General features: G+C 43.5%; 2 protein-coding genes, 1 long non-coding RNA gene and 1 pseudogene across 3 annotated transcripts; 2 read left to right on the top strand and 2 right to left on the bottom strand.

Moving 5' to 3' along the window:
* The first annotated feature begins 106,884 nt into the window (after positions 1-106,884).
* On the top strand, positions 106,885-198,094 carry LOC137301888 (hepatoma-derived growth factor-related protein 3-like). Its single transcript, XM_067971600.1, has 6 exons — positions 106,885-106,994; positions 158,498-158,574; positions 163,330-163,468; positions 183,876-184,034; positions 194,468-194,623; positions 197,597-198,094. The coding sequence occupies exons 1-6, from the start codon at positions 106,911-106,913 to the stop codon at positions 197,600-197,602; spliced, it is 621 nt and encodes a 206-aa protein (XP_067827701.1). The 5' UTR covers positions 106,885-106,910; the 3' UTR covers positions 197,603-198,094.
* On the bottom strand, positions 150,631-151,109 carry LOC137301635 (superoxide dismutase [Cu-Zn]-like; annotated as a pseudogene).
* An 8,193-nt stretch (positions 198,095-206,287) lies between the features above and the next one.
* On the bottom strand, positions 206,288-246,213 carry LOC137301886 (transmembrane 6 superfamily member 1-like). The gene is made up of 10 exons (XM_067971599.1): positions 245,789-246,213; positions 242,136-242,239; positions 241,899-241,996; positions 237,175-237,278; positions 235,251-235,333; positions 233,742-233,860; positions 224,570-224,674; positions 224,064-224,156; positions 220,921-221,040; positions 206,288-207,275 (listed from the first exon to the last, which is right to left on the bottom strand). Exons 1-10 carry the CDS (start codon positions 245,878-245,880, stop codon positions 207,084-207,086), a joined length of 1,110 nt encoding a protein of 369 aa, XP_067827700.1. The 5' UTR covers positions 245,881-246,213; the 3' UTR covers positions 206,288-207,083.
* Positions 211,894-238,865, top strand: LOC137301887 (uncharacterized). Its single transcript, XR_010958386.1, has 3 exons — positions 211,894-212,118; positions 218,552-218,666; positions 237,734-238,865. It is a non-coding gene; the product is annotated as an uncharacterized lncRNA (long non-coding RNA).
* Positions 246,214-248,672: the final 2,459 nt, after the last annotated feature.

Below are 248,672 nucleotides of genomic sequence, written 5' to 3'. Positions count from 1 at the left end.
ATTCTTGAATGTTCTACATCTGTTTCCGTCAATGGGAATTTTTTTTTACAAATGTAAAAAGATGGTGACCAGTTAGCAAATGCCATGATATGAGTTAGTCATGGGTTGCTCACTGTTCTGCAGTGAGGATAGAGTGCTGCAAGATACATCACTGGAGTTAACTGTTTGCATAAGAAATGGAGAAACAAGCACCTCTCTCTGTTAGTTGTGCTGCCGTCTTACTGCAGATACGTTACCTGTGACTGATCAGATGTCCATTCAGTATTGACACTTTTGTGATATTGTTCCTCTCCCAGCACAGTTTGATTCAAATCTGTGAGCATTGGAGCCTTCAAACTATAACGTCGAAACAACACCGTTAGGGGGAATTTTACAAAATCTTCTTACTAAGACATCAAAAACCGATGTCCTGGCATGTTAAATATAACTAACATTCCACCGTTTACATTGAAGCCAAGAAAGTGCACATAAATGTGGAACTGAAACGCATGAAAATAACCAAATGAACCTTTAAAGTGGCTTCAAGAACTGATTATAATTATAACCACCTGCACAGCAAGAATTCCACACTCAGGAAGTTGAGTGACTCTTTCTGTGGCCTGTGTTCGTGTGAACTGTCTACCTACAGTAGCTATTAACTTTTAAAGAAAGTGTCATCCAAATGTATATCGTTAACAGAATGTGTGATTGCAGCAGATAGATGGATATATTAGGATGTAATTTGTACAGTAACAAAGATTTCTTTGTTTCCCTTCTCCCTCAGAATTCAGGTCAAATATGTAATCTGCACGAAAATATTAACATCGTGATTTGGACTGTGCATGAAAAACACTCCAGGCAAAGATATACAAGTAAGATCACATGCAACAGCGATACTGGTTTGCAAAGTCATTGCTCTTTTAAAAACTCTTTTTACTTGTAACATGCAGATTCTTTAATTCTCCCAGTATAAGAATTGTGTAAAATGACATTTCAATTCAGCCATTGCAATCTTGCATTACTGTCTACGATAGGATTTATTGAATTGGTCAGTCGCATTTTTGAATGTTGACATCATATTGTTGCATGCAAATTAAATGAACTGATTGATTTCTCAATTGTGACCCATGGTTTAATAAAAGGCCAGAAGGTCCCAGGTTTGATTCCTGGTCTACGCCGATCTTAACCAGTGTAGCAGTCAGAGTACTGCAGTTGCCTTCAGTGTCCCTGTGCTCAGGAGAAGAATCAGTCCCGGTTCCTGATCCTGAACAGTATTTAAAGTGTGTAAGATGCACGTCAGGCAAGGACAAGGCTAAGCTCAGTTGTGATAGCCTCCATGGTCAGCCGTGGCTCGGTGGTAGCACTCTCACCTCTAGACTCATGGCTGTGGGTTCAAACCACACTCCAGCGACTTGAGCACAAAATCTAGGCTGGTGTTCCAATGCAGTACTGAGGGAGTGCTGCACTGCCAGAGGTGCCGTCTTTCGAATGGGACGTTAAACCGAGGTCCCGCTTGGCCCCTCAAGTGGACGTAAAAGCACTATTTCGAAGAAGAGCAATATTTATCCCTCAACTAACATCACTAAAATAAAACAGATTATCTGGACATTATCACATTGCTGTTTGTGGGACCTTGCTGTGTGCAAAATTGGCTGTCGTGTTTCCTACATTACAACAGGGGCTACACTTCAAATGTACCTTCGTTGGCTGTAAAGTGCATTGGGACATCCTGAGGTCATGAAAGGTGCTATATAAATGCAAGTCTTTCTTTATGGTCAAATAGGATGCTGATACTCACTGTATTCACACATAAAGGTACCGCAGAACTGCAGCCCCAGTAGCGATCAAACAACTGCTGGAAGGGAAGAAAAAACACTGGGGAAAATGGAGAACAGGGGCTCAATTTTCCCGGTGCGATTTTTGAAGCATCCTCAGCGTGTTTCCCGTGCTGTAGGAAACACTCCATGTTGCAACAGACGTGTTTCAGCCAGCAGCCAGTGGGAGATTCAAATGCTTCTTTGACAGGTGGGGAGAAAAGGTCATTTATTGCAGCAGGTCACTCAGTCACTTCAGACAAAGTTTTGGCTGCGAGATCTTTGTAGTTTCACTGAAAATTCTTACTTTCCACTCAAAATTCTTCTGTCCAAACATATTTTACTACTTTGCGGACCCCCTCAAACTCACATCGTCAGGATGGGGGGGCGCCATGGCTGCATTCACCACTACATCCAAGGACGAGCAACATCACCAGCCTCGCCAGGCATGGCGTCCACCACCGCCACTTGGAGCTCCACAACACAGTGCTGCACCACAGGCACCTGCACAAGAGCACAGAAGGCAACAACAGAGAGAACGATGTCACAGGAGGCACTACCCTCGCCACAGGCTCTACAGACCGAGGCTCAGCTTCCTGGGCTTCTCTGATGAGCAGTGCATATGGAGGCTCAGAGTCAGTCGACAGGTAGTTGCAGACATCTGCAGCCTCCTTCATGCCGAGCTGCACCCAGCTGGCCCGAGCAGCATCTCCTTACCTGTCGCTGTCAATGTCAGCACTGCCCTCAACTTCTTCGCCTCCGGATCATTCCAGGGTGCCACCGGGGACATCTCCGGGGTCTCTCAGTCGTCTGCACACAAGTGCATAAGGCAGGTTACCGACTGCTTGTTTCGCAGAGCCTCGCACTACGTCAACTTCCCCATGGACGACCTCAGCCAGACGGAGAGGGCAGTGAGATGGTTGGCTTCCCACGGGTGCAGGGTGATTGATTGCACCCCGATAGCAATACGAGCACCTCCACACGAGCCAGGACTGTTCATCAACAGGAAGGGGCAGCACTCCATCAACACTCAGCTCATTTGTGACCACCGCAAAAGATTCCTTCACACGTGTGCCAGATTCCCTGGCAGCTGCCACGATTCCTTCATACTCTGGGAATCCAACATCCCGCCCCTCTTCCATGCACTGAACAGCCTTAAGGGCTAACTCCTCGGGGACAAGGGATACCCCCTGCACACGTGGCTCATGACACCTTTGAGGAACCCCATCACCGAGCAACAGCGTCAATATAACGACAGCCACATCGCCACCAGGTCTACAATTGAGCATGCTATAGGGCTGCTCAAGATGCGATTTAGGTTCCCTGCACAACATGGCACAAGAGAAAGGGGTGCCGCTTGAGGAGGCCCCATCCACATCTTCCACCCACATTGAGGAGGAGGAGGAGGAGGAACCCATGGGCAGAGCAGCGGTTTACCTGGTTGCTTGTGAGGCCAGCGAGTCACTGATATGTGAATGGTTCGCCCAACATCAGAGAGTGTGAAGAGTCCAGTCCTCACACCACCGGATAGAGCAGCGCCCACAACAGCCCCCCCCACCCCCACCCCTCCCTGCACAAAACAGTCCTGCAACTACACACACACCCACTGTAAAGTGACCCAATGGTTGGCATCAAGTGTCACCATTCATGGTGAACCTCATGAAAGGGCCCTCTTACAAAAGCCAGTCAAGAATAGCCAAGACGTGGCAGTAGTGGTGACAATCATAATATTTAATGTGAGTTTAACAAAAAGCAAATATAAATAAAAAACATGACCTACCGTCAAACACCCTTGTGCATCCCCTTCGTGCTTACAAAACCTTCGCCTTTCTCTTCCAACTGCTTCTACGTGGTGCATCCCCTGTGCCTGCAGCAGAGGTAGTGGCAGGTTGCTCTTGTTCATGCCCTGACCGCTTAGATGCTTTGAGCCTACGTCCTCTGGGTTTTGGAGCCTGTGAGGGCCCCTCCAAAGACTGCTCCACCTGCACCTGTGCAGGGGCAGACTCGGCCACCTGGAGAGGAGGCAGCATTGCGGGTACTGGTTGAGAGGGGGGCAACGGGTGAGACAAGGGAGCACTTTGAGTGGCGTCCCCATTTCCATGTCCCCTTTCGCCATCATCCCTCCCCTGGGCAAGGCCCACATCATTCCTACAACTCTGCTGGACAACAGTTTGGAGGAAATGTGTGAAGCCTTGTAAGGCCAGTGATGGTGTATCTGTCAGCCTGTTTAAGGCTGCAGAGTGTTGTTCACTGAGAGTCCGAAGGGCCGTTGTTAGGGCCTGAATGGACTCATTTGTGAGCCGTGCTTGAAGCTCAATGGAGGCTAGCCTTTTCTCTATCGCAGACATTCATGCACTTACCCGTGACAGTCTCTCAGAGATTCCCTCATGTCTCTGTGACACCCTCTCAGAGAATTGCTCAGTCTCTCAGAGCTTCCCTCCCGTACCTATGCCACCATTCCACTCATGCAGGAGTTGGATTCCTCCATCCTCTGCGCGATTGTGGAGAGTGTGCGTGGCACCTGTTCCAGTACCTCGCAAATGTGCTGCTGTCCCTTGATCATTGTCCTTTTAAAGGATGACCCCCTGGGGTTCATCATCTACGTCCAGCTGAGCATAGCCTGGAGAGGAATGCTCCCACCAACACGGATTCTCCGCAGCTGCCTCTGCCACCAGTGTCTGCTCGTGCTCACGTGTGTGGTAACTCACCAGGTGCCAACCCAACTAACTGAGTACTAGGACCCACCGAGGTGTGAGTATCTGCGCTGGTGGATGGCTCGCTCAGATGTGACGGTGCACCCTCGGAGGCCGGCAGTTCCTCTGAGGAATCGCCCTCTGCCGTCACAGCGGTCGCTGAAGGCCCTGAAAGAGAACAGAAGGCAATATTACGCATCGTCACAGATGTGTCATGTTGCAATGAGCATACTGAGATGCTGAAGATGGTAAGGCATGTTAACATCAATTCATATTGTGTGTGATGATGTTAAAGTTCTATCACCAGATGTTTGTCGGGTGCCAGTCTCGCCGTCCCCGACGGACAGGCACTCGAGGGTTCGGCTCAGCTCCAGCGCCTCCTGCTCCACGTCTGTGAGGACAACGATTTGTTGCAGCCCCCCTCCGGTCCTCGCCCTCTCCCGTGCGTTCTGGGCTCTCTTCTCCTATAAGGGGAGAAAGCACAGACGCGTGAGTGAGTGATGGTGACGTGGCCAACCGATGAATACATTGGTTTGGGTGCAGCTGCCCGTGAAAGAGATGCATCAGAGGGTGAGTATGAGACAGAGCAATGACATTGTATGCGGATTGGGTTGAGTGGTCGTGGTGGGGTGACTAATTGGGAGGGAGGAAGTGCAGGTAAGTTGAGGATGAGCCTTAAGTGGGTGTGAGGAGTGATGTGATAGAGTAGTGTTGGCAGTGCAGAATGAGCTGGGGGGTGGGGGCGGTGATGTGGAAGACGGAATGTAGGAGAATCAGTAAGTGTACTCACTTTGACTGACCTAGTTAGGTCATTGAAGCGCTTCCTGCACTGGATCCAGGTGCGGGAGATGTTGCTGCTGCTGGTGACCTCCTCTGCCACCTCGAGCCAGGCCTTCTTGGTGGCAGAGACAGCCCACTTCCTCCTGTTCACCGGGTAAAACACATCCCTCCTCTTCCTCGGCCCATCCAGTAGCACCTGGAGTGAGGCATCATTGAATCTTGGAGCAGCCTTGTCCCTGCGCTGCTCCATTGTGGTGTGTGGGTGTTTGCTCCAGGAAAAGCCATTGGACCTTTTAAACAGAGCTCCTCCAGCTGACAGCCTGTGATGCGGGTACGCAGTCCGCCCGCTGCGCAGCTTTCGGACGGCAAACCTGGAAGCCACGTTAAGTGGCACCAATTGACTCGCGTGGAAAACGGACATTTTTTTATTGGGCGGGTTACCTGCGTTTGTTAAGAACCGAAATCTGCTGTGTGATCAGGGGACAATCAAATAAAGTACCTCATTTCACAATTCAGGTCAAGTAACTAGGAGTATGCATTAAATTGTATGCATTAAAAGTAAAAGCTTTTGATTTTGTTATTGTTGACATTGAAAAGGGCTGGGCTGAGAATGTTGAGGTAAGTTATACTAGACCTGGGGGTCACTGAACTCCGATGTGAAACTTGTCACCCGCCTATTGTGTTCCCTACAAAATTGGATTGCAGTCAGTTGATTCATTTCAGTGACGTACAAATAAACTGCAATCATTCCTTGATGTTCTTCTTGGAACCTGCTATTTTCTTATTCATGGTGATGATGTCTTCTGCAGGTTATGGTTGCCAGCCCTCCAGGATTGCCCTGGAGTCTCTAGAAATTGAAGATTAATGTCCAGGACACTGCTGTGAGCAATCCGGGAGTGTGTTCAAAACAAATGGTGCTTTATAAAAATTTTCTTTGAACGCTTTGATGGGGAAAAAGGCTGTTTGACTGAAAGTCAAGAATCATGCAGTCAGGTGATAAAGAATCTGTTCATCTCCCAGTTGGCGTGGGAAGGCAGTGTGCTGCGAGGATGGACCTGTTGGGCGACCAATGGCGGGAGTGTGGGGTCGGTGTGGTTGGAGGCAGGAGGTCATGTGGTGAAACCTCCAGGGCTACATCCAACCAGAGTTGGCAACCCTAGTGCAGGGGTATGGTTCCTTGGGCACTCTGATACCTTACCCATCTGCCCATTTTTTCATGAGTGATCTTGGAAAGTAAATATTGGAGGTCTAATTCAACAGTAGATCCTTTCGTAGTTGATCTCACTTGTCTCTGCATCTAGCGCGGACGCATGGCCACGTTCAGTAGGGGGTCAGTAGATAGACGTCAGAAGCAGCATCCTTAGTTGGCATATCTAATTCCTCTCCTCTTCAATCTGTGGTGAAGTCACATTGGCCAGTTATGTTGATGTCTTTCCCTCGCTGCTGGCCTGGCTCAGATCAGCTTATTTAACACAGACCAGGCCTTGAACCTGGGATATTTCCAGCTCTGTATGGCTTACAGCCCCAGTACTATACACAGCCCCAGGGTGGGGGCACTCTCTTATGATTAAAAAAAATGTCATTCCATAGTTCGTCCAATAGTATCATGGTAAAAATGCACATAACAAAACTCCCCCCCCCCTCCCTCCGCCAATATCATTTTATGGTGAGGGATGTGCAGTTTTGAATTCTAAAATTGAAGTATGTATAAATATAATAAGTCATCCCAATTCAACCAACTGGTACATGAGTCTTCCTACACTGCAAGGAAATCAAGTTGCACATCCCTCACATTATCCTGCTGGTAGATTTGTAGCCATCTATCCATCAGCATGAATCTGGTGCAAACATGACCATGCTGCTGGGATTGGATGCAGGTAAAGCTTGGATCAATGGCTTTACCACAATGTCCATGAAAAATGAGTTCCTTCAACCTTCTGCTAGAATAGACCTCTGGATAAAATAGGGGGGAGGGGGATACCTGTGGTTGACTCTGAAGCTCTGATGTTGCTGCCTGTTACAAGTTTAGGGCCTTGCCTTGGATAATCTCTCACGTACCGCAGTGCTGGCTACTCCTGTAAGTGGGCTGAGCATCTTGTGGTGAAGGGTGTGTACATACTTCCCAATATTTAACAGTGTGATTATGTAACTCGAGGTGTAGCCATAGTATTGCCTTGTGATCTGAACTGAATGCTTGTGTCTTTCCCACGTGTGCTCCTTCAACCTCAACTCAAGAAAACATTTGGTAAAACGAGGCCAGATACAAATTGTCGAGTTGCATTATTTCACAGTAAGTGAGCATGCAAAGCAACAGTTATGATCAGACTCACTTTGTGCAAACAGTACAGCTACATTTTGCATATTGAAGCAAAATAATGAACATGCTACACTTAACCACAACAGGGGGCCATCTTATTTGACTTAAACAAAATTATTCCTAACTACCCTTCTGCATGCTAAGCCTGGCAAAAATGTTGCTATGGCAACTTTCTATTTAAAGACTGGCTGACTTCGCAGCCTTGGCTGGACCTGACTGCTTGCCTGTGTCACTGGCTCTGTTTTATTATCTTTGTTCACAGCCAGAAGGAATGAGAGGCTTCAAAGCAGAATTTTGACCGCGCAGCACCCGTTTTCCAGGTGAACACTGGGCATTGATTCCAATATGGAGTGCAGCGTGCGCACACTTATTCTGTGCCAGGTACGTGCCGCATGTCACCTTTGCGTATACAGATCGGGGGCCTAACGCCTCTTTCAGGCCTCCTCATGAATATTGGTTTCCGACTGAGTGCAGCATGTGCCGTGCATTCTGCGGTCAGTTTTGGCAGGCAAAAAGCAACCAAAACAGTAATCTTTAAAGGGACCACTGGAGGCTGCCAGCAAAAAGTTAAGTAGAAAATGTTTTTCATACCTGAATTTGGAGCCAGGAGGAGCACAGTGCAATGGTTGGTTTGGTTTGTGTAACATCGATATAACTGGAATGGGTAACGTAAGACGATTCAAAGGTAAGCTAGTTTAGGCATCTTACTCGAAGAATAACTTGCCATTATATAGTGCTGTTAACATACAATAACATCCCAAGGCACTTTACAGTAGTGTAATCAGACAAAAATGGATACCAAGCCAAAGAAGGAGATACTAGGGCGGTCGAAGCAGTGAGTTTTAAGGAGCGTCTTAAAGGAGGCGAGGAAGATGGAGAGCCAGAAGGATTTAGGGAGGAAATTCCAGAACAGGGGCCTAGACGGCCGAAGGCATGGCCGCCAACGGTGGGGCAAGGGGAGGAGGGGATGCTCAAGAGTTCTGGAAAGGTGGTAGGGTTGGAGGAGGTTACAGAGATAGGGATGTGTGAAGCCATGGAGGGATTTAAACACAAGGACGAGAATTTGAAATTGGAGGCATTGGGATAACGGGAGCCAATATGGGTCAGCGAGGACACGAGTGATGGGTGAGAGGGACTTGGGACGGGATAGAATTTGGGGACAAGGGCATTAAAGGTGGAACTGATGGAGCGGATGAGTAATAACTGCAGAAGTATCATGGTGAATGGAAGGCCTAAGGATAAGCAGTTGGCAGTTTTTAAAGTGCAATTGTAAGTGACCTGAGGGAGAGTTTTCTCTGGGGTGGATGCAGGAGAAAGTGGGGTTGGAAGAGGGTAGGGATTGGGGGTGGTGAGGGATACAAGGAGGTGGTCGGAGATGGTCTTGTCTGTGATCAAGACCGTGGGAGTAGAGCATCCCTCTTTCTGCTTCCCTTGAGATCAGTGGGCACACTCCTGGAGGCTGTCCAGTGGAAACAGAAGGCCGAGGAGGAGGGGAGAGTCAACCATGAGGCCACAAGCATTGATCCAGGGGTCCAGAGGAAGTGCATAATGGCCTTGGTGTTAGCAATGTGCACCAGTGGATCCAGTATTCCAACAGCCGAGCAAGGAGCAGTGGGAGTGGAATCCAAGGACCAAGAGTGGTGAAGTGCAGAGAGCCAGGCGAGGGCGAAAGATGAATTCACAGACGAAGGAGCTTGTGTGAGGAACAGCTGTGGGGAGATGAAGAGCACACAAGGTCGGGAGCAGCAGTTAGGAGCTTGAGGATCAGTCCAATCCAGTCCAGCGAAGAGTGACAGAGGGATTCTGACGGGCGAGTGGAGTCAACGGCCACCGGAAGCAAGAGGAAAGCAGAAATCATTTAGCAGCAATGGAGCAGAATACAGAGCAGGATGGAAACCAGCAGGAACAGATTAGAGTCAGCTCAGCGCAGAGTGAAACAAATCACAGCAGAAGAGCAGAAAACGGAACCTGCAGGAAGTAGGCCAGGTAATGGAATAGAGGCAATCCAGCAGAGAATACAATCTCAGTAGAAAATGGCGGTGAAGGTCACAATAGAATCCAGAAGCCAATGGAGAAATGGACTATGGTCCAAGAGAAGGCAGATTTCTGCCCAGCAGTAGAGTAAAGCTGAAGTCAGCAGTGCACTTAAGAACAAGTCTTACAACCCTTAGACATAAATGGTAAATCCCTAATCCAATTTGAAACTTAATTTTCAATCTTTCTAATAGGAGCTGAGAGTTGATGGGACAGTCAGCTCTCTCTTACCATTGAAATTTATCTGGAATGTGGACACTGGTGAGTTGAGCTCTGACTGTGAATGCAAAGGGCTCACTATCGCTGGACACAGGGCTCACTATCGCTGGACACAGGGCTCACTATCGCTGGACACAGGGCTCACTATCGCTGGACACAGGGCTCACTATCGCTGGACACAGGGCTCACTATCGCTGGAACAGGGCTCACTATCGTTGGACACAGGGTTCACTATCGTTGGACACATGATCACTATTCCTGGGCACTGGGCTCACTATTGCTGGGCTCACTATCCCAGGGCACTGGGCTCACCATCGCTGGGCACTGGGCTCACCATCGCTGGGCACTGGGCTCACCATCGCTGGGCACTGGGCTCACCATCGCTGGGCACTGGGCTCACCATCGCTGGGCACAGGGCTCACCATCGCTGAGCACTGGGCTCACCATCGCTGGGCACAGGGCTCACCATCTCTGGGCACAGGGCTCACCATCTCTGGGCACAGGGCTCACCATCTCTGGGCACTGGGCTCACCATCTCTGGACACAGGGCTCACCATCGGTGGGCACAGGGGTCACTATCGCTGGGCATTGGGCTCACTATCGTTGAGCACATGGCTCACCATCGCTGGACACAGGGCTCACTATCACTGGGCATTGGCTCACTATCTCTGGACAGAGGGCTCACTATCACTGGGCATTGGGCTCACTATCGCTGAGCACAGGGCTCACTATCGCTGAGCACAGGGCTCACTATCTCTGGGCACAGGGCTCACTATCTCTGGGCACAGGGCTCACTATCTCTGGGCACTGAGCTCACTATCACTGGGCACAGGGGTCACTGCACAGGGACCTGCTACTCCTTGTGCCCACATCCGTGTTGAATTTTACCCCCATAATTTTGTAACAACAATAGGATACTTGCTGGATAGAGTTGTTGATTGTTGTCTACGAGCCCAATTGATGCTGATTACAGTTAATCACCATTCTTGAGCAAAACCCATAAGTGTGTGATTAGCAATTAGCATTCAGTGCATGTGGTTTGCATGGAGCATTTCTTGACAGTTTTTCAAATCCTGTGAGACTTATAGATTGGCATTTGAATGTGGTTTGAATTTGAGATACAGATAGCTATGAACAGAATATGACTTTTATTAAATTGTTAACAGCTAATCATTGTGGTTTTGGATATGAGGAGAGACTACAGAAACTGGGACTTCATGAGAACAAAGTTTAAAAGGAGATCTGAGAGAGGTGTTCAAAATCGAGAGATACAAATGAGATAAATTTAGGAAAGAAACGATTTCCACTGATCAGTGAGTTGGTAACTGGAAGGAATAAATTTAAAGTTATCACTAAAAGAATGAAGGGAGAGGTTGGGAGTTTTGTTTTTACACAGAGCATTGTTAGGCTATGGGATGTCCTACCAAAAACAGTGGGGGAAGCAGTATCCATCATAACTTTCAAAGGGAAAGTGGATTTATTTGAAAAAGAAAAGTCTAAAAGGGAATGAAGAAAGGGCAGTAGAATGGGACTAAATGGCTAGTTTTTTCAGAGAGCTGCTAAGTGCATGGGCTGAATGGCCTCCTGTGTGGTATCAGTCTATGATTCTATGGCCTCCTTCTGTGTGGTATCATTCTATCTGTAAGGTATGTGAGCATGGATAGTCAGTGGTTAGGAGTGAATTACTGCAGGCTGCATCATAAATGTAATAGCTTGGCCTTGTAACAAGAACAGTTGATGTTCATGAAGAATCAATTATTTATGTCTTGAAACACAATTTGGCCTGCCACTATGTAATATAGAAAAAACATGGGAAATCATGACTACAACTGATACTTATTCACAGGTGGGTTTACTTCTACTGTTGAAAATCACTTCAAAAGTCTCTTTTTTTTTGTATAAATGAAAATAATGGAAAAGTTTATGTTTCACATCATGTGAAGTGCAACTTAAAATCTGCTTTCGATTATAGAACTGTTTATTACAAAATTACAATGCCTATGCATGGTAAGATTTACAAAATTATATACAGGCAAAGTCCTGGAGTCCAGGTAACCTCTTGAATTCACAGAATGTGCCATACTCTGTTCCGGACTCTCTCGTTCCGTGTCCACGTTGACGCTGCAGCTAACTCTGGCCCACCATTAGCACGCTGCTAGTGTAGTTGACTTTGAATTTAAATTCCGTATTTACACATTCCCATTTTGCCCATGTTCACATGCACACAATCTCTCACACAGGGAAAGCCTCACCTCTTACATTTTATGAACTCAAACTTTCTCTTTCCTTGCAGGAGATGCTGATAAAGTTATTTTGCCTGTCCTTTTTTTTACATTTTCTTGTTTATTGGCGTGCTTGCATCACAAGTAGCCAGAACCTAGAACCAGACACAATAGTTTTATTTCTGTATTCGCTGCTCACGATGTGGTTGTCTCTACATTGGGGACATACAAACATTATGAACATACGAATTAAGAGCAGGAGTAGGCCATTCGGCCCCTCGAGCCTGCTCTGCCATTTGTTAAGATCATGGCTGATCTGATTGTGACCTCAACCCTAATTTCCCGTCTACCTACTATAACCTTTGACTCCCTTGTTAATCAGGAATCCATCTAACTCAGCCTTAAAAATATTTAATGACCCTGCCTCCACTGCTCTCTGGGGAAGGGAGTTCCACAGACTCATGACCCTCAGAGAAAAAATTTCTCCTCATCTCCGTCTTAAATGGGAGACCCCTTATTTTTAAACTGTGGGCCCTAGTTCCAGTCTCTCCCACAAGGGGAAACATCCTCTCAGCATTTACCCCTTCAAGTCTGCTCAGGATCTTATATGTTTCAATAAGATCACTTCTCATTCTTCTAAACTCCAATGTATACGGGCCCAACTTGTCCAACCTTTCTTCATAAGATAACCCCCTCATCCCAGGAATCAGCCAAGTGAACCTTCTCTGAAATGCCTCTAAAGCAATTATGTCCTTTCTTAAATAAGGAGACCAAAACTGCACACACTATTCTAGATGTGGTCTCACCAATAGCCTGTATAATTGTATCAAAACATCTCTACTTTTATATTCCATTTCCCTTGCAATAAATAACAACATTCCATTTGCCTTCCTAATCACTTACTGTACCTATATACTAACTTTTTGTTATTCATGTACTAGGACACCCAGGTCCCTCTGTACCTCAGAGTTCTGCAATCTCTCTCCTACTGCTTTTCTATTCCTCATGCCAAAGTGGACAAGTTCACATTTTCCCACATTATACTCCATCTGCCAAATTTTTGCCCACTCACTTAATCCAGCTATATCCCTTTGCAGACTCCTTGTGTCCTCTTCACAACTTACTTTCCAACCTACCTTTCTGTCATTGGCAAATTTAGCAACCATACATTCGGTCCCTTCATCTAAGTCATTGATATAGATTGTAAATAGTTGAGGCCCAAGCACTGATCCCTGTGGCACTCCACTCGTTACATCTTGCCAACCTGAAAATGACCCATTTATGCCTACTCTCTGTTTCCTGGTAGCTAACCTGTCCTTTATCCATGCTAATATGTTACCCCCTACACCATGAGCTCTTAATTTAAGTAGTAGCCTTTGATGTGGCACATCCAAAAGCCTTCTGGAAATCCAAGTACACCACATCCACAGGATCCCCTTTATCCACATTGCTTGTTACTTCCTCAAAGAACTCTAGTCAAACATGATTTCCCTTTCACAAAGACGTGTGACTCTGCCTGATTGCACTGAGATTTTCTAAGTGCCCTGCCATAACCTCCTTAAAAATAGATTCTAGTATTTTCCCTGTGACAGATGTTAAGCTAACTGGCCTGTAGTTTCCAGCTTTCTGTCTCCCTCCTTTCTTGAATAGAGGAGTTACATTCGCTATTTTCCAATCTGATGGGACCCTTCCAGAATCTAGGGAATTTTGGAAAATTAATACCAATGCATCTACTATCTCTGCAGCCACTTCTTTTAAGACCTAGGATGATGTCCGTCAAGACCTGGGGACTTGTCAGCTTTTAGTTCTAATAATTTTTTCAGAACCCTTTCCCTGGTAATTGTAAATGTTTTAAGTTCCTCCCTCCCTTTCACCTCTTGATTCACAATTATTTCTGGCATGTTATTTGTATCCTCTACAGTGAAGATGGATGCAAAATATCTGTTCAATACATCCGCCATTTCCTTATTCTCCATTATTAATTCCCCAGACTCACTCTCTAGAGAACCAATGCTCACTTTACTTACTCTTTTACTTTTTAAATACCTGTAGAAACCCTTACTGTCTGTTTTTATATTTCTTGCTAGCTTTCTCTCGTACTCTAATTTCTCCCTCCTTATTATTCTTTTTGTCATTCTTTGCTGTTTTTTATATTCTGTCTAATCTTCTGACCGGCCACTAATCTTCGTGGAATTGTATGCTTTTTCTTTCAATTTGATTCTATCTTTAATTTCCTTAGTTAGCCGTTAATGGTACGTTCTTCCCCTAGAGTCTTTCTTTCTCACTGGAATCTACCTTTGGTGAGTGTTATGAAATATCTAATTAAATGTCTGCCACTGCATCTCTACTGACCGATCCCTTAACCTAATTTCCCAGTTCACTTTAGCCCAGCTCTGTCTTCATGCCCTCATTTAAGTTTAAAACACTAATCTTAGACTTACTCTTCTCTCCCTCAAACTGAATGTGAAATTCAATCATATTGTGATCACTGCTACCTAGAGGCTCCTTTTACAATAAGCTCATTAATTAATCCTGTCCAAACATAGATTGGGTGATTGCTTTGCTGAACATTTCCATTCGTGACCCTGATCTTTCATTCCCTCTTAGTGTCAATCTTGGGTAAAGAGAAACTTGTACTACTCATAGGGAACTTCTGCTATCAATACTGTAACTTGTAAACGTACCACAGCCCAAATTTACATTTTCTGCCACAAAGGTCTAGGGATACTCTGAAATGAGTGGTGGTTAAAGGGAGCCAGCATCTACAAGTGCTATAATGAAGGTACGGATGCAGACAATTGAATGAAAACTTTCCTATTAATGAAATTGAGCATTGTCATATGAGGCTTTCAATGCCACATGTGCTCCCTCAGTTGCTTCTTGCACCTGTGGGAACCTTCCCCATCTATAGAATTGGACTGCATGCTCTCTGCTTCACAGGTTATATGGAAAAGGTAATAGATTGCGAGGCCCACCTGAATAAAGATCCTTTTTATACAATGGGAAGTTGCCACATTATTAATGTGACAAAGGTCACCCGAGGCTGCCTGGAAGGATCCAATGCCAAAAAAAAATCACAGCAATGGTCACTTTCACTGCTGCCGACAGTCCTGTTAATCTGCTGGAAGTGGGCTGCAGGTTTTCAGCCAGCAGCTGGCAAAGGGTAATGGTTGATGGGTGTTTTTGTAACTGGAAGGCTGTTTCCAGTGGGGTTCCGCAGGGCTCAGTACTAGGTCCCTTGCTTTTTGTGGTATAGATCAATGATTTAGACTTAAATGTAGGGGGCATGATTAAGAAGTTTGCAGATGATACAAAAATTGGCCATGTGGTTGATTGTGAGGAGGAAAGCTGTAGACTGCAGGAAGATTTTTTTTTTCATTCATTCACGGGATGTGGGCGTCGCTGGCGAGGCCAGCATTTTTTGCCCATCCCTAATTGCCCTTGAGAAGGTGGTGGTGAGCCGCCTTCTTGAACCGCTGCAGTCCGTGTGGTGAAGGTTCTCCCACAGTGCTGTTAGGAAGGGAGTTCCAGGATTTTGACCCAGCGACGATGAAGGAACGGCGATATATTTCCAAGTCGGGATGGTGTGTGACTTGGAGGGGAACGTGCAGTTGGTGGTGTTCCCATGTGCCTGCTGCTGTTGTCCTTCTAGGTGGTAGAGGTCGCAGGTTTGGGAAGTGCTGTCGAAGAAGCCTTGGTGAGTTGCTGCAGTGCATCCTGTGGATGATACACACTGCAGCCACAGTGCGCCGGTGGTGAAGGGAGTGAATGTTTAGGGTGGTGGATGGGGTGCCAATCAAACGGGCTGCTTTGTCCTGGATGGTGTCGAGCATCTTGAGTGTTGTTGGAGCTGCATTCATCCAGGCAAGTGGAGAGTATTCCATCACACTCCTGACTTGTGCCTTGTAGATGGTGGAAAGGCTTTGGGGAGTCAGGAGGTGAGTCACTTGCCGCAGAATACCCAGCCTCTGACCTGCAAACAAGGCAATAGAATACACAATAAATGGAAGGATACTGAGAGGTGTAGAGGAAAAGAGGAACCTTGGAGTACATGTCCACAGATACCTGAAGGTAACAGGACAAGTAGATAAGGTGGTTAAGAAGGCATACAGGATACTCTCCTTTATTAGCCGAGGCATAGAATATAAAAGCAGGGAGGTTATGCTAGAACTGTATAAAACACTAGTTAGGCCACAGCTAGCGTACTGCATACAGTCCTGGTGACCACATTACAGGAAAAATGTGATTGCACTAGAGAGGGTACAAAGGAGATTTACGAGGATGTTGCCAGGACTGGAGAATTTTAACTATAAGGAAAGATTGGATAGGCTGGGGTTGTTTTCTTTGAAAAAGAGGGCCTAGTCGCAGGATAAAGGGTCGGCCATTTAAGACTGAGATGAGGAGGAATTTCTTCACTCAGAGGGTTGTGAATCTTTGGAATTCTCTATCCCAGAGGGCTGCGGATGTTCAGTCATTGAATATATTCAAGGCTGAGATTGATAGATTTTTTGGACTCTAGGGGGATCAAGTGATATGGGAATCGGGCAGGAAAGTAGAGTTGAGGTTGATCATCAGCCATGGATCTGATTGACTGGCGGAGCAGGCTCGAGGGGCTGTATGGTCTACTCATGCTCGAGGGGCTGTATGGTCTACTCATGCTCGAGGGGCTGTATGGTCTACTCATGCTCGAGGGGCTGTATGGTCTACTCATGCTCCTATTTCTTATGTTCTTATGTTCTTAGGAGGCTGAAGGGAGATTTAATTGAGGTGTATAAAATTATGAGGGGCCTAGATAGAGTGGATAGGAAGGACCTATTTCCCTTAGCAGAGAGGTCAATAACCGGGGGCATAGATTTAAAGTAATTGGTAGAAGGATTAGAGGGGAGCTGAAGAGAAATTTTTTCACCCAGAGGCAGGGATCTGGAACTCACTGCCTGAAGGGGTAGTAGAGGCAGAAACCCTCGTCGCATTTAAAAAGTACTTGGCTATGCACTTGAAGTGCCGTATCCTACAAGGCTATGGACCAAGAGCTGGCAATTGGGATAAGGCTGGATAGCTCTTTCTTGGCTGACACAGACACGATGGGCCGAATGGCCTCCTTCTGTGCCGTGAATTTCTATGATTCTATGATTAAATCCTCCGGGTGAATTGCCTTTGATGGGCATAAAAATCTAAATGAGACCTTCTAGATATTCCGGTGTGGGTATTTACACGTTGGAAGCAGATATCTTCTTTGATGCCTTGCTGTAAGAGCCTCTAGTCCATCTTCTTCTTTATCCTCTCCTATCTGCTCTACCTAGCACAGCAGTAGACGGAATCCCACTGGGAAAGCCATTTCCCCAGTCCAGAAAATTACTTTCTCAAGTACTCACTAAAGATGTCAGCAGAGGCTTTCGGAGAAGCTTCAGTCAGGAAATGCAAAATGGCCTCCTCCACTGGGAATCCATCCGAGGTTGGGTTGGGGACAGAAATTGGGGAAATGGCACAGGAATATTGGTCACGCCCACAAGCTATCATTTACACGTTAAGGTTATTGCCTCAGTGGGCTGCACTTCACCCCGGTGGCTGCTGGGACGTTATGACAAATGCTGGCCAAAGACCTACTGCTCACTTCCACGATGACAATACCGACTGGCGATCTACTTGGTGGAAAATGTTGGTGTCTATTTTTTGGTGTGGGAATTTTTTTCATGGGGCACTGAATATAGAAGCAAGGAAGTGATGTTGAATTTGTACAAGACATTGGTTGGGCCACACTCAGAGTATATTGTATGCAGTTCTGGGCACCCTGTTATAGGAGGGATACTATAGCCACGGAAAGGTTACAGTGAAGATTCACGAGAATGAGAGGAATAGGAATGAGACGTTATGGTTATGAAGAAAGTCTTGAAAAATTGGGTCTTTTTCCACAGGAACAAGGAAAGTTAAAGTGGGGGGGGGTTCTAATAGAGGTGTTAAAAATTATGAAAGGTATTGAGAGGGCAGATGTTGGTTGTCTGTTTCCACTGGTTGGTAAATCAGCGACAGGGGGATACAGAGATTATGAGAACCAAAAGAGAAGTTAGAAGATTTTCTTTTCCACATACAGAGGTATTAGAATATGGAATGCTTTATCACAAGTGGCTATTGAAGCAGAGACTATTACATCATTTAAAAGAGAAAGGGATAAGTATGAGAATATAAAAGGATTCCAAGGCTGGTGAAATGGGTTCAGAGTGGTCGGCTCCAGATGAAGAGCTAGCACAGGTACGATGGGTTGAATAGACTCCTTCTGTGGCGTAAATGGTACAATTCTATGTGCAGAAAATCTGAAGGTTGCCTTTTATTTTGTGGGGCATCTAAAGGGGCTGTGTTTTCATACCGAAGGGTTCTCAGGAAGTCTCTTTTTTCTTTTGGAACATCTGGCTAAAACCTGCTGTGAAAGCTGAGCTGTAATGCAAGCATCTTGCCTGCTGGGAATGTTTTGATTTTAATCACACGCTGTACCTAGAGCAGCACAAACCTCTGCAAGAAAAACTTCCAATTTCTATATTAACTTTTGATAAACCTGTGTTAAGAATGCCTGTCTAGTAGCAGATGGAATTAATGAAGTGGTTATATCATCACACTAACAATTGTACTATTGCACTGCCCTCTATATATAAATATGGTCACTTTAGCATGGTAACACTACCTACTTAAGAAATATCCGAAGCCAAGTAGTATCACAGATCCAAAAGCACACATTAATAGGGGTTCCCTCTTTGGCTTAATGAGTTTGGCCAGTAAAAAGCTGCACCATATATACCAGGGAAGACCCTGGTCCAACCAAGGCCAGTGCTGAGTTTGCTGTTGTCAGTAGGGACACTACAATTGGATCAGTGCCCACATGGTAGGGGGTTAATCGCTGGTAAGCATTAGTTAGTGACCCATGGTGGAATTGCACATGTGCAGATGACATTGAGGACATGGTCTGTAATGTCCCCACAGTTAAATATCCTCACTGTTCAATATCACACATGAATATTAGGCATTTGCGAGAGGTGCCAGAAAGTGATTGGTGCCTGTGAAGTCATATCCTAGCATAGAGTCAGCCCCATTCAGAGAGGAGAAGAGATAACTATGTACAATCCACAGGATGCACTACAGCAACTGGCCAAGGCTTCTTTGACAGCATCTCTCAAACCCCTGACCTCCATCACCTCCAAGTTCCCCTCCAAGTCACACACCACCCTGACTTGGACATATATCATCGTTCCTTCATCGTCGTCGGGTCAAAATCCTGGAACTCCCTACCTAACAGCACTGTGGGAGCACCTTCACCACATGGACTGCAGCAGTTCAAGAAGAAGGCCCACCACCACCTTCTCAAAGGCAGCTAGGGATGGGCAATAAATGCCGGCTTTGCCAGCGATACCCATAATCCTGAGAATGAATTAGAGAAAAACAAAAATAGTTTAAAACAATAGTTTAAAGCATTTGGTTTTATGTGCAACATTTTATTCTTGACATCACTTTTAGATTCACTGACTGCTGGCCTTTGTTGCCAATTCAGAAAAGTTTGAATAAAATTAACAGCTTCAATATGTACAAATTATTTATACCAGGTATCTTGTGTTCCCCTTTGTGAATTCTAGACCACTACTTTCAAAGGTGTTCTATTCCGCAGTGATTAGGTTTTAATCCAAATGATATAGTGTGCCTTATTAATTGTTAAAAAGATTCAATAATACAGAAAGAGAAATAGAAATAATATGCCAGGCATGCAATGTTGATGGATTGGGTATTCATTACAAGAGGCAGCTGAACCCTGAAAAGTAAATATTAAAGTGAATTTTACTTTTTCTTAATGTACAAAAAGGTAAAAAATATATATTCCTTGGAGCAAATCTTAATGAAGCCACGAGAGTATTCATCAGGCAGGCCATTACAGAGTGATTCTTTATCCTTTCGTCACGCGCCAATGTCCCTTGTTAATAATTCACGTCTGCCAGAATTTGCGACTTCTTCGAAAAATTGATTTATGGTCACACGACATAAACAATATAAAATCAACAGCTATCGAGTCAGACAGAAACTGAAGTTGTTTTCAATTACATCCTTCACTGGATGTCCATAGGTACACACGGAGAAAGTGCACTGCGCCAGAGGAAAGCAGTTTAAATATTGGACAGATGCTACAATTTAGCATCCTGCTGTGTACTATAAAGGTCTGTACAAAAAGAACATATGTGGCACTATAAAGGTTGTTTCACAAGACAAGGGCCAACACATGGGCTGGGGTGCTGAGGTCAGGAAATGGTTATCTGCCCTCAGATAGAATGACTCTTATCCTCCAATTAGAATGAAAGCTTATTTTCTGTCCCCTGTAATTAAAAAATAAAAATCAGCTGTTTAAGTACCGTGCTTTCTGGGAAGAACCCGGTGTCCAGCCAGGTTGATTACAATCTGTGGCCGACGGAGGACAGTGACATAGGCATTCTCGAAACAAGACACAAGGAATTCCTTATTACTTTGCCAGTATTGTTTGCCCGACTTGCATCTGGACTCAACCATGAATAAGACTAACACATAAATAATGTATTCACTCTTAAACATGGTCAAGCGTAATGCTCAAAATTGTTATTGCGACTGAGTTTGGGCCATACAATTTCAATATTTCTTCCTGGGCAGCTTGATTAGATCCCAGAGGTAACCTCTAAGTATAGATTTTGTTATATTTATAAGAACATAAGAAATAGGAGCAGGAGTAGGCCATATGGCCCCTCGAGCCTGCTCCGCCATTCAATAAGATTATGGTTGATCTTTGACCTCACCTCCACTTTCCCGCCCGAAACCCATATCTCTTGATTCCCCTCGAGTCCAAAAATCTAATATTCAATGACTGAGCAGCCACAGCCCCCTGAGGTAGAGAATTCCAAAGATTCACCACCCTCTGAGTGAAGAAATTTTTCCTCATCTCAGTCCTAAATGGCCGACCCCTTATCCTGAGACCATGCCCCCTAGTTCTATACTCTCCAGCCAGGGGGAAAAGCCTCTCAGCACCTACCCTGTCAAGCCCTCTCAGAATCTTATATGTTTCAATGAGATCACCTTCATTCTTCTAAACTCCAGAGTCCATTTGATTCAATCTCTCCTCACAGGACAACCCTCTCATCCCAGGAATCAATCTAATGAACCTTCGTTGCACCACCTCTAAGGCAAGTATATCTTTCCTTAGGGAAGGAGACAAAAATTGTACACAGTACTCCAGGTGTGGTCTCACCAAAGCCCTGTACAATTGCAGCAAGACTTCCTTACTCTTGTACTCCAACCCCCTTGAAATAAAGACCAACAGATCATTTGCCTTCCTAATTGCTTGCTGTACCTGCATGTTAACTTTCTGTGTTTCAAGTACAAGGACACCCAAATCCCTCTGAACACCAACATTTAATAGTTTTTCACCATTTAAGAAATATTTTTTTTCTATTCGTCCTAGCAAAGTGAATAACCTCACATTTCCTCACATTATACTCCATCTGTCACCTTCTTGCCCACTCGCTTAACCTGTCTATATCCCTTTACAGACTCTCTGTATCCTCCTCGCAGCTTACTTTCCCACCTAGCTTTGTATTGTCAGCAAACTTCGATACGTTACACTCAGTCCCTTCATCTAAATCATTGATATAGATTGTAAATAGCTGAGGCCCAAGCACTGATCCTTGCGGCACTCCACTAGTAACAGCCTGCCAACCTGAAAATGATCCGTTTATTCCTACTCTCTGTTTTCTGTCCATTAACCAATCCTCTATCCATGCTAATATATTACCCCCAACCCCATGAGCCCTTATCTAGTGTAACAACCTTTTGTGTGGCACCTTATCAAATGCCTTTTAAAAATCCAAATATACTACACCCACTGGTTCCCTATTATCTCCCCTGCTAGTTACATCATCAAAAAACTCTAATAAATTTGTCAAACACGATTTCCCTTTCATAAAACCATGTTAACTCTGCCTGATCATATTATGATGTTCTGAGTGCCCTGTTACCACGCCCTTAATAATGGATTCCAGCATTTTCCCGACGACTGATGTCAATCTAACAGGCCTGTAGTTCCCTGTTTTCTCTCTCCCTCCTTTCTTCAATAGCCATGTTAAATTTGCTACCTTCCAATCCACTGGGACCATTCTGGAATCTAGGGAATTTTGGAAGATCACAACCAATGCATCCACTATCTCTGCAGCCACCTCTTTTAGAACCCTAAGATGCAGGCCATCAGGTCCAAGGGATTTGTTGGCTTTCAGTCCCATTAATTTCTCCAGTTCTTTTTCTTTACTAATATCAATTACTTTAAGTTCCTCCCTCTCATTAGACCCTTGGTGCCCCACTATTTCTGATATGTTTTTTGTCTCTTCTACTATGAAGATAGATACAAAAAAATTTGTTTAATGTATCTGCTATTTCCTTATTCCCCATTATAATTTTTCCTGACTCTGTGTTTATGTCATTCTTTATTATCAGGGCTACCCCCCACTCCTTTTCAATTTTTTCTGTCTTTTTGAAAAGTCAAGTACCCTGGAATATTTAGTTCCCAACCTTGGTCATCTTGCAACCAAGTCTTAGTAATACCTACTAGGTCAAACCCATTTATCTCTATTTGTGCCATTAATTCATTTATTTTGTTACCACTGCTTTGTGCATTCAGATAAAGCACCTTTAATTTTAACTTTTTATTATTTTTTCCCTGATTTGACCCTATTCATTGATGGACTATTACCATTAAACTCTCCGTTCCTTCCTGACATACTCTGCTTGTCTTTACCCAAAACGCTACACTGCTCTATGGCCTTGAATTTTCTCTTTAGATTTATAAATTTCCCCTCGCCTGAACCCTCCCCTCCCCCCCCCCCCTTTTTAGTTTAAAGCCCTATCTACAGCCATAGTTATTTGATTTGCCAGGACACTGGTTCCAGCCCGGTTTAAGTGTAGCCCGTCCCAACGGAACAACTCCCGCTTACCCCAGTACTGGTGTCAGTACCCTCTGAATTGAAACCCCTGTCTCCCACACCACTCTTTGAACCACACATTTAACACTCTGATCTGTTTGACCCTATGCCAATTTGCACGTGGCTCAGGTAGTAATCCATAGAGTATTACCTTTGAGTAATCTGCTTATTAATTTGGACCCTAGCTTCTCAACTCCCTCAGCATTTCTAGTTCTACTTATATCGTTGGTTCCTATGTGGACCACGACAGCAGGATCCTCCCCCTCATGCTTCAAGTTTATGAAGCAAAGCCTGATACAATCAGTTTCACTGCACCGAGTATCAGGTACATTTTTAACAGTGGTTTAAGCAGCAAAACTGTGTGCATCTCTACTAAGTGGTTGAAGGCAGAGTTCCAATGTTGGATATTCCAAAGCACACGGCTCTGCTCATCAGTCTGATGGGATAGTCAGAAGGTGGTACAATAGATGACCTGGTTTTCTCTTAAACCTTAGACAAATTGAAGCTGGGCAGGTGGAATATCAGTGGGAGATCATTTTGGTGGTAGTGATCCTAATTCAGTTAGATTTAGCATAGTTCTGGAAAAGGACAAAGATAGAACAAGAGTAAAAGCTCTAAATTGGGGAAGGCCCAACTTTACTAAGCTGAGAAGTGATTTAGCAAAAGTGGACTGGAAACAGTTACTTGAAGGTAAATCAGTGTCAGAGCAGTGGGAAGATTCAAGGGGTTCAGAGTATACATGTTCCCACAAAGAGGCAAAAAAGGGAAGCTTATGTCAGACACGGAGAGCTCAATACTGCAGAAAGCCGAGAGGATTATAGAAAGTGCAGGGGTGAAATTAAAAAGGAAATTAGGAAAGCAAAGAAAGCAAATGAAAAAGTACTGGCAAGTAAAATTAAGGAATACCCAAAAATGTTTTGTAAATACATAAAGAGCAAGAGGATAACTAAAGAAAGAATAGGGCCTATTAGAGACCAAAAAGGTAACCTATGTGTGGAGGCAGAAGATGTGTTTCGTTCTTAATGAATAATTTGCGTCTGTCTTCACAATAGAGGGGGACAATGCAGAGATTGTAGTTAAGGAGGAGGAGTGTGAAATATTGGATGGGATAAACATAGTAAGAGAGGAAGTATTAAGGGGTTTAGCATCTTTGAAAGTAGATAAATCGCCAGGCCCGGATGAAATGTATCCCAGGCTGTTAAAAGAAACAAGGGAGGAAATAGTGAAGGTTCTGATCACCATTTTCCAATCCTCCCTGACTACAGGCGTGGTGCCAGAGAATTGGAGGACTGCTAACATTGTACCGTTGTTTAAGAAGTGAGAAAAGGATAGACCGAGTAATTACAGGCCAGCCAGTCTAACCTCAGTGGTGGTCAAATTATTGGAATCAATTCTGAGGGACAGTATAAACTGTCATTTAGAAAGGCATGGATCAATCAAGGACAGTCAACATGGATTTGTCAAGGGAAGGTCTTGTCTGACTAACTTGATTGAATTTTTTGAGGAGGTAACAAGGAGGGTCGATGAGGGTGATACATTTGATGTAGTCTACATGGATCTTAGCAAGGCTTTTGACAAGGTCCCACATGGCAGACTGGTCAAAAAAAATAAAAGCTCATGGGATCCAAGGGAAAGTAGGAAATTGGATCCAAAATTGGCTCAGTGGTAGGAAGCAAAGGGTAATGGTCGCCGGGTGTTTTTGTAAGTGGAAGGCTGTTTCCAGTGGGGTTCCGTAGGGCTCAGTACTGGGTCCCTTGCTTTTTGTGGTATATAATAATGATTTAGACCTAAATGTAGGTTGATTAAGAAGTTTGCAGATGATACAAAAATTGGCCATGTGGTTGATAGTGAGGAAGAAAGCTGTCGACTGCAAGAAGATATCAATGGACTGGTCAGGTGGGCAGAAAAGTGACAAATGGAATTCAATCCAGAGAAGTGTGAGGTAATGCATTTGGGGAGGTCAAACAAGGCAAGGGAATACACAATAAATGGGACAATACTGAGAGGTGTAGAGGAAGAGAGGACTTTGGAGTGCATGTCCACAGATCCCTGAAGGTAGCAGGACAGGTAGATAAGGTGGTTAAGAAGGCATATGGGATACTTTCCTTTATTAGCCGAGGCATAGAATATAAGAGCAGGGAGTTTATGCTAGAACTCTATAAGACACTAGTTAGGCCACAGGTTGAGTACTGCGTACAGTTCTGGTCACCACATCACAAGAAAGATGTGATTGCACTAGAGAGGGTACAGAGGAGATTTACGAGGATGTTGCCAGGACTGGAGAATCTTAGCTATGAGGAAAGATTGGATAGGCTGGGATTGTTTTCTTTGGAACAGAGGAGGCTGAGGGGTGATTTAAATTGAGGTGTATAAAATTATGAGGGGCCTAGATAGAGTGGATAGGAGGGACCTATTTCCCTTAGCAGAGAGGTCAATAACCAGGGGGCATAGATTTAAAATAATTGGTAGAAGGATTAAAGGAGAGCTGAGGAAAAAATTTTTCACCCAGAGGGTGTAGGGGTCTGGAACTCACTGCCTGAAAGGGTGATAGAGGCAGAAACCCTCATCATGTTTAAAAAGTACTTGGATATGCACTTGAAGTGCCATAACCTACAAGGCTACAGACCAAGTGCTGGAAAGTGGGATTAGGCTAGGTAGCTCTATTTTGACTGGCACAGATACGATGGGCCGAATGGCCTCTTTCTGTGCAGTAAATTTTCTATGTTTCTAAATTCATTGCCATTTTAGGTAGCCTTGGTATCAATGCCAGGCTGCTGATTTTGTGAAATGAGCAGCTTTATAAAAGATTGCAAGAAATTTATGGTATAACTGAAGCATCAAATTGTGCAATATATCTCAGCAGCTGAACAATGGCTAAAGTCTATAATCTGGCATTGCTGCATCTGCTGTCCCATTTTGGATCAGTTAATCCCATCAAAATTACATTGAATTTACAGCACAGAAACAGGCCATTTGGCCCAACTGGTTCATGACAGTGTTTATGCTCCACACGAACCTCCTCCCACCCTACTTCATCTAACCCAATCAATATAACCTATTCCTTTCTCCCTCATGTGTTTATCTAGCTTTGCCTTAAATGCATCTATGCTAATCACCTCAACTATTCCATGTGGTGGCAAGTTTCACATTCTAACCACTCTCAAGGTAAAGAAGTTTCTCCTGAATTCCATTTGGATGTATTCGTGTCTATCTTATATAGTAATTACAATTAACGTATTGGATAATACAACCTATTTTGTAGTTGGAACATTTTAAACAATGACATTCAGAATTTCAGTAAGTGTAGTCTGGAGAAAATGTAAAAGAATCATCTAGTGAGACAATTTCCATTATTTCCTTCTAAAAGGATATGATATCCAGCAATCCCAGAACAAATCGATGAACACATGCCCAACCCATCACCGTAACTCCAATATACCGTATCTCTCTATCCTCCTAAATTCCCATCTGATTAAGTTAGATTAGCATGAACAATGTTGTCAAGGATGCGATGAGATGGAGCCTGGAGTTGGGGAATTGCTGTAAGGATTTCCATCCCTTCCTTGGGATTCCTGCAACTGGAGATCCTGCTGCCTTGTGGCTAGTGAGCCATCAGTAACACCAGGCCAAAAAAAATGTAATTTATGGACTTTTTTCCCCTGAGGAAACAGTCCAGGGGAGATAGTTGAGGGGCGTAAAGGTAGGTACCAAAACAGAAATTATGATACTTGTATTAAATTTCTGCACAGCTAGATAGGTATGGCTGCAAATTGCTGTACATTTAAATGTCTAGAATTATTACTAATTATCCCCTTTTATTTTGTTTCTTATAATCCCACAAATTGATTTCAGGAACTGAATTCCTCCCTGTTGGAAATAAAATATGTTGCTGTGCTATATATTTCTGGATCAATTAGCTTGCAATCAATTTTCAGCTGTTAAAAATGAATTTTAAAAAATCAAGGTTCCTGCTGAATGAACACTTCATTTGTTTTTCAGCTGAGCGAGCAACTGCACAAGTTCAATCCAGCCACGGAATTTTTTATTAAATGCGGCACAAAAGTTTGTATCAAAGAAATAAGTTAAATGTTACTTGTTCCAAGACCAGCTTTGGTTTGGTGTTTATTTGCCATTAGAAATAAAAGCACTAATACAGCTAGTTCTAAATTTAAGCTCTGCATTGCAATCTATGAATGAGTAAAAGTCTCAACTCAAACACAACTTAAAAGAAATGACAATCTGCAGCATAGAAGGAGGCCATTTGGCCCATCGTGCCTGTGCCGGCTCTTTGAAAATGCTATCCAATTAATCTCATTCCCCTGTTCTTTCCGCAAGGCCCTGCAATTTTTTCCTTTTCAAGTATATATTCAATTCTTTTTTGAAAGTTACTATTGAATTTGCTTCCACCACCCTTTCAGGCAGTGCATTCCAGATCGTAACAACTGGCTGCATAAAAAATTTCTCCTCCTCTCCCCTCTTGTTCTTTTGCCAATTATCATAAATCTGTGTCCTTTGGTTATTGATCCTCCTACCAGTGGAAAGAGTTTCTCCCTACCTACTCCATCAATCCCCAGGAATTGTCCCTTTAAATTGGAAAATTGCAAATGTAACTCCATTATTTAAGAAAGGTGAGAGAGAGAAACCAGGAAATTATAAACCGGTAGTCCATTTTGGGGAAGTTATTGGACTCTATAATTAAGGACAGGGTGACTAAGCACTTAGAGAAATTTGAGCAGATTAGAGAGAGCCAACGTGGATTTGTAAAGGGTAGGTCATGTCTAACGAATCTAATTGAATTTTTTGAGGCAGGAACTAAAGTAGTAGACAGGGGAATGTCCATGGATGTAGTTTATATGGACTTCCAGAAGGCATTCAATAAGGTTCCACATAAGCGACTGTTAGCTAAAATTAAAGCTCATGGAATTAAAGGCAAATTATTGACCTGGCTAGGAGATTGGTTAGGTGGTAAAAGACAGCAAGTAGGGATAATGGGTACGTTCTTGAATTGGAAGGAAGTGACTAGGGTGTCCCATAAGGATCTGTGCTGCGACCTCAATGCATTATATGTATTAATGACTTAGATAGTACAATAGAGAGCTATATATCCAAATTTGTTGATGACACAAAGATTGGTGGCATAGTAAGTAATGTAAAATTACAAAGAGACATTGATAGATTAAGTGAATGGGCAAAATTGTGGCAGATGGATTTCAACGCAGGTAAGTGTGAGGTCATCCATTTTGGACCAAAAAAGGAGAGATCCGAGTATTTTTTAAATGGTGAAAAGCTAGGAACAGTGGCGGTCCAAAGAGATTTATGGGTCCATGTATACAGATCACTAAAATGCAGTAGCAGGTACAAAAAATAATCAAAAAGGCTAATGGAATGTTAGCCTTTATAAATAGAGGGCTAGAATATAAAGAGGAGGAAGTTTTGCTACAGCGATACAAAGCCCCAGTTAGACCACATCTGGAGTACCGTGTACAGTTCTGGACACCGCATCTTAGAAAGGAGTTCAGCGCAGATTCACCAGAATGTTACTGGGGCTCCAAGGGTTAGATTATGAGGAGAGATTACACAAAGGCTTGTATTCCCTGGAACGTGCAAGGTTATGGGGTGATTTGATTGAGGTTTTTAGGATTTTGAAAGGAATTGATAAAATAGATAGAGAGAAATTTTTACACTGTTAGGGGAGTCTAGGACAAGGCGACATAATCTTAAAATCAGAGCCAGGCCTTTCAGGAGAGAAGTTAGGAAATACTTCTTCACGCAAAGGGTGATAGAAGTGTGGAACTCTCTCCCACAAAAAGCAGTAGATACTAGCTCAATTAATAATTTTAAATCTGAGATCGATAGATTTTTGCTAGCCAAGGTATTAAGGGATATAGAGCTAAGGTGGGTGGATGGAATTAAGATACAGATCAACCATGATCTTGTTGAATGGCGGAACAGGCTCGAGGAGCTGAATGACTTACTCCTGTTCCCATGTTCCCTCATAATTTTGAACACCTCTATTAAATCTCCCTAAAACCTTCTTTGCTCTAAGGAGACAATCCCAGCTTCTCTAGTCTCTCCACATAACTGAAGTCCCTCATCCCTGGTATCATTCTGGTAAATCTCCTCTGCACCATCTACACAGCCTTGACATCCTATTAAGCATTTTGTTTAAAAGTCACACAGGGAGAGATGAGAAATTGGATTTAAGCTCCAGCGTTTGGAAGTAAAATGATTATAGGGCAGATGGATCTGTCGTTGCTGAAATAAGGTACTGTGTTCAAGGTGCTTTGTACAGTCACTCAAAAGTTGCATCTGCACGTGATTGTTATTGAATTGCTCTTATTTACAATGTCTAAGGTATCAGGAAATGATCAGTAAAATCTTTTCTAAACAGCAAGCAGAATGTATAGTATTTCAGACAACCCTGGAGGTATTTTGTTAAACCTGAATATGGGTGAAAAGGTAAAAATATCTCATTTATCAATCAGGAAGTATTTCTTTTCGCTTAGTCAGCAACCTCTGGAAGAGATTATCGAAGCGTGCAGTACGCGTGGGTTCACTGCAGCCCTTCAGAAGGAAGCTGGGCGAGTTGATGAGAGTGGAGGACATCTTGTGTTATAATAGATGGTGAGGGGTAGCCGGGATTATTAACATGAATTCCTGCAGTCTCCTGGAGTTTGCTTGATTGCCTTTGGGAGCTGCAGAGGAATTTGGTCTAAGTTCTTTTCTTTCTCTCTGGCTTTTTGCCTCTCCCAGGAGATCGCATGACTGTGAGGGAGGGGGATTGATGGTGAACTGAGGCTGCACCATGTCTGAATGGATGGGTTTTCTGGATTAGATGGTCTTTCCTGTCCTTCCTTTTTGTATGTTCAGAACTCTGTGCAGACTTTTATTAAACACAACAGAGCAGTCAAGGGCGATGGCAAATTCCTTCAGACTTACAAAAGACAGACTGATTACATTACTTATAAAGGCTTCAGAGAAACAAGTATAATGCTTTATTGTACCTGGTACATTGACACTTTATTCTAACATAATTTTGATAAATCTAGTTTTTTTGACTATATTTATCAGAATAATGTTAGAATAAAGTGTCAAAGTACCAGATACAATAAAGTATTTTAAATATATAATAATGATTCACACTGGTGTCTTTTCTGATCAAACTCCATATTCTGTCCACAAATGATGCAAAAAAGTTTCAGATGATTAAACCTAAAAGTGCAACTCCTTTTGCACCGCTGGAAAAATTAAGACATATGAATGCTCACTCCTCATGTCAAATTTTAAAACTGCCTTCATGTTCGATAAATGCAATCCAGATCAGGCTCACCTTAGTGCTGCCTATGTCATAGTACTTGTAATCCTATCAACTTCTGAAAAGGAACTTGAAATCAAATATCTATTTCGATAAACGAAAGACTTCCATTTATATAGCACCTTTCATGATCTCAGGACGTCCCAAAGCACTTTACAGCCAATGAAGTACTTTTGAAGTGTAGTCAATGTTGGAATGTAGGAAACAAGGTAGCCAATTTGCGCACAGCAAGATCCCACAAACAGCAATGAAATAAATGACCAGATAATCTGTTTTAGGTGTTGGATGAGGAATAAATGTTGGCCAGGACACCGGGAGAATTTCTCTGCTCTTCTTTGAATAATGCCGTGGGATCTTTTACGTCCACCTGAGAAAGGAGACGGGGCCTCAGTTTAATGTCTCATCTGGAAGATGGCACTCCCTCAATACTGCACCAAAGTATCAGCCTTGACTATCTCCTCAAGTCTCCGGAGTGGGATTATGATCCCACAACCTTCTGACGCAGAGGCGACAGTGCTACAACTGAGCCACGGCTAACACTGTATTTATATGTACATATCATTACCGTATATAAATGAAGAGACAATAAGATATTGTAAGGAATAGTGCATTAGAATGTGTTTTTGGTCAGTTCAATTTTTGCACACAGACCTTTAGGAATTGTCTGTTGCTTGTTCATGATTTCTTGGTTTGTCCCTCACCTCGAAAGTCGTGTCTTATCGAAATAAATCTAATCTGTACATGAGTAGCGATTTACTGGCTTGATACAATGAATCTGACCCTACCATGTAATACCGTGGTTGCGATACTACATCAGGATACTACAAACATTCGTAGCAACTGCATGGGTAACTGGGCCAATCTGATGAATGAATTAATAAAGAAAAAGTTTTTTGTACAATGAAAGTATTGATATATCTCAGCAATGGCAGGCCAGTATGATATATTTTTACAGCTTATGTATCTGACCAGAAATAACACATGCGGCTGGTGTCTATGTTATTTGTACACTCATCATCTGACACTAGTAACCATGGAGCACTTTATGTATAGCTTCAGTGAATGGCTTGACCTTGATTCCCCACGAGGAATAAAGCTGTGAGAAGGTTTTCATGTTTGCAGATATACATGTGGAAAAATCCTGCAAACCCATGCCCCCAATTATACGTTTTACCATAAATGCAGAACACCTGTGCAAACAGAACCAGAGATACATTCCTCGACTGACAGTACTTCCAGTTAATGAGCATCACTTACTCAGCCACTGGGGAGTGTGCTGCTCCCTAACTAAAGTTGCATTCTGCCTCTGAAGTTTGAAGGTTAGGAGAAATAGTTCAGTTCACAAGCCAGACATCCCTTTTTTTTTAAAAAGTGTCATGGAAGCTACAATTTGCAAATCAATGTGATCAGGAATTATACTAAATTTTAACAACGTTCTATGTTTCGGTAATTAAAACTTTTTGCTTTGTTTGATTAACTGTGCACCAAATAATGTGTCTGTCACACTGTTTATTGCCCAAGTTTCAAGGTGAGTTTTCTACAGCCAAACAGTGATTTGCTTTATTCTGTGTTGAATTGGTTGAACACTAGATGTGTAGTGGATGACAAGTTACTTGATCTTTTGCAGTGTATCCTTTGGAGTCTGTGAACTGATACTCTTTTAACATTATTCAAAGCATAAATATTAAATATTCAGTAGTGTAATTGCTAACATTTTGAATGCAAATCAGCAGTGATTTCAAGAGAAAGATTGCAAATAATTTAGGAATCCACTTTGAGACAATTCAGCCTTGCTACATCAGTACTTTGGGACCAATAACCAGAATGAGGAACATTCTAATCGACAAAGGTTGTAGATAAGGCTCCATACCACTGGAACCTACAAAACCACTGGATTTTATGCACTGTAATTGTTTATGACAGTTGTTATGATGTGGTACAAGAACAATATTTTATTAGGCTGTTAGACTTTAGTACATTCAAATTCTTTTAACAAAATTGCTGGGGGGTTCTAATTAAAATCATTCATGTATGACAGGCTCATTCATAGTTAGTGTGATATCAACTAATGCATTTGAAACTCTCCATATTTAAGAGAGCTTGAATGGGCTACATGTGTTTTAGATCTTCCACCAAAACCACTCCATGATTAGCCAACAGGAGGCGCACTTCTGTGGAGTATGATTGTACTGGAGATCTCTCTGGACATTGATTTATCTGGCTAACAGGCAAACAATTGTTCACACTCACTCAATAAGGCCAAAGGGGTTATAATGTCAAAAAAAGGTTTGTAATTACAACCACTGCCTGGTGGTGCAAATAATACTACAAGAGGAACATAGAAACAAGAGTAGGCCATTCAGCCCCTCGAGCCTGTTCCGCCATTCAATTGCAAAATGGCTGATCTGTACCTCAATTTAATGAACCCACCTCTGCTCCATATCCCTTGATACACTTACCTAACAAAAATCTATCGATCTCAGTATTGAAAGCTCCTAATAGTCCCAGCATTCACAGCCTCATGGGGGAGAGAATTCCAGATTTCTACCAACCATTGAAAAATGCTTCCTGATTTCCTTCCTAAATGTCCTAGCTTTAATCTTAAGATTATGTCCCCTTGTTATGGATTCTCCATCAGAAATACCTAGCTGTTCAGCCCTTCAATGCATTTTTATATCATGAACATTTTATGGTTATATTTGTTGATTCTGTTATTAATATAAACTTAAATATTAGGTCTGAATACCTAATATAGGTCAGAGGCATAACTCTGTTTTAATGTCATTCATAAATGTTATGTTCATTAATGGAAGTTACTATTAAAATGTGACAGTTCAATAAAATGTAAAAGAATTATGATAAAGAAAAGTTAAAAATCCTTGCCTTTCTATCTAGAGATTGCAGTTTGAAGAGTCTATGCTCTCTGGACTTAGCTCTGACAATCTGATTGAAGTTCCCCACAAATAAATAAAGACCTTAAAATTACTCTATGGGATACTGGCTATGAAACTCCTTTCTCCGTTATTTTAACAGAAACGTTAATCCATTTGCTTTAAACAGGCTAATACCTCTGTTAAAATAGCATCAAAAAGGAATTTCATTTGAACATTTTAAGAGTTCTTGATCTAATATCCCACATCAAGGCCAAAATGTTAACAAACCTGAATGTCAGTTTTGCCCTGTATTGTGATCCAAACTCAGAGACGTTGGTAACTGCTGTAAAGAAATTTGAAACATGGGCCTTTCTAAACGTTATGAAGGTGTAAAGCTTTCTTTAATGAAAAAGATGGGGAAAAGTAGGGGTGATTTAACTACACACACTAATTAACAAAAGCAAGCTTCAAACATAATGGGGCAGAAATCGCTCCCGAAATAACGGAGAGCTCAACAGCGCTCTCTGCTGTTAGTGGCAAAATGGAGGAGCAAGTTCCGGGAGCGTTCGCACATGTGCAGTGAATCCGGAATTTGCCCCTACTAGCTCGTCGGCAATATGACAGCTTCAAATTAAAGGAACATCGCACGCTGCAATCAGAGAAATCATTGAAAAAGCGCCAACTTGCTTATCTACCCAGCTGGAAAGTAACTAATTATGCTACCAAACAGGTACACTTAAAAATACAAGTCTAAACTAAGTTTTATGTCTTAATGACTGCCAAAAATCAATTTTTTAAAATGTGGAGTCTCTACTCCTTATTTTAATAGTTTTTGGTCATTAAAATTTTTTTTTAAATTTTAAATTTTTTACTTTTCCCTTCTGTCTCTTTTATTATATTATTTCAATTATTTCAATTATTTCTTACCCTCTACTTTTTTTCACTGTTTATAACTGTTTATACCTTGGTTTAAAATGTTGTACCTTTCACTTCCTAGTTTAACGCTGCAAGCCTGCAGAGACAGTGACTGCAGCTCTCAAAAATGCTGTGATCTGATTGGTCGAGGGGAGAGATCAATCCTCTCGCTTCTCCCAGGGTCCTAGCTTCGCTTGAACTGATGCTGGGCTCTTCCCCGCTTTCTATTCGAGGAAGTGGCCGACAAAAAGACTAGTGGGTAAGTCAGTGGGTTAGTATAAATCTACAGAGTGGCGAGGAGGGTTGGTTTGCCGCTCCGAGTGAATACCATTCCATAATCATAGAAACTGGAACAAAGGGTCCAATTTTTAAACATTGTACATCTATATTATAAATGGTTCCCTCCCCTCAAGCATTATTCCCTCCTTTCTAAATGGCTGTGATCACCCCTCCTCAAAAAACACACCCTCAACCCCTCTCTTCACTAACTGCTGCCCCATTCCTCTGCAAGGTCCTTATTCTCTCTCAGATCTGTGCCCATCTCTCTGGTAACACCTTTATTTGAATCCCTCCAATCAGGTTTCCACTCCTCCCATAGCACTGAAATGGGCCTAACTAAAGTCACACATGACATCCAAAGTGTGGATACTGTTTCCTTGTCATTTTCAGTTGCCAAATGCCTCATAAACAGAGGGGGAGCAGCTGTTGAAAATCACACCCTCTGTCTTTGAAGAATTGAGAGCAACAAGATTTTCCAGAACTTAACATAGAATCTACAGCACAGGAACAGGCCATTCGGCCCAACTGGTCTATGCCACCGTTTATGCTCCACACGAGCCATCTCCCACCCCTCTTCATCTAACTCTATCAGCATATCCTTCTATTCCTTTCTCCCTCATGCATTTATCTAGCTTCCTCTTAAATGCATCTATGCTATTTGCCTCAACCACAAAGCAAGAACCTTCCTGGTCTGTTTGACTCAATGTCATCCCACATGGTGTATTAAACCACTGAGCTTTTGGGAGGAGGCGGAAAGTGGCTCCCAAATGTTGTTTAATTTGATGCGTTTTTCCCTTTCTAACGGCAAATGTTTTGTGTTTATAATTGGTAAAATAAAGCATGACACCATATTTAACAGGTGGTTCGTGCGATTTCTAAGCTGTGAAAATTAATATTTTTACAAGAAATCCAAAATTAAGCATACTTGTGATATTAGATAACAAGTCACTAGTTTTGCATTCAAAGCCAACGGACATTGGGGAATTGATGTAGCTGCTATGGTTATAAAACATGATTTCCATAGCCTATGCAAAATAGCTCCCACAATCTTGCAACATCATCAGCATTGTTCTGAGAATTCTAACTGGAAATAAACCAATCCTTGTGCAATACTTTTAACTGTATACAAGTCTGGTGCGTTTAATTGGAACAGGAGCAATGATCCAGATAAATAATTTCCCCTGAAATATGTAGGAATTATTGCCTTATGTAAGCATGCAGACAGTGTTGACATAAGATGGGATCTGCCAGTGCACTTTACAATGTCTCAACTCTGTTGGTTTCCAAAGGTATGAATTTATTGAATTTTCTATAACTACAGTACTTCGGCTGTATATAATTTAATGACTTTATTAGAAAGCAAAGAGCAGTTTGAAGATCAAGAAAGAGTCTCTATGCTCCATATCTATGTAGAAATTAAACGCTCAGAATTCTTACCTTTCCATTCCTTGCAATGAGTTGGTTTCCTAGCAATTTTCAGTTCTGGGTATATCATATAGGGATATCAGTGTTGACCTATATCACTTCATGTTGGTTCTGTGTGCAGCTGTTTCTAAGCAAGCATATGTATAGTATAGAGTTCCTCGAGAGCAGCACAATATTTAATACGAAAGATATTTCTGAAGGCAAGGCCCTTGCAGTCTCCATTATCAGGCAGCCTGGCCTTTGCTGGCTTGGGAAAGTCCAGAATTTTGTAGACCTGAACTGAAATGTAAGTCTGTATAACACTGTTTCCTAGTCCAGTCCTACCTCCCCCACAACATGGCGCATACTGGAGTATTACTATGGCAATCATAAAAGCCGAGAGGGAAACTCCAGTTTCCAGGTGTAGGAAATTTTTCTGACAGTGGAATTACATCAGAAAATAGCAGTGCTATGTGAATTGTGTCTCTGTTTCAAATGGAGGTCATATGTTTCTGATATCTGTTCCTGTTGCTGGAAACAAGTTGGTGAAGCTGTCAGCAAAACTACAATTGAAGAAAGAACGTTTATTTATATAGCACTATTGCAGCACTATCATAACACTATCGTAGCACTATCATAACACTATCGTAGCACGATCATAGCACTATCATAACACTATCGTAGCATGATCATAACACTACTGTAGCACTTTCATACATCAGGATCGGTTGATCATTTTGCCACAGAACGGTTTGGAAAGAGTTACTTTAAGTGTGTTTTAAAGTAACACACTTAAAGCAAGTGTATTAAAGCAAGTTTTTTTTAAAAGTGTATCAAAACGAAACGTAGTTAAGGTGCTATTGAGCTAGTTTTAATGTTTCTTCATAGACTGTAAACAATAAGCAATTCATTAGATTGTCTCAGCAGTTGGAAAAATACTCCACACACATTGTGTTGGAAAGTCATTGATCCCTTTGGCTTTGATCAGATGACGATAAGAGAGAAACAGGGACAGATGCAAACAGATAGGCTTTCAAATCAGGAAGGCTGGAGAGGCAGTTAGTTTGCTAAAAGATAGCTGGAACGGCTTCTGTAGAACCTAAGAGGTTACAAATGCTTGAGGTCAGTGAGAAGTCACCTTACTTAAGTCAAGTAAGATGACAGTGAATGTGGGGAAGCATGGGGTCTTTATTATTTTTGTATTATGACAATTCAACTTGTTCAAAGGGGTTAATGGAGGAACATGCATCACTCCCTGATGATGGAGTGTCAAGATGAAGCAATGCTTGTACAGTTGCCATGAAAATGTTCCCTGTGTTCCAGGGGAAAAAACAGAACAAATGTGGTCAGGGCTCCCTAATGCAAGTGATAGTCTATTTTCATGATTACAACCTCATATCTCTGCAGAGCTTTACCTAAGCCACCAGTAGTGACCATTTCCTCATGTTTGTTACTCTCTATCTGAGAACAGAAGAACATCTAAAAGGTTAGTAAAATCCACCCTTATGGGTTACTGCATTCTTTCTCTAAGGATATCTAGCCCTGCCTACCACAGCAGCAGCTGGATAATTCTGGAATGTTGTCCCCCCCACGTTCCTTCATACTTAGGTCAACAAACTTACCATTTCAGCCAACATCTGGGATTGCGTTCCGTCCATACTAAAGTCAAGCCAACCATTGGTCCAGCATATTATGGTTAACTGAGATAGATGTGCAATGCACTCCAGAGACACAGTGCTTGAAATGGCAAATAACCAAAATGAGCATCATATCTCACTAAGCACTACAGCCAAAGTTGGATGTCCAAAGTCAGTTCAATCATGTCCAAAACAACTACTGTAAATGCGAGCATGGATGCAACTGAAGTGCGCTCCATCTCCATGGCAACTGCTGTAAACTTGTATTAGCACGGTCGTGACCGTAAAGTGCTCCAGCTCCATAGCAACCACTGTCAATCAGTTCTAATCACAAAAAGGGCAACACAGAGAAATCCAAATGAGCCTGAGTGGAGTTCCAGAGTTGCAAGGGGGGAATTTACATTTGTTGGTAGATGATGTCCCTGGAGCAGTAAGGCAACTAAAACTTTTTAAGCTTCAGTGTCATTCAGAGCTTAAAGCTCCAATTTTGAGAGGTAGAGTCGACTTGTAGTGAGCATCACCAACAGCTGTCAAAACATAGCATTCAATGCAACATGGTTTGGACATTTAAGCACAGCATCCAAATGAACAATACAACTGGTAAGCCAAACAATCAGACTGTACTGTATTCATCTCTCAAATGGACATCTCCATCCTGCCCAGCTTCTACAGTTTAAGCAGCAATCATAACATTCTACTCTGGTGCTGCCCTCCAACCTCACCGACCTTTCTGTTGAACATTCCCTCTATCTGGGCCCTGAAAGTATGCAATTCTTCATTGTTCTCTACGAACCACTCTCAGCAACTGGAATTTCCACTTCTTCCAGGGTCAGTGACTGAGTTGTAAAGGAGCCAGATGTCTCTTTGTCGGTGCCTAGTACACTGGTGCAGGGAGTTCTGTGGAGAGAGTACAAGGATAGATTGATATTAGGTTACCTTGGAGGTGCTCCGAGAGGTTCCATGGATTGCTCATGCCACAGGGCAGACAAAGCAAGCCGACTGTCATTGCAGACTTTCTATTCAGTAAAGTGCATGGCAAAGCAAAACATTAGAGGGAAGGCACTGACAAAAACATGTCACCACCTCAAGTTTCCAGGTCAAACAGTTCCCCAATAACTTATTCTAGTATTGGCACATTGATCTCCTGCAGTATAACACCTGTATAGGATCAGACAGCACAGAAAGAAGCCATTTGCTGGCTCTTTGAAAGAGCTATCCAATTAGTCCCATTCCTCTGTTCTTTCCCCATAGCCCTGCAAATGTTTCCTTTTTTCCTGTAATCTTGTGTACATTGTAAATAAGAACTACCTCTGATTTTGTTTATATAAATGGAATATTTTCTTTTGCCTCTTTCCAAGTTTTGTTTGATTGCGTGTGAATTTGGAGGAAGGTCCAAGAGCCAAATATTACTGCCCTCCTGGCTAGGACCCCTCCTGCAATCAATTTGACTTCAGTATCATTAAAACACACCTTTGTTATTCAATTTCCCATCCGTGTTTGTGAAATATCCAATCGGCTAGAAACATAGGAACAGGAGTAGGCCATTCAGCCCCTCGTGCCTGTTCCGCCATTTGATAAGATCTGTGATCTAACTCCATATACCCATCTTTGGCCCATATCCCTTAATACCTTTGATTGCCAAAAAGCTATCTATCTCAGATTTAAATTTAACAATTGAGCTAGTATCAATTGCCGTTTGCGGAAGAGAGTTCCAAACTTCTACCACCCTTTGTGTGTAGAAATGTTTTCTAATCTTGCTCCTGAAAGGTCTGGCTCTAATTTTTAGACTGTGCCCCTTACTCCTAAAATCCCCAACCAGCGGAAATAGTTTCTCTCTATCCACCCTATCCGTTCCCCTTAATATCTTATAAACTTCAATCAGATCACCCCTTAACCTTCGAAACTCCAGAGAACACAACCCCAATTTGTGTAATCTCTCCTCGTAACTTAACCCTTGAAGTCCGGGTATCATTCTAGTAAACCTACGCTGCACTCCCTCCAAGGCCAATATGTCCTTCCGAAGGTGTGGTGCCTAGAACTGCTCACAGTACTCCAGGTGCGGTCTAACCAGGGTTTTGTATAGCTGCAGCATAACTTTTGCCCCCTTGTACTCTAGTCCTCTAGATATAAAGGCCAGCATTCCATTAGCCTTATTGATTATTTTCTGCACATTCTGCATATTCATGACACTTCAATGATCTATGTACCTGAACCCTTAAGTCCCTTTGGACATCCACTGTTTTTAATTTTTTACCATTTAGAAAGTACCCTGTTCTATCCTTTTTTGATCCAAAGTGGATGACCTCACATTTGTTTACACTGAATACCATTTGCCACAGTTTTGCCCATTCACCTAATCTATCAATATCGCTTTGTAATTTTATGTTTTCATCTACACTGCTTACAATGCCACCAATCTTTGTGTCATCGGCAAACTTAGATATGAGACTTTCTATGCCTTCATCTTAGTCGCTAATAAATATTGTGAATAATTGAGGCCCCAAGACAGATCCCTGCGGGACTCCACTAGTCACATCCTGCCAATGTGAGTACCTACCCATTATCCCTACTCTCTGTCGCCTTTCGCTCAGCCAACTTCCTAACCAAGTCTGTACTTTTCCCTCGATTCCATGGGCTTCTATCTTAGCTAACAGTCTCTTATGTGTGACCTTATCAAATGCCTTCTGGAAGTCCATATAAATAACATCCATTGACATTCCCCTGTCCACTACTTTAGTCACCTCTTCAAAAAATTCAATCAGGTTTGTCAGGCATGACCTACCTTTCACAAATCCATGCTGGCTCTCTCTGATTAACCGAAAATTCTCGAGGTGTTCAGTCACCCTATCCTTAATTATCGACTCCAGCATTTTCCCCACAACAGATGTTAGGCTAACTGGTCCATAATTCCCTGGTTTCCCTCTCTCTCCTTTCTTAAAAAGCGAAGTGACATGTGCAATTTTCCAATCCAGAGGGACAGTTCCTGAATCTCGAGAACTTTGAAAGATTATAGTTAGGGCATCTGCAATCTTACCTACTTCCTTTAAAACCCTGGGATGGAAACCATCTGGTCCTGGGGATTTGTCACTCTTTAGTGCTATTATTTTCTTCATTACTGTTGCTTTACTTATATTAATTTTATTGAGTCCCTGTCCCCAATTCAATATTAGTTTTCTTGGGATTTCTGGCATGCTATCCTCTTTTTCTACTGTAAATACTGACGCAAAATAATCGTTCAACATTTCCCCGTTGTCAAAGACTTTCAGTCTTTAAGGGGCCAACACTGCTCCTGACCACCCTCTTTTTCCTAATATAACTATAAAAGGCTCATTTGTGTTGGTGACCATCTAGTTACTTACAAGGGTCTACCTGCTTATTTCCTGGTTTTTAAGATGCTAAACTATTATTATGATTGGTTTGCTGTGACTGTTCTACACTTAGGAAGGATATATTGGTCTTGGAGGGGGCGCAGTGAAGATTCACCAGGCTTAGGTGGTTAAATTATGAAGACATGTTGCATAAACTTGGCTTGTATTGCCTTGAGAATAAAAGATTGAGGGGTGTTAAAAATGGTAAAAGGTTTTGATAGGGTAGATACTGAGACTATTTTCTCTGGTGAGGGAATCAAGAACAAGGGGACATAATCTTAAAATTAGAGCTAGGCCATTTAGGAACAAAACCAGGAAGCACATTTTCACACAAAGGGTAGTAGAAATATGGAACTCCCAAAAGGCTGTGGAAGCTGGCACAATGTTATGTTATGCTAAACCTTTATAAAACACTGGTTAAGCCTCAGCTGGAGTACTGTGTTCAATTCTGGGCACCATAAGGAAGGATGTCAAGGCCTTAGAGAGGGTGTAGCGGAGATTTACTAGAATGGTACCTGGACTGAGGAACTTCAGTTATGTGGAGAAGCTGAGATTGTTCTCTTTAGAGCAGAGAAGGTTGAGGGGAGATTTGATAGAGGTGTTCAAAATCATGAAGGGTTCTGATAGAATAAATAAGGAGAAACTGTTCCTAGTGGCAGAAGAGTCAGTAACCAGAGGACACGGATTTAAGGTGATCGGCAAAAGAGCCAGAGGCAACATGAGGAAACATTTTCTTACACAGCGAGTATGAACTGGAATGCACTGCCTGAAAGGGTGGTGGAAGCAGATTCAGTAGTAACTTTGAAAAGGGAATTAGGTAAAAACTTGAAGGGAAAAAATTTACAGGGCTATAGGGAAAAAGCAGGGGAATGGGACTAATTGGATAGCTCTTTCAAAGCGCCGGCACAGGCACGATGGGCCAAATGGCCTCCTCCTGTGCTGTACCATACTATAATACTATGATAATTGGAGCTTTTGAGACTGAGATAGATAGATTTCTGTTCGGTAAGGGTATCAAACGATAGTGAGCATAGGCGGGTAAATGGAGCTGAGTTGAGTAGATCAGCCATGATCGATAGTGAAACCTGTATAAACATACACTCCCAAAAAATGGACACTTATTGAGAGACCCAAATAACTTACGTGGTAGAATATACAAGAGGCACTCTGAAACCATGGAGAGTTGCAAATTATGAACTGCAGACAGCCTTCAATGTACCAAGCCCTTTTACAACTTAAAACATGGAACATGTAGGTCACCACGAGGCGACAGTGGGTTTTATGAAAGAAACGGCTTTTGTGGAATGGGGAGCTGTTTATCAAGCATGCACAGCAGCAGAGAAACCGCTCTATCTCTGGGATCAAATGCTTGCATGGCTCTATCCAGAGATAGAGCAGTTTCTGTGCCGCTATGGATGCTGGGTAAAAAACTCCCCATTCGATAATAGCCATTTCTTTCACAAAACCCACTGCAGTCTCACGCTGACCTGCATGCATTGACCTCACCAACCTTCCAAATTCAAGGAAAGCACATGTGAACAGTGAAAAGGGTCGTCCTTTCCTGCCCCAGAGCCGCGTCCATACACTGAGTGGATGCTAGCAGCTCCTCTCCCCCTGATTCCACCATTGTCTCCTTTACCTCAGTTTCAGATGGTGGATCTGCTTCTTTGAGGAGCTTTGGTTTTGGGGAGTGAAGGTGGATGGCTGTCCCGGGTCTCTCTGTCTCTCTGCTGCTCTATAGAGTGATGGGCAGGCCTGTGAGTCCCAGCAATCAATCAGTCTTCCAGCAGATTCATTGCTCAACCAGGAAATTGCAGTTTCACTCCTACACATGTGACCAGTTGTGTTTTCCCTCCCAAATGTTCTCAATTCAATCTATAACCTGCCTTTGGAAGCTTCAGGACAGCACTTTGTCCTGTGACTGCCCATCCTGCTGGTAAGTAGGACTGAGAAACGCAGTTCATTACTGAAGTTACACTCTGCTCGAAGTGAGAGCAGTTTTAAATGAAATGGGAATTTAGACTGCAAAACTCTTAAGTCAACTGAGCTGAAAGAAGGTGCATGGGAGGGGGATTCTTAGCATCGTTGCCGCTGATCAGGTTTCACTGTAACTGAATGGTGGAGCAGGCTCGAGGTGCTGAACGGCCTACTCCTGTTCCTATGTTCCGTAATAAGCAGCAGAAAGCATGGGAGGAAACTCCAGAGTTCTTATGCGTTGAGAACATTTAGGAGGGAAAGCACAACTGGTCACAACATGTGTAGTAGGAGTGAAACTGCAGTTTTCTGGTTGAGTTCTCCAGCTCCAAACCTGTGGCACTTTAAAACTTGCCCTCAAGGTGCTTAACCATTATTTAGGGAAGAAAAATTATTTTAAAAGCCTGATATACTTGGAAGGCCTATCAAATAAAACTGCAGCCAGTAGTTAATTGACCCAGGGAATTATATTCACTTTAATACTACAATTTGAGTTGAAGATTTTGCCACCTAGCTTTAATTTCTATTCATCCATCTTATATAAATCATATGTTATATTTTGTAAACTTTAATGAAAAAATTTTCCATCCCCAGCGGGAACCAGACAGAATTTAAAAGAAGAATATTTTACTTGCCTCCATTAATCCTTTTAAATTCCTCCTCTCAAGCCAATATAGATAAGGGGCCAGGCTTTGTTGACAAAAGTGAAAATACCTCCATATAGCTCCCTGTCCGTAGAATGCGGTTGGATTAAAATCTAACTTTAGTCAAATAAAGCAAGAAAGAAAGGCTTGCATTTAAATAGCACCTTTCACGACCTCAGGAAATCCCTTGACAGGCAAGAAAGTACTTTTTTTTAAAGTGTTGTCAAATGTAGGAAACGCGATAGCCAATTTGCGCACAGTAGTGTGAAATAATACAACTATTGCTTCATGCTGAATATCACTGAAACACTGCTTACCTCTCAAAACTGCTTCGACATTTTGTGATCATTCTCCCAGGTTATCCCAGCCAACAAGCCTGAGGCAGAGCTGAACACTTTGCTTTTCCTTTGACCAACATTCCTTTCTGCAGTGTCTTCCATACCCCAAGGCTCCCAAGTAGCTGGATTATTACATAGAATTTACAGCACAGAAACAGGCCATTCAGCCCAACTGGTCTATGCCGTGTTTAGGCTCCACACGTGCCTCCACCCACCTTACTTTATCTCATCCTATCAGCATATCCTACTATTCCTTTCACCCTCATCTAGCTTCCCCTTAAATGTGTCTATGCTATTCGCCTTAACTACAGGATCCACATTCTCACCGCTCCCTGAGCAAAGATCAGGCCTGCTGAAGGCATGAGGACGTAGCACGCTGACAGAGACTTTGCGGACAATTGAGTTTTTCATAACCTATGACGGACGACGGACGAGATATTCTAATACCCGCTGGGCTTTGGGAAAGGCAGTGCAGCAAACTTAGCTTGCTTCTTCGACTGATGCATGGAATCTGAAAGTGGTGTGCGGTTAAATAATTTACAAACCCACAGTTAAAAGAAACTAAATGGGTGTCCTATCCAATTAATGTCTTCAGGAAATGACTCCATTAGAATGTCAGTTTCTGCGTATAATTTCCAGCACTAATTAGCTTGCGGCTGAAGAGGCAAATGATTGAGATGCAAACATATTTGCACTTTAATCTTTATAACCAAGACATTGCTTCTGATTTGTCGTTTGTTTATACTTTGTTAGTGTACAATGTAAGGTACAGCTACACAGAGAATACTGAACGATGGCCAACGAGGTCCAGAAAACAATTCACAATGTGCCAGAAAATAGAGGAATGAGAGCATCATTCATCATAGTCCCATTTCTTCTGATTAGGATATTCTAACATATTGAAATTGGCATGTCAGACTCTGCCCAGTTTCCCGATGCGGGTGGCTTTTACAACAACAACAGCTTGCATTTATATAGCGCCTTTAACATAGTAAAACGTCCCAAGGAGCTTCGCAGAAGCGTTAGCAAGCAAAATTTGACAACGAGCCACCTTTCAAACGATAATGCTCTTTATTTTAATTACTGGGTCGTTTTTTTCCCCTGTTTCCCTGAAAATACCACCAACCAAAAAAGGGAGAGAAAAAATGATAATTCGGAAAATGCAGAAATCGGAGCAAATTACCCATTCTACAGAAAATACCTCTTAAAGTGGCAGGTGACACCCACAACAATAAAATACAGGCAAATTAATGGTCAGGACTGCGGATCAGGCCGCAGCTACTTTAATATTTTTAGCACAAAGTCTTCAGCCACGTTCGGCGGAAATGGCCAGTTCTGGCGCAGCTGCACCAATCCTCATTTCTGCACTTGTGAAGGAGCTAACGAACTGTTCATTTGCTTTAAAGTTCAGAGAAAGTCACTAAACCATCTGTGCGCTGAGGACAATCCATGTCCCAGTGATGTCCCAGTGCAGCACGCGTGTAAAGCTTGCTTTGCAGCCCACAGCCTGTCAGTTCAAATGGATGCTGGTTGTGAAAAGATAACAAGAAGGTAGTGTTTGTCGCAGGAGGGGATAGAGGGGAGCACCTCTCTGATAAATAAAGCAAGCCGGCTGGAGGCTAAGAAACATGCAGCAGGATCAATGCTGGTGCAAGGACTATGTGGATTTGGGAGGGATTTAAGGAAGCAGTTCCAATATTTGAGAACGGGAGCACAAGAAAGTGCTCACTGTTCTAAGGAAGCCATCTTCTATGTTACAATACTGAGCCAGTATCCACATCTAAAGTATGCTGCAACATGTCAGTTATGAAGGATAAAACACTGAAGTGTTCAGAAATGTAAATGGATGGGTCACACTAATTGCCGTGCATATGGCAATAAAGAAATGATCCCATGAATGAACAGAGATTACATCTCCTGTCAATTGATGCCGATTAATCCTCTATTCACTGGCCAAATTGGCATACAGTAGAGCATTGAGGAGAGGCACAGGAGGTGGATCAAATACTCAGAACATTTTAAGCCAAATGAAAGAAAGGTGCAGTTGCACCTGCAGACAGTGAGAGGCCTGTATCACAGAAAAATACAAGGTTACAGCAGCAAACAGCTATCGCCTCTACTGCCTCAGGACAGGGTTCAGGCCGAGGAAAGGTAAACAGGCAGTGCACACTGGAGTTTAGATCTTAAAACTAGTTCAATGTGTACACTAAGGGATAACATACACTTAGACACTACACCAAATAAAAATGTTTTCAAACTATCGAAAATAAGGAAAGACTTGCATTTCTACAGTGCCTTTCATGACCTCAGCCCGTCCCAAAGCTCTTTACGGCCAATGAAGTACTCTTTAACTGTAGTCACTGTAGGGAAACGCAGCAGCCAATTTGTGCACAGCAAGCTCCCACAAACAGCAATGTGATAATGACCAGGTGATCCGGTGTCAGCTGTGGCTCAGTTAGTTGCACGCTCGCCTCTGGATCAGAATGTTGTTGATTCAAAGTCCCACTCCAGAGACTTAAGTACAAGATCTGGGCTGACACTCGCAGTTGTCACTGTCAGAGATGCCGTCTTTCGGATGAGACGTTAAACCGAGGCCCCATCTGCCCTCTCAGGTGGATGTCAGGCCATCACAGATCAAGAAAACAAATCAAGAGACAGAATCAAGAAAACACATAAACTTGAGGTGGGCATCTTAGCAGAAAAGATAATGCACCATGATTAATTAACTCAAATGCCACCTCTTCAAGACCAATGAAATCTAGCAGGCTTGCAAGGAGACAGTTCCAAAATTATATTGCACATCAAAGGAAAAACACAAACCAGAATGAGAGTCAGCAGCTGTGGAGAGAGTTGCAATGGGTAAATGCACAGATTGAGATGCCAATGCAGGTACTCGGATGAGAGAGGAACAGTTGGTACCAGTGGTGGTATCAATCTTCCAGCTCCTTCCTTCAGGAGTTGTAACATGCCTGGGAGGCACCAATGTTGGAGGCAAGGATACTGCACATCAAAGAAGTAAGTGTATCTTTCTTTTCCTGTTGTTGACAGCAGGTGATGATATCTGCAATACTGAATGCTGGCTCCAACCACCTTGCGATGGTACATCTTTAGAATAGTTATGCTGAACTCTCGTACAAGTTCCCAAAAATCAACAGCCCAAAGGTTTAAATTGAAAAGCATTGTAAACCCAAAATCTAAGCTCCGAGGGAGTCAGGACCAATCTGAGATAACACTTGGTTTGACAGTGTGGTCCAGATTGAAGCTCAAAAAATAAATAAACCACAGCTTAAAAAATGTGGAATTTGCATATGTTGAGAAAGAATGAAATTGCACATGTAGTGATCCTGACCATGTCATTGTGTTATATTTTACATCCACAGAATTCTAGTTAAATAGGAAAAGGCTTGTTTAGTTCAAGTCTGAGTTCAAGTTTGTTTGAACCGAACCAAATTTCTAATCTCACTCGAGAATATACTGTGTGACCATAATGACAGATATTCTTTTTGTGTATGTTGATCTGGTTTATTAACAATAACATCTTCATTCCTAACTCACACCAAGTCCCGTTCACCCATCACCCCTGTGCTCGCTGACCTACATTGGCTCCTGGTCCGGCAGTGCCTCGATTTTAAAATTTTCATCCTTCTTTTCAAATCCATCACAGCCTCACCCCTCCCTATCTCTGTAACCTCCTCCAGCCCTACAATCCTCCGAGATCCCTGCGCTCCTACAATTTTGGCCTCTTGCGCATTCCCAATTTTCTTCGCTCCACCATTGGCGGCCATGCCTTCAGCTACCTACACCCTAGGCTCTGGAATTCTCTCCCTAAACCTCTCCGCCTCACTCGCCTCCTTTAAGACGCTCCTTAAAACCTACCTCTTTGACAAAGCTTTTGGTCACCAGTCCCAATATCTCCATATGTGGCTCGGTGTCAAATTTTGTTTGATTATGCTCCTGTGAAGTGCCTTGGGATGTTTTACTACGTTAACGGTGCTATATAAATGCAAGTTACTGTTGTTGCTGTTGGAAATGAAGAAAAGTAAATGTATTTTTAAAAAGGCCTTTGTTCTCTACCATGAATGTCAACAGACAGTCAAGGCTTTTCTGCTGTACCAATTCCTGTATGTCCAGAATGGTGGGGCCTCGGTCACATGGCATAAGCGCTTGTCTATATGACTAAAGGCACAGTGTGATCGGGTTAGACGAAAATGTAATTTCCACTTATTAGGTTTTGAAACACTTAGGTTGTCTCAAACGTAAAACTCTCATCCTTGTGTTCAAATCCCTCCATGGCCTCGCCTCTCCCTATCTCTGCAAACTCCTCCAGCCCTACTATCCTCTGAGAACTCTGCGTCCCTCCAATCCTGGCCTCTTGTGCACACCCACTCCCTTCGCCCCACTATTGGCAGCTGTGCGTTCAGCTGTCTAGGTCCCAATCTCAGGAATTCCCTCCCTAAACCTCTCCGGCTCTCTACCTCTCAAACCTCTCCGGCTCTCTACCTCTCACTCCTTCTTTAAGATGCTCTATAAAATCTACCTCTTTTGGTCACCTGTCCTAATATCTCCCTCTGGCTCAGTGTCAAATTTTGTTTGATAACGCTTCTGTGAAGTGCCTTGGGATGTTTTACTACATCAAAGGCGCTATATAAGTACAAGTTGTTGTTGATATGCTGTTACAAGCCATTACCTATCATTCATTAATGTGTTAAAATGGTTCACATTTTGTTGATCTGACTTCTTCGAAGAGATTGTTTGAACTTCAAAGTAGTAAATATCCTTACATCAGCTTCTGATCATCATCACCATTATAATGCAAGATGCTGTGTCTTTTTGTATACACCACTGGAGATTGTAGCTTAGATTTTCCACTGGCATCTGCCTGATTTTGTGATGCTAATCAGGAATCAGCAGTGGGAGAGGTGACAGATCCATGACATTGGATCTCTACCCACTTTCACACTCTAATTTCCATCACAATTTCCAGTGACTAATAGATGACTACTTTTGGGCAGGCATTTGCAAATGTAGCAGTAATGAAATGGTGACGCCTGATTTTCTATCATTTCCACCTCATTCCTATTTCCACTACTGTAAAACAAGCATCCAGGTTCGTTAAGCACAACAGAGAAGTCTGAAGAAAATTTAAACAGCCGAGATTCAAACTTTACAGGTGCAATTAGAAACGTATTTGGCTGTGGGCCGCTGGGAGATGAGGGCTACCCTCTGCAGTCATGGCCGGTGAAACCTGTGCACTTTTCCAAGAGACTCGCAGAGTGCCATTATAATGAAGCCCATTCAACCACCAGAGTCATCACTGGGCTCACCATGGCTGTACTGCAGGTGCTTGGTTCATTCTGGGGTCATGCTGCAATACAATCAGTTTAGGGTTTTGAGGATCGTGGTAGTGATGCTACATGCTTGCATAACTTTGCCGACAAACACATCTCCTCATGGAGTTCCGCAATCTAAAGAGGATGTGGAGGACAACCGTAAAATGCATTTGAGGCACACTGATATAGATGACCCTCTCTTGACCATCACACCTTTACAATGTGGACTTGCATTGCGATATCTTCCATCTTTGGCATTAGTGGCAGCTGTGGCTCAGTGGCTGCTCTTACCTTTGAGTCATGAAGGTTGTGGGTTCAAGTCCCACTCCTAGCAACTAGAGCACAAAATCTAGGCTGATAATTCAATGCAGTACCGAGGGAGTGCTGCACTGTCAGAGGTGCTGTCTTTCAGATGAGATGTTAAACCAAATCCCTGTCTGCCCTGGATATCAAAGATTGATTTCTATTTCGAAGAAGAGCAGAGGAGTACTCCCCAGTGTCAATATTTTTCCCTTAACCAACACCACAAAAAACAGATTATCTGGTCATTGTCTCATTGCTGTTTGTGGGAGCTTGCTGTGTGCTAATTGAGTGCCGGGTTTCCTACATTACAACAGTACCTCATTGATTGTAATGCACTTTGGGATGTCCTGAAGTCGTGAATGGCACTATATAAATGCAAGTCTTTCTTTCTTTCTTTTCTTTCAAGTTGACTGGCAATGCATGGGCATCCTATGTGTGCTTTAGTAAGCAATTTAATGTGCTCAAGGTTGATCATTAAGATCCAGGTCACGCCAACTCAATGCATCGGAGAATACAGGAAGCAGGTATCAGTTCATGAGGTTGATTACAAAAACTGATCAAGCCATGGACATAGGAAAAAGGTGTTGGAGAAAGTGAAACTTGCAACAGGGCTGTCACTCAATTGTGATCAAAGCAATAATTCTGTTTTGATATTTGATAATAGTGCTGATTCTCACAGTGTCGTGAAGAAGATCCCATGGAATGCTAATGAGGTGGTAGATGCACTTTATTTGGACACTTAGCTAATTTAACCATCCAGTGTTTGTTGACTGCTAGTTCACAATCAACTAAAATGTATGATCCTAGATCCTTGCGTTACAGGGCTATAAGTCAGGGAAAACTTCTCTGAGCAGTATTTTAGATTTTAACAAGGTGGTATCCATCTTATATCTGGATTACCTCAGCTTTTCAAACATTAATACATGATAAACTTCTTATAAACAAAACTCCAGACACCTAAATTTGCTAGTTGTTAAAAGGATACCAGATTTCACACTGCTGAGTACAATTCATTTCCTTCAAAGAGAATTAACTAATTATGTAAAATTAAGACGAGGAAGTAGAGCCCTTTTGAAGTATAGGCTATAGGCTGAAATCCTAGTTCAAAGCACTTCACCTAATTAACCCTTGACTGGCCATAGTTAGTATTTTTTAATACACTTAAAAAATAAACCAGCTCAAATGTCATAGTTTGTAACAGACCTTTACTAGGTCTTTATTGACCTAACAGTCACCAGATCTGGGTTGGAGCAGCTCCCCTTTGGATATCTGGGGAAGTATATTGAGCTACTTGATGATACTCTGGGCAAAGTGTGTGAGATGGCGCCCTGTCCAAACCATTTAACATGTCCTATGGGGTCAGGCGGGACTGTGTTCTTACACTCGGGTCTCTTTGGTCTCTTCTTTGCAGGAGTGATTGATGATGTCACAAAAGATGTGAATGAAGGTGTGAGCATCAGATTTCAGACATCTGGCAAGCTCTTTAACTGGAGCACTCTCTACACTTCCATCAAGGTCAGCGAGAAGCCCATTTGTGAACTCCTGTTTGCAGATGACTGTACACTTGAAATGCACACCCAGGAGGACCTGCAGCTGATCATGGACAGAGTTGTAGCAGTAGTGTAGCATTACAGCCTTACTATCAGCCTAAAGACAATAGGAGCCATGTACCGACCTACACCCAGTGAACAGGATAGCCATTCCCATGGATATTGAACTGAATGCTGCAATGGCCTTCACCAGACTAGGAAGGTTACTGTTGAATGCTGCTCCCAATGGTCCAGAACTGCTCGCTGGCATCGGGAAGGCCAAATGCTCCTTTGGCAGATTGGAAAGAGCAAGCCTGGGGGGTCAGCACAGATCAAGTTGTGCAGGAAACCCAAAGTCTATTGTGCAGTTGTGTTTTTGAGTCTCTGAGAGGTTGTAAAACTTGGCTGTGCTACTGGCATCATCTCAAAGAACTCAACAGATCCAAATAGAAGGACCATGTTACTATTTAAAAGGTGCTGAAACATAGAAAATCAAAACTGACGTAATGATAATAAAAGCACAGCTCTCTTGGGCTATGCATGTTGTTTGGTTGGATGCTGACACAATCACCAAGTGTTTTCTACAGGGTGAATACAAGCAGTGCCAAATGCTCTACTCCCTCGTCTTAATTTTACATAATTAGTTAACTCTCTTTGAAGGAAATGAATTGTACTTAGCAGTGTGAAATGTGGTATCCTTTTAAGGACGTGTTGAAGCATTGATACAAACAACAGGGAGATGCTGATGGCTGACCGACCAGGATGTCATTCAATACTCTGACACATCTTTGGAATTGCACTAATGCCAACAAAAGTGGTTGCTGCGGATATAGCATCAATAGCAATGGCAGCAATAATCAAGGGGGGGATTTTGACCGGACACAGAGTATTTAAAATGCCTTGGGCTACTTACTCGTCGGATAGCTGCCCGGATCCCGCCATTTTTGATTTTAATAGACACTTCTGGACAGGTGGCTAAGCTGCCAGCTCGAAGCCGGTGGGGTCTTAATTCACGTATGCTAATCGGGGTCTGATGACATCATTGGGCCCTGACAGCGATTTTAACTTCAGCCTGAGCGGGGAAGCCCCTGTGACTTACCCGGTAGGTGAAGGCCAATGTGAAGAGGGTCGAGGAACTAAAGAGGCCTCCAGGTAAGCTTTTTTACTTTCCTGTGCAGTTGGGAGGAGCGGGAGTGCTCCTCCAGGCCCCACAAGGAAAGGTTAGGCCTCCCCTGGCCTGGACTCTCCCCCCTTCCCTACTGCGAGACCCCCCACCAACTCCCTTCCCAAACTTACCTAAGTGCCAGCAGGCGACCATTGGCTGCCCAATTTTCCAGAGATCAGCAGCCGCTCCCCATCCTCTTCTTGCCTGTTCTGGGCAGGATGTGGACTGGTGGCATGTTAATGAGGTTTGGCAGTTAAAATTGCTGTGATCGCATATTGCCGCAAACTAACCGGAAACCCGCTGGCAGTTAAAATACCCTCCCCCAAGTGCCTGAACAGGGTATTCATGAGGACACAGACCAGGAAGACCTGCACTTCAGGGATTGGATTACATGGCCACAAGCAGGTCCTTAGAAAATGGGTAAGTCACAACCAACTAATTGAGAAGTTCTCATAAACCATGGGAGCAAATTTCCACAGCCCTTTGGACATTACTTCATCCCAGGCACTGCATTGCAAGCTTTTCCCCAGTGTATGTTATTGAGGCCAATTTTTGTGGACTGGTGATAATCAGCTCTAAAGGTTGAAGACTGCTGAAAATCTCAGATAAATAGTAAATGTGTTAGTAGCACTCAATTGTCCGAGGTTAGTCCATTTGCATAACTATTTATGAAGACCAGTGGCCAGGCCAATAGCTGTAGGCCTCTGAAGCCTGGCATCCTCATTCCTTTTATATATTTGGACAGGGCCCAGAGAACATACTGATGGTGGGAGTGGAAAATTGGTGTTGGTGAAATATGAAGAGGTGCAGACAATTAAAGGAAAAGTGGCAAAGTAGGGGACACAGGGGCCAGCCTTCCTGACCTTTGCCCTGCGGAATGCTGGTTCCCCAGGTGCAAAGGTCAGGAAAAAAGTACGGAGAACCATTACGCCAGGTTTCATCCCCTTTGCACTGCCTGGGCTTCCTTGAGGGGCGGAGCTGGACCTGTACCAGCAAAGAGGACCTCCAAGATATGTGAAATTATTTTTAGGGCTTGGAGTCCTTAGGAGCAACCAGAAGACCTGAAGACCAGTGGCCAGGCCAATAGCTGTAGGCCTCTGAAGCCTGCAGCCTCATTCCTTTTCCCTTCCCCGTTTGATGGCACAAGACCCTGCTGTAGAAGCTGGCATTCCTTCCATCCCTCTGCTGGCAATCTCTTCTCCCATGGAGAAGGCTGAGACAGGTAATTACCATTGGGGAACCCGTTGGTGTGACTTAGGGAGCTGGAAGGGGGGAAAAAAGCAGCAGCAAAGCAATGATGGCAAAGGCTCATGGAATCCCAGGTAGAGACGGAATAAAAACAACAACAATAAAAGAAAATGAGGACAGAAGTAGCCTTGGAACTGCTGAGTGAACCGCCTTTTAATCTTACTTCTGTGTACAGCTCAGCAGGTAACAACCCTTGACTTCCATTATATGTGGGCGTCGTTATGACCTGGTGCTGTATTGGCATAAGGGCTGAACAATTTTTGTGGGAGGCCTTGTAACATCACTTAAATGAGCCCCAATCTGTGCCTATATCCGTGGCATAACAGATACTAAAATCAGTCCCATCATCTAAAAAAACGGCAACAATGTTAGCAACAAACTTTGTTTTGACTCCCTGGTGTGCAAACTCTTTCCGTCATTAACATAAACTATCAACCTAGATTGGGAAAAAGACCCAGCGGCTTTAATAACCTAGCAACATTAAGAATTTCCGAGGGTATCACACATCGGGAGAGCAAAACTGGAACAGTTTATCAACACAGTCTGAACTCCCTGTAGCTCTACTTTAATCAGGGCAACAACAACTTGCTTTTAGATAGTACTTCAAATGTCCCAAGGCACCTCACAATTCGGGGTCAGACCCAAGCAGGAGTAGGGGGGAAATTAATGGCGACGGACAGAGAGGTAGGTCTTAAGGAGTTTTTTGATGGTGCGGAAAAATATGGCAATGTGGAGCATTGGAGGGAGAGTTATGGTATAAGGATAATTGGCCTGTATTTATCCCTCCGTCTACATCACCTAAACAGATTAACTGGTCATTTATTTCATTGCTGTTTGTGGGATCTTGCTGTGCACAAATTTGCTGCCATATTTGCCTTCATAACAACATAGTGACTACACTTCAAATGTAAGCTTTGGGACGTCCTAAAGGCGTTATATAAATGCAAGTTCTTCTTCTGAAGGCCGTGCCACAGATTGTGGAGCAGAGGAAAGGGAAATGCACGTAGACCAGAGTTGAAAAAGCAGAGGACTTGAGCAGGGATTTAGAGCTGGGGGAGATTGCAGAGAAAGAGAGGAGTGAGACTGTGAAGGGGTTTGTTGACAAGAACGAGGATTTTGAAGTCAATACATTGAGAAATGGGGAGCCGATGGAGGTCAGCAGGAATGGGGTGATCGGTGAGTGGGACTTCGAGCGGTTTAGGATATGGATGGTAGATTCTGTGTAGAGTGGAACTCGGAAGGCCTGTGAGAAGGGCATTAGTTACAATAATGATTATGGGGCGAAGCCATGCCATATTAGCAATGAACCATTAATACATTCACATGAAATTCTTTGAAGGTTATTTTAACTAAGACTTTAATCCATTTATGTTAATAGGAAGAGTTATGCCTATGGCCTTTTCATTCCAGGTACACTTCAAAGGAACTAATCAACATACAACTATCCACCTGGTTGAGATTTCCATTTGTCAGCTGTCTGTCCCTCTATGGTTTGTTTTCTGTAAGCTTTCTCATTTTATTCTTAATTGTTTTTGTTTGTTATTCATCATTTTCCATTATGTGGATATTTTCTGAGCAATTTCATCTTAAACTTCCTTCTTGCAGTGTCCTCGGCCCACATTCCTCCCTCGACTAAGACCTCCAAAAACACATTATCTGGCTATTCATCCATCCGCTGTTTGTGGGACTCTTGCTGAGTGCACATTGACCGCTGCGTTTGCTTACATAACAAAAAGTAATCCATTGGTTATGAAGTGCTTTGATATGTCCTGAGGGTGTAATAAGGAGCTCCATAAATGTAAATGGCGATTGGGTTGGGGGGAAACGGCGATCGGGGTGGGAGTGGCAATCAGTAGCCCATGTTCTTTGAATGTTGGGTCAGGAGGTGCACTCCTATTCCCCCCGGCTCTACATTCAGATAAGTATATTTTAAAAACTTTGCTTGTTGGTTGAGGCCTGCAACCAAAAAGCCCTTTAACTCCCTTTAACTCACCTATTACGCCACATGTAGGCCTCAGGGCAAACCAATCTTGCAGTGGGGGCCTCAAACTAGGGTTTAGCCATTTATTTGCAATTGCAAAGGGCCGAGCACCTGTTTCAGATCTGGCCACTGCACGCTGTTTTTTTATCCTCTACCAATTTGGCGGCGGCACACTTCCGGCTCGTAATGAGCCCGCGCTTCTTGTCCGCCATATTGGTGGCTTAGGAGGCCATTTAGCGCCTGAAAAATGGATGCTGCCCGGCCAAATTTCTAGGCCGCAATATGATGTGACGATGAAATCCTTGTACTCATGGAAAATTTATGAAATCAGTTTCATCCTTAACAATTAATTTTGAAACTGCTTTTCATTGCCTGAATAGATTTATATTTTGGCAACTTTTGTACTATTATGGGTATACGTAAACATTATCAATGGGGATGTTCAAAATATTCCCCTAACAGAGGAAAATTTTACTCTCGCCAAACATTTCTTTAATTTTTTTCTTAAGAAACTTTTATTTTCCTGCTGATTTTAATAACTATTACAATCCACAAACAGGCACCAAGGGGTGTAATGAATTGCAAAATGGGCAGAGATCAGTTGCAACAGAACTGCTCGGCCTATTTTGTATGCCGGTGGGGCCCGAGATGGACGGTGGAAGTTCCCTCCCCCTCCCCCTCCCCCTCCCCTCAACATAGGCGGGAGCTTCATTGGTAAACGCTACCAATGAGTGACCCTGCTGGGTCACTCTGGTGACACCATTTAAGAGAATGTCTCAGTTGCGCTGGAGCAAACAGCTAGGGTGTGAATTCAGAACAGCCTGAGATGACCGGTCGGGAAATCGTATTACAGGCTGGGATTTCAAAGTGGCATTGGAAATGGAAGACTGCAGAGTGACCTCAGGCCCGACTGAAGGTGCACCCCACTGTCGGCAACAGGTCACTCCAGGTTGGACCCCATAACTGACGACACCAAAGCATCCTAGAAAGAAAGGAGGCCCCACTTGGGGGTCTCTGCGGTTAAAGAAATATCTGGTAAGAGTATAATTTTCCTCAGGAGAGTGCTTTGAACAAAAAGTACTTCCCCTACACTTTCCCTTTTTATGGATATCTGTAACGGAATGATTGCAGGATAGAGCAAATACTTAGTATAGGAGGGCAACCTACAGTTGGAGCTGGGGTTTGGGAGCGGAGCGGGCAGTGTGGGGCACGGGGACAATGGGGGAGGGGCTGAGTCCTGGTAGCACGAGCAATGGGGTTCTGGGGACTGGCAGCACTTTGAGGGGGGGGGGTGGGGGGAGAGGGGGGAGGAGATGATGTGCGCAGAGCTTCACTTACAGTGGTGTAAGTCGGCGTGGAACCTCATTTGCCTAAATGTGCAATTTAAATGAGCCTCGCACACGCCTGTAGCTCCACCCCATTCAGCACCCCGCAAAATCACACCTGGAAAATTGGGCATGTCGCAAATTGGGTGCATACGGATTTTCCCACCTGTATCCACCATCGATGAGGCTCCGCACCGTAAAATCAGCCCTTATGTTTACCCCCCGCCTCGCAGTTTGATTTCAGACCTGAGCAGGAGAAGTGATAAAATATAAATGTGGCTCCCTAAAATTGTGAACAGCAACTCAAATAACACTGCCATGGCTCTGCAAAGGAGCTTATGCTGCATTTCTGAAAAGTTATGTTTGATTTGGCTGACCATGGTCACAGTTTGTCAAACCACAGCAGGAACAAAATGCTCCTTTCCCAGGCATCGAAGAGTGATTATATTTTTGTCTGGAAGAGAAGCCATAATTCCACAATATGTAGTGATATAATGAGGAGCTTAACAGGCCATAAAGCAACGGTAAAACTTCTGAGTAGTGTATTGTAACGGACTGTTAAATTTATGTGGGCATTGGGAATTTCATCTTGAACAGGCTAAATGTCCAGTCTATATCATTATTGGTAGCCCGATGCACCGCAGTGGTAGAATCTTACATCACAGAAGGAGGCCATTCGGTCCATCATGCCTGTGCTGGCTCTTTGAAAGAGCTATCCAATTAGTTCCAGTTCCCCGCTCTTTCTCCATAGCCCTGCAAATTTTTCCTTTTCAAGTATATATCCAATTCCCTTTTGAAAGTTACTGTTGAATCTGCTTCTACCACCATTTCAGGCAGTGCATTCCAGATCACAACAATTTGCTGCTTAAAAACATTTCTCTTCCTCTCCCCTCTGGTTCTGTTTAGTCAATTATCTTAAATCTGTGTCCTCTGGTTACCGAACCTCCCACCAGTGGAAATAGAGTGGTTCCAGCATTCTTCAGTATCAGTCCAGGTATGAAGCCATTGAACTATAAATCAAGGTGTTTTCATCTAGGGAAATGATAAAGCCACAATAAGCACCCTAAGACAAGGCCCAGATCAGACCCCTTTGCAATTGTCCACCAGCCAGGCTTATGCATTGGGGGAAAAATTTAATGCATAGCCCCGCCCCCCCCTCCCAGGTCCGCCTTTCCCTCCAGTTGTTATTGTCGAAATCACTCAACATCAACAATTTGCATTTATATAGCACCTTTAACGCAGCAAAATGTGAGGATAGTGGAGACTGAGCCAAAGACCTTTGTATCTCTTGTTAGTCAAGGCTGTCAAAATAAACAGCTATGGCAAGCAGCTGTTACCTATCTCATACGTCCAAAACTGGGGATTGGCTGACATGGTAACATTAACAACTACCAACGTGAAAGGTGAGAGCAGAAAACCCTTTCATTGGTGTTGGAAAGGCCACAGTTGCAACAGATTCTGCTTGATAATCTTGGGAGAGAGTTATGCTGGTGTTTGTAAACACTGATTGTTGGCAAGGCCATGGAAACAGAATTTAGGCCTAAACACCTGGAAATGAGTGGATGTCCTCAACAATCTCCCTCTCCTTATCTATCGGCCTTCTGGAAGAAATATAGGGCCAGATTTTGCTGAAAAAATAACGGCGTCTGAACGACACACACCGTTATTAACGCGCAAATCAGCCATCAACTTGTAGCGAGGTAGAGATACCCCGTGAATTGCGAATCGCCACAAGTTGCTGGCCGATTTGCGCTGTTCTGCCGTTAGCTTCGCGAAAACAGCATCTTGTGCTTTTCGTGATTTTCATGACGTTGCTGCATTTGCACATTAATTGCCCATTAAACTCACCGCAGAAAGTTAAGTCTAGTAATTATCAGCGTAAGTACCCTTTTAACAATGTGATAATTGCCAATCAACCTCTCTTGCCCAGAAAGTAAACAATTAGAAGTGTGGAGTTTTGTTTCTTCAGGTTGTGAATTGTTTTAGGAGCTTTTAAAAATGTCAAATTTTTTTTTTAAATTTCCTATTTCTCCTGAGTGTCTCTTTTTTTTCTCTCTCTCTTTTAATCCTTCCTTTCCCTCTCTTTATTTCTCTTTCCGCACCTGATTTGACATTGAATTTGCCTCCTTTAATTCACCCTCATTCTCAGTCCTTCCTCGATTTATTTCTCAATCCTTTAATCTCATTGATTAAGGAGATACCCTGTTTGTCCCGTTGTTTACCAAGGTCCCAGATGTCCGTTTCCCTCGCTGCACCGTTATCAGCTCGCACTTCCAGCAACTTTGTGGGCAAAAAATTTAAAAACCTAAACGTGCAATTCTAAAGGGGCACGTCGCGAGATGCCCCACTCCAGCAAAATCTGGCCCATAATGTTTCCCTATTTGTCTGAATAAATCCAAATGGCTTGTTCTCATAACAACAGATCTCCTTACAACATACAAGTGTAAAAATTAGATTGGAAAATGCACATTCTGAGCAAAGTGCTGGTTCCACACATCAAGAATGCATTCATGATTAGCCAACTCAGACATCTTTAAACCTTCCCACATTTCCAATCAGCAGCTGAGCAATAATGTGAGTATCTGCTGACCTCTCCTGGTAATGGTATACACTCTAGAATTAAAATGGTCTCTGTTAGACGGTTTTAAAAATACAAAAAATACATTTCACATTTCAATGTGTAGTGTATTTTATGGACCAGATACGTGTTTGGAACATTATTACAATTATTTCTACAGTTAAGTTTATGGTTAAGTTTAGTAATTTCTTTTTGAGAAATATTTATTTTTTATGTGTTTATAAAATTGATAAGTTTAATTGTTAGAAGTATTTTGGTCGTTGTTCGGAAAGCAACATGGCTGCTGCAAGAAGTTGGAACAAAAATTTTTAAGCAATTTAATTGGTCAGTTTTGTGGTGCTTGCTGGTTCATAAATGGTGAGTTTGAAGAAAAGATTGTGGGATTTAATTATTTGGTTTTATGCTGATTGCTCGTTCCTTGTTAGTACCTGATGGCACCTGTTAACTTCTTTTGCTTTGTTCACGTTTAATCAATTAGATATTTGATTAGCTCAAATATCGCTATCCGTTATTACCAATCACAACGTTTTTGTCCCACAGATGCATCACTTTTGAGGTGTGACACCTTTTAGGGATGATAACTTTGAGGTGGGACACCTTTAAGAGGTGTGACTCTACTGAAGCACATTACACACAAGACTTTTAATTATACACGTACACTTGTTTTATAAAAATGTCCAATTTGCATTGCCATTTTGTGGTATTGGACAAATGGTTACTGTAACTTTTAAGAAAGGACTGACAAGACTTAGAACTTCTTGCTGTGGTGAGATAGATGTGTTTCCAGTTCCAATTAGGTCTTCCAGCAATCTGCTGCTCCATACATGTTCTGTTCAACAGCACTGCCAAAGGGAGGACACAAAGACAGTCTAAAGTAACAGCTTATATGAGATTGTGAGACACATAGGGAAGGCCTATCTGCAGAGGAGATATTTTAAATAGATATGCAGAATCATTAATGACTCGCACCCGTGATTTCCTGCGAGCATCAGGTTGCAGAATCACCCTCTTAAATGTGACAAAAAAATGAGGGGAAAACAGGAACAGGCAGAATGAAAGGTAGTAAAGTGGTCTTGTAACTCAATCGAGATTTTCTGTGCCCTGCACAGACAGTTGTATTATTTTTGGGGATGTCCTAAGACTGCCAAACAGCTTCAATAGGGGCTCACATGTTTGTGAATAATTAGTAACCGGTAATTAACTGTACTAATATCCTTCTCAACCATCACTTAGTAATGTCAGTTTTCCATACTTGCAGGACTCTTCATGGCCAATATACAGAATCCAATCATTTTCTATTCTCTTATCTTCATGCAATCAGCTGGTATATGTTTCGTACCCTCATATTACTAGTATAAGGATCCAAATTTTTAGATACAGTCTAAGGTACTTTTTCCAAAATGGAGACCTTTTAGAATAAGGAATCAACGAGCTTTTCTCTTTTATCCATCTTCAACAGGCTTGTCTATCTGGCAAAAAGGCCTGTAGAAAGCGCGTGAAAGTATGGATAATCTGTAAGAGAGGATGATTGGTTCATACTATTTTAGAACTAGGACACCTCTGGGACATCATCAACAACAACAACTTGCATTTATATAGCACCTTTAACGTAGTAAAGCATCCCAAGGCACTTCACAGGAGAGTTATCAGAAAAAATTTGACATGAGCCACGTAAAGAGCTATTAGGACAAGTGACCAAAAGCTTGGTCAAAGAGGCAGGTTTTAACGAGCATCTTAAAGGAGGAGAGAGAGGTAGAGAGGCGGAGAGGTTTAGGGTGGGAATTCCAGAGCTTAGGGTCTAGGCAGCTGAAGGCAAGGCCGCTAATGGTGGAGTGATGGAAATCGGGAATGCGCAAGAGGCCAGAGTTGGAGGAGCGCAGAGATCTTGGAGGGTTGTAAAGTTGGAGGAGGTTACAGAGATAGGGAGGGATTTGAACACAAGGACGAGAATTTTAAATTCGAGACGTTGCCAGACCGAAAGCTAATGTAGGTCGGTGAGCACAGGGATGATGGGTGAACGGGACTTGCTGCGAGTTAGGATACAGGCAGCAAAGATTTGGATCAGTTGAAGTTTATGGAGGGTGGAAGGTGAGAGGCTGCGAGGGCGTTGGACTAATCAATTTGAACGCCAATTCCAGAGAAACAGACTTCATTACTGTGCAGCCCTGTGATGAAGTTTACTAAGTGAAGTGTCTTTTCCACGTCTTCTAATTTTTCAACAATGGACAAATTTTCTTTGATGATTTGATTTTTAAGTATTTCTGAGGTAATCTTAAAAAATGGTGCAAAAAGAAACACACTGTGCGAGATAGATGGCAGTAAACATTACCAGCATCAGAGGGAAAAAGTGCTGGTGCTTGTTGATACTATTTTTTTATGACAGACAAAATAATTTTGATTGAGTAATTCTTCCTGCCTGGTCCTGACAGAGCACATGTCCATTAAAGTAAGAAGCAAATTCATCCTTGCCAGGGTGCGGTTGTGTAGTGGTTACACGACTGGACTAGAAATCCAGAGGTTATGAGTCCGCAGTGGCCAGTCGTGAAATGTAATTCAGTAAATCTGGTAATTTGTGGGCTGGCACTGGGAACAAAAATGACCATGAAAGCTACTGGATTGTTGTAAAAACCCCAACTGGTTCACACATGTCCTTCACGGAAGGGACCTGCCCCACCCCACCCAGTCTGGCCTACTCATGACTCCAGTCCCACACTAGGTGGTTGGCTCTTAATGCCCTGTGACGTGGCCTAGCGAGTGACTCAGTTGTAAGAAGAATGATCACCACCACCTTCTTATGGCAGCCATGGATGGGCAAGAAATGCAGTCTTACCAGCATTGCCCACATCCTGAGAAGAATTTTTTTTTACACAAACTTGAATTGTCACTTATAATTGCTTATGACAAATAAATGATTGGCAGACTCAATTATTTCTTTTTATTATTACTTTTACCTAGTTTATTTTGTATTGTATTCTACCGGCATTGAAGGCGGGTTATGGTTTTTGTTTGCTGGGTGATGGAGATGGTGATTTCATTAAACCATGATTCATCATACAGTATGAAGACAGACGATGCCTTTTAAATTTCATAGAAGCATTATCAATTTGTTCTCCTATAATCCCGATTGATATTGATGATAAAAGGCTATTGAATTATTTGTTCTTGTTCTGCAGCATTTATTTCTAAAATTGGCATTTACGAAAGGACGGGCCATAGCTTACTATAGTGGCTTAATGCGAAATAATAAGGCTGTTTGAGAATTTGTTACAATATTATGCACAACCTTGCCAAACTATCTGTTCTTTCCCTAGTCAAATGGCTGCCCCATCTGTAGCTTTGCAGATTATTATACATGATATGTTTTTTCCAATTCAAGCAACACATCACCATGACATAATTTATGTTTTTAGTACGTTTGTGTGGAACCATAAAAGTTGAAGAGATGAAATTATTGGGGCTTCTTATTTTCAATTTGCTGCAAGTGTGTATTATCTGCCGTAAAAGAAAGACTTGCATTTATATAGCGCCTTTCACGAACTCAGGAAGTCCCAAGGCGCTTTACAGCCAATGAAGTACTTTTGAAATGTAGTCACTGTTGTAATGCAGGAAATGCGTCAGCCAATTTGCGCACAGCAAAGTCCCACAAACAGCAATGAGATAATGACCAGATAATCTGTTTTGGTGATCTTGGTTGAGGGATAAATATTGGCCAGGACACAGGGGAGAACTCCCCTGCTCTCCTTCGAAAAAGTGCCATGGGATTTTTTAGGTCCACCTGAGAGGGCAGACGGGGCCTCGGTTTAACGTCTCATCCATAGGACAACACCTCCGACAGTGCAGCACTCCCTCAGTACTGCACTGGAGTGTCAGCTGAGATTTTGTGCTCAAGTAATTAAGTCAGTCCATAGATTTGGCTGCTGCTAAGAGTCAGACAAATTTTGTAATCCTTCAGCTAATTATCTTACCCCAAGTTAAGACCCAATAACATCAACCTGTTGGTTCTCAATCTGATTAAGATCACTTGACTTATATATTTCAGATCATCTGCAGTATTGACCAAAGTGGTGCCCATAAAAGTATCAAACAGATAGCTGATGTATCAGTCAGGATAGCCATTAATCGCGTTCCCCTCCCACAGGATCACGGCATAGTTGCCAGTGTCACAGTACTGTGACATTTCCCAAAGTATAGAGGTTCATTGATGGCAGCCATGTGGCTATCCAAGTATTAAGTTGCTGTTCCTTCTCTGCCAGTACCACTTGCCTCACCTCACCTGTGTGCTTAACTAATGCCACTAATTGTGTTCTCTGGGATGTGTTTGGCTGTGTTGGTGCTTGCAAATGTTGGGCAGAGAGAGACGCTGTGAGGTGCTGTCTTGTTCAGGCGACACTTTCAGGTCTACAATAACAGAAAAGGTTATCAAACTTTAGAATGCTGGCTGCAAAAGATAGATCTAAGCAGAGCTTACATTGTGTATGTGGTTTTGTGTACGCCAATCTGTGAGTCAGAACGGGGACAAAACATAAGAGATGTCTGCTGCTAGACCTGAACTTGGAGGAGGCCTGTTCCTTGACCTTACTCCCTCTATGCTCTTATATGTGAAGATATCCAGGATGACTTCCTTCAAGGGAGTCAAGGGCTTGTAATATCTGAGCCTTCTTCAAGTTCGGGTCTGTTCCCTGTATAACATGCCATCATGTCTTGGAAACAGAGAAGTAGTCTTGACATGTTGAAGGAACACAAACACAATGACAGACATGGACCTAACCTGCAGTGTGTCACTAAGTGACCATGCATCATGCAGCTATATGGGGTTTTAGTAATTTTAAGTCTTTGAAGATGTCAGTGTGCCCAAGGTTTTCAGTTGCAGCTTGAATTTGTGCCTTGCTTGAGTATGTATTGTAAACAATGAAAGAGCTGTGGGGCTGTGTGAGAGATTGGCATGGTTCAGCAGTAAATAAGGAACAAATTAACAGGCCACAGTTGGGTCATCTGTCTGGTAAATGGCATGGTTATTGTTTTCGAATCCTCATTCTGGTGTGAAGGAATCGCAGCGTGAATGCTCCTTCCATGACCATATTTTTTATACCTGATAAGGTGGTTAGTTCTATACAGCGAGGGCTTTATGGACTCTCACAACCCGTCCCATGAGTGCGGGGTGGGGTGGGGTGGGGTGGGGGGCATCCACATCTGTGGGACATGAATGTCAACCCAGAATTCAGAAATGGAGCACCGGTCTCCACTTGCCATGACTGTCTGGAGTGGGGTTCGAATCCTGCACCTTCTGACACAGAGGCAGGAATGCTACCACTAAACCAAAGGCTCGCTCCAATGGCACCGTTGAGTAGATTTATTTTGGCAGCTCCCTTGATTTGGGCACTCTCCTGGTACTTTCTCTCCGACCTAGTTCAAAAGATCACTTCCACAAGCTAGGCCAAGCTTCCCATAAACTGAAACATGACCCCATGTGCAGAATAGTTTGATGGGCAGCCCCATAATGAGAAGCTCTCTGAAAATAGTACAAAATACCTCGAGCATGCTGGGTTTCTTTGGTAAAAAGACAGGTAACACTATTTCAGGCTATAAATTATTAATCAGGTTTATTAAGAAGGGAAAGTAAAGAGAAGCAAAAGCAAAGACAGCAGATTTACATGGGTACGGTGGCATAGTGATTATGTTACTGGACTAGTAATCCAGAAACCTGGACTAATAATCCAGAGATATGAGTTCAAATCCCGCCATGGCAGCTGGGGAAATTAAATTCAATTAATTAAATAAAGATCTGGAATTCAAAAAAACTAGTATAGTAATGGTGGCCATGAAACGACCAGATAGTAAAAACCCATCTGGTTCACTAATGCCCTTAAGGGAAAGAAACCTCCCATCCTTACCAGGTCTGGCCTATATGTGACTCCAGACCCACAGCAATGTGGTTGATTCTTAATGACCCTCTGAAATGCCCTAGCAAACTACTCAGTTGTACAACCTCACTACAGAAAGTCATAATAAGAATAAAACCGGACGGACCACTAAGCACCGGACACGACAAAGGCAAAACAAGCCCAGTCAACCCCGCAAAGTCTTTCTCACTAACATCTGGGGACTTGTGCCAAAATTGGGAGAGCTGTCCCACAGACTAGTCCAGCAACAGCCTAACAAAGCCATACTCACAGAATCATACCTTTCAGCCAACGTCCCAGACTCTCCCATCACCATCCCTGGTTATGTCCTGTCCCATCGGCAGGACATGACCCACCAGAGGTGGTGGTACAGTGGTATACAGTCAGGAGGGAGTGACTCTGGGAGTCCTCAACATTGACTCCGAATCTCATGGAATCAGGTCAAACATGGGCAAGGAAGCATCCTGCTGATTACCACCAACCGCTCGCCCTCAGCTGATGAATCAGTCCTCCTCCATGTTGAGCACCACTTGGATGGAAGAACTGAGGGTAGCAAGAATGTACTCTGGGTGGGGGACTTCAATGTCCATCACCAAGAGTGGCTCGTTAGCATCACTACTGACCGAGCTGGCTGAGTCCTGAAGGACATAGCTGCCAGACTGGGCCTCCGGTAGGTGGTGAACCAACACGAGGGAAAAACCTACTCGACCTCGTCTTCACCAATCTACCTGTCGCAGATGCATCTGTCCATGTCAGTATTGGTAGGAGTGACCACCATACAGTCCCATATTCACACTGAGGACACCATCCAACGTGTTGTGCGGCACTACCACCGTGCTAAATGGGATAGATTCAGAATGGATCTAGCAGCTCAAAACTGGGCATCCATGACGTGCTGTGGACCATCAGCAGCAGCAGAAATTGTATTCCAGCACAATCTGTAACCTCACGGCCTGGCATATTCCTCACCCTACCATTACCAACAAGCCAAGGAATCAACTCTGGTTCAATGAGGAGTGTAGAAGAGCATGCCAGGAGCAGCACCAGGCGTACCTAAAAATGAGGTGCCAACCTGGTGAAGCTACAACACAGACTACATACATGCTAAACAGCGGAAGCAACATGCTATAGACAGAGCTAAACGATTCCACAACCAACGGATCAGATCAAAGCTCTGCAGTCCTGCCACATCCAGTCATGAATGGTGGTGGACAATCAAACAACTAACGGGAGGAGGAGGCTCAGTAAACATTCCCATCCTCAATGATGGCAGGGTCCAGCACGTGTGTGCAAAAGATTAAGGCTGAAGCGTTTGCTACCATTTTCAGCCAGGAGTGCCGAGTAGATGATCCATCACGGCCTCCTCCCGATATCCCCACCATCACAGAAGCCAGGCTTCAGCCGATTCAATTCATTCCAAGTGATATCAAGAAACGGCTGAGTGCACTGGATACAGCAGAGGCTCTGGGCCCCGACAACATCCCAGCTGTAGTGCTTGAAGACTTATGCTCCAGAACTAGCTGAGCCTCTAGCCAAGCTGTTCCAGTACAGCTACAACACTAGCATCTAGTCGACAATGTGGAAAATTGCCCAGGTATGTTCTGACCACAAAAAGCAGGACAAATCCAATCTGGCCAATTACCGTCCCATCAGTCTACTCTCAATCATCAGCAAAGCGATGGAAGGTGTCCACAACAGTGCTATCAAGCGGCACTTACTCACAATAACCTGCTCACCGATGCTCAGTTTGGGTTCCGCCAGGACCACTCTGCTCCAGACCTCATTACAGCCTTGGTCCAAACATGGACAAAAGAGCTGAATTCCAGAGGTGAGGTGAGAGTGATTGCCCTTGACTGCAAGGCACCAAGGAGCCCTAGTAAAATTGAAGTCAATGGGAATCAGGGGGAAAACTCTCCAGTGGCTGGAGTCATACCTAGCACAAAGGAAGATGGTAGTGGTTGTTGGAGGCCAATCATCTCAGCCCCAGGCCATTGCTGCAGGAGTTCCTCAGGGCAGTGTCCTAGGCCCAAGTACCTTCAGCTGCTTCATCAATGACCTTCCCTCCATCATAAGGTCAGAAATGGGGATGTTCGCTGATGGTTGCACAGTGTTCAGTTCCATTCGCAACCCCTCAAATAATGAAGCAGTCCGTGCCCGCATGCAGCAAAACCTGGACAACGCCCAGGCTTGGGCTGATAAGTGGCAAGTAACATTCGCTCCAGGCAATGACCATCTCCAACAAGAGAGAATCTAACCACTTCCCTTTGACATTCAAAGGCATTACCATCGCAGAATCCCCCACCATCAACATCCTGGGGGTCACCATTGACCAGAAACTTAACTGGACCAGCCACATAAATACTGTGGCTAGAAAGGCTGGGTATTCTGTGGCGACTGACTCACCTCCTGACTCCCTTTCCACCGTCTACAAGGCACAAGTCAGGAGTGTGATGGAATACTCTCCACTTGCCTGGATGAGTGCAGCTCCAACAACACTCAAGAAGCTCGACACCATCCAGGACAAAGCAGCCCGCTTGATTGGCACCCCATCCACCACCCTAAACATTCACTCCCTTCACCACCAGCACATCGTGCCTGCAGTGTGTACCATCTACGGGATGCACTGCAGCAACTCACCAAGGCTTCTTTGTGAGCACCTCCCAAACCCACAACCTCTACCACCTAGAAGGACAAGAGCAGCAGGCATATGGGAACAACACCACCTGCACGTTCCCCTTCAAGTCACACACCATCCCGACTTGGAAATATATCGCCGTTCCTTCATCGTCGCTGGGTCAAAATCCTGGAATGCTCTACCTAACAGCACTATGGGAGAATCTTCACCACACGGACTGCAGCGGTTCAAGAAGGCAGCTCACCACCACCTTCTCAAGGTCAATTAGGGATGGACAATAAATGCTGGCCTTGCCAGCGACGCCCACATCCCATGAACGAATAAAAAAAATTATTAGATTACAGTAATCAAAACTTGATATTTCACCCATTTCATAATACTAAATGTCTCAGAACTTTAATAATTCTCCTTACTTGGATCACACATCTGTGATGCAATTTATATGTGAATTTGGTGTTCCCAGCATCCTTCAATCAACTCCCATTCCACCGTAGTCTGACAAGAACTGAATTGAACCACCTTTAAATAAAGTATCTTGGATTTTTATACCCATAAAACTGTCTGAAAAACAGCCCCTGCTTTGACGTCCATTCTGTAAGACAAAGTTAATGGCCAACAATTCACCACCTACAAACACAAAGGCCTCGATATTTACGGGGAGGTGGGGAGGGTGCCAGAGGCATCTGTCAGCTGCCGGGAAACCTTTAAATTCAGGGAAGGCGGAGGCCCTGCCAGATTTAATGGCAGGATCTCATTATAATTTTTTAATTCTGCTTTCCGTCCAGTAGCCAGCTAAATTGAGAGGCTGGCTGGCTGCCAGGCAGGAAAGCCTATTGTACAAGGCCACAGCCCTGGACTGGCACGGGAGTGGGAGAGATCGGATCATGGGGGAGGAGATCGGATCATGGTGGGGGGAGAACGGATCATGGGGGGGAGGAGATCGGAACATGGGGGGGAGGGAGATCGGATCATGGGGGGTAGATTGGATCATGGGGGGAAGAGATCAGATCATGGGGGGGTAGATTGGATCACGGGGGGAGGAAGATCGGATCATTGGGGGTAGATTGGATCATGGGGGGAGGGAGATCGGGTCATGTGGGGTAGATCGGATCATGGGGGGAGGGAGATCGGATCATGAGGGTAGATTGGATCATGGGGGGGAGATCGGATCATGGGGGTAGATCGGATCATGGGGGGCAGAGAGATCGGGTCATGGGGGGTAGATCGGATCATGGGGGGAGGGAGATCGGATCATGGGGGTAGATTGGATCATGGGGGGCAGAGAGATCCGGTCATGGGGGGTAGATCGGATCATGGGGGGAGGGAGATCGGATCATGGGGGTAGATTGGATCATGGGGGGGAGATCGGATCATGGGGGGTAGATCAGATCATGGGGGGATGAGATCGGGTCATGGGGGGTAGATCTGATCATGGGGGGGATGAGATCGGGTAATGGGGGTAGATCGGATCATGGGGGGGGATGAGATCGGATCATGGGGGGAGAGATCAGATCATGGGGGGGAGTGATTGAATCATGGGTGGAGAGATCGGATCATGGGGGGTAGATCGGATCATGTGGGGGGATGAGATCGGATCATGGAGGGTAGATCGGATCATGGGGGAGGAAGATCGGATCATGGGGGGGGATGAGATCGGATCATGGGCGGTAGGGAGATCGGATCATGGGGGGTAGGGAGATCGGATCATGGGGGGTAGGGAGATTGGATCATGGGGGGAGGAGATCGGATCATGGGGGGGAGAGATCAGATCATGGGGGGGAGAACAGATCATGGGGGGGGAAGAGATCACATTGTAGGGGGTTCTGAAGATTGTGGGGGTTTGGGGGTAGAGATTCGATCATGTTGTAGGGGGGGGGTCGGCCGATCATGAGGAGGGCGGCAGATCATGGCAGGGTTGCTTGAAGGGCCGGGGGGAAGCACTCCTGCTCCTTCTGGCCCACAAGCAATGCTGGAAAAGCACTTACCTGCCGCATCCGGCTGTTCTCGCCTTCCTTTAGCTGCCGGGTTTCCCGAAGAAACTGCTCTGGAGGCATTAATTCCAAATGGCTGACAAAATCTGAGGCCCGGAGCCTCATTAACATATTATAATTGGTGGCATTGTAAGCAGTGTAGATGACAACATAAAATTACAAAGCGATATTGATAGATTAGGTGAATGGGCAAAACTGTGGCAAATGGAATTCAATGTAGACAAATGTGAGGTCATCCACTTTGGATCATGGTAAAAAGTTAAAAACAGTGAATGTCCAAAGGAACTTAGGGGTTCAGGTACACAGATCATTGAAGTGTCATGAACAGGTGCAGAAAATAATCAATAAGGCAAATGGAATGCTGGCCTTTATATCTAGAGGACTGGAGTACAAGGGGGCAGAAGTTATGCTGCAGCTGTACAAAACCCTGGTTAGACCGCACCTGGAGTACTGTGAGCAGTTCTGGGCACCGCACCTTCGGAAGGACATATTGGCCTTGGAGGGAGTGCAGCGTAGGTTTACTAGAATGATACCAGGACTTCAAGGGTTAAGTTACGAGGGGAGATTACACAAATTGGAGTTGTATTCTTTAGAGTTTCAAAGGTTAAGGAGTGATCTGATCGAAGTTTATAAGATATTAAGGGGAACGGATAGGGTGGATAGAGAGAAACTATTTCCGCTGGTTGGGGATTTTAGGAGTAGGGGGCACAGTCTAAAAATTAGAGCCAGACCTTTCAGGAGCGAGATTAGAAAACATTTCTACACACAAAGGGTGGTAGAAGTTTGGAACTCTCTTCCGCAAACGGCAATTGATACTAGCTCAATTGTTAAATTTAAATCTGAGATAGATAGCTTTTTGGCAACCAAAGGTATTAAGGGATATGGGCCAAAGGCAGGTATATGGAGTTAGATCACAGATCAGCCATGATCTTATCAAATGGCAGAGCAGGCACGAGGGGCTGAATGGCCTACTCCTGTTCCTATGTTCCTATAATTACCGATCTGCCTCTCTCGAGCAGGTTGCTCGCCCAACCCCCAACCCACTCCGGTTAAGCCAGAAGTAGGTGCGTGGGTTGGGGTCGAGTTTCCCATATTGAACCCCCCCCAACCCTCTCTGCCCATCCTGGGGGGGTTAAAATTCCCCCAAAACCAAAGATGGCAGCCTGCGGGGTCTGTCAAGAATATACATCATCTGAGTTTAGGCCATTGATTCATTGCCGTGGCACTGAGTTCAAAGCAAAGGGCCTTCCTAATAAGATTATGTACATGTCATTTGCAGTACATTTGGTGTCAATGACTTTGTAATTAAATTAACAGCATGTTAAGGACTCCTTGCTTTGTCACAGAGGTCCTGTGACAGTCCTGATTCTTGAGTGATATGGAGGCTTTCTAATGGATGCAGCTTCTACTTGAGTGTCGTGTTTTCAAGAGAACCCATTTTAAACTGAGAAATCCTGTAAAGAAGAGAAAGATAAATAAACCACGGGCATACGTTATATTGCTTCCTCATCCCCAGTCCTGCGGGCGGTGTATAACAACACTGACCCTGGCTGCAACCTCCCATCAACATGCTGTGCTACTGTCATAAGAACATGAGAACATAAGAACATAAGAAATAGGTGCAGGAGTAGACCATACGGCCCCTCGAGCCTGCTCCACCATTCAACAAGATCGTGGCTGATCTTCTACCTCAACTCCACTTTCCTGCCTATCTCCATATCCCTTGATTCCCTTAGTGTCCAAAAATCTAATCAATCTCAGTTTTAACTGAGCATCCACAGCCCTCTGGGATAGAGAATTCCAAAGATTCACAACCCTCTGAGTGAAGAAATTTTTCCTTATCTCAGTCCTAAATGGCCGACCCCTTATCCTGAGACAATGACCCCTAGTTGTAGATTCTCCAGCCAGGGGATAAAGCCTCTCAGCATCTACCCTGTCAAGCACTCGAAGAATTTTATACGTTTCAATGAGATCACCTCTCATTCTTCTAAACTCCAGAGAATATAGACCCATTCTACTCATTCTCTCCTCATAGGACAACCCTCTTATCCCAGGAATCAATCTAGTGAACCTTTGTTGCACCGTCTCTAAGGCAAGTACATCCTTCCTTAGGTCAGGAGAACAAAACTGTATACAGTACTCCTGGTGTGGTCTCACCAAAGCCCTCTTTAATTGCAGCAAGACTTCCTTACTCTTATACTCCAAACCCCTTGCACAATTGGCTAAAATGCCATTTGCTTTCCTAATTGCTTGCTGTTCCTACATGTTATCTTTCTGTGATTCATGTAAAAGGACTCACAAATCCCTCTGACCACCAACATTTCTTAGTCTCTCACCTTTTAAAAAATATTCTGCTTTTCTATTCTTCCTACCAAAGTGGATAATTTCACATTTCCCCACATTATACTCCATCTGCCACCTTCTCGCCCATTCACTTAACCTGTCTATATCCCTTTGTAGCCTCTTTGCGTCTTCCTCACAACTTACTTTCCCACCCAGCTTTGAATCGACAGCAAACTTGGATACATTGCACTCGATCCCTTCATCTAAGTCACTAATATAGATTGTAAATAGCTGAGACCCAAGTGCTGATCCTTGCGGCATCCCACTGGTTACAACCTGCCAACCTGAAAATGACCCATTTACTCCTACTCTCTGTTTTCTGTCCATTAACCAATCCTCAATCCATGCTAATATATTACCCCCAATCCCATGAGCCCTAATCTTATGTAACAACCTCTTGTGTGGCACCTTATCGAATGCCTTTTAAAAATCCAAATATACTACATCAACTGGTTCCCCCTTATCCACCCTGCTAGTTACACTCTCAAAAAACTCTCAGATTTGTCTAACACGATTTACCTTTCATAAAACCGTGTTGACTCTGCCTAATCATATTATGATTTTCTAAGTGCCCTGTTTACCACATCCTTAATAATAGATTCTAGCATTTTCTCTGCTACTGATGTCAGGCTAACTAACCTATAGTTCCCTGTTTTGTCTCTCCCTCCTTTCTGGAATAGCAGGGTTACATTTGCTACCTTCCAATCCACGGGGACCGTTCTAGAATCTAGGGAATTCTGGATGATCAAAACCAATGCATCCACTATCTCTGCAGCCACCTCTTTTAAAACCCTAGGATGTAGGCCATCAGGTCCAGGGGATTTGTTGGCTTTTAGTCCCATTCATTTCTCCAGTACTTTTTCTTTACTAATTTTGATTACTTTAAGTTCCTCACTTTCATCAGACCCTTGGTTCCCCACTATTTCTGGTATGTTTTTTTGTGTCTTCTATTGTGAAGACAGAAACAAAATATTTGTTTAATATCTCTGCCATTTCCTAATTCCCCATTATAATTTCTCCTGAATTTGCCTCTCAGGGACCCACGTTTACTTTCACTATTCTCTTCCTTTTTACATACTTGTAGAAGCTCTCACAATCTATTTTTATATTTCTTGCTAGTTTACTCTTATATTCAATTTTCTCCCTCTATCAGTTTCTTGGTCATCCTTTGCTGATTTCTAAAACCCTCCCTTAGGCTTACTACTCGTTTTGGCAACATTGTAAGTCTCTTCTTTTAATCTAATACTATCCTTAACTTCTCTAGTTAGCCACGGTTGGACCACTTTTCCCATGGAGCTTTTATTCCTCACAGGAATGTATATTTGTTGAGAATTATGAATTACTTCTTTAAATGTTCATCATTGCTTATCTACCATCATATCTTTTAATCTAATTTTCCAATCTACCTTAGCCAACTCGCCCCTCATACCTACTGTCATTTGCTCCGGAATGCCAAGTAGGGCAATCCTCCTCGCACCCAGCTCCTGCAGCTACACCTCCACTTCACCAGCCATCAAATGGGGGTTTGGACGCTGTGCCACTCCATTACATGTCCTCCAGACTCCTGTTTGCTGTCTCAGCATTTGTCCCTCCATCCACTGGCTTTTACAGCCACCTCTTTCACCCCATACAGCCTTTGTAAAGGCTGGAAAATAACTCAAAAGCTTTCACAGTCTTTAGACATGTTGATAAAGTATTTATCCCCACATGCGGGGGATGTCTGCATCCCTTTCACAGTGATGAGTCTGTCCTACATCTTGTTATATGTTTTAAACATTTCAGATGAAATTCAGAGGCTTGTGGGGTCACTCACACTATGGTAACCTTGTTACGCATTGTCAAAAAAGGTTGATTACTTTCTTCTTCTGATTATTTTGTGTGCTTGAAATGAAATACTTCAGCTGTGTCTGCATTAATATATATTTTGAGCTTCCAAAACACCAAAATCACTTTCCTTTCAGTTTCTATAGTAACACTGTAATGATTTTTCATTTAAACAAACTCCTTGTTATGAGGTTCCTATAGAAATGTTTTCTGCGAGAGAGCTTTAAATGACCAGATTTCTACATCTACAGCATGGAATGGTACCTCAGGGTTCAATATAGCAATAAATACAAAATAAGTGATTGTTTATAATGGACAGAGGAGCCATCTTGTAATTTTTAGCCAGTGTTACTATGTCAACTGATTATGTTAGCAATGAACAATTAATACCTTCATACAACAACCTGCTATTTTAACACAGGGGTTGACCCATTTACTTTAGAACAGGTTAATGCCTCATAAAACAGCAGACAGAGGAATGTCATATAAATGCATTGTGTTCAAAGCTAATATGGACAGCAGCAATTTCTAGACATATATCTATAATATATATTAAAATCCTTGAGTTGGTAACACTAATGCCCCCGATACATTGAAATGAAAGGTTGATGCTGAAGGGAACAGTAACTCCTGTTATTCTAACTTATTCCAGAGGTGACACTGCAGCCTCTAAATAAAGAAACATTTATTAGCCCAGAAATTGCTGGAGTGGGGCATCTCGCGGCGGACCCCGTGAATTGGGTTTTCTTCCTCACCTTTTCAGGTTGTATTATTTTTGCGCCGCAAATTGCTGGAAGTGCGAGCTGATAACGGCACAGCGAGGGCATTGAGGCATCTGCGACATGCCATTAAAAGCTTCTATTATTATTCAATGAACTAGCCAAATTAGAAAATGACAAAAGTTGAATTTATGGTGTGGTGCAAAAAAGGGAATGAGGGAACCATGCAGCGTGGGAGCCCTCTGCTGGAGAGAAAGGTCCGATATCTCTGGGCATCTTTTCATTACTGTTAATCAGGTCCAATGAGATTGAGCACATTTGTTTTCTTAGTTTGTAAAGACCAATGTATGAAAGAGCAAAAGTTCATAAAGAGAAATGTCCAATGTTCACAGCACGATAATAAAAAATCAGAGTGATCAAAGGACAGAATTATATGGCTATAAAACACATCAAAAAGAGGGTGAAGCAGAGGTAGAAGCAATGTTAAATAAAACTAAACAATTTATTTTACAAACAAAAGCACAATACTGCGGATGCTGGTAATCTGAAATATAAACAGAAAATGCTGGAAACACTCAGCAGGTCAGACAGTATCTGTGGAAAGAGAAACAGAGTTAACGTTCAAAGCTACAATTTAATGTTTTTGACCTCCATTCAGAAAAGGGTAGACAGTCTGATGTGTCCAAGTTTGAGAGGCTTTGGTTTATGGACACCCTTCCCTCCCATATATTTGACAACTCGTCCTGTTTACTGTGAAAGTTGGCCACGTCTCACAGTTTCAATCTGCATCGTCCAAGTTTCTTGGATCTGTGAGTTTGTCTTCCATCTAACTATAAACCAAGTAGTCCTTAGAACAACTTACAAAGATTTAGCTCACTCACAAACCCTGCTGTGCTGTTTCTAGATGGTCAATAGAAAGACTTGCATTTATATAGCAACCTCAGGATCACCCACAGTGCTTTACAGCTAAACCTCATAAGTGTAATCACTGTTGTAATGTAGGAAACACAGCAGCCAATTTGTGCACAGCAAGGTCCCACAAACAGCAATAAAATAAATGACTAGATCATTTGTTTAGCTGTTGGTTGAAGGATATATATCGGCCAGGACACTAGGAGAACTCCCCTGCTCTTCTTCGAATAGTGCCACGGGATCTTTAACATCCATCTGAAAGGGGAGACGGGTCCTCAGTTTAACACCTCATCTGAAAGATGGCACCTCCGACAATGCAGCACTCCCTCAGTACTGCACAGGAATGTCAGCCTAGATTATGTGCTCAAGTCTCTGGAGTGGGACTTGAACCCGCGACCTTCTGACCCAGAGGCAACTAAGCCAAGGCTGACACTAGGCCTCAATAGGACTCAACATTGTCTGCTATTTGTTTTCTAAGACTGTCAGACGTAGACTTCCTGCAAAACCAGCGCAAAATTTAGAAAGCACAACCGGAGTGCTGAGTAAAGGTTTGGACCGTGACCTAGTCTGTCAGTGACACTTCAGGCATGGACTGCAGCCTCCCCATGCATCGGTGAGTGATGAAGCAGCAGGCTCCATGAGAGACATAGAGGGCAGTGACAGCTTGGGGTCTGGCAGCAGCAGTTTCGAGGTGAGAGAGACGGCCGCAGTTTGTTTTCACAAGAGCGTTTGAAGTTTGGCAAGACCAGCAGACAAGGTTAAGTAGAAGAATTGTTTTAAGGATATTTGTAATGTATAAGAGACTATTTGAGCTGCTTAAGTATATTATTTGTTGTTAGAAGGTTTTCAATGCATTTAGATCACAGTCTTATTTACACGGGGAAATGGAAGGTGAAACGAGAGAAATGGTGTGTGTATTGTTGTATGTTTATGGCCGTTAGATCATTTGCAAGGGCAGAGTGCAGATTGCAAAATCATCCCTATAATGGTACAGCCCTGTTGCCAAATCATGCTCCCATCCCCTGATATTCCATTCAGAAACAAAGCATCCCAAAATGACCCCTGTAATATCTTCATGTTCCTATATTTAACCAGCGGATCCAGGATCCTGGAACAGTGATGTTTAAAGCTTTTAGTTGATGCGTTGTAACATTAAATGAACTGTAACGTTACTGCATTAAAGCTACTTAACTAGGAGGTGCAGCTTTATTTTTTCAGGAATATTACTGTAATATTAACCGTACACAACTAAAATAAACCCTGCCTTTCTTCCGCCACATTCCTGGGCCATGGGAGCCTTCTTATCTTTGCCAGAGTATTCATGCTTCCCTCCCCCTCTGCTATTCTGTTGTAACAATTTACACCGCCTCTGGACCCATCTCATGTTTCCATACTTGTCTCATTATCACCTCCTTTTGCTTTGCACCATCATCCCTTTTGTCATTTAATCATTCCTTCCCTCCACCCTATCAGGACCTTTCCATTTTGTTCTTTTACTGTCCACTTTTCTCTGGTTCTGTATTTGCTTAAAAGTTGTTCATCTCTAACATCTTCCCGTTCTGATGAAAGGTCATCGATCTAAAACGGTAACTCTGTTTCTCTCTCCACTGATGCTGCCTGACCCGCTGAGTGTTTCCAGGATTTTCTGTTTTTATTTCTAATTTTAGGGATAGATTTCCTCTAAAATAAAAACTTAAGTTTTTCGATGAAAAGTTAAGAAACTTGGGAGCAGGAGCTGGAGCAGGCTGTGCGCAATAATCAGGATTGGGACTAGGATGAGGGAGGCAGGATTCAGATGAGCTGCTTCCCCAAACTACCTGTCCTGGTTTTATAGCTTTCCATTGTTAGCCCAGCCCTACCTTGTCACTAAAATTTCACCAATATGTTAATCTTATGTCATAACAATAGAGTTGAATCTTGAGTACTCTACAAATATAGTGTTGCATCAATTTTTAAAGATTATTTATCTGGTTAGTAATATGGTGATTTTTTTTTATTATTCGTTCATGGGATGTGGGCGTCACTGGCAAGGCCAGCATTTATTGCCCATCCCTAATTGCCCTTGAGAAGGTGGTGGTGAGCCGCCTTCTTGAACCGCTGCAGTCCGTGTGGTGAAGGTTCTCCCACAGTGCTGTTAGGAAGGGAGTTCCAGGATTTTGACCCAGCGATGATGAAGGAACGGCGACATATTTCCAAATCGGGATGGTGTGTGACTTGGAGGGGAACGTGCAGGTGGTGTTGTTCCCATGTGCCTGCTGCTCTTGTCCTTCTAGGTGGTAGAGGTTGCGGGTTTGGGAGGTGCTGTCGAAGAAGCCTTGGCGAGTTGCTGCAGTGCATCCTGTAGATGGTACACAATGCAGCCACAGTGCACCAGTGGTGAAGGGAGTGAATGTTTAGGGTGGTGGATGGGGTGCCAATCAAGCGGACTGCTTTGTCCTGGATGGTGTCGAGCGTCTTGAGTGTTGTTGGAGCTGCACTCATCCAGGCAAGTGGAGAGTATTCCATCACACTCCTGACATGTGCCTTGTTGATGTGTAGAAAGGCTTTGGGGAGTCAGGAGATGAGTCACTTGCCGCAGAATACCCAGCCCCTGACCTACTCTTGTAGCCACAGTATTTATATGGCTGGTCCAGTTATGTTTCTGGTCAATGGTGACCCCCAGGATGTTGATGGTGGGGGATTCGGCGATGGTAATGCCTTTGAATGTCAAGGGGAGGTGGTTAGACTTTCTCTTGTTGGAGATGGTCATTGCCTGGCACTTGTCTGGTGCGAATATTACTTGCCACTTATCAGCCCAAGCCTGGATGTTGTCCAGGTCTTGCTACATGAGGGCACGGACTGCTTCATTATCTGATGGGTTGCGAATGCAACTGAACACTGTGCAATCATCAGCGAACATCCCCATTTCTGACCTTATGATGGAGGGAAGGTCATTGATGAAGCAGCTGAAGATGGTTGAGCCTAGGACACTGCCCTGAGGAACTCCTGCAGTAATGTCCTGGGGCTAGGGTGGGTACCACTTTTTACCTGATTCCACCTTAACGTCTGCTCCTATAGACTGGCAGAATCTGAGGACCATAAAACTAATGGGAAAAGGGGATCTATCCCGGGCTAGGAATTAAAGCTGTAACCAATTAGCAATCCTTAGGAAGCTCCTGCTGTTTGCAAAGTCTAAACCAAAACAGACCCTGCAGTTTCTGAGTAGAAGCCAGCCACAGATTCCAGTTACTCGCTGGCCAAGTTAGTGCCTGTTAATTCAAGTGTTCTGGGATTTCTATTGGCTATCAAAAATATAAGCCGGAGATAATTGGAAATGGAAGAGTAAGTGATAATTCCTATTTAAATGCTGTGTCATTTCTGTTGTGGAAATGAGGTGAGTACTGAGGTTAATGGTAGCTTTTCAAGAGTGTTAAAAGTCAAAGGAAGTCCGTGGGATAGATTGGCTTTGTATTTGAAAGGGAAAAGGAAACTGTTTCTAGTTAATCATAAATGTTTTGCAGCATGAATAAGAACATGGTGGTTTTGAAGCCTCTCTTCCTGAGCGGTATTGGGAGCTTATCATAAATCATACACATAGATAGATTATTGTGCAGTAGCTTTTAGTAAAAAACTTATTGCTTTGTTAATTATTGTTGAATTTAAATCTATTGCACCATTACTTACACTAATTGTTAAATTGATTATTGTGGTTCAAATTAGAAACCTGATTAGTAATTTAGAAATCTATCACTGACTGTTGGGTTTTATAACCAAGTAGTGGATACAATTACATTTCTTTTTTCATTACATTAAATCATGTTGATGTCTATATCTGTGTCGTATACCACAATTAATCCAGTTTGCTATATCTATAAAGGGCCTGTTATTATGATTATTAAAATTGGTCATTAAACTGTAAGATTACTGCAGGATATAAGGGCCAATTTTATGATCCTGACAGAAGTGAACTAAAGTGCTTGCACCCATTTTGTGCTTTAGCCTCATTGAGGCCCCAAAATGAACACCTGGCACAATTCTCTGCGATCTGAGCCACGTTTGTTCTTTTTTATCCTTGTGTGCGCATATGGAGCAAAAGCACGAGAAGCTGCGTGGGTGAAGGGAACTCCTCAGGGTCCGTTCACACCGTAGGGTTGGCGGGAAACAGTTTCACATCTCGTCAATGCTGCAGCTACGATGTAATTGCAGCCTAAATCCAAGATCAAGGCTTGCACCAGAACGAGGCAGAGTGGGATTCCCTGGAGGAAGGAATTTCCCTCTGCTTCACTTTGGAGTCACTTTGGGCCTTGCAACCCAGTTTGCATTCCAAATTTAGCATCAGTACAAAGCAGTTTTGATTTTGTCCAGACATTACATTTATGGGATATGCACCGTTATAGTGCCATAGTTTTTATATGATTATTAAAAAATATTTTCAATATCTTTTTAGTACTGTCTGGTTTTTATTTGACATTTTCATACTTCTGAGTTTTTTTGTAATTAATATTTAATTTTGCAGAAACAAATTCGGGATTTTTTTTTACTCAAAATAATTTGGCCCTGAAATTCCATGGGGATTCTCCTGGTCGCCCACCATAACTCTGGCGGGAGACCAACAGAGCCCCAGAGAAATGGTGTTAACCACCATTTGTAGCCTTTTACCCTATTTGCTTGGGGTATCTGCTGATCTCCACCTATAACTCCAGCAGGAAACTAGCAGACCCCCAGCGGAATTTCAGAGCCTTGGTTTTTAAACTGCCTGAAATATAGTATTTCATAGTGATGGTGGTACAAGATGAGAGAAGGCATGCCGGGAGGATCAGTCGGCACTAAATAATATCTGCAGACCTTGGCAAACCTAACTACCAAATTCCAAGAACAATTGCCTCAACTCGTTCTGGATCAGCAAGGCAGAGTTGTGCTATCTGCTGCAACAACACTTGCTGCCAACTTGCAACATAAGGATGACTATGCAAGTGGTTGGAACGAGCATCGCTGCAGTAAAAGCGACTCATTTCTGGCTAGCACTGCAACATCAGTGAATGTGGTCCCCACATATGGCTCAAACAGGTGATTGGTACATCAATTCATATGTCCAGCACTTTCATCTCCTTTCACACTGAATAGCGAGACAGAGCTGCTCAGTATCGCTGATGCATTTTCCAAGGTACGATGGGGTCAATGACTATTTCCATGTGCCTTACCTGGTGTCAGTAAGTGACTAGGTTTGCGTTTCAATGTATTGATGTGAAGTCTATGGAAGCTGTCACGATGGTATGGCTTTCAACTGTACATTGCATCTTGACTGAAGAATGGATATGCATGAGATGCAAGAACAGAGCTGTATTGATGTATGAGGGTGTTGCATGGACAAGCAGTAAATATGGGACAGGCAGTATTTTGTGGCACGCAATCTTGGGCCATCTATCTGGTACACGGTACTGTTACTTTGCACATTTCTTAAAATATACCATCGTCTCCCACATCTGTATTCAGCATTGAGCCTAGCCATCACCTCCTGACAGGAATGGTGAACTATTATCCTCTGTGGAGAGTTCATTGGATTTTCATCGCACCTACTTCGTGCATGTCTACTTTGCGATCCCTCAAAAAATGGGTCGGGACAGTACAGCTGTGCTAACTCACCACTGACTCCATTTCCTGCCTCCATGTTTCTGTCCTTTCATTCTCAGCTAATACCTTTGAAAAGGCTGAAAACTTTCCAGAATCATTTTTGATGCTTTAACAAAGGCACCAACATTATCCTATTGCCTTATGTAGCCATTTACTTTTAAATGATCACTTCCCTTTCATTTTGAGCTGCATTCTTTAAGTGCTGCATGCTTGTGATAATTTGCTGGGGACCTTTCCTTTCACCTCTGCCTTGCCTATGCAGTGATCCCAATGGCTTTTCAATCATGATCATCCAATCCACCATTCCGAGTCCTCCTAGCTGAGAGAACAAGATTGATGACCTCTATCATGATTCTGGTTGAAACCGATCAGGGTTGAGAGGTCTGAGGGTACCCAGAGCAGAGAGAAATATTTCGAAGGAGGAGGAGCAAAAGCTGCAACCATGATCTGTGAAGGCATCGCAGGACAACCAGAAGGACATTCATGTGGGATTTGACCAGTAATCTGTCTGACTAAAAATGGTTGGAAACAAGCAAGCATACTCCTCATTGTTAGATTGATTGAATGGGTCAATCCAAATTATAAAGGTTCAAACACCAGCGATAAATTAAGTTGTTGGTTTATTAAATATTGACAGAAAGTATAAGCACATATATATGTCTATATACTCACAGGTAGGATAGCCATCGGGACAGCAAACTTCTTCACTCTAGGTGAGTTCTCAATGCTGAATGCCAACAAACTACAGGAAATGGTTCATAGTTATATGGAGGGACTGTTCCTAAACAATGTAAGATGACTTGCTCTGAACCCATCAATTCTGAGATTATTGTCATGTGATCCTTGTGTGTTATATGCTACTCCCCAGTAGGTGGCAATGCTGCACCACATATATTTCATTCCAGCTGGATTGTAAAGGACTTCCAGCTGGACTGTGGTTGGCCTCAAAAAGATGAGACAACCTTGCACGACTGTCACTATTCACTCTTTTTCCAGGATACTACCAATATCATATCACCAAACTAGGCCATAATTCTTACACAGATCTTGGATGAATTCTTCCTTTCTTCTTAAATTGCCCTGAACTCTACTAGATGATCAACTCCTGACTTGCTTGGCTTGCAGAATCCTAATGACCTGATCTAAAACTACATTAGCCTGAATCACACAGAATAAATTCATAATACACAGATATTAGTATTGACTTCTATATTGTTAAGCTATTGTTTTCCTGCCCTGAGCCTTCTGGCGAATCACGTGCAATGTACTCCTGTGGTTTCTACACTCCCTCCTTTACCCTAGCCCTCTATACTAACTGTCCCATGATTCCTGTCACTTAGGCCAAGCTGTTTAACCTATTATGTTGTACACTATCCTACACTCCTCTTGGGCCAAACCACATAAAGATGTTCAGATATTAAGCTGGCATTGGCATGATCCGCCAACTCTGGCCAAGCACCCTGACCCACCCTTCAGCCCATCCACTGCTACCCATCAGTGGGAATGAGGACCTCCTTCCTCTGCCTCAACTGCTGCAAGAAAATGTCCACCATCTGTTCAGGGAACCAAAGGCCCTACTGCTGCCAATACTGCTGACTGACATGATTCTCTCTTTAAAACTCCAGACTCTTCTTCTCACCCAATACTACAGCATTGCCTTTTAAAAGCAAAAGTGTTTATCAGCCCCGTAACAAGCAAGCAATCAATAGCATGCGTTAATCAAGCCTGGTGCTCACTCATTGGGGAGTGCAGAAAAGAGAAAGGAAGAGCAGAGAAAAACTGCAGGGCAAGAGGCAGGGGAGAAAAAAATCTTTACAATCTTTTGGATGGAAACCAATTTAGTGCAGCGGAAAATCGTCAGAGTCAGCAGAGAAGGCAAAGAGTTCCAAGACAGAGTGTGGTGAATTATCTAACACATCTCATTCTGGTGCCGATGACAAAGAAATGAAGCAGGGCCAGTTTGGGTTTGTAGCTGAAGAAAATGAATAAGGTGGTAATCCTCCTACCACTACACAAAAACTAGGCTGACACTCCAGCGCAGTACTGAGGGAGTACTGTCCTGTCGGAGATGCTGCCTTTCAGATGGGACGTTAAACCACCTTTCAGGTGGATGTAAAAGATCCCATAGAACTTTTTTTTTATTCGTTCATGGGATGTGGGCGTCATTGGCGAGGCTGGCATTTATTGCCCATCCCTAATTGCCCTTGAGAAGGTGGTGGTGAGCCACCTTCTTGAACCGCTGCAGTCCGTGTGGTGAAGGTTCTCCCACAGTGCTGTTAGAAAGGGAGTTCCAGGATTTTGACCCAGCGACGATGAAGGAACGGCGATATAGTTCCAAGTCAGGATGGTGTGTGACTTGGAGGGGAACGTGCAGGTGGTGTTGTTCCCATGTGCCTGCTGCTCTTGTCCTTCTAGGAGGTAGAGGTCGCGGGATTGGGAGGTGCTGTCGAAGAAGCCTTGGCGAGTTGCTGCAGTGCATCCTGCGGATGGTACACACTGCAGCCACTGTGCACCGGTGGTGAAGGGAGTGAATGTTTAGAGTGGTGGATGGGGTGCCAATCAAGTGGGCTGCTTTGTCCTGGATGGTGTCGAGCTTCTTGAGTGTTGTTGGAGCTGCACTCATCCAGGCAAGTGCAGAGTATTCCATCACACTCCTGACTTGTGCCTTGTAGATGGTGGAAAGGCTTTGGGGAGTCAGGAGGTGAGTCACTCGCCACAGAATACCCAGCCTCTGACCTGCTCTTGTAGCCACAGTATTTATATGGCTGGTCCAGTTAAGTTTTTGGTCAACGGTGACCCCCAGGATGTTGCCGTTGAATGTCAAGGGGAGGTGGTTAGACTCTCTCTTGTTGGAGATGGTCATTGCCTGGCACTTGTCTGGTGCGAATGTTACTTGCCACTTATGAGCCCAAGCCTGGATGTTGTCCAGGTCTTGCTGCATGCAGGCTCGGACTGCTTCATTATTTGAGGGGTTGCGAATGGAACTGAACACTGTGCAATCATCAGCGAACATCCCCATTTCTGACCTTATGATGGAGGGAAGCTCATTGATGAAGCAGCTGAAGATGGTTGGGCCTAGGACACTGCCCTGAGGAACTCCTGCAGCAATGCCCTGGGGCTGAGGTGATTGGCCTCCAACAACCACTACCATCTTCCTTTGTGCTAGGTATGACTCCAGCCACTGGATAGTTTTCCCTCTGATTCCCATTGACTTCAATTTTACGAGGGAGCCTTGGTGCCACACTCGGTCAAATGCTGCCTTGATGTCAAGGGCAGTCACTCTCACCTCACCACTGGAATTCAGCTCTTTTGTCCACGTTTGGACCAAGGCTGTAATGACGTCTGGAGCCGAGTGGTCCTGGCGGAACCCAAACTGAGCATCGGTGAGCAGGTTATTGGTGAGTAAGTGCCGCTTGATAGCACTGTCGACGACACCTTCCATCACTTTGCTGATGATTGAGAGTAGATTGATGGGGTGGTAATTGGCCGGATTGGATTTGTCCTGCTTTTTGTGGACAAGACATACCTGGGCAATTTTCCACATTGTTGGCTAGATGCCAGTGTTGTTGCTGTACCGGAACAGCTTGGCTAGAGGCGCAGCTAGTTCTGGAGCACAAATCTTCAGCACTAGAGCTGGGATGTTGTCGGGGCCCATAGCCTTTGCTGTATCCAGTGCACTCAGCCGTTTCTTGATATCACGTGGAGTGAATCGAATTGGCTGAAGACTGGCTTCTGTGATGGTGGGGATATCAGGAGGAGGCCGAGATGGATCATCCACTTGACACTTCTGGCTGAAGATGGTTGCAAAAGCTTCAGCCTTGTCTTTTGCACACATGTGCTGGACTCCGCCATCATTGAGGATGGAGATGTTTGCAGAGCCTCCTCCTCCCGTTAGTTGTTTAATTGTCCACCACCATTCACGACTGGATGCGGCAGGACTGCAGAGCTTTGATCTGATCCGTTGGTTGTGGAATCGCTTAGCTCTGTCTATAGCATGTTGCTTCCGCTGTTTAGCATCCATGTAGTGCTGAGTTGTAGCTTCACCAGGTTGGCACCTCATTTTTAGGTATGACTGGTGCTGCTCCTGGCATGCTCTTCTACACTCCTCATTGAACCAGGGTTGATTCCCTGGCTTGTTGGTAATGGTAGGGTGAGGAATATGCCAGGCCATGAGGTTACAGATTGTGCTGGAATACAATTCTGCTGCTGCTGATGGCCCACAGCGCCTCATGAATGCCCAGTTTTGAGCTGCTGGATCTGTTCTGAATCTATCCCATTTAGCACGGTGGTAGTGCCACATAACACATTGGATGGTGTCCTCAGTGTGAAGACGGGACTTCGTCTCCACGAGGACTGTGCGGTGGTCACTCCTACCAATACTGTCATGGACAGATGCATTTGCGACAGATAGATTGGTGAGGACGAGGTCAAGTAAGTTTTTCCCTCATGTTGGTTCACTCACCACCTGCCGCAGGCCCAGTCTGGCAGCTATGTCCTTCAGGACTCGGCCAGCTCGGTCAGTAGTGGTGATACTGAGCCACTCTTGGTGGTGGACATTGAAGTCCCCCACCCAGAGTACATTTTGTGCCCTTGCTACCCTCAGTGCTTCCTCCAAGTGGTGCTCAACATGGAGGAGGACTGATTCGTCAGCTGAGGGAAGACGGTAGGTGGTAATCAGCAGGAGGTTTCCTTGCCCATGTTTGACTTGATGCCATGAGATTGCATGGGGTCCAGAGTCAATTTTGAGGATGCCCAGGGCCACTCCCTCCTGACTGTATATCACTGTACCGCCACCTCTGGTGGGTCTGTCCTGCCGGTGGGACAGGACATACCCAGGGATGGTGATGGAAGAGTCTAGGATGTTGGCTGAAAGGTATGATTCTGTGAGTATGGCTATGTCAGGCTGTTGCTTGACTAGTCTGTGGGACAGCTCTCCCAATTTTGGCACAAGTCCCAAGATGTTAGTGAGGAGGACTTTGCAGGGTCGACTTGGCTTGGTTTGCCGTTGTTGTGTCCGGTGCCTAGTGGTCCGATGCCGGGTGGTCCGTCTGGTTTTATTCTTATTATGACTTTTTTTAGCGAGATTTTACAACTGAGTGGCTTGCTAGGCCATTTCAGAGGGCAATTAAGAATCAACCACATTGCTGTGGGTCTGGAGTCACATAAAGGCCTGACCAGGTAAGGACGGCAGGTTTCCTCCCCTAAAGGACATTAGTGAACCAGATGGGTTTTTACGACAATCCAGTAGTTTCATGGCCACCATTACTGATACTGGTATTTTAATTCCAGATTTTTATTTAATTAATTGAATTTAATTAATTGAATTTAAATTCCCCAGCTGCCGTGGCGGGATTTGAACTCATGACTCCGGATTATTAGTCCAGGTCTCTGGATTACTGGTCCAGTAACATAACCACTATGTTACCGTACCTCGAAAAACAGCAGGGGAGTTCTCCCTGGTGACCTGGACAAATATTTATCCCTCAGCCAACACTACTAGAACAGATTATCTGGTCAGTATCACATTGCTGTTTGTGGGACCTTGCTGTGCGCAAATTGGCTGCCACGTTTCCTACATTACACTGACCACACTTCAAAAAGTACGTCATTGTCTGTAAATGCTTTGGGACATCCTGTGGCCATGAAAGGCGCTATATAAATGCGCCTTTTACTCGTCTAGATGAAGCACAGGAGGAGGAAGAGCACAAAGAGGAAAAATATTGGCATGAACCACTTCATGTTCCTGATGAGAAAATTCTTTCAAGTGCAGGATCTCTAAAACAGAATGACACAGACAGATGTGTGCCTCATAACTGGAAAATAAAATTCCATCCAAGAAGCGATCGGAAAGGAAAACTGTTTCCCCGTGCATGTCTCTCCTACACACTTCCAAATGGAGATAAAATTGAACGTGACTGGACAGCGTAAGTATGCTGCTTAATGCATTCCCTGTCGAAATTTCCCATAGGATGCAGCAACTCAAGGTTTTCTTTCAATCTAAGCCATGCCGATAGGGTGGACCGCTGATCAGAGCTGACACCAGCTGTATAGCTGAGTCCCTGACCACGGGAAAAGGTATCGCACACAAGGAATGCTATATGAAATGAAGGGGATTGAAAGGTAATAAAAGCATCAACTCATTACTTGACAAAAATTTTACAAATGAAAAAGAAAAGGGGAAGGAAATTCTTAAACATATTTTAGATGCTGTTTTGGTTTCTTTTGAGAACAAGGATTAGCTTTCCGTGGCACAAGCTCCAAGCTGGGTGATAAACCCCATTGAAAATTTCTTGCGTTTTATTGAACTGTTAGCCAAGTATGATCAGATTCTGGGCGACCATGTTAATCGTGTGAAAAAGGCACGGGCGCAGAATGAAAGACTTCAAATACATGACTTGTCATCTGAGAGCCAAAATTAATATATTGAAGAATGCGCTGTGGCACATCATGAAAACAGTCCTAGACAAGGTTAAAGAGACAAGGTTAAAGAGGCAAAGTACTTTTCAATAATTTGCGATGCAACACCAGTCAGCTCATACAAGGAACAGATAACACTAGTGATCAGATACATTCATCAAGTACCTGCAGGAAGGGTTGTGATTCAGCAATGTTACTTGTGCTTCAAACACTTTACCAAGAGGACTGGCGAGGGAATAGCTGAACATAAGAACAGAAAAAGAAATAGGAGCAGGAGTAGGCCATACGGCCCCTCGAGCCTGCTCCGCCATTCAATAAGATCATGGCTGATCTTCAGTCTCAACTCCATTATACCGCCCGATCCCCAAATCCCTTGATTCCCTTAGAGTCCAAAAATGTATCCAACACAGTCTTAAATATATTCAACGACTGAGCCTCTACAGCCCTCTGAGGTAGAGAATTCCAAAGATTCACAACCCTCTGAGTGAAGAAATTTCTCCTTATCTCGGTCCTGAATGGCTGACCCCTTATCCTGAGACTAAGCCCACTAGTTCTAGACTCTCCAGTGAGGGGAAACAGCCTCTCATGATCTACCCTTTCATGCCCTCTCAGATTCCTATATATTTCAATGAGATCACCTCTCATTCTTCTAAACTCCAGAGAGAATAGGCCCATTCTATTCAATCTCTCCTCATAGGAAAACCCTCTCATCCCAGGAATCAATCTAGTGAACCTTTGTTACACTGCCTCTAAGGCAAGTATATCCTTCCTCAGGTAAGGAGACGAAAACTGTACAGTACTCCAGGTCTGGTCTCACCAAAGCCCTATACAACTGCAGCAAGACTTCCTTACTCTTGTACTCCAACCCCCTTGCAATAAAGGCCAACATACCATTTGCCTTCTTAATTTTTTGCTGTACCTGCATGTTAACTTTCTGAGTTTTGTGTGCAAGGAGACCAACATTTAATAGTTTCTCAGTATTTAAAAACATTATTTTTTCCTATTCTTCCTCCCAAAGTAAATAACCTCACATTTCCCCATATTATACTTCATCTGCCACCTTCCTGCCCATTCACTTAACAAGCCTATATCCCTTTGCAGACTCTGTGTCTTAATCACAGCTTACTTTCCCACCTAGCTTTGTATCGTCAGCAAACTTGGATACATTACACTCGGTCCCTTCATCTAAGTCATTGATATAGATTGTAAATAGCTGAGGCCCAAGCACTGATCCTTGCGGCACCCCACTAGTTACAGCCTGCCAACCTGAGAATGACCCGTTTATTCCTCCTCTGTGTTCTGTCCATTAACCAATCCTCTATCCATGTAATATATTACCCCCAACCCCATGAGCCCTTATCTTCTGTAATAATCTTGAGTGTGGTACCTTATCGAATGCCTTTTGAAAGTCCAAATATACTACATCCACCGGTTCCCCTTTATCTACTCTGCTAGTTACATCCTCAAAAAACTCTTAATAGATTTGTCAAATACAATTTTCCTTTCATAAAACCATGTTGACTCTGCCTAATCATATTATGATTTTCTAAGTACCCCATTACCACATAGTTAATAAGAGATTCCAGCATTTTCCCTACGACTGATGTCAGGCTAACTGGCCTGTAGTTCCCTGTTTTCTCTCTCCCTCCTTTCTTGAATAGCAGGGTTATATTTGCTACCTTCCAATCCACGGGGACCGTTCTAGATGCGAGGGAATTTTGGACGATCACAACCAATGCATCCACTATCTCTGCAGCCACCTCTTTTAAAACCCTAGAATGTAGGCCATCTGGTCCAGGGGATTTGTCGACTTTTAGTCTCATTAATTTCTCCAGTACTCTTTCTTCACTAATATCAATTACTTTAAGTTCCTCACTCTCTTTAGACCCTTTGTTCCCCACTATTTCTGGTATTTTTTTGCGTGTTCTACTGTGAAGACTGATACAAAATATTTGTTTAACGTCTCTGCCATTTCCTTATTCCCCATTATAATTTTTCCTGTCTCAGCCTCTAAAGGACCTAGGTTTACTTTCTTTTTTTTTATTCGTTCATGGGATGTGGGCATCGCTGGCAAGGCCAGCATTTATTGCCCATCTCTTATTGGTGGTGAGCCGCCTTCTTGAACTGCTGCAGTCCGTGTGGTGAAGGTTTTCCCACAGTGATGTTAGGTAGCGACTTCCAGGATTTTGACGCTGAAGAAACGGCGATATATTTCCAAGTTGGGATGGTGTGTTACTTGGAGGGGAATGTGCAGGTGGTGTTGTTCCCACGTGCCTGCTGCCCTTGTCCTTCTAGGTGGTAGAGGGCGTGGGTTTGGGAGGTGCAGTCGAAGAAGCCTTGGCGAGTTACTGCAGTGCGTCCTGTCAACGGTACACACTGCAGCCACTGTGCGCCGGTGGTGAAGGGAGTGAATGTTTAGGGTGGTGGATGGGGTGCCAATCAAGCGGTGATGGTGTCGAGCTTCGTGAGTGTTGTTGGAGCTGCACTCATCCAGGCAAGTTGAGAGTGTTCCATCACCTTCCTGACTTGTGCCTTGTAGAGGCTTTGGGGAGTCAGGAGCTCAGGTAAGTGTCTGCAACTCGAGGAACTTCGGCTCCGAGTTGAGGAGTTGGAATCCAAGCTGCAGACATTGCAATGCATCAGGTAGGGAGAAAGTTACCTGGACACTTTGATCCACGAGGCAGTCACACCCCTTAGACTAAATACTGTAAAATTGGCAAGCGGTCAGGGACAGGAGGGTGTGACTGCAAGTGAGGCAGGTATGGGGATCCAGGAGGTAGCATTGCAGGAGCTTCAGCCTCTGCACTTATCCAATAGATACGAGGTTCTTGCAGCCCAGGGACTGCAGGGAGGATGAGCAAACTGGCCACGGCACCGTGGTTCAGGGGGCCATTCAAGTGGGAGGAGTAAAAAGGAATGTGGTTGTAGTAGGCGACAATATAGTTAGAGGGATAGACACTGTTCTCTGCAGCCAAGAGTGAGAATCCCGAAGGCTGTGTTGTCTACCCAGTACCAGGGTTAAGGACATCTCCTTCGGGCTGGAGAGAAACTTGGAGTGGGAGGGGGAGGATCCAGTTGTCATGGTCCACGTAGGTACCAACAACATAGGTAGGGCTAAGAAAGAGGTTCTGCTGAGGGAGTTTGAGCAGCTAGGGACTAAATTTAAGAAGCAGAACCACAAAGGTGATAATCTCCGGATTATTACCTGAGCCACGAGCAAATTGGCACAGGATAAATCAGATCAGAGAGATGAATGCGTGGCTCAAAGATTGGTGTGGGAGAAGTGGGTTTCGATTCATGGGGCACTGGCACCAGTACTGGGGAAAGAGGGAGCTGTTCCGTTGGGATGGGCTTCACCTGAACCATGCTGGGACTAGTGTTCTGGCAAACCGAATAACTAGGGCGGTAGAGAAGGCTTTAAACTAAATAAAGGGGGGGAGGGCTCAGGTGGGGCGAAGTTTAGATTGATAAAGAGAAAAGACAAGGAAGTAGTATAAGAAAGTGATGGGGGTAATGATAAACAGAGTGTGTCAGGAAGGGACAGAGCGTACAAACATAAGAGTGCACTAGCAAATGGGGCCGGGTTAGGAAAGAATAGTAAAAAGACAAAATTAAAGGTTTTTTATCTGAATGCGCGCAGCATTCGTAATAAGATAGATGAATTGACGGCACAAATAGAAACAAATGGGTATGATCTCGTGGCCATTACGGAGACATGGTTGCAAGGTGACCAAGGTTGGGAGCTAAATACTCAGTGTTATTTAACATTTCGGAAGGATAGGAGAAAAGGTAAAGGTGGTGGGGTAGCTCTGTTAATAAAGGATGAAATTGGAATAATATTGAGAAATGATCTTGGCTCAGAAGATCAAGATGTTGAATAAATTTGGGTGGAGGTAAGAAATAGCAAGGGAAAGAAATCACTGGTGGGAGTAATATACAGGCCCCTGAACAGTAGCTACACTGTAAGGCAAAATATAAATCTGGAAATAAAGGGGGCTTGTAAAAAAGGTAATGCAATAATCATGGGCGATTTTAACTTTCACATAGATTGGACAAATCAAATTGGCAAAAATAGCCCTGAGGAGGAGTTCATAGAATGTATTAGGATCTGTTTCTTAGACCAAAATGTCGGGGAACCAATCAGGAAACAGGCCATTTTGGATCTGGTAATGGGTAACGAAACAGGATTAATTAATGATCTCAAAGTAAAGGATCCCTTGGGAAGCAGTGATCATAACATGATAGAATTTCACATCCAGTTTGAGAGTGAGGATCTTGGGTCTGAAACTATTGTATTAAACTTAAACAAGGGCAATTATAAAGGAATGAGGGTGGAATTGGCTAAAGTGGACTGGGTAAACAGTTTAGATGGTATGATGGTGGATAAGCAGTGGCAAACATTTAAAAAGATATTTTATGACTCGCAACAAAAATATATCCCTGTGAGAAGGGAAGACTCCACAAAAAGGGTGAACCAACCATGGCTAACTAAGGAAGTCAAAGATGGTATCAGGTTAAAAGAAAAAGCATACAACATGGCAAAGATTACTGGTAAGCCTGAAGATTGGGAAAACTTTAAAAACCAGCAAAGGATGACTAAAAGAATAATAAAGAGGGAGAAAATAAATCATGAGAGTAAACTAGCAAGAAATATAAAAACTGAAAGTAAAAGCTTCTACAAGAATATGAAAAGATAGAGGGTAGCTAAAGTAAACATTGGTCCCTTAGAGGATGAGACTGGGGAAATAATAATGGAAAACAAGGAAATGGCAGAGGAATTGAACAGATATTTTGTATCTGTCTTCACAGTAGAAGACACTAATAACATACCAATAATAGTAGAAAATCAAGGGGCAAAGGGGAGGGAGGATCTAAAAACAATCACTATCACTAGAGAAAAAGTACTAGGTAAACTAATGGGTCTAAAGGCTGACAAGTCCCCTGGACCTGATGGCTTGCATCCAAGGGACTTAAAGGAAGTGGCTACAGAGGTAGTGGATGCATTGGTTGTCATCTTCCAGAATTCACTAGATTCTGGAAAAGTCCCAGCGGATTGGAAAACCACGAACGTAACACCCCTATTCAAGAAGGGAGTGAGACAGAAAGCAGGTAACGATAGACCAGTTAGCCTGACATCTGTCATTGGGAAAATGCTAGAATCCATTAAGGAAGTAGTAGCGGGACATTTGGAGACTCATAATACAATCAAGGAGAGTCAACATGGTTTTATGAAGGGGAAATCATGTTTGACAAATTTATTAGAGTTCTTTGAGGAAGTAACGGGTAGGGTGGATAAAGGGGAACCAATGGATGCAGTATATTTGGATTTCCAAAAGGCATTCGATAAGGTGCCACATAAAAGATTACTGCACAAGATAAGAACTCATGTTGTTGGGGGTAATATATTGGCATGGATAGAGGATTGGCTAACTAACAGAAAACAGAGAGTTGGGATAAAAGGGTCATTTTCAAAATGGCAATCTGTAACCAGTGGGGTGCTGCAGGGATCAGTGCTGGGGCCTCAACTATTTACAATATATATCAATGACTTGGATGAAGGAACAGTGTCTTGTGGCCAAATTTGCTGATGATACAAAGATAGGTGGAAAAGCAAGTTGCGATGAGGACACAAAGTGTCTGCAAAGGGATATTGACAGGTTAAGCAAATGGGCAAAAATTTGGCAGATGGAATATAATATGGGAAAAATGTGAAGTCATCCACTTTGGGAGGAAAAATAAAAAAGCAAAATATTATTTGAATGGAGAAATATTACAAAATGCTGTGGTACAGAGGGATCTGGGTGTCCTCGTACATGAAATACAAAAAGTCAACATACAAGTGCAGCAGGTAACCCGGAAGGCAAACGGAATACTGGCCTTTATTTCTAGGGGGGAATGGAGTATAAAAGCAGGGAAGTCATGCTACAACTGTACAGGGTGCTGGTGAGACCACATCTGGAGTACTGCGTATCGTTCTGGTGCCCTTATTTAAGGAAGGTCATACTTGCATTGGAGGCAGTTCAGAGAAGGTTCACTAGGTTGATTCTGGGTATGGAAGGGCTGTCTTATGAGGAAAGATTGAACAGGTTGGGTCTATAATCATTGGAGTTTAGAAGAATGAGAGGAGATCTTATTGAAACATACAGGATTCTGAGGGGACTCGATAGGGTCGATGCTGAGAGGATGTTACCCTCATGGGGGAATCTAAAACTAGGGGGCATAGTCTCAGAATAAGGGGTCGCCCGTTTAAGATAGAAATGAGGAGGAATTTCTTCTCCCAGAGGGTTGTGAATCTTTGGAATTCTTTACCCCAAAAAGCTGTGGAGGCTGAGTCATTGAATACATTCAAAGCTGAGTTAGACAAATTTTTGATCAGCAAGGGAGTCAAAGGATACGGGGAAAGGGAGGGAAAATGGAGTTGAGGTAAAAATCAGATCAGCCATGATCTCATCAAATAGCGCAGCAAGCTCGAGGGGCCGAATGGCCTACTCCTGCTCCTATCCCTTATGGTCTTATGGTCTTATGGACTAGGAGGTGAGTCACTCGCTGCAGAATACCCAGCCTCTGACCTGCTCTTGTAGCCACAGTATTTATGTGGCTGGTCCATTTAAGTTTCTGGTCAATGGTGACCCCCAGGATGTTGATGATGGGGGATTTGGCAATGATAAAGCCATTGAATGTCGAGGGGAGGTGGTTAGACTCTCTCTTGTTGGAGATGGTCATTGCCTGGCACTTTTCTGGCACGAATGTTACTTGCCACTTCTCAGCACAAGCCTGGATGTTGTCCAGGTCTTGCTGCATGCGGGCTCGGACTGCTTCATTATCTGAGGGGTTGCGAATGGAACTAAACACAATGCAATCATCAACGAACATCCCCATTTCTGACCTTATGATGGAGGGAAGTTCATTGATGAAGCAGCTGAAGATGGTTGGGCCTAGGACACTGCCCTGAGGAACTCCTGCAGCAATGTTCTGGGGCTGAGATGATTGGCCTCCAACAACCACTACCATCTTCCTTTGTACTAGGTATCTCTCCTGCCAATGGAGAGTTTCCCCTGATTCCCACTGACTTCAATTTCACTAGGGCTCCTTGGTGCCACACTCGGTCAAATGCTGCCTTGATGTCAAGGGCAGTCACTCTCACCTCACCACTGGAATTCAGCTCTTTTGTCTATGTTTAGACCAAGGCTGTAACGTGGTCTGGAACTGAGTGGTGCTGGTGGAACCCAAACTGAGCATCAGTGAGCAGGTTATTGGTGAGTAAGTGCCACTTGATAGCACTGTCGACGATACCTTCCATCACTTTGCTGATGATTGAGAGTAGACTGATGGGGCGGTAATTGGCCGGATTGGATTTGTCCTGCTTTTAGTGGACAGGACATATTTGGGCAATTTTCCACATTGTCAGGGAGATGTCAGTGTTATAGTTGTACTGGAACAGCTTGGCGAGAGGCACAGCTATTCTGGAGCACAAGTCTTCAGCACTACAGCCGGGATGTTGACGGGGCCCATAGCCTTTGTTGTATCCAGTGCACTTAGCCGTTTCTTGATATCACATGGAGTGAATCGAATTGGCTGAAGACTGGCTTCTGTGATGGTGGGGATATCGGGAGGAGGCCGAGATGGATCATCCACTCGGCACTTCTGGCTGAAGATGGTTGCAAACTCTTCAGCCTTGTCTTTTGCACTCACGTGCTGGACTCCGCCATCATTGAGGATGGGAATGTTTACTGAGCCTCCTCCTCCAGTTAGTTGTATAATTGTCCACCACCATTCACGACTGGATGTGGCAGGACTGCAGAACTTTGATCTGATCCGTTGGTTGTGGAATCGCTTAGCTCTGTCTATAGCATGCTGCTTCCGCTGTTTAGCATGCATGTAATCCTTTGTTGTAGCTTCACCAGGTTGGCACCTCATTTTTAGGTACGCCTGGTGCTGCTCCTGGCATGCACTTCTACGATCCTCATTGAACCAGGGTTGATCCCCTGGCTTGTTGGTAATGGTAGGGTGAGGAATATGCCAGGCCATGAGATTACAGATTGTGCGGGAATACAATTCTGCTGCTGCTGCTGTCCCACAGCGCCTCATGGATGCCCTGTTTTGAGCTGCTAGATCTGTGCTGAATTTGTGCCATTTAGCAAGGTGATAGTGCCACACAACACGTTGGATGGTATCCTCAGTGTGAAGTCGGAACTTCACCTCCACAAGGACTGTGCAGTGGTCCCTCCGACCAATATTGTCATGAACAGATGCATCTGCGACAGGTAGATTGGTGAGGACGAGGTCAAGTAGGTTTTTCACTCGTGTTGGTTCACTCACCACCTGCCGCAGGCACAGTCTGGCAGCTATGTCCTTCAGGACTCAGCCAGCTCGGTCAGTAGTGGTGCTACCAAGCCATTCTTTGTGATGGACATTGAAGTCTCCCACCCAGAATAAATTGTGTGCCCTTGCTACCCTCAGTGCTTCCTCCAAGTGGTGCTCAACATGGAGGAGGACTGATTCATCAGCGGAGGGAGGGCGGTAGGTGGTAATCAGCAGGAGGTTTTCTTGCGCATGTTTGACCTGATGCCATGAGATTTCATGGGGTCCGGAGTCAATGTTGAGGACACCCAGGGCCACTCCCTCCTGACTGTATATCACTGTACCGCCACCTCTGGTGGGTCTGTCCTGCTGGTGGGATAGGACATACCCAGGGATGGTGATGGAAGAGTCTAGGACAATGGCTGAAAGGTATGATTCTGTGAGTATGGCTATGTCAGGCTGTTGCTTGACTAGTCTGTGGGTCAGCTCTCCCAATTTTGGCACAAGTCCCCAGATGTTAGTGAGGAGGACTTCGCTACTCTCTTCCTTTTTACATACGTTTAGAAGCTCTTATAATCTGTTTTTATATTTCTTGCTAGTTTACTCTCTTATTCTATTTTCTCCCTCTTTATTAATTTTTTGGTCAACCTTTGCTGGTTTCTAAAACTCTGCCAATCCTCAGGCTTACTACACTTCTTGGCAATATTATAAGGCTCTTTTAATCTAATTTAATCCTTAACTTCTTTAATTAACCATGGATGGATTACTTTTCCCATGGAGTTTTTATTCCTCAATGGAAGATGACTCAAAACACCATAGCGGATTAGGTTTCAAACCCTAGCATGGACAAGCTCGTGATAATGGAACCAACATGGCGGGAAAGTCCTCTGGGGCTCAGGTGGTGCTTCTTCGACACAATCCAATGGGACTTTTTTCTTGATATGCAGTGCGTACCCTGAACTCTCTCCACCCCACTCTCATTTATATAGCACCTTTAACGAACTCAGGAGGTCCCAAAGCGCTTCACAGCCAGTGAAGCTGTTCACATCCCACTCCAGAAACTTGAGCACATGATCTAGGTTGGCACTTCAGTGCAGTACTGAGAGAGTGCTACATTGTCAGAGGTGTTGTCTTTCAAATGAGATGTCAAACCAAGATCCCATTTACCCTCCCAGGTGGACATAAAAGATCCCATTGCACCATTTGAAGCAGAACGGTATCCTGGCCAACATTTATCTCTCAACCAACATCACTAAAACAAATTTTCTGGTCATTTATCTCATTGCTGTTTCTGGGAGCTTGCTGTGTGTAAATTGGCTGCCATGTTTCCCTATGTTACAACAGTGACTACACTTCAAAAGTACTTGATTGGCTGTGAAGTATTTTAGGACATTCTGAGGATGTGAAAGGTGCTATATAAATACAAGTTCTTTCTTTCACTGAAAGAGCATTGCTTCTAAAAAAACAATTACAATTAATGCTGAATCATAAATCTACAATGTAAAAGAGATGGTGTTCTTTAACTTTAAAGAGATGCTGCTGCTCAGAGAGCAGGTTTCATGCTACTTCTCACTTTTATACAGTGGGTACCACAAGCACACCTTTCACCTGAAAAATCCTGTTTTGTTTTGATTTCTTGTACCTGAATTCAAGTGAATTTAGCCTGACTTGAGGATGAGTTCATAGCTGAAAGAAAATTAAATAATATATTTATAATTTCAAATGTCAACAGAAGCAATAGCATGTGTGCAGTCAATATTGTCCGTCATGTTTCAGGTGGGTCTCTTTTTTTCTCACTCACACACATACAGACAATGTGTATGATTTTAAAAACACTCAACGTAAACTTTATCTGAATAAAGCTTTTAAGATTTGTCCTCTAGCTTTATTTCAAATAATTCTAAAAAGCAACCAAGCAGATATTGCTGGAAGCGAAGAGAAACATTCTAACAGTTAGACTGACTAAAAATGTTGCTGATGCATCCTGAGAAATGGTGCATATGCCTTCAGCTAACAGATTACGTCCCTGGACAAAATATCAAGTCCAAACCCAGGCTTTTAGGAGGGGCTGAGGCCTACAAGTAAAAAGTTCAATGAAGTTCAAAATAATGAGGGGTTTTGATAGAGCAACTAGGGAGAAGCTGTATCCTCTGGCAAGTGGGTCAGTAACCAAAGGTCATAGATCTAAAATAATTGACAAAAGAACTAGAGGGGAAATTAGGAGACATTTTTTCACACAGAGGGTTGTTAAGATCTGGAACGCACCACCTGAAAGGGTGGTGGAAGCAGATTCCATAGAAACTTTCAAAAGGCAATTGGACATGTACTTGAAGAGGACTAATTTGCAGGGTTATGGGGAAAAAGCCGAGGGATGGGACTAAATTCGACTGCTCTTTCACAGGCACAATGGGCCGAATGGCCTCCTTCTGTGCTGTAAGATGCTATGGTTCTAAGGTTTTAAAAGAGAATGTAAGAGGTACATTTAATCATATTGAAATGCATAATTTTTTATGTTTTTATTTTACTTAAAATCTTATTTTGGACATTAAAATTTCGGTTACTGAGAAAAAAATAGCAGTATTTTTTTTTCAAAAAGCATTTTGAGTGATTCAATTGGCATATCATTTTTTTAAAAAAATTGATAGATTTTCCTGTTGTCATTTTGGATCGAATGTTTTTCAAATGTTCCTGGGACAGTTTTGTTGCTGTTTTCCATGTTGTTCATTCATACATTTCCCTTTTACAGTCAGGGACCAGGAGCTCCAGAATGTTATGTTCTCTCTCTGGTGCCACGATGAAAGATATCATGGAGCGGATGAAACAACTTCTGGGAATGAAGGGGAAACAGTCAAAAGTCATGGTCCACGTTGGAACCAATGATATGGATAGACGTATGTTCGTGGTCTTGGAGAGGGAGTTTAAGGTGTTTGATTATGAACATTTGAAAAACAAGAACAGTCAGCCTAACTGCTAAAGAAGTTGGTCCATCTATGACATCCATCCTCACCCCCACCCCCCACACTCCCACCCTACCCCCCACAGTCACACAATCTACTGGCAGAGGCAAAAAGCAAAGAAAAAAACTTTCGACCGATTTTGGGGAAAAAAAATTCTGGGAAATTCCCCTCCAACCGCCCCCCCCTCCTGGCAATCAAGCAAGTTCATGGAGATCATAGTGCCTGATATCATTACAATCATCTACCACTTATCTTCTGTAAATAGGGATGTCTTCCACTTGCAGGAACCTGTCCAGGGCTCTTTTGAATGCTTGCCTTAAATCCGCACTCACTGCCGGAGCTGATAATTTGTTCACTATCAAAGAAAAACTTCCTGGCATCTAGCCTAACCCTATGGTTCTGTAGTTTGTACTGATGCCCCTTAGTTCTCCTCTGCTTATTTAACTCAAGTAACCCAGCCACCTGGACAGGATCTATTCCCTTGATAATGTTAAAGACCTCAAACATGTCTCCTGGAAGTCTACGCTTTTCCAAGGTAGAAAGTACCAACTCCCCAAGACTTTCCTGAAAGCTAAGGGCTTTTATATCAATCCTCCACTGAACCTTTTCTAGGGCCGCGATATCCCCCACCATGTGAAGGGACCGCAACTGGGCCTAGCATCCTAGAGGCAGCTGGACCAGGGGCTTATATAATGTAAGGATTGTACGTTTAGTTTTGTCTTTAATTGTCCTACCTATATGTCCGAACGCCCAATCTGCTTTCCCAACAGCATCAGGACACTGATCATGAACCTTCAATGACTCATGAACTATAACCCAGAGCTCCTTTTCCTACTCAGCTACCTTGGACGTGGAACCCTGCACGATATGTAGACGCTTGGCAGAGCAACGATCCTAACATCGATCCCTGCCAGACTCCACTAGTGACTGGCTCCCAGGCAGAGCACTTATCAGTACTTTAAAGACATTGTCAACTTTCACGATATATCAGAGAAACGAAGGCGCTTGACTGAGTTATCTTTCAACATAACTAAATCCCTGAAAATGGAAAGCTTGGCCATTAAAGTAATCAACATATTGAACTCTTTATTATTTGGCAGGAAGCACCTGGAGTATATTTATTGGCAGCCTGCGCAGTTGGCAGGTAATTAAAGCTACTAGAATGCCTGGGATCGAATTGGTCAGATTCAGTTTCAGCTGTGATGGTAAAATAGGTTATCATTTCAGGTGGAGATTTTTTAAACATTAATCTATCTTTTTGTCTTTCAGATGTTGATGAACCTCCCGTGTTTTTGCAACACTTTCTGTTTTTATTTTAGATTTTCAGGGTTTGCAGCTTTTTCCTTCTTGTAATGTTAATGTAGCCTAGTGACACTGTGCAGCCTCAGACTGGAAGAATATTGAGGGTTGCTTTTGCCTATTGAACTGTGCTCAATATGAGCCTCTGTATTCAGTGAGGAGGGGTGGGAGGAGGAAATTATATTAAAAAATTAATTGTCACTTAACCGGGTATCCACGCTGGTAGGTCCTATTAAAGTACATACTTGGGTACTATAACTTCCCTTTAGAAGAGCAATATGCCATATCCAAGATTTGTTAGTGATAGAGTTGCTAATAATGTAATTTTACTGCTAATTATCTGCTAAATTAAGAGAGAGAACAATGAGTACTTGCAATAATTACAATTCAGTCATCTCATTGAGGTGTCCAAGTGATGTCATCAGTCATGAAGTGAAGTTGAAGTGGTTTTCAACCTACATCTAAACTCTGAATTGAGACAATGGGGGAAAATTTCGATAGGGGCCGTTTTTGGACGGAGGTAGCATGATATGGTATTACCTTGCGCCCAATGGCCCTGCGCAGGCAGGACGCAAGTTTGGACCGAAAGGAGCACTTAGCTGCAATCAGCCTTCCTTTCCAGGCCTTGCAAGTGGAATCAATGCAAATCGCACTTTCCACCACCAGAGGGAGTTAAATCTCTTAAAGGGAGGATGTTTCTTGGAAATCATTTAAAGGTAGCTGGTACCTGTTATTTGCTGAAAATAACAGTCTACTGTCTGCACAGAGTCTGAACAGAGATCAGTCATCGCACATGTAAAACAAAGATGCAGGTCCCATCCCTATGTTTACACACTGATGAGTTATGTTAAAACATTGAATAAAGGTTGCGCATTACTAAATCCCACATCCTCCAATCTGCACGCGAGACCTCACCAATCTGCCGATCTGAGTTGGTACCAGGCCTGCGAGAGTGTGATTCTCTGCTGATGCACTAGAGACATTGGTGCAAGAGGTGGACAGAAGGAGGGACATCCTATATCTGCAGGGTGGTGGGGGGGGGGGGGGGCAAGAGGCCCTCCAGACATATACTCAAAAGGCAGTGGGAGGCAGCAGGGGATGAAGTCAATGTCAGCATTGTGAACATGGATGCAGTGCAGGAAGAAGTTCAACGCTTTGACATGAGTGGGCATGGTGAGTGAGGTCAACTGTCAAGTGGCGTCTCCTACCAACTGCACCACGCACTACACTGCCCATCCCCCACATACCAACAAACTCTTTCCATCAGTACTCAACTCTTCCAATCAGATGCTTCCTCTCACCCTTACACATTACCACCGTTTCAAGCCACCCACCCTCAACTCACAGGCTACACACACTGGCAGCTATTCAACCATGACAGGCACATCACCCAGACGCAAATCCCGCTTTCTTGCAGGAGAAGGTGGCGCATATCAAGAGGCAGCAAGTGGCCGTGGCATTTAGCCCCTCGTGCCTGTTCCGCCATTCAATGAGATCATGGTGGACCTGTGACCTAACTCCATATACCCGCCTTAGCCCCATATCCCTTAATACCCTTGGTTCACAGAAATCTTTCAATCTCAGATTTAACATTCACAAGTGAGCTAGCATCAACTGCCATCTGCAGAAGAGCGTTCCAAATGTCTCCCACCCTTTAAGTGTAGATGAATTTCCAAACTTCACTCCTGCACGTCCTGGCTCTAAATGTTAGGCTATGTCCCCGCTTCCTAGTATTGAGGTCTAGGAGACCTCCAAAAACAGTTACAAATGTCTCGGCAGCCAGAAGCAATGATCCAGCTACTAACCTTTAAATCCTGCATGGTCCCTTTAAAAGTGCTGGTAGGGGGTCCTCCAGGCACTCTAAGACACGTTCAGATGGTCGGGGTTAAGACTGTGCATTGAGTTGAGCGTTAAGTCCCAAAATGGTGTCTATCACTTTAAATCAGCATTGCACACTGATTGAAGCCATTTTCTCCCTACTTTACATGATTCCAGCGTTCGTTATCTGCGCCTGCGCTAACTCCTATACCAAGATGGCGTCTGGCACACGTGACGCAGGAAACGTGCGTGCACATCCAAGACGCCATCTTGGATGTCGGAGAGGCCGTGTAGTGCCGAAACAACGGGCGCTACACGGCCCAATTTAGCACCCTTAGCGTCATAATGTCCTAACTCACACCAAGTTTGTTCACCCATCACCCCTGTGCTTGCTGACCTACATTGGCTCCCGGTCGACCAACGCCTCAATTTAAAAATTCTCATCCTTGTTTTCAAATCCCTCCATGGCCTCATCCCTCCCTATCGCTGTAACCTCTTCCAGCCCTACAACCCTCCGAGAACTCTGTGTTCCTCCAATTCTGGCCTCTTGTACATCCCCGATTTCCTTCACCCCACCATTGGTGGCCATGCCTTCAACTGTCTAGGCCCTTAGCTCTGTAATTCTCTCCACCTCTCTCTCCCTCTCTCCTTCTTTAAGATGCTCCTTAAAACCTACCTCCACCTGTCCTATTTTCTCCTTCTTTGGCTCGGTGTCAATTTTTGCCTGATTACGCTCCTGGTGAAGCGCCTTGGGACGTTGTATTACGTTAAAGGCACTATATAAATGCAAGTTGTTGTTGTTGTAATGCTAACACCTCTTTTAAAATAACAGAGGAATTTGACACAAGTGCATCGAGTTTGTACAAAAACATCACCAATTTAATTTGTACCTTACGTCATTAATCTTTCAACCACATATAAGTTTTTTAATGTACTCATCATTGAGAAATTGAAAGTGGAGTAGATGTTAGTGTCGGTATCTTCAATGTGGGGAGGCTGTTCAGCTACCTGCAATCTGACTCCAGTTTCCTGGTAGGGCTTGCTACAGGGCCAAACATAATGGGCCAGAAATCACTCCCGAAATAACAGAGGAGCTCAACAGCGCTCTCAGTTTTTATGTGGTGAATTAAAGGAGCAACTTCCCACGTTTGCACATGCGCAGTGAAACACGGAAATCCGGAACTTGCTCCCAGTGGTTCGCAGGTGATATGACAGCTTTGTATTAAAGGGACATCGCACGCTGCTATTAGGGAAATCATTGAAAAAGCACCAACTTGCTTAACTGCCCAGCTGGAAAGTAACTAATTACGCCACCAAACAGGTACGCTTAAAAATACCAGGTCTAATCTAAGTTTTAACTGCGCAGTAAGTTTTTATGACTGCCAAACAACTAAAAATTAACTTTTAAAATGTGGAGTTTCATATTACTCCTTATTTTAATAGTTCTTGGTTATTAAAAAATTTAATTTTTTTTTAATGTAATTTTTTTTACTTTTCCTTTCTGTCTCTTTAATTTAATTCAATTGTTTATTTTAAAAAATGTAACATTTTTATTTACATACAGAATACTGACTTTAAAGGAATGAAGTCTGCTTGCCTGCTTGAGCAATGCAGGCTGAATCTGTGGGTGTGACTTCTCTTCCATACAGATTTTGTGGGCATTTCTTCTCTTCACAGACTTTTCCAGCCATGTGGCAACTCACGCTGCTCAGAGGCTGGGTTGATAGTGTGCATTTTTTAAAAGTTCAAGCAATTCGATGCCACAGAGCCCGCAATTACTATTTTCGTTAATTTAATTCGTAGGAGCTGTGGTGAGCATTGCCTCGCTGCTCTGCACAATTTCTGGCCCAATAGGTTCTTTATTTTGCTTGTTATGGGGAAAGCAGAGAAGGAGAAGTGGTATAGAATAATTTAAAGGCCTGTTATAAACTTTCAGGCTCAGGGGGCTGAATGGCATCCTCCTGTTCCTGTTTCTTTAATACGCTCAGAAGCGTTTGGGTTCCGCCAGGACCACTCAGCTCCAGACCTCATTACAGCCTTGGTCCAAACATGGACAAAAGAGCTGAATTCCAGAGGTGAGGTGAGAGTGACTGCCCATGATATTAAGGAAGCATTTGACCAAGTGTGGCACCAAGGAGCCCTAGTAAAATTGAAGTCAATAGGAATCAGGGGGAAAACTCTCCAGTGGCTGGAGTCATACCAAGCACAAAGGAAGATGGTAGTGGTTGTTGGAGGCCAATCATCTCAGCCCCAGGACATTGCTGCAGGAGTTCTTCAGGGCAGTGTCCTAGGCTCAACCATCTTCAGCTGTTTCATCAATGACCTTCCCTCCAACATAAGGTCAGAAATGGGGATGTTCGCTGATGATTGCACAGTGTTCAGTTCCATTCGCAACCCCTCAAATAATGAAGCAGTCCGAGCCCGCATGCAGCAAGACCTGGACAACATCCAGGCTTGGGCTGATAAGTGGCAAGTAACATTCGCGCCAGACAAGTGCCAGGCAATGGTCATCTCCAACAAGAGAGAGTCTAACCATCTTCCCTTGACATTCAACGACATTACCATTGCTGAATCCCCTACCATCAACATCCTGGGGGTCACCGTTGACCAGAAACTTAACTGGACCAGCCATATAAATACTGTGGCTACAAGAGCAGGTCAGATGCTGGGTATTCTGCGGCGAGTGACTCACCTCGTAACTCCCCAAAGCCTTTCCACCATCTACAAGGCACAAGTCAGGAGTGTGATGGAATACTCTCCACTTGCCTGGATGAGTGCAGCTCCAACAACACTCAAGAAGCTCGACACCATCCAGGACAAAGCAGCCCGCTTGATTGGCACCCCATCCACCACCCCAAACATTCACTCCCTTCACCACCGGCGCATTGTGGCTGCAGTGTGTACCATCCACAGAATGCACTGCAGCAACTCGCCAAGGCTTCTTCAACAGCACCTCCCAGACCCGTGACCTCTACCACCTAGAAGGACAAGAGCAGCAGGCACATGGGAACACCACCACCTGCACATTCCCCTCCAAGTCACACACCATCCCGACTTGGAAATATATCGCCGTTCCTTCATCGTCGCTGGGTCAAAATCCTGGAACTCCCTTCCTAACAGCATTGTGGGAGAACCTTCACCAGACAGACTGCAGCGGTTCAAGAAGGTGGTTCACCACCATCTTCTCAAGGGCAATGAGGGATGGGCAATAAATGCCGGCCTCGCCAGCGATGCCCACATCCCATGAACGAATAAAAAAAAGGGTAATTTGTATTTTTACAATAATTACAAGATTTTGCATCCTATGGCTAGTTTAAAGGGGTGTACCAGATCTGAATTTCTTGTTTATCCTCAGTTTTTATCAGTATACTTTATTCTGTGAAATACAATTTACATTTTTTTAAACAACTGGTTTGATTCACGCTAATAAAATATATAAAATCTTCTAGGTGTTGCAATACTTACAAACTGACCGGAAAATAATCTGAAGCCATATTTACGTACTATCAGGAGGGCTCCAAACTTTATGTAATTAAGGTGCTGAAAGTTAATACAGACCTTAAATTGTGACTTGTCACAATATCAGAAATTATTCCCATTAAGATGTTTAAGAGTGGCTCCAACACCAAATACACAAGATGTATGCTTCATTCTCAATTTCAATCAGCTGTTTCCTTTGCTTTTCTTCGGCAAATAACTTTGTGATGTTTCCCTTCTGATCTGTTTCAAATGTAGAATTTAACTTTCCTGTCACCGAGTAAGCAATGAGGTGATATCAAGCAAACTAATTGCAGGAATAATGCACAAATTTATAAATGCTACATTGTAATTTAACAATCCACCAATAATTCAAAGTTGTTTCATTCAAATTATCTGATAACTAATGTTTGGCACGCAATTCCTACTTTACTGTATTATTTACGTTGCTTAATTCTAATGATTGGATCATGCAAATTATTTTAGTGCAATAAAAAGGACTTTGAATCACCAAGAAGGAGTTCGCTGTATTTATGAGAGACACACTAGATATGAACTTCATTCAATTACACCCCGGAAGAACAGGATTAAATGGATTATCTTGATTCTGAGTCTTTAACCGCAGGAGCTGCCCTGCTGCCTTTTTTTTAATGCAGTGCTTGTGTAAACATCATTTCCTTAAACCATCAAACATGAACAAACAATGTTTGTTTTTGTGGGATTACAAACCTCCTCTTTTCCTCCGCTTCCCCCCCCCCCTCCCCTCAGTCACTACCAATTACGATCCACAAAGATTTCCACATAGAGAGGAGGGAAGGGAAAAAATCCCCAACCTCTTAGCATTTTAGTTTGAACAGTCACCATATATTTTTAGATGGTGAGTAAACTTCCTGGGTCGAAAAATGGCAACATTGCAACCAAATATAAATGTTGCAAATAGGAAATTAAAGTAACGATTTGCCCTTAACATCAGTCCTGTGTGAATTGTATTCAATGTTTTTTTTTTGTAACGCAAAAACGCATGCGTTTGAAGTGACTGGGGGAGAGGTGGGAGAGGGAGAGGTAGCGACAGCCCGGCCGCCTGTATGTCGGGTTAAACTGTATCGAGCGCCGACTGTAGCAGTTCGCCGTCAAGGGCACCGAGACCGCGGGAGCTTTCCGCATTCCAGGGGGGGGGGGGGGGAGTTCTGTTTCGCTTTGCTTTCGAGGCGGAAATCAAGAAGGGGAGGGTGGGTGGGTGGGGGAGTTTTTTTTAAAAAACAAATTACGGTGGAAGGGAGCTGTTCAGCCAGGGCCTCTGACACTCTGCCCTTCACCCCCCGGTCCTCCTCATCCATCCGGCTTTGCCTTCCTCCTCGGAGGTGGATCTCGGTTTGTTTGACGTCTGGTTTCAAGTCGAGGGTGGTGGGGAGGAGGGGAGAGGAGAGGAGGGGGGGTGAGGGTTGGGGGGGTGGTGGGGGGGGGGGTGGAATAGAGATGGCTCGACCGAGGCCGAGAGACTACAAGGCTGGCGATCTGGTCTTCGCCAAGATGAAGGGCTACCCGCACTGGCCGGCCAGGGTGAGTAAAGGAGGAGCGGGGAAGGTGGTGGGTGGTGGGTGGTGGAGGAAGGGAGAGAGGGGCTGGTTTAGGCGGCGAGGGATGCTGCTTCTGGGCAGTGATGCTCTGGGAAAGACATCGGCCAACCGACGCCAGCTTCTTGCTCCGTGTGCTCGGTTGACATGTTTTGTTGTGTGTGTTAGTGGCGTGAAAATATAAATAAAAGCAAGTACTTGGGATGTGTGGAACATGGAAGGACCGGTTATAAATTATTATATAATCCCTTAGCATCTGGAGTAAACTAAATGATCACTGATCGCCTGAAACAAGAGTGAAAAGGCCGATTGAAACAATTTGGGGGTCGTTAAACTGTTTTTTTTTAATAGACCTTAAATCGGAGTTACTCCTAATAAAGGGAGCGAATAACTACTATAAATGGAGATGGCAAAGGGACCACAGAATGTGTGAACCCCAATACATGCGTCGACTTATGTGACTCATTCCCACATGGTATGACTATTGCTATAGGAGACCACTAAGGTCAGAAATAAAACTATGCTCTTAAGGGAACCTACTGTTACGCGTTTGTTGGTAGTTACAGTTCCCACTTAGTGAATATATCTTGGCCTCTGCCCAATTTTTATTGCACTATGATTACCCTGTGGCTGCCAAGTATTTTCATAAGAAAATTAAGATAGTGATGAAACGTTGTAGCATTTGGTAGTACATGATGAGTAAAAGTGCAATGTGTTGTGTTGTGTTTTGTTCTGCTTTGACAAGTGGTAAACAAGGACTGGGGAATGATGTTCATCATTCTTAAATCAGTATCGCGTTGCTATGACTCATGTTGTCACACAAAGTGTTTGCAATCAGGTGTTGACACGATGGCTCTGAAACGTGCAGCCTTTGAATGGAAACGCAACATCAATCTTGCAGACACCTTTTTGAGGGCAGATTTTTTTCCGATGCGGGAGGAGGCTTCTGCCAGCACTGATTGTACAAGGGGAACCAGAAAATTGCACCTCTGACACGTTTTGCCAGGTCTGACTGTGCATCACACTCTTTGCCAGCCAGCCTTTCCCACTGGTGTTTAGCACACTCGCAGAGAATGTGTGAGAGCTTTATTGTGTATGTTTAATGATTCATATGAGGATGTTGACATGTGTTATTTTCTGAATTTGGGCATAAGTCTCAGCCGGCATTAATTCTGCCCATTCAAAGTGGGCATTAAAGGCCAGTTGAATGTCTGCATGTTCGGAAGGAAGTTCTTAAAGGGATATTAATGTTTGAGGCCATTTTTCAATATGCTTGAAGCAGTGCAAAATGAAAGCCGATGCCAGGGAGAATGGGTAGGATCAGAGCTGGACCATCCTCACCCACCATTATGCCCCGATCCTATCTGTAGGCCCTGGTACATCCTGACAATGATAAGGCAACTACCTCCGTAGGGTCCTGGGTAATATGGGGCAGTTTGCAGAATTGTGTCATCTGATGTGAGGATATGTGCAGACAACCTGCACCACAGGGATGACACTTTCTGTGGCTGTCCAGGTTACGTCTTTGCACAATTTTTAGATCTCTAAATCCTTCCAAGCTAACATAGGGGACATGTGCAATATCACACAACTTAGTGTCCACAGATATAACAGACGTTGTCAACACTTTCATTTCCTTTCCCACTGAATAGCAGCATGTCAGTGCTGTGAAATTTCATCGCATTGCTGGATTCCTCAAAGTCCAAGGGTTCATCAATGACAACATGCCATGCCTATATAACCCCAAAGGGGTGCCCGCATCAGTGCATAGCCAGTTAGTGATCAGAAACACTGTATCATGAAGATCACTGCCTCCTTCCCTGGCAGCAGTCATAGCACTTTTGTTCTAAGGCACTCAACTTTGCCATCCTTGGATAGTTAGGCTACCCACTTCAGCCCTGCCTAATGACACTCTTATGCCAGCCACATACAGAAGCAGAGCTTAGATCTTATGCAGCAATCAGAATTATTAAAGAGCATACCGGTAGAAGCTTGAAGCAATGCTTCAAAGACCTTGGCAGTTCAGCGGAGCCCTTGCAGTACAATCCTGCCAGGGTCTCCAAGAACATCACACAATCACACATCACAGAAGGAGGCCATTCAGCCCATCGTGCCTGTGCTAGCTCTTCAAAAGAGCTACCCAATTAGTCCCATTCCCCTGCCCTTTCCCCGTAGCCCTGTAAATTTTTTCCCTTCAAGTATTTATTCGATTCCCTTTTGAAAGTTACTATTGAATCTGCTTCCGCCACCCTTTCAGGCAGTGCATTCCAGATCATAATAACTCGCTGCGTAAAAAATATGTTTCCTCATGTTGCCTCTGGTTCTTTTGCTGATCACCTTAAATCTGTGTCCTCTGGTTACTGACCCTTCTGCCACTGGAAACAGTTTCTCCTTATTTACTCTGTCAAAACCATTCATGATTCTGTACACAGCTATCAAATCTCCCCTTGACCTTCTCTGTTCTAAGGTAAACAACTCCAGCTTCTCCAGTCTCTCCACATAACTGAAGTCCCTCATCCCTGGCACCATTCTAGTAAATCTCTTCTGCACCCTCTCTAAGGTCTTGACATCCTTCCTTAAGTGTGGTGCCCAGAATTGAACACAATACTCCAGCTGTTATAAAAGCATTTTTTAAAGAATTATGTGGAGCCCTTTTAAGATGTCAGTGTGACAATAGTTCCAGTTGTGTTTGAAATGTGTGCCCTTCTGTTATATGCGCATGCTTAGTAAGTAATCATAGAGCTCTAATGTCTGAGTGCATTGTCTAGGACAGCAGTCAATCTGTATCAGGTTGAGAGGAAACACCATGAGGCATGTAGACTTTGCTCATCTGCTTGGTATAGGGAAATGTTGGCTAGCCTTACGTCTTTTGAATGAGCTGTTAAACTGAGGCCCTGTCTGCCCTCTTGGGTGGACAGAAAAGATCCCACAGCTCTACTTCTAAGAAAAGCAGGGAGTTCTCGTTGGTGTCCTGGCCAATAGTTGTCCCTCAACCAACATCACCAAAAACAGATGATCTAATCATTGTCACATTGCTGTTTGTGGGACCTTGCTGTGCGCAAATTGGCTGCTGCGTTTCCTACTTTACAGTACTTTTTGAAGTGTAGTCACTGTTGTAAAGTGCTTTGGGACGCCCTGAGGTAATGAAAGGCACTATATCAATGCAAGTCTTTTTCTTGATAGGTTTATTTAGATCTGTAACTGCTTTGCCGTCATGTCTCTTGGATGGTGCAGATGGCATTTGCATCTGCCACAGCTTTCTCCCAGGCTTGCTGCACTGATCTCCTGAGGGGAGGGTCTAATGAGATGTCAAACAAGATAACTCTTCTGTCACTAATTTTAGGTCTGCATTAGGTTCAGCGTCAATGGTCTTTCCCTAAATGACCCCATGTCCCCTATGATCAGGAGTTTATATTTATTACACAATACAATGAAACCCCTCATTGTGCATATTGTAATCTTGCACATCCCCCATGTGCATTCATTCTATCTTCTGGACAGTGGACTTATCAGCACTCTGGTGAGACAAGGCCAATTGTAAACCCATATAGTATATGAACAAACAGAATACAGTTTCAGTGAATTTCAATCCATTTCATAATGTTCCTCATAACAGAAAATAACAAAGATGCTGCACTACCTCTGTTAATGGGCTAAATTCAACATTATAGACAGCCAGATCCCTGAAACTAGTTGGTTCTAATCTTGGGAAGAGAATTATCTCTTTCTGTGACTGTGTTCCACACCATCTATTTCTATGTCAGCGATTGGCCAATTGAGCTGCCCATCAAACCTATTATTGACCTCCTAGATATGGGCTCCCCTGGTAGTGACCCTGTCACTGGGCTGAAATGAATGGGACCATCAGTTTGTGTAAATGCTACTGGAATGTATTAATGAAACTCACTGTCTCAAACTGATGTGATATGCAAGAAACACTATTCTGCAAGAGACTTTGCCTAATCCTTATTCTCAGCGGCTCATGTGTTATGTGGATTTAATCCCTTGTGAGCTGGATTTAACTTAATAAGAGCAACTTAATATAAAATTAATCCGAAATGCCTCCTAGTCCAAATAGTCAAAAAAAACCGTGAAACCTCCTTTTACCTACTTTATGCAGCAGCATTTCCATTGTTGCATCATTAAAGCACGATATTCTTCTGGTGCCCCACTTCATCACTTGCCCAGATATTCATTTTTGTGCCTACCAAACGTTTTTTTGCTCTTCAGTGCAAAATCTACTTTAAATGGCTACTGTAGCCCTTAAATTGTTGCAGCAGCGGAGGGAATCTTGCTTTCCAGTGTACATGCAACACTAAACAGTGTAAAGACGGGGGGGGGAGGGGAGGGGTAGGTGGGGGGCGGTTGGGGAGAGTAGAAATTTTTCTGGAGCTGTAGCACTAACTGACAGTATCGCATGGGCCACCTATTATAGGCCTCGCTTGATATACAGTTCTATTGATGTGAATGGGACAGAGTATAACGAGCTGCAGATACAATAACGCCTGTATCGCACTATTGCCCGAGATGCATTTCTACCCCAGGTTGTGATCAGGTATCAGATGAGGGGTGTGATGAAGGGGGGAAAGAGAGAGAGAGAGAGAGAGAGAGACCTTTTTGGCACAGCGAAATTCCACCAGTTTTTTGGCAGGAGTATACACCCAGCTCCATTCAGGGAAACGCAGGAGATACAAATTGCTGATTAAAGGGGAGCTTTAACTTTAAATAGATGGATAGTTTGTTCAAAAGTGCACATTAGAATTATGTCCTCGAAATCACTTGGGAGAAACTTCTTCCAACAACTTAAAACTGATTTATCTGTGGCTGAAACCCAATCTAAATTGCATTCTGCTTATTATCTGAGGCACAGGCAATTGAAAGGTCCACAGTGAGCCATGGAGTTGTGTTTGAAGTTCTATCACATGAAGGGCTGATGCAGAGAAGTAACCAGATCACTCTAGAAGGACAATTAGGAACATAGGAACAGGAGTAGGCCATTCAGCCCCTCGTGCCTGCTCTGCCATTTGATAAGATCATGGCTGATCTGTGATCTAACTCCATATACCCGCCTTTGGCCCATACCCCTTAATACCTCAGGTATTTCTGTAACTAACAGAGGAAGGAACCCTCCACCTGCACTTCCAATAGTTAGAAGTCAGAATGTGTGGCTCGAGGACAAGGGCAGCAGGCACATGGGAACAACACCACCTGCACGTTCCCCTGCAAGTCACACACCATCCCGACTTGGAAATATATCGCCGTTCCTTCATCGTCGCTGGGTCAAAATCCTGGAACTCCCTACCTAACAGCACTGTGGGAGAACCTTCACTACACGGACTGCTGCGGTTCTAGAAGGCGGCTCACCACCACCTTCTGAAGCGTAATTAGGGATGGGCAATAAATGCCGGCCTCGCCAGCAACGCCCACATCCCATTAACGAATTTAAAAAATGTAGATTTGATTGAGATTTTATTGTTTTTTTTAAGTGACTTGTACAAAGGCCTCAATATATCACTGGCTCAAGTCAATCCTAAAAAATGGGTCCAGCATAGATGGACAGTATGAATATGCCCAGCTTTATCCTCAGCAAAAACTAGAAAAGAGGAGAGTTTGATCCTAGTCTCACTAGAGTTGCTAATATATTTTTAAAAATAAATTCACCAAGGATAAATATCTTGGGTCACCTTTAGACCAGTCCTTTTTTTTCAAACCTCCTATTTCAGTGATTTTCCTGTTAATTAAAATAAGGCAAACTTGAACATGTTCACCCTCAGATTATGAAGACGGAGGAAGGGGAGGAGGTTGCGGGTTAGTGATAGCTTTAAAAGCCTGTTAGAATACTACAATGACCAGATTTTTGTTGAGGTAGCAGAAGTTTTCCAACAAGACAGAAGTATGAGATGGAGAGATCACCTACTGGGAATGTGGCATAGTTCCACAGAGCTTGGGGGGTTGGAGGGTTGGGGGGGCGGTTGTGGGGGAGAGCTCCATCTCTCCTAGGGAAGAGTTATCATAGACTTGCCACTTTTGGTCAAGCAACTCAAAACCTTGAATAGAATTTGTGAACGTGTGAGAAAAGGTCATGTAAGATTTCTTTCCTGCCAATAGTAAGATGTGTATTTCTTTTTAAAGGTTATTGTGTCAACAGCGAGTTCCAGAGGTAGCAATGGATAATTTAGTCTGGGTAAAATGAATCATCCCAAAAACAAGCTTAATGCAGTAGTCACTCCGCCTGGTATGGCCCCCCCTCTCCACTCCCTTAAGTCCAAGGGACGCAGACTTGAATGTTTATGGTGGACAACCGATTGAGACATTCATCGCCAGATCTCATAATAAGGGATCCTCTCGGGGGGATGAGTGATCATAATATGAAAGAATTTCACATTGAATTCGAGAGTGACGAACTTAAGTCGAAACTAGGGTCTTAAACTTAAACAAAGCCAATTACATAGGTATGAGGGACAAGTTGGCTAAGGTAGATTGGGAAATTAGATTAAAAGATATAACGGTAGATAAGCAATGGCGAACATTTAAAGAAATATTTCATAAATCTAAACGAATATACATTCCTGTGAAGAATAAAAACTCCACGGGAAAAGTGATCCATCCGTGGCTAACTAAAGAAGTTAAGGATAGTATTCGATTCAAAAAAGAGGCTTATAATGTTGCCAAGAAGAGTAGTAAGCCTGAGGATTGGGAGAGTTCTAGAAACCTGGAAAGGACGACCAAAAAATTGCTAAAGAGGGAGAAAATAGAATGAGAGTAAACTAGCAAGAAATATAAAAACAGATTGTAAGAGCTTCTGCATGCATATAAAAAGGAAAAGAATAGCGAAAGTAAACGTGGCTCCCTTAGAGGCTGAGACAGGAGAAATTATAATGGGGAATAAGGAAATGTTGCAGAAATATTTTGTATCTGTCTTCACAGTAGAAGACACAAAAAACATACCAGAAATAGTGGGGAACCAAGGGTCTGATAAGAGTGAGGAACTTAAAGTAATTATTAGTAAAGAAAAAGTACTGCAGAAATTAATAGGACTAAAAGCCAACAAATCCCCTGGACCTGATGGCCTGCATCCTAGTGTTCTAAAAAGAGGTGGCTGCAGAGATAGTAGATGCATTGGTTGTGATCTTTCAAAATTCTCTAGGTTCTAGAACGGTCCCCGTGAATTGGAAGGTAGCAAATGTAACCCTGCTATTCAAGAAATGAGGGAGAAAGAAAACAGGGAACTACAGGTCAGTTAGCCTGACATCAATAGTTGGGGAAATGCTAGAATTCATTATTAAGGATGTAGTAACAGCGCAATTAGAAAATCATAATATGATTAGGCAGAGTCAACATGGTTTTATGAAAGGGAAATTGTAATTGACAAATCAATTAGAGTTTTTTGAGGATATAACTAGCAGGGTAGATAAACGGGAACTAGTGGATGTAGCATACTTGAATTTTCAAAAGGCATTCGATAAGGTGCCACACGAAAGATTGTTGCAGAAGATAAGGGTTCATGGGGTTGGGGTTAATATATTAGCATGGATAGAGGATTGGTTAACAGACAGAAAATGGAGAGTAGGAACAAACGAGTCATTCTCATGTTGGCAGGCTGTAACTAGTGGGGTTTCGCAAGGATCAGTGCTTGGGCCTCAGCTATTTACAATCTATATTAATGATTTAGATGAAGGGACCGAGTGTAATGTATCCAAGTTTGCTGACAATACAAAGCTAGGTGGGAAAGTAAGCTGTGAAGAAGACACAAAGAGTCTGCAAAGGGATATATACAGGTTAAGTGAGTGGGCAAGAAGGTGGCAGATGGAATATAATGTAAGGTCATTCATTTGGTAGGAAGAATAGAAAAACAGAATATTTTTTAAATGGTGAGAAACTATTAAATTTTGATGTTCAGAGAGATTTGGGTGTCCTTGTACATGAAGCACAGAAAGTTAACATGCTGGTATAGCAAGCAAATAGGAAAGCAAATGATATGTAGTAAAACGTAATATAACATCCCAAGGTACTTCACAGGAGCGTAATCAGACAAAGTTGACATCGAGCCAAAGAAGGAGACACTAGGATAGGTCAAGGTAGGTTTTAAGCAGCATCTTAAAAGGAGGGGAGTGGGGTGGAGAGAGTTCAGGGTATGCGCTGCATGTGAAGTAAAAAGTCCCTGTGGATTGTGTCGAAATAGCACCGCCTGAGCCCCAGAGGACTTTCCCACCATGTTGGCTCCATTATCATGAGCTTGTCCACGCCAGAGTTTTAAATCTAATCCGTGTTCCGCTATGGTGTTTTGAGTCATTTTCCATTGAGGAATAAAAACTCCACGGGAAAAGTAATCCATCTGTGGTTAATTAAAGAAGTCAAGGATAGTATTAAATTAAAAGAAGAGGCTTATAATGTTGCCAAGAAGAGTAGTAAGCCTGAGGAATGTGAGAGTTTTAGAAACCAGTAAAGGTTGACCAAAAAATTGATAATGAGGGAGAAAATAGAATGAGAGAAAACTAGCAAGAAATATAAAAATAGATTGTGAGAGCTTCTACAAGTATGTAAAAAGGAAGAGAGTAGCGAAAGTAAACATGGGTCCCTTAGAAGCTGAGACAGGAGAAATTATAATGTGGAATAAGGAAATGGCAGAGACATTAAACAAATATTTTGTATCAGTCTTCACAGTAGAAGACACAAAAAAATACCAGAAATAGTGGGGAAGCAAGGGTCTAATGAGAGTGAGGAACTTAAAGTAATTAATATTAGTAAAGAAAAAGTACTGGAGAAATTAACAGGACTAAAAGCAGACAAATCCCCTGGACCTGATGGCTTAGAACCTTAGGATGTAGAAGAGGTGGCTGCAGAGATAGTGGATGCATTGGTTGTGATCTTCCAAAATTCCCTAGCTTCTAGAACGGTCCCTGTGGATTGGAAGGTAGCAAATGTAACACTGCTATTCAAAAAAGGAGGGAGAGAGAAAACAGGGAACTACAGGCCAGTTAGCCTGACATCAGTAGTTGGGAAAATGCTGGACTCTATTATTAAGGAGGTGGTAATGGGGCACTTAGAAAATCATAATATGATTAGGCAGAGTCAACATGATTTTATGAAAGGGAAATCGTGTTTCACAAATCTATTGGAGTTTTTTGAGGATGTAACTAGCAGGGTAGATAAAGGGGACCCAGTGGACGTAGTACATTTGGACTTTCAAAAGGCATTCGACAAGGTGCCACACAAAAGATTGTTACACAAGATAAGGGTTCATGGGATTGGGAGTAATATATTAGCATAGATAGAGGATAGGTTAACGGAAAGAAAACAGAGAGCAGGATTAAATGGGTCATTTTCAGGTTGGCAGGTTGTAACTAGTGGGGTGCCGCAAGGATCAGTGCTTGGGCCTCAGCTATTTACAATCTATATTAATGACTTAGATGAAGGGACCGAGTGTAATGTATCCAGTTTGCTGACGATACAAAGCTGGGTGGAAAAGTAAGCTGTGAGGAGGACACAAAGAGTCTGCAAAGTGATATAGACAGGTTATGTAAGTGGGTAAGAAGGTGGCAGATGGAGTATAATGTGGGGAAATGTGAGGCTATTCGCTTTGGTAGGAAGAATAGAAAAAAAAAGTTGAATGGTGAGAAACTATGAATTGTTTGTGTCCTTGTATATGAAACTCAAGAAGTTAACATACAGGTACTGCAAGCAATTAGAAAGACAAATGGTATGTTGGACTTTATTGCAAGGGAGTTGGAGTACAAGAGTAAGGAAGTCTTGCTGCAATTATACAGGGATTTGGTGAGACCACACCTGGAATACTGTATACAGTTTTGGTCCCCTTACCTAAGTAAGGATATACTTGCCTTAGTGGCAGTGCAACAAAGATTCTTTAGATTGATTCCTGGGATGAGAGGGTTGTCCCATGAGGAGAGATTGAGTAGAATGGGCCTATACTCTCTGGAGTTAAGAATAAGAGGTGCTCTCATTGAAACATATAAGATTCTGAGAGGGCTTGATAGGGTAGATGCTGAGAGGCTGTTTCCCCAGGGTGGAGAGCCTAGAACGAGGGGGCATATCTCAGGATAAGGGGTCAGGCATTTAGGACCGAGATGAGCAGAAATTTCTTCACTCAGAGGGTTGTGAATCTTTGGAATTCTCTACCCCAGAGGGCTGTGGATGCTCAGTCGTTGAGTATATTCAAGGCTGAGATCGATTAGATTTTTGGACTCTAAGGGAATCAAGGGATATGGGGATCGGGTGGGAAAGTGGAGTTGAGGTCACAAATCAGCCATGATCTTATTGAATGGCGGAGCAGACTCGTGGGGCCATATGGCCTACTCCTGCTCCTAATTCTTATGTTCTTCATGTCACCCTATGTGACACCCTATGTGACTGTGTCCATGGTGCACTGCCCCTCCTCATCCTTTTCGACCTGCCTGCAGGTTTTGATATGGTTGACCACACCATCCTCCTCCAACGCCTCTTCTCTGTTGTCCAGCTGGGTGGGACTGCCCTCATCTGGTCCCATTCTTACCTATCCAATCGTTGCCAGAGAGTCTCCTGCAATGACTTCTCGTCCCGCTCCCGCACAGATACCTCTGGAGTCCCCCAAGGATCTATTCTTGGCACCCTTTTATTTCTCATCGACATGCTTCCCCTCGGTGACCTCATCCGAAAAGATGTCAGATTCCACATGTATGCTGACTACATCCAGCTTTACCTCACCACTACCTCTCTTGACCCCTCCACTGCATCTGATTTGTCACGTTTCTTGTCTGACATCCAGTATTGGGAAGACCGAAGCCATTGTCTTCAGCCTCCGCCACAAAGTCTGTTCCCTGGCCACCTACTCCATTCCTCTCCCTGACCACCGTCTGAGGCTGAGCCAAACTGTTTGCAACTTCAGTGTCCTATTTGACCCTGAACTGAGCTTCCAACCCCATATCCTCTCCATCACCAAGACCGTCTATTTCCACCTCTGTAATATTGCCTATCTCCGCCCTGTCTCAGCCAAACTACTGCTTAAACCATCACCCATGCTTTTGTTACCTCCAGACTCGACTATTCGAATGTTCTCCTGGTCGGCCTCCCATCTACCATCCTCTGTTAAACTTGAGTTCATCCAAAACTCTGCTGTCTGCATCCTAACTCGCACCAAGTCCCTTTCACCCATTGACCTACTTTGGTTCCTGGTCTAGTAATGCCTCAGATTTAAAATTCGCATCCTGGTGTTCAAATCCTCCATGGCCTTGCCCCTCCTTATCTATGTAACCTCCTGCAGCTCTACAACCCTCCGAGAACTCTGCGTTCCTCCAATTCTGGCTTCTTGTGCATTCCCGATTTCCTTCGCCCTTCCATTGACCGCCATGGCTTCAGCTGCTTAGGCCCCAAGCGCTGGAATTTCCTCTCTAAATCTCTCTCCTACTTTAAGATGCTCCTTAAAACCTACCTCTGTGACTAAGCTTTTAGCCACCTGTCCTAATATCTCCTTATGTGGCTTGGTGTCAAAATTTGTTTGATAACGTTCCCGTGAAGCGCCTTGAGATGTTTTACTACGTTAAAGGCGCTATATAAATGCAAGCTGTTGTCATTGTCTTCAGCTGTTATTAAAGGTGGTCCTGTCAAATTACAGGTGAGAAGATCCTTTAGACAGTTATTTGGCACTAAGTACCTTTTACTTTCCAGCCAAGTGGCAAGAGTAGTTCCTGATCAACAACACACCAACTTACTGCCAGTAAGTTATGATGCACAAACCCTTACAGTTTATACAGTGTACGCTATTGTGTACAGGGGTTTGAATGGCAGCAAGGGGAAGGTGGTTGGCTTTATTCAAATTGATAGATTCAGTACATACTTCATATGTACAAAGTATGCTAAACACATGTAAATGAGAGTTACGTCATATATATTGCTCATGCTAAAGGCATAAAGTACAGCCGAGACGGAGATGACAACTACACAGGAACTCCAGAGCGATGATTCTTTTCATAGACCACGATTATAACAAAAGCCAGTGAAGATACAACACCATGAGACTATAGAACGCTTCAGCCTTGTCTCTTTGCACTCACGTGCTGGACTGTGCCATCGTTGAGGGTGGGGATGTTCATGGAGCCTCGTCCTCCCGTTAGCTGCTTAACTGTCCACCACCAGTCATGACTGGATGTGGCATCAACTGCAGAGCTTTAATCTGATCCGTTAGTTGTGTAATTGCTTAGCTCTGTCTATAGCTTGCTGCATCCGCTGTTTAACATGCATGAAGTCCTGTGTTGTAGCTTCACCAGGTTGGCACCTCATTTTCAGGTACAATATTTCAATGCCCCAAAATCAAAAGCACATTGAGGACACTAGGTCCCATCAGAAAGAAGCATTCATATGGCTTGAGGGCAGGATAGCAAAGGTTTTCAAATTAGCCTCCGAGGAAAAAAACTCATTCTGTAATCCCAATATGACATCTGCAGCACTGTGTCTCTTTTCCCAGTGCCTGTAAAGTCTCCAGTAATATATTGTTTATTGTCATTCTTGTCTCCACAAAGGAGCCTTTGTTTTGTTCCAGATCCACTGCACCTACCCATGAGGTCCTAACCATCTCTGAGGTTAGTGATGAAGCATGGGAAACAACAAATTATGATGGCTACCCGAGAATGACTGATGACTGCCAGTGATCATCAGAATTGCCATGGTCCTCAATATTTGTGTTGGTCCTTCCAGACTAGCACCAGTGATATCAGCAGTGTTGGCCAATTTGCTGTCCAGAGAGATCATCATTGCATTATTCGGTGGGGCCAACAACTTCATCATTTAGTTCACTGGCCAACAGCAACAGCATGATAGGGCAGCTCAATTCTCTAGGTTTACTGGCTTTTCAAGAGCCCAAAAATTATTGAGTACTCTCACATTGCCAATTAAGGCTCCTGTGCATAATGACATGCCCAGTATAAACAGTAAGGCTTCTATTCTCTCTGTTCAGCTGGTATGCAACCACCAGAACAGAATTATGCAGTTAAACATCTGCTACCCCAGAAGTTGCCATGATGTGTTCAATTTAAGGTAGTCACCTGCAGTGCCCTTTTCTGAAGAGGAAGCACGAATGGAAGAATGGCTCTTTGGAAACCAAGGCTATTTTCTTTAGCCACCGCTTAAGTCAATCATGGACAAAAGTAGATTGCGAACGGCATAACCTTGCCCTGCAAAGAAACCTCGCCATGGAGCTTTACATTGCACACAGAATGTCCATTGAGCACACAATGGGGATTTTGGACTGTGCTTCAGATGCATTGGTCAATCAGGGAGTGTCATACAGAACAGCTTCTCATCCAGGATCTTCAGAATAATTGTCTGCTGGATGCTCCATAACTTTCCCTGCAACATTGGCTCACCGGAGGTCAAAGAACAGGATGGTGAGGTCATAGCATAGCAGGAGGGCAAACGTGATGATACGAAATTAGCTGCCCAATCAAGGTGCAGAAAAGAAAACTAGTACACTAGGCATTGATTCAAGGTGCTTCCCAGTGAGTGCCAGAGATGCCCCCATTCTTAAAGCTGCAGTCCACACCTATAAAAACTCGCCTCCAAACCACCACTTCCTGTATATTCTTACAGTTTCTTCAATACCATCTATACCATTTTTTCCCGCGCTCTTGCTTTATTCACCCCAGTGACACATAAATACAACATTGGAATAAGGCACAGTGCATTCACTCAGTTCATTGTGTGCTGTTTGAATACTACTGGTGCATTTTGCGATGGTGGATTGCCTTTGTGATTGTGGATTGTGTGCACCATGTAAAATGCAACCAGTACTTCACCTAAGTGATATCCTGTTGGAGGGAGCACATGTGCTGGTTTGGCTGCATAGTTTCACTGGCAGCCTGTTAAGTTTCTGGTGGCCGTAGTCCTCCTTGTATTGTGATTTGGGATGGGCTTACGTCTGAGTCATTCATATCTGCTGCTGCTGTGGCTGCCCAGTCCTGCTTGCTTTCATTTGCCTCTACACTTACATAATGAGGAATGATTAATGGCTCAGATGTACTGTCAGTTTGGGCGTCTCAATATGTCCACTGATCTGTCGAAGAGTAGAACTTTGGACAGCTGTGAGGTTTGTGAATCCTTGGCTTAAGGTTCGCTGCATCCACTCCCCAAACTTGTTTAAGTTGGCCAAGTGTGCATCTCTGAGATTACAGCTGAATGCCTTTATAGTAGCAGTGTGAGCAATCATAACCTGCGTCACTGAGGGACCTGCTGCAGATGCCACAAGAATTGCCACGTACCCTATGGCAGACTGCGTGCAGATTCCCATTGATTTTATGACTACACAGATCTGGGTAATGGACTCTTCCATTCTCCTCCCAAACCTTGCAATGTGCTTTGCACAGTCACAAATATCTCACATAGACAATTCTGCTAAGATGGCAGTCTCTATTTGTAAGCAGGCCCTGTGTGTTCTGTATACTTAGGTGCTGCAGCGGAGCCAGTAGCCGTGCTGGACCACTGGCCAGCAGCCTGGGCTTCAACACCATTCGCTGCTCCTCATACGTGTACTATAACTTGTCCTGTGCTTCCTCCGGAACCTCACTATCTTCATTCCCCCCGGCGGGTGTATAGCCCATACTGGTGCTTGGCAGAGGTGGCGACAGAAATGCAGGATGCTGTGAGGTGTGGGCTTGCTCGGGGACATTGGTTGTATATCCACTCTGTTCTTCCATTCCTGAGACTACAGAAAGCAAAATGCCCCAATGCTGCGTCAGCTAGCCACCTTCAAGCACAACTTTCGTTGCTGGCAGTCTCTGATGTTACTCAAGTTCAGTGGGTCCCTGGGTGACAGTCGGTAGGACTACGTTACAAAAGGACAAACATAATGGTACTGACCATGAGCTGGGGGTGGGGGGGAAGCCTCCAGCTTTGCCATCCTCTACTCCCTGGATGCTCTTCTGTCCCATTATGTCAAGGGTGGCTTCCTTGAATGGAGTCGTGGACTAGAACTGTTTAAGACCCACTACATCACCAATATGGCACTACTGCTGCTGACTATAGGCCCACCTTAACCTTCAAGTAGAAGATTAAAATTGCAATATTGCAAGTACATGAAGCACTGATAATTCTTACCATAGCAGGTTGCTTGAGGCCTTGACATCTTCCACATACTCCTCCTGTCCTCATGTGTTCAGGAGGCAGCAGTGACCCTCTCTGCTCTTTCCTTCCATCCCTGCTTCCTCTTTCTCTCACTCCATATAGCAGCACCTGAATCTGACTTTCTACTGTCAAGAAGGCGCCAGTTGTGGAAAATTGCCAAGTAAACAGCTGCCTTGGTTTTCCCTGCCTTACTACAGAGGGTTAAATGGCTACTTAGTGCTATCAACTGCTGCAGTCCAGAAGTATTGAGTCTCCCACTGCATTGCCTGTGATGTGAGTGCCTGCAATATGGTGTATGTTTTATTATTGTTAAGTAAAAGAGTAAATGAAGGATTAACGAGCATGCTTAACACCCAAAAAGATTCAGCAGCACTCAACCCCTCAATGTTGCAAAAACATTAATTTCTAGGCTTTTAATTTAGTCTTGTGACTGATAATGCAAAACTACCATAAACGTTGAAATGACAACATTTGGTCAGCACCTCTGTCCAATAGCTGGGCAGCATTTCTTCATGTGTGAGTCTAGATAGTCAGTGAGTATTGGCAGGCTATTTTACCATGAGGGTAATCAGCAAATCGCATCCTGTCCTCACTTGATGTGCACTTTCCAGATAGTGATCATGAGCAGGCACCTGGCTGATTATTCCCTTAACTCACTGAAGAGTATTGAGGCAAATTTCTAGTGCTAACTGCAGTCCCAGCTGTGATATTCTAGATACAATCATTAGGAGCATTGCACTGTTTATAATCTACATAAATGACTTGATGATTGCCAACATAACATTCAGTAAGAGCAACTTTATAACATAGCATTATAATATCAATTCCCTATTGTTAAAATTATATTATCTTAAATTGGAATAGACATTTAGCTTAGTGCCATGTATAGGATGTTGACTGTGGGAGCTGTGTATTGTACCTATAAAACTTAGTGTTTTAGTAGTCATAATACATGTCCTATTTATCATTGAGACACCCTCCATGAAATTTTATTGACTACTAAAATAGTCCATTATAATAGCTTCTACTCATTGTCCTTTGGTGAAGTCTGAGTGAATGTTGCTTCCTTCTAAAAACAATATAAATGTTCAGAATTTAAAATATTTAGGGCACGGATGTCTTAGGATTTTCTGCAAGAGATGTGGGAAAACTGATGATACGTGGGCCTTCACGTTTAAGATTCCTCTATTGTTGTTTTTCCATTCCATCACTCATCCCATTATAAATATTTTTGGGCAATTTCAGAAAAACAGTAGGGTGGTTAATATCTGGGACGACATTTTTTCAAGCTCTTCTGAGGAATGCTCGAAGACGATTTGGAAGGTATCACTTGGTCCCCTGGGACTGCTGAATCAAATAAAAAAAGGAACTTGCATTTATATAGTGCCTTTCATGATCTCAGGATGTCCCAAAGCGCTAAACAGCCAATTAAGTACTTTTGAAGTGTAGGAAATGCAGCAGCCAATTTGCGCACAGCAAGGCCTCACAAACAACGTGATAATGGCCAGATTACCTGTTTTTTTAATGATATGGGTTGAGGAATAAATATTGGCCAGGGCCCCGGGGAGAACTCCCTTGCTTATCTTCGAGTAGTGCCGTAGGATCTTTTACGTCCACCTGAGGGGGCAGACGGGGCCTTGGTTTGACATCTCATCCAGGAGACAGCACCTCCGACAGTGCAGCACTCCCTCAGTACTGCACTGGAGTGTAGGCCTAGATTTTTTGCTCAAGTCTCTGGAGTGGGACTTATCAGATCAACTTCAATCATCAGGCAATTCAACTTAAATGCAAAGGTGAGTTATCAGGTCAGAAACAAACCATTCAGAAAATGCAACTAGTTTTGTGTGGCACAATAGTTGGCAGAAATTTGTACCCCCGCCTTATTGGACGTTTACTGCGACACATCCCCCTCCTCCCCCCCCCCCCCCGACCTACGATCTCCCTTCCGACCTACGATCTCTCTCCTGACCCATGATCTCACCCCACTAGAGTCAGACATCATCAAAGGTATTTCTTTCTTACACATAGACACTCAATCATTAGGGTTTACAGGTCAAGCTGGCCTTAATTAGGCCTCCCCACAACATGAGGTGGGATCACAAGAAGGAGAGGAAATGGAGCAGAAGACCCAGCATATAATTAAGTACCAAATATACATTATTTTCTAATTGATTTACCATTCAAAATAATCATTCATTGGTAAGTTTTGTTTTGTCTTAAGCAGCACAACTTGGTATAATTTCCACCATATTTTCTTACTAACTTTGTTGAACATTTTTGGACCTCTCCTTATCGCAGTCCACAATTTGTTAGATAACATACTCCAAAGGCCTCAACTGTTCTCTCACCACTGAAATATCATTAGATAAAACATGTCAGCTGTGCAACCCTATCTGCACTACATGGTAGCTGCAGAAGTTGAATTGTAGCTAGACCAGCCAGAGGCTGTCAGTTTTCAGTCTGCTCTAACGCTGAAATCTCCATCTCTTTCATGTTTCTCAGTCCGTGTTGCAGGTTTGCACGGAAAAATGTGTATTCATATTATTCTCTCCCTCCCTCCCGCTCCCTGGCTGTGGCCTGCCACCACAGGCCTTCCTGCACGCCAGCCAGCCAGCCTCTCAGTCTGGCCGTAAGTCGGCCAGGAAACGGAGAGAAAAAATTTAAATGAGGTCCAGCCGTTAAATTCGTCAGGACCTCTCCGTGACCTGCATTTCCAGGTTTCCTGCTACTACTGCTCCCTCCCCGCCTCCCCGTAAATATCGAGGCCGGTGTGTCAGTAGATAAATATTTAACTAGGCCTCCTAATTTTGGCTTCGGTGCTTGGCTGCTTTGAGTTCCTCATAATCTCAGCCCCACTGCTGTGCAACTGTGTGAAAGTATATCGTGCATAACTTCATGCGTTGGTTGTGTGCATATGTGCATGTACATGCAGGGCCATGATTAGACCGCACCTGGAGTACTCTGAGCAGTTCTGGGCACCGCACATTTGGAAGGACATATTGGCCTTGGAGGGAGTGCAGCGTAGGTTTACTAGAATGATACCCGGACTTCAAGGATTAAGTTACGAGGAGAGATTACACAAATTGGGGTTGTATTCTTTAGAGTTTCGAAGGTTAAGGGGTGATCTGATCGAAGTTTATAAGATATTAAGGGGAACGGATAGGGTGGATAGAGAGAAACTATTTCCGCTGGTTGGGGATTCTAGGAGTAAGGGGCACAGTCTAAAAATTAGAGCCAGACCTTTCAGGGGTGAGATTAGAAAACATTTCTACACACAAAGGGTTGTAGAAGTTTGGAACTCTCTTCCGCAAACGGCAATTGATACCAGCTCAATTGCTAAATTTAAATCTGAGATAGATAGCTTTTTGGCAACCAAAGGTATTAAGGGATATGGGCCAAAGGCAGGTATATGGAGCCAGATCACAGATCAGCCATGAAGGGGCTTGATCGGGTGGATGCAGTAAGGATGTTCCCAAAGATGGGTGAAACTAGAACTAGGGGGCATAATCTTAGAATAAGGGGCTGCTCTTTCAAAACTGAGATGAGGAGAAACTTCTTCACTCAGAGGGTGGTAGGTCTGTGGAATTTGCTGCCCCAGGAAGCTGTGGAAGCTACATCATTAGATAAATTTAAAACAGAAATAGACAGTTTTCTAGAAGTAAAGGGAATTAGGGGTTATGGGGAGCGGGCAGGAAATTGGACATGAAGCTGAGTTCGGATCGGTCAATGCCCTGTGGGTGGCGGAGAGGGCCCAGGGGCTGAGTGGCCGGGTCCTGCTCCTACTTCTTGTGTTCTTTAGATTTGTGGTTGGGATCAGATCAGCCATGATCTTATTGAATGGCGGAGCAGGCTCGAGGGGCCGATTGGCCTACTCCTGCTCCAATTTCTTATGTTCTTATGTTCTTATGATCTTATCAAATGGCGGAGCAGGCACGAGGGGCCGAATGGCCTACTCCTGTTCCTATGTTCCTATAATAGAGTTAGTGCTCTGAGCGGACAAGGGAGACACATTGAGGACATTGGTCTGAGGAGCCAAAACATTAGGCGGGGAGAGGAGGAGGGCGTGGGTGGGGGAGAGGAAGTGTTTACTCATGATGCTCCGGCCACCATGGTGTGGGGCAGGCTTGATGGACCAGCTGTTCTTTTCCTGTCTGTCAATTTTGTATGTTCATATGCACCTCAAGCGGAAGTGTGTTCGCAGCTCCCGTTCTAGAAACTCAAAGGGTTCTGCCCAACACCTGGTGAATCAGCATTCCTCAGGTGCAGAGAAGAGATAAATGAGGCAGAGCCCCATTTACCCCAGATTTCTGCCCCTATTATGCTGCCTGGGATCTTCCTGGAACTTTCCCAGGGGGGTGGGCACTCCCTCATTGTTCCTCATGTTCGGTGCCAGTGGAAAACTAGTGCAAGGTCCTCCCCCTGGCATATTGTGGACCAGAGGGGTCTGAGGGGGCCTGGGTGCCCGTTGAAGACTCGTGGCATATTTTCTTCTAAATGTATCTACCCCCTCGTCCATGGCGATTCAAAGCATATGGGACCTTCCAGCTGTTGTTCTCCAACCTTTTATGTGGATGGCACAGCTGGGTGGTGGTGGGGTGTCTGGAGGTCCCCCAGATCAGGTCAGGGGGAGGGAAAACAGATGCGTTCTCTCAGGTGCAACCCACCATGGGTGCCCTGCTCCTAGCAGGCTCCCAGTGGGTGACCATAGAGGAAGTTTGAAATCCAGCCTGACTGGTAAATTAGACTCAGGTAAGTGTTATTCATTCTCCACTGCACTGGATAGCAGCAGAGTGTTTCTTTTTTTCCCCCAGAGAGAGGGGGAAGGAGGCAGGAAAAAAAGGCTGGCAGAACCAGGTCCATCCTATCGGCCTTTTGTTCAATTATAGAACAAGGTGAAGATGGACACAGCTTATTCCATCGCGCCTGTGGTTGAAGGAGGAAGTAAGAACACTGAAAGAGTTTTTTTTTAAAAAAGGACTGCAGTTTACTTCTGATAGATTATTTTTTGCACCAAAAATTGAATGATCCGATAATTTGAATTAAGCAACAACAACTTTAATGTAGTAAAACGTCCCAAGGTGCTTCACAGGAACGAATACCAAACAAAATTTGATACCGAGCCACATAAGGAGATATTAGGCCAGGTGATCAAAAGCTTGATCAAAGAGGTAGGTTTTAAGGAGCGTCTTGAAGGAGGAGAGAGAAGCGGAGAGATATCAGGCGGAAATTCCAGAATTTAGGGCCGCCAATGGTGGAGTGATGAAAATCGGGGATGCGCAAGAGGCCAGAATTTGCAATGCAAATAAAGGAGCAAACTGGGAGTCTAGTGCTATGAAAATTTGAGTTCTCTAATCATTTCAATTCAACGACTTTGAATAAAGAGGAGCAATGTAGTGCTTTCAAATGGAGGCTAAGTTCGTTCCAAACTGAATATGGATCAGCACTGTGCATGATTGGATTAATGAATGAGTTCACTAACGATAATGGAGATGCAATATTATCAACCTGATTTAATGTGAGTGTGAGCAGGTTAGAAATAGGGAATTTTAGATCCAGTTGAACCAGAATTGCTGGATTTCTACGATGAAATGCAGTTTAATAGACAGTAAATGGAGATTCAAAGGGACTAAAGCAGTGCTGTCACGATGCGTATCATAGAATTATCCTGTTTGATCAAAAATTAATCTTAGCAAGAATACAGGGTATCCAGAAGCAGCTGTAAACAGTGGTGGTGAATTTCCTCGGATGTTCTCCTGCTCCACCAACGTAACTTTGGCCAAAGTTCGCACTCTAGATTTACTAGAATGGTTCCAGGGATGAGGGACTTCAATTACGTGGATAGACTGGAGAAGCTGGGGTTGTTCTCCTTAGAGCAGAGAAGGTTAAGAGGAGATGTGATAGAAGTGTTCAACATCATGAAGGGTTTAGGTAAAGTAAATAAAGAGAAACTGTTCCCATTGGCGGAAGAGTCGAGAACCAGAGGACACAGAATTAAGGTGATTGGCAAAATAACCAAAGGCGACATGAGGAAAAGCTTTTTTGTGCAGCAAGTAGTTAAGATCTGGATTGCGTTGTCTGAAAGGGTGGTGGAAGCAGATTCAATCGTGGCTTTCAAAAAGGAATTGGATAAATACTTGGTAAAAAATTTGTAAGCTATGGGGAAAGAGGGAGGGAATGGGACTAACTTAATTGCTCTTACAACGAGCCGGCACGGGCTCGATGGGCCGAATTGCCGCCTTCTGGGCCGTAACCATTCTATGATTCTAATCAGGGTTTCTGCCGAAGTTATGGTGACTGAGCGCGAGAAGACCCGAGGAATTTCACCACACGGGACATTTTAAAGATTATTAAACTTAGTCGAGATTAGAGGACTGAAATATTGAATATTCTCAAAATAGACAAGTTTCAGCTTTATATTTATATTCCCTGTAGAGTACAGAGTATTCCCCATTGTTAAAAACAACAGAAATAAACAATAGCATGTGCTGACACTTTGGGTGCTAAATTGGGCCGTGTAGCGCCCGTTGTTTCAGTGCTACACGGCCTCTCTGACATCCAAGATGGCGTCTTGGATGCGCACGTACGTTTCCAGCGTGACATGCGCCAGACGCCATCTTGGTATAGGAGTTAGCGCAGGCGCAGATAACGAACGCTGGAATCAGGTAAAGTAGGGAGAAAATGGCTTCAATCAGTGTACAACACTGATTTAAAGTGATAGACACCATTTTGGGACTTAACGCTCAACTCAACGCACAGCCTTAGCTCCGACCATCTGAACGTGTCTTAGAGTCCCTGGTGAACCCCAACCAATGCTATTTAAAGGGGCCATGCAGGATTTACAGGTTAGTTGCTGGTTTATTGCTTGTGGCTGCTGATGCATTTGTACCTGTTTTGGGAGGTCTCCTAGACTTAAATAGTAGGACGCCCATGGAATCCAAGGGAAAGTGGCAAATGGAATCCAAAATTGGCTCAGTGGCAGGAAGCAAAGGGTAATGGTCAATGGGTGTTTTTGTGACTGGAAGGCTCAGTACTAGATCCCTTGCTTTTTGTGGTATAAATGAGTTGGACTTGAATGTGGGGGGCTTGATGAAGAAGTTTGCAGATGTTACAAAAATTGGCCGTGTGGTTGATAGTGGGGGGGAAAGTTGTAGACTGCAGGAAGATATCAATGGACTGGTCAGGTGGGCAGAAAAGTGGAAAATGGTGGGGGTCTGGAACTCACTGCCAGAAAGGGTGGTAGAGGCAGAAACCCTCAAATCATTTAAAAAGCACTTAGATATGCACTTGAAGTGCCGTAACCTACAGGGCTACAGGCCAAGTGCTGGAAAGTGGGATTAAGCTGGACAACTCTTTTTCAGCCGGCACGGACACGATGGACCAAATGACCTCCTTCTGTGCCGTAACTTTCGATGATTCTAGGGGGGAGAAATTGGATAAGGGTCCGTTCTGGGCGATGGTAGCGCTACCACCCCTCACCGAATGGACCCTAGGCAGGCAACACGTGAACTTCGTGCTACCTGCTACTTACCCTGAAATCTCCGTGTAGCAAGCGCAGCCCTCGCTGCTGAGAGGCTGCACAGAGAATGAGGAAGTTGGAAATGGGGCGTGGACAGCGCACGTCATCAGCAGCCTGCACTACTTAAAGGTGCAGGCACATTTCCAATGGCAGATACACAGCCAAGGAGGAGAAGGGAGAATGGCATCACGAGTAGCTGCACCAGCAAGAGAGCGGTCACCCAGATTCTCCGACGATGCTCTGGAGGGCCTGGTGGAAGGTGTGGTCCAGAGGAGGGCAGCCATGTACCCGCAGGGTGGCTGGAGACCGTCTAGACCACAGCAGCGTGGGCATTGGCAGGCAGTGGCACAGGAGGTGAATGCGAGGAGCATTGCACCACGCAAGTGGGTGCAGTGCCGCAAGAAATTTAATGATTTGACACGAGTGGTCAAGGTGAGTGAATGCAAGTGTCAGGTGGCACATCCTTCCAACTGCACCAATACTCAATGCACGAGACCTCCCGTCACCCACCCACCCACCAACAAACACTGCCTTCCATAGGCAATGCTGCATCTCACCCGGACATAATACCACACTTGCAGGCCACACAACCACCACTCAAGTCACACAAACTGGCAGCTATTCGACCATGACAGGCACATGACCCACACACCTTGCAGGACACTCACTGTCACACTGTCCTCTGTCTTGCAGGAGAAGGTGGCGCATAACACCCGCCAGCAGGAGGGACCTGAGGCTGGACGGGAACATCTACATGTCCTCACCCCCCTAGAGGAGACGGTGCTGCGGATCATTGGGCGGGCCGTCGCTGCAGCCGTTACAACGTGCCGCGCTGGAGGTCCCGGTCAAGGGGGTCTCTGCATATCTAATGATCCTTCTCCTTTTCCACATCTCCCTCCTCCCATAATCTTTTCTGACTCACGTGCTGCACAGGCTGCCGGCACGCACCTCTGACTTGCTCCTCTCCCCACTCCACAACTCAACCTGTTTCCCTTTATCATTGCTGATACCCCAGAACACTTGGCGACACCCGAGGAGGAGGAGGAGGACACTGAAGCCACACTGTCACTCGATCTGAGGGCGAGGTCGCTCACTAGTTCTGCTGCAGAGGAGTCAGATGAGGACTTCGATGGGCCAGGCTACAGAAGACGGCTGATGGGCGTACACCAACAAATGCTTAGGGCACTGGAAAGCCTGCCAGAAAGCCTGCGCACAATGACAAGGGGCATGGAGGAGTCCAGCTCCAACTTGGCGCAGGGCTTTGCGCAGAGCTTGGAGCCCATCCTTTCCAACATGGAACGGGTGGTCACCTCCATCAGCGCACCTATGGAACCCACCATGATGCAGTGTCTGATGACTGATGTCACAGCCTCCATTGCAGCACAAACATCTGCCATCCAAGGTCTGACTGCTGCATTGGAAGCTCAGACTGCTGTTACCTTGGCTCTGGGAACCACTGTGGAACGGGGCTTCCAGGCCATCACAGCACTCCAGCAATCCGTTCTCCAGCTGATTACCAGGAGTGCTGAGGCGCTGCCCCGGGAGAGTGGCAGTGGCGCCATGGCAGTGGGACCTGCTGTCCTCTCTCAGGACAACAGCATTCCTGCTCCCACCCCTGCCATTTTCCAGTGTCCCTGTTGTTGCCTGTCGGCCAGCCAGGCCAGACTGCTGCAGCCCGTGCTGAGATGGTGCAGTCTGAAGCCGTGTCCTCCAGGCCCAGAACTGCTCGAGATCGTCCTCCAAGGCCATCTGGACGTTCCTCCATTGAAAGCCAGCAGCCTTCCACCACCCACGCTCCAGCCACTGGGGAAGCACCTCGTAGGAGCACTAGGATAGGTAAAGGCACACGGACAACAGGCACTAAGGGAATGCACAAGGGTGAATAGTTCTGTTATGTTTGCATATTTTCATTTATTAATCCATAAATGAGAGTTTGATTTTGCGTTTGGTGGTGGTTTTTATTCATGCAATGAGCTGAGAGGGACACCAATGTGTAATGTGATGGAGGGCGATTTGATTGTCTTGTGGGAGGGGAAAGGTGGGGAATGTAGAACTGCTGGTGAGTTGGGGGATGTAGTTCACATTATTGATAGCGGGCATGGATTAGGCGAACACGCACAGCCCTTGCAGACAAGGCGTGTGGTTCCTGCTGCACCCTTGCGTCTTCCTCCACCTCCTCTTCCGACTACACCCTCTCCTCCTGCTCCTCCGCCTCTTCCTCCTCAGCCTCCTCCACCTCTGGCTCAGGATCTTCTGCAGTCATTGGTGGCAAAGGCTGGTCCCTCATGATGGCGAGGTTGTGCAGCATGCAGCAGACCACCACGAATCTGCCCATCCGCTCAGGGGAGTACTGCAGGGGCTCCTCCAGACAGGTCCAGGCAGCGGAAGCGTTGTTTGAGGAGGCCTATGGTGTGCTCCACGATGTTGCGTGTGGTAGCATGGCTCTCATTATGGGCCTGCTGTGCACGTGTGCGTGGGTTCCTGACCAGTGTGATTGAGCCACGGCGTGAGGGGATAGCCCTTGTCGCCCAGTAGCCAGCCTTTGACTTGCCGAGTCGGATGAAAGATAGCTGGCACATTGGACTGCCGCATGACAAAGGCGTCGTGACTACTCCCAGGGTAGCGGGCATCGACCTCCAAGATGCGATGCATGTGGTCGCACACCAGCTGCACGTTGAGGGAGTGGAAGTCCTTTCGGTTGACGAAGACAGTCGAGTTGATGTGCAGGGCACGCAGGGCAATATGTGTGCAGTCAATGGCACCCTGCACCATGGGGAAGCCAGCAATGCGGGCGAAACCCCGTGCTCGCTCGTTCTGATTGTCTCTGTCGAGAGGGAAGGTGATGAACCTGTTCCTCATGTGGTTCAGTGCGTCTGTGACCACCCGTACTCAGCAGTGCACTGCATACTGCGAGATGTTGCACATGTCGCCAGCAGAGGCCTGAAATGATCCTGAGCCGTAGAAATTCAGCACCACGGTGACCTTCACAGCCACAGGCAATGCTGTCCTCGCCCCGCTCTGAGGCTGTAGTTGTGGCCGCACCAGTTGACAGATCTCGGTGACGGCTTCCTTGGTAAACCTCAGGCGTTGGATGCAATCCTCCTCGGTCGTGTTGAGGTAAGAGAATTGATCCCTGAAGGCCCTCATTGGGTAGAGCCTCCTGCCCAGTGCACTGTGCCTCCTCGTCCTCCGTCTCCTCGCAGGTTGACATGCTGGGCGTGGCCTCTCTGCATGCTCCCAGTCATGCTCAATGCCCAAAGGGAGCCCTAGCAGACCGCCCATGGTTGGCAGGAATGTTGTTCCACCAGGGTTGTAACTTTCCGACCTGTAAGGCAATATCTGCCAAAGCACTCTCAACAGTAGTGTGGGAGCTCTCAATAAGAATAGGGAGCTTTAAAAAACACTTCTTACTCCTCCAGCAGCCAGAAACAATAATCCAGCAACTAACTTGCAACACCTGCATGGCCCTTTAAATAGAGCTGGTGGGGTGGGTGGGGGGGGGGTCCTTCAGGCACTGTAAGAAACGTTTAAATGGTCGGGGATAAGACTGCATTGAGTTGAGCATTAAGGTTCAAAATTGTGTATATCACTTTAAATCAGCATTGCACACTGATTGCAGCCGTTTTCTCCCTACTTTACATGCTTCCAACGTTCGGGATTAGCACATGCACTAACTCCTATACCAAGATGGCGTCTGGCGCACATCACGCAGGAAACATGCGTGTGCATCCAAGACGTCATCTTGGATGTCGGAAGGGCCGTGTAGCGCCGGAACAACGGGTGCTACAGGGCCCAATTTTGCGCCCTATGATTTTATGATTGTATAATTTATTGAGAAGCATTGTTTGTATTTTTATTTCTAGATAGGTTATTCTCTTGAAATCCAATACTCAAAGTCTGATATTAAACATGATTTCTCCAGATACAGCTTCTTGGTGAAATTATTTGAAACAGCAGTTATTTCTTAAAACAGCAATCAGTTTATGTAGGATAACAAAAAACAGACTACAGTGTGTTACAAAGAAATAACACATAAAGGATTTCAATGGCAACCTAAGCTTTGAGAGCAAAGCTTTTATCAGTGCTGTTTCAATCCTGAGATGTGCCACTGCCTTGGAGTACACATCATGGTGTCGATTCTATATAATATAATGCCATTGGTCATGGTAGGTCGGATGATGTCTTGCTTTATAAGGACCATGTTATACCATATGATGCAGACTGTTTTATTCTGCTGCTAAGGTAAAGCCGAGTTCGAATATTGTGTGCCGTTTTGGCTCCTTCACATGGTGGGTGATATTGAGGCCCTAGAAAAGGTCCAAAGAAGGGCCAGTAGATTGATACCTACCTTAAATGCCTTAGTTACCAGGATAGCTTTAGAGAGCTGGGTCTTTTTACTCTTAGGAATAAACATAGACATCGGGGAGATTTGATTGAGATCTTTAAAATAAAGAAGGGACTCGACTTTGTCCATGTGGATAGACAATTTTAATTAGATCGGTCAGAGAGAACCAGCAGACATTATTTCATCATTATGTAAGCATAGAACTAGTTTAGATGTCGGGAGAATTTCCTTTTTACGGAGGGTCATCAAAATTTGAAGCAAGTTGCCAGCTCTTGCAGTGAGTGTGGGTTCACTACAAGTGTTCAAAAGGGAGTTGGATGAGTTCCTGTCTCTAGCTGATATCACAGCATACAATAGGTAGGTGGCATAGTGGACATTGTGTCTCATGCCACTGTGGTCTCCTGAAACTTGTTTTGAACGCCCTCGGGCGGGAGAGGAATTTCCCAGATACTTTTCCCCAGAATTGGCATAGGATTTTTCTCTCTCTTTTTTGCCTCTCCCAGGAGATTATGTGGCTGTTGGTGTTGGTGGGGGGAGGGGGGTGCGGGAGGGGTGGGGGAGAGTTAGGGACCGTTGCTGCTCAATTGCACCAGGGCTGTAGGGGACAGGCTCGATGGACCAGCTAATCTTTTCCTGTCCTCCATTTTCATATGTTTCTTTAGGCCATAAAAGCTAATGCTGCTAAGTAAACACTGTGTGAGGCTTAAGATGATAAGTCTGGCTTTCTTTATTTTCAAGTATGATTTGTAAAGTCACTCAGACATTCTGGCTCCTGCATCAAATGAATACCTTTGTTTTTTATTGCTTTTTTTAAATGCAACAGAGAAAATTTAGTATGACATTTAAAAGTGTGATGGATGGGAAATGTGCACTAGACTATTGTTTTTATAACATTGTAGATAAACGGATAACAATATATTTTATCAGACCTCGTGTGGCATTGCTCACTGCAAGTCAGATGATTTATAAAGACAGTAGTGTTATACCCTGTAAAGCTCAATGTATTATTTTGCTGCTCAGGTTGAACTGTGTCCTTTTAAGGGCAAAATGTCTAATAATGTGAAGAGAGCAGAGCTTCTGGTCAATCAGAGTTTAATTGTTTGATGAGGGAACTATACAGGATGAGGTTAATCAGAGATTAGTAGGTTTTAATGCTGAAAATCAGAACCCAGGGTATAATGTCTGGCTTCCTTTGTCTTGTTTTGAAAGTGTGAATGCTAAGATTATTTTCTAATACTAGGGTTCAGAAATTCTGACTCCTGTGTTAATGATATTTTCTGTTGGTAGAGAGTTTCTCCATTTGTTGCAAAAAATTGCTGGAACAAATTTACACCTGAGCTAGTGAGCTGCAAGAGGTTTGCCTAGAATAAGTTACCTGTAACACAAGACATGTGATAGACCACAGGAAGGGCAGCCATACCATTTTATACAATAAGTCACATGCCCACCTCAATCCAAATTTCCACCACCTGATTGATATATCTGGCATAGAAATATGCATGAGTTATAGTGTGCTGATTTATTATATATGTGATAGATAAAATTAAATGTCTTGTCAATCGCACATCACACATTAAATATGTATGGCAACACATTTTATGTCTGTCTGTAGTCGAAAAAAGTCAAGTGCCAATATCGGTTGGTATAAGCAACATGCTAATTTGCTGGAATCTAAATCAGCAGAAGTCTCACAAAAAAGCAACTAGTTGAGCCATAGTAAAAGCACATAGTAGAGAGTGAGCCACAGGAAAAGCCAGACAGATTAACAGGGTCTGTCATCTGTTAGTGGAAGAGGGACGGGCTGGAAGATTGTTGGAGCCATGTTCAGGGATGAACTTATGATTCTAAGAACATAAGAATATAAGAAATAGGAGCAGGTGTAGGCCATACGGCCCCTCGAGCCTGCTCCGCCATTCAGTAAGATCATGGCTGATCTTCTACCTCAACTCCACTTTCCCGCCCTATCCCCATATCCCTTGATTCTCTTCAGTCTTTATCTGCCCAATATCTGGATAAATGTACTAAGATCCCAGGATCCAACAGAGAAACTGTATTCCGATCTACTGTAATATATCACGTGGTACCATGTGACCTCATTTTGAGTAAGTGGGTGATTATATACACTCCCTCGGAGAGTTCATTTAACAATAATTAGGTGAATGGGCAATATTCAATACCAATAATGTATTTACAGTCATTACAACTTTTACTTTTCTCGTTGAAATGTTAAAGCAGCAATGATGATTTTTCTGTGCTGTGTCTTAACATAAAATCGATCTTTGAAAAGCAGCCACTCACTTCTTATGTGGTGATATACTACCTCAGTCTTCTGCTGGCCTCAGACTGACTACTGGCTGAGATAAAGTATTCAAAACCCTTTGAAGATATACTGAGACACTGTATCCCTCTTAACTAGATTCACTGCCATTTTCAGCACAATGTTTGTGGACCAAGTTTGGACCTCCTGTGGGTCAATAGCTTTTAATTGAATACCTCGGCCATTTAATCATGTTAACATGATCAAGCAACTAGTGTTAGATGAGTGCCCATTCAAGTGTAATGACATCTCTCAGTTTGTCTGTACCCAACCATGATGTCAAGCTGACCAAATTGAATATTACTTAGAAATATTTCTTGACAGCTTTCTATTTAGATACCATTCTATATTGGCCTGGAATTTGCTCCAAAAATAACGGAGAGTTGAACAGCGCTCACCGTTACTTCAGGGCAAATGGAAGAGCAACTTCCAGCGAGCGCACATGCGCAGTTAAACGGGCAAATCCGGAAGTTGGTCTACGAGGTTCCCTGCTCATTTGAAATCTGTGCGGTGAAGTGAATGGACCAGCGCAAAGTTGCTGCACTGCCCAGCTGGAAACAAACTAATCTACACAGATAAAGATACGCTGGGTTTTTTATGTCCAAACTATCTTTTAATGGTGTGCTAAGTCTTAATGACTGCTAAACAACTTCTCTGGCACTGAAAATTAACTTTCAAAAATGTGGAGTCTCATTCCTTCCGATTTTAATTGTTGGAGATTTAAAAAAATATTTTTTTATTTTAATTTTTTTTACTTTTTATTTCTGCCTCTTTTACCTCTGTCTTTTAATTCAATATTTCTCACCCTTTCTTTATTTTGCTTTCTCTAACTGATTTTACATTGAATTTACTATTGTAGCTTTCACTTCCTGGTTCTGACTCTGCGCGGCTTTGTCAAGGATGCTTCAGCCTGATTGATTGAGGGAACAGAGAGCTCCATTCCCCGCTCACACAGCTCACAGATGCCCGGGAGAGGATGCTGCATTTTTTGCAGCTCATCATTAGAGGAAGTTCCCGCACTAAAGCCCATGGATCGTTTGTGGGCAAGTTTAAATCTAATGAGTGGCGGGCGCCGTACGTTTGCCACTCAGAGCAAATTCTGGGCCATTATTTTTTTTTGTATATATGCCTGAGTCGGAATGGTGTGTGACTTCGAGGGGAACTTGGAGGGCAGCAGGTGAATGGGAACACCATCACCTCCAAATTGCACACCTTCCGGACTTGGACATATATTGCCTTTCCTTCATCGTCGCTGGGTCAAAATCCTGAAACTCCCTACCTAACAGCACTTCATCACATGGACTGCAGCGGTTCAAGAAGAATGCCCACCAACACCTTCTCAAGGGCAACAAGGGATGGGCAATAAATGCCGGCCTTGCCAGCGACACCCATATCCCGAAAATAAATTAGAAAAACAGAATGGCATCTAAACAGAAAGCTGTCAACAAATGTTTCTAAGGACTAATGCATTTGAAGTGACCTCGTTTGCATTCCAGTCTTTAATGTATAAATCCTGTACTTGCAGAAACAGCTAGTAGAAGTCGAAATTAACCCTGTGTGTATTGTGGCCAGCAGCTAAGAAACCAATGGATAGACTAACACAGGGGGACTGTTAGTATTGGAGTAAGACACGGGCTAGAGGTGAAAAAAGACAATGGGGAGTAAAATTCAACTGTTCTGCTAATGATAGCTTCAATAAGAACTAAAGGGGAGAAAAATCATGTAAATAATTGAGAAAACAAAGTACGGTTTTGAGAGGGTGGAGGGAAGAATAAACAGAAAAATAAAGTAATTGCATCTTAAACACATTGTGCAAAATCAGAGAGGGAGGTAGAGTAAAAATAGATTTGGGGAGGGAAGAACAAAGGTCACTTGCACCTTAAGCAAGTTTTGTAAAGTAGTATTACAAATGTCTCTGTGAAGCCCTTTGTTATTCAGCATCAATAAGATGTGTAATAGTAAGGACCACTTGAATTCTGTGACACCTCCAAACCAATTTCTGCACTAATCTGAATCAAATTCTGTGGCACGAGAATGTAGATTCTGTGCAAGTCTGAGCAAGGTTTGGGGACATCTCCATCTTAATATCTAAAATATATTTGCATACAGCACACACTCCCTGTAGCCATTACATTTGCCTCTTGGCATACTTTAGTTGAACACAAGACTTCACACTTCAGCATATGCTCTGCCTTGCCATCAGCAACGCCCGGGAGACCTGCATAATGTATTTAAAATATTGCATAAAAACAGGGCTAAACAGGTGCCTTTTGTTTAGAAAAAAACATGCATTTTAAACTGTTTTAAAAGCTATTTACTGTGCTTAACCATCAGTGATAGCTGTCATTTAATGCCTAGCTGTCTTTCCACCTACAAATAAAAAAGAAAACAATTACAAATGCTGGAAATTCGAAATAAGGACAAAAAAGAAAACCAGAAATGCTTGGCAGCTCTGACAGCATCTGTAAAGAGAAAAGACAGGCTAGAGTTTCAGATATGCACTCTTCACTGTACAGATGCTGATGGCCCTGAAGTGTATTTCCAGCATTTTCTGTCTTTTCATCTAGTTAGGTTGAGACAGCTCAATGTGAAGTGGCAGCCAAGTGTTAAATAGTTGGTAACTAATACCTGGTAACCAATACCTGGTAACTAATACCTGGTGTTGGGATTTGGAATGGTGTCAGCGGACACCAGTCTTCTAATCCCCATTGACTTTTCAGCTCGGTAATTCTTGTGCGTTTAATTCCTTGCACATTTACCTGCTAAACTGAACTCACAAAACCAACTGATTAAGGATCTGAAATCAGTAGGGTTATGTAGTCCTGATAAATTTCACACCTTGCTTAGTTCATCTGCAGGGTGTGAAACACATGGTCATTAAAGAACTGCGTTTCAATGGGGATTGGAAAATTAGAGTCACCTGAGACCATTTGGAATCAGAGCACCAGGTGTCATTATTGACAGACCAGATGTTTTCTCCAATAGAGTTAAAGTGGGGAAAATTATTTGGGGAAGAAAAACAAGGGCATAAAGAGATATTCTGTGTGGGCACTGAATTCTGCAGTGATTCCTGCGGTTGTGGAACGAAGCAGTAGAGGCCCTGGTTACAGATGCGTGTCAGTGATGTAATATATTGCTACAGTACATTTGCTATATAATAGCAATGAGTGAACAGCTGTCACGTTAAGGCTGCAGCAGCACCACAGTTAACTGGAAGCCACATTCCAGGTCAAAGACTACCCATGAACAGTGCCACAAGACATCAGCCAGTTTATAACAAGATGGGCAATGAATGTACTGTTTCTGATTATGTTTTTTCTTACAATATCAATATTTGAGATAATGTGACAATATACCAAAGATCAAAAGAATTACTTCTGGCATTCTCATGTATTTTAAAACAGTGTGTTACACTGTTCGTGTCTCTCTGTTGTCCTGTAAAATTGATCTAGCACACATTTGGTTGTTGGGAGTAAGATTTGAATGGGCTTGATCTTAACATACTGTCCTAATGTCTCCTTCTTTGCCTCGATGTCAATTTTTGACTCGTTACGCTTCTGTGAAGCACCTTGGGATGTTTTACTACATTAAAGGTGCTATACAAATGTGAGTTGTTGTTGTTGTTGTTGTTGTTGTTGTTGTTGTGCCAGTTTCAGGCAGGAGAAGACTCAGTCCATCCAACCCAGCTATCCACAGTTTTCCCTTCTAATAATCCTGAATCCCGTTTGTTGACAAGAACCTGTCTAGTTCCTTCTTGAAACCCATTAAGGTTTCTTGTTCCACTACTCGTGCTGGTAATCTGTTCCACATACTTAGCACCATTTTAGTATTAAGCTTACTTGGATCTAATTGGTAAACCTTTCTTAATTTTAAACACTTCTACTATATCCCCTCTTAGTCTTCTCTTTTTCAAGAGAGAAAAGTCCCAGGGCAGTCAAGCCTGCCTCATACATCATTCCCGTAAGTTCTGGGATCAACCAACTGGCTCTTCTCAGTACGCCATCCAAAAACTGAATAGCCTTTCTCAAATATTGAGACCAAAACTGCACACAATACTCCAGATGTGATCTCACCAGGGTCAAATACAGTTGTAAAATGAGTTCTCTGGATTTATATGTTATATACATTGCTATACAACCCAATATTCTGTTTGCTTTTCTAACACCCTTGGAACAATGTGCTGATGGTTTTAGTGACCTGTCGACTAAAACCCCACGGTCTCCTGCTCTGTTATGTTAAGTACACTCCCATGTAGCACATAATGCGCATCAATCTTCTCTCTGTCAAATCTCATAACCTTGCATTCCATCGTATTAAATTCCATCTGCTATTTTTCCGCCCACTGATTGAGTTTGTCAAGATCCTTTTGATAGTGATACTCATCATTTGACACTACTTCCAATTTGGTAACATCTGCAAATTTGGACACTTTGTACACAATTTCTTCCTCTAAATCATTTATAGAAATGATAAACCACAGTGGCCTCAACTTTAAACCTTGTGGCACTCCACTGGTAACTGGCTGCCAACCAGATACATGCCCATGCAGATACTTGTTGTCTACTAACCAACCATTTGCCAATCCATTTTAATACATTCCAATCTATCCCATGGGCTTGGACCTCATTTAGTAGCCTATTATGTGGGACAGTGTCAAATACCTTCCTCGAATCCAGGTAGACAAAATTCATTGTCTCTCTCCTATCTACTAGGCTTATCATATCCTCAAAGAAATCCAATAAATTAGTCAATCATGACCTCCCACTCCTAGAACCATGCTGACTGTCTCGGATTAACTCATGCCCCTCAAGATGCTCCCTTATATTATCCCTCATAATATTTTCAAACACCTTCCCAACAGTGGAAGTAAGGCTTACAGGTCTATAATTTGATGGTTCATCCCTCACCCCTTTTTTGAAAATGGGTGTCACACTTGCTATTTTCCAACCCTCTGGATTTTGCCCTGAGTTCGGTAAAAATATCTGCAAGAGGACTCAATCGTTTGAGCTGATTTGGTCAGAACCCTGGGATGAAAGTTGTCAGAGCCAGGAGGAGCCTTATCTACCCTGAGCTTCAACAGCCTCCCTAATACGTCCTCTACATTCATCTTTAAACTGTATCCCCAATTGTGGCAATTCTCCCCCCATTTCTTTTGTGAACATCGTTGAAAAATTACGGTTAAGTATTTCAGCAATTTCTCTATCACCTGACACCACTTCCCCATTGTACTTTTTCAGTGGGTCATCCTCTCTTTGCATCCTTTGTTTACTCCTGACATACTCGAAGAACGTTTTACTATATGCTTTGCTTTATGTTTCCAGCTATGCTTTCCGCGTTAAACTAATCTCCATATTTATAAGCAAGTGGTCTTTTGGGACCGATAAACATACAGACCCTGAATCTATATTCCAGTACTTGCAGCAGTGCTGAACTGCATTTGGAGATTGCAATCTATGACAAATGCGTGGTAGAAGCTGCATGATTTTGTTTCTCTCACATTTTGACTGTATGCCAACAAGAAGAGTTTGCAATTAACATGCTAAGCGGGAGAAATTTAAATGATGGGGTAGATTGGTGCTAATTATGGTATCAGCCCAATCTTATTCGTTTTCAAACGATCTTAATAAAAGTTGTAATAATGTCAAATGGTAATGAATACAGATATATAGCTAACATACAATAGAAGCTGAATCGTGCAAACAGCAAGGGTACATTAACAGCAATGCAATTAGAAATAATGAGATTCCCATCTTCCAGGATCCTGAAGTGTGCCACAGACCCACCAATAGTGAGCACCTCAGAGAGCTCAAACTACTGCAGTACGAGGCAACTGGAGTGTGTGTGTGTGTGTGTACATATAAAAGGATATAATTAGCCTGTATTTTATTTTTGTTTACGGTTAGAAACAAAAACAAAGATTATTTATTGAGAATGTATTTATTTTTTAGTAGTCTACCTCTCTCTATTGAAAATTCCATTAAATTTTCTCCTTTCTAAACCATTTTTGAGGCTTACTGATTTTTAATATAAATTTGGAAGCTGTGCAAATAATGAACTTTTGATGATTCTAAGAGGTAATTTTTATTGGCTTATGGAACTTTATGGTTACTCAAGGTTGTATAAGTTGACAAACTCACTAACAGTGCACTAAAGGTTAGCTTTTCCACTCCGATGCTGTTGACATTTGCCCTGAGTACATATTGGGAAATTGTGCACCTCCAGTCTTTGATTTTCCATCCATTTTAAGAATCAGAAAATTTACCCTTAAATGCTTTGAGGAAGAAATGCAAACACAACCCACTGAGGAAGGGAAATATGGTGGGAAGGGGTTACCTATTTGCACAGAAGGGGCTGTGGATGGGTCGGGGGAGAAGGCTGATGGGCAGGAATGCAGTGGGAGGATGGCGCCCAATGATCTGAAAGGACCAAGGACAGTTTGGGTCCCATTCTCCTGGGTTTCTCCTCCCCTGTCTCCCCTACAATACCACCAGACTCTGCTCCCACAATGCTCCAAAACCCCTTCACCAAGACATCTGTGCTGAGGCGTTCTCCCACTCCTTTCTTGCCCCTGGACTGCGTTCCCAGATGCTAGGAACCCACCCCCTCCCCCCCAGTGTCCTGCAAAAAAAGTTTACGAAGCAAATTTGTGAGCAGGACTTCAAGCGTGGTAATCTCCAGATTACTCTCCAAGCCATGTGCTGTAATAGGGAAAGATAAGAAAATTAGGGAGCCCAACACATAGCTAAAAGGGTGGTGTCAAAAAGAGGGTTTCTGTTTTATGGGGCACTGGCACCAGTTCTGTGGAAGGTGGGGGCTTTTCCGCAAGGATGGGCTACATCTAAAAAGAAAGGCAGCGAATGAACTGACAAAACGCATAAATGGAGAAGTGAAGAGTTATTTAATCTAAAAAACAAAGGGCAGGGAAAATAAAAACAATCAAAGGAAAGGAAAAAAATGAAAGACTTGCATTTATATAGCATCTTTCATGATCTCAGGACTTTTGAGGTGTAGTCACTGATGTAATCTAGGAGACATGGCAGCCAATTTGCGCACAGCAAGATCCCACAGACCTCAGTGTGATAATGTCCAGATAGTCTGTTATTTTTAGTGATGTTGTTGAGGGATAAATATTGACTATGACAACTACCCTGCTCTTCTTCAAAATAGTGCCATGGGATCTTTTATATCCACCTAAGAGGGCAGACAGGGCCTCGGTTTAACGTCTCATCAGAAAAAAACGGCACCTCTAACAGTGCAGCACTCCCTCAGTACTATATTGGAGTGACGGCCTAGATTTTATGTTCAAGTCTCTGAAGTGGGACTGGAAACCACCACCTTCTGATTTAGAGGCAAGGCGTGCTACCGACTGAGCCAAGACTGACACCATGAAAGAGCAAGTAGAGAATGTAGAAATAGGTGAGGTAAACAAAAAATAAAAAGCATTTAAAATATCAATTTGTAGGATTTATTCAGGAATTTATGTTCAGGAGAAAGTAAGTTCAGGTCTGAGCTTTAGAGGTAGTTTTCAACATAAATTGAGGAGTTGAGAAAGATACAAATGAAAATGTTTAGAATAAGTGAGACCGTAGCTCCAACAGCTGGATCCTCTACTCCCAGTGCGGTGTCTCGCTTACCCAGAGCACCAGTTAGGCAATTGAGTGTGGTGCTGCCGATTTTTCTGATGATTAACATCAATGCTTGTAAAATTGTGAGCGTCACAACTCAGTTACACTGACCTCCGCACCTGATTTCCTGACCTGTGCACCAGGTGAGCGAGACTCTACGCGGGACGCACAGTCTCACAATTTCGGAGCTCGTGTGTCAGCTCATATCAGTTAGTAACGTTCTGGGTCATAAAGTTACAGGTTGAACCCCAAGCCGAGATGACCTGAAGTTGACACCGGAGTGCAGTACTAAGGGAAAGCTACATTGCTGACAGTGATATTAAATCGAGTCTCTGACTACCTGTTCAGGTAGATGTTAAATCCAGTCCCTATCTGTCTGTTCAGGTAGATGTTAAATCGAGTCCCTATCTGCCTGTTCAGGTAGATGTTAAATCCAGTCCCTATCTGCTTGTTCAGGTGGATGTTAACGATCTCATCCACTATTTGAAGAGGCCAACATTTTCCTTCTCAACCAAAATCACCAAAGCAGATTAACTGGTCTTCATCTCATTGCTAGTTGTGGGCAGAATGGCTGCTTTTGTTGCTTAGATAATAACAATTACTGTAGTTTATTGTATGTGAAATACTTTAAATGTTTTTGGGAGATGTGATAGAGTGCTAAATACATGCAAATCTTTTATTTCCCAAACAATATGTGCAATTTTGAAATTACAGCTTTAAGTCAAAAACCTTTATTCTTCGACTGCTCTGTGTAATTCTCAGATCCCTGATGAGCGAAGGAACTGCTCAGCTCATTATGTGTAGCAACATTGTAAATGCATTTTTGAATTTTCTTGTGTACATTTGTAATCTTGCCAGAAATACCAATTAAAGAAATTCTTCATGAGTGCATTCACATTGTCATTACACATGTCAGAGTGTACCTTGCCCTTGTGAAGCTTTATCTTGCGTTACTCTTGGGGTTTGCTTTTTCAAATTAGAGTTATCAATATCTTTTCACTAAATTAGGGGTAATTAGAGAGGGTTAGACAGGCAGAGCTGGTGCGAAAGAGTTGGATTATACATCTTCTGTCCGTTCAGTTTGCATGCAAATTAACCACTGCTACCATATGTCTAAAGAAAATATGCAAATCATATACCGTGGGCCGTCTTTCCTGTTGGTCCATCAATGATTGCAGTCACAAGGAAATCATGGCCCAGATTTTTCTACTTTGGGCCAATGTAGTTTAGTTTGGCCGGGTGTAGGAGCAGTAAAGTCTAACAAAGAAAGTGGGGCATTTGTACGTTATTTAGCAAATTTTCATTAGTCTGTGATTAAATGCCGTATTGATTCATGAGAATTAATCCGAATTTCTTAGTGTTCTGTTCTCCATGTTAACACTGATGGTCCCATGTAAGATTAATGTTTCCCGATAATGCATGGTTCTCAGGTGTACGAGGGGTGGGGTGGGTTACAAGGGGCACCACTGCTTCCATTTTAGAAATCTCACCATTGATTAAAAAAAAACCTGTTATTTCCTTTCTTGCTGCTGCTGTGCTGGGAATCGTATCGAAGTAGCTGTGTATTTACACAGGGCAGTTGTCACATCCCTGATAGCATGGTGGACTCTAAATTGGCTGAAGCCAGAGATATCCTCCGATGTGCACTTTAAAGACCCTAAAGCTGATTGTGTCCGCAGTTTCAATTCTAACAGGTGGGATATGCCAATGACCATTTCCTCACTTAGCTTTCTACGGCGCTGCTTCTCTGACTGCCCAGACAGCTGACCCTGGGGCAGTACACTGTGTCCCCCATTGAGGCTGTGCGTTGTTCACTCGAGTCCCTGTCTATCTGCCTGTGCAGGTAAATGTTAAAGATCTCATCCACTATTTGAAGAGGCCAACATTTTCCTCCATCCTATGATTGGTTCGGTTCTTGGCTTGTCAGTTTGTCTCGTAGCATTTCCTAGAGATTGGTGCTGGCTGATGCTCCCTGTGGTGAGCTATCAAACTGCACTCATTGACTAAAACGTAATTGCTGCTCAGCTGTCTGTATCAGGTATATTACCAACCTGCACAGATCTAGCTCGAACTCTTAAGGTAGAGTCACACGACAAGCTTAGCATCGGTGCAAAGCAGCTTTGGCTTCTCGCAAATGTTAAACTTCATGAGTGTAAGTCGGTGCAAAGGCCCAAACTGAGAGACCCTCCTCAAAGGAATCTCGCTCACCTTTGCTCTGGTATCAATCCAAGCCCCAACTCTGGATTCAGGCGGCATTTATACTGTAACTGCAATGTTGGTCCAAAGCAAACCAACTTCACACCGAAGCCATGGGCATAGTGTGAATGCACCCTTAAAGAGAGTTTTACCTAAATTACCTAAATCCATATTTGAAATCCTGGCAGTACAGAAGCAAATGGCATGTTGGTAATCAGAAACGGGTGGGAAAATATGTCAGTCATGTATTTTCCTCCTTAACATAAGGTCCTAATTTAGAACAGTAGAAAATGTAAGCTTTGTGGCCCAGTGCCATACACTGCAAATAATCCTATATCTGTTAATGCCAACTGCGGATTTCCCATAACATGCATTTTCTGTTTTGTATATTAACCTCAAAAGTGGTGAAAAAAGGAAATTCCGATCACATTTGGTGTGAAGTTGGTTTGCTTTGCACGAACACAACAGCTAAAATTTAATACAGACATTTTTTTGGGGGGGAGCTTAGTTTTTAAGTATTTTCTCACACATTGCTATGATTGGTCAACAACTCCATTATCATTGTATCTTGCGACTACCAGGATGGTAGACGGCAAACTAGATGGACCTTGGTCTTTTCTCGTCTAGCAATTCTTATGTTCTTATGTTGAAAGGACAACCATCAACCGAATCCTAGGTTGGTAAATAACTGTTCAGTAAGACAGAACTTGACTGTTCCTTAAATTTTCTCCTCTGTCCCTTAAGGGAAGTATCTTAGCTTCATTTAGAATCTCTCCAGATGGCTGAGGGCGTCTGTCATGAATCACATTTGTAGTTAAAATTTATACACCGAGTGTTTCAAGTTTCAGTGTCAATTATACTCAGTGACTTGCTTCCACTGAGTTACAACTGGAAATTTTATTGCCCCCAAACGTCTGTCATCAACAATGGAAAGAAAGAGCATCTGGAGTTCCCGCAATCAATTTAAAAATGTGCATCAATCCAACCCAGAATGATAAGTGCACCAAATAATAATGAGGAAAACTTGAATAAGCCCCACAACGCGTATACTACATCAACTTGCGTTTACATAAGGGGTTTACTCTTCAACTGCATGCTGCTGAATGTCAGAATATTACCCGTATAGCATATAGCGCCTTTCACATAACAAAACTTCTTGAGGCACTTTACAGAAGTAGTGGATGCCCAGCAGGAAGTAAGGGAGAGAACTGAATGTAAAGCCTTAAAAGGCTTTGATAGCTGAAAAAAGTTTCAAAGGAGAATTCTCGAGTCCAGGGTTGTGGTGGTCTGAAGGTTCTGCCACCGACCATCAAGTGGGGGCAATTGGGAGCGGTAAACCATAGAGGACCAGTGAATATCTAACTTCATTGATAGATTTCGCCTCTCGAATGTTGGTCAAACCATGACTATTATTCCTGAAATCCATGCAAGTTTTGAGATGTTTTACTGTTTTGCAACAGATTTTTGAAACAGATCTGTGTATGCTGTTCTTTTACGTTTGTTTCTGGTTAATTTTACTTCTATATAAACCTGATTCATAGTTTGTAGCCTGAAATATACGGTGTGCCCGAGAGTTTTATTTGTCAGTCAGTTGTAAAGATCCAGAGTAATAGTCACGCTACCTCAGTATTGGAGTGTGTATAAGACACTGTACTATAACTAAGCTATATGGCTTCTTATTGCCTAGGTTGACTCAAAGTGGCATCTTCACGCCCTCCAAAACCTTTTATGCGAACGTTGTATTACTCAGGTGTTACACTATAATAGACTCTGTCTGCCATCTAAGGTGGACGTAAAAGATCCCACGGCAGTACTCGAAGATGAGCAGGGGAGTTCTCTCTGGTGTCCTAGCCAACAGTTATAACCTCAACCGACACCTAAAACAGATGATCAGGTCGTTTATCTCATTTCTGTTTGTGGGATCTTGCTGTGCGCAAATTGGCTGCCGCGTTTCCTACATTACAACAGTGACTACACTTCAAAAATGCTTCATTGGATGTGAAGCACTTTGTGATACCCTGAGGTTGTGAAAGGTGCAATATAAATGCAAGTCTTTCTTTCCTAGATCTCTTCATGCATAAGGTCACATTTCAGTTCATAGGAGGCATGGGCTTTGCCTGTGGAATTAGCCTTTACATTGAGCATGAGAAGAAGTATCCTGAGAGTGCGCGAGTTGTATACATCCCTGGATCCACACAAAAATTCATCAATTCTTCCTTTTGGGGCAGGATTGATAGACCAGCTGGTCCTTTTCTGCCCGTTACTTTTGTATGTTCGTATGCTCATAAAGCTGGTAGAGTTTTACACTCGCTTTAGGCTTCTAAGAGATATATTTTTCTCTGCTCACTAATTTCAGCGAATAAGTACACGTATGTAATGTGGTGTTCCCCGTTTTATATTTATGTCTACTTTTACACTAAATTTAGTGAACAGAGGAAGTTTGAGTCACAAGTTACGATGGACGTTTTTGCCTTGAAATAAACGCTCATTTAATACCATAGATACATTTATCAGTGTTACACCATAGAAACATGAAGCACCGTGAGGTTATATATTCATGATCGATTTCTGGATGTTCTTATTTTTATAATTCCAGTTTGAACCATCTTTATAATGGGCTACGACACGGCCAAATTTCAGAATATCGTATTGGCGGCTTTGTCTTGGAGAGAGCATCAGGCTCTTGGGTCACCAGGTGAAATGTAGCTGGGAAGTGTAGCGTGCCACTACAAAGAGAAACCCTACTGGATTGCCATATTTTGGATTGTTAACTGTATGGTATCGATGTTGTGCAGAGGCCCAAAGTCTGTTGATCTCATGGGGAACCATTGAAGCAATAATAAGTAAACAATCTGAAATGTTTTTGCTTCCTTCCACCCCCCCCAAAACTTTCACTTGTTTTTTTCAAGACGTTACTGGGATAGATCTTGACTTTGTGCGATTGACTTGTCTTTGGTCGCTGCCACAAACTCCATTCCCTAGCCACCGATTCTATCCCCCTCCCTGGCTACTGTCTGAGGCTGAACCAGACTGTTCGCAACCTCGGCGTCCTATTTGACCTTGAGCTAAGTTTCCGATCCCATATCCTCTTTATCACCAAGTCCGTCTCCGCCCCTACCTCAGCCCATCTGCTGCTGAAACCCTCATCCATGCTTTTGTTGCCTCCACACTCCACTATTCCGATGCTGTGCTGGCCGGCCTCCCACCTTCGACCCTCTGTAAACTTAAGGTCATCCAAAACTCTTCTGCCTGTATTCTAACTCGCACCAAGTCCCGTTCACCCATCACCCCTGTGCTCGCTGACCTACATTGGCTCGTGGTCCGGCAACACCTCGAATTTAAAATTCTCAACATTGTGTTCAAATACCTCCATGGCCTCGCCCCTCCCCATCTCCATAACCTCCTCCAGCCCCCTACAATCCTCCGAAATCTCTGCGCTCCTCCTATACTGGCCTTTTGCGCATCCCCGATTTCCATCGCTCCACCATTGGCGGCCATGCCTCCAGCTGCCTCGGCCCTAAACTCTGGAATTCCTTCCCTCAAACTTTAAGATTCCTAAAAACCTATCTCTTTGACCAAGCTTTTGGACACTGTCCTAATATCTCGTTATGTGGCTCAGTGTCAAATTCTGTCTGATTGCGCTCCTGTTGGGATGTTTTTATTGCATTAAACGTGGTATATGAATGCACGTTGTTGTTGTTGATAGTATAAAACTGGTCTCCTGAAATCAAGAGAGATGTAAAATTTGCTGCCGGCTAGCTATCACCCGTTTTACACTATCGCACAAAGTCATGATCTACCCCACTTTCTTTTATTCCTTTTCTCCTATACATACAGTTTTTAAGGAATCCAGATGGTTTGACATTTATTTTATATTGTTGAAGCTGTGCATGAGGGAACTTGACATAATTTAGTATCATTTAATGCACACTGCCATTGACATATCCTAAACACTACTGTTTGCTGATGTGGGTACTTTTAGTACAATTGAACTCTTGTTGAAACACAACCAGCAGGGCTGCAGTCATGATTCACAGGTTGGGACCCAGATGATGATGTCAGTCCTTTTGTTTCATTGAATCATAGAATGATACAGCACAGAAGGAGGCCATTCGGCCCATCATGCCTGTGCCAGGTTAATTGATATTATTAATCTAGATTGCTTCAGTTTTAGCTTTGTTATGTCAATTCAGTTCTCTTGCACTGCCAGGCTCAGTAACTCATCCAAGTTATTCTTTGATGTCAATATTCAATGTTTAAAGAAAAGAAAACCTGCTGGAAAAAAATGAAAAGGATACTAAAGTTGACCCCAATTTTTTTAAACTTACTGACTTATAAAACAGGGCCTGATGATGAAGTTCCTGATATACACTGGTCAATTACATGCATGTTGCTATAAACAATGCAAACTTAACTTTATGTAATTTTGAATCAATTGCAGTTCAATAACAAGGACAGCAGATTTAGGACCATGAAATCAGCACAGTGTCTCTAATTTGAATCTTTGCTCTATATTTACTTGGGGTCTTCGTCTATTCCAATTACACCGCAAGCTACACCTGCTCCGTGGTTTCCCGATTCAAGACTCTCCTTATCATTACCTTTGCCCGGGTCATTTTCCTTCTCATGAACCACCGCAGTACATCCAAGAATTGAATGCTTTCCTGACAGGCGAAGAGGTCGGTCCTCTATTTCAAAACGGGCTGTACCATTTTCATCAGCTTCTATGTTGCCCAGATTGCATACATGTCTCTTTTTATCTTGGGATGCACCATGTGTTTCATTACGTTGGTTGAAATGAGGTCTCGCACTGTCACAGCCATTAGAAATGTCTCCAAAAGTGTGTGCACCTGAAACCCATGTTTTCCAGGAGTCAATCCGGGAAGTTCTACCTTTACAATAGTCTTATGTCCATCTTCGCCTGATTTCAACGTGACTGTTTGAGTGACAGAATTGTGACCCTTCAGCAAGCAAATAGCCTTCGTAGCCCCCATAATTTCCCTATTTTGCCCCTTGACACAACGATCGTACCGTTTCTTTGCATCTTTGGTCAGCTGAATTATTTCTTAAGAATCTTTTTCCCCCCAAATTCTATAAGTGAATAAACAGAATTTTAAACAATGCTGTGCAGATCTGCAGATAGAACCTTATTTGCTAAAAAGTCTTTGAGGGAAATAATGGCCAGTTTTGAATGGCAAATAAAAGGTGTTACATGGACACACATTGAGATTTTCAGTGAGCAACCAAAAACTCTATTTCACACAGCTTTGTACAAAAGATTGTAATTATACTTGGAAATTGTTGCTAAATTGTTCCGTGATTGTGTGATAAACAGAAAATGAAGCAGCGTGTATCCAGATTTTTAGTGGAGCTCTCAGACTGTTTCACACTTATGGTTCATTTTACATAAACAAGATGAAACTTGATGAGAAGATAAGTATGACAATTTGGCACAGTGGAAGCAAAAGATGCAAATTTGAATGGGGAAAACTACTTGTAGAGACTGAAGGCATTAATTCAAAGGGCAAAACCCATGGTAACAGAAGGCTGAAACTCAAATATCGCAGCGCCTGTATAAAAAAAATGGAGGATTCTCTGAGAGTGATTTTTAGCGTTCGTCAATATTGGACAGGTGGTGAGAGGAGCCAACGTGTCTCCTGCCTGTTATCAGGAGTGTGAGGCTTGAACCATTTTCCAGTTTGGGCTTCATTTGCATTGGGTCCATGTGGAGCCGAGCCAGAAGAAAATGGAAAAGGAGAAGCGGGCATAATGGGAGGGCCCACTGAGAGGCTGGCAGCAGGTCACAGATCAGCATTAGTGCCCTTGATGGCCCCACAAAAATACACAGTAAAATGATTAGTGGCTACTGAGTTAGGCCACTGAAGGCCTAATGCCACAGGGCAGAGCCTGCGCAGCTTGCTTCATGTATTGGTGCTGAAAATTGCAAATGGGGTCTTACAACTGGAGTAGGCCCACTCTTTGCATATTCAGGTAGGCTCACACCTGTTTCGGGCTGGAGCACTGGCCGTCCATTTGCAGCTTGCCTGAAAGTTGCATCAGGCAGGTAAGGGGCGAGGAATGTTTTTCGGTCTTCAGCTGCCAGCCGCCCCGTTTTCCAGCGTTAACTGGGTGGATGGCAGTTGAAAATCGGCATGTGTGTGTACATTTGTGCATGAGGTTGTACTGATTCTATCAGTTACATGGGTAAGATGGGTATAGAGGGATATGGGCCAAGTGCAGGCAATTGGGACTAGCTTAGTGGTATAAACTGGGCGACATGGACATGTTGGGCCGAAGGGCCTGTTTCCATGTTGTAACTTCTATGATTCTATGATTCTATATAAAAGGAAAAACTGCAAAGACTGGCAATCTGCAATAAAGGCAGAAAATGTTGGAAATGCAACCCAGGTCCCTCAACATCTATAAAAGCAATAGCCAAGTTTTTTCTCTTTATAGGTGCTGACAGACCCAATTTTATTTCCTACTAGTAAGTTGTTCATACCATTGCTCATGGTCAGTTGATAAATAAAAGTCATTTTATATACACGAGGACAATAAAGTTGGGAGAGAGACTTCAGAAAGCTTGTCCGCACTGCCATCCAGTGGCCCGGGCATTTAACTACATCATGATCATTGACGTAAAACTGAATGGGAAGTGTTGACGTAATGGGAATGGGACTAACTGGATTGCTCTTACAAAGAGCTGGCACCGGCTCGAAGGGCCGAATGGCCTCCTTCTGTGCTGTAATGATTCTATGTAACAATTTACATGGGTAGATGTTGATACAAAAACATGATCAAAAATTGTAACAACTGGGAGTAAGGTTTATGGATAGGAAGTGTGTGCTCTAAGCAAGATTTTTAGTAATCTACCAGTTTATCTCCCTTAGGGTTGCACATGGAAAGTCAAGAACATTTGTAATCTTAGTGAAGTGGGGTTAGGGGACAGGGTATAATTTGACCAGCGTGGGTAGATGTAATGCAGTCCCCATTTTAAAGTCATACATTTTGTTCTTAATTTTATATAATACTTTGATTTTATATTAGTATTAATAATTAAATAGCAAAATTTATAGCAATTTGAGAAGCAGAGAAGTAGAGTTGGTTGAAGCGCAGGAGTTACTCGACAGCACAGGCTGAGGAGCAATGAGAGGCCACACTGGGGGTAACAGCACCACCAATGATGGGAGTGTGTAATTGCAGTGTGACAATCTTACACAGGCAGTTTCCATTACAAGTGTGACAGAGTTCTAAATACCTATAAAAAGTTATTCCAGTTCTGAATGCCATTTATTTAACCTCTAAATGCAGATAGCTACTCGATGGGTAAAAGTTGGGGCATGGGGTAGGTGATGGAAAGGGAGCAACAATTAAGGACACTTTTCCTATCTCTGTAACATCCTCCAGCCCTACAATCCTCTGAGAACTTTGATTCCCTCCAATTCCAGCCTCTTGTGCATCCCCGATTTCCTTCGCCCCTCCATTGGCGGCCGTGCCTTCAGCTCCCTAGGCCCTAAGCTCCAGAATTCGCTCCCTAAACCTCTCCCTCCTCCTTTAAGACACTCCTTAAAAACCTACCTCTTTGACCAAGCTTTTGGTCACCTGTCCTAATATCTCTTTACGTGGCTTATTGTCAAATTTTGTCTGATTACGTCCCTGAGAAGCGCCTTGGGACATTTTACTATGTTAAAGGCGCTATATAAATGCAAGTTGTTGTTGTTATTTAAGAGCTCGGTGTCATTGGTACTAGGCGTAAAGCGGCCTAATCACTGGTCCTTAAAAGAACCGCAGGAAGCTGCTCACACTAACGGTAAGATTCTGTTTTTTTACTGATTACTCAGAACAAGCTTGGATGTTCCTCCTGGCCCCACAAAATTCTTCCCACCTACTGCCGATCCCCCTCCCCTCATGCCTCCCTCCTGCAATTGCCTCCCCCCCACACCTTTAAGCACCAACTTCCGACTGGGCTCCGCGAAGGCACCCCCCACCCTGCCACCGATTGGCGATTTGAATGGAATGAAAATTGTGTGGGTTCTATAAAGGCCGGTCGATCCGCTCTGCCAGATTACCACCCAGGCAGTGGAGGCAAAGATTGACCTAATATTCTCTCACTATATCTGACTGGCTTCCCTGTCTTCCGGTGAGCGGACTAAGTTCTGATTCAAAAATAGGCCTTACCTACAATGGAGGTAAACAAGACATCCTGACCAAAAAGGTTGTGCATGAGATGAAACTCTTAACAAGGACAATGTGTTTTCTCCAGTTGATTTGGAGTTTGAGCTGCATTCTAATAATGAGGAAAATCGTAGCTGTCTTAGTGAACCTATCGTTTTTCTCCAATTGAATCTCCCACCACCGAATGATTATAGGACATAACAGCATCCTCTTCCAGCGTTTTTTGAGCCTTTATAACTCTACAGGTGTAGAAGCCAGGGTCATCTTCATTCCTGATTGCTTTAATCCCCAAAATAGAGCATCTCGGACATTCACAGAAACTTCCTTCACCACTGACGCACAGTGGCTGCAGTGTGTACCATCCACAGGATGCACTGCAGCAACTCGCCAAGGCTTCTTCGACAGCACCTCCCAAACTCGCGACCTCTACCACCTAGCAGGACAAGAGCAACAGGTACATGGGAACAACACCACCTGCATGTTCCCCTCCAAGTCACACACCATCCCGACTAGGAAATATATCGCCGTTCCTTCATCGTCGCTGGGTCAAAATCCTGGAACTCCCTTCCTAACAGCACTGTGGGAGAACCTTCACCACACGGACTGCAGCAGTTCAAGAAGGCGGCTCACCACCACCTTCTCAAGGGCAATTATGGATGGGCAATAAATGCCGACCTCGCCAGCGATGCCCACATCCCATGACGAATAAAAAAACCCAACATGAATAAGCAATTAAGTTGCAGTGAAACCGTTGCCTTTGTAACATTGGTTCACACGTTATTGTTAAATATTGTGATCTGAGCACAGGAATATTTTAAAATATCAAATAGGATAAGATTAAATTGGATTTCATGGATTTGATGAATTGAGTTGTGACAAAGGCCTCAGATGGAATTGCCTACATTTAGTTTTAATTGGCAGTCTGTTGTAACTGACTACTATTTGACAGTTGCTGCTTTTAGATTTAATGTCTATAAGATAGACATGGTGAGATTACATGTCAGACTGCTTTGCATATGACATTTATCCAATGATTTGACTTGATTCAGTAATACATAATGATACATTTATGAGCTTGGCTCCACTAGCCTGATAACTGTTTTACTTAATAGAACCTCAGTTTGGTTGAGACTGAGATTCTTGCTGGTCTCTTAAGATCGTTTTGCTTAACTTTCCCCCCAAAACTTGCTGTTTATATTCATGAAGATTCCAGTGATGAGGCTGAGCGATGCTTGCTGGTCATTCAAGATCATGCTAACATCCGGAGCCACGAAAGTGCTGGGTGGAAGTATTCCAAGCAGTCGGTGTGGGGGGGTTCGGGGGGTTCAAACATCAGGCCCCCCCCCCCCCGCCCCCCGGCCCCCGCCATGACTTTTTTTATCGGACTTCTCCTTCTTTTGATGGCACACAGAAACAGCTGGTCAATTCAACAAATGAAAACCGATTAGTTGGCCTTATGCTTCTAACTGTTTACCGGGATATTGCAATGAATAATAGCAGTTATTGATAGCATTAGCGACACATAACCAGCACTTGGACTTCCTGCTTTAGAGTTTTTGTCCAACAAGACTGTTTTATCTTTTCATTTGCTTTATTTGATTAAAGAAAGTAATGATGTGCCTATTTGAACCTTATTGAAGCCCATGGGATTAAAGAGATAGCGGCAGCATGGAAATGACATTGGCTAAGGGACAGAAAGCAGAGAGCAATGATGAAGAGGTATACAGGGGTTGATATTAGGACCACAGCACCTTTTAATATATATTAATGACCCGGACTTGGGTATAAAGGGCATAATTTCAAAGTTTGCAGATGACATGAAACTCGGAAAAGTACTAAACAATGAGAAGGATAGTAATAGACTTCAGGAGGACATGGACAGACTGGTGAAATGGGCAGACACATGGCAGATGAAATTTAACCCAGAGAAGTGTGAAGTGATACATTTTGATAGGAGGAATGAGGAGAGGCAATATAAACTAAATGGTACAATTTTAAAGGGAGTGCAGGACCTGGGGGTGTATGTATACAAATCTTTGACGGTGGCAGGACAAGTTGAGAAGGCTGCTAAAAAAGCATATGAGATCCTTGGCTTTATAAATAGAGGCATAGAGTACAAAAGCAAAGAAGTTATACTAAACCTTTATCAAACACTGGTTCGGCCCCAGCTGTAGAATTGTGGCCACTTCTGGGCACCACACTTTAGGAAGGATGTCAAGGTCTTAGAGAGGGTGCAGAAGAGATTTACTAGAATGGTACCAGGGATGAGGGACTTCAGTTTTGTGAGAGAGACTGGAGAAGCTGGGATTGTTCTTCTTAGAGCAGAGACGATTAAGAGGAGATTTGGTGGAAGTGTTCAAAATCATGAACGGTTTTGAGATAGTAAATAACGAGAAACTGTTTCCAGTGGCAGAAGGGTCAGTAACCAGAGGACACAGATTTAAGGTAATTGGCAAAAGAAACAGAGTGACATGAAGAAAAAAAGTTTTATGCAACAGGTTGTTATGACCTGGAATGCAGTGCCTGAAAGGGCGGTGGAAGCAGATTCAATAGCAGATTTCAAAAGGGAATTGGATAAATACTTGAAGGGGAGAAAAATTCAGGACCATGGGGAAAGAGCAGGCATGTGGGACTAATTGGATAGCTCTTCCAAAGAGCCAGCACAGGCACGATGGGCCGAATGACCCCCTTCGGTGCAGTATCATTCTATGATTGTGAAATTTCTCTTTGAAAAATAGACCTTTTGAAGTAGTTTTGTTTGGTCTGGCAAGTTCACATAAAATCCTGCCTACCCAATTACAAGCAGTGCAGTGTTCCTTGTGTGAGATGCATTCAGTAATAGTTTCTGTGTAATGCAGCCATAGAGAACATGTTCTGAATGGTGTCCCGCGCTTCTGCGCCTTATGGAGACTGTGAGGAAGTCTATAAAGTTTGATCACTTCCCGAGTGCGGGTGAAAAGACAAGTTTCGATTTAATTACTTGATGCAGAGGTTGATGAATGCATGGAATAGACTGTCAAGGGTGGAAGTGAGTGCTGATTGTATCAGCAAATTCAGGAGGGAGTTGGATAATTACTTGGAGAAAAGGTTTATGATATTTTATGAATATTGGGACCGGCCGATTGGACCACAGTGGTCCTTCCCAGCCCTGTATGTGCCTGTGTTCCTATACTGCTCCACTTTTCATCAGCGAAGTATTCGTAGAAACCTGGCTTAGACTCTTGAGTGTGTGAAGAAAATATAATTGCAGCAGGTTTCCTAAAGAAGGATTAAATGATGCTGACAAAAATCAGATGCAACAAATGTAAGCCACCGACTGATCTGAGCAATGGTATAAATGTATTTGGGCCAGACTTAGAAAACTATTAAGCCCTGATTTTAACTCAGGGCAGGAATCGGGGTGAGTGTGGGGGTCAAACTGGGCGGTGAACCCTCCGACTCTCCGGAGCGTGAGGCCCGGGTGATTTTACCTTTTCCCAACACTAACTCCTGCCAGAAGTCCGCGGGAATTACATCACCGCCGGCGGTCGGGAGTCCAAATTCATGGGGGGGGGGGGGGGGGAGGGTCAGGCCGCTGCCGGGGAACCCACGGAAACGGTCCCTGGGAAGGTAAGTGAGGAATGGGGGGAGGCATCGAGAAAGTCCACAATTGCGGGAAGGTGGGGGGGGGGGGGGGGCGGAGCCCAAGGCAGGAGAGGCCAATGGTATCCTTATGGGACCAGGACGAGCACGCCTGCTCCTCCAGGCACACAAGAAACCTTTAGAAATTATTTTAAAAAACATACCTGGGCCTCCTGTGGCCAGAATCCTGGCTGCTGCCAGCTTTTGTGGCGGGTTTGAGACCCTGCGGCTCACGGTTAAATTGGCGCGTGCGTTCCGATTACTTCATCGAGGTGCAACGTTGCCGTTTAAATTAGGCCCTCGCTCCTGTGGGGCAGGTGGCCGTAACATGCCTGATTTCAGGCTGGTTAAAATGGCAGGGGGCAGGAACAGGAAGCGACAATCCCCTTCCCCTCTCCCGCCATCTTAAACCCCCCCCCCCTCACCGTTCCTGCCGGGCGGGGATGGGGGGGGGGGGAGAGGTTAAAATTCCCCCTTTAGTTTCTGCTTGATACTCATGAACATGTACAATAATGAAGATGCAAAGTCATCATTCACAGTGATAATCATGCTAAGTACTTTTCTCTTGTTATCATCTGTTCAACAGATCGATGAGCTCCCAGAAGGAGCTGTGAAACCACCAGCAAATAAATATCCTATTTTCTTCTTTGGAACTCATGAGACGTAAGTACACTTAAAAAAAAATGGAAGAAGTCAGTTTTGTACATTTTGTTAAATAAAAGAGGCTCACTGATATGAAAGTGAATCTGGGATGTTAGATGTCCAAATAGATCTGAAAGAAGACCTTTTTGAAGAAATTCTAGCCAAATATATTAGGCCTGTAAACCCAAAAACGAATAATGTGCAGCTAGAGGTTTTAGATTTTGTGTTAAATCAGTTTAGGGTTAGTGAAGAGATGTTTTTCAAATGGCAAATGGTACTGAGATGTGGAAAGTGCAGATATATTTCTAAAGAATAAGAATTGTTCAGGCTCTTTCGGTGTGAGTTGAAGGACGGATTGTTTATTTTATCATTATCAGGGGTAATTCTACAAGTTCACACTGTCAACACAGAGTCCCACTCGCCAGGAGCGTACACAGAGAATTTGGAGCACATATTCCCTCACAGTTTTAGTATTCACTAAACTAGAGTCAAGGAGAGCAAACAGAGTGGGAACAATTGATTTCTCCTCCCTAACCTATGGGTGCTGAGGCCAATTACAGCACTCTACCTGAGATCAGCTAACTCGTGAGAGACACGAGATCAAAGCTGTGACCATTCTGGTTTGTACGGCTTAGTTCCACAGTTGGCCGTGCATTTACCAATGAAAGAAAGACTTGGGTTTTTATAGTGCCCTTCACAACCTCAGGGCGTACCAATGCACTTTCCAGCCAATGAAGCACTTTTGAAGTGTAGTCACTATTGTAATGTAGGGAAACACGGCAGCCAATGTGTGCACAGCAAGGTCCCACAGACAACAATATGATAATGACCAGATTATCTGTGTTTTCCGGTGTTGGTTAAGGGATAAATATTGGACAGGTCACCAGGGGGAGCTCCCATACTCTTCTTCAAAATAGTGCCATGGGATCTTTTATGCCCACCTGAGAGGACAGACAGGGCCTCTGCTTAACGTCTCATCCGAAAGACGGCACTGCTGACAGTGCAGCACTCCCTCAGTACTGTACTGGAGTGTCAGCCTAGATTTTGTACTCAAGTCCCCAGACTGGGACTTGAACCCACAACCTTCTGACTTCAGCAGTGAGAGTGCTACCACTGAGCCATGGCGGCAAGCCCAGAGTAGATTTTTTTTTAAAACAATACATGAATTAATAATTAAAAGGTAAAGTCAAGCAGAACAAAATGAATGGACAGGAAATCATGAAGGATCTGGCCCTGAATTCCCAACATGCATTCTCAGCGGGCAAAGCTCTGCGATGGGAACGAGAACTTGTAAAATCAGTTGCTTTAAATTAACCTTCTGTTCGTCAGTATAATACCTGCAAAACTGTTTCCTCAATGTCTAAAGGTTGTTACTTATTAGAATTAGAGGATGTTGCAGGTCCAAAGAATATTTTACAGTTCATTGTGTTCATGGAATAAACCAATGTGTGTTACATTTTTCATTTTGTTGCTGAAATTCTATTCTGGTCCTCAAAGGGTTAAACCCCTTTCCTTAAAACTGTTGGCAATCTCTCGACAGATCTTTTGTTAAATTCAGAACAGCTGGAGAAGAAAATTCAGCAGCAAAAACGAGCCCCTTTCTTGCTAATAGATTGTGTGAAAAGTTCATGTTTGCAAAGCCATGAATAATATTTTTGCAATCAAACACAAGGCAAATTGACTAGTGACTGAGAAAAGAAGCTTTGGAGATCACATACTTAATAGAGAGCATGGACTAAACCCTAAGACTAAAATTGGATAACTCCACAAAGAAATCACTTTATGATATTTGTGTACAAACACTTAGAATGTCCAGATGAAGTTTTTGGTCCATTATTTTAAGGAGATGTTAACTGTTTAAAATAAATGAATTAATACCTCCCTTAATGAGGGGAATATGCTCATATGCTAATATCACATTAATTTCTAGGCTATTATTGTGCTCATCACAGGCAGTGTGGATTAATTCTAGAGCGCTTGCTTCTGTGCAGTTGTGTTTGACTTTCCCTTTTAGTTATTAATTCATATATTGCTTTTAAAATATCTACACTGGGCATGCCTATATGGCTCCATTGATAAATGCACTGCTAAATGTGGAACTAAGCCACACAAACCAGGATGGTCACAGGTTCAATCTCCTGTCTGTCACGAGTTAGCTGATCTAATTGGCCTCAGCTACAACAGGATAGGGAGGAGAAGAATCGACCAGGGTTCCCGCCCTATTTGCTCTCCTTAACTCCAGCTGGATTGTAGATGTTGGCTGAGGGCAGAATGGAGCTCGGGGCTGTGATGCCCCTCATGGTTCGATAATGCCAACTCACTGCCTGGGCTGACGTATGATGGGGTGAAGTGCCAAGAGGTTGGCTGGTCCCTGTGGAGCTGTAGGCCCAGAACAAAGCAGTGTCTTCTGGTGAGATGGGGAAGGGAGAAATTTGAAGAAAATAGCAAATAGTAAGACGCAGGCCTTCTGTAGAATTTCTGAAAATCATTGATTGCCAAGAGGTGTAAGAACAAATATAAAAAAGCAAAACTGAGAACATTTAGGAGATATTTTGCTCAAAGTAATGTTTTTTTTGTATAAAACATTTGAGCCAAGAATTACACAAATAGTAACAAGTCATAAAAATTTACAATAAAAATTTTACTACTATAACAACATTTATATAGCGCCTTTGACATAATAAAACACCCCAAGGCGCTTCACAGGAGCATAATCAGACAAAATTTGACACCAAGTCACATAATGAGATATCAGTTCAGGTGACCAAAAGCTTAGTCAAAAAGGTAGGTTTAATACTAATAGATGAAAATTAAAAACTACAGCAGATATAGGCTAGAAATTACTGTTGGCGATATCAGTGGACAAACTCTTAATGCACTTGAACGACGTTCCTCTGTTCGCTATCTTAACAGAAACGTTAGCCCATTATTTTAAAACAGTTAACGTGTTAAAATAGCAGCGAAAAGATTGTTCTACATCCCAACAAGAATTTCTACCCTTATGTTTAATTAAATGTAAATTCTATTTAGGAAAATAGGAACAGGAGTAGGCCATTCAGCCCCTGGAGTATGTTCCACCATTTAATTAGATCATGGCTGATCTGTACCTCAACTCCATTTACTTGCCTTTGCTCCCATATCCCTTAACACCCTTACCTAACAACAATCTATCCATCTCAGTTTTGAATTTTTCATTTGACCTAGCTTCAGCAGCTTTTTGAGGGAGAGAGTTACAGATTTCAACTTTGTGTGAAGAAGTGCTTCCTTACAGCACCTCTGAACGGCCTAGCTCTAATTTTAAGGTTATGCCCCCTTGTTCGGGACTCCCCCGCCAGAGGAAATAGTTTCCCTCTGACTTATCAAATCCTTTAATCTTCTTAAACATCTCAATTAGATCAACCTTTAATTTTCTATATTCAAGGGACTACAAGCTTAATGTATGCAACCTGCCCTCATAATTTAACCCTTTCAGCCCCGGTATCATACTGATGAATCTGCGCTGCACCCCCTCCAAGGCCAATATATCCTTCCTGAGGTGCAGTGCCCAGAACTGAATGCAGTCTAACCAGAGCTTTATACAACTGTAGCATAACTTCCACCCCTTTGTATTCCAGCCCTCTTGAGATAAAGGCTAACATTCCATAACCCTTTTTAATTATTTTTTGTACCTGCCCACTAGCTTTTAGTGATTTCTGTACTTGCACCCCTAAATCTCTCTGCTGCTCCACAGTTCTTTGCTTCTTGCCATTTAGGAAATACTCTGATCTATCTTTCTTAGGTCCAAAGTAGATGACCTCCCAGTTCCCCACATTGAACTCCATCTGCCACAGTTTTGCCCACTCACTTCACCTATCAATGTCCCTTTGCAACTTTGGTATTTGGTTCTCCAGCAGATAATTTAATGCATTATACAGGACTGATAACATCATCATAACCTCTGTAACATCGCCCACCTCTGCCTCCTGCCACAGCCCACATGTGCTCCACATGGCCTCGTCCATGCCTTTGTCACCTCCAGATTTCACAAATCCAATGGTCTCCTGGCCAGCCTCCTACCCTCTCCTCTCTATAAAGCTCAGCTCATCCGAAACTCAGTTGCCCGTATCCTATCCTGCACCAAGTCGCACTCCCCTATCGCCCTTGTTCTCACTGACTCCTGGTCCCCTGACGCCTCAAATTTAAAATTCTCATCCTAGTGTTTAAATCCCTTCATGGCCTTGCCTCTCCTTATCTCTGTAACCTCCTCCAACCACACAACCCCCTCCCCCTCGTGCATCTCTCCTCCCCCTTTGGCCCACCATTGGCAGCTGTGCCTTCAGCTGCCTAGGCCCCATGTTGAATTCCCTCCCTGAACCATTCTGCCTCTCCCCCTCCCTCTCCTCCTTAAAACCCACCTTGTAATTACTCCTTTTTTGGCTTGGTGTTCATTATTTTCTTATGCCTCGCTGAAGCGCCTCAGAACTTTTTTTCTATATTAAAGGCCCTGTAAAAATGCAAGTTGTTGTTGTTGTTGGTACCCCAATCAAGCACTCCCTGCAACGAGCAGCCACCGCAGAGAGCCCCGGTCGGGCGATCGCAGGTCATTTACTTAAATGGATGGAAAATCAGCCTGCGGACCCCCAATTTTCCAACCAACGAGCACCGATCCTTGCAAGAAGTGCCAATCGGGGAATCGGCCTGTGTTATATCTTGGTATCTTGTTTTGATGTGTACTTTATTTAACCTGTGAAGCTGATTGAAAATCTTTGAGGTCAGCAATTGAATTTTCTATTGCAGTGCCTTTCTGGGTCCAAAAGACCTTTTACCTTACAAAGAGTATAAAGATAAATTTGGAAAATCTAACAAGCGAAAAGGTTTCAACGAAGGACTGTGGGAGATTGAAAACAATCCTGGCGTCAAGTTCACTGGATATCAGGTAATGACTATCTTTGGTTGCCTCAGTATGTTAGTAACGTACATTAGGCCAATAAAAGTTGATTGGTAGTTTAGTATCAGCAAATTCTGACAAAGAGCAAGGCTCTGACAATTCATCATTGACTTTTATTTTGCCAGTGTTTGTGAATTGATGGTTATACTTTACAACTGAGACATGCTTCATATCTATATACAATACATCAAATATTAAGGCGTAGGTGTCACCCAATAAATACATCATGGTTTCTTGCAAATGGTGAACTGAAATCATGAAAGTGTAAGCAAAATGCCATTCAGCCCAATGAGCCTGTTCTTTTCAAAAGACCACATACAATTTGCCCTGTCATGGACTCTACGCAACTTATCGCATCTCCAAAGGGAATTAGTTGAATATTCAAAGATAAAACTACCAAGAAGAGAAAGCTTTGTGAGAATCAGTGCTGACATTCTACGGTAATCTAGCAAACCTAAATGTTCTCAATCAATTTTTTTTTAAGAACGGTATTTCCAGAAGCCACAGTGATTTATAGGGTGTTTGATCACTTCACTTACCCTTGTAACTTGCCAGCGAATTCTTAACTAGATATTCATCCAGATATTCGTAAAGGAGTAAATAAACAATGCTTTAAGATGGGACTTTATTCCACAGATATATTCTACATATCTACTACATTTCTTCAGATCTTTAATCTTATTTGAGGCTTGTTAATTTTGTACTCAAGTCCTCTTTGTTCTGTGATCATAGTTTAAGTTAAATAATCTGCTTACATCCACATTATCCATGCCTTTCAGCATTTTAAAGACCTGAACCATGTCCCCTTTCAAACTTCTTTTCTCCTGTGAACAAGTTCAATTCTGTGAGCCTCGCTTCATAACTTAGAGTTTTAAATCTCGGAATCATCCTCTGAACCCTCCCCAATGTGTCAATGTCCTTTTGAAGGTATGGTGCCCAAAGTTCCAAATGTGGCATCACAACTGAGTTATACAGGGTTAATGTAACCTGTTCCCACATCCTATCAAATGCCCTTGATATGCATCCCAGTACTTGACTAGCCTTGTTGATAACAACTTTCTATTGTTTGAATAATTTCAGTGAATGCTCAGTAATCAAATCCTTTTTGACTTTTGCTAATAGGCACCCATTCATTGTACACATATTTCCTGTGTCAATGTATGTTACCTTATCCATATCAAAATCCATCTCTCATTCTTTATGCAAGTGCTATGTACAGATACTTTAGATCCCTATCAATCTCTCTTACACTGACATCTGGCAACAGATAAATATATCTATTGCATAACCCTCTGCAGACTTGGTTAATTCTTCATTATTATTATTAAAACTATGCCAACTGGTCCTAATGACCACTACGTCATTATATAATATTAATAGTATCCAATAAAATTCTTCAAAGCATTTTACCCACTACCAACATATTCTGTAATTCACTGATTCATGTCTTATTGTTCTTTTGAACATCAGGGTCATATGTGCTTTGATTCAGTTCTCAGATACAATATGTGTAATTCCTGAAAATATTAACCGCAACCTTGTCTATTTACTTGCTGATTCTATGATGTATCTTACCTGGTCCAGGTATCACGTTTCGGGGGGACTGGTAGTTTGCATAATGGGTGTGAAAGCACTTCAAACACTTATGCAGCATTAACTGTGTATGTAGATCTGTGAACCGTTAACACCAAATATTCCAATTTACTGCTGCTTAACTTACTGTTCGTGATAAGTGAGTCATTATTCAATCGGATGCTTGCTGCAGGTATTCAAATGTGTGATCCCAGCAGGCTGTTTTGAAATGGTCAGTAAAGGGCAGATAAGGTCCTTACTAGAGCTGTCCTTCCCAGTATTATTTATGAATAGCAAGAGACCCTGAATATTCCAAACACAGTCTTTTCTATTTGTCACCACTTATACTTCCTATAGTCAAACCAATTTTCAGTCTTGTTAATTAACTTAGTACTGTGAGCTTTATCTTATTAAATGGCCTCACAAATAGAACTTTATGAAATACCTTCTGAGAAATCCAATTAAATACATCTCAGAAAAGCTGCCTTGTTTGTTTCAGTAAAGCAATAGATCAGATTCAGATTTGTGTTTTTTGCAGAGGGTTATCATAAGGCCTGGGAAATTATTGTCAAAAAAAGTCAATGAGGTTTTTAAAGTGATCAGGAATGCAGAGTGCTCCATGAACTGCATTAATGATTTTAAATGGCTGCAATTTATTCATGGGAAAGCACAGAAATTGTGATGACCTTGTAATAATGCTTCAGTCAAACTTCTGAAGTGTCTTAAGTTGCCACTTAACTGATAAAACACGGGGCCATGCAGATGTGGAGTGCATAATATTTACACATCATGGCTCCACAAAAATGGCCATTTACTCAAGACCCAGAAAGGATTCCATCGAGCTCCTAGTTGGCAACATCCATTACCAGAAATTAAAAATCTAAACTCAGTATTTCAGCAAAATCACAAAAAAATTTAAAAGATGCACAGTGTCAAGAAGGTTGTTTTCTTGTTTTTTCCCCTAAAAGTAAATTTCAAAATGTTTTCTCCCCCTTGGGAGGAGTACTATAAAAAATGTAATCAAAAGTTTACACTTCAAACTTCAGAACATGTTCGTGATCACAGAACTCATACTTTGCACCTTCTCATTTACTTTTTAAACACACACACACACTTTTCTGTATTGTTGGACAAAACACTGTTAAAATTCCCCAGCTTCCCATTTTAAAAAAAAAAGATAAAAACGAGCGGTGTAGGTCCCACATACCTGGCACTAATTGCTTTTCCTTGCATTAGAATCAGCAAAGATGTATCAACAAGTGGGGCTGTCATCCATTCCTTTTCTCCCAGTGACAATCGCTGCCCCTCCTGTTTGTTGTCATAGCAACATCTACTTAAAGAATCAAAGCGGAGTCTATCTCTATCAGACCAGGTCAGGCAAATGCCCAAAATCGCCAAGCCACTTATAGCATCCAGAGATGTCCTGTAGTTGTCATCCACTATTATACATCCCTCTACATGTAATAAAAATGGTTTGATAGAGCACACTCTAACATCTCACTCCGACACCAAGCTTTTTGATTGGCAGAACTCTAACTATCCTAATTCATTTAGACATCTCCATCAAACCCTTCAGCAATCGTGGCCAAAGTGTTCCTGGGACTCAATGGGCTCAATTTTGAAATGGTGGTGGGTTGGCAGCGGGGAGCAGGGGCGGGGGGGCTGGTGAAGGTGCACGTGGCAAACCCGAATTTTTTAAAAAGTTACCATTTCCGACGCGATTGATGGTGATCAAAGTTCTTTCCGACAGGAACTGCAATGCCGAGTGGGGGGGGTGGGGGGGGGAGATAGAAATAGAGAGAGTGAGATGTCATTCGGCACTGGAACGGAAGATTGGGGGGGGGGGGGGGAGAATGGAAGATCGGGGGGGTGAGGGGAAGATCGGGGGGGTCATGGGGGGGGAAGAGGGGAAGATCGGAGAGGGAGACATCGGACATCGGAGCAGGGTGGAAAGGTAGGTTGATTTTGTGTTTTAATTTTGTGCGATCGATTGTTATTTAATTTATTAACTTTCTTTTTGCCTGATCCGGCCCTTCACACCTTCACCAGGCGTGAATCAGAAGCCGTGGGAAGGTTGCCGGCGGGACTTCCGGATTCGGGACGCCCGCGCACGTCTATGGGAAACTCGGAAGTCGGCGGGTTGGAGCCGGCTTCCGAACCTGCTCTGCATTTCTGCAATTTTCGCAACCCCCCGCCCCCAACGCATCTGCAATTTAAGTTTGAAATTGAGCCCCAGGCGTGTGGCCAGTGGCACACAGCCATTTGCACTTGCCGTCACTCTAACGACTGGGCTCCCTGAATTCTGCGAGCCGAGCTCGTGAATACAATTTAAATATGCTCCATATTTTGCTTGGTGCACTGAAATACACAAGAGCATTAAAGAGCTGTAGCTTCCATTTAGACGGATGAAGATGCTCAAAGATAAGTCTCTCCATATTGGGGTCAAACATCTTTCGATACTTTATAATGGCCCCAAATTGATTTTAAATGATTGTCAAAAGCTGTATGGGGAGGTGAATATTCATGAGAACTGAAAAAATCCTTGTGATTGCGCATGGATTTACCACGAAGGGGCAAAAACCAGCAGTGAAGGGCACGGAGCCTCAGGTTGTGTGTATGTGGAGGCACAGAAAACATTGTGAGCTGTAGCCTGGCTTAAGAATCAAAGCTCTGGGAATGGGGCAGAAGGCAAGCCCCAGGTCTCAGAAAAGGGAGGATTTATGCAAGTTGTTGGATGTGTTGAGAGCCAGGATGTGTAAGTGTGTGGGTATATTTTGTGATTTTTTTTCAGTTTTTTTAATGTCTTTTAGGTTATAAATTTTACTTTTAAGGGTATATAGTAGGGCAAATCGGGAACCAACTCAGTCACTCAAAAATCTTTTCCAGTGGCATCCTGAATTTAGTTCTTTGCAAATTTCTGTACTCAAGTCCCATTCCAGAAACTTGAGCGCATAATCTATGCTGACACTTCAGTGCAGTAATGAGAGGGTGCTGCACTGTCGGAGGTGCCATCTTTCGGATGAGACGTTCAATATCTGCCGCCTTGGGCAGACGTAAAAGATCCCATAGGACTATTCGAGGAAGAGCAAGGGAGTTCTCCCTGGTGTCCTGGCAAACATTTATCCCTCAACAAGCATCACTAATAAACAGATTATCTGATCATTATCTCATTGCTGTTTATGGGACCTTGCTGTGCGCAAATTGGCTGCCCCATTACCTACATTACAACTCTTCAAAAGTGCTTCATTGGCATAAAGCGTTTTGGAATATCCTGAGGTTGTGAAAGACACTGGGCTCTATTTTAGCACCCGCTACCAGTGCGTTCCTGGCGGGGGGGCTCCGAAAATCGGAGAATCCCGGCGCGGTACCGGAGCCTGCCCCGAACCCGCGCACTTCCGGGTTCTCCGCTGACGCGCCGGCGTGCGCGCACAGCCCCCGCTGGTGGGAATCCCGCAGGCAATTAAAGCCAGCGGGATGCCACTTGACAGTATTTATTTAGGTATTTCAGGTCATTAACTGACCTGATTAAGGGACTATGTGGGATTTTAGAACAAAATGGGACTGTTTCCCACACTGGGGGAAACACTCCCAGGTCGAATGGACGTGTTGCAGCTGTCAGCCTGTGGCAGCTGCAAAGGTCCATTTGACAGGTTGGGGGTGGGGGAGACCCTCACCCATTGCAGGAGGCCGCTCCGTCACTTGGGACAAAGTTTGGCCTCCACCACCCTCCTCCTGGCAGTCAAAGTCACCAACTTGCACACTTACCCTGGGGTCCAGAGACATGTACCTACCTTGCGGACCCCCTCAGTTGTACATCTTGCGGATGGGGGGCGCCGTAGCTGCAGTCATGACCTCCTCGGAGGGCGAACAGCATCACCAGCCTCGCCATCCACGCCGTCCACCTCTGACACGTGGAGCTCCACAACAGAGTGCTGTGACACATCCACCTGTACAGGAGGAGGGAGGGCTACCGCAGAGAGAGATGCATCGCAGAGGGCACAACCCTCGCCACAGGGTCCACAGACCGAGGCTCAGCCTCCTGGACCTCTCCGAGCAGCAGTGCACACGGAGGCTCAGAGTCACTCGACATGTAGTCGTGGACATCTGCAGCCTCTTTCATGCCGAGCTGCTCCTGGCTGGCCCGAGCACCATCTTCTTACCTGTCGCTGTCAAAGTCACCACTGCCCTCAACAACTTCTCCTCCGCATCCTTCCAGGGTGCAACCGGGGACATTGCCGATGTCTCTCAGTCGTCTGCGCAGAAGAGCCCTGCAAATACACCTACACCCACTCTGCAGTGCCACAATGGGTGGCATCAGTTGTGGGTCCTCATAGTGATCCTCAGGAGCGGGCATTATTGCACAAACCAGACAGGATTCGCGAAGACATGGCAGTAGTGGTGCCAATATAATGTGTAATGAGTTGTTCTGAAATTCAATATAAGTAACACCCATGACAAACCCTCAAACACCCTTGTGCATCCCCTTCATGCTCACGACACGTTTGCCTTACGCTTCCTACTGCACATATGTGATGCATGCCCTGTGGCTGCAGCACAGGTGGTGGCAGGTTGAGTGAGGCTGGCCGTGAGAGAGATGCACGAGAGGGTGAGTATGGGATAGAGCCATGAGATTGTATGAGGATTGGGTTGCGTGGTAGTGGCGGGATGAGTACTGGCGAGGTGAGTCAGTGCAGGTAAGATGAGGATGAGGTTTGAGTGGGTATGAGGGGTGATGTGACAGAGTAGTGTTGGCAGTGCCGAAGGAGATGTGGGGTGGGGGCAGTGCTGTGGCAGACGGAGTGTAGGGGAAAGACTGCGTGTACTCACTTTGGCTGACCTACTGAGGTCATTGGAGCGCCTCCTGCACTGTATGCAGGTGGGCGATATGTTGGTGGCGCTGGTGACCTCCTCTGCCACCTCGAGCCAGGCCTTCCTGGTGGCAGAGGCGGGCCGCTTCCTCCCGCCCGCCGGGTGGAAGATCTCTGTCCTCCCCCTTCTCCTCACCCCATGTATTGATACCTGGAGTGAGGCATCACTAAACTGGGAGCAGCCTTCCCCCTGGGCTGCTCCGTGCTGTCATTTTTGCTATTTGTTGCAGCATCTGTCAGTGGAGGACTGCCCCTTTAAATAGAGCGCCTCCAGCTGACAGATCTTACTGCGCATGTGCAGCCCGCCCGACGCGCAGATCAGCAGTGGGGAACCCGGAGGAGCAGGTAAATGGCTCCAATTAGTGGATTGTCTGCTACAATCGCGCGGGAAACTCACTAATTTCACCGGGCGCGTTACCCACGCGCCCGATAGCCCCGCCAAGAAACCGCAGCCCTGCTAACATCGGGCCCACTATATAAAATGCAAGTTCGTTCTTTCTTCTTTGAGTTTCAGTTTTTACTTGAAAAATTATATTACATTAATTTCGGCTCAGAGCTGGTGAGCTGCAAAATCTGCTCATAGTTGAGCTGTATGCAGCACCATGACCGGGCAGTCCCGAGAACTCAGCTGGAGTTTTTATCCGAGGCCAGTTTCATTTGGGACAAGAAATTGTTGCCCCATTATTTTATCCACAGACACACAGCTCAGACCTGGAATGTAATCTCCACTACATAGATATTTACAGCGCCCTAAGGTTTATATGTCTCTTGTATAAAGTAATTTTGAAAGTCTTGACAGTTGTTAATTCCCTGTGTTATAAAGAGCCACTCCATCAATTCCACCGCCGCTACCTGTGCATCTGTGAATCAGTTCTGATTGATGTCGTTTACTGCCACTTGGCAAAATCCTCATACATTTACAAAGCATCAATGTTTAGATTTAACGACAGCACATGATGTTGACAGCCAGGAGTAGATTTTCATCTTCCCTGTCTGGGATCTAATCTTTTGGAGCAGATCAGCTGCTGTTCATAGACCCGTCTGATTTTCATTCTACTGAAATCAAGGGAATGAAAATCAGGTGGGTTCTATAAAGGGCGGGCGATCCACTCCACCAGATTACCGACTAGAAAGTGAAGTCGAAAAGCTACCCCCTAGTGTTATGGCCACCTCCCCCTCCTGAATGATGCTGCCTTAGTATGCTTCTATATCATGTGGAGGAAATGAAGAGAATTAATGAAGAGAGATCGATTACATACCTTGTAGGATGATCTCCATTATTTGAATGATATGCATCCCCCACACTCTCACCAGTCCATCCATGGAGAGATATTGGGGGTCATTTTAACCTAACTCGCTTGGCGGGCACCCCACAGGATCGCCAGTTTCACACCCCGCCCAATATTACTTACTATTCACTTCAATGGAGAGCAAAATCGGGCAGCGAGTAAAGTCAGCCAATCACATCAGTTTTCTGACAGACGGGTTGGGTTAAAATTGCCCCCTTTTTTGGTGGAGAGGAACTTAGGAACAGGAGTAGGCCATTCAGCCCCTCGAGCCTGTTCCACCATTCACTGAGATCATGGCTGATCTATATCCTAACTCCATTTATCTGCCTTGACTCCATAACCCTTAATACCTTGGCTAGCAAAGAACTATCAATCTCAGATTTAAAATTATGAATTGAGCTATCATCTACTGCTTTTTTTGGGAGAGAGTTCCACACTTTTACCACCCATTGCATGAAGAAGTGTTTCCTAACTTCTCTCCTGAATGGCCTGGCTCTGATTTTAAGGTTATGTCCCCTTGTCTTAGACTCCCCCGCCAGCAGAAAAAAAGTTTCTCTCCTATCAATTCCTTTCAAAATCCTAAAAACCCCAATCAAAACACCCCTTAATCTTCTATATTCCAGAGAATACAACCTAGTTTATGTAATCGCTCCTCATATTTTAACCCTTGGAGGCCTGGTAACATTCTGGTGAATCTGCGCTGCACTCCTTCCAAGGCCAATATATCCTTTCTAAGGTGTGATGCCCAGAACTGTACACAGTACTCCAGATGTGGTCTAACCAGAACTTTGTATAGCTGTAGCAAAACTTCCTCCCCTTTATATTCTAGCCCTCTAGATATAAAGGCTAACATTCCATTAGCCTTTTTGATTATTTTTTGTACATGATCACTACATTTTAGTGATCTGTATACATGGACCCTTAAATCTCTTTGGACCACCACTGTTCCTAGCTTTTCACCATTTAAAAAATACTCAGATCTATCATTTTTTTGGTAAAAAATGGGTGACCTCACACTTACCTGCATTGAAATCCATCTGCCACAGTTGTGCAGAGATGAATGTTATAGGCCGGTTGTTATTCAGTTTCTGTTGGTGTCAGATCAAAATGAATCGTCACTAAGGCCCCAGACCTGTGGTTTTATACACTGTGGGAGTAGACCACGTGGACACAGCTTAATTGCAACATCGTGATAACATTGAAGAGAACCCTACAAGGTCGTTCATAAGTTGTTTACTACTGTTTACTTGTCCCACACACAATATTTACTCAAGCCTACTTTTTCATTAAACTTAACACCCAGAGGAAAATATGGTCATAGTTATATAGCTGGAAATAAATAATTGCAAATCTCTCCGATCTTCTGGCTGAGGAACACAGCACAGCGTTGGTCTTCCAATCCCGGTGAGTGTTACATTGTGATTTGTTTTTCTTCCAGTTGATTCATAAAAACAAATAATTTCATTCATTATGTTTTCCACAATATTCCTGCCAGCAATATTAAGTAATATTTTGTTCATATCTATAATGGCATATGTCTATAGATATGTATATGTATATATATATATATATATATATACTAGTAATGATACTGGGCCTAGGGGGTTAAATTATGAGGACAGATTGCATAAACTTGGCTTGTATTCCCTTGAGTTTAGAAAATTGAGGGGTGATCTGATCAAGGTGTTTAAAATGTTAAAAGGATTTGATTGGGTAGTTACGGAGAAACTATTTCCTCTGGTGGGGAATCAAGAACGGGGGACATAATGTTAAAATTAGAGTTAGGCCATTCAGGAGCGAAATAAGGAAGCACTTTTTCAAACAAAGGGCAGTAGAAATCTGGAACTCACCCCCTCAAAAGGCTGTTGTTGCTTGGACAATTGAAGCTTTCATGGCTAAGATGGATAGATTTCTATTAGATATGGATATCAAGGGATATGGAGCAAAGGCAGGTAAATGCAATTGAGGATCCGCCATGATCTAATGACTGGCAGAGCAGAATCGAGGGGCTGAATGGCCTACTCCTGTTCCTATGTACTAGTCAATCTCCCATGGCATTGTACACGGTGAGGCAAGACAGTGTAGTCTTCGGGTGAAGCAGATTTTGAGAGTAGGGGGTAATTGGACTTGGGTGTCATATGTAATCCAATCACCATCTTCTCCTTTTATATTAAATATTTGTAGTATTATTTATTGTTACATAGCAAGATGTACGGCAGTTTAAGAATAGAGTTGATTGGAGCTTAGGAGTTTATCTGCAGCTTAGGAGTTTATCTGCAGTACAAGCTGAGAGACTGGGAGACACAGCACCACCACTGGGAGGAGGGTACAATTACAGCATAGCAAGTTTACATAGGCAGTTTCCATTATAAATGTGGACATAGGAATTTATAATGGAAAAAATGTTGACATGAAGTGCATTCAGATGCAAGATTGTTTATATATATATGTATAATGCTTGAAGTAAGTAAATTATTGGTTTACTAGCCACTGCAAAGTTCTGTTGTAGAAATTTCTGAAGTTGCTGCATTATCCAAAATCAGCTAATAGAAATATACTTTCATGTCTTCACATCTAGCTTTTTGGAGTCAATTGAAGAGCCTGTCATCATTTTGGAGGAGAGCAAAGATGGTGCGGGCAACACTGTCTAATGAAAGGCAGCACACCACATTCCCTGAAGACAAGAGATCTATAGTACACACCATTCTACCAATGCTAGTGACCTATGAGAGGACTTCACCCCTGTTGGCAGGATCATCCACAGAGGGTTATTGTATGTCCTTTCTTAAGGGTCAGAGGGTTCCACAGTCGTGTTTTCAGCTGCACTTGTACCTGGTAACCCATGTCTCCCAGGAGCCAAACTTGCAGTATTTCTCTCCCCTTGAACAGTTGGGGAACCCTTGGCTGGATGATGATTGTGGTTCACTTTCACTTCCACTGAAAATGACATGTAGATGCTCCTACACAGCTACAGGTCTTGTTGCAGGAGCTGACACAGGTCAGAGATTGAGTCATGGTTGAGGCACAGCCTTCTTGCACATTATCCCTCACTGAGGTCCAGTAGGTGGCACGTCTACAGTGTTCATGCTACATTAGGTCAAGAATGGGTCCTGAAAGTCTGTCTCCTATGTTCTTGAACACGATCTCCTGTTTATCCTGCACATTCTCTGCAGCAAACACAGACTCGACACTGCTCCGATCACCAAAAGACTTGTCCTTGACTAGTTTCGTAAGCTATTTTCCTACTCTGCTCTGCTCACCCATTGAAGTCTGCCTTGCTCCCTCTGTTGCTTTGATAGCAGCTTCAGTTGTTGAAATGAAGACGGTTTGTGAATTAAGTAAATCCGGATAAATTTGCACGTTTCCTATTAACTGCTGCTCAACAAATAAAAGGAAATGAACCCTGAGTCACTGCGCAAATTTCTGATGGACTGGTTTACTTTGAGAAGCAATATCAGGAGCATTGGCTAAAGTTAGCACCGACTCCATTAATACTAACTAGCTACTACATCGTAATGCGTGTTTGCAAGCTGTAAAGCTTATAGCAAATCTAGCCCCTTTGTTGTAAAAATGTTTTGAAATACATGTTAATATATCATTTTAAAAACATTATATATAAAGTATTGTAGCAAAATAAATTCTATGTAATGTTTTTAAAAACGTGAACAATTTTTTAAATTTACCTGTGAAATTTTTGATTTCTTTTTGTTAGTTTCATTTTATTGTTTGTGTCAGTTCTCTATTCTCGTTTCACACTCAGTCTGATGCCTGCAGCACATTTCCTGTTCACTTTATTTGTTGTAGTTTCTGGAATGTTCACTCTTGTCCTTTGGGTTCTGTTGCCATTTATATATTTATGTGGAAGGTGGCATGGCTTTTTCCAGTTGAAGCATAGAAGTTATTTCCATCACAAAAAACGCAGGTCCAGGAGTCCAAATTGATCTCGGCCAGTTTTCGGGGCCCCGAATCGGCACTGTACGCACCCCAACTGGAAGGCCTGAGGCCGGCCTGAAATTGGACCTCAGGCCTCAATCCAATAATTCAGGCGAGCTGCCTGTCGTGCCTCCATAGGCAGCTCGCCCGTTTGAAGAAATGAATATCGGCCCATTTGCCCACCCAGCAGCAGCCCAAAGATACATTGGTGGGGGAGGGCATTGATCATGAGTGCCATGGACTCCGGGGAGCACTTCTGCTCCTCCTGGGTCCACGGCAACGATTACTGATAGATAAAAGTTCACTTACATTTCATTAGTGGCAGCAGGGGCCGCTGCAGAATCCCGAGTGGAGCAGGCCCAGCATCTGTTCTGCTGAGTGCCAACCAATTTTGACGAGAGAACCTAAAACAGGCCTGAAGGAAACTTATTAGGGCTGATTTTCCTCTGGGCCTTCAATGATTTAAACCTGCCTGGATTTCTGGGTTCAGGCTATTTAAATGCCCCAGATGCAGACCCGTCTCAACAGATGTTATGGATAACCTAACTCAGTGACTGGATCTGAAATCACGAAGACGGCTGTGAAGATTTAATTGAACACATGTGCCCGTTCCTGATTTACCCGTAGCATTTTCATCCTTAAACGCCATGTGTTGCTTTTAAAACTCTACTTCTGCAATGGCGAATTAATGTATTTGAATTGCCTTTGCTGTTATCAACAATTAGCTTTTCTGTTGTCCTCTTCTGCCTTAAAATATTCATCTTTAGTTACCCTCAACTGCCTTTTGTATGACTCGTTACTTCTTTTGTTGTTTATCTATCTTTTAAATTAATTCTTAATGTTCAGGTTATTTTTTGTCTGCCTCACTCAGGCACAGTGGTCATGTCCTTGTTCTTTGTCTCTCCTTTTTCCAATTGGGACTCTCTTCCACACACTAATAGGCTGATTTTATGAATATGTTAATTTTAATGGTCGGCAAGTCATAGTCATAGAGTCATAGAGTTATACAGCACGGATAGAGGCCCTTCGGCCCATCGTGTCCGCGCCGGCCATCAGCCCTGTCTACTCTAATCCCATATTCCAGCATTTGGTCCGTAGCCTTGTATGCTATGGCATTTCAAGTGCTCATCCAAATGCTTCTTGAATGTTGTGAGGGTGCCTGCCTCCACAACCCTTTCAGGCAGTGAGTTCCAGACTCCAACCACCCTCTGGGTGAAAAAGTTCTTTCTCAAATCCCCTCTAAACCTCCCGCCTTTTACCTTGAATCTATGTCCCCTTGTTATAGAACCCTCAACGAAGGGAAAAAGCTCCTTAGTATCCATCCTATCTATGCCCCTCATAATTTTGTACACCTCAATCATGTCCCCCCTCAGCCTCCTCTGCTCCAAGGAAAACAAACCCAATCTTCCCAGTCTCTCTTCATAGCTGAAGCGCTCCAGCCCTGGTAACATCCTGGTGAATCTCCTCTGCACCCTCTCCAAAGCGATCACATCCTTCCTGTAGTGCGGCGACCAGAACTGCACACAGTACTCCAGCTGTGGCCTAACCAGTGTTTTATACAGCTCCATCATAACCTCCTTGCTCTCGTGGGGAGGGGACCCGTGATTTCCCCGTGCCAATCACAGCTGACTCACTCCCCGCTGGGAATGCGATATTGTAAAATCAGCTCTTTAAAGTAGTCCTAAAATTTTCCATTTGTATTTGTTATTTTCTAGTTCCATTCCTCATGTTGCCTAGAACCTTTCTCCTAGTCTCAAAGACAGTTCTTTCAACTGCATACGCAGACCTACATGTTCCTATATAAGTGGTTATTTCTGGCTATGGCTTTTGTTACAGTGTCAGATATAAGATTACAGTGATCATTTCCAGGTGACTAATCATTGATAGTGGACTGCGGAACTCTAAATCTATCCCACCGTCTGCCTTAGTATCCTGCTTCACATATAATAAGACCCAGTCAGCCATTACCTCTAATGCACTGCTTGTGCTTCTACTATGCTTTTTAGTTACCCAATATTCCTATTTTATCCCTAAGTTATTGGAATGTCCTGTGATTGTCACATATTCTTTTACTTACCTTAAGCTCATGGTCAGTAGCACTTGCTGATTACTTTCTTGTCCTTTAGCTAATTTTGACTCAGATTATTTCTGCCACTCCCCTCCCTCCACTGTTATTTGCACCTTGTCAGTAGTTGTTAAGCCGTCCTTACTAATAATGTCTCTCTTCTACTGGCTGTAGCTTTGAGCAACATTCAACACCCTCTTCGCCCCATCTTGACTATCTCCTGGTCACAGTCTTGTTTCTGTGACACCAATAATGTCAGTAAAGTTCATAGCTTCTAATTTCAATACTTCAGCCCTAATCCTCCTTGCATTAATATTATTTAATTTTATCCTTCATGCTTTTTTATCTCCACTGATAATATTTACATTTTGTTATTTACTCCGAACAACATTTTCTTATCCTGCCTCTCAGTCAGTAATAAATATTTGCTCTTCTGTGTTTATGAAAGTATTCGCCTCCTCCAAAACTAGTCAAATCAAATTCAGCAAATTCCAACCACTGTTGTTACATTTTGCGCCAACAATTTAACTCCCTGTTTCTACATAAGTTCCAGTTATCTATGAAGACAGTTCTCTCCTTTATACAATGTTTTAATACGGCTCACTGTAGTCAGAGATCCCACTCTCTTTCCACACCCCCAAATAACTCAGATGTCACCATGCTTGCACCCTTTGATTTAAGGATATCCCACCATACTTTTATATTAATTCCTAAATTCCTCCTGACTTTTGTTGATTATATCATTTGTTATACCAACACTGGTGCATCTCCTGCCCCTCGTTACCTCATCAGTCCTAGTTTCTCTATCCCAGAGGTGGACAACTGGCATCTCCTGAGCTGCCAGTAAGACTTTCCTGTGGCTGAGGTGTGTCTCTTTGAAGGTATCTGACATCACCAGATGATGACATGAACCCCTCGAATCTTTATTCACTCCCAGGGGGGAGTGAGTCAGCTGTGATTGGCACGGGGAAATCACGGGTCCCCTCCCCACGACTTGCCGACCATTAAAATTAACATATTCATAAAATCAGCCGATTTTTCAGTCGATACCAGAGAGTTCAAAATCCACAGTCGCTGATGTATCAACAATGAGAGAGACGGTGCCCTGTGGTCTGGGAGTGTAGCACAGGATGGCACGGCCGCACTATCTAATTCAGTAGTTCTGAACTATTAGTTCAACACTTCTCAAAACTTTTTTGGGCCACGCACCTTTCTAATGCCCCGTAGCTAAGGGAAATCTGAAGAAAAGTCTCTCTTTTTCTCCTGCTCTACTACTGTCTCTCGCCTCCTCCACCTATCTCACTCCCCTTTCTCCTTCACCTCTCATTCTCTCTGGTTCCTCTCTTTCATCTCTCAGCATGCCATGAAGATCTCGGGCAGGCTGGTGAGCGAACCAGGAAGCATTGTGCGACGTGTGGGCTACGAAACATTCTGGCAGACGGCAGAAACGCACAGGAAGCATTCGGGTTGGTTGAGAGAATAAACAGGGGGACATGAAGGTCTCATGGTAGGAGGCCAGGCAAGCAGTTGGGGCAGATGAGCAGGCAGGCCGGTAAGCCATCAGGGCATGTGGGCTCGGAACCACCTAGGCTGAGAGCGCGGACAAACAGGTGGCTGGAGAAGCACTTAGGGCCAGTGGACAGATACAGAGGCGGACAAGGAAACACTTTGGGAGAGCGGGCAGCAGTCGGAAAGCACTCAACCACAGTCACCGAATGGGTTCAGCAACTCGTAAAAGCTGATGCTCGTATATATCTCACCAGAACTAAGGAAATCTCCAGTTTGTAAGAATTGCTTGTTGTATTAATTTATTGTTTGGTGATGTTTTCCCGCCATACTGTGTCCTTATGTTAATGTTTCAAAATAAGATTTGGTCCAATAGTGCTCAGATGGTGAACGGGCAAACCACAGAATACATAGGGTACGAGGACAGGCAGCTGCAAAGCAATCCAGGCTGTCAGATGTCCAGACAGCCTAGGGAGCGCCCAGGGCAGGCATGCTGGAAAGCACTTGGGCTGAGTGGGCAAGTGAACAGGTGGCCCAGGAAGCACCCAAGACAGGTGAGCTGGTGGATCAGGAAGCACTCAGAGATAAGAGGCTTGGTGGTCGAACTGGAAGGTGGCCTAAGAAGCAGTCAGGATTGGCATGCTGGGAAGGACTCTGGATGGGTGAGCAGGTGGGCTAAGAAGCATTTGGAGCACGTAAAGCGAGTATGCAGATTAGGACTTGCTGCATTCAATTCCCATGCTGTAGTTGCCATATTATGACTGGCCACTGTATTGCAGGAACAATCGACAAATACAGTATCAGAAACACAGTGACCATGTTGGAGAAAAGCAGCGGGTAGGAAAACATTGGAGGTGGAAACTGTTCAGATCGGGTCAGGGTGGGCCGGTCCAGGCAGACAGGTCTTGGCGCAGTTTGCGGTTAGCTGGGCTTGGAAGGATTCCAGGCAAATCGGGGAGGGACACAGAAGGGAAGGACAGGCACCAGGTTGGGTAAGGCCACTGAAGTGAGCTTGGGGCTCAGGACAGAGGCAGTGGAGCTGTCTATATGGACTTCCAGAAGGCATTTCATAAGACTACGCACAAAAAAATCAAATAAAAAGCAAATATAAAAGGGCACGGAATTGGAGGTAACCTTGTGACATGTGTTGGTAATTGATTGGGAGATAGGAGACAGAGAGTAGGGATAAAGAGAGTGCACTCTGATTGGCAGGATGTACTGGGGCCTCAGGGATCTGCACTGGGACCTCAGTGATTATCACATCTATTAATGACTTGGATGAAGGAATAGAGAATTGTACATCCAAGTGTAGATGACACCAAGTTAGGAGGCATAGTAAGTTGTATAATTGGGAGCAGGTGGTTACAAAGGGACACGGACAGATCAAGTTACTGGGCAAAACTGTGGCAGATGGAATTCAATGTGGGGAACTGTGAGGTCATCCACTTTGGATCCAAAAATGATAAATCAGAATATTTACTAAATGGCGAGAGACCAGGAACAGTGGAGGAGCAAAGGGATTGGTGTGTCCATGTACACAAATCACTAAAAGCTAGTGGACAGGTACAAAAAGTAATCAAAAAGGCTAATGGAATATTGGCCTTTATCTCAAAGGGCTGGAATGCAAAGGGGAGGAAGTGATGCTTCAGTTGTACAAAGCCTTGGTCAGACCCTACCTGGAGTACTGCATTTAGTTTTGGGCACCGAACCTCAGGCAAGATATATTGGCCTTGGAGGGGGTACAACGCAGATTCGCCAAAATGATACCAGGGCTTAAAGGGTTAAATTATGAGGACACGTTGCATAAACGTCTTGTATTCCCTTGAGTTTAGAGGATTAAGAGGTGATCTAATTGAGGTCTTTAAAATGATAAAGGGATTCGACAGGATAGATACAGAGAAATAACACAGTCAAGGATTTTCTGTGGCTTGTAATTGAAGTAGGGGTCACTTGGTGAAACTGCGACAGTTTTGATTTTAATTATCTTCCTTTGCTGCATTTTTGCAATTCAAACAGCCGACTACAGGATTCAGAACTGATCCTTAAATGTTGTGGTTCTCTGGAAGAGCAAAGGGATTTGGGTGTCCACGTACACAAATCACTAAAAGCTAGTGCAAAGGTACAAAAAGTAATCAAAAAAGGCTAATGGAATGTTGGCCTTTATTTCAAGGGGATTACAATTCAAAAATGAGGAGATAATGCTTCAGTTGTACAAAGCCTTGGTCAGACCCCATCTGGAGTACTGCATTCAGTTTTGAGCACCGAACCTCAGGAAAGATGTATTGGCCTTAGAGGAAGTAGCGCAGATTCACCAGAATGATACCAGGGCTTAAAGGGTTAAATTATGAGAGCAGGTTTCACAAGTTTGGCTTGTATTCCGTTGAGTTTAGAAGATTGAGGGGTGATCTGATCGAGGTGTTTAAAATGATAAAGGGATTCAACACGGTAGATACAGAGAAACTATTTCCTCTGGTGGGAAATCCAGAACAAGAGGGCATAATCTTAAAACTAGAGCCAGGCCATTCAGGAGTGAAATCAGAAAACCCTTTTTCACACAAAAGGTAGTGGAATTTTGGAACTCTCTACCCGAGCTGTGAATGCTGGGTCAATTGAAATTTTTAAGACTGAGATAGATAGATTTTTGTTAGGGTATCAAGGGATATGGGACAAAGGCAGGTAAATAGAGTTGAGGTACAGATCAGCCATGATCTGATTGAATGCCAGAACAGGCTCAAGGAGCTGAATGGCCCAATCCTGTTTGTATGTAAGCCAAAATGAAATTGGAAGGGTTTTCCATGAATGACATGGATTATAACTAGTTGGGAGGAATCAAGGCATCAGCAGAAAAAAAAACAGGTATCGAACCAACTTGGTTAATTCAAGTACTCCAAATTGAGCTCAGGGTTCTGATACCAAGAGTAGTCTGCGAGGTCAGTTTCCAGGGATTTGCAATACTGCACAAGCAACTCTTGAGTTCGCTGGGTCAAAATCCTGGAACTCCCTACCTAACAGCACTGTGGGAGAACCTTCACCACACGGACTGCAGCAGTTCAAGAAGGCGGCTCACCACCACCTTCTCAAGGGCAATTAGGGATGGGCAATAAATGCTGGCCTTGCCAGCGACGCCCACATCCCATGAATGAATTTTAAAAAAGTTGTTTGATTTTCTTTTTAATGTTTCTTATGTTACGATTTTTTCTTACATGGGTCAATTTTCAGGTAGCTAAAAAAAAAGCTATCGGCTCAAAATCACTTGAACAATTTGATTGTTCAGTTTTTAATCACCTTTTACCTCATTATTGTTTTTGTTACTATTGGTAAACCTGTCCAGTACAACACACCTGACATCTCAGATCTAGTGCCATGATGGGGCACCCATAAGGACTGATTTTCCAATCACTGCCAGTGGGGGTTCATTGTCCACTGGCCAGCAATATGGTGAAATTGTGGTATTTCCATTCACTGAATGTTCTGTTTGCTCCACCCGATGCCCCCTCCTGACCTCCTTTCTGATTTCTCTGAGGTGAAGATTTCTGACCTGGTGCTTGTTTGCTCAGGAGTGCTTGATGGATGTTCATTTGATGTTTTAGCTTCCTGTATCCTGGGCAAACCCCCACCACCCCGCCCCCCCCCCCTTTACACAGAGAAATAGGCCACGTGTTATCATGGTGTTTGCTCCAAGTGCTTCTGCACACAATACCAAGGGCAATACATTGAGTGCCATGCTACCGCTGGGCCAATGTGCCTGTGTGTTACTGAGTGAGTGAGTTTGAAGGGGAAGCGAGAAATTCAATAAGCTTATTAGGTTGGGATGCAGCCACCAACTTCTCCCTGGACCACACCCTCTGTGGTCTCCACCCCCAGAATTTCCAGGTCTACCTCCTCATGATGAGTCAGATAGCATAGGTTGGTACAGCCACCATCCGTGGGTTTTTGTCTCTGGTTGTGGCAACCTTCTCCTTTAAAAGAAGATAAAATATACACTTTCTGCATTAGAATCTAATGTAAGTGGCACCCAGTACCCAACACACCGTCTGCCTTGTATGAATGGAGGACTACACAGTATTCCAGTAGTGTGTGATGGTACTTTGACCTGGTTGGCACACCATGCAACAGGTAAACGTGACATTAGAAGTCTTTCTCTGTGTCAGCCACAAAGCTGAAGATGACAGACTGAAGTTTTTCCATGCAAGGCTTGAGGGGCTATGCCAATGCTTTCTATGCTCCATTGCTCATGCTGCACCAAGCTTGAGGCTCAGTGTTTGAGGCACGCATGGTGTCGATCTTAGATTTCATTTGAATTTGTCAACCTGTAGACAACCGTACCTTGGTATTCTTCTCACCTGCTCTCACAACCTACGGAGGACAACTTTGACTGCTGCTCTCCTCAGTCCTAATCCCCTTGCAGCCATAGTGCTTCCTGTGCTTATGAAAAATATGCAGGGAGCACATGATAACGACTAAAATTACCTCGCCGCCCAATCCAGACTGCCCTTGCATGCGAATTATCCCAGGACTATTTTACCCCGGGATTGCAGAATCAGCGCCATGTTTCATACCGAATAGATTGGCCCAGAATTTTCTGGAGCCTCACGCCATTCTAATGGTGCTTCTACAGCGTAAGGCTATTTTATGGTGCAAAAGTCCCAGGAAACTATGGTGGAAGTGACTCATACCCCTGCTTACGCCACGCCAAAATTTCCTGGAACATTTGCACCGCTCTCCAAAAAAATTGCAAAGCATCCGCCCCCTTTTAAATCAACGGTGATCGCGTGTTTGCTGGACTAACGCCACTTAGATCTTTAAAGAATGGCACTGGTGGGCTTTCTAATGTAAATATCAATTGCTATTTCACCTCCATTTTCATTCCACTATATTTCTACAGTAGCACTACACACTGTCGGAACAGAAACAAATTTTCCCCCTCCAAGGTTCATAAAATCAGGGTGCAAATGTCAAATTAGGACATTTTCTTTTAAAAGAGTTTACAATGGCACAGATCGAAGAAAATCCACCATAGCCGTGTTGAATTGAACAGACTAAGTTCAGCTTAGCTTTTGTGTGATACAGATTTAGCTTCCAATGGTTGGTGTTATTTTTGAGCGTGTTCACTTTGATCCCACATGTCATGTTTTTACTGCCCTGCTATGTTTTTGTTTCAGGCGATACAGCAGCAGAGTTCTTCAGAGACAGAAGGAGAGGGAGGGAATACAGCAGATGCCAGTAGTGAAGGTGATGGGGGTGAAATAATAGATGAGGAGGGAAAAGCCAAAAGCAAAAATGAAAAAGCAGGCTCCAAACGGAAAAAAGCTGCTTTTAAGGTAAAGGAATAGAATATTTTCACGTGCTGTAAGTCTACTGTGAATAATGTGTTTCAGTATCCTCTTGGCATGTTTTAGGTTGAAGCCGCTCTCAACGTTGCTTCTTGTTTGGAAGAAAATTATACGGAATGAATCTCCTAAAATTAACCTTACCCAGAATATTTAACATGTAGTGAATAGAAATGATTTTGTACGCCAACATTTAGATCTCAGGTTTAATCGGACTTATCAGAGCTGCTGTCTGGGTTATATCAGTTCATCAGTACATCACAGCAAACAAAATAGTCCATTCTTACGTTTAGCATTTTGTGTTAGTAATTTGCAATCCCCTTCAATTGTTCTCTTGATGTGCTGTCAGGGTTCCCTTGCGGACTCCTGTTTATACAGTAATTCCTCCCCTCCTCATTTAAAATTTTGCTCTCCACTTTAAGTGCGGGGTTTCAAAGTGGCTTCCAAAAAACCATTGTCCTCCCAATGTTTCCTGAGCCAACATCTTGTCGTGCTTCCCTATCCTGAATTCCACCATTGGAGGTCTTTTCATTAGAGTGCGCTCGTAGCAACATGTTGTGTCTTTAAATATCCTGAGTGGATCTCCATGGTGTTGCTCATGGTAAGTCTATAACCATGAGCAACACCATACTATAAAGGGGGAGAGGTGTAGTGGTTTAGGGAGTGAATTCCAGAGTATAGGGCCTAGACAGCTGAAGGCAATGGTGGGGTAAGGATAGTTGGTTTAGAATAGTACACCCTGGGATGGTGAGTAAGGGTGGTTGAGGTAGAGTATTAAAGCCCGGGATAGTGGGGTAAGGATACTTGGGGTATAGTATTAAAGCCCAGGATGGTGGAATAAGGATACTTGGGGTGGAGTATTAAAGACTGGATGGTGGGGTAAGGATATTTGGGGTGGAGTATTAAAGCCCGGGATGGTGGGGTAAGGATATTTGGGGTAGAGTATTAAAGCCCGGGATGGTGGGGTAAGGATATTTGGGGTGGAGTATTAAAGACCGGGATGGTGGGGTAAGGATACTTTGAGGTAGAGTATTAAAGCCCGGGATGGTGGGGTAAGGATATTTGGGGTGGAGTATTAAAGCCCGGGATGGTGGGGTAAGAGTGGAAGTGGTTGGTGAAAAGCAAAAAGTGAGAAAGAAATAAAAATGAATATTGCTGATCCCACTCTCTCAGTGCTGTCTGGGAGTAATTAGTCCAAAACTCTCTGCTCAGCCAACATCTTCAGAGGCTGCACTTCCTCTGGGGGCTCATTATAATGAAACAAATCGAGACCAGGTGTACTCTCAATTGCAGGCCAGACAAAAGAGGACGCCCGGGCGATGCCTGGGCCTTAAAGGCACCAGCACCATTAAAGGGGCAGGTATGGTGAAAACTCTATGGGAGAGCCAGAAGGACTTTGATTTTCTTCAGGTCATGGGGCAGGGTTTTGATCAGGTCACCTTCTGAGGAAGAGTGGTAAGTTTATAAATTAATATATGCGTGCCAGAAGCTGTGATTGTATATTAGTGGTGTTCCCATTTACTGAAAGTTTCTGATCCCTGTGAATGAGTTCCATGCCGCTGTGCCTTGGCTGGGATAACAGCGACAACCCAAGCAGCAATCTGGGCCCCCTGCAGTCTGCCTTGGAGTGAGCTTGGGGAAGGGCAGCACTGTGGTACACAGCGATAGGTGACTGCTGCCCTTGTTGGAGGGGCGGGGGAGGGGTTGCACAGTTTCTCCCTCCTCCAGGCAATCATTTCTTGGCTCCTTCAGCCTCCCTTGTAAATGGGCCAGTAAAAATAACAAAAGAACATTTTTATCATTTCATTGGGTGTTCAGGTTGCTTCCTTGGCCTGGACCACTCCCCCCCTCCTTCCCCCCCCCCCCAACCTCCCCACCCCCCCTCCCCCGGTGAGGCTCACTACACACCTCATCTCACTGGGTGCATTGGCCTCCAAAACTTATGCCAATCCCATTGAGGCTAAGGAATGCAAACTCCCATGTTCAGCCCCATCCCCTGTGCAGTGGGGAACTATGTTTGGTGCTGACAAGGATCCCTGTAAGCTACCAGCGCAGGCCAGAATCTGACGTATCTGGGTCCTGGCCTACTTCCCGGGCCTTACGCTGCACTCCCGCCAGAGTTATAGTGCGAATGCCTCATAAGGTCTGTGCATTTTCAGGGCCCTATGCTGCAGTTGATAAAGTAGCAAAACTTAAGTATTTTTGTCTCATTTTACTACAACAACAACCACTTGCATTTATATAGCGCCTTTAACGTAGGAAAACGTCCCAAGACATTTCACAGGAGCATAGTACGCTGACACCCACAACCTCCTTGGGTAGGCATTTCTACCAGTCTAAGATAATTAGCACTCATACCCATAGATAGTAGTATAACTTAAACTGACAGACATGCCACATATAGCACTTGGCATCGTTCGTGGTATTTGGTTGCCATGGCAGTTTGCTCCAAATCAATCACCTTCTGCACACCCTAAGTGCAGCAGCTTGTGGACGCTGCTTTGAGTTCCCAGATGATTGCCTCCCACCCCCCGCTGACCCTCCGGGTAGTGGTGGGTTGCCCTTCTGACCTGCTGGGGGCATTTCTCTACACTATCCACGATAATCTGAAGTATCTCTTCTGTAAGGCAGATCTTCCTACTCTCCCCTCGCTCCAATCTGCACACTCCGATACAATGAGCGTGATATAGAATGTTTGCGAGTGCCTTTTGCGGAGGTTAAACAGGTGATTCCTCAACCTTAGGGCAGGCTTTTCTCTGAGAGGCTGCTTCATTGTGAATTAGCCGTAATGCAGCCACACTCCGAGGATATTCTATGTGTTCTTGCGGGTGTGCAAACATGAACGTGCAAGGAGGGGAGCAGCCTGACTTGAAGCGAATTTGATGCACAAACTGCGCTGGCCTCAGCAGTGGAATAAATGCATTGTTACAGTCGAAGCCGTCTTTCACCTTTCTGTGATTACTAAAGCAGTTTTTGTGCCAAAGAGAATGCTTTTATATTTAACAGGTCAGCGTAGGAAAAACTTGGCTGTCTTCACACTTTCGCTGGGGGTCTCTATTGTCCAGCCTTTACCACCATTGCACGATATCATAGTCATTAGCATAGATCAAGATCTTACAGTGTCAGCCGTGGCTCAGTGGTAGCACTCCCGCCTCTGAGTCAGAAGTTCTTGGGTACAAGCCTCACCCCAGAGACTTGAGCACAAGATCTAGGCTGACACTCCCAGTGTAGAACTGAGGGAGTGCTGCACTGTTGGAGGTGCTGTCTTTCGGATAAGATGTCAAACCGAGGTCCCGTCTGCCCTCTCAGGTGGACGTAAAAGATCCCACGGCATGAAGAGCAGGGGATTTCTCCCCAGTCATGGCCAACATTTATCTCTCAACCAACACCTAAAACAGATGATGTGGTCATTTATTTCATTGCTGTTTGTGGGAGCTTGCTGTGTGCAAATTGGCTGCTGCGTTTCTTAAATTACAACAGTGACTGCACTTCAAAAGTACTTCATTGACTGTAAAGCGCTTTGGGACATCCTGAGGTCATGAAAGGCGCTGAATAATTATAAGTCTTTTATTTTTTTCTCATTGGGTAATGCAGCAAATCTGAATGTGTTTCATTAACACTTCCCACTGGAGGTAAGTTATGATGCTTCATACCAGACTATGTAGTGTTCATGGTTGAACAGTAATGAGCTATGCATAACTGCTTGAAGCGTCTCACATCTGAGAGTGCAAAAATAGCCCACCAAATGTTTCTGCGGGACCCTCGTGTCCATCTACATTTACACAAAACCCAAAATCGAAATACTAATAGTCGCAAAACTCAAACCTCCAGCCAGGGCTGTTACAATCCTGAAGCAATCCCTGTTCTAAAAGAAGTTCTCAAAGTTAACATGTTACTAATCGGATCATTTCAAAACCTAAACTATCCCTATTTTCACATTGATTAATTTATTAATGCAAAGCATCAGTTCCTGGTTGAATGAACCATGTTGACAAATGTTGGAGGTTTTTAACTCAGGTTTCAATAACTGCAAAGTCTGAAACCAGCTGTAACTAATCCTCTGAATCCAAATCAAAAGCAGTTTTTTCTATCAATCTTCGAGCACAGAAAACTCAAATGTGCCATAAAACTATTATTTATAATGGTGACTGTGTTATAGTGCTGCCATCTGGTGGCCATCTAGGTTTAGTACAATAATGATTCCTCATCCTTGTCCAGAGCCTAAGGAAGAGTAAATTAAGCCAGTGTATGACCAAATCATCAGAGATACACACACTTTGTATGACAGTGTACACCTACTGATACTTATAAATTGATTGGAGGTGAAATTGGACACAAGTGGGGAATGCAAAACAGGCAGAATTGCATTTGCCGCCCATTATACCAAACGCACGGTATTCAGTTCTATTGAAGTTCAGCGGAACTGAATATCGTGCAGAGCATATAACGGGCCGAGCGTAATAACGGACGAGCGATGCAATACCACCTGCTTTGCTTCCCCCACCCAAGTCCAATTTCCCCCCTCTTATGTCTGACATGTGCCTCAAATTGCTGAAGCCTGTGTCTGAATCCACTGCCAACTCTGGGGACATGCATGCTCACGGTCGGCATCATAAACAGAAATCTGCAAATGTTTTGGTCTCGGTTTGCACGGATCTCTGTGGATTCAAAATGGTTACTTTTGTGTTGCTTTTAATTTGTGTAATTTTCAAATATGTAAATGAACAAAAGTACACATGTACTATACCGTCAAAGGAACATTCCAACATCTCACATCAACACCTTGTGACATATGAACTGGAGTAGGCCACTCAGCCCCATTTCCTCACCTTTGCTCCATATCCATTGATCCCTATACCTAACAAATATCTATCGATCTCAGGCCTGAAAATTTCTGTTGACTCCCAGCATCCATCGCCTTTTGGGGGAGAGAGACCCAGGTTTCCACCACCCTTTGTGTAAAAAGTGCTTCCTTATTTCACTCCTAAATGGTCTAGCGTTAATTTTAATTGTTCTGGATTCCCCCACCAGAGGAAATAGTTTCTCTGTATCTACCCAATCGAATCCATTTATCATTTTAAAGACCTTGATTAGATCCCTCCTCAATCTTCTAAACTCAAGGGAATACAAGTCAAGTTTATGCAACCTGGCCTCATAAATTAACCCTTTCAGCCCGGTATCACTCTGGTGAATCTGCATAGTACCCCTCCTAAGAATCGAAATGACCTGTCTGTGTTAAAGTGACAACTGATCGATGCTCTGAACTTAGGCACATTTGAAGAAGAGTGTGGGTCCATCTAGGGAAACTCTGTGATTAAAAACATGATTCTACAAATAGCCAGAAAGGCCCTGTTGTTAATCTGTTTAGAGTCTGTCAAGTGACCCAACTCGATGCTAACTAAAACTCTCCTCCCGGCTTTACTTTGTTTCGGTATTACGGGGTAGAATTTCCGTGAGGGTTCTCCAAATCATCCGCCATACTTTGACGGAAAATCCGTGGAAACCTCAGAGAAATGGCATAGACAATGTTTATACCATTTTCCTGGGCAGAACGCTAGTATTGAAGAGGCATTCGCAGTCTTTTGGCAGTGGTAGCCAAAGGTTAGGAAAGCGAAAGACTTTTTCAGACTTGACTGGACTCTTCTCGCAACCTCTGCCCATCATGACTTTTTGGAGAACATGGGGAGGTTGCTCAATTTTCCCCAGATGCTGACCTACCCCGATAAGCAGTTGCAGGGAATGAAATGCTGCAGCAGCACTAAATTGCCCTCCCACTCAGAGGCAGACTCCCAGTGAGGAACACCACTCGTGCTGAGAGACTTCCCCGAATACATCATTCGGCCCGCCCCAGGAATATGAGACAAGACGGAGTCGGACTGGTCGCTGGACGTTCCTGCCCGCTCGCCATTTTAAAGAATTATTCTCAGGGTGTGGGTGACGCTGGCAAAGCTGCATTTATTGTCCACCTCTACATGCCCTGAGGAGATAGTGGTGGGCCTGCTCCTAGAACTGCTGCAGCCTTTGTAGTTATGGTGCAACAGGGGTAACTGTCCAAGTCAGGATGATGTGTGACTTGCAGGGGAATTTGGAGATGTTACTATGAACTCGATGCTCTTGTCCTTCTTAGTGGTAAAGGTCACGGGGATGGGCAGTGCTATTGAAGTGAGCATGTTGAATTACTGCAGTAACTAAGATCGTACTTACTGCAGTAACTAAGATCGTACTTACTGCAGTAACTAAGATCGTACTTACTGCAGTAACTAAGATCGTACTTACTGCAGTAACTAAGATCGTACTTACTGCAGTAACTAAGATCGTACTTACTGCAGTAACTAAGATAATACTTACTGCAGTAACTAAGATAATACTTACTGCCGTAACTAAGATAATACTTACTGCAGTAACTAAGATCGTACTTACCGCAGTTACTAAGATAATACCTACTTCAGTAACTAAGATCGTACTTACTGCAGTTACTAAGATAATACCTACTTCAGTAACTAAGATCGTACTTACCGCAGTTACTAAGATAATACCTACTGCAGTAACTAAGATCGTACTTACTGCAGTAACTAAGATTGTACTTGCTGCAGTAACTAAGATCGTACTTACTGCAGCCAGTGCACTGCTGATGGAGGCAGTGGACATTGAACCCAGCGGTAGAGACACCGATTATGTGGGCTGCCCCGTCCTGAATGGTCTCGAGCTTCTTGAGTGGTGAGGGATGAGTATTCTATCACACTCCTGACTTGAGCCTTGTAAATGTCGGAGAGGCTTTGAGGGGTCAGGGGTGAGCCACTCGTCACAAGAGTGGCCAGCCTCTGCCTTGCTCTTGTAATCAAGTTGTTGATAGAGCCAATCCAGTTTAAGTTCTGATCAGTGCTGAGCTTCAGAATGTTGATGGTGAGGGGGCATGATGGTGATGCTGGTGCCATTGAAAGTCAGGGAAGGTGGTTTGACTTTTTCTTTTTGGAGATGGTCATTATCTGGCCCAAATGTGGCATGAATGCTGTTTGCCATTTGTCAGCCCAAGCCTGGAAGTTGTCCAGTCCCTGCTCTAGGCTGGCATGGGATGCCTCAAGCCTGGAAGTTGTCCAGTCCCTGCTCTAGGCTGGCATGAGATGCTTTATTATTGGAGAAGTTATAAGTGAAGCTGAACACAGTAGAATTGTAAATGAACAGCCCCAATACTGGCCTTGAACAGAGGGAAGGTCATTGATGAAGTGGCTTTTTAAAAATTTGTTCATGAGATGTGGGCGTCGCTGGCGAGGCCAGCATTTATTGCTCATCCCTAATTGCCCTTGAGAAGGTGGTGGTGAACCGCCTTCTTGAACCGCTGCAGTCCGTGTGATGAAGGTTCTCCCAAAGTGCTGTTAGGAAGGGTGTTCCAGGATTTTGGCTGAAGATGGTTGGGCTGAGGATGCTTCCCTGAGGAACTCCTGCAGTGATGTCCTCGAGCTCCAACAACCACGACCATCTTCCTTTGTGTCACTGGAGTGTATTCCTTTGACCGCCATTGACTTCAGTTTAGCTAGGCCTCATTGGTGCCACACTCGGTCGAAAACCGCCTTGATGTTGGGGGCAGCTGCACTCACCTCTCCTCCAGCATTCAGCTTTTGCATCCATTTCTCATCAAGGCTGTGACAAGGTCTGGAGCTGAATGGTTCTGGTGGATGCTGAACTGGGCTTCAGTCAGCAGGTTATTAGTGAGGAGCTATCACTTGATGCTACTATTGATGACTCCTTCCATCACTGTGCTGATTATTGGGAGGAGGCTGAGAGGGCAGTAATTGGCTAAGTTAGATTCATTTTGTTTTCTGTAGATAGGATATACCTGGACAATTTTTCACATTGTTGGGTAGATGTCAGTATCACAGTTGTACTGGAACAGCTTGGCTGGGGGGGGTGGGGGGCAGTTAGTTCTGGTGCACAGGTCTTCAACATTACAGCTGAGATGTTGTCAGGGCCCAGTGCACTCAGCGCCACTTCTTAACATCATGTGGAATGAACTGACTTGGCTGGTTATTCGCATCTACAGTGGTGGGGACTGCGAGAGGACACCGAGTGGGATCAACCACATGGCACTTTTGCTGAAGGTGCTTGCAAACAATGCAGCCTTATCTCTTGCACTAACCTGCTGGGCTTAACGCTTGTTGAGGATGGGGATGGTTGTGGAGCCTCCTCCTGCCTTTAGTTGTCTGATTGTCCACCACCATTCTCGGTTGGATGTTGTGCGTCTACAGAGCTTTACGCTGATTTCTTGGGCAGCTCAGTTCTGTCTCTGGCCTGCTGCTTGTTGTGTTTAGTATGCAGGTAGCTGTGTGTTGCTGGGACCCCGATGATAAGTAAAATTCAGGTCTAAGAATTAAACAAGACGTTCAGTTTGTAGATGTGGGATCCTTGCCTTTTTTTCAGCTTCAGAGAGATCTCGACATCTCTTGGGGTATCAGGTAATATATTAGTTTTAATTACGATGAATTAATATATAATTATGAATTATATCCAACAAAAAGATGCCAGATCAGGGGAGGACTTCTGGAAAAATTTATTGGCATAAATGACCAGACTAAGAGCTCTGGAAAGTCAATACCTAGCAGCATCTTCTCCAGAGTAATGGGGGAGTCCAACTGTTCCTCACCAGGGTACTTGTAAGGTCTAAAGGCGGAGTTCTCCCCAGTATTGGTTGATACTGTTAATTGCAATATTCAAGTCTGAACAATACAAGGTTGATTAAAAATCTCCAAACATCTGATTAACTTCTTGAGGATTGTGGCTGAGTGGCAGCACTCTCGCCTCTGAGTCAGAAGGCTGTGGGTTCAAGTCCCAGTCCAGAGACTCGAGCACACAATCTAGGCTGACGCATCATTGCAGTACTTGGAGGTGCTGTCTTTCAGATGAGACATTAAACTGAGTCCCTGTCTGCCCTCACAAAAACGTAGAGCACTATTTCGAAGACGAGCAGGGGAGTTCACCCCTGGTGTGCTAGCTAATATTTATCCCAAAACCAAAACTAAAAAAAAGTTAGCTGATCATTTATCTTATTGCTGTATGTGGGATCTTGCTGTGCGCATATTGGCTGCCGCGTTTCCTACATTACAACAGTGAATATACTTCAAAAAAGTACTTCTTGGTTATAAAGCGCTTTGAGACGTCCAGAGGTGAATGAAAGGTGCTACGTAAATGCAAGTTCTTATCTCTTATCTATTTGTGATGGCTTTGTGTCCCCATTGCAAGCAAACCTCTGGTATCGATCATCTAGATTGCTGCTGATGCAGAGCATGTCAACAGCCATCTTGGGTTATTCCCATGCACATATTAGTGTGTACAAGTGAAGTACAAAGCTTTCTACATCTGCTCAGTGAGACAGGGGGCAAGCCCCTTCCTTGCCTGTACAAAGGAATCAAGATTGCCTAGGCCTCACCATTTGTGTCAACTCATTGGGCAATAGATGCAGATTTGGAGCAATTAATGCCAACGTTCAAGGAACCTTTGACCTGAAAGGGCTGTTTCTGTAAAATCCTTGATTGCGGATCTGAGGCAGTCATGAGAGTTTGGTCTTTTGAGGCAACAACAAAGTTAACCTTGTCTGACCTTGTCTGTTCTAAGAGTTGCTGGACCTTGGTGGCCTACTGCCTTTATAGTTGGTTAAGGGTTTCTTCGCCTTGCCTCCAAACAGATAGTTACCATTGAAGGACAAACCTGCCCCCTAGGCTCTGAGTGTCGGCAACTATTTCAGTCTGGTCATCTAGAGAGGTGATCAGATTGCTAACTCTGCTTGCTATTGAAGTTTAGCCACCCGAATGACATTTTTTAAATAGAATTTGGTTGCTTCATAAGGTAGACCAGGCAGTGTTCTTGAAATCATGTTGTAATGACCATATCACGTGGCAAATGAAGTTCTCCCAGTGTACAGCGTGAACCTTCATTGTGCCTCCTGCCTATTTCTTATTCCCATCTGAGTCTTGAGTTTTAGGGATTTACTTTTCTCTATTCACTAAGTAAAAAAATAAAAGAGGTGACCTTGCTTTATATTCAAAAATTAATTTTAAACAAAAAAAAAAGACAACAGAATAAATTCGCCCCAATCGCAATTTTCTGGAGTTCCTTGAGAAATCAGACGGACAATGCACACGGCCCAATGGTGAACCATCAAAGGTGCAGCTTACCAAACTAATGGTTAAAATGTGACTTTTAGTAGATGATGTTGCTGTTTCTCATTTTGCGCCGCACCTTATCTCAGGGCTTCTCCTGATCGCCCGCAGTAACTTTGGCGCAAGATCGTCGGAGACCTTGTTGACACGTCTATCCGAGATGTCAGCTGCGGACAACGGGGAGAAAGCTCCCCGCCCCGAGGAAATGTGGGGAAATGCTGGACTTTTCTGATCATTTTCTATTATTTAAATCGCCGACATTGCGTTTTCCAGAAATCTGCAAAGCAGTTGCGGAAATCCTCTGATCAGGAAGGCAAAGACCAGGGCGATAAGGACGTCAAGGAGGAGGAAAACAAGAGTGGTTCAGAAGCAGGAGAGGCAGACTGTGATACAAAAAACGCTGCTGAACATCAGAAAATGAACGAAGAGGTAAAATAATTCATTCTCCTGGAGGTTGATTGCTTTGGAGAATTTTGGGGAGCAATTTCCCAAGAGTTTTTCCTCAGGTTTGTTGTCTCTCACGGGAGATTGCGCGGTTAAAGGGATGGTATACGCTGTGCACAGTTGCACCATCAACTGTATGGGGCAGGCTTTATGAGCCTGATGGGTCTTTTCTCACCCTTATCGTGCCTGTGCTGGCTCTTGGAAAGAGCTCTCCAATTAGTTCCACTCCTCTGCTCTTTCTCCATAGCCCTGTAATTTTTTCCTTTTCAAGTATTTATCCAATTCCCTTTGAAAGTTACTATTAAATCTGCTTCCACCACCCTTTCAGGCAGCGCATTCCAGATCCTAACAACTCGTAATCATAACATATCAAAATAACCTTTTCATGTCTCGCACTAAAATCTTCACACAAGCTGCTACCTCATAAATAACTCATTCCTTTTAAAGCTGTTGAAAGCCTCAATCACCAAAATATATAGCTCCAGCAAAATAATAAATCACAATTTAACTCTGTTTTGCTTCCAACCTTATTAAAATTGAAAGTTTTCTTGAATTGATTTTAAAAATAGGGCTTTTCTTTGATATTCACATTCCAAACTGTCACAACGGAAGTTTCCTTCTCAATGGACTGTATCAGGTAATTGGAAATCGACCCCAAGTGTTAAACATAGTAGGGATTATCAGACCTAGCCTCTCCTGTGATTTTATTCATCAGTTCTACACCAAGCTTGGCCTGCTCTAACTTAACATATCCTTTGTAAACAATTTTACAACACCAAGTTATAGTCCAGCAATTTTATTTTAAATTCACAAGCTTTCGGAGGCTTCCTCCTTCCTCAGGTGAACGAAATGAAATCCTCGAAATGAAATCGCATTTATAATTCACAGAACAATGTTAGGTGATTACAGACAGTTTTTTCAACTGCCCGTTGCCAAGGCAATCAGTGTGCAGACAGACAGGTGTTACCTGCAAGGTCTCAGAATATACAAATCACCAAAAAAAACAACAAACAAAAAAATATGTATATATTCTGAGACCTTGCAGGTAACACCTGTCTGTCTGCACACTGATTGCCTTGGCAACGGGCAGTTGAAAAAACTGTCTGTAATCACCAAGCATTGTTCTGTGAATTATAAATGCGATTTCATTTCGAGGATTTCATTTCGTTCACCTGAGGAAGGAGGAAGCCTCCGAAAGCTTGTGAATTTAAAATAAAATTGCTGGACTATAACTTGGTGTTGTAAAATTGTTTACAATTGTCAACCCCAGTCCATCACCGGCATCTCCACATCATGGTTAACATATCCTGACATTTTCCTTTGTCTTAAGTTGGTGTGTCCTTCATTTTGTCCCATATCAGGAACAGTCTTAAGATCTGGAATATAGGATATGGAATATAGAAACATATGATCTGCTAGACGAAAAAAGTCCAAAGTCCATCTAGTTTGCCTTCTACCATTCTGGTAGTCACATGATAATGAAGTTGTTGACTAATCATAGCAATGAATCTCTATCAATTAGTCTATATATATGGATGTTATTTGTACAACTCAATATGATTTTTTTGTACTTCCCAAAGATGTGCAAAAGAAACTGAAGAGGGCTGTAAAAGGAGGGTTTTTAGGATGCAATAGATGAAAATTCTCTTAAAGTACTGATTTTCTTCTGATTACATTTTTTACCTTCTGCATAGAATGTGCGTGACAAGAAAACAGCTCTAATGCAATCCCCATCTATGAATCAAATTCATTTAAGCAGAAACCCAGACCTTAGCCTCAACCCTGAGCAGCAGATCACTCTGACAGCCCCCACGGTCAAATAGCACACCGCCTCTCACTGTCTACACTCACACATGAAGACTGACTGCTGGTGCCCATGAACCCACACATGTTACCAGCTCCAGGAGAGAAGGAGGAACTTGGAAGAAGAAAGAGAAAAGCTGATTTTGGCCAATCTTCCTCATTGTTTAACTGAAGTTCCTCCTCCACAGACATCAGGATGGGTCCATCATCCAGTGGGCAAAGTCAAAAAAACATGGGGGTGGAATTCGATTTGGGCAGGGATGCAAAGCAGGCAGTAACACATCTGCCGCTCGTTTTACCCCATGCCGATATACAGTTCTATTGAAGCCAATGGAACTGAATTATCAGGTGGGGAGTATAACGCGCTGCAGATAAAGTACCACCCATTTTGCGTCCTGGCCCAAATCGAATTTCACTCCCATTGTTCCTGTAGCAACTTTAGTTAGTTTTACACTGAGAGTCTCCTAATCACCAGAGTCTTGTACTCCACACTTTCAGGTATTGGCAGCTTGCAGCTTTATACAATAAAGGAATAACTTTTCAAAAATAGTAATGTGAGATGAGAAGAAAAAAAAGTGTATGTTTATGGAGGAAAAACTCAAACGAATAGGGAGGCGTTTTCAGACACCAAAGGGAGATGTTTAATTTCATTTGTTTATCCTTCACATTCAGACTGCGTCAATGACAAAAAAAAATTATGAATTAATGTTAGGGCCTGACTGACCAACATGTATATCCTTTGGAACATCTGTAATATGTTTTGTGAAGGCGTTGAGATCAGTGTTTGAAAGGGGAACACCTTACTCTGTTTGACATTCATCCTTCAAAGAAAAATTGGCTGCCTTTATAGAATTAAGAATAGTGCCACATTGGTGATGCACTTAACTTCTGGGTAGTTTAATTTTGATTAACCTGGATAATTCAGAGTCAATCTCTGCCCTAAAAGAATTGAATTATTCAATAATTTGAATTAAGCAGAGTAATGGCAAATTGGTACTCAAAAAATTAAATTATCAGATCATTTAAATTAAGCAACTTTGAATTAAGCATAGGCTGTACTCTGCCATTAGAAAAGTTTTGAAAATAAATGCACTTTTCAAAGTTTGCTTTTTAAATGCTTCAAGTGAAATAACTACTTCCAATTCTTCATTTCAGACTTAAATCATCTGAACTCTGGCCACTAAACACGGAGGGACCAGTTCTTGGCTGCCAAGTAATGGATATTTTACATACAATCATTCCTTCTGCCACCATCAACATCAGATTTGCAATTTGTGCAGGCTTTTCCTTCACTGTGCTATCGATTATAGTTTAGCGCACATGGCCGGCCAGTAAAACAAAGAGAAAATGCCTTTTATTTTATATTCTCCCCCTTTTGGAACGTTGTGTGCAGCGTCCCACCCACACTTTACAGTACTTCATTCTTATAATCGCCTTGCTGTTCTGTTATTGAAAAAGGATACAATATTTATTTTTGATGCTTGCTTTAAATGTGAAAAATAAACTTTTCTTGTAATCAGCTGAGTTTTAATTCTTACCTGTGCCATCTGTTCTACGGGATTTTTTAAGCATTTATTTAGTATCTTTACACAAAAATGTCTGTTCTACCGCTGTTCAGAAATGACCGTCGTAGAATAAAATTTATGGAATGCACGGAATCAGCGTTATTTATTTTACAGCTGACTGCATCACTGGAATGCTAGACACCTTGGGGCAGATCGATCCACCTCTTGACATGAAAGAATGAGTTCTCCTCGGTAGCAAATCCAACTGGCCATTTGCACAGTTTGCTCCAGTCGGGTAAGCACGAGATGAAAATGCTCAAGTGACCATCCAGGCAAAAATCAGTCACCGCCAGCAAAGCAGGTGGCACAGCCCGTACCAGCGAGGGCTCTTTTTGCAATACAGTCCCCGCCACTTAAAACGCCCACGTTTAAAACGGGCAGTCACTTATATTGGCCAAAAAGCGATAACCGTTAGTGCATTAATGTCAATCTCAAAGTTGCTGGTTATTGCGTCTTAAATGCTCCGGGTAGAACCAGTTGTGAGTTCTCACATTCGCTGACTATGATACAGTAAAAGAGCCTTACTGAGGCAGATTTCACTTCCGGGCACCATAATTTTGCTCCCTAGTTATTTTTATGCCCTGAAGCTGGGAATGTGCTACATTAGTTCAGATGTTACAATTTCTCCTAATACATGAAACTTTCTGATTCGCAGCCTCTGCTGTTGGCAGATAAAGTTGGGTACGGCACATTTTGCCATTTCCTAATTTGTAACTTTTTATCGGTTCCTTCTGAAAGTTAATTATTCCATTTCATTCTCGTGAATGATCTTAATTCAAAGGGAACGTACTGGGCAAATTATTTATTTTAATTGACTTCGGGAAAAATTATTTTTAATTTTATTATCGCTGCCGCTTTACACCGGGCAAATCGTGTCACTACGAACATGCCCGCTGTAAGCGATGGGGACAGTACATTTCTTGCAACGCCTACAAGTGATTCAAGTGTACAGCCAGACTCTGATTGCAGGACTGCAGCCCTGTCTCAAATGAGCTGGGCTTCGTAATATTAAAAACTGACACTGAGGCCGACATCACTGCGGATATCAAGATCAGCAGTTATATTCACCACCCACTAATTATCCTCTACCTCCATCACCACTTTACCTGGATATTGCGATCATGGTTGGCAGTATCCACCTGTGTGTGGCATGAGTCGCAATGAGTGAGATTCTTGCAGATGAAAATCGGTCAGCGCTAATCCATTCACGGTGCATTTAAATTACACAGTACATTCAAGTCTGCCCTAAACTCATTTCATGTACAACACTTACAACCAGCAATGAATTACATCCCATCAATCTGCATTGCAAATTAACTTAGCTTCCAGAGGAGAGAGGCCGGTGTCTAACCCATTGCACTATCCAGTCTTCATCCTTTTTTTTTCCATTTTTAAACAAAACCTAAAATACTCGCCTTCCCACCTCCCAGGTCGCACTGTCCAATGTTGGAAGTGAATCCAACACTCAAAAACATTACCGCTAATTGATTGAAGAAAATGTTACAATGCTCAGCTTTGCAACTAATTAGGGACCAGGACAATGGATATTGACCTGAATTCCTTACGTCAGACCCACTACCACCAGACAACAACTTGCATTCATATAGCGCCTTTAACGTAGTAAAATGTCCCGAGGCGCTTACAGGAGGGTAATCAGGCAAAAATCGACACCAAGCCAAAGGAGACATTTGGACAGGTTACCAAAAGCCTGGTCAAAGAGGTAGGTTTTAAGGAGTGTCTTAAAGGAGGAGAGAGAGGTAGAAAGGTTTAGGGAATGGTGGGGCGAAGGGAATGGAGGATGCACAGGAGTCCAGAATTGGAGGAACACAGAGATCTTGGAGGGTTGTAGGGCTGGAGGAGGTTACAGATAGGGAGGAGTGAGGCCATGGAGGGATTTGAACACGAGGATGAGAATTTTTAATTTGAGGCATTGGTGGACCGGGAGCCAGTGTAGGTCGGCAAACACAGGGCTGATGGGTGAACGGGACTTGGTGCGTGTTAGGGTACAGCAGCAGAGCTTTGGATGAGTTCAAATTAATGGGGGGTGGAAGATGGGAGGCCGGCCAGGAGAGCATTGGAATAGTCAAGTCTGGAGGTAACAAAAACATGGATGTGGGTTTTGGCAGCAGATGAGCTGAGGCGGGGGTAGAGACTGGCGATATTACAGAAGTGGAAGTAGACTGTCCAACACCCTCGCTGGCCACTGTCTGAGGCTGAACCAGATTGTTCGGAACCTTGGTGTCCTATTTGACCCTGAGATGAGCTTCCGACCCCATATCATCTCCATGGAGATGATATGGGGTCGGAAGCTCATCTCAGGGTCAAATAGGACACCAAGGTTCCGAACAATCTGGTTCAGCCTCAGACAGTGGCCAGCCAGGGTGTTGGACAAGTTAACATATATGCAGCACCAGTAGTGTAACTGTGTCCAAACGAGATAACTGATCCACAGCAGACCAAGGGTTAAGATGATCATTCTTTCAGTCATGCAGTATGTGTAGATAAAGCCCAAGATCTTAAACATAAGAACAGAGTGGGCCATTCAGCCACTTGAGCCTTTTCTGCCATTCAATTAGACATGGCTCATTTGTACCTCAACTCCATTTACCCACCTTTGCTCCATATCCCTTGATACACTTACCACCAAAAATCTATCAATCTCAGTCTTGAAAGCTCCAATTGACCCAGCATCCTCAGCCTTTCGGAGGAGACAGTTCCAGATTTCCACTTCCCTTTGCATTAAAAAGTGCTTCCTGATTTCCCTCCTAAATGGCCTAGCTCTAATTTTAAGACTGTGCCCCTTTAGAATCATAGAATCATAGAAGTTACAACATGGAAACAGGCCCTTCGGCCCAACATGTCCATGTCGCCCAGTTTATACCACTAAGCTAGTCCCAATTGCCTGCACTTGGCCCATATCCCTCGATACCCATCTTCCCCATGTAACCGTCCAAATGCTTTTTAAAAGACAAAATTGTACCCGCCTCTACTACTGCCTCTGGCAGCTCGTTCCAGACACTCACCACCCTTTGAGTGAAAAAATTGCCCCTCTGGATCCTTTTGTATCTCTCCCCTCTCACCTTAAATCTGTGCCCCCTCGTTATAGACTCCCCTACCTTTGGGAAAAGATTTTGACTATCGACCTTATCTATGCCCCTCATTATTTTATAGACTTCTATAAGATCACCCCTTAACCTCCTACTCTCCAGGGAATAAAGTCCCAGTCTGTCTAACCTCTCCCTGTAAGTCAAACCATCAAGTCCCGGTAGCATCCTAGTAAATCTTTTCTGCACTCTTTCTAGTTTAATAATATCCTTTCTATAATAGGGTGACCAGAACTGTACACAGTACTCCAAGTGTGGCCTCACCAATGCCCTGTACAACTTCAACAAGACATCCCAACTCCTGCATTCAATGTTCTGACCAATGAAACCAAGCATGCTGAATGCCTTCTTCACCACCCTATCCACCTGTGACTCCACTTTCAAGGAGCTATGAATCTGTACTCCTAGATCTCTTTGTTCTATAACTCTCCCCAACGCCCTACCATTAACGGAGTAGGTCCTGGCCCGATTCGATCTACCAAAATGCATCACCTCACATTTATCTAAATTAAACTCCATCTGCCATTCATCGGCCCACTGGCCCAATTTATCAAGATCCCGTTGCAATCCTAGATAACCTTCTTCACTGTCCACAATGCCACCAATCTTGGTGTCATCTGCAAACTTACTAACCATGCCTCCTAAATTCTCATCCAAATCATTAATATAAATAACAAATAACAGCGGACCCAGCACCGATCCCTGAGGCACACCGCTGGACACAGGCATCCAGTTTGAAAAACAACCCTCGACAACCACCCTCTGTCTTCTGTCGTCAAGCCAATTTTGTATCCAATTGGCTACCTCACCTTGGATCCCATGAGATTTAACCTTATGTAACAACCTACCATGCGGTACCTTGTCAAATGCTTTGCTGAAGTCCATGTAGACCACGTCTACTGCACAGCCCTCATCTATCTTCTTGGTTACCCCTTCAAAAAACTCAATCAAATTCGTGAGACATGATTTTCCTCTCACAAAACCATGCTGACTGTTCCTAATTAGTCCCTGCCTCTCCAAATGCCTGTAGATTCTGTCCCTCAGAATACCCTCTAACAACTTACCCACTACAGATGTCAGGCTCACTGGTCTGTAGTTCCCAGGCTTTTCCCTGCCGCCCTTCTTAAACAAAGGCACAACATTTGCTACCCTCCAATCTTCAGGCACCTCACCTGTAGCGGTGGATGATTCAAATATCTCTGCTAGGGGACCCGCAATTTCCTCCCTAACCTCCCATAACGTCCTGGGATACATTTCATCAGGTCCCGGAGATTTATCTACCTTGATGCGCGTTAAGACTTCCAGCACCTCCCTCTCTGTAATATGTACACTCCTCAAGACATCACTATTTATTTCCCCAAGTTCCCTAACATCCATGCCTTTCTCAACCGTAAATACCGATGTGAAATATTCATTCAGGATCTCACCCATCTCTTGTGGTTCCGCACATAGATGACCTTGTTGATCCTTAAGAGGCCCTACTCTCTCCCTAGTTACCCTTTTGCCCTTTATGTATTTGTAGAAGCTCTTTGGATTCACCTTTGCCTGATCTGCCAAAGCAATCTCATATCCCCTTTTTGCCCTCCTGATTTCTCTCTTAACTCTACTCCGGCAATCTCTATACTCTTCAAGGGATCCACTTGATCCCAGCTGCCTATGCATGTCATATGCCTCCTTCTGCTTTTTGACTAGTGCCTCAATCTCCCGAGTCATCCAAGGTTCCCTACTTCTACCAGCCTTGCCCTTCACTTTATAAGGAATGTGCTTACCCTGAACCCTGGTTAACACACTTTTGAAAGCCTCCCACTTACCAGACGTCCCTTTGCCTGCCAACAGACTCTCCCAATCAACTTCTGAAAGTTCCTGTCTAATACCATCAAAATTGGCCTTTCCCCAATTTAGAATTTTAACTTTTGGGCCAGACCTATCCTTCTCCATAGCTATCTTAAAACTAATGGAATTATGATCACTGGTCCCAAAGTGATCCCTCACTAACACTTCTGTCACCTGCCCTTCCTTATTTCCCAAGAGGAGGTCAAGTTTTGCCCCCTCTCTAGTCGGGCCATCCACATACTGAATGAGAAATTCCTCCTGAATACACTCAACAAATTTCTCTCCATCCAAGCCCCTAATGCTATGGCTGTCCCAGTCAATGTTGGGAAAGTTAAAGTCCCCTACTATTACCACCCTATTTTTCTTGCAGCTGTCTGTAATCTCCTTACATATTTGCTCCTCAATTTCCCGTTGACTATTTGGGGGTCTGTAGTACAATCCTATCAAAGTGATCTCTCCCTTCTTATTTTTCAGTTCTACCCATATGGACTCAGTGGGCGAACCCTCGGATATATCCCCTCTCACTACTGCCGTGATGTTCTCCCTAATCAAGAACGCAACTCCCCCTCCTCTCTTACCTCCTGCTCTATCTTTCCTATAGCATCTGTACCCTGGAACATTGAGCTGCCAGTCCTGCCCCTCCCTTAGCCATGTTTCAGTAATAGCTATAACATCCCAGTCCCATGTACCCATCCATGCCCTGAGTTCATCTGCCTTGCCCATCAGACTTCTTGCATTGAAATAAATGCAGTTTAATCTAGACTTCCCTTGGTCTTTGCCCTGCTTTCTCAGACCATCTGTCCGGTCATGTTCTGTACACTCTCCCTTACTGCCTTTTGTTTCTGTCACCACTTTATTTCCCACTGACTTCCTGCATCGGTTCCCATCCCCCTGCCACATTAGTTTAAACCCTCCCCAACAGCACTGGCAAACACTCCCCCTAGGACATTGGTTCCAGTCCTGCCCAGATGCAGACCGTCCAATTTGTACTGGTCCCACCTCCCCCAGAACCGGTTCCAATGGCCCAGGAATTTGAATCCCTCCAGCTTGCACCATCTCTCAAGCCACGTATTCATCTTAGCTATCCTGTCATTCCTACTCTGACTAGCCTGTGGCAGTGGTAGCAATCCTGAGATTACTACCTTTGAGGTCCTACTCTTTAGTTTAACTCCTAACTCCCTAAATTCAGCTTGTAGGACCTCATCCTGTTTTTTACCTATATCGTTGGTGCCTATATGCACCACGACAACTGGCTGTTCACCCTCCCCCTCCAGAATGTCGTGCAGCCGCTCCGAGACATCCTTGACCCTTGCACCAGGGAGGCAACATACCATCCTGGAGTCTCGGTTGCGTCCGCAGAAACGCCTGTCTATTCCCCTTACAATCGAGTCCCCTATCACTATAGCTCTGCCACTCTTTTTCCTGCCCTCCTGTGCAGCAGAGCCAGCCACGGTGCCATGAACCTGGCCACTGCCACCTTCCCCTGGTGAGCCATCTCCGCCAACAGTATCCAAAACGGTATACCTGTTTTGGAGGGAGATGACCGCAGGGGACCCCTGCACTGCCTTCCTACTCTTCCTCTGTCTGTTGTCCTTTGTACTCGATTCCCCCACCGGAGGAAATAGTTTCTCTGTATCTACCTTATCGAATTCCTTTATCGTTTTAAACACCTCGATGAGATCGCCCTTCAACTTTCTAAACTCAGGGGAATACAAACCAAGTTTATGCAACCTATCCTCAGAATTTAAGCCCTGGTATCATTCTGGTGAATCTGCACTGTACCCTTCCAAGGCCAATACATCTTTCCTGCGGTTCGGTGCCCAAAACTGACGTAGTACTCCAGAAGGGGTCTGACCAAGGATCTGTACAACTGAAGCATCACTTGCTCACTTTTGTATTCTAACCCTCTTGAAATAAAGGCCAACATTCCATTACCCTTTTTGTACCTGTGCACTAGTTTTTAATTATTTGTATTCAAGGACACCTCTGCTCCTCCACAGCTCCCAATCTCTCACCATTAAGAAAACATTGCGCTTTTTCTTTCCCGGATCCATAAAATATCACCATCACCCCCACCCCCTTTAATCCATAAAACTGTAAATGCTGATGGCATTGTGGTAAAGTTAACTGAATTGGACCACACGAGGGAGCTGAAGGATGTGTTTATACTGAGTCGCGGTGCCTTAATTATTGCTCATTGTAAATCTGCAGAGCCAGACCAAATGCCGTTGCTAGTTTATTCTGCTGCGTCAACAGCATTTCTCAGTGCCTATAAAACACTTTTAGCAGGGTGGAGGATAAGTAGCAGATAAATCTTATGAAGGTCCGTATATAGCAGCTGGTGTGGAGCTGCAGTCATGAATCCAGCGAGCATTCAGGCTATTTTGCTCTGAAACCCAACACGTAAATCTGCCCAGGGTGCTGTGACTTCAGTCGAGTCCTGTGGGTCAGCTCTTTAATTCTACTTGGATCTGGTCAGCCAAGGTAATCGGCAACTCAACACTTTTTTCATTGTACATTTTACAATGGGAGGAGCAAAAGTGACGTTGAAACTAATTGTAATTCGTCTTACTGGTTAGTACTTTGAAAAAAGAAGCAGATGTCATTGCTCTAATATAAAACCACTGACTTCTAATTTCAAGCATTCCAGTCTTGTGACGTTACTTCCTTTCTAGCCTTCCCTAACCAACAACAATTTGCATTTATGTAGCGCCTTTAACAACAACCTGCATTTATATAGCGCCTTTAACAACAACAATTTGCAATTATATAGCATTATTAATGTAGTGCAAACGTCCCAAGGTGTTGACAGGAGCGATTATCAGACAAAATTTGTCACCAAGCCACATAAAGAGATATTGGGACAAGTTACCAAAAGATGTGGATTTTAAGGATGGACTTAAAGGAGGAGAGAGAGAGAGAGAGAGGTAAAGAGGCAGAGAGGTTTAGGGAGGGAATTTCAGAGCTTAGGGCCGAGACAGCTGAAGGCACATCCGCCAATGGTGGAGCAATGAAAATCGGGGATGCGCAAGAGGCCAGAATCGGAGGAGCGCAGAGATCGCGGAGGATTGTAGAGCTGGAGGAGCTAGGGAGAGAACGCAGTAAAACATCTCAAGGTGCTTCACAGCAGCGTAATCAGACAAAAAATGTGTCCATGACAAGTGCAACAGGAAAATTTGAAGCATCATTCAATTCTCGCTAAAGGCAGCAATGATACAAAACATTTGTACAGCCAAATGCACTCAACTGGGAGTCCTCAAAACCTGATTACCATATATCACTAGAAACGTCCAGAAATGAATGCATTACCTTGTTACATATGATTAAAAAGATTAGACAAAGTGTCACTTAGATTCTGGTTTAATAGTGTACTCCTGTCTACTTAATTCAGCTTTTTCTAAACAGATAGCCATTTTAGCATTGTCTATGTGGATTATCACAGAGACAGACCCATAAGATTTGTGCAGGTAACACACAATTAGAGCAGGTAATTTGTTGCATTAAGTAATCTAATGTCACTCTGATATTGACATTTTCACTGCTTCTGGGATTTCATAGAATGTTACAACACATTTGGAGGCCATTCGGCCCATCATACCTGTGCTGGCTCTGTGAAAGAGCTGTCCAATTAGTCCCACTCCCCCTGTTCTTTTCCCACAACCCTGCAAATTTTTCCTTTTCAAGTATATATCCAATTCCCTTTTGAATGTTATTATTGAATCTGCTTCCACCACCCTTTCAGGCAGCGCATTCCAGATCATAACAACTCAATGCGTTAAAAAAAATCTCCTCATCTCCCTCCTGGTTCTCATTACACAAAATTAATACTTGGCAACAAATTGCACCACACACGGTAAGCATTGAAATTGACAGGATTAATCATGGATTTCATGCCAGAAATCACTTGCACCAAGCATAATAAATACGTTTGTGCTTTGTAATTATTTTACAATTACCCTTAAACACACAGGTTAACCTTGGAAGATTGAAACAGTATCAATACCAAAATAGAAAAAAAAACTTCATTTACAGGCATTTGCTTAATAAGAAATTTACTCTAATATTAAATCTGCATACCTAACCAGTAAACAAATTATGCAAATTTGGACAGAAAAATAAAACATTTCGCACACTGAGGTTTTACTTTGTCTTTGGATCTTCTTTCCTCTTCAAGAAAAACTCTGGGTTGCTGATGCATCTGTAGGCAAGTAACTGTGGCAAAACGCCATAGAGTCCGTTTATTATTAGAAAGACCAGCTGAGCCTCCTCTGGTACTCTGTATGTATAAGGAGTCCTGGAATGTAGGGATGCTCCAATATGTGAAAACTGTGCCTGTTTAATTGAGCAAGGGAGAGAGAAAAAAGGACCGTTAAAAGCACGGCTTACATAAAATATAACCTAAGGCGCAGCACTTAATACACAAATTAGATCTTACATATTTGCATTGACAGCTGCTCCCACAATGGATGTGTGATGTACTGCATATTTTCTCATAAAAATTGGGAGAAATTCTCCTCCGCAAAATCATGGCAAAGAATGTTGGCAAATTTGAATGGTGAGGGGGAAAATTCCCTCCTCCTACCCATGCCGGGACCACCACTGCCCACTCCTTCCCCACATGCCACATGTAAATGGCGGGGCCTGAGGTCCCTGGGGATAGCCCAGCTCTCCACCATACTTACCGTGACTTCCCAGGGCCGGCATGTGGCAGGTGGCGGTGCGTCCAAGGAAGTGGTTGTCGGTATCAAAATGGAGGGAGGGAGCCTTGTCGTGACCCCCTCTCCCTCCAGATGGTTCCAGAGACATACCCGGTCACGGCCTCAGTCTCAGCTTGAGGCCTTCAGTGGGAAGCCTCGTTCCAATCTTTGGGGGGCTTCAGCACCTTCAGAGTTTCCTCGTCACCACTTGCGGACTCCCTCTTGGCAGCGGGAATCTTGTTAGGAACCCCTAACTGGGAAAATTGGGTTGGGGGGGTGGGGCAGGCAGGCAGGGCGGGGGAGGGGGGCGCCCTGCTGAAACTCTGCCCAGGAGGAACGTCCAAGCCAATAAGTCCTAGGCATTAAACAGAACATAGCTTCAATTAGGGTGCATTTGCACTACACCTTGACTTTGCACCAATACTACAGCTATAGCGTAAATATAGTCTAAATGAAGTCCAGGCCCAGCCTGACATTTGGCTCCGCTTGGCTCCAGAGTTTGGACAGGCCTCAACTCCAAATTTAAACTACACGGCCCTGAATTTCCATGGAGTTTTCCCAATCTCCCACTGTAACTTTGCCGGAAGTTCTGTGGAAACCCTGGAGATATGGTGTAAACAGCTGCTGATGCCACCCGGGGTTCTGCCGATCTGCTCCCGGAGGAACCCCCCCCTCCCCACAAGGAAATTTGACACCCTCAAGTTTAGTATTGGTGCAAAAACTTGTAGTGCAAGCACACGCAGCTCAAAAACAATCAATGTTAAACCAAAAAAACACAAATGAAGCCATCCAGTCAGAGGTCTTCTGAATTTTTATATTGGAGCCCGATTGGGGGGGGGGGGAAACCTCGGAGCCACCCCCACCCCCGACCCCCAAACAAACAAAGTGACTTTTCTCTCGAAAAAAACTACCACAGCCCTTCAATAAAAATAGCTGTGGAAAATGTTTTGCTAAATGCTGGATATTAGGAAATACTTCTTTTTTTCCTTAACCAGCATTGTGACTAATATTGTTCTATTGGTGCTAAAGATACAGAGAGGGTGGGTAAACAGTCTGATCTCCACAGAAACATCATGCTTGAAAAAATAGGGTCTATACCATTCTGTGGATATTTTTAGAGCAGGCAGCTGACATTTAAAATAGCATCATTGTAGCTGGAATTGGGTATGATCATAACTTTTGTCTGTATCATCAGCAGAGGTCAAGAATGGGATCAAATCATAGCTTAAATTAGGAGTGTAACAAGGCTCTGCGCTTCTATTCATTCTGTGGGGAACTGGGACTCTCAATGGAGCTTTTAAGTTCTGGCCTCACCAATCTATTTTTTCCTCGATCCATTTTCACATTCTAACTTTCTATTATGGAGCAACAATCTTCACATCATCCCTCCCCCCATGTCACTCTCTTCACCAACTACAGTTAGAGCTTCAATGTTGAATGTACCATCTACCTACCACCTCTGTTATGTTCACTAGGTCTTATAAATAGAATGTATAACAAGGAATAAGTAATATGCTGGAATATGCCTGCCAATGGAGTCAAAATATAACCATCTATGCAACTAGTTTATACGCATTCCAACTCCACATTATGGAATCATAGAAAGGTTACAGCAGGGAAGGAGGCCCATCGAGTCCGTGCCGGCTCTATGCAAGAGCAATCCAGCTGGCTCCACTCCCCCACCCTATCCCCATAGCCCTGCAAATTTTTTCCTTTCAAGTATTTATCCAGTTCCCTTTTGAAGGCCATAATTGAATCTGCCTCAACCACACCCTCCAGCAGTGCATTCCAGATCCTAACCACTCGCTGTGTAAAAAAGTTTTTCCCCATGTCACCTTTGATTCATTTGCCAATCACCTTAAATCTATGTCCTCTGGCTCTTAAAATGTTCACTAGTGATCAGTTTTGGTGAGAAGCTAACTGATGACTGGAGGTACATTAAACCTGAAGCTGTTTATATTTTTAATATAATATCAGCAGATATCCCATTGTATTGGTCATTGTGAATCAGAGGATACGATACAGTGACAGCCGTGGCTTAGTGGTAGCACTTCCCCCTCTGAGTCAGAAGGTCGTTAAACCAAGACCCCGTCTGCCTTCTCAGGTGGACATAAAAGATTCCATGGCACTATTTTGAAGAAGAGCAGGGGAGTTCTCCCCGGTCTCCTGGCCAATATTTATCCCTCAACCAACAGATTATCTGGTCATTATCACACTGCTGTTTGTGGGGCCTTGCTGTGAGCACACTGGCTGCCGTGTTTCCTTAATTACAACAGTGCTACACTTCAAAAGTACTTCATTGGTTGTGAAGCGTTTTGGGACATCCTGAGGCCGTGATAGGCGCTATATAAATGCAAGTTCTTTTTTTATTGTGGGAGTGAAAGTAGGGGAAAGGCGTGCACATTACCAAGAAAAGAATTTGCAAGAGCTCTCCTTAGAAATGGTGGAGTAGGTGTTTTTTTGATTGTTTTTCTTACTCTCTGCACACAGATCAATAAATTCACTTGATAAATCAATGTAATATGGAGGATCAACTCTTTGCCTTTGCTGTCCATTTGTTTAAATTGTGGGTGTTTTTAGTGAATGCCAAAAAATATACAAACCTTTAGAAAAGATTAAACAAAGTTACATCTATCTTTCGTTCCCAAATATCGGTTACGGTAGCCTAACGGTGATGGTAGTAAATTGACATGCCAGAGGTTGTGAGTTCGAATCCACCGTGGCCTGTCGTGAGATTGAATTTGTGGGCTGGCACCAGAAAAATGACCATGAAAGCTGCCGGATTGTTGTAAAAAGACAGATAGGTCACTCATGTCCTTCAGGGAAGGGAGCCTACCACCCCTGACCAGTCTGGCCTACATGTGGCTCCAATCCCAAACTAAGTGGTCAGCTCTTAATACCCTCAGGGCAGCTAGGGATGGACAACAAATACGGTTTTGTCAGAGATGCCCATATCCCAAGAACAAATATTAAAAATCTCCAACAGTAGTAAAGTGTTGCCAAAATGCTAAAATCAGGAATTTTATTCAGAATCTCCCTCTAAACTTGAATAATGGCAATCTTTCCAGAATTTGATCCCATTTATATGAATCCTGATTATTTTCCTCAAAACTCAACAACAAAAGTAAAAATAAAATGCAGCTGATTGTAGAATCATCTTACAGCACAGAAGGAGGCCATTTAGCCCATCGTGTCTGTGCCAGCTCTTTGAAAGAGCTATCCAATTAGTCCCACTTTCCCCCTGCTCTTTCATAGAATCGTAGAAAGGTTGCAGCACGGAAGGAGGCCATTCGGCCCATCGAGTCCGCGCCGGCTCTATGCAAGAGCAATCCAGCTAGTCCCACTCCCCCGCCCTTTCCCCGGAGCCCTGCAAATTTTTCCTTTTCAAGTATATATCCAATTCTCTTTTGAAAGTTGAATTTGCTTCCACCACTCTTTCTGGTAGTGCATTCCAGATCATAATATTTTTTAAAATTCTCCTAATTTCCTCCCTGGATTTTTTGCCAATTATCTTAAATCTGTGTCCTCTGGTTTTAGACACCCCTGCCAGTGGAAATAGTTTCTCCCTGTCTATTCTATCAAAACCACTCAGAATTTTGAGCACCTCTATTAAATCTCCCCATAACCTTCACTGGTCTGAGGAGAACAATGCCAGTTTCTCTCGTTCCTATAAAATAAAAGTTACATATTAAATTGTGTTTTGTTTCTTTAACGTTTTTACTTGGAGGCCGCAGCCTCTCAACAAAAGCCTGGGGTTAGAGGTGATATTTTTTCCCCACAGCTGCCACTCTTGTGCCTGCGACTCTCAGGATGCTGCAGTGTGAGTGTGCGCAGTGTGAACAATCTTCCAGCGTGCAGCAGGATGATTCCTCGTGCAAGAACTGGAAACATGTTTTCCCTCGGACTATAAAAGTATTTGTGAAATGACTTTAAAACAAGCCAGAGGATGAGATTTAAAACTTTTTTTAAAAAAAAGCAAAGGTTAAAAGATAGTTACATAATTAATATTTGTTGGTCTTTTAGGAATATGAAACGTAAGACAATCAGACGAAACTTTGCATATCGTAAGTGTGATATCTAAAGTGTGATAGGAAATTTGCACACACCTACCACATTAATAAGTTATACAGATATCGATCTTTTGCATTTGAACTTTCGACATTTAAGATTAATCTTCACAATTATCACCTCTGGCTAGGTGTCAGCTGCGATGGTTATCTTTGCGCACAATGTTAATGTGTCACTTACACTGCGATAAACATTAAAACAAAGTTCGAAAGCCTGCATAAGTAAGCTGCTCACACATACGTGTAGTGTGTCAGCACACTCCATTTTGATTGTTTTCGGTATCCTGTTACCACCAGTTCCAGTCTACGAGGAGTTTCAGGCCAGGGGCTGGTGACAACCAATAATTTTATTTTCACTGCTACAATCTATCGCTGTGGGAAAACACAGTCAAAAGTCTCATCTGTCATAAGGTAAGCGATGTTTGTAGCATTTGTTGAGCTGTAATGTTAACCCACCTCTGTTCTTTCCCTGAACCCCTACATTGGCCAATATTTACAATGTTTCTTTCTGTTAAAGAGCCTTTCTAAATACAATTTAAAGTTGTAGAGTCACATCACCAATCTGACTCCGGAGTTATACTGCCACTTTCGCATTGCTGCGAAATAGTAACCACTTTGTGCCGATACAAAAGTGACAGTTTCATTACAATCTTAAATTTTGCTTGGGGTCAATGCACCGAATCGTGATGAATAAGTGACTTTTGGATGGTCAGGGTGATTTGTTGAAATTATTCGAAACTCAAATCACTTTGTCCACAGCCAGCTGACAGAGTTTAAAAGTGAGCCGTGATGATATTGGCCACTCCTTTTTAACTTGAGCTGCCAAGAGCCAAGCAAAATCCACAAGTTGAAAGAGAATTGCCAGAGTCCAAAAAAAGCCATTGAATTAGTTTTTGATTTTCTAGCTACTCTATTTCTGATAATACTTGTAAACAGCATAAGAGATCGAAAGGCTGAGCAGGCAGCACGGTATAAAGCAAGGAGAGCTTCCAGTTAGGGCAGAAACACAGGCCGGGGATATTCCCAGAGCTGTTCCCGCTACGTCACAGTAAGTCTGGCAGAGGCTCGGCTGAAACCCCCTTAACATCCATAAAGGGGCTTTCCATCGCACTCCCGATGAAGTTACATTGGCGGAGTGGGAGAAGCCTCCAGGAAATTCCCAGCTATAGATTTGGTTCATGGCCTTGACCAATTTGAAATTTTACACCAAAACTGAGATCAGAAAGTAGAATTTAATTTGTTATTTTAAAAAATCTTCCCCCAGTCGGGTTTTAGTGATGTACTTTAAGACAAAGAAGAAGCTACATTTATATTAAGCCTTTAATGATCTCAGGATGTCCTAAAGCGCTTCACAGTCAATGACGTACTTTGGAAGTGTAGTCACTGTTGTAATGTAGGAAACATGGCAGCCAATTTGTGCACAGCAAGATCCCACAAACAGCAATGAGTTAATGACCAGATAATCTGTTTTTAGTGATGCTGATTGAGGGATAAATATTGTCCAGGACACTGGAGAGAACTCCCCTGCTCTTCTTCAAATAGTGCCATTGGATCTTTTATGTCCACCTGGGAGGGTAGACGGAACCTCGATTTAACGTCTCATCTGAAAGTCGACACCTCTGGCGTACAGCAGTCCCTCAGTAGTGCACTGGAGCGTCAGCCTAGATTATGTGCTCTAAGGGGTGATTTTAACCCTATCCGGCCCAGCAGAAATCGGGTGGGTGGGCAATTAAAATCACCCACGTCGCTCACCCACCCTGGAGCCGCTGGGAGGTGACCGTTCCCGATTTTAACTTGATCTACTGAGTAGGCATCAGGACCCGAATGCAATTCCAATGGATGGCCTGCGCGAGGAGTCGTAGTGCCTTTCCCGCCAGGTGAAGACAGCGGGGAAGAGCATCGAGGTCAGAAGAGCCCAAACAGGTAAGTTCTTTTACTTTCCTTGTGGGTCGAGGAGGATCAGGAGTGCTCATTCAGGCTCAATAAGGGAAGCTTAGGCCTCACCCCGGACTCACTGACCTCGCCGCGGACTCAGCCCCCACCAAACGCCCATCCCAATCGCGAAACCCCCCCCACCGCGAGGCAGCCCTGACAGCCGATCCCGCCTCCTCTCTGGCGTCAGAGAGCAGCATCCAGGCGGGATGATTTTCCGCCGTTCCATGCTTGGAACTAGTGGGAAGAAGTCGGCCGGCTGGATTTAACTGAGGCCCAGGAGTTAAAATAGCCCGGGGCCTTATTTATATTTCTTTAATTCATTCTCAGGATGTGAGTCTAGACGGCAAGGCCGGCATTTATTACCCATGCCTAGTTGCCCTTGAGAAGGTGGTGGTGGGCCTTCTTCTTGAACCGCTGTAGTCCATGTGGTGAAGATGCTCCCACTGTGGTGTTAGGTAGGGAGTTCCAGGATTTTAACCCAGTGACGATGAAGGAACAGAGATATATATCAAAGTCAGGATGGCATATGATTTAGAGGGGAACTTGGAGGTAATGGTGTTCCCATTCACCTGCTGCCCTTGTCCTTCTAAGTGGGTCAGTTTCTAACTCACACCACTACCCACCCACCCAAAATCAGCCCGGAGTTAAAATCAGGGATTAAATCTCTGAAGTGGGGCTTGAACCTACGACCTTCTGACTCAGAGGCCAGAGTCTACTAACTGAGCCACAGCTGACACAAAGGAAAACGTGCAGATCCAAAGATCATTTTATTCATTTCTACGGTTTAATCCCAACTTTCATTCCGTGGTGGTGAGATGTGACTCCTAGAGTTGCTGAGTTAAGGATTCACAGTGCCTTTCCCAACTACCTAATAAGAGCTCAGCTTGGTCCGTTGTTTTGCAGATTTTTAGAATGCAAATGAATCCTAGTTTTTGATTGCCAAAGATCTCAGTGCAGTTTTGCTTCCTGCACGACCTGATAATTTGTGTATCTTGTAAACTGTCTTAAAAGCACTACCTCGGCTTACCATCTCCCTTGTATGTAATTATTTAGGTTTCAGGGAAGAGGAAAGGAGACTTCCTAATGAGGGAGGATACTATCACCAGGCAATAGGGGTGCGGTAGTGTAGTGGTTATGTTACTGGACTAATAATCCACAGAATGTGAGAGCATATCCCTCCATGGCAGTTTGAGAATTTGAATCCAGTTTAAAAATTCTGGAAACAAACAGCTGATATTAATAAAGGTAACTGTGCAGCTGTCATGATTGTCGTAAAAACCCAAATAATTCACAAAGGAAACCTAGCATGCCTCCAGTCCCTCGCCAAAGTGGTTGACTCCTAACTGCCCTCTGAAATGGCCGAGCAAGCCACTTAAACTGTATCAAGCTGTTAGTTAAGTTTAAGAAGACCACCCACCAACACCTTCTCAGAGCATCTAGAGATGGGCATTAAATGCCGGCCTTGCCAACAACAAGGCAATGAATTTTTTAAAAAGACACCAAGCTGTTTTTACCGACGATGGAAACTAAAACAAAAAAACTTCAGAGTTTGCACTGTTATTGGACAGTAGCCAAGTGCTAGCCATAGTTAGCCTCTCTATATTTAGAGCTTTGGGAGATTGGATTTAGATTTTAAACAGTGCATTATTTTTTGGTTGCAGCAGTTAACCAATGTATCGGCAGCTATTTCCTTATAAAGGCTGCAGTTTATTAAGAGCATGTTTATAGAAGGTCAGTCATCCAGCTAAACATTTATTTCCCTGTAGCAAAGGCACTGGTTAGTACAAAATAAAACACATGGAATATGACAGCAACTGAACTAGTGGTGAGAACTATCGCTGCTACTTTGCAGAAGTGTTTCTGTGAAGCACTGTTGTTATTTTTGGGTGCAAAGCTATTCTGAGATTTAACAAAAGGCTTGGAACAGTTTGGAAATACTATTTGATAATTATGCAAGTTGCTAATGTTCCCTGGGGTTGATCTACGAAAATTATGAGGTAGCACGATTATATTTTTTTGAAGAACCAGCATTGCCATATACAAGCAGAACTCGACACAAACTGACTTATGGCATAGTCTTCTGAAATAGGCCTGACTACAATGCATGAATCACATTTGTTTAGACAACTGCAGAAGAAAAAAAACAACACAGGCACACTGATTCTCGTCTCTGACATGTTGCTCTTGTAATTCTGCGATCACAAGTGGGACCTTGCTGCATGCAAATTGGCTGCTGCGTTTGCTACATTACGACATGATCTAATTGAATGGCGGAACAGGCTAGAGGGGCTGAATGGCCTACTCCTGTTCCTAAATGACCATATAACCTACTTACATTTACATTATTGATATCTGTCAGCATTTCAAAGACCTGTGTCACTTGCCCTCAGTCTCCTTTCCCAATGGAAATAAGTTCCATTTCGTGATCGTCTCTGAGTTCTGTGTCCCAGAATCGTCCTCGTCACTTCTCGCTGGGCTACCTCGAACAGGTCACTATCCTTTCGAACTTAAGATGTGCAAAATTGCAATCAGTATTCTACTTTGAAGTTCTAGTTATACACCATTCGAATGCTTCTCACTATTTTATAACAGCTTCACAATGACTGGACACTTAGTAAATGAGCAACAAACCCTTCTTTTCCATTTTATGCCCGCTCATTTTGTACACTTCTCACGTTTCCTGTACGTCTAACTTTACATTTATCCATATTAAATATCCATTCCCTATTCCTTAGATCATAATAGGTTTAAATAAATCTACATACTGACCCTTTGGAACATTAATAATCTCTTACAGTCACATATTTTGCTGTCCTCAGCTAATTTTATATTAAAATTATCATTTGCAAATTATGGATCAGCCACGGAGACTGAAAGGCTAAGTATATTCTGAATATTGATAATCATTTCAATACTGGATTGGTCATTCGGTGTAGTCAGCAGCATGGGAAAAATCTGGATTCTATTTCAAAGAAAAATATTCTTTATGCACAAGCATGATGGACACAAATTATACTTTCAAATTTCCTTGTTCTTATTCCCAGTTGTTTCATCGAGTCTCTGAGTTGTGACCAAGGTAAGTAGCTCAAAAGCCAATTTACGGAGGTGTGAGCTTTTTTTTTAAACAAAGTGCAGAGTTCACAGGCGGCATTCATGGAAATATTAACTGACTAGAACTCTCGATTTGGAATTTGGAAGGGCTAGCGTTTCAAACGGACAATAAATTAGCTTGCAAATCTATCTGCTTGTAACACTAAACAAAGGAGAATCTCTACAGTGGAATATTATTTCAAAATGCCCCTCAAAGCACTGAATACCTGTATAAGGAGCTAAAGTCATTGATAAGGCATTAGACTCATTATAAAGAAACTGAGATGCCCTGTCAAACAATAGATCCGGGCCATGGACATGAGACACAAAAGAAAGCCTCTGCGTATCCTCACTTCTCCTAGAACTTGCTGTTGCTTCATACAACTTTTCATAGAACTAAGGAGGTCTGTTTGTGGGGCTCTCTTTATGGGGTTAATGAAAATTCTTTCCGAGCCCAGGAAAAATACCATGGCATTGATCAAGCTGAGGATCAGCCAATTGTACCAAAGGCATGGAAAGGGAGAGATTATTTACTGCTTCATCAGTACTTTGGAGGGAGAATTAGACAGTAAACCCCAGGCAGAATTTCAAGTACTTTTAACTGCACATGTGAATTTAAACAAGTAGGCTGCTTATCTGTGCAGTTAACCCTTTCCTGGATTTCTTGACCTCTAAAGAGCTTGTTTTCACATATTTGATAGCACATTGCTTGCAGGAGGAGAACGTTAAGGTTTTTTGACGTGATTATACCTGGGTTGCGAGAAGTGCAGGTTTAAAGGTTGAGGCAATTTGTTCTTGGCCTGTGGGGTACACTTGGATTAGGCAGTGGGGGAAGGGCGGTTCTGTCTACCAGTCATGTTGGGATTGTTGTCCTTTCCTGAGTCTTGATGGGTCAGAACACCATCTCCCAGAAGTAGAATGCAGACCAGCAGCATCACAGGTATAACCACAAAACCTTGATGATCTCCTCCTGCAAGCACTGTATAATCAAAAAATGGAATGGCTCCTTAAAATATGTGTTGTGTCTGTAGTGCAGTGTCGCCCTGGGAACTGTTGGATGGGTACAGTGTTTTGGCAGGTGCAGAACGGGGTGTTCAGTTGCTCTTGCATTGTCAATGGTTGGAGGTGGAGGCAGGAAATGCAAAAAAAAAAGTGCAGAGGTATTCTGTATGAAGAAAATTGTTGGTATTGGACAGGGATGGTGCGGTGGTTATTTAATGTCCAGATGGTTATTTTTATAGTTACATTATAAAGTTACATTATAGTTACAAGCTCTTTAGAATTCATGAGTCCAGAAAAGGGTTAACTGCACAAATAAATAGCCTACTTATTAAAGTACACAGGTGCAGTTAGAAGTAGTTGCAACTTTTGCCTGTTTGCACTTTCTCTCCTAAAATGAATCTACAAGAAGCACATCCATTCTCTAGATTTGACAGTAGCCTAAGTGCCATTTGTGAGGAAATCTTCACAATGTAGGGTAAATTGTCCAAAAGTAACACAAAGAACCTTCAAAGGTTTCTGCAAGATTGGATAAATATGGAATTATTAGATAACAAGTGCTTAAAAAATAAAGACAACTTGACATCAGACCAAATTTCAGGGTAGGAAGCCTGACACTAGGGGAAGTCCTACCTTCCACAAATAGCACAAAATTTCCACCTGTTTGCAGCCTCTCATGAGATTGGATACAACATCAAATTACATTTCTGACAGCAGCTTCACACCTAAGTCTAATTGGTCATTAACAGATTTAACATTACTGTATAAACTATATAAGAGTAGGAATGGACTGGATGTTAAGCAGCTCTTCATTTCCCAGACAGTAGTGAGTCTCTGGAATGTGTTGCCGACTGGTGTGGTGGGTGCTGACTCTTTACCTTCAAGAGGGAGCTGGACCGGTTCCTGAGTGGGGCAGAGATCGCATCATGTAGAAGGTAAGTGTCTTTATAGATAATACATGGTCCATGTGATCTCCTGGACTGGTTTTGATCGCCTGAGAGGGTCGCAGAGGAATTTTCCAGAGTATTTTTTCCCTTATTGGCCCTGGGTTTTTTCTCTGTTCTTTTGCCTCTCCAGGAGATTACATGGCAGGGGAGGGGGGAGAGGAAGACACAAAGTATTTGGTCATGATGGTTCGGCCATCATGGTGTGGGGCAGGCTTGATAGACCAGCTGGTCTATTCCTGCCCGTCAATTTCGTATGTTCGTATGAAGTTTATTTACATAGACCATGGTAATGCAAACCAATATGAGAAGGGCTCCCTACGCCATCCGTTGTGGTGCTGAGCCTTACAGAACCGTGTAGGGGAATCCAAAACTAGGAGTATTAATATAAGGGACCCATGACTGAATGCTAATTGTTCTTGCTGAATCAATCAGTAATTATACCTCACAATAACAGGAGCAAATACAGTCAGCAATTTGACAAAAAGTTAGAATACAGCAGACAGGAATAAACTGATAACTACAGGACAAATGTGACAAACTGCCTGGATTATATGAAAAAAAACTTTCAAAAATACTCCACTCAAACTTGGCAAACTTAGTCGGACGGAAGCCCCTCAATTAAACTGCACTGATTAATCTTTTGAGCTGTCAGATGTGAAGTATTAAAACAAACTATGCAGTATCATGAATGGAGCTGAATCACAAATGTGCCTCAGGATCCAAATTCTGTTTAGTATTTTAGAATTAAAAGGAAAACTGCGCTCGTAAGCAAAGTGGTAAGATATTTTGTTCCGTAATTATACTTTGACGTAAACAAATACACAAAACGCAAGACAATACACACGCCTTCAGAAAATAACAGTAAATAACACGTTGCAACAAGCCTTAGTGTGCCCCTTAAACAGTTGCCGAGTCACTTTTCCTTCAAAGGCAGTTCAGCTCTAACTCTTTGCCACAGGAGGTTGCTAGCCTGTACTTAGTATATAGACCAACCCTGACATTCTCTCTCCTGTTCCACCAAAAGATCAGACATTTACAATCTCATTCATTACTTAATTAAACAAAAAATATTAAATATTTACATATGCCCATTCTATGTGGTCAAATCCAATCTACAAGTTACATATAAAAATTGAGACTGAAGTCCCGATTTTAACCTAAATTGCCCGGGTTTTGATCGAACGCCCAATTTAGGCCCCGCCTGATTTTACACTGACCATCGCCCAGGCACCATCAATACAGACAGAAACTCACCAACGCGCAGACTCATGGAGGGGTCCAAGGGGTAGGGTAAGAAAAATGAGTTATCCCTTCACTGGAGCTCCAGTGTAGCGTGTAGCTCAAAATGTGTCACTTTTTTCCTGTCCATCATGGAACTGCTGAGCTGCTGCCAGCTATAGGATCTTCCTTACAGAGCCATGTGACTGATGTAGGGATCAGCATCCTTTCAAGAAAGATTTTAGCCTGGAAACATTGGAAAATTGTTGACAATTGGAGGGGAAAGTGCAAGAGCGAGAAGGAATACTTTACTCTGAAGGCACTCTCTCTTGGGTGGATCGGAGGGTAACTACGCCATCCATTGTGGTGCTGAGCCTTACAGAACCGTGTAGGGGAATCCAAAACTAGGAGTATTAATATAAGATAGTCACTAATAAATCCAATAAGGAATTCAAGAGAAACTTCTTTACCCAGAGAGCGGTTAGAATGCGGAACTTGCTACCACATGGAGTGGGTCAGGTGAATAGTATAGATGCCGTTAAGGGGGAGCGAGTTAAGTACAGGAGGGAGAAAGGAATAGAAGGATATGCTGGTCAGGTTAGGTGAAGTAGAGTGGGAGGAGGCTCGTGTGAAGCATAAACACCGGCATAGACCAGTTGGGTCAAATGGCCTGTTTCTGTGCTGTACATTCTACGTAATAGTTGGCCACAGAATCTCTGCACTGGGGTGGAAGGTTTACAAAAGATTGCCCACCCACAACCACCACCACTCCCCCCCCCCACCCCACCTCCCACGCAGGCTCTCATTTCTGATCGTTATCCAGTGATTGTGATGCCTTTTGTGATCAAATAACCCACTCACTGACCAGGCTCACACATGAAGAATGGGCACTTAGACAGGATGGATGACTACTGGCTCCAGTGGAACCGGACTCCTTCAGGAGACAATTTGCAGGTGGTGCTTTAAAAAAGTTTAAGATGAACATTATCAATAGGACAAGGCATAATCCATCTCAGTTCTTTACCTGTGCAAGACTTCCTGCATGAAGTAGCGCCAAGTCAGGAACCCAGGAACATCCAGGAACCATGAGGCCATACAAGGTAACGATGCAGAACGGGACAGAGTAAAACATGTACACCAGCATCTATAGAGAAAGACAAAATGGGTGCAGAGAAAAAATCACTAACAATCTCAGGACAGGCCTCACTGAAAAGCGGTATTATTTTCAGAGACTCAGGAACTTTTTCTACATTATATGTAGCCCCACAGAAGGATGTACCACAAATCAATACTAATGTACACACGTCCCAGAATACCGTGCAGGAGGCCTAGAGAATCTGTGCTTGGCTCCAATGTGCAAGTCCAGGAGTTTCCCATTCCCCAATGTGCAAGTCCAGCACATTCCCATTCCCCAATGTACAAGTCCAGCACATTCCCATTCCCCAATGTACAAGTCCAGCACATTCCCATTCCCCAATGTACAAGTCCAGCACATTCCCATTCCCTAATGCTTGCTCCAACAAGCCTGGTTTACCAGGTTATTACTAACTCTGCATTTGAGCACAAAGGACAGTTCCATGGAATATCTAGGAGGAGGATCCACAAATAGGAAGTGTGTGTAAAACCTCACTGCTGGTATTCCAAATTAATATTCCAAATCTGAAGTGCAGCTGCAGCTGTTATCTTCCAGGTATGAAACACCTGGATTATCCACTGACAACTCCTACAGAGATGCTCCAGTCACTCGTGATCCTGTATGAATGATGGCCTCCTGAGATAGAGACTATCTTCATCCAGTTCACTGGTCTAACCGGCTCTGCTCTGTCCTGTGCTCAGAAGCAAGAGACAGACGCATTTCTTCCACAGCCTTTCAAATAGGAACAGATGTACTGTTCTTAATTGGCCAGATAATGAATGAGTCTGTATCCATTTCTGCCACTGATCTAGGCACAGATTAGCTTCATGTTGCTGATGTGACAAGTATGACTCAGCTTAGCGATGTCTCACTCTTAACAGCTTTTCCACACGTATATTCCAGCACAGTCCAGATGTGACCCCTGATCAAAAAGGGACATGGTTATTCCACCTTAATGGCTGAAAGTGTCCGCCGTGGCTCAGTGGTAGCATGCTCGCCTCTGAGTTAGAAGGTTGTGGGTTCATAGTCCCACTCCAGAGACTAAAGCACAAAATCCAGGTTGATGCTCCAATGCACTACTGAGGGAGTACTGCACTGTCAGATGAGATGTTAATTCGAGGCCCCATCTTCCCTCTCAGGTGGACATAAAAGATCCCATGGCACTCTTTCAAAAGAGAGCAGTGGATTCTTCCTGGTGTCCTGGCCAATATTGATCCCTCAACCAACACCTAAAAACAGATTATCTGGTTGTTATCACACTGCTGTTTGTGGGACCTTGCTGTGCACAAATTGGCTACTGCGATTCCTATATTACAACAGTGACTACACGTCAAAGCGTTTTGGGATGTCCTGAGGTTGTGAAAGGCACTATATAAATGTAAGTCTTTTTCCTGATTCTGCAAATTCTTGGGTTCTCAAACTGAGCCTCCAACTGTAACTGAAGAGAACTCAGTATTAATAACAGAATCTGAACATAGGCTGCTGACTTTGTCTTTGTATCACTGAAGGCAACACACATTTACCTGCTCTTTATTTTTGCCTGCAGAAATATGGTTACTGCTCATCTTCAGACAGTAAATGGTTGCCAAAAACACTTTCTAAGTATTTCAGTCACAAGGGCCTTTGATTCCAAACCTTGCCTGCAGAAGATTCAAACCTGTGCTTAGGGTGTCGGGCACTGCCACTGTGTGTTAAATCCACCAATAGATCCCTGGCAGAAATAGGTACCGACTCATTCATTACCTGGTCCATTAAGAATTTAAATAGTATATCAAGACTGTCCAAGCCTGCATCACCAGAAAGATGGCACATTGACTCAAAGGTTTCGAATGTTTGTGTGACAATACAAATATCTGCAGGAATAAAAATTTACATCAGTAGGCCCAACCTTTGAAAAATCTACAACTCACCATGTCACAGCTTAAAGCAACACACTACCTGCTCTTAAACGTCTCAATTCTGTTTCAGCTGGTCCCTAGAAAGTGCCAGTTTGGAGTGACAGGCCATCTGCACTCTGGATCCTTCTGTCCTTTAGAGAGAATCATAAAATCATCCCCCACCCTGTGCACAAATGCACATTTTTATAACAAAAATGCATAAACAGGTTAGATGAGTAGACTGTGACTTTAGAAAGGTTTTTAGGGTTAGCTTTATGCTCTTACCTAACAAAAATCTATCTATCTCAGTCTTGAAAGCTCCAATTGTCCTAAAATCCACAACCTTTTGGGGGAGTGAGTACTATATTTCCACTACCCTCTGTGTGAAAAGGTGCTTCCTGATTTAACCCCTAAATGGCCTAGCTCTAATTTTAAGATTATACCTCATGTTCTGGATTCCCCACCAGAGGAAATAGTTTCTCTGTAACTACCCTATTGAATCCCTTCAACATTTTAAATACCTTGATTAGATTACCCCTCAATCTTCCAAACTCAAGGGACTACAACCCAAATTTATGCAACTGGTCCTCATAATTTAACCCTTTAAGTCCTGAAAACATTCTGGAGAATCTGCGCTGCACCCCTTCCAAGGCCAATATATCTTTCCTGAGGTTTGGTGCTTAAATCTGAACTGAGTACTCCAGATGGAGTCTGACCAAGGCTCTGTACAACTGAAGTATCACTTCTTCACTTATGAATTTCAATCCCCTTGTGATAAAGGCCAACATCCCATTAGCCTTTTTTGATTACTTTTTGTACCTTTGTAGCTTTTAGTGATTTGTTTACATGGACACCCAAATCACTTTGCTCCTCCACCCGAAATTCATCCCCCCAACAATGCTATATCAGCCCAAAAAACGGGTGCAATGTTGTTCAATTTCTCCCCCAGTAGTGCCCCATGGCACTAAGCTCAGTGCCTCTCCCTCTAACCCCTATTTAGCTTCGCCAGTGAAACTGTGTATAATCAGTGTGTATAAATAATCTAGGCATATCATTAAACAGCATTAATGAATACTTGCACATATCATTTATTAGACATTACATGAATAGAGAAATTAAACAAACAAGCCAACCAAAGTCTCAGGTCAATCTTACCTGTATCTTTGGGTAGGCTGCAGGATCTCTCAGGTATGGTTCTTGCAGCTGCAGATATTGTCGGCAAACCTTGGTAGGACAGTCCAAAGCCACCTAAAGCCAATAAAGTAATCAATACAACATGCTGAGATAACGAGAAAACAGTGAGAAAACTGCACAGCATCTCTGAATGAAGCTCTATGTTCTGCACACTGTAGATTATAGAATCTTTTAGGAATAGGCACTCCTTTACTGTACAGTTTATTATAAAGCCATCACTTGCATTTGCTGCTGGGCCAGTTTCAATCCAGCAAGACTAATTAACTGATTCAGTGAGTTACTGAGACAGGTGAATAAAATCAAGTAGTTAGGGCAATGTATTAAAAAAAGAGCAAAGTCGGACTTCTAAAGCAATTGATTCAGAGTCCACATAAGTGAAAACCGCTTAACTTGTTAGGCTTTAACTCTTCATTACATTGCAGTGCTATGGCGATTCGGAAACAGAGTATCTTTTATGCTTTTCTTACCAATCCTCTGAAGAGGCTGAAGGCAATGGCAAAAATGAGAGAGATGACAAACAACAGGTCAAGTGGTCTCTGTACCAGACTCTTCTTTTGAACAATTTCAACAGCCTGAAAAGATGGAAACCAAGCTTTTGTTTCAAATAGATCAGTACAAAATTTATGCCGAGAAATATCAGCGATATCAGCGAATGAATACTTAATGCGTTTATTTGATATTCCTCTGTTGTTTTGTCAGAGTTAACCTGTTTGTTTTAAGCAGGCTAACTGTTAGCCGTGGCTCGGTGGTAGTACTCTTGCCTCTGAGTCAGAAGGTTTGAGTCCCACTCCAGAACCTTGAGCACAAAATCTAGGCTAACACTCCAGTGCAGTACTGAGGGAATGCTGCACTGTTGGAGGTGCTGTCTTTCACTTGAGATATTTAACCAAGTCTGCCGTCTCAGGTGGGAGTAAAAGATCCCATGGCACTGTTTTGAAGAGCAGTTCTCCCCGGTTTCCTGGCCAACATTTATCCCTCAACCAACATAAAAAAAACAGATTATCTGGTCATAATCGCACTGCTGTTTGTGGGATCTTGCTGTGTGCAAATTGGCTTCTGAATTTCCTACATTACAACAGTGGTTTAATTCAAACATACTTCAATGGCTGTGAAATGCTTTGGGACGTCCTGTGGATGTGAAAGGCGCTAAATAAATGCAAGTTCTTTCTTTCTTAAAGGCCGCTGTTAATTAGCACACAGAGGAATGCCATTCAACCAGGTTAAGTATTAATGCACCAATATCGGAAACAGAGGATCCTTGACTGTAGTATTTAATATTTATTAATCCAAAATCTGAAGAAATATTTTTACTTAAATAAAATTACATTGGTCTGTAAAAGATAATACATTTATTTAAAAATCCACACCATGACTAATTTACTAGTTAAACTTAGGCTTTTAGGTGAATAATTCAATGGCATTATAGTTTGTCTGATGTACATAATGAAGGTCAAAACTCCATGAAATAATAATTTTATTTGTGTTTACCATGCGTATTAAGTCTCCCTGCATCAAGATCGTCAAGCCAATCATCTTCTTCCTCATTGGATTAAGCATTTATGTTTCTCTCCTTCCTAATTGGTTATCTTCTAGTTCCTATCCACCAACCATATTGTACAAAACCTCGTCAATTTTCTCCCCAATCACATTCCACCCACATTTTTTGATTTATGCCCTAAACGCACTCTGCTAGACCCTGTGACCATCCTTGTGTTCAGGTACATCCTTCCCCCCAGTACTTCACAGCTCAGCTGAAGCAAAACAACCAAAGCTTCCCCCAAGGCACTGAGCCACCCAACTTCCATCACAGACTGATGTGACAACCAAGCAACCAGACTACATCATCCAGATCATGGCAAGTGCCAGGTCCTCCTGCTCATTTCTGCCATTCTCCCCCCCACTTGATGTTCCTCCCATGCCCCCCACTATGCTTTCCTTCTCCCACTATCTCTGATCAACAACATTCTCCAATCCAACCACCAGCTTCGCTCTCACTTTGTTTAACGATCTGCTTGGAGACTGGTCACCAGTGGTGTCCCGCTGGGATCAGTGTTAGAATCTTTGCTATTTTCATTAATGATCTAGACATAGGTTTCGGGGGAATGATCTGCAAGTTTGCTGATGATACCAAAATATGTGCGAGAGTCAGGACTGTAAAGGATGCTCAACTACTACAGGCAGATCTCGATGCGGTGGGTCTTTGGGTCCGTGATTGGCAAATTATGTTTAACTTAGAAAAATGTAGTGATAGGAATATGGACAGAGCGAAAACTGAACATACTTCCACCTTTCAGAGAAATGAACTAAAGCCAGTGGTGAAAGAAAGATCTGCATGTTCTAGTGCATCAATCTCTAAAGGTGCATGACCAATGCTGTGAAGTTATAGCTAAAGCGAATAGGGTGCTAGGGTGTGTTTATTGGTCAATTCACTATAAAACAAAGTACAACATTTTGTCTTTGTACAAGACCTTGGTTAGATACTTTGTTCAGTTTTGGTCTCCTCACATGGTGGGTGATATTGTGGCTTTGGAATGGGTGCAGAGGAGGGCCACAAGATTAATTCCCAGTTCAAAGCATTTTAGTTATCTAGATAGGCTCAAAGAGCTGGGTCTCTAGAGCAGCAGAGACTTAAGGGTGATTTGATCGAGATTTGTAAGATGATGAAGTGACTAAATTGTGTTTGTGTAGACCAATTGCTTCAACTGAATAGGTTAAGAAGGACCAGGGACACTCTTACAAGTTATGTAAGGGCAGCACTAGGTTGGATGTTAGGCGGTTCCTCTTTTCCCAGAGAATAGTGGACCTGTGGAACAGATTGCCAGCTCGTACTGTGAATGGTGATTCCTGAATTCCTTCAAGCGAGAGCTGGACCTGTTTCTGACTGGGGGCGGAGATCACCTCTTACAAGAGGTAGGTACCTTGTCAGGTTAATCAGGGGCAGGGTGGTTGGGTCTCCTGGGCCAGTTTTGATTGGCTGGGGCAGGGGGGGGGGGCGGGGGTGGTGGAGAGGAATTTTCTAGATTTTTTTTTCCCCCCTAATTGGCCTGGGTTTCTGTCTGGTCTTTCACCTCTCCAAGTAGATTACATGGCAGGGTGGGGTGGGAAGTATCTATATTGTGATGCACAAGAGATCACAATTGTATGGGACAGGCTAGATGGACCAGACAGTTCACTCCTGTCCATCATTTTTCGTATGTTCACATGTAAAAAAAAGAGAGCATCTTGATTACTTTATTAAACTCCGATTCAATCACAATTTATGCTGTTCAGGGTAATTAGATAATTGAAAAACATACAAAGGCTTTTGATTACAACGATAGATGTAATCTTGCACAAGCAAACATTTTTTAAATGATAGAAGGAACCATGAAAGTAGGGTGACTATATTGAGTGCAAAAATCAACTGAGAATTTCAAGCCCAATATTAAAAAAGAATTTGTAAAATAAATTGATAATGAGGACCAAACAAAACAAAAATTAGAGAATAACAATTTTTCATATTTTGTGGATGAGTAATGCCATAGAGAGTCATCAATATATGTACAAGTGTGAGGTTTCTCGAGAGGGCTTAATTATGAGTGCAGGCTACATAAACTTGGCTTGTATGCCCTTGAGTCTAGGCGATTGAGGGGTGATCTGATCGAGGTGTTTATAATGTTAAAAGGATTTGATAGGGTAAGATACGGAGAAACTATTTCCTCTGGTGGGGGAATCAAGAACGAGGGGACATAATCTTAAAATTAGAGCTAGGCCATTTAGGAGGGAAATCAGGAAGCACTTTTTCACACAATAGGTAGTGGAAATATGGAACTCTCTCCCCCCAAAAAGCTGTGGAACTGGGGGTCAATTGGAGCTTTCAAGACTGAGATTTTGTTAGGTAAGGGTATCAAGGGATATGGAGCAAAGGCAAGTAAAGGATTTGAGGTACAGATCAGCCATGATCTAACTGAATGGCAGAGCAGGCTTGAGGGGCTGAATGGCCTACTCCTGTTCCTGTTTGTCTCAAGCCATTGTGAAGTGCAAACCCTTATTAATAGTGATAAAGTATCTGAAGATTCACAAAGAAAAGAATATTTATAGCACTACTTTCAGTACCTACATAAGTAATGCAGTTCCTAAATATTTATGCTACCTCAAACCTGTAGTCACAGAGATCAGACACATGTTAATTGGCAACAGTTTTGTATAAATGTTAGTATTTGAAACCAGTCCTGACAAGATTCTAAAGTAACATTTTTCAAAATGCATTGGTGAAGCAAAAGTGTAAAATCGTTTTATAAAATGGGGTCAAAGCTGCAACATATATTAAGGCTGAAAACTTGGCTTAACGTAAAGAATGTTTGGTAAGCAAACACAATGGGGTAGAAATCGCTCGGAGCAGTGAATCAACACTCCTCGCCGCTCCCTAGATTTCTACTAACCCACAAACAAGAGCAGGTCAGAGGCTGGGTATTCTGCGGCGAGTGACTCACTTCCTGACTCCCCAAAGCCTTTCCACCATTTACAAGGCACAAGTCAGGAGTGTGATGGAATACTCTCCACTTGCCTGGATGAGTGCAGCACAACACTCAAGAAGCTCGACACTATCCAGGACAAAGCAGCCCGCTTGGTTGGCACTCCATCCACCACCCTAAACATTCACTCCCTTCACTACCGGCGCACAGTGGCTGCAGTGTGTATCATCCACAGGATGCACTGCAGCAACTCGCTAAGGCTTCTTCGACAGCACCTCCCAAACCCGCGACCTCTACCACCTAGAAGGACAAGGGCAGCAGGTACATGGGAACACCACCACCTGCACGTTCCCCTCTAAGTCACACACCATCCCGATTTGGAAATATATCGCCGTTCCTTCATCGTCGCTGGGTCAAAATCCTGGAACTCCCTTCCTAACAGCACTGTGGGAGAACCTTCACCACACGGACTGCAGCGGTTCAAGAAGGCGGCTCACCACCACCTTCTCAAGGGCAATTAGGGATGGGCAATAAATGCCAGTCTCGCCAACGATGCCCACATCCCATGAACGAATAAAAAAAAACTTACAGCGGTCTTTTCATCGGGCACTTCCTCGAATAGGAAGCGGGGAAGAGCCCAGCGTCAATTCAAGCAAAGCTAGGACCTGTGGGAGAAGTGAGAGGAGCGATCTCTCCCCTCGACCAATCAGATCACAGCATTTTTGACACGCTGCGTTCACTGTCTCTGCAGGCTTGCAGCGTTAAACCAGGAAGTGAAAGGTATAACATTTTAAATCAATGTAAAAACAGTTCTGGACAGCGAAAAAAAGGGAAGAAATAATTGAATTAAATAAGAGACAGAAGGAAAAACTAAAAAAAAATTATAATTTTTTAATTTAAAGAAATTTTTTTTAATAACCAAAAACTATTAAAAAATAAGGAGTAATGAGACCCCACATTTTTAAATGTTAATTTTTAGTTGTTTGGCAGTCATTAAGACTGTTAAAATTTAGTTTAGACCTGTATTTTTAAGTGCACCTGTCTGGAGGCGGAATTAGTTACTTCCCAGCTGGGCAGATAAGCAAGTTTTTCAATGATTTCCCTGATTGCAGTGTGCAATGTCCCTTTAATTCGAAGCTGTCATATCGCCGATGAACCACTAGGACAAAGTTCCAGATTTCCGCGTTTCACTGCTCATATGTGAATGCCGGAACTTGCTCCTCCATTTCGCCTCTAACGGAGAGCGCTGTTGAGCCCTGTTATTTCGCGAGCGATTTCTGCCCCATGTTGTTATGTAAATCATCCTAGATTGACTCCATATCTGGTACAAAACTACCAGCGTGTGCAGCAACTGACCAACGTTAGTGGTATAAACTGGGCGACATGGACATGTTGGGCCAAAGGGCCTGTTTCCATGTTGTAAACTTCTATGATTCTATGAATGTGGGCTAGACATTCAATGAGACTGCGCCCATTTTACAGGGGTCAAAATGGGCTCCAAAGCATCCAATATGGCGGGCAGCGTGCGTGCACACATTCTGAGCCAGAAATGCACCATCCGCCATATTGGTATAGGCATCAAGATTTGCATCCTGGGCCCATGTCTTTGCATATGCAAATAAGGGGCCAAACTCCTGTTTGATGCCTCCTTTACCAAATTGGTTTGCCCTCAATGCAGCTGGTTAGCTGTCGGGAGTGTACCCTGGGCTATTTTACACAGGTCCCCCTTGTGGTTGCTTGAAATATGCCAGTGACATATGGGGAAAGGGCGGGAAAGTGGAGTTGAGGTAAAAATCAAATCAGCCATGATCTCATTAGATGGCAGAGCAGGCTCAAGGGGCCGAATGGCCTACTCCTGCTCCTATCTCTTATGGTATGTCCCTTCCAATCCCTCCCTTTCATGGCACTGGGTGCAACTTTCTCCTGTAACAGGACTGAGTGAATAAGGTTAAGGCTTGCATTTGGGAGATGTCTCTCAGCCGAAGTCATATATATGTCCAGGTATCACCGTGATAAAGTGGAGGAAGGGATTCTAAGGCTCTCCATACAAGTAATAGGGCAGTTGGCAAAGATAGTTAGTGAAGCCCTGAACCATAGTGCAGTGTGAAGCGTTATTTGTGCAGGTGGCCATTTATGAGGGTCAACAATGTGTTGGTGCTCAAGAAAGAAAAGTGACCATTAACCAAAGCCAGTGGTCATGCAAATCAGCTGATCCTACAGCGGCATCAGGGCTGGAATAGATTGTGGAGACAAAATCCCGTCTTTGCAGCAGATTATCAGGAGGAAAATGGCCCACTTGGAATTTCAGGGTCATTCATTTCAAGGTATTCCACCTTCTTTAAAAAATAAAAATGGAAATTTCAACCACAAGATATTGAAGGCATCAACCAGAGGAAAGAGGCCCATAGAGAGCAAACTTTCAAAGTGACAAAATTAAAAAGAAATGAGTCTCCTCTTCCTGCAACTGTGTTTCTGCTTCTCTCCCAATTCATAATTCTTTCAACCCCCCCTCTGTTTTGGTCAAATAAAAACAGAAAATGCTGGAATCACACAGCAGGTCAGTCACCATTGGTACAGAGAAAAAGCAGTCCGTGTAGCTTTCATCTGAAGAGTTTGATGAAGGGAACATGCCAAACATCTCTGTACAGATTTTACACTGTTTTACATCCTAAGCTGGCTGGTAATTCAGAGGAGAAACCAGCCCTTCGTCTCTTGCACACTTTTTTTTCTCTCTTATTATGTGTGTCTCGCAATTTCCTCCCCTTCCTGTAGGATTGCCAACTCTGGACATATTCCTGAGGGTTTCATCACATGACCTTCCACCTCCAACTGCCCCACCCAGTCAAGCATCTCCAATATTTTTATAACTAATGAACGAGAGTGTTCGAAGAAAATGAGAAAAATACACAATTTCCTTTAATGTCCCTTATGATTTTTCTCCTGGGTTGCTCGCAGCAGTGCCTGGGAGATTAATCTTTAATTCCTGGAGACTCCAGGACAATCCTGGAGGGTTGGTAACCCTACCTCCCTATACACCTCTTACACACTGTCTCTTAACTTTGTATCCATGTTTGTATCTTTTTCTCTCTCTCTTTCTGTTGTTTCCCTTCCCTCTGCCATCTCCCACTCTCTCTCTCTCGCTCTCTCTGCCTCTCGCACCTGTTCCTTTACCGCTGTTCTCTTCTTTAAAAGCTCTGGGCACGCAGCGAGATTGTAACCAACAGGTACCAGGGCAAAGGTGGGTGCCGTGGATAGGCAGGGAGAGGCTATGAAAGAGCTACTGCAACACACAAGGGTGGTAGAGAAACAAGGGGGCTAGGCCTAGCCTAGCAATAACCTTTCCCCCAGGCTGTACTGTCTACCTGTGTCCTTGCCAATAGATTTGAAGCCCAACTAGTACTGGGACTCCTAGCAGTCACTGTATCACGTGGGGATGAAGGAGAAAATGGTCGAGGTATGGTCCAAGGGGGATTGGAAAGGCTGGTTCAGGATTACGTAATACGTTATCAGTTATCATGGTTACAATCAAGCATCTGGAAAGTTTACCACAGACCAAGTCAGATGACTAGAAACAATTTTTTAAAAATTATATATAGATGGATAGATATATACAATATAATTAGGTCAAATTACACAGGGCAGCTCATCTAAAATTGGCCCTATTCTATCAACGCTAAACAACTTTTGACTTCTTGCCAGACCTTGCACTATCTCGGTTAAAAATAGCTTATGCAAATATTGACCAGTGGCAAACAAAGAGTTCCTAGGAATGTCAATGCTAGAATACATTAAAAGGGAATTTAAGAGTAGCAAATAATTTTTAGCTTGTTCATTTTGGTCATTGAAAATTATGTCTATTTTCACACTGGAACAAGTGCGTACTTGTATTAAATAATGAAGAGCACATGAAAAGTAATATTCTAGGCTGAATACCAAAATTCTACCAGAACACTTACCAATAATGGTAACAATTCTGCCGAATCTCCCATATGTATAATGTCCCCTTGGCCAGTTGGAGGTATGGGGAGAATCGGCAAGGAGCTGTTATGTCATTGAGTAGCCATGTTGAGTGTGTGACGTTTGGGATCTATATGTGATGTACTTTTAAATCTACATAGCACCAAGGACAAAACCACACACATGAAGGACTAAACAAACTGGCAAAACCTGTAAGTTCAATATGATTATCCAGTTTGAAATAATTCTGGAAGTTCAATTTTTCCTCATCAAGGTTTCCAAATATTTTTGAAACTAATCATGCAATTAAAAAAAATTGTAAATAATTATTTAGACTCTTATTAATCTATCAAGCCCATTTTCTCCTTCCCAACTTTTCCCCTTCTCCATCCAAAATGCTGACTCATGCTGGGCTACTGTTCCACGGCCTCTGGTACCTTGCTCAAGCATCCATTCTTCATATAACTTTAAATGTTGAGCACTGAGAGGCTATTGACTACAGGCGATATCATGACCAAGCCTCAGCAGACCCACATTTCCCAGCATGAGTCACTGGATGGGCATAAGTGGTCAGAACCCCTCCTATCCCAGGGTGCTGAGATCAATTGTAGCATATATGATGCAATACTCTCCACTTGCTTGGATGGGTGCAGCTACTACAATGCTCAAGAAGCTCGACACCATCCAAGTCAAAGCAGTCCGCTTGATTGGTAGCCCATCCACCACCTTGAACATCCACTCTCTCCACCACCAGTGCACCATGGCTCCATACCCACAGGATCCAAGGGCAGGAGGCGCATGGGAACACCATCACCTCCAGGTTCCCCTCCAAGTCACACACCATCCTGACTTGGACATATATCGCCCGTTCCTTCATCGTCACTGGCTCAAAATCCTGGAACTCCCTACCCAACAGCACTGTGGGAGCACCTTCACCACACAGACTGCGGCGGTTCAAGAAGGCCCACCACCATCGCCTTCTCAAGGACCATTTGGGATGGACAATAAATGCTGGCCTTGCCAATGATGCCCACATCCCGAAGAATGAATTTTAAAAAAACATCTACTGTCACTCCAGCTGAGGTCAGCTAAATCAGCGCTGACCAGTGATCATAGCTGGGATCTTTCTGGTCCGTATGGCTTACTTCCCAACCACATGGTGCATTTATCCCCTGCACCAAGGTCAATTCTTAATGTAGACAGTCGACAGTTAATATGAGGTACTAACCTTAGGTGCAGATTCATTCTCTAAAGGTTGGTTATAAATTTGGAGAACAGCCCACATCGGAAGAACAAGGTAAGGAATAATCAGGAGACTGGCGGGGCTGAGTTTTGTGCCATATTTACCTATTGCATGTATGAAAGCAAAGAAATTTCAGAACTAAGTCTTGTAGCCTACAGACAGCAAGTATCAAAATCAAGTTCCAAACTAAACAAAATCAGTAAGAGAAGGGGACATCCATTGCTTAAAGTCCTCTCAACTCACTCCCTTCCTCAAGCATAATGTAGAGCAAGGTCTGATTTTATATATTAAATTTTAAATTGCATGGCAATTACGAAGTGTGAGGGGGGAAAAGAATCTAAGGAACTAGGAAATGCAACAGATGGTTGTAGAGGAAGCTGTTCTGGGAAAAATGAGGAACAAATGCAATTTTATCCCCAAAAGTTAATCTTTCTTCCTCTTCAGCTCCCACTACACTAGATACTACTGCCTGTTCAAGATGGAAGATCAGGCAACATGCTCTTAGTCCTCTACAAATATCACTTGCAGGTTACAAACGACTCCGGCCTCTTGTGCGTCCCCCTCCCTTCTCCTCACCATCAGCGGAAGAGCTGTGATCCGCCTGGGTTCTACTCTGTACAATTTCCTCCCCAAACCCCTCCGCCTCTCCCTCCTCATTTAAAAACCTCCTCAGAACCCATTTCTTCATCCAAGCTTTAGGTCAAGCCTCCAAATCTCTGCTTTCTGGTTCGGCATCTGTTTGCCGTGGACCTTCTGTTAACCACCTTAGGACTTCCTTTTTTATGTTAAAGGCACTATATAAATGAAAGTTGTTGTATGAGAACAGCTAGGGTTGACTTTCCCTACTATAACCATCTCTATCAAGAAGCTCTGATCAATTGGCATATTTTCCACCAGACTGGGAGCTCACTCCAGGCACAAAGCTTCCAGATGCTGTTCTGTTGTGTTGTGTGTTCGTACAGCAATGTGCTGCACCATATTTGAAAGATCTACAGCTTAACCTAGTTCAATGAAATTGGCCTTACATGAACAGCATTAGAAGAAAATAAAAGGGTAAATTCACTGATCCCACGCTCCCACGGGGAGGCTGTGCTTGAAGGGGGAGCAGAGCAGAGAGAAGACTTATTATAGCCCTATCTCCGACCCACAATCCTTACAAGTACGTTCTGTCCCCTGCTCCCCCTGGAATGAAGGGATTGGTGAATTTAGCCTTAGATCCTTCCCGATCACAAAACTTTAAATTGACTTTTCTTTCTTAAAAATGTTTTTCCAAGAACCAATGTTCAAACATCATTTAAATAATTGAAGACAGAGAAAGACAGAAAGAGAAAGATAAAGAGAGAGGGAGAGAGAGTTACACACGCAAATACACGCACACAGTTCAGAACAACTCCAGAGAGCATGCATGCAAGACGCAAAGAGAGCTCACGTGGGATGCAGGGAGAGACAAGAGACACGGAAAGACACACACAGACGGAATAAGTTTGCTCCTACCAACAAGGTTTCCAGATAAGAATACAATAGTACTCATCAGAATCGATCCAACCCAGTATAAGCCAATGGTCCTGTAATTCTGCCTGGAAAATATAAAGTACGTTTTTTAAATGCTAAACCACTAACAGTCTAACACATAACAATTAATACCATCTGAAAGCTATTCCTCGCTCTGGTTAAACCATTTTACTGAACTGAAGGTATCTTCACCAAGTTTCTAAAAAATTTTTAACGTACAATGTGATAAATTTCCAATTAAGGCAATTCACTAATTTTTTTAAAAATAGACCCATCAAAATAGTCATATTTGTTTACAATGTTCCTTTGGGAAACTGTGCTAATGAAGGGTATGTTAACAGAACGTTATTCTTTAGTTTTCCTTACTTCCACGTGTCCCCCCCCCCCCACTTCCTTCTTCTCTCCTGAAGGTACTAACTCAGGGTGGGGTATAGTTCCCCCTAGTGCCTCACTCAAGTGCCCATTCTTTATGCATGAGCCTCGACACAACTGATCTCAATCCAGACAGCCATGTGTGACAACCACACAAGCAGACTAGCCAGAGGTAGCTTGAGAGTAGTCAGCACCAGTTTGAATCTTGCCCTTTGTTACAGAGACCAACTGTATCTCCCCTACCACCATGCCAGCTAACTTAGTGCAGACCAAATCAAACTGGGACCTTCCAAGTCTGCATTGCTCAGCACCATACCAAGCAGTGCATTTACCACTACTGAGTGGGCAAGATTGAGGAGGTTAACTGAGAACAAGATCAGACATGGAAGTGTTGTCACCCAAGACCAAATCACTCAACTCACCATCCAGGCTCACACTTGAAGAATGGCCCCTTGAGTGAGATACCAAAAATCTACAAGTTCTGTGAAACTGTATCCCAGAGCAAATTAGTGCCTTATGAACATATGAGTGCAAGGGGAAGAAAACTAGAAGGACAATGTGAGCAAACCTTTGTTTACAAAGAGATGATCCAATAACGTAAATTCCATCTGAATGAATCAGTGCACTGTCTGTGCACAACATTGAGCAAATCAGTGCTCAGCTCTTTTACAAATCAAATCTTGCCAAACTTATTCATAAAGACAGGACCTTTTTCAATCCGCCTAATCAAAATTAAAACTATTTTCTATTATTCAAGGGTCTTTCCCCTCGATTTACAGAGTGAGAATCTTCGATCAATTACTTTCCCAGGAAGTGTTGCTCATTAAATTTATAGTTGCATCGAACAACCGGCAGCTAGATAATAGATTTACTTCTTGACGGATACTGAAGTTGAACATTACGCCAAATTAGGACAAACTGTAAACAAGGTCTGCTTTTTATTCTGCGCTGCGTCTTTAGCGAATATACGAGGGGCTTTAAACATATTGTTGAGCCTAAAGATGTGCGTTAATTAATGGAACCCTGTACGCTAATTATCCCCTTTGAAGGTTAGTTTCCATTACCTCAGGGTCTGTCATATTATCACCAGGCTGCACAAAAGTTTGGATTTAGGAGCAAGAAGCACAAGGAAAATTTCAATAAGCCTTAACAGACATTACACTTAAGAATATGGAAAGATACCTTAAGCCAAATCAACAGGGCCTTCTTCTTTTCGTCCTCTGATGTTAGCATTGCCTGGAGTTTTTAGTTAATTCAATCTCGGGATGTGGGCGTCACTGGCAAGGTGGGCATTCATTGCCCATCCCTAGTAATATTGGGCAGGCCTAACATCTAGTGTATTGAAAATATGTTGGTTTACCCCACGGAGCTTGCACAGATGCTACCTATGTTGTTTCGTGCACTCATAATGTCCTAGTTTTGAAATCATGGCAAATAACGGACAGGAATTGGGACTGTTACTTCACATGCATCGCTGTGCAGATGGGCAATGACAATCATATTCTTTAAACCAGACGCTGCTTATGTAACTTACTCCCATGCGATAGCTGCTACCATCAGGAGATACATTAAGTAATGAGCTGAACCATCCCAGTAGCAAATCATATGACCATGGCCTGTGCTCAGGTAAGGTCCTCCCTGCACAATAAAAATAGTGAAACTGTTGTATTTACAAGAGTCAAACAACATTTAGCATCACAGCATCTGATTTTATTACTTGGTTTATTCAAACATTTCTTCATACTCGAGACTATTAGTAAATTCAAGGCAAGATCATAACTTTGAGGCTTTCTCTTTTGTGAAAATGTAGATAAATTAACCTAGTAATTATAAAATAAGTGTTTGAAAGTCATCACTGAGAACTCACGTTGCATATTTTTCCCATTAAATGAAGAATCCCAGTCCCTACCCAAGGTGAAAATAAATCCGATTACAGGGAATCGGACATGTTCAATCTTGATCTACACAACCATCACCAAGGTCACTGGTAATTTTATCAGAACGTTCACTGATTTCTATTGAAGTCATTTGTCAACATTGCACTAAACCAGATAAAACTTTGGTTATTTCACATTTCCTATCTCTACTTTCAGGTTACCTACATACAGTAGCACCAAGATGAAAACTAGACAGGTCGTCAGATTCAAGGTTTGCTGCAGGAAAATTTGACGCCTGTAACATCTGAACAGATTACCGTCAGATCCAGAGATTCTTGGGCGTGAATTAAAATCTGGAAATTACCTACAGTGAAATCTCTTCACAAGGACATCTTGTTCATCAAGAATCTTAAGAGCTGTGTGATCTTCAATTCTATATTTATCAAACTCTGCTGCATTCTTCAAAAAAAAGACTGTGATCAGAAAGAAAGACTAGCATTTATATAGCGTCTTTCACAACCTCAGGACATCCCAACGCGCTTTAAAGGCAATTAAGTACTTTTGAAGTGTAGTCACTGTTGCAATGTAGGAAACGTGGCAGCCAATTTGTGCACAGCAAGATCCCACAAACAGCAATGTGATAATGACCAGATCATTTGTTTTAGTGATGTTGGTTGATGGATAAATATTGGCCAGGATACCAGGGAGAACTCCCCTGCTCTTCTTCGAAATAGTGTCATGGGAACTTTTAGGGCCACCTGAGGGCAGATGGAGCATCGGGGGTCAACATTTCTGTTGCAGAACTAGATCAACCTACATTTGCTGACCTACACTGGCTCCTGGTCCAGCAATGCCTCAAATTTAAAATTCTCATCCTTGTGTTCAAGTCCTTCCATCACCTCGCCCCTCCGTATTTCTATAACCTCCTCCAGCCCTACAACCCTTCAAGATCTCTGTACTCCTCCAATTCTTGCCTCTGGTGCATCCCCGATTTCCTTCACCCCACCATTGGCGGCCGTACCTTAAGCTGTCTAGGTCCGAAACTCTGGAATTCTCTCCCTAAACCTCTCTGCCTCTCTCTCCTTCTTAAAACCTACCTCTTTGACTAAGCTTTTGGTCACTTGTCCTAATATGTCCTTATGTGGCTTGGTGTCAAATGAGCAAATTCTGTTTGATAACGCTCCTGTGAAGTGCCTTGAGATGTTTTACAATGTTAAAGGCGCTATATAAATGCAAGTTGTTGTTGTTGTTTTAAGGATGGTCTTAAAGGAGGTGAGGGAGGCAGAGAGATTTAGGGAGGAAATTATAGAGCATGAGTCCTGGGCGGCAGAAGGTACGGCTGCCAAAGATGGGGCAATGGGAGGGGTGGGGGGGGTGGAATATACAAGAGGATAAAGTCAGAAGAATGGAGAGTTCTGGGAGGGAGGGTCGTAGGCTGGGGGAGGTTACAGGGTTAGGGAGGGGCGAGGCCATGGAAGGATTTAAATACAGGAATTAAATTCATGGTGTTGGGAGACCAGGAGCCAATGTAGCTCAGCAAGGACAGGGGGTAGGATGGGCAGCAGAGTTTTCGATGAGCTGAAGTTTATGGAGGGTGGAGGATAGGAGTCCAGCCAGCACTGAAGTAGTTGAGTGTGGAAGTGACAAAAGATACCCCACAGAAACACCAGGAACTTATACGTCCAAAAGCAAATATTATACAACGAATAATTATATAACAAATAATCATATATATGCTTACACATACAAAAAACTTTGAAAGAGCATTTAGTTTTTCAAATCCATACTGCTTTCTCCTTCACTTATATTTGTCATTTAATTTATAAATCTAGATTGAAAATAACATGTGATAATTGAAAGGTCAACTAATTATCTTCATTTCCTATAAACCGTTGCCTCTTATAAAAGAAAATTGTATTCAGCCATTTTCTAATTTCAAAGTTGAACTTTGTTCCAATATTCCATCATAGAATTAGATCGCAAACATGGTGCTGAATTTTTATTCCTACCATTTGAGTGAAACCAGAGTTCAACTCGAAACTGTTGGTGAGATTAATCGCTTCATTAATTGTTTGAAGAGCACCCAATCTAGTTCAGCTTGAAAAGCAACTCCAGAATACAGTCTTTGTTTTCTGAAGGATGCAGCAACATTTGATAAACGCGGAACTACAAATCACATGGCTCCTTTTAGATCATAGAATCATAGAATCATGGAAAGGTTACAGCATAGGAGGAGGCCATTCGGCCCATCGAGTCCGCGCCGGCTCTATGCAAGAGCAATCCGCTAATCCCACTCCCCTGCCCTATCTCCATAGCCCTGCAAATTTTTTCCTTTCAAGTACTTATCCCGTTCCCTTTTGAAGGCTATGATTGAATCTGTCTCCACCACCCCCTCGGGCAGTGCATTCCAGATCCTAACCACTCGCTGTGTAAAAAAGTGTTTCCTCATGTCACCTTTGGTTCTTTTGCCAATCACCTTAAATCTATGTCCTCTGGTCCTTGATCCTTCCGCCAATGGGAACAGTTTCTCTCTATCTACTCTGTCTAGACCTCTCATGATTTTGAATACCTCTAACAAATCTCCTCGCAACTGTCTCTGTTCCAAGGAGAACAACCCCAGCTTCTCCAGTCTATCCACGTAACTAAAGTCCCTCATCCCTGGAATCGTTCTAGTAAATCTCTTCTGCATCCTCTCTAAGGCCTTCACATCTTTCCTAACGTGCGGTGCCCAGAACTGGACACAATACTCCAAGAACTAGTGTTTTATAAAGGTTCATCATAACTTCCTTACTTTTGTACTCTATGCCTCTATTTATAAAGCAGAGGATCCTGGTGAATTGATACGGTGAATTATTATTTTTCAGAGTTTAATTCATGCTGAAAAATTTCTGTGACTCGACAGAAGTGTGTTTCCATTCCACGGAACCACAGAGGTTTACAGCACAGTGGGAGGCCATTCGGCCCCCCATGTCTGGGCCAGGTCTTTATAGGAACAATCCAAAACAAATACCACCCGGCTCTTTCTCCACAGCTCTGTATCTTCCTCTGCTTCAAATGTTTATTAAATATAGATATTCATTATTATAGAAGAAATTAATTTGCAAATGCAATTGTAGTGAAGCTGTTTATAATAAAAACAGTTTGCTGTAAATGGATTTCATGACATCCCAAATATCTAATGCTATGGCTCACCAGGATCACTGTGAAGAAAGCAGCTCTCCCTATAAACACCTGGCTCAAGCTAGCTGCAACATGCCATCTGACTGGATGTAACTGCCTTGTGTCCATAAAATGGACCAATATGCAAATCTCCCTAGCAGGAAAATTGGAGGCACAGAGATTGAGAGAGGGAGGAGATAACAAGAGGGGGGAATGAGCAAGAAGAAATAAGAGAGAACGAGACAAGGAGAGAGAAAGAGACAAGGAGAGAGAACGAGACAGGGGGGGCGGAAGAGAGGGGGGAATGTCTCAAGTTTACAAATTCTTATCCTTGTATTTAAATCACTTCAAGGCCTTGTCCCTCCCTATCTCTGTAACTCCTCCAGTCCTACCTCCACCCCCACCTCTGCCGAACTCTTCGTCCCTCTTACTCTGGCCTCTTGTGCACCGCTGTCACCCCACCATTGGTGGCCTTCAGCTACCAGGCCCCACTCTCTCGAATTCCTAAACCCCTCCACCTCCCTCTTCTCCTTTAAGATCCTCCTTAAAACCCACCTCTTTGACCAAGCTTGAAAATTAAGGGAAGGTTTTCTTCTTTTTTATTTGTAGCAATCTTTATACACGGGTTTATGATTTCACTAAAAATAGCGCGAAAGAAATCTTCCCATAAGGTTATTCAAAGGCTATCTCATCCACGAAATACAAGTTATCTCTGCGTAGCATAGTTCATTCCGAGATTCAGTGAGCAAAGGGCGCTATCATTCCCTGGAAGTCTGTTGCAGTTGAGTGCCATTAAACCCCTCTCAGCACTGCAAGAATACTTGTGTCCAGAACTTAAGTTGATTCAACTCAACTGACACAAACTGAATACAGTTTCGACTTCTGAACAATATTACATCTTTACTAGTAATTTTGCTTTTTTAAACTTAGTCTCCACCATACAATTACAGGTCACCACTCCTAAAGTAGTACCTCCACAGGAGATAGGGACCCTTCTTGACTCAATCTACCAGGTAAGGCTTGTGCTGCAGACAAGACTGATTTCCCAAAGTCTTAAGGGGTTATTTTGACTTTGGGTGATTTTTTTTCTTTTTTTTGAAAACGAAAATCAGGAGAGATGTATGACGGGAGGCTGATCCGATATCGCCAATTTTACACTATCACCCAAAGTCAAAATTACCCCCTAAATCCTTTGCAGAGGATACACACTGTTTTTGCTTACCTCTTTCAAGTAAAGAGTCATGAATCCATCGATGAGTCCATCCTGCTCAAGTCCTATAATGAGGTCCACTACACTAGTAAATGCAAACACTGCATAAACTGTCATGAAGAAAATAACGCACAGTTATTGTGGGAATTATTTCAGGGTTTTCCAAAGTATAAATTATACAAATGAATTGGATTTGTATATGATTATTTTCATCATAATTCAATGTTTCTTTCCTTCTGTAATACTCACCATAGAATAAAGGGTCCTTCGGAGGTTTCTTTTTTACCAGAAAAAATGCCGTTATTGCAACAGAAATCAAGACCAAAATTGCAACAATAAGAATTGTCCAGGGGCTGCCAAAGTAAAAATAAAAGTCAAATGATTTTTTTAATAGTTTCATTTTATTCAGTATTTTGTTAAAGACTCTGATTTTTATTTTTAAAAAGTAACCATGTCAACACTATGATTTTGATAATGGATTAAGTATATATGACTATTTTATGGTACATTCTGAATGAAGTCTTTATAGTTAGGACCCCTTTAAGAACAGCCACAGAAAAGTTGAATTTAAGTAGGATTCGTGACCCAAGGCTGCCATTGGATTCTTGCTATATAAAAGCACTTTTGAACTGTAGTAATATAGGAAATGCAGCAGCCAATTTATACACAGCAAGCTCGCACAAATAGCAATGTGACAATGACCAGATAATCTGTTTTTTTAGTGATGTTGGTTGAAGGATGAATATTGGCCAGGACACCAGCAAGAACTCCCCTACTCATCTTCAAAATAGTGCCTTACAATCTTTTACATCCATCGGAGAGGGAAGGCAGGGCCTCGGTCTAATATCTCATCTGAAAGACGGCACTGTTTGACAATGCGGCACTCCCTCAGTGCTGCACTGGGAATGTCAGCCTAGATTTTGTACTCAAGTCTCTGGACTGGGACTTGAACCATCTGACTCAGAGACAAGATTGCTACCAACTGAGCCACAGCTGACACTGTCCTGTAGCCTCATGAATAAATGCATTGAATGGTGTGGCACTGTCCCATATACCATAGAAAGGTCTCAGGTTTGATTCATGATCTGGACTGAGTTAGCTGATCTCAGCCAAAATGGAAGTAGGGATGATACAATTGGCCACGGTGTCTCTTGAGCTCAAGTGGGAAGGGGAACCAACCGCCGGGATTACCTCACCTATTCACTATCCGGTGACTCCCAACTAGTGCATGTTAGGAATAAAACACGTTTAGCCCTGATGGTTCCCATGGTTAAACTGCCCATTAAACTCATTGCTCAGGGTCACACATGAAGAACGGCCTAAAGTGACCAGGCACTGAAGGACCATTGCTTCCTGTGGGACTATACCTCATGAGCACCATCTTCAGAAGACTGGCATGGATAGGCAGTTAAAGGGGAAAATGGGATTTTTAAATACAGTTATCGAAGAATTTAGAAGTTAACATGTAGAGAGTTGAATTCTTATAAACCGAATCCTCAAACATTGTCCAGTAAACGGAAACAAGTTTTCATCGCCTGATTACACAATCTCTTCTTTTCAAAAGCAGGTTTAATTCAGTTCACAGTTCACAAACACCAGTGCAATACTGATGGAGTCCTGCACTGTCAGAGATGCCATCTTTCAGATGAGACCTTAAACCGAGGCCCCGTCTGCTCTCTCAGGTGGACGTAAAAATTCCCACGGCACTATTTTGAAGAAGAGATGGGGAGTTCTCCTCGGTGTCCTGGCCAACATTTATCCCTCAACCAACATCACTAAAATAGATTATCTGATCATTATCTCATTGCTGTTTGGGGGAGCTTGCAGTGCGTAAATTTACAATGCAACAGTAACTCCACTTCAAAAGTACTTCATTGGCTGCAAAGAGCTTTGAGACGTCCTGAGGTCGTGAAAGGCACTATATAAATGAAAGTTCTTTCTTTAATCTTCAAAGTTGTCTTTAAAAATTGTGCATCAAAATATTAACCACAAATAATGAGAGTATTTGTTTGTGAAAAAGCAAGGTTCTCCTGAATAAAGTACAGCTTCCATATTTCTACATATCGTACACTGGTTGGACTTTTGTTGCATTTAATTAAATATCCAAGACTAAGGCAAGGAATTTCCTAGGGCCATCTCCCACCCCACCACCATATCTTTGGTATTGGTTTGGTGGAAATTCCATCTACCTGCTCAAACTGGGGTTTCTGCCAAAATTACAGGGATAGAGCAAGAGAATCCCTGAGGAAATTCACCCCCAATACTTTTTAAGGCGAAAAAAAGTTACAGTTCAGGCATCCCAAACAACAACAACTTGCATTTATATAGCGCCTTTACCGTAATAAAATGTCCTAAGGCGCTTCGCGAGTGTTACCAGACAAAATTTGACAATAATCAACATGAAGAGACATTAGGACAGGAGACCAAAAGCTTGGTCAAAGAGATAGGTTTTAAGGAGTGACTTAAAGGAGGAGAGGTAGAGAGGCGGAAAGGTTCATAAAGGGAATTCCAGAGAACCACTGCCAAATTGAAGTTTGTGCTTCTACAATTTAAGTTACATACTTAAAAACTCCAGCAACATGCTACGGCTCTGCTCCTTAAGATAACACGTAGCTGAACCTAATGGGCCACAAAGGTCTCCAAGTTCAATACTTGGTTATTATTAGGTAATTTCAGCCAGGACAGAGATTGGACATTACAATTCAACTCGGAGCCCCTAGACTTACGAGGGTAAAATGAGCCAGATTCCCACTCCAGGTCGATTACCCAGCAACTTCTGCTGGAAGCACAGGTGTGGACAAGAGCAGGCTGGACTTTGATGTCTCCTCAAGTAACCTGCTAATATTCAATGTCCACTGGGATAAGGTGTCAGAAGACAACTAAATCCGGTCGACCTGTACCCTGGAAAGAAGCCAACACTTTCTGGAGGTAGAAGGGAAAGAGAGAACTTGCGCCTTTCATGACTTCAGGATGTCCCAAAGCGCTTTACAGCCAATGAAGTACTTTTGAAGTGTAGTCACTGTTGTAATGTAGGAAACGTGTCAGCCATTTTGCGCACAGCAAGGTCCCACAAACAACAATGAGATAATGACCAGTAGATCTGTTTTAAGTGTTGGTTGAGGGATAAATATAGGCCAGGACACCGAGGAGAACTCCCCTGCTGTTCTTCAAATAGTGCCATGGGATCTTTTACGTCCACCTGAGAGAGTAGACGGGACGGGGAAGACAGGGCGAGACAAGGCTCCAGAAACTGAAAAAAAGTTATTGGTACAGGACTAAAAATTTTGGTGGAGTTCAAATTCCATACTTGACCAGAATTAGGCTGGTGATACATTTACCTACAAAATACAATTAATAGAGCCCATTGCAGTAGTGACAGTACAACTCAGGAGTTATCCAAGTGTGAAACACACAAGCACTTCAGTCCTTGAAGAACTTTCATCAAGTGAAATAGCCTCATACTAATGATGTAATATTCCAGATATAGGTGTTTTTTTTTATTGTCCCACTAGATGCAGACCTTTAAGTCCTAATTTCCAGTGGAGGAAGTAAGTAGGAAGGGATAACCTATACAGGATCAGATTTTTTAAAAAGCTGCTCGATACAAAAATACAAAGCAAGCTTATTTTGGCCCAGAATGATAGTTAATCAAACACAGATTACAAATGCCAGCTAAAATGGTAACGGGCACAAGTCCGAACGTTGAGTTTTCACTACAGCTAGCTGTCAGGTTCCTGTGCTGGTTGAACAGTGCTTAACAGCTACACCAAACACACTACCCCCACCCTTCCTGTATCCGCCACTTTAATGGACTTTTAACATTAACATTGCTTCCTCACTTTTTTGCTGCACTTCAAGACAGCACATCGACAACAGATACAAAGACATCAGCCCCGACTTACCTGCTGTTTGTAGACAACAAATTAAACAGATAGGTCACTGGAATTGATAAGAAAGATAACACAAAGACCCTGGTGGCGGAGGAAGCAGTCATTTTTGCAGAAATTGAAATTATTATTAGCAGTAGTTGCTATTTTTAAAATCTATTCTGCTGCGCTTCCGTTATATGTGACCCAGCATTTGTATTCTCTCCTTGGCTCCTGTCAAGGTTATCACAAAGGGAAGCCAGATAATGTACTGCTCCTTCCAAACAGGACTGGAACTTCCTTTCCCAGCCAGGCTTCAAACAGCAAACGACAAAATAATAATATTATTATTAATAATAATAATAATAATGACAGCCCAGTGGTTGTCCTGGGGACCGGCTCTCTATGGGATGGAGATCCTGGCTCTGATCCCCGCTCACAATCACATTCCAGCTGAAGGCTCTCGGAAGGGCTCCAGCTCCCCGAACGTCAGCGCGCCGCCCAGCTGTCACTCACAGCCCGGGCAACTCACTCACCAGAGCCCCTTTTGGTTCATCTGTTCGTTGTTTTTTTTTTGTTTGTTTGTTTGTTTGCAAAGTGTATTTCGGAGGATGAGAAAGCATTGGTGGTGAGATTTTGCATGCATTTTTTTTTTTTGAAAAACCTGTACCGCTTTCTATGCAGATTGCAACCGTTTTAAATGAAAGCTTAATATCGGCCCTTTCTCTCTCTTCGCCTTACTCCCTCTGTTTGCGGGTATTGCTTGTGCGTCGAGCAAGGCGCCCTCGAATTGAGGAATCCGTTTCTAATTGTCTCTCCCCTTCAAAGTCGTGCTTCCATTTTATATATATATCAAAGTTTGCTGATGAGGCCAAATTAGAGAACACGACATAGTGAGGAAGAAGGATTACATAGAATGTACTGCACAGAAATAGGTCCATACAGGTGTTTATACTCCATAGGAGCCTCCTCCCATCTAACCCCATCAACATATCCTTCTATTCCTTTCTCCCTCATGTGTTTATCTGGCTTCCCCTTACAGGCATCTATGCTAGTCGCCTCAATTACTCCTTATGGTAGTGAGTTCCACATTCCAACTACTCTCTGGGTAAAGAAGTTTCTCCTGAATTCCCTATTGGATTTATTAATGATTATTTTGATATACTCGTGGATAGGGCCCATTTCGAGGTTTTACGTGGCTCGTCCACGTTGCAATATCCAGCTTCACCACTGCCAAGTTGGGCCGGCTGCTAGTGAATTGCAGGTACCTAAGGTGGGGAGGAGGGGTTGATCTGTGACTGGGAAAACAGACGTTACCAACCGGTTCACCAGGCACGGAATCCACCATAACGGAGAGATGCGACTGAGCTAGTGTCGTTTGGTTAGCGGCAATGCTTGCCGATTACCCATGATCATCATCTGATGGTTGCGCTTTATTGCTAATTATCACACATCAGACAACGTACAATAACATAACATCAACGGATTTAACAGGTAACATATTTACAGAGAGTCGGATTAGCAGCTCTTTAGTTGACCCATCAACTTTATCATTTCCATGTCCATATAGTGTCTCTTGTTTCGGGAACCCCCCGCGGGGTTGCTTCTATTCTGGTTTCCATACCCACTGAACTGGGGATTAAATGGTATATTGGCTCTCCTCTTGGAACGCCTTCCTCGAGGTTCTGTGGAGCTCTCTTCGATATCACCGACTGAGAACTACTTTTGCGGTCCCCTGGTCTTCGGAATTGACTGACAGTCCGTTCCAGTCCAGTCTTCCGTGATTTGGTTTAGAGCTGGGCACTTGTAGATGTTGCCGGGTTGCCATTCTCCATCTCGATAGAGGCTTGTGATGCTAGAACTGCAGGAGTCAGTCCAGCGGTGCAGCTTTTGTATTTTACGCCTTGGTTGGCTGCCACCAATCAGCGGGGAGATTTTTTGCCCGGTACCAAACCCATCAGGCCATGAGCGAACTTACATATTTTTGTTTTAGAAGGTTCCCCTCCTGAGGGAGTGTGATCTCCGTCAGATCACCCTTTGTGCATTCTTTGAGCAGTCGTACCAGCCACGTATGGTAAGGAGGCTGGCGGGAACATGACTCACTGTGACCGAGAACACACAAGAGAATCACAATTACAGTAAGACGAAGACTTCACCAAATGAGTGCTAGTTGGGTCGCAATTTAACAGCAGAGCAGCACGACTACAGCTACCTTACTACTGTAACCGGACATACTAAAACAAACACCGTCTGAGGGCAAGTCGTTACCCCCAACTTTTGGTTCCACACCAGGCATCTACCTGGGCTCTTGCCTGGACAGGTCCAGAGAGAAATCGCTTACTTCCGCGGATCTACGCAGATCACCCGTTAAGCAAGTTCTTTGAGCAGCCCATTCAGCCAACGATGTTGTTTCCAGCGGGACTACGTGGAGGCACGGCTCACTGTGACAGAGAATTTACAAAACTGTCACAGCTGCAGCAACCAGAGGGCAACACTCCGAGACCACCTACTAGAGCCTCGAAGAGAGTCCCTTAAGAGAGTCATAGTTTCTTATATTTGTGGTGCCTAGTCCTAGTCTCTCCCGCAAGTAGAAACATCCCTACTTCTACCCTGTCAAATCCTTTCATAATCTTAACGACCTCTATTAGGTCACCCCTCAGTTTTTTATAGATAGAAAAGATCCCAGCATGTTCATTCTTTCCTGATAGATATAGCCTCTCAGTTCTGGTATCATCCTAGTAAATCTTTTTTTGCACTTTCTCCAATGCCTCTATGTCCTTATAATATGGAGACCAGAACTGTTCACAGTACTCCAAGTGTGGTCTAACCAAAGTTAAAATTAACATAACTTCTCTGCTTTTCAATTCTATCCCCCTAGAAATGAACCCCAGTGCATTGTTTGCTTTTTTATGGCCTTATT

The sequence above is a fragment of the Heptranchias perlo genome, chromosome 34 (assembly GCF_035084215.1).
Source record: "Heptranchias perlo isolate sHepPer1 chromosome 34, sHepPer1.hap1, whole genome shotgun sequence".
Lineage (NCBI taxonomy): Eukaryota > Metazoa > Chordata > Chondrichthyes > Hexanchiformes > Hexanchidae > Heptranchias > Heptranchias perlo.
This window is presented reverse-complemented; position numbering and strand designations above follow the sequence as displayed.

What these genes read in the sequence shown, in the direction of transcription:
- LOC137301888 (XM_067971600.1), top strand. Translation starts at nt 106,911, where the DNA reads ATGGCTCGACCGAGGCCGAGAGACTACAAGGCTGGCGATCTGGTCTTC. An exon ending in ACCCGCACTGGCCGGCCAGG is followed by an intron (nt 106,995 to 158,497) that starts GTGAGTAAAGGA and finishes TCTGTTCAACAG; the next exon opens with ATCGATGAGCTCCCAGAAGG. An exon ending in GGAAAAAAGCTGCTTTTAAG is followed by an intron (nt 184,035 to 194,467) that starts GTAAAGGAATAG and finishes TGCGTTTTCCAG; the next exon opens with AAATCTGCAAAGCAGTTGCG.
- LOC137301886 (XM_067971599.1), bottom strand. Translation starts at nt 245,880, where the DNA reads ATGACTGCTTCCTCCGCCACCAGGGTCTTTGTGTTATCTTTCTTATCA. An exon ending in TCAGCCTCTTCAGAGGATTG is followed by an intron (nt 224,157 to 224,569) that starts GTAAGAAAAGCA and finishes TATTGGCTTTAG; the next exon opens with GTGGCTTTGGACTGTCCTAC. An exon ending in ATGCAGGAAGTCTTGCACAG is followed by an intron (nt 207,276 to 220,920) that starts GTAAAGAACTGA and finishes TCAATTAAACAG; the next exon opens with GCACAGTTTTCACATATTGG.